The sequence below is a fragment of the Hippopotamus amphibius genome, chromosome 9 (assembly GCF_030028045.1).
Source record: "Hippopotamus amphibius kiboko isolate mHipAmp2 chromosome 9, mHipAmp2.hap2, whole genome shotgun sequence".
Taxonomy (NCBI): Eukaryota; Metazoa; Chordata; class Mammalia; order Artiodactyla; family Hippopotamidae; genus Hippopotamus; species Hippopotamus amphibius.
Window position 1 is genome coordinate 10,143,214 of NC_080194.1, and position 267,538 is coordinate 10,410,751.

The window sequence follows — 267,538 nt, forward strand, 5'->3', positions numbered from 1 at the left end:
TTTGGAAGATGTTTAAACATCTTTTCAATATGTGCTGAAGTACAGTAAAACATCTGATCTGATCACATACCTATAACTCCAGACCCTCCTGTCATCTATACAAGTTTTCTTGGATGGAGTAAGTCTTCTTTTAAAACTATGGCTCTTCTATTAAGGAAAAAATGAAAACAGTTCAGGATTTTTCAGGTGATTTCCAAAGTAAGGATACAAAAAGTTTTCTAAAAATGGATGTCTGACCTTGGTGTAAAGTCACCCGCCTACCTTATCCACATTATCTGTTCTATTTCTATCAGCAAAACATTCAGAGATTTAGTCATTGGTGTATTCAGTTTATTTTTTTAATTACACATGTATTTTAAATCCTAGCCATAAACACTTTGTATACTTTTACTTACATTTAAAGAATGCCACCGCAATGAATAATGGCCTCATAAAAAAGATCAATAATATTCTCTATTGCGTTCAATCTTTTATCAACCCCAAATTCAAACACCATCACACTAAGATAACTATAAGCAAGCAAACAAAAGGCTATCTGGTATCTAGATCCCTACATTAAAACTCACAGGTGGATCTATAGACTAACCATTATATATATCATACAAGGTATGGTTTGTTATTTACACCACTGAAGATTAATGTGGCAATTTAGCATTGACCACTAATCATACAAGAAGCCCCCAAATTCCTAAGATCCCAAGACCTGAACAATTAAGGGCATAGATTTGAAATCAAGCAGATCTGGTGAACCATGAACTAACAGCGTGAACTTGGTCAATTTATTTAACCTCGCTGTGAAGTTTCCGCAGCTGAAAGTGAGTTAAAATTAAATGAGATAATACCCTTAATAAAGTACAGCCATTAGAGATTGTTACATAATTGCTCCATCCAGCTGTCAGTCAAAGTTCTTATTTTTGTAGTTGTCAGTGTCTTTGCTCATGACCTTGGTAATTTGTTACTGTTTTTTAAAAAAGAAAGAAAACAGGAGAAGTTTGCAAAATATTCTCACAAATCACGCAACCAAAAGCCAATAAAACTCAGCCTGACTTCCAAATAAGGAACAGATTATTTGGTTTGTCCCTTTCAGAAAGCAGAGCTCCAAGTCCACCACTCAGCCAAAAATAAAATAAAAACCCAACTGCAGCTCACTCCCATCAGAGAGACTTTTAGCTTTCAACCCAATTTCTCATTCTATGGTACAAATTAGCATCACGAAAGAATGTTTCAAATTAATTAAAAGACATTCCTTTCCATCCAAGGTATAATCAAGGCAATTTACTTCCAAACATAATCAAGAAATTATGTAAAGGAAGATAAACCATATGAAGAATTTCTTCATGTGTGAAGTTAATTGATTTTCATATCTTTTTTAATGTTTCAAATAAGGATTCTAAAAGACTGGGTTTTCCGAAATATCTCAACTCAGCAGAGTTTTGGAAAAAAACTCTTCAAAGGAGATTTTCCACCAAAAACAGCCTCAGGGTATGGGGGACAATGGGGCATTTAGTGGCTTTGTTATGGGCCTGCAGTAGCTACATTCAGAGTTCTTGGAACTCGTGGCCAGAATTCCTTTGAATAGTCAGAAGAGGGCAAAAGAGAAAGATGAAAACATGTTCTTTCAGTAAAGCTTGGAGCTATGTATTTTAACAGGCCAGGTAGGGTTATGGAGAGAAGACTGCTGGCCATGTTTGATTATCTTCGATTCTCTGGGGGCAAAACAACAACAACAACAACAAAAATTGTTCACCTGCAATATCCACTTCCATAAAGAGGATGCGTCCCCTCTACTGAGAGCCAAATAAGAGCCTTGTTGACACAGTAGATACAGCTACCTCCATTACAAATAGGGGGATTCTACAAGCTTTCCCCACTCCCAGATCTCCATGCTCGCATTTCCACGGCCCCTTAACTTTACTCCTGACTCCCTCCAGGGAACCCCCATGGGACACAGAAATATTGCAGGAGGGCAACATTCCGGCCCCATGAGCAGTTGTCACCCACATTTGCCCAGTATCTTCACAGTTAAGGATCCTTTTTATCATGGCCTTCCCCACACCTCCATGTATTGAAACATCATGCTGCTAACTAATAATGAGCTAATCTCCTTTATTAACAATCCTCTGTTCCCCACTTTTTTTTAATTAATGAAGGACTCAGAAAACGACAATTTAAGTTCTGGTCAGCACAGGGCTACCAGCATTACCACAGGGAGTGGATATAATCCTAGCCAAAATCCAGTCAGAGTGGTTCAGAGCCCAGACTCTGGAGCCAGAACACCTGAGTTAGAATCCCAGCTCTGCCACTTGTCAGCTGTGCAACTTTGGGTATGCTATACAACCTCTCTGTGCTTCAATTGTCTCATCTATATGTTGCTAGTAATAATTGCACCTATCCATAGGGCTGTAAGAAAGACTAAATGAGTTCATATATTTAAAGAACTTAGGGGCTTCCCTGGTGGTGCAGTGGTTAAGAATCCACCTGCCAATGCAGAGAACACAGGTTTGACCCTTGGGCCAGGAAAATCCCACATACTGTGGAGAAACTAAGCCCGTGTACCACAACTACTGAGCCTGTGCTCTAGAATCTGCAAGCCACAGCTACTAAGCCCTCGAGACACAACTACTGAAGCCCACAGGCCTAGACCCTGTGCTCCACAAGAAAAGTCACCACAATGAAAAGCCCGCACACTGCAATGAAGAATAGCCCCCGCTCGCCACAACTAGAGAGAGCCTGCGTGCAGCAATGAAGACCCAATGCAGCCAAAAATAAATAAATAAATAATAAAATAAATCTTTAAAAAAAAAAGAACTTATAACAGTGCCTGAAATATAGTAAATGCTAATTTATGCGAGCTCTAACTTTTTAAACAGTTTTATTTCTAGAAATAACTCCAGGAAATACTTCTAGACACTTGTGTCACTGGATGTCTGGATCTAAGTGAAGGACTTTACATTAAAGCCTTTTAAAACTTCATCTTGTCAGGGCTTCTTAGGTGGCGCAGTGGTTGAGAATCCGCCTGCCAATGCAGGGGACACGGGTTCGATCCCTGCTCCAGGAAGATCCCACATGCTGTGGAGCAACTCAGCCCATGTGCCACAAATATTGAGCCTGAGCTTTAGAGCCCATGAGCCACAACTATTGAGCCCATATGCTGCAACTACTAAAGCCCACGTGCCTAGAGCCCGTGCTCCACAACAAAGGAGGCCACGGCAATGAGGAGCCCGCACACCACAACGAAGACTAGCCCCCACTCACCGCAACTAAAAAAAAAAGAAAGCCCGCACACAGCAAAAAAGACCCAACACAGCCAATAACATAAATAAATAAATTAAAAAAAAACACAAAACAAATTTCATCTTGTTTTCATGTAGCCCACAATTCACCTGTCACCATTGCAATTCATCATAGCTTTAATACCATCATTCTGCACTAGCTGAGGTGACAAATAAAAATTATCTGTAATAGATTAAATGTGTCAGTAACACTAATGTTAATCATTTAAACTCTAGATCCTTAGAAATAACTATTTCTTCATCATAACGTGTCACTAGGACATACATATTATTTCCATTTCCTTCACTTTATTTGGACACTCAAGATATAAGTATTTGATAAAAGCAAGCACTTCGCAGGGGCCAGGAAAGAGATAAAAGGAAATAGGAGAGCAAGAAAAGTCAGCTTGGGGAAATAAGTCAAAATGCCCTAAACGGACAATTGTATTACTATGCCCAGAAACAAAGAAGAATGCTGTTACCTTAGCATTAAGAAATAACTCTGAAAACGTCAGGAGCCCAACTTTCCAAGTGCTGAAATGGATTACTATCCAGAGGGTGAGAGAGTCAGGCTATACCACCCCCATACCTGCAGTCCTCAGGGCCACCAGAACTTGGGACACCTTTCCCAAGTGCTACCCTCTAGGCAGACACCACCACCCCCAATCACTTTCTAATACTGATGCTGTGATCTTAAGAAGTTACCCTGTGGCTTGATTTCCTCATACGTAAAATAGAGATAATACTGCACCCACGTATAGGGTTTTATAAGGATTAAATGAGTTAATGTAGGTAAAGCTCCTGGAACAGTGCCTGGCACAAACTGTTAAAGTCTAAAAAATTATTTTTATTTTTTAAAAAATACAGGTTTCTAAACTTCTCCCCAGTCCTAATGAGTCAGAATCTGCAAGTCTTCCCCCAGGTGATTTTGATGTGGAACAGCTTTGGGAACTACGGATGGACAACTTTATTAAGTGAGATGATTACTTAGTTATCTCATTTAAAATGTCTCCAAATGGGTCAAAAGGTACAAACTTCCACCTGTAAAATAAATGTCATGGAGATGGAGTATACAGCAAGGTGACTATAGTTAATAATACTGTATTATATATTTGATAGTTGCTAAGACAGTACGGGAGATCTTAAAAAAAAAAAATTCCTGTCTGTGTATGGTGATGGATGTTAATTTGTGGTGATTATTTTACAATAAAAATAAATATTGAATTACCATGTTGTACACCTGAAACTAATGTAATGTTATATGTCAATTATAGCTCAATAAGAAAAAATTTAAAAACCATAACCTCCCCAAACAAGGCACTTAACAGGAAAAAGTAAAAAAAAGAAAATCTCCAAATGGCCCTGGAACAGAAATATGAGACAATCTGATGAATCTAGTCTAGCAATTCTCAACTGGGGTGAGTTTTGGCCGCCAGAGCATGTCATAATTAGAAGGGGGAATGCCACTGGTGTCTATGGGGTAGAGGCCAGAGATGCTGCTAAACACCCTACACTGCACAGGACAGCCCCCACAACAAAGGATCATCAGGCCCAAAATATCCACAGAGCTAAGATTTGAGAAACCCTGGTGGACCAGCGCATCCCAAACTTTTATGCGCTTATGAATCACTTGGGGATCTTGTGAAAGTGTGTGTTTTGACTCAGTAAATGCAGGATGAGGCCTGAGACTCTGCTTTCTTAACAAGCATCACCGGGGAGCTTGTTAGAATCATTCCAGGCTCCACCTGAGGACTGTTGGATCATAATCCGTATTTTAACAAATATTCTGAGGGATTTTCAGATACATTAGAGTTTCAGAAACATTGCTCTTGAAAATCCAATCAAATTTGCGCTAATCCACAAAAGAGAAAGCTATTTTTCAGGCCTATTGACAAAGAGCAAGACTGGACATTATTCTCTATGCAATTTTTTAAATATTTAAATATGATGGAAAACTGCAAGGATTTTATTAGATGACTTTATTAGATTTTATTATGTTGAATAATAATTTATAATTATTTGTAAAAAATAATTCTTATAATTATTGGATTATTCGACGTTCAAAGTAGGTCTTAGTGTTCCGTAGTCAAAACCTCTCAAAGCTTAGATGTGTTCTGGGAAACAGGAAGGGTAGGGGAGAGTAGGAGAGGGACAGTTGGGAAAGGAAGAGGAGGAAGGGAAGGGAGAAGGGAATGAAGAAAGAAGGGAAGAAGGAGGAAATGGAAAGAACAAGAGAGGGAGGGAGGAAGAAAAGAAAGAGAGAGAAGGGAAGGATATAGAGAAGAAGAAAGGAAAAAGGAAGGAAGGAAGGGGAAGGAGGAAAAAGAAAAGAAAAAGAGACACTGGGTTTGGGAAATGCTCCATACAAGATTAAGCAAAATGATCTTTCTTTACTGCAGGACTTCTCAGAGCCTTTAATGTTCTCATGTGCTGTTTGAAATTCCACAGGGGGGTATTTTCAACATTTGACTATAGAAACTTTTTATTATAGAGCATCTCAAGTCCTTGATATTCTAACAAACTCGCCTTTGGAAATGTTGGTCTTAAGTAAACCATTTTCTTTCCTGGAGCTTTGAAAGGACTGTCATGCATACACCATCCCAGACCACTCAACCTCTAGGGACTTTTGTATCCTTAGGAACCAGAATAGGCACAAATAAATAAAAATAGCAGGTACTATTTTAACCATCTTGCACATACCAGGCACTGTGCTAGACACTTGATATGCATTTTCTCTAGTCCTCACAACAAGTCTGCAAGGGAGGAATTAACTCAACTTATACCTTAAGAAAATGAGACATAGAGAAGCTGAGAGATTTGCCCCAAACCATGCCTGCTGGTGAAGCCTGACGTGCTCACCCAGCTCCACTTAGTGAAACACTTTCTTCCCTGACGTGAGGGTGACAAACCAAGAGCTTTTCACCTGATTCACATCCTAGATATCTGTTCTCCTTGGAGACCAACCTCCTTTTTGCTAGTAATTGGCCTGGCCTCTGTCTCGATTTCTAACCCACGTCTCCATCATGCTGATTTTACTGCCTTTAACATTTCTACTTGGCTCAGTGTGCCCTGCTGAGACCGACTGTCAGAGACACACCCACCTCCTTCTTTCGCACAAATGAGCCCCTGCGATGGAGACCCACGCCCTGGAGCTCAGGCTCACTCAGATCTCCTGGATGTGTTCTGTCGCCACTTCTAATTCCTTGCTTGGAAGGAAGCCCACCCAGCAGATGAAGGCATTTGTGGACCAACAGCTCCTCTCAGGGGTTCCCCCTCCCCCACTCAGTATCTAGTAAGCTCTGGAGAGTTGGCCTCTACTGTCGTGTGGAAGTAATAGGTGGTCCCCACACTGGAACTGATTGGGCTGCCCACCTCCTCACCTGATCCTCTGCATTCACTACCCCTTTCCCTCATCAGATACATCTGCCTACAACAACCCACTATGGAGTCGTTATTTTGTGCCAGGCACCATGCTAAGTGCTTATACGTATCATCCTTTTTTAACCTCACAATGCTGTGAAGTAATTGTACCCCCATTGGAACAAGAGTACATTAAACCAACAGAGCAGACATTATTCACTGGATCACCCAACTAACATGTGCTGAGCTCAAACCCTGCTCTTCCTGATCCCCCCACAAAAAAACTCATCCTCTTACCCACCAAACCCTGACAACCCTCAATAAAACAATTCAATGCTCGTAAAATCCTACTGGAAACGGATAAAGAGGGGATGCAGACAAACCATGCGGGTTGCTTGGTTTCCTGGAGAAAGGCACCTCATGAAGTTTTCTTGGCAAATATTTCCAATGACAGATGTGCAAACTGAAGAAAGCTGCTAGAACACGTGGTTGTATTTTTCCAGCCCAAATTTACAACTAAACAGAATTTTGGTTTATGTCAAAACAAGAGGCTAAAAATGGGATCCCAGTCTCCAGTTTTACAGAGATGTGGATTTGCGAAGAAAGTTGATCCAAATCACAACACTGAAAAATGAGCCTTGCGCAAAACCACCCACAATCTTGGCTTGGTTTGGGGTGAAAAAGATCAGCCAGTGCCCTTTATCCTTGGCTCCTGGATTCTAGGAGACTTTTTCCTCCCAAAACATATCCTGAGGGAATGGAACTAAAGAGTCTCAGAAAGTACCTCCCAACTGCACATTTTACAGCTTTCTGAAATGCAAAACTGATTTCAAATCACCCTTTGGGAGCGGCTCAGAGAGGAGAAATGGATAAAATTGGTCCCGTCCACACATAGGTTTTCAATCATCTATTCAAGCTCAGTTTCATGTTTTCCCACAAGGTACACTCCTGGAATTCCTTCACTCGTTTCCTGTTTCAGCTTTTCAGAGGTTACATACATCAGGAGAGTCCTGGACATGCCAGAACCCATTTGTGATTGGAAGTAGCCAAAGCAGCAAAGGGAAAAAAACCACCTGTTTCCTCCTAATACCTGACCTCTCATGTGTTGTCGCCACACTTTCCTCACTTGGGAAGGCAATGATATTGTCTATTGTCCTCAACCAGTGCTTCCTAAACTATTTAAGGGTGAAAACCCAATTTTGCCTTTTTGTCTGATAATTTCCAATCCATCTTAGATGGCTATTTTATAAAACAGAATAAAAGCAAATTACTGGAAAAATGAAATGCTGCTTGGATGTTACAGCAATTTCAATTTGCTATAAATGCTTCTAAATACTTGCTCTTATTTCCAGACTTTTCTCGCCATGGACTTGTAATAAACACTTCACAGAACCACGCAGGACTGCAGACCACACAGAGAGGCATTGCCCTAAATCCCTTTTCAATGCAATTCCAGACATTTATTATGCAATTTCTAGGTCTGTGCTAGGTGCTGTGGGCACCACTGATATTTAGATGCCTGGCTTGAAACCTCTTTCAGATGCTGAGATGAATGAGAATGGGGCTGAGTTATTGAGAAGTGATAGTGTAATTAAATAACCCATAGGTTTTAACTTGAAAAGAGGGAAAATAGCATGTGGCTTGAGAAGTATCACAAGTCAGAGAAGATGATGTTACTTAAAGAATGAAACCTCCTACAATATCATAGTGTTGTGTTTGGAAGTTCCAGGCACATCTCAACCCCCCATGAACATGTTTCTCTTTATCCTGGTTTTAACCCTCATAGGCTGGAAGAGAAAACTGTGAAGCAAAAACTTAGGATTCAGCCTCAACTCTTCTCATCCACTCAACCTCTCCATATGCAATCCCTCACGAAGCCCCACCAACCCCATCTCCACGACAGGTCCTAAATCCATCCACGTCTCTCCACCTCCACCATTAACACCCAAGCTACCATCACCCTCCCCGCCCCCGATGACTGCAAAACCAGCCACATAGCTGGTCATCCTGCTTCTTCTCTGACCCCATCTCAACCCCATCAAGCAGAGCTGATCTTTTAAAATATAAAGCACATCAAAGACTTTAAAAAAACCCTCCATGGCTTCTCATAGCACTGAGATCAAACTCCAACTCCCTGGGATTTCCCTGGTGGCCCAGTGGTTAAGAATCCACCCGCCAGTGCAGGGGATATGAGTTCGAGCCCTGGTCCAGGAAGATCACACATGCCATGGAGCAACTAAGCCCGTGTGCCACAACTGCTGAGCCCACACATTGCAACTACTGACGTCCGCATGCCTAGAGCCTGTGCTTTGCAACAAGAGAAGCCACCGCAATAAGAAGCCCATGTACTACAACAGAGTAGCCCCCACTCACCACAACTACAGAAAGCCTGCTCACAGCAAAGAAGACCCAACAGAGCTCAAAAGAAAAAAAAAAAATCCATCTCCCTACCCTGACCTCTAATGTCATACAGCCTCTGGATCCCCCTTACCTGCCTGATTCATCTCCAGCAACCTCTGTTTCCCTCATTACACTCCAGCCACGCAGGCTTTCCTTACGTTTTCTCTGGTCACCAAGCTTATTCCCACTTTAGGGTCTTAACCTAGTTATTGGCTCAACCAGGAACACAGTTTCTCCTGGTCATTGCAAGCCTGGCCCCATCTTGTCATTACAGACTCAGCTTACCTGTAACCTCCTTAATGAGGTTTTCCCTTTCCACCCAAATGCTCTCTTTGGCTTCATCCAGGTTGGAGTTCATCATAGCATTTATCAGCAACGTGTGTTCTGTCTTTACTGCTGTGGCTCCAGAGTGCGGGTGCCCTGCTTATCATAACCACTCAATAAATATTTATTGTCTGTAGGAAAACTTTCAGCACCATCCATGAGCTTGTGCTTAGTTGCTACCTAGTACGAAAAATAACTAACTCACTTCAAAAAAAAAAGTGCAATAAAAGAAGCTGAGGGATTTGTTTGCTGACTTACTTGGGATTTAATTACATAGAGGATTTTGATGAAAAGAGGGAAAAATATTGTAGTCCATTATGGTGCTAATGTGTGGGAGTTTTCATTGTTTACCCCGTCTCCTTCCTGGGGTATTATTAATGAGCCAACTATCTTGTATGTGATAATGTATTACAATGAGTTGCATTGGGTTGTGGGTCAAGATAAAATAGCACAGTGTAATTGAAACAAAATGATGTTTGCTTGGTGAATGGCTGACTCAGTTAACCCTTGCTCCTCTCCTTCTGCACTTTAGCTATGTGCACTGGGGTTGAACAGACCCAGCCTCCCTCCCATCTAGCTGATGGGAGGAGGCAGATGAGCCAGCTGCTCAGTCATCTAATTTGACCTCTGAAAAAACAACAATCAAGGAGGCCCCTCAAACGGCCACTCATTGCAAAGGCTCACCACCCTGCCTTTGAATGATAGAGGGTTTCTTGCCAGCCACCTCCAGTTCTCTGAAAATCCGCGCAGGTACTCACAGAGAAGCTCTTGGGCCAGAGCAGGGCACCGATCCCAGGGAGGTAGACTTCCCACTTCAACAGACAACCTTCAAAAGATGGGCAGCCCCTTACGCCCACCTGCGTTAACTGTCAGCTGCCCACAAGAGAGGACAGTGGTGGGAATGCCCCTCTTATCTCCGGCTGTCATCGCTGTGGTGGAGAGAAGCTGCTCTTGTGGGCTGAGAGGGATGGGTTTCAAGGGCTTCTTTGCTTTTGATGTCAGCCCTTCACCACCGCAAGATGAACATGTGCCACCTGTGGTATAGTGTCTGGTGGGGGAGGGGGAGGGGCAGAGAACTACACACAGATCCAGGTATGTGCCTCTGATACCACGTCTTTCAGATGAGCCGTCTCTCCCCAAAAGAACACTGAGCTCAACATCTAGAAAGTAAGACTTATTTCCTTCTACCCTTAGCTATGGAATGTCAATAATTTATTTGAAGCGATGAATTTAGCTCGTGTAGTACTAGCTCACCACGGGGTCCCCTGGGATACTGCACTGACGTCTCTTTCCTGTGTCAAAATTGGCCTCTCTGTGATGTTACTCAGTATCTGGCCATGCTTTTTTCTTCTGCCACGTCTCATCTAAGATGATGGTGAACAAGTGGTAAACACTCAATTGACACAGCGTTTTCGTAACACTTTCTATGTGGATTAATTGCTGCTTAACATGTAAAGACTGTCAAGTGTGGGGGGAATTTGGAGCGCAGTTTTAGCAAAATGTATTTCATTTCTCATTCTAAACTGGCGACGGCATTGGCCAGGTTATTTATTTGGTATATAGCATATTAGAGCTTAATTTTGCCACAATGAGAAGTGATCACTTTGGGTTTTGAGGACCGAAACTAAACAGGATATAATAGACTCATTTAGGCCAACAAATACAGAAACCATTATGTAAGTGAAGAAATTTTCCAGAAATACTCTGACCAGAACTTTATACAGTTCCTGACATGTAAGTGACTCACACTTCCTTGTTGTTTTGAACACAGAAGTATCTCAAGTTCAGCACCCAAGCCCTCATCTGCAACTTGCACATATTCTTTTCGTTTGTCTTAAATGAAAGCCCCTTCTCTAGAGTTTTGTGCACCTGCACCTCAGCAGCCAGGTGTTCAGCTGTTCAAACACCAAACAACCACCAACACGCACCTCTCTCTGTTACACTTATACTTGGTGGATTGGGGGAAGCAGAAACTGAAGCTATCGGCAAAGCCCACAGGACAGAACAATAAAAAGCAACAGAGCTGAAGAAACCAATGCTGCAGGTTTTTTCCCCAGAGAAAGGTTAGCAAACTCAATTTCAGCAAAACAAAAGGTAACACAGACTAACCAATCTGTGAATTTCATTCACATTTGAAAATAAGTTGGATTCGCTGCAAAATAATGTAAATATATATACACGAAATATATGTCATGCAGATAGGTAGATAGATAGATAGATAGATAGATAGATAGATAGATAGAAAAATATCGAGTCATCAGAAGTCATTAAAGTCACTACATCAGGACTTCCAAGGTGGCAGAGTGGTTAAGAATCCACCTGCCAATGCAGGGGACATGGGTTCAATCCCTGGGCCAGGAAGATCCCACATGCCACCGAGCAACTAAGCCCGTGCACCACAATTACTGAGCCCATGTGCCACAATTATTGAAGCCCACGTGCCTAGAGCCCATGCTCTGCAACAAGAGAAGCCACCGCAATGAGAAGTCCGCGTACCACAAGGAACAGTAGCCCCCACTCACCGCAACTAGAGAAAGCTCACAAGCAGCAATGAAGACCCAATGCAGCCAATAAATAATTAATTTAAAAAAATAGTCAATATATCAATAACAGGATAGTACTACAACCAAAGCATTTAAAGAAAAGCATAAACTATTCTCCAGGAACTAAATTCTTCTCAAGAATCCATTAACCTTTATTTTCCAAGCTAAGTCCTATATAAATTAACCACAATGACCTTCTTAAACCCAAAGGACTTAGGAAATCATTTTTGCAAGGACATGTGATACCATGGTTTAAAAAAAAATGCCCCAGTATCTCTGTGATTCAAATACTTTCCAGGTTTTTCCAACTTTGTGGGGGAAAAAAAAAGAAGAATTAGTAGTTTTTTCTGCCTGGTTGTTAAACACCCTAATTACTTCAAGCACCATTACCACCACTTGCATATAAGCCGTCCTCTGAAAATAATTTTCAATCTAAACTAAAATTGATGCTAATTTCTTCTGAGATATAGCCAATATTAACACAATTTGGAGAGTTATTGGATTTACTTTTTTAATCTTAACAGGGATGTCAATATTCTAAGTGCACACAATGGCAATAATCTACTGCCATCTGAAGTGGAACCAACAACAAAAATTTCTTTAGAAAGACTGCACATTTTTATCGACAGGAAAAGTATTATAATTATGTATCATGTACCATAACCTTTATTACTGTACTAAAATGTCTTCCTACATTCCTTCATGCAAAATTTACTTACATTAAAATCATATTGTTGGGTCTTTTTCTCCTCCCATTTTTGTGCTGGATGGAATTACTTTTTGTGATTGTTCTCTCAGTAAATCAACATCCTGGTGCAGCTTGTGCAGACATTTTGCATTTCACTGTTTTATCATCAATTCAATAGATTAACAAATCATGACATTAACTATTTGTTTCTATAACAAAATGTAACAAAGGAACCAGACAGTAAACATTAGTTAAATGAATAAATCTTAATATGATCCATTTTTGTGGCATTCATCCTGGGTTTTGTAAGTAAATGAAGCCAGTGATAAGAACCATAATAGGTAAGAGACAGTGCTTCCTAAAGATGGAAGAATGAATGAGATTTAGTGTTTGCCCCCCAGGGGTGGGGGTGGGGGAACATGTACACGAGGCAGAATGCAACAAGTAGCAACTGTGTTACAAAATGATATCAAGGTTCTGGGGAAGATGAAATTATACCTGGTGGGGAGAATCAGAAAGATTTCATGGAGGAGGTGACCCTTGGGGTGCTTCTTAAAGGATGAGTAGAAATTCACTGGGCAGAAATGAAGGGTGACCATCCAGAAAGAAAGACCAATAAGAAGAAAAGCATGAAGGTGGAAGGCAACATTAGGGAACCACGTGTAGTCAGTTTTGTCTGCATCATGTGGGTACAAGGTAATAGGGTCTTGGATGCTAAATTTAGAAGTTTTGAATAATCAGTAGACAATAAGCAGCTAATAGGAGTTTTGGAACAAGATAGCAACGTGAAGATGAATATGAAACCAATGTGTAAAACAAGCTACAATGGAAAGAACAGAGGCATTTAGAGACTAATTGAGAAGTAGGAAGGCTTCCAGGAGGAGATAAGTAAAAATGAAGGCTTGAATAACATCCAGGGCCTTACAGAGGAGAGACTGGAACAAACAGGTAGTGCAGAGCCCAAAATAATAGACTCAGGAGACCCGTGTGGCGCCATAAACAGAAATAGGAACATCAGGAGGAGAAAAGGGAGCTGCTTTCGAGAAGGGAATGCCTCACACAGGAATGCCTCGTACAGTCCAAAGACAACCCCGCCAGAGACTCAGCACCTAACGCATCGCGTCCCTCTCTCGGTGTCAGGGATCCTAGAACTTTCCTAGCCTCCACTTGGTCACACCTGAGGCTTCCTGCAACATGCAGGGAATACCCAAGACTCTCTTGACATCTCCATCTCCTATGCTCATTCATTCGGTATCATAAACACAAGTGCTTCCCATCAAGGGGGCACCATGCTCGACCTTATCAAGGACGAGACGCTACCTTCACTCCCTCAATTCTAATCATCTAGTTCCTATGCAGCTCTAGCACGCTGCCCTGATCGCTCTGGATATGGTTTCTTGGTGTTTGTTTGCTTTTTGTGGAAATGGCTTTACTATTTAGCAGATTTGAAAATAATACAAAATTCAAAAAAGAAAATAATACATACCTTGCAATAAAAAAAGTGGAAAAGTTGAGAAAAATCTCAAAAAACAGAGCAAAAAGAAAGAAAATATGAGTACAAAAGCATTAGAGTAGCATCTAAGAAGTTCAATATCCAAAAAGTGAACGTTCTAGAAAGAAAGAAAAGAGGAAATGGAAGGAGGAAAGTCATCAAAAAATAATTGAAGACAATTTCCCAGAACTAAAGAAACAGTTTTCCAGACTAAAGGCTACTGAGCGCCCAGTACAAAAAATGAAAAGAGACCCATGTCAGCACAGATCATTGTAAAAATTTTCAGAATAGTGGGGATAACGAAATCATAGAAACTTTCAGAGAGAGAGAGAACAATAAAAAAAAGCCCTTCACAATACAGCCTGGCACACGCACCCCTTCAGTGGAGCTTTCCCCCAGTATAATACAGCCGAGCCCCCTTTCTACCCGTCTCCCCCAAGACGTCAGATTATGTCCCTCCTCTGTTTAAAAACCTCTTGTGGCTTACACGACACTCAAAATAAATAAAAGTGAAATGAAAATGAGGGAATTGGGCTTTAAGACCATGTCTAAAATGTGATGACTCTTAGGAGCATTAACATTTTTGAATGACTGGATAAAGGATTCTGCTTTACAGGCAGCTACCAAAATGGAATTTTTCTTCTTCTTAACTCACTCTTTCTTTTCCCTTTCCAGTTTTCCTTTAGTCATCAGTCCACGCTTTTTAACGCAGGATGTTGGCAATATCACTTTTGTATCTCACGAATGGCTCCTAAATAATGGAAGAAGTCATAACAAAGTTTTAAAAGAACAGCTGAGAAGTAGATCAAGTTCCCACGTGAACCAAGATTCTCTCAATTCTCCATGGGGTTATGGTGTGGAAGAGAAGGAACAGGTTGAAGGAACTGTTCTAGCCCAGTTTTCACTGGCCATTGCATTATCATGAGTCTAAGAAGTAGTAATATATATGTATATAATATATACACATCCACATATATATGTGTGTGTGTATATATATATATGCCTTGAATATAACAAGTGCTCAATATGTGTCTAACCAAACTGAATTGATGAAATGGACCTCTGGGTTCTTCAAACAAATAAGATTATACTTTAGGTGTGATTCATTCAGTAAATATTTATTGAACACCTACTTTACTGCAGGCCCTTTTCAGGTGTTGCAGACACAGCAATAAGAAGACAGAGGAGGTCTGCACCCTCTTGCAGCTATGATCTAATGGGAGAGTCAGATAAGACACAGACAAGGAAGGGTAATGGGATGCACAGGGACAGGGTGAAGGTTGTGAGATAGGGTGAAGGATTAATTAGGGTGGTCAGAGAGACCCTCTGGGGAGACACACTCCACCTGAGACCTGAATAATGGGAAAGCGCTAGCCACACCAAAAGCAGGGAAGACCAGGCAGAAAGAAGAGCAAGAGAAGAGGCCCTAAGGTGGAAACAAGATCGAGTGCCTAAAAAACAAACAAAATATGAACTGGTCACAACATAATAAAAAATGAGGAAGGAGGTACAAGATGAGATTGGAGAGGTAAGTAGGGGTCATAGGATCTGGGTAGGCCAGGGTGACGAGTATTCATTTCTCTCCCACATACGGAGAAATACTTCTCTAGGAAATTCTAAGGTTGTCTCTTTCAAGTCATTTCCCATGCTATTGTATTCATGTACCTTTGACCTCCAAAAAACAAGCCAATGAAATGAAAATTTTGTCTTTTTCATATTTTAATTCAAGCATACAATTACCTAGCACATAAGGAAATTTTCTTTTATATAAATGAGGATACAGCTCTATCTCATTCATGGGAAAAGAAATTTCTTAATGAAGGCATCGAGGAAGTTCAACATCAGGTCTAAATATTTTTTCTCCTTCCTATGTGACTTCCCATAAGATGGACCCTGAAGGAATGATTGCTTGGTAAGCCACCACGCTGAACAAGCTAGGGCTGGTATTGCAGGCTTGGAGTGAAACTTTCTCCATTCAAGCTAGTTTGTGTTGCAACTGCCACATTATTTCAAGATATTCTTAAAATTGTCATGTTTTTCACCCTTATTTTGGTACATACCTGCAGGAGCTTCTCCTTATCTTCTTTTTAAAAAATATATTTATTTATTTATTTAATGTTTATTTATTGGCTGTGTTGGGTCTTCATTGCTGTTCGCAGGCTTTCTCTAGTTGCAGCGAGCAGGGGCTACTCTTCGTTGCGGTGCGCAGGCTTCTCATTGCAGTGGCTTCTCTTGTTGCAGAGTGCGGGCTCTAGGCACGTGGGCTTCAGTAGTTGCGGCACGTGGGCTCATTAGTTGTGGCTCTCGGGCTCTAGAGCACAGGCTCAGTGGTTGCGGCACACGGGCTTAGTTGCTCCTCGGCATGTAGGATCTTCCTGGACCAGGGCTCAAACCCGTGTCCCCTGCATTGGCAGACGGATTCTTAACCACTGTGCTACTAGGGTAGCCCTTCTCCTTATCTTCTACTCTTTCTTAATCTTATCCTAAATGCCACTACCTAATCCGGGTAAGCATTATCCATCAACACACGCACAGTCTTCTTCTAAAGGCACTTGGTTAGGGTTAACCAGCCAACATAAAACAAACCATTCACATGGATTCAAGAGATGCATAAAGCTGAAAGTCATAGAGGAGTATTTACTCGTTAGGGCAAGAGTAATGGCACAGTTGAGAGAAAACTATTTCCTTCAAAGGCTTTAAGGGACCCATTTTCCAGTGTCACTTTCGCTGTAATGCACAATTGCCCCAAATAATGCAGGAATCAAGAATTGCCAAAAGGAATGATGCCAATAATACACCAACTTTCAGACAGAATGGCCTGCGGTGACATTCACTTGCAATCTACCTGCCCTAGTTAATGGAATACTCTGCCAAAATGTAATTCTTTCAGAATACTTAGAAAGATTGTTTTGTTTTTTTCTGTTATAAAACTATTTAAGTCCATAAAATTGAGGTGTCTTAAAAATGACAAAGTCTTTATTTAAAATACCAAAATGCTGTGTGTGTGTGTGTGTGTGTGTGTGTGTGTGTGTGTGTCTAGAGAGAGACAGTCAAAAGATAGTCTCTGGGACTTTCCTGGTCGCACAGTGGATAAAACTCCGTGCTCCCAATGAAGGGCGCCCGGGTTCAATACCTAGTCAGGGAACTAGATCCCACATCCATGCCGCAACTAAGAGTTCCCATGCCACAACTAAGGAGCCCACGTGCTGCAACTAAGGAGCCCGCTTGCCGCAAATAAGACCTGGCGCAACCAAATTTGAAAAAAGGAGACAGAGAGTCTCTGGTCTTGTAAATAATTATATCACAATGCAGTTGTCTCCTCAAATCAGCGTGTGTATAGACTGCAAGTTAAAATCTTGTCTTAACCTCACAATTGCTCTCTCATCCCCACATTGCATCAATCAACTATCCCTGCTAGTTCTACCTCCAAATCTCTAATCAAATCCATGCCCTCCACGTCCACTTACACTGCCTTAATTCCAGCTTTTATCTCCCAAACTATTCTAATAGCCTCCAATCAAAAAGTCCTACTGATTCTTCCTGACCAACCTCAAACGTCACCTCCTCTATGCAGATCCCCCAGAAATCTAGGGCATAATTCAATAACTCCTACTTGCTTTGCCCGGTAGCTCTTAGTACACACCACTCTTACAACACTGATTGCTCTCTACTGCAGTGCTGTCAAAGAAAAATACTCAAGCCACTTGTATGCTTTTAAATGTTTCAGTAGTCTCATTAAAAAGGCAAAAAAAATTGGTAATTTTAATAATATATTTTATTTAATCAGATATATCCAAAATATTATCATTTCAACATGTAAACAATACAAAAAAAACAAGACATTCTATAATTTTTCACATTAATTTTTCAAAATCCAATGTGTATCTCACCTTTACAGCATATTTTAGACACAAAGTTGTCATCAAAAACAAGTGATCTGTATTTAGGTGTCATAAAAGTTACAATTGAAAAAGTAGATTCACATACCCAAGTTGTTTCAAATGGACTTGAGAGTTTCATAATAACTGCATCAAATATCAACTTTATATTTTAAATTAAAATAGAATTAACATTTAAAAATCAGTTCCTCGGTCACACTAGTGGCTATGATGTTGGACAGTGTAGCTCTACTGTAATTATTTGTGTATACATTTGTCTTCACCACTAAGTCAGACCAGGTCTAATTTACTAGTACCCTCTCCATTGCCTAGCATAGGCTTGACACATAAACAGAGTTTTGTGAAAGTTGGTTGACTAGACAAAGTAAAATAGATGTGGAAATCACCTGACTATAGCAACAGTAAATCAAGAGAATTCTTTTGTAAGGAATATAAATGGCAGTTTTTATGAATACACACATACACACACACACACACAGGCCTGTATGAAAACTAATTAAAACTAAGTACATTTGAAATTGGTGCAGCCACTATGGTAAACAGTATGGACGTTCCTCACAAAACTAAAAACAGAATTGCCATATGATCCAGCAATCCCACTCCTGGGCACAAACCTAGAGAAAACTATAATCCAAAAAGACAGATGCACCCCAACGTTCACTGCAGCACTATTTACAACAGCCAAGCCATGGAAACAGCCTAAATGTCCACCGACAGATGAATGGATAAAGAAGGTTTGGTATACACATACAATGGAACATTACTCAGCCATAAAAAAAAAGAATGAAATAATGCCAATGCAGCAACATGGATGGACCTAGAGATGATGATACTAAGTGAAGTAAGTCAAACACAGGTAGACAAATACCATATGATATCACTTATATGCGGAATCTAAAATATGACACAAATGAACTTATTTATGAACCAGAAACAGACTCACAGACACAGAGAACAGACTTATGGTTGCCAACATGGGCAGGGGAGGGGGGGCCGGGGTGGGGAGGAATGGATGGGGAGTTTGCGATTAGCAGACGCAACTATTATATATACAATGGATAAACAAGGTCCTACTGTACAGCACAGGCAACTATATTCAATAGCCTATAATAAACCATAATAGAAAAGAAAAAATAGAAATAAAATATATACGGTCAAAGAAAAAAAACACTAAGCACATTTGACTTGTTACTGATTCTGTCAATAATAAAAATCACTTCATACATATCATTCCCCCTTCTTCTGTGACTTCACCCCTTTTTCTCCTCCCTTCAAAGCATTCATGGGTATTTTACACAATTAGCACTTCATAATAGTTTTTACATTCTCTAGTTGTCTTCTCTATCTATGCCTTGCCTTCTCAAATTATATGTTAAACTTCTGGAGATAGAGATCATTCCTTCTACTCTGTAACTTTCCTCACACCTGGCAGAATAGCAATAACAAAGTGCAAGAATTTAACCTATGCCATATAATCAATTCTCAGATGCTTTCATTTTTCAGTAAAGTCTTTCCCAATCAATCCTAGAAGCCCAACCCCTCTGAGCACTCCCATTCATACCACTGTCTCTGGATGGCTGGGACCAGTGACCTACCACATAATCAATTCTTCTCTGTGTTTTGCATGTTCAATTGCCCGCCCCTCCCCCCCCCCAAGGGGGCGGGATGGAGTTTCCAGTCCTTGTTACAATATCCCACCTTACCTAGTTGCAGAGCTCTCATCAGATGGACCCTTATGTAGGTGCTGCTTCCCGTCCCCATTTGCCACCTCCATCTCCCCTACCAGCCATGGATGCAGACACGTGACAGAAGAGAATTCTGTAAGGGTAGAGGGCTCTCTGGTCTTTTTAGTCTCATCTCCTTACAGACAAATAACTCTGACAAATCAACACATACACAAATTCCACAAAGGGGATTATAGTAAGCTTATATTTTATTCTAATGTTGCTTGAATAAGGACAAAATAAAAATAAACACGAAGATATCTTGGTGGATCAGTCGCAGGCTTCCTCTAAGTCTGCGCTCTTTCTCTTTTGCTTGGATAGCTCTTTGATGGCATCTATCTCTGTAGGAGTGAACTTGGGGGTTAGCATTACAGTGTCATAATCAAAGTCTTCATCAAGTGAGAAGGGCTGAACTTCATCTCCGACTATCTATAAAAGGTAACAAAAGAGCAAAATCATATATAATCACTGTAAATGAGGATAAAGTTGAAAACATAAACTCCCTATTAATATTTAATTAAACTCCTTTAGACTTCAGCACTCTCAGCTGATTAAACTGTTTTTAAGTAAAGGAATAAGTTCAATTATTCAATTTGACCTAATTTAAGCCTCTTAATATGCCTCATTTGTACCACCCTGCAGCTGAATGAATATCATTAACTAATTCCGCCCACGGCAAGAATCAGAAAGTCTCTCTTGCACACATTCATTACATTTCTACCATTTGTAGTGTTTGGGCTACAGGCATATGGAAAAACTAAGAGTTACATTCAAATGTGAGAAAATATACCTTAAGATTTTGGTTAACCTTAAGGACATTTTTACCATTTACTAAAAAAGACTTGTATCAATAAAATATTTTCAAAGATAAAAATACTCTATGTTTAATATACTTACTTCTTCAGATAGTACTTGGGCCAGTAACAGCAGGAATTAAAACACATAGTATCACCTTAAATTAAAAAGTCCAGGATCCTTTCTTCCTGCCAAGAATTTTTTATTTTTTTTTAATTTATTTATTTATTTAATTTACTGGCTGTGTTGGGTCTTTTTTGCTGTGCATGGGCATCTTTTTTAGTTGCGGAGAGTGGGGGCAACTCTTCGTTGTGGTGCGCGGGCTTCTCATTGCCGTGGCTTCTCTTGTTGCAGAGCATGGGCTCTAGGCACGTGGGCTTCAGTAGTTGCAGCACATGGGCTCAATAGTTGTGGCTCACGGGCTCTAAAGCGCAGGCTCAATAGTTGTGGCACAAGGGCTTAGTTGCTCTGAGGCATGTGGGATCTTCCTGCAGCAGGGATCGAACCCGTGTCCCTTGCATTGGCAGGCGGATTCTTAAGCACTGTGCCACCTAGGAAGCCCCCTACCAAGAATTTTTAAAATATTACAGAATTTACCTGCAACTCAGAGTAGCTGCAAAGAGATGTAATAATTTTGTATCTACTTATTCATAATCTGTGAATTTTAAAGACTTCCTAAAGGAAGGTAGGTTAAAAAATCATATTTTCCAATAAACAAAAGAGAATGCCTTAAATCTCATTGTATCACCCCTTTTTAAGCCTCTCCAAAAGCAAATGGTGTGTGACACAATGAAATCACCCAGCACCTCTATGCAGCTATTATGCATGGTGATGCTGAAATAATTGAAAACTATGGCTTATGCAGGAGAATGAAAAAAATGCCCTGAAGCTATAATCAGCTTTAAATATTCTTGCATGGAAAATGATCTCATTGAGTGGCTTTTGCAATATTCTTGAAAACGGAGCATCTAGCTCAGCAACTGTGTGCTGTTACCAAAGATGAAAAAAAAAAAAAAAACCTCCAAAGCATGAAAAATAGATTATGTCCTATCTGTTTAGCAAGTTATATCCTGTAGTTGGCTGTGCAGTGCTAACAGCAAACACACAACCATCTATCATCCTTTCTTAGTAAAGCCAGCAAGAGAACAAATTTCTGAGACTTGTTCACTTCCTCTTTATCAGAAAGTGTCTGCGTGCTTTCCCGACAAAGGTAATGATGGGAGCCGCCACTGAGTTCCCACCACACGCCAGCCGCAGTACGAGGAACCATGCAGGCATTAGCAGTGATCTTCAAACAACCCATCTTGCAAAGCTCTGAAAGGTTAACTAACTCGCCAAGGCTACACAATTGGTAAGGGAGAGAAGCAAGATTTGAATTCCAGGCGATCTGCAGATAAAGTTTCACCTTCTCAACACCAGCAAAGATCAACCTTGAAGTTTTCACTAAGCCAAGTCATAGCTCTTTGGGAGAAAAGATCTCTTGTAAATAAGCTCAAAAAATTCTCACAGCCTATCATAAAAAAAGGCACTCAAGGATCCACATAACACCATGACTATCTCTAAAAGAGCAGCTGTACACTGGAAGCAAATCAGTCTGCAAGAGTGGCTGATCTGTCCACGTGGGTCACTTTCTGAAAATTAAAAATTTTTTTTTGACTGCATTCGGTCTTAGTTGCAGCACACTGGATCTTTGTTGAGGCATGCAGGATATTTCGTTGCAGCGCAAGGACTTCTCTCTAGTTGTGGTGTGCGGATTTTCTCTTCTCTAGCTGCGGGGTGCAGGCTCTAGGGTATGTGGGCTCTATAGTTGTGGCACGCGGGTTCCAGGGCATGTGGGCTATGTAGTTTGCAGCACAAGGGCTCTCTCACTGAGTTGTGCGAGCTCAGTAGTTGTGGCACTGGGGCTTAGCTGCCCCGCGGTATGTGGGGTCTTAATTCCCCAACCAGGGATCGAACCCACATGCCCTGCATTGGAAGCTGGTTTCTTTACCACTGGATTCAGGGACCACCAGGGAAGTCCCTGAAAATTAAATTTATTGTCACCACAAAGTGACAGTGGGGTAATATGGCTAAAACCAGCTCAAGTGAAGAAACACATTTGCAATGATGCAATATGCTCATTTCCTGCACATAAGCATCCCTGCCACCTCTGACTCTACCCAGCAGCAAGTTCTGAGGCTTGCAAGCCGGGACCTGGCAGGGGCGAGGAGAAGCCCTCTCCCTGACAGTGCCTTCCACCTGATGGGATTCTTGCTCCCACAGACGCCTGGTGAAGACCTGCCATTCACATGTCCACTAAGTCTCAGGCTGCCCATTGCACTAGGACTTTAAACCCAACCCTGAGGCCTCTAAAACCTGCCTAGACCTCACTAGTCACTCTCACTAGATGCACTCACTGTGCCTTCACCTACCTCCTTCTGAGGCTGGAAAGCGGGTTCAAATTAGACAAATCCCTTTGCTGAGCTAAAATTCCAGGGAGACCATACCATCCTCCTCACACTCCCTCACACGGCATGAACAACCCTCACATTCCCACCTCCCTCCCCTCTCCGTGTTCACTTCATAAATGCTTATTGAGCGTTTAATGTGAATTGGATACTGGGAACACAGGATGAAAAAAATCAAAATCTGTGTCCACGAGGTTTTATACCTTCAGGGAGAAGACGGAAGTAAATGAGTGATTTCATTATCGTGCTCTACGCTCCCCAATGAACGGATGCAAAAAGAGCTACAGAAGCATAAAGGGTAAAGTGCTGAAGCTTAACTTACTCTCCACTGAGTAGGGCCCCTCTCCAGAAAATCCCACTCGCCTCCCCACTCATCACCCCACTCATGACCCACCTTGTGTCAGCAACCCAGACAGACTAACACTTGTATGTTGACTCTCTGTATGTAGACTCTCTAACCAGGGTTGACTCCCATGGCCAAGTTAGTCCTTTCTCCTAGGTACGGTCCAACCCATCACCTTCTTACTCTTCTCCCTTCCCCAGGGTCCCATTGCACCTTTCGGCCATAATATCCAACATTATGGAACTACGGATATAGAAATTTATCCTTAAGTGGAACGTTTTGATTTTCCCTTAAGTTCGTTCTCATACACTTAAATTCTTCTCTCTTCTGGAGCATGATTGCCTTCATCAGTCATTTGGTGTTAACCGAAGCAGCAGCAAGGAATAAGCTTCTCGCTAGCCAATAAACATATGATGCCAACACAAGAATTATTCATTTATGGTACACTTACAAATATAAAAATATACTTAAAAATAAAAATGTCTTCACTTAGAAACTGAGTCATTAACAGCAGCTATTGTTGTTAGATTAATTCCTTAGGCAATCAGTTAAATGCTGAAATATAAACGCAAGAAACCACAGCTAATAATAATTTCATATTTTCAATGCCAAAATATATGATACTCAAGACATTTTAAAACATTTTTGGGGTATCACTTCACTCTATACTACAAGGTGGCCAGTACATCTCTGGATCAAAATGTCAGAGGAATAGTCTCCTACAATCATTCAGATACATTCCATTCTTTCCACAAATGTTTATTAAAAATCTAGGCACTGTGCTAGGTGCTGAGGATACAAAGATGCAGACTTGTATGAAATCACAGAGAAATGAGATGGACACGTCAACAGATGATTACAGTAAAATGTAGTAAGTACACATGGTATAGTTAGGAGGTGATGGGAATGGAGAAGGAGCGCCTAACCCAGCCCAGGTTGGAAGGCCTTGGGAAGGAATCAGAGGCGGCTTCCTGGCAGAGGTGCTATCTAAGCAGAATCAAGGGTAATATTATTTAACAAGGTTGAGGGAAGACGAGTTTTGCAGACAAAAGCAGGTCTCATGAGCAGGCCAAGTAAGAAAGACACAGAACTTCACATCTGTGGATCTGCAAGCAGTTCAGTGCTGTCAGAGCAGAAGCTGTCAGGTAGAGAGTGGCAAGAGATGAAGATGGTGCCAGACCACAACAGGTCTTATATGCTAGCCTTCCCAGAGAAGATGAAAAGTCGCTGAAGCATTTTTTGAAAGCAGGTAGATACTTGGTATCTACGCATTTCAAATAAATTCTTTCCTTCATTCCAATGTTAACTGAGCATCTACAATGAGACACAGGCATGCAGAGAACAGAAGGATACCTTCCCTCTTGGAAGGTACATCAGGATAGATGACTTTGAAGACTGAACAGAGGGCAGATTGGGAGTCAGAAGACTAGTCGGGAATCTGCTGGAGCAGTCCAGACAAGAGATAATGAGAACAGGGCATTGAGAGCAGACATTTGAAAATATTAGAAAGTAAAATTACCAGCACTTGATGACAGATTTGGATACAGGAAGGGACGAAGAGAAAGAATGCAGGAAGGGGAGCCACTAAAAACAAGCTCAGTTTTTAACATGCTGATTTGAATGTACCTTAAGGAATCCAGATAGAATTGTCAACAGGCAACTGAACAAACAAACTTGAAGCTCAGCCAAAGGTCTGAAGATACAGATTTGGAGACATAAGCACAAAAGGTAGTAACCTATAGATGAAAACGGATCCAAGTATTCAAGTGCGAAGAGCTCTAGGTTTAGCATGGAACCCTGAAGAACACCAGCTCCTAAGGGGAGCATGTAGGGAAAACTCCCAAAGGAGGCAGAGAAAGAACATTCAGAGAAATACACAAAGAATCCAAGGAGAGCTGGGAAGAGAGAACCAGTGGACCCTGAGTGTCAGGGAAGATCAATGGTGAAAAACGCAGTAGAGAGCCCCATTAAAATAAAGACTGAAAAGCATCTGCTGGGATTTGGCAATGGTAACGTACTCGGGTACTCGGTACCTTTGTTCTGAACGTGTCCAGGCAGGTGATTAGACCAAGGACATTTTGCAATGAACTGAATGAGGAATGAGGGGAAAGGAAGCAGAGTCCACGCGAATGGTTTCTGAAGTCTACGCAGAAAGGGAGGAAAAAGAATAGACAGTAGCCAAGAGGGGTCCAAGGTAAAGGGAAGGTTGTTTTTTTCTTTAGTTTTGTTTCACTTCGTTAAGGATGGGAAAGACTTAAATATGTTTACATGTTGAGGGGCATGAACCAACAGAGAAGGAAAGGGAGAATGACCTTAACCATCTTATTATACCAGAAAGTCACTCCCGGTAGCTAGGAAAGTTTCTTGATTATTTATTTGTTCACTCAATTCTTATTGCATGTCTCCTATATGAACTCACCACTAGTTCTGACTCTTTTGCATTTTAATTAAGTAACTTTATAGAGACACACACGAGTGAAGGTAGAGTCTTCTAAGACAAGGGGCATATATGTAATTCAAAGTGAACCCTGATGTACACTGCAGTTCGGAACACATCACTGTGATCTTCAAAATGACAGCCTTTCACATACAGTAAAGCTGCAGTTCTGTTTATGCATTTCAGCTGCTGGCTACTGTGGCACACTTTGGGAATTCTCTTCTTTCAAGTTAGGTTCATTTTCAGGTTCTAAGCTATAAGGCTCCAAGGTTTTTACATTGCAAACTGAACTTCTGATTTATTTCAAAGAGCAGAATTTGTGTAATGGAACACCAAATCCCCTACTACTAAACAGAAAACAACTGTGAATTAAGTTATTAACTTGTTATTTTTGCCTAAGGAGCTGAGAGAAATATGTGGATTTCAGGTGTCTAATTTCAAATCTAATTGAAATCTTTTTGTAGTCTCTCAGGGAATAGAATTTGTACACTATTAGAAAACTGTTAGTTTTCTTAAAATTTCTCATGTGACTTATACTAAGAGGGTCACTGTTACAGGAGGAATCATTTTCATTCATAGTACCACATAGGCAAATTAAAGTAAATAGAACTAATGCTCAAATCAATAAAAGCAGCATTCAGCTACAGGCTATCTTACACAGTAATGTGGTAAATAAACTGTCTTTACTGGTGAAAAATTTTAGAGTCCCATTTTGAATTGGAAAAACAGGCAATCTCCCATTAAAATACTACAAAAATTTCTTCAATGACCTCTTCTATACTTTGGGAAGCGAGGAGAAGAACTCACAATTTTTCATCTTCCTGACAAGGATTCTTTTTGTTCTATAAAGCTGTTCAGAACTTCCAAAATTCATCAAAATAGAGTAACTACAGCGAGAAGTTATTCACAAAGGGAAAGTGGAAGGTTTTTGAAAAATGTTTGACTGTAAGGGGGAAATACACATGTAGAAAAGCAGTGATAAAATTAGGGAAAAAATTAAATGGGTCCAGTCGATATCAGGAAGTTATAGATTATTATTAGGCGATTAAGTGGAAGTTGCGATATTCAGGATACATTTTCATCTTTTGAGACTGACATCACAGAACGCAACTACCATCTCTAGCCCAAAACTGCCCCTTGGTAGGTCCTTACAGGACACATGTGCTGGAAATTGGTGATTATGTTTTTTTACCTGCATTGGGTACTTTAAAATAAGATTAACACTATTAAACCAAGGCAGGGGTGGTGCGGTGTTATGATTCCAGATAGTTCTGAAACATTTCTCTAAGAAATAGTGGTTAGAAATTAAAATCCCACTCTGGATATTTAAAAAGCAGCACATTATTCATCTATGTATCATTTTTGCCAACACAAAAATTGTTCTTATCCTTTTGATTTGAACATTTAAAAATGTTACATTTTCTGGAAAGAAATTTATACTCCTTTTAAAGATATAACCATACACAGGGTTTTAAGTAGCATTTTACTGGCTATATGATAGAGTTCAGAAATCATTCTGTGCTTGTTATTTTTTTAACCCATCAATTAAAATAACTTTGTAACAATTTCTATAACAGTGCTAGGTGCCATTGACCACTGGCTGGTCCAATAATTTGTATGCTCACAACTGAAGTCAAGAACATGAACAAGTCTTCAGAAGAAACTGATTCCTGCTAGAAATCACTTTGCAATGATAGTTTCTTAATACTCAGAGAAAGTAATCTATAATTCAAAAAGCACATTGAAAAGCAGCTGTCTCCACCAGTTTATCTGGTAACCAGTTCAGGGGTTTAATGTAAGTCTGCAAGCATCCTAAATAGACTTTTGTGATGGCAGCGAACAAAAGTTCTATGAGAAAAAGGCAATTTAAAATTGAAATGTGTGGATTACTTCTGATTGAATGACTGCTTCCACAATAGGATATCTTCAAATGACAAGACTAGTACCCAAGAGACTAAATAATCGTGAAACACCCTAGTGTTTTTATTGGGAAGCAATAATAAAGAGCCCCTAACAGCTTCTTGTGCCTGATCCCCTTTTATGCTAGAGCAATAAAGGTGATAACGGTCACCACCCAGCACCATCAGCGGCCTTGGTTAGTGCATGTTTGTTAAGTGCATGTAGACGAGCTGCAAATGATGGCAAAAAGATGACTTCCAAGTCGTGCATTTGGGAGCGTTAACGTGTGGCAGGTTCCATTCTCCCACGCTGGTGAGGCATGTGGCTAGATGGCATTTCCCAACCTCCCTGGTGACCAGATAGGAACATGTGACTAAGTGGTTGCCAGTGGAACGTGAACAGAGATGAAGAGCCCTGAGTCCTAAGCCTTGGGGGAACGTGCTGCCCCCCACGCTCTCTTCCCCTGCCCCTCCAGGTAGGACGGTGACCTGACTTGGAACACGCACATGAGGACAATGTCCTGGGGCACAGTGGAGATCCAACAAGAAGGAACCTGGGCCACAGGGACCCCAGGGAACAGAACCACCGCTCACTTTAAAGGCTCTCTATGGACTGTTACATGTGAGAAATAAACTTCTGTCTCCTTACAGCCACTAAATTATTATTGGGATTCCCTATTATAGCAGCCTGCTCTTACTTTAAAGCAAAATGTTTTTAGGACCTTGGAAACAATAATGAAAAGAAAAATGGCCAATGCAGACTAAAAGAGATAAGAAAACTCTCCATCCTTTCTCTTGAGGAGTCCCCAAGTAGCACTGTCCCTGTAGCATGGCGAACATCATGACACAAAAATAGTTCTCATGTAAAAACATAATTGCCCTCTGCGTGTTTAAAAGGGATTATACACATTAGAGAGAGAAAGCAGTGAGAGGGACCCAATTAAGCAACTCGAATTCTAAATTTTCCCAAATCTCAGAAACACACAGAAGCACACAGGTATAGTGGCATTTCTCTGAAAAGACTAGTTTCAAAATCGAGGCAATTTCAAGAGGATTGAATTCCCTGTGGAGTACCTCCTCCCTTTCTTTGTTTGCTTCTTTTCCAGTGGGCCTTGGCTTCACTCCGGGGATAAGAGGCTGCGCCATGGAAGGAACATAAGAAGGAACACTCGTGCTCACGTCCTGCTCCACCTCTCCTGGAAGCAGCAGCAAATCTGTTGAATACAAAACATTTCGCTTGATCCTTCACCAAGTCCACAGTTGACCTAAATCATCTAAAAGCCTATGACAGTCAAAAGAATGAGCAAATATGCTCATTTCACAATGCCTGTCCTCATTTGAGAACTTGACTCAAGGGATTCTCATTTCTATAAAATAGAAGCCGTCGGTGCATTAGTTTTTATTTTATTGTTGCAATGTTACAATCCATCCAAAAGGTCTGGGAGAAATGTTGTTTTGGGAATAACTTGATCACGACTCTCACCCTCAACCCAATTTCTACTTCTACAGGAAAATAAGTCAAGAAGATGCTACTTTTGCCTCATTTTGCCATATTTTCCTGAGGGGGTAAAGAGAAAGAAAATAGAGTACTGATTTCATCCTGTAACAATATGGCAATATTTCAAAAAAAATATTAAAAAACAATGATGCCAGAAGGAACTTTAACTTCCAGCAGAAAAATGAAATACTCTATCATACTCGGAATGCATGGCCGAATTCTCAACACTTGAAAACAACAGCAATGTGTTTCCGGCTTGTTTGGCACAATCACAAGAATTCAAAAGCCAATCTTGGTTTTCTGATCGATCCCTTAGAAGTGGATATGTTCCCTTATTTTTGCATGTGTGACAGAACCCGGATGCATCACAGACAACAGATGACCTACTACAGCTTTCTTCGAAGACAGAAAAACAAATAGACACACAACAGGATTCCTTCTCAGTCTAAGTTTTTGCAGGACCAGAACGGCTGCCGGAGCCAACCAATGACTTGCAGCTGGTGTGGGATGCTGCTGCCTGCTACTCAATGATGATCCTAATTAAGTTCTCAGTGGAAGTGATTAATTAACAACAGGCATGCCTTGGCTGTTGCCAATAGCAGCATATAAGAGGAGGTAACTGAGCAGGTATTATTTGAAATACATCTCTCACCACTGCAGCTATCACCTTCACAAAAAACATGATTACAAAATTCTTAAGACTTCAGTAACAGAGAGCCTAGGCAGACAGCCTGGAAACTGAGCACGTGGGCAGAAGGATGGTGAAGAAGGAAGTTCTACTATGATTAATTACTGAAATCGTGGAATATGACCTGATTAATAAGGAGAAATAAAAACAATAATAATAGCCGGCATTTTACATGCATTAACTCAGCTAATCCTCTCAACAAGTCTATTATTTCCTGTTTTGCAGGCAACGAGCTCTAACACCGAGAATCACCTCATTCAAGGCGCCACAGCTGCAGTCTGTCTGCAGAGCCCATGCTCTTAGCTCCTGATGTCACATCATGAACTTACTTTTAAGTAAGCATTTTCATCACATATATTATTTAAATCTATCAGATTGTACCTCCAATCTCAGGGCCAAGAAGTGTCACTACGATAGCACATTCGCATGATTAGTCAGCGTTCAGTGCCTTTTACAATTTTATAACCAGAGAAATAATATTTTTAAACTCTATAAGGTTGGTGGAAAAACTGGCTTTCTAAGGTATCCCTTTAGGAGTCCAGAGCTAAACTCCCTCACTGGTTAGGGGCCTGCCAACAACAGAGGCAAAAGAGAAAGGTTCAAGCCTCTTAATGTCAAAACCAGTATCTATCAGACCCATTGGCTGCCAGTGTAAAATCACTTCGAATGTAAAATCAAAATCAGTTGTGCTTTCAGAGCTATTTAAAATCTGACTATCAATACTGTGCACCAAGAAGGACAACTCTGCAACTCCTTTGCTGAAACTCTTCACGTCCCTCGTAGGTTTGTGAAGAAGGCATGGTTTTCAAAAAAGTGGTTTCTCTCATAAGAATTCCACTGCCATGGGAACAGTTCTTTCAAAACAATATGACTCAGTATCCACCACACTTCCAGTTGCTGTCATTTGTTTCTCTGGTGTAAAAGTGGAATGCACAAACGCACAGCTGTTGGAGACAAACATGGCACCTTATGCGTAGTAAATTCTCAACACATGCTTGCAGCAAGGAAATGAATTTCCCACATCTCAACTTTTAAACTGAACAGCAAGTATGAAGAGTCTACCTATCCACAGGACATTGTGAATGATGCAGAATATGTATAGCCCTTACCCTCAAAAACTAAATTTTTTTTTACAGGGTTAAGATTTTCACACATAAAATCAGAGAATAACCAACACAAAAACTGAACTGCTTTAACTCTAAACAGGACAGATTCATAAAAGAGTGAAACCAGCATGGACATGAACAGTCTAAGACATAAGTTATACAGAAAGATATCTTTCAGCCATTTCACAATCACTGATGGGTCATTTATATATTCATTCTCTCGGGGGAAAATGATTGTATTCATTGATGGTGGGGAATGGAATTTCTGAGGTTCTCTGTAAAGCTTTCCAAACTGAAATCTGATCTTTAAGACACTTCATCTGACCTTATTGTTTCTAAAACATTGTTTTCTTCTTAACTAAATACCACCAACTTGACTGATGTGCTCTGCAGAGTTAAGGAAAGACACAAAAAAGAATCCTGATGTTGGATGGCAAGCCTGGTTGAATGCATTTCAGTCTCTTTCTCAGCTACATGACAAGAACGTCCAACGTTTATAAACTATATGTTCGTGCCATTTGTCTTTATTTAGCCAATGACCAGCAAGTCAACGGTTATAATCATGTAACTTAATATAATATTAAAAAGTAAGCAATCTACCGGATATCTGATAATCTAGACAACAATAATAGTCTGCTTGTCATTATTTATAAAATTAACCAAACCACTCCTTTGTTGCCATGTAGAAATGGTCAAAATTTCCTGAAATTTTGGGCATTCCTCAAGACCAAAAAGGATACAGATGAGAAATGTACTCAGGCCTTTTCTGCACATAACTTCCAGCTATGATAGTTTATGTCAGTGGTTCTTGTTCTTAAAATTTTTTGAAGACCCCAAAGAGCTTTTGTTTATGCGAGTTATATCTATCAATATTTACCATATTCGAAATTAAAATTTCTAATACTTGATTATTTGATCATTAAAATATAAATTTTCAAATATTTGATTGTTGAATCATTAAAATACTATCACATATTAAAATAAACATTTTTATTAATAAAAAAATCCATTTTCCAAAAGCAAAGAAAATAGAAGAGAAGCCTTGTTTTACATTTTCTGAATCTTTTAAATGTCTGTCTTAAATAGAAGAAAGCTGGGTTCTATATTTGCTTCTGCATTCAATTTTTGGAATGTGCTGTTTCAGTCGACGAAAATGAAGAAGTTCTAGCCTCACACAGATACGTAGCTGGAGAGGGGAGGACTATCTTAATACTCTCTTTATATAACTGGGGATATTCTTCTTTGATACCACACTAGATAATGACAAATGTTAAAGTTTTTAAAAATAATTTCGGTGTGCAATATGAAACCCTTTCAGTGAATTTTTCATACTCTTCTGTTAAAATCCATTGGTCTGTTTTACACGTTGAATGGCTCGTTCTCCTGTGCATGATTTTGTAACATCATAAATTGGTTATCTGGTAAATCGTCTTTCACTGTGTTATGCAGATCTTTCAAATGCTGACGTATTTCATTATGCAATATAAAAATCACATTAGTAAACATTACCAATTTTATCAGAAAAGCCTTTAAATATTGGGAAGCTGTCCAGCTCAGAGTACTAGTTATAAGTTTTCCAAAAATCCAATTTTCACTTGATCCATTGCCAATTTGATCACTGGCAATGAATACTGTCAGCTGTTCGTCTTGAAGAGACAGGCTCACTTCATTCCTTTTTGACAACTATACTTTGTCAGTCATTCCTTCAAATAAAAATGTTGATCCATGAAAGAAAAACAAAACAAAACAAGTTCAGCATACTACTCAATTGCACAAGTATTTTTTCATGAAAAAGTTTCTCATTTTTTCCATGAAAAAATTTTCATGTATTTCATGTATACATGAAATACAACTGTTGTATTTCAGTATGCAGCAGAATTGCTTTACACATGCAAAACATTAAAAAGAGGTATATTCAAGGATCAAGATTTAATAAAATTAATAATTTTTACCACTTCATCAAGGACATTTTCAATGGAAACTGGCATTTGTTTTAAATACAAATTCAGGACAGTGAAGATTCAGTGACTACTAATATAGTTTGGTGCTTCTACGTTGATTCACACTAAGTTACTAGCATCTTTATCCATCACTGCTTTTGCAACATCAGTGCAAATGTCAATATATTTGACCTTCAGACCTGGGGGTTTCCCAAGGAGCTCCCAGATCACATTTAATATCAGTCTGACCGTCCCACTAAGAACACTAGAAAAGCTGGATAAATGATAAACAAACAAACAACAACAACAAAAAACCACCTACTTAAAGGCATTGGAGAGCTACCAGGGAAGCCCAGGACCTGAGGGGCCAAGATCCTGGGCAGAAGGAAAGTACTGAAAGTGAGTCTAAGAGTCTAAGCTGTTTTTCAACTTAACGGCATTTACTCATTTGTAAGGAGAGGCTGAAAACCCAAGAAGTGAAGAAGAAATAGGCTAAGAGGCTGAGAAGCTTAGCAGAACTACCAGCAGACTCACAGTGCTGTGAAGATAAAAAAAATAGAGTTCAGGACCTCCAAGAAGGAGGGGCTGTGATTTACCTTGAAGGGCTACACCCTAGGAGTAAGCAAGAAGTAGAGCGGCCCTCATAAAGCCTAAAACCCAGTCACCAAATCAGCTCAATCCCATGTTGGATTAAAATGATCTATGACCACTCTAACTTCTAGCAAAATGTTGAAGAGAAGCTTCTCTAAAACAAGATTAAGATAACATCATCCAGAGCCTATGTAATATTTTATATAAAATGTTCAGCATTCAAACAAAAATTACCAGGTACACAAAGACACTGGATCAAAAGGGAAAATTAACAATATAAATGGACCCACAGGACATCTCAGTTACTGGAATTATGAGACATGCACTTTACTTAATATATTCCAATAAATATATGACAAAAATGGAGAATTTTGGCAGGGAACTGAAATCCATAAAAATAGATATTCCAAATCTCTTGAAAACTATAAGTGAAATACTGATGGCTTTAACATCATATTTGACACAATTCAAGAAAGGATTACTGAACTGGAACATAGATAGTAGAAAATATTCTGACTGGAGCAAGAAAGGAAATAAAAAAAGATGGAAAATGCAGGAAAGAGCATAAGTGATATGCGGGACATGGTGAAAAGGTCTGGGCACAGATAATATCTGAGGACATAACAGCTGAGAATTCCCCAACATTTACAAACCCCAAGCAGAATAAATACAAAGTAAACAATGCCGAGGCACAGTGAAATTACCGAAAAACAAAAACAGAGAAAATCATAAAACCGCTCAAATGAGGTAAGAAACATTATCTTCAAACGTACAGCAATCAGATTGACATTTTTTTCCGACAGTTTTTGATAGAGGAAAAATTAACACCATAACAGAATAGAATACCATCTTTAAAATGCTGAAAAAAATAATTACAAACCTAGAATTCTCTACCCAGCAAAAATAGGGGGCAATGAAACAATAATACAGTAATACTTGATTAATCCAAAATAGGCAAAAAAATGAGTGAAGAAAGGAACAAATAACTGGCAGGACAAGTAGAAAACAAAATAGTAAGATAAGAGGTTTAAAGCCAAATATATTAACAACTACATTAAATGCAAATGGATTAAACACTCCAATTAAAAGATGAAGTTTTGTGTGTGTGTGTGTGTGTGTGTATAGATGCATATGAATAAACCATACGCCACTTTCAAGAGACACATTAACCAAAACCTACTTTGAGAAAAAAAATAACGGCAGAATAAATAAAAGTGGAAATGTAAAAACAGGAAGATTACTGCCCATCCAAGGAGAAGGTTGGAAAGATCGGGGAAGACTTACTTCATGGGTAGAGCTGGCATTTGAAAGTGATAATAAATCATATCCCTTATCTTTAAATACAGAAATAAAAGAAAAATACATACAGGAGTCAAAAAGATGAGGATCAAAATATGAGCTTTATAACTAATAGAGCTGACTTTGAAAATGGAGCTTGTCCTGCAATCACGATTGGGCCTCTTGTTTATCAAACTTTCCTCCCACGTCTAAAGCTTGGGCTATCCCACCTGCGAGTGAGTCTGCACAGATGACACAAATCCAACCAGGTATAAGGAGAATCTCTTCACATCCCAGAGCCCTTAGAGTAGGGGCTCAAAGAGTGATACCTTCAGACATCTGTCTAGAGATGGTTCTCAGCTTCGACTGCATGTTAGAGTCACCTGCGAAGCTTTAAAAACTGCCAATGCCCAGGACACACACCAGAATACTGGAAAAAGGATCTCCAAACGCAGGATCCAGGTATTCTTTTTTTTTTTTTCTTTTTCTTTTTCTTTTTTAAGCTCCTCAAGTGATTCCAATCTATCTCTCAGGTCGTGGGCCCCATTTAAAGTGTGTCTACTATAAGAAAAGTAGTACATACACCAAAGAGAGGACATGCACCTTCCAAATAGCATGAACCCAAAAAAAGAAACAACAGGTCTCATCCATACACATCAGTTTTTTCCCCAGACTCTCCAATGAGATAATGCTTTCCTTTTCCCTTGGGGAGAAATAAATAGAGGAATTGTTGAAAGGGTGGAATTATTTTCCCAATTCTGTTCTTTTCTCAGGAATGGAGTGGAAGCATTTGCCTTTGTGGTTGACATGGCTTTCAAGCTGGAATTTAACAGATGGATAAGTTTGCACATTAAAAACAAAAAAAATTGGAGTAACAGGGATAGAGGGACATTTTGAAGCAAGGATTTTTCCCTTTCAATGTTTTTAGTGATCTTCTAAGCAATGAAAGATTTTTAATGGTCCCAAGTGTAAAGTAAATAAAATGCCTAAACTCTAAGTTGGCTGAAATATGCCATCTTCTCCTAGCTCAGGACCTTTACACATGCTGTGCTTATGCTGTTTCTATACCCTCCTGCCCACCCATCTCCCTCACTCCACCCCCTCACCTAGTTAATAATTACTCATCCTTTAGATCTCAGGCTCTCAGTGCTTTCTCTGATGCACAGACAAATTAAATTCCCCTGCCGTATGCTCTCGTGAGATCTAGAACAATTTATAATTATATATTTGTGATCTGGTTAGTGTCTGATTCTTCCAATAAACTATGGATTTCCATAAGGACAGGAACAAGATTTGTTTTATTCTTTTATTCCAGGATCCAGTCACAGTTGTTAAATATCTGTTGAATAAGAGTCCAGGTCATTCATAGGCTGAAGTTGCAGATAAGGAAAGAATTAAAAAAAAAAAAAAAAAAAAAAGAGGGAGAGAGAGAGACACCAACGCCTTCATGAGAAGTGGGAGTAATGGAGAGCTTGAAAATGAAAATCAAATAGGACTGCCAATCTTTGAGCAGGAATCAGTTGCCCATTTTCATTCAACACAATCAACCACAGCATAAGTACATCCACTGGTCAGGAAACCTGTATAAGACAGTAAAATTCTGAAAATTAGGCCTCAAAACTAGACCTCTTTGACCTTCTGCACTCACCCAGAGAACAGGCTGGGCCAGCTGGGGGTGGAGAGGGGGCAAAATGAAGATGACCAGAAGAGTCTTCCTACTCTGATGGCCAAAGCATAATAACTAATACCTACTCCAAATAATAATCTTTCTGGATAACCGTCTGGAGCATGGCAGTAGCTAACCATCAGGTTAACTATCTTATCTCAAAGGAGGAAAAAATGGTTAATGTGACGTCAGATAAACACAGGGCACCAAACTTTGTGGCCAAAGTTCCCTGCTACAACTGGTCAATAGCATGGTACTGAGTTGGCTGCTTAGAAAAACTGTCTCCGCCTAGGCTGCCAAAAAAATAAGCCAAATACCGGGACAGAATCAAGTGCCTGAATCTTGGTGAATATTTATGAAAATGAAAAAGGTGAACAAATAAAGTCAATGGCAGAAAAACAATATGCAACTTACTACCTTGTTGCCCCAGGCAAATCTGTTGCTTAAACAATAACAACAGAATCTAATCAGTAAACCTCTCAGCTGCCAAAATTATACAAGCAACTTGCCTATTTAAAATGTCACATTTCCCATCTGATATAAATATTTGCCTTCTGCTCACATTCCTGAAGTGTAATACAAATTAGACCCAAACTAAAATTCACCTTGGCACAACTATTTCTTTTTTCTTTCCTTTCATATGACCCAGATTGTGCATTATGAAAATTTTTAAGTCTGGTGGTCTTTTCAGTAATTGGAATAGATCACTGAAGCCTAGGTTGCTGTTTAGCCTTGACTTTTCATATTATTTTACACCTGGAAAGGTCTTGACTAGCTCTGCTGAGGCTCAGTTCTGCCTCAGCAAGCCTTTATACACAAATGCAAGACTACCTGTTATCTGATTTCTGGAAAAATCATACTAGTGAGACTTTTTATGCAATGTTTCTAAACAACAGAAATAGATTCGGGAACAGAAAAGTAACTTGAAAATGTTTAAAGGAAACAATGTAAAAATAATGGAAAAGGTAAGAAGACTAATTTAAAATATTGATACAACCAAAATTAGATTCCTTGCCTAAGCAGGATTACGTCAGTATACAGACTTTCTCATTACTGGCCGGAAGCAGTAAGTTCAAACCACCACGAAAATGTTCAACCTGTGCACTTCTGTGCCCTCCTATGCAATTAATCTTATGTTGCAAGTGTCTACATGCAGACTTCAAGTATCATCCACACATGAACTATATCAGAATCCCCTGATAGTGGGGTGGTGGTTAAAAATGCAGATCACTAGGTGCCACAAAAGACCTTCTGAATTAGACTCCTTCCTGGCAACAGGCCCCAGGAATCTGCCTCCTTTCCCCAAATCACCCAAAACCCAGAAACAGTGTGCTTACTCTACAAATTTGACTTCCTCATAAATCCTTAGCAATCCCTTCTAATCCAATCGGAGCCCCTAAACTGCTCTAATAAAGTCAGAGCTGCCTAAGGCATTAAAGTTAAGAGAGCCTCTCCCAGCAGTCTGTTAGATCTCTGATCTCCCTTGAATCAAGTAAGTTAGGAAAAAAAAAATCTGCAAAGTCTACTGGTTAATAGAGTGCTTGAGTAACAATCCCCGCAATGGAGTAGTGTGACATTTGGAAGCAGAATAAAAATGTTAATTGCTTCCAATTACCAAAGCCTCTCAAACTCAGGCAACCAGAGAAGCCAAGGCAGAGGCTTACACAGTCAATTTACAGACAGTGGCCATCCCCCAACCAACTACACCCTGCATCTTAACTCCTGTGTGATTATAAAGCAGCCCCTTCCCCAACAATAACGGCCATAATCGCTGTTTATGACCGCCTAACGACTGCAAACAACAGTCAAACGCCAGCAACCAAGTCCCCATGGAAACTGCCCCTTCCCCAACATTCAGCATTAAGTTTGAGGTATTCTTGCCTATTAAATGAGGAAGGAAAGTTTTCAGAACAACTCAAATTTTACACATATTTCAAATCTCCTCTGACCAACAAAGGATACCTACGCGTACAGAGAAATGTTAACCAGGACAGGAAAAGGCCTCATCTACATAAACATCAGTGGGCTATCAGTGTCTCTCAGCCCAGCCCGTGTGGGAAAAAACATTCACAATATATCTCTAGTTTTAAGTGTTAGGTTTACATATTAATAAATATTTATCAAAGCAGAGATTTGGGTTTTATTTTCTTTTTGTTTACTTTATGATCAATTCTCATAATTTTTATGATTTTTATGATCAACGGGTATTTTATGTAGCACTCAAAAATAATCTCAATTTACAACATGGTGCTTCTAAGAAATAAGGGTTTGACTTAAATGGCTCTGCGTTGAGACAATTATCCAAAAATCAATCATATGGTAAATGGCAGGCGGGGGAAGAACACCTTTCTTTCATTTAAGACCAAACACTTTACAACCTTCAACACGCTTTGTTTGACCTTTCAGCTGAAATCTTTATAATCAAAAAAGAAACTGCAGGACTCCAGTTTTCCCGATCTCTGGAAAAGTAGAGGTAAGGAGTGCCAAAAAAAAAAAAAAAAAAAAAGAAAGAAAGAAAGAAAGAAAAGAAAAGCTGTCTAAAATCTTATTTGTATTTTCTAGAAAGAGGTCAAGCCATGTAGAAAGGAAACAGGAAGCATACCCTTGCTCATTGGGGGCTCAATCTCTTCATCCACGTCCAAGTCTTCTAAATCAAAGAAATTGTCTACCTAGAAAAGGATTAACATCATTTTTATGCAAATTAGATCTAGAAAAAAAATGCAATTAAGAATCAATGAATCCACTTCCACAACACTCAAGTAAGCAACTAAATTCACTTTTCTCATTAACTTTTGAGCCTCAGCTAGAGACCTCTGTGTTCAGTCTTTCCCAGAGACAGCGGAAAGAAGCAGTAAATCTGGAAGGTGGCCTGGATTTTGTAGATACCATAGGAAAATCTCTATACTGAAAGGGAAAAAACAGTCTGGGGAGTTTTTGAAAAGTTTTTGTCCCTGATTCTATCCCAGAATATATACCACTATCAAGACAGTCCAAAACAGTGTCTCTGTTATTTGTTTTTGTTTTATTGCTTTTGCTTGTCAAGCAAATGATGGTGGTGGGTCTGGCTCTTCTCATAACAGTGTGTTTTAAACTCCAAAGAGAGAGAAGAAACTAAAGAAAGTAGGAGAGAAGGTTCATTGAAAACAAAATCGTCCTGCCCCAGGGGATCACAAGAGAGGTGAGCAGGGCAAAAAATCAAGTATTCTCTCTTTCGAGCAAATAAAACTGAAAATTACCTCAAAGGTAAGAAACAGAGCAAATGACCTTTACAGACAATAGCAGCATTTCAATGAAAAACGATTCCACGTGGAATGCTGCTTTCCACTGCAAGCTGACAATGAGACATTTTAGATTAACAAAATGGTAACACTTCAGACATGAACGAATTCATCTCAAGTGAATACCAAAGAGTGTAAATAAAAAAATGATTTCACCACTGGCACGAAGGCTGATCTAGTAAAGGCACGATGTCAAAGTGCCTTTTATGCTTATGACCTAGAACATGTGCATAACAAAATACCGTGAAATTATAAATTTAGATCTCAACATTGGAATTCAAACCACAGTCTGGGTCTTTCTTCCCCACCCTCTACTCGCCAGACCGTGGCTTTTTCACAGGAATTAAAAACGGTAGCTTCCATTGCTTTGTAAGCACATAACTGCAGTTATTTTTGGACATCCAAGTGACAGCAAAAATTTATCTTCCATATGATGGTTTCAGTACTAAAACTTGAGAATCTGTTATATCGTCATTTCTCTTAATTAATGGTATATGTTCAAGGGCACGAGAGTCATGTTTCTCTACTGAAGCACCCTTTCCATTTGTAAAGCTTTGAGGAAAAAAGATCCAGAACCAAACCAACCAAGGATAGCTTAAGGTAATCAAACACCATTTTTTTCAAAGCATATAGACAAAATCTGCTGAAATTTGTATGAGAGACAATACAAATTTGTAGGAGAGACAGTAAATGAGACCTGTGAGGTTTTTATCATTTTTATGCTTTTTCTTTTTTTTTGGTTTTTGGCCATGGAACAAGATTGAATCATGCCTTACCTTCACCTTCCCTGCCTGATTCAGATCACCTTGAAAGAAACTGCCTACTTTTTGACCTTCATCCATCACTATCTGGGAAAAAAAAAGAAAAAGAATAAACAAGAAAACAAACATTGAGGACATATTGATGGGAACATGAAACAACCGAAAATAAAGGAGCTGATCTTATAGCCCTTCAGGCACTAAAACTCCCCTTCTGGTTTCTCTTAATTAGCTATGCATGACGGACCACTGCACCTTAGTGACAGCAGATTCACTGTCATAGCAGTCATTGGGGAATAGGTTTCAGGAGGTCTGACTTCTACTTCTGTCCTCTAGACTCATCTACAGTGTAACCTAGAGTAAATTACTTAACCTCAATTTTTTCATGTGTAAAATAGGAACACTCCCCGCCTCACTACCCCAGCTCCCATCCCATCCCAGTGAACCTCTGAAGGGCAAATCAGAGAATGCTAACACAGCATCTTCAAGTTATTAGGAAAATATACCATAGAACAATTCTTTGCCTCTCACATGCTGGTTAAAGACTCAATAGAAAATGTAATTCCAAATGCTAATGATTGCCAGTAGACAGTGAATCCTCTAGGGAAAAAAGTCCTTGCCCCATAATCATCTCACTGGAAGGAAGCTATGAAGAATTATAGCTATCCGCTGTATAGAAACACACCTCTAACATGGAGATTTTTCTCCCTTGCATAAAACCACAATCTCATATACAATTATGTCCACAATATCACAGGGAAGACATGATGAGATAGAAAGTAGAAATTCAAATGGCTTAAAAAACAGAACAGCTTCCACTAGGATTCCTTGATAGTTAAAAACCATATCTAAAGAGAAGAATATAGTCTATGATGTCTTGAAGATTAGGAAGAGAGCATCTAACATTTATTTATTGACAAAATCTCGGAAAAACCAAGATAACATACTCTAAGTGTGAAGGATGTGAATCAGGACAGGCAAAAGAAGTCCCCATTTACACAGAGAATGATAAAAAGGAACTCTTTTGTCCCAAATAGAGGACAAGTAAAATACAGAAATAATTTCAAGAAAAATCGTAAACGGCAGATCCTTAAGAGGTTTTTAACAAAAACTGGGGACAACCAAGTTACTATCATAAAAGTTGGCTGTTGAAATCATGAAATGTAATGATGATTTTCAGTAAAGTACCCCAAGGGCACTTCTAAAATTAGGAGTCTGAGTTACTGATCCAATAACTGTCCGATGTTTCTGATTACGGTCTCTCTTTTTTTTTTTTAATTCATGATGATTTTTTTTTCTCTGTTTCTGTAAATGTGCTATGGTATTACCAATTCCTCTTCTGAACACTGTGATGAAGTACGAAGAAAGATGGCTTTATCGCTAAGACGGTGATCATTTCGTTCATTTCTCTGAGTTAATTTTATTGAAGTAAAATTGTTTTCTGAAGAATTGGTTCCAAAGGCTCCTCTTCTGGTCACATTATCTGAAATGATAAATTACATAATATTAGAAAACACCCACCATATCCAGTCTAGTTCATTTTGTGTTTATTGAGAATCTTTCTTCCAAACAAAAAAATACTTTTCAAAGAAATCTACAAACTGAATGCTTGAAGCATTAAACACTCTTAACCTATAAAGTTATTTCCAAAAATGCATAGAGAGATAACACTACTTCATTCACTATTCAAAAAACATTTATAAGTGCTTACTATGTATCCGGCACTGTTCTCAGCCATTGTTAAAAGGTTAATAAAGTATTTGCAAGACTCTTGGACATTACTTATCTCCTTTTCTTCTAAATTTGAGGGGTTTTTTTTCTAACATGGAAGAAATGTGTGGATGATTTTAGAAAATTTGTAAGAGAAAAAAATTAAAATTAGAATATCACTCATAATCCTACAAGACAGAAAAGCCGCAACAAAATTTTTTCAGTGGCTATTTTTCTCATCTTTTATCTATGCATCCATAAACATCTAAAAATGGAATGGGACTGTACTGTATGTACCATATTATGTCAACTTGAGAGCAATATTTTTTCCATATTATTGCATATTCTTCTGAGTAATTTTAATGATTATAGAGAATTCCACTGTATATATTTAACATAGTTTATTAGCCAATTCCTATTCTCAACTATTTAAAACTATAAACAATGAATGCCTTTGTACTAAATCTTTGCACATTCATGATTATGTCCTTAGGATAAGGAAAGAGTCTAGGATTCATCCTAAACTAAGAGAAAATTATGACAACATGATGCCATTAACAGAAATGTAGGGCATAAATTCAGATGAGAGAGAATGAATTGACCTTTGACCATGCTGCATTTGACGTGCCAGTGGGAACTGTGAGGAAATGTCCCAGAGGCAGCTGCAAATGTAGGCTAAAATGTGGGAGAGCGATCACAGCGATAGGCAGAGAGCTGGTAGTCGATTACACCGGGGTAATGGTTTAAGCCTAAAATTATTTTTAATATTAGCAGTAATATTAAGAGAAACAAGGATTAGCACTTATTTTTTTAAAGATTTCTTTTTTATTTTATTCATTTATTTTATTTATTTATTTATTTATTTATTTATTGCTGTGTTGGGTCTTCGTTGCTGTGTGCAGGCTTTCTCTAGTTGTGGTGAGCGGGGGCTACTCTTCATTGCAGTGCGCAGGCTTCCCATTGCAGTGGCTTCTCGTTGTGGAGCATGGGCTCTAGGCACACAGACTTCAGTAGTTGCAGCTCGTGGGCTCAGTAGTTGTGGCGCATGGGCTTAGTTGCTCCAGAGTATGTGGGATCTTCCCAGACCAGGGCTCGAACCTGTGTCCCCTGTACTGGCAGGTGGACTCTTAACCACTGCGCCACCAGGGAAGCCCACGGTTAACACTTATTTGAGTGTCAGAGATTCTTTTATATGCATCTCATAAATCTTATTTATGCCTCACAACAACCCTACTGTTAGTATCCCCATTTTACAGATGAAGAAACCAAGGTCTACAGAGAGATTATGTAACTTGCACAAGGTTACACACCTGGTGAGAAGCAGAGGGGGGATGTGAACCTAGGACTTCCTAACCACTCACTCTGCTGTGCAACTTAGAATAATACAGTAAACGAAGGGAAAGGGTTTTTAGAGAACAGAAGAATAAAGCAGGAAAAAAAAGAAATTTTAAAATCCCAGAAAGGAGACAAAGAAGAAAAGTTTACAACAGCACAAGAAGAACTCAGGGTGCACGTCCCATACCAAAACTAGAACTCGCTTGCTGCCAATGACAGTAGTAAAACACAGGAACCTATGTCAACGATCAGTAGAACAGTGATTAAGGGGTTCAAGAGGCCAAGTGGCAGAAGTCAATCTACTGTCAGACTGCAGCACCCTCTTCCCTCCCCTTAGGACACTCCACCACGAAAAGATTCCAGAGACACGGGTTTGTTTTATCTGTGAGCAACTTGGGCAGGTGTCTAACTGAAGGGGTAACAAGAACAGCCTGACCCACCAAAGTGGCCAGGTTTGTTTCTCTTGAGCTGTTGGCTGCATGGCTTCAAAGTCAGTGAGATCCTTGTTCTAATGATCTCAGCCTGGTGCCAGGCAGCCAGAATCCTTTGTTCGCTTCTGAATACCACATCATTGGCAGAATTAAGTCTTGGAGGGATGTCTATAGGGCATTAACACAGAAATAGGGTTGGGGAGCAGAGACAAGGTAACCTAGTCTATAATGCAGCATTAGCTCAATAAGCCAGAGAGGGAAAACACAAATACTGAATATACCACTTCTTCTTTAAAAGGGTTTTATTAGCAAGTAACACCAGCTCAGGCCAGCTCTCTCTCCTGCACCAGCACCCATGACTCCTGTCTAGCTAGGACTGGGAGAGGTGACCCCTGGCCTTGTGCCTCAACAAATCCCTGGACACTCTGATATGAAGCACTCGCCTTGGCTGCTGGGGGTGGAGAGGCTGAGGGTCTGAGTAAGAACACTGCTGGAGTAATCAGCATGATGAAAGGCCAGCGAAGTGAGGATGAAATGGTCTTAGGACTTATCCTCCCTGATTTCTTTCTTTTTACAGCCTCAACGATGCCCTAAGTCATCAGTCCTAGGGCAAAGATAAGCAGTGGTAGCAGGGTGGAGCAAGATAGCATGGAGATGCTTGGAAACAGGAGTGAGGAGGGATGACAGGGTTCCTCAAACGTCATCAAAGTTGGAGGCAAGAAGACTTCCGGTGGCTTCCTGCCGTTCCTCAGTGCCCTGTTCTAATAAGAAGCGGAATAGTTTCAGTTCTCCTTGCTTATCCTTTAAGTCTAGCACAACCTAAATCTAGTATTTCCTGAGAAAATACCATGTACCCAGCACAACACTACTGTAATAATCTATTGACTTACATACTTGAAAAGCACAGTGATGTCTGGGAAGAACAGATGTTCCATAAGGACAAGTTCTGTTTGTTCTCATAATCACTCAACGTACTCCTCTGCCATTTCCAATAAAACACCAGGTTATTTGACAGATAACCAGATGAAACTCCTTCGAAATAAAGAGCGAAATATAATGAAGTCCCAGCTTCTGATGCTGATGTGGAACGATTGTTGAGGTCTCAGATCTAACACAATTTCTTGTTCACTCCTTCAAAACCTCTTCCTTTTGTAAACATAAAGCTTTCATTTTTAAAATACTGAAAGACTCAGAAAAGAACTTGTTCTCTCTCTGACTGGATGTACAGTTTAAGACTCCTTGCTAAACTTTGAAAACAGTTGCACAAGAGTAAGTACTACTTCACTCCAAAGACCCAGAAGTGCTTCTTACACAGGCTGTTATCATTTTTTAAAAAAACAGCAAAAAAAAAAAAAATCCTCTTGGCAGAATAAGATAGGAAAAAAGTTCTTTTTCAATATGATAATGACAAAATGGCAGATGTTGGCACAGCCCAGAGTCCAAAGCGGGCTAAAGGCTGATTAGAGCACCAGATGCTGCTTCCCAGTTATCCTGGTGGCAAGCCAAACATGCCACCCAAGTGTGCATCTCATCATCTGTTTCTGTTTCTCATCAGCGTCCTTTTCTACCCTTTCATCTTATCCCTAATGTTTCTTGCTTTGAAATAAGTGTCAGACATAATACACTTTGGAAATCTAACAGCAATATTTCAGAGAACAAGTAGGTTACTGAGACCTGAAAGAGTATCTCTTTGGGCATTTCTAAGTCAAAACTTCAATATACATGAAAACAAAGGTTTTTTTTTTTTTTTTTTTTTCTAAAGGTTTCATTATTCTGAAGCAATGGAATTACAATTTTCTTTTGATATCACACAGACAAGCTTCCAACAGATCTCCCTTACAAGGCCACCAACTATACCTCCAATGTCTAATTTCAGGCCAAAGAAAAAGGTTACACTCCTGGAAAAGGTTGAAACTACTAATGCCTTGATAAATTAAACACCAATCATAAATTGATTGTATATCTTCCAGATGAAAGCGATCAGTTTCAGAGAACTCAGTGTTGAAAGAAACTTCTTAAAAATTCAAATTCATCCGTTCAAAGGCCGGACTAGTGCCCACGAGCTGAGAAGAAAGTTTACACTTACGGGAAAGTTTTCACAGATCAACGCAACCAACATCAGAATTCATGACCTAATCCTGCCAGCAACCCCTGAGGGTCTGTTCTTCTGCACCGTGGTCAGCAGCATTATAAATCAAGAGCATGTTCTCGGTCGTGAAGAGATACTGACTGTGTTGCTAGGAGGAAAGAAAAATTCGTGGGGGGGACATTCTGTGCATTCTACATTGGGTAGCTGCAAAAAGCCTCCTGCCAAGAGCACAGGGGACTAGCAGTCATGCTTCTAACAAGGTTGGGTACTCTGAGAGTCAGGAGGGTGATTTTCACATCACGCTGCTCGCCTCCAGCAATGCTTCCCTGGACGATCTCTGCTCTTCGTTCACCCGGCCAAAGTACTTCACGCCACTGCTTCCCCACCACGTGCTCCTTGGTATCTGGCCTCCCCTGGAGCGATAGTCGTTAGGATTAAATAAGCAATTTAAAAACCGATCAATCATAAATCAGAATAAGTCCAAAGAAGCTAAATTCAGCAGACAAAGGTTTTGTCTAAATTCCCTTTGCAGGGCTCTGAATTCCAACTGCTTTACGTTCTTCACTGGAAAGGGCACAAGGAGGCGAGGATTACCTCGGCCTGGCCTGTCAGGAGTAACTGTGCTTTCCCCCAGGCTGGATGATAATTGACTCATTACTCACAGTCATAGCTCTCAAGCTGCCAAGACACAAATGCACAACCCTAGCTCAGGAAAGGGGGGAAAAAAAAAGTGTGTCAAAAGTCCAAGATGAGGCACACAATAGCAGTAAGTTGACATTTTTGAAATGTCCAGTGTTAGGCACTTAGAGAGAGAAAAAAATGTGAAGAGAGTGTAAAGTGGCTGTAAGTTTATTCTCAGGAAGAAACGCTGAGTGGTCGTTGAGTTATGCAGTTCATTCAACCCACGGGTTATATCCTGGGCATCAACTATGTGCAAAGTGACCAAGATGGTCCAGACCTAGTCCCGGCCCTTACAGAGTCTACCAACTAAGACATTAAGCCAGGGACGCGAACTACCCAGAGAGAACACAACCAAGGCAGAGGATGTGAGGGAGCTCGACATCGGAGGAGGGTGACATCATAACTGGTTTGGGAGAATCACAAAACTCTTCGTATAGGAATGGGGCGTCTGAGCTGGGCTCTGACAATTTCAGCAGGTAAGCCCTGTGAGGCTGTATCCCACAAAGGGAAAACTGCACGAACAAAGCCCCCAAGGTGGGAATGCACCGGGCCTGAGGAAGAACCACCACGTATTCCAGGAAGACAGGAGCACACGTTCAGCTGTGTGTGGAAGGGCTGCTACTGGCAGAGCTTGACAAGAACTCTGCACTCTATCAAGGCCCTTAGGAGTCACAACTAGAGCTGTGCTCTAAGAAGATGAAAAGGACAGAATGCAGCAGAGTGCTTCAGATACTTTCATACTAGCAAGTACGGCACTGCTGTAGTAATCCCGGTGAGAAGTAAAGGGAGCCTCGGCGAAGGATTTAAGTAAAGAGAAAAGAGCTCACAAAGTGGGTTCTTTCTGTGTTTCTAGAACAGAAATGAAGACACTAGCTCCAAGTGGTTACGTTTCCTCCCTCTAGATAGCTCAGAATGTTCACCTTATCTTTCCACGGCAATCTGTACTATGCTTTTAGTTTAATTTGGCATGCCCCAGATAACTTGAAAAAAAAAAATCTCTGTGATGGTGGCAGAAGATATTACAGCATGCTTGCAACCTGTCAAATGGATTCCACTTTGGTACAAAGAGGTCACACGTATCATCCCGTAAGACAAGCTCAACTTCCCAACTGCTTTAGTCAAGGCCACAGAAGGGAGCGGGCTCAGCATGGGAACAGATGCAACATATTTGAGCACAGCTTCCCTGAGCTCCCAGAACCCCTAACAGGGTGACACCTGTTGGCAACACTGTCTACACAAAGTCGGATCTTGTTTCTTTTCGTATCACTGTCCTTATCCACTTAAAAATTTCAAGTCTGTGTACAAATGTTTTAGTTTCTTAATAGGAAATATTTATGACAAGCAGGACCCTCCTAGTTCTTCAGCCAAATCCAGAGTCACGAGGCTATCTGCTCATCCAGTGAAGATCTCAGGTAGGGATCTAGGTATCTGTGAATAGGAGCTCCACCTCTCCATAGCTTTATTGAGGTATATTTACAGAATTCACTTAAGTGTACAATTCAATAATTTTTAATAAATATATAGAGCTGTCCAACCATCACCACAATTACATTTTGAGATCATTTCCATCACCCTCAAAAGTCCCAAGGACTCACCCGCAGCCCCTCCCCATTCCTACTGCCAAACACAGGCAACCACTAACCTACTTTTGACAGCTACAGATTTGCCTTTCCTACACATTCCATATAAACACAATCACATGGTACGTGGTTTTTTGTACCTGACCTCTCTACTTAGCATGACCTCTTTGAGGGTCATCCACATTGTAGTATATATTAGTATTTCACTCCTTCTTATTGTCAAACTATTCCATTATCTGGATAGACCACATTCTATTTTTCCATTCACCAGTTAATGGACATTTGGATTGTTTCCACATTTGGTACCCCCTTGATTCTAATACTGAGAGTGACCCAAAGAGCACCATCACTAATCCATTTCCATGCAGCGCCACAACATGTTGAAATCAAAACAAAGGCCAACCACAGAGTTCCAGCTTCCCTCCACTCCCCGACAAGGGGGAAAATGCATGTATTAATTGAAGCAACAACTCTCTGATCATCTTTTCATCTCACGTGGTCACAGCCTTAGAAACGTGATCTTGTTTTCTTCTTCAAATGTATCTGAAATCATCTGCAATTACTTTTCTTAATTGTCCATGATCTATCTCTTCCCACTAAAATGTAAGCCTAAGGACAATAGGGACTTCTCCATCAGAAACTTACTCACAGTTCCTGAAAGGGAAACTGTTTCCCATTCCCAAGGACCTGTAAGGGTTAAGACTGGAAGGCAGACTGGCCCACTGCACCTCACCCAGGGAGTTCACCGTGTGCTTCCCACCATGCTAGGCTGGAAGACTGGGAGTTGAGAAAGTTAAAGGACATAACCTCTGCCTATGAGACACAGAATCTATCCCCTTAAAACCTTTACTCACGCAAAGGCATAACATTTTGCATATCTTTCAGCCAGCATTCCCATGTCTAAGAATTCATCCAAAAAAAATAAAGTATGTAGGCAAAGATTTCACTACAAAGCCAAAAATGTCTGATCTATTTCCTTGAAAATTTTTACTTAATCAAGGCCCTACATTTTTGCATATCTTTGAACCAGCATTTCCATGTGTAAAAATTTATCCAAAGGCCATAAATAAGAAGGGTGCAAAAATGTAGCTACCAAAAATCTAACACAACTACTAACACGGCCAAAGTCATGACAAGGACCTACAGGGCTATCCATGCCTCATCCGCCCCCACCTCCACACCCCGTGACCTCCGCCCCTCCTCCTCTCACCCCTGCTCACGCCACTCAGGTCACTCTGGCCTCCTCATTATTCCTCAGCCAGGCCGGGCACTGCTGTCACTAGGCCTCTGCGCTAGTTGTTCCCTTGGCCTCAAATGCTTTTCCCTCAAGTCTCTGGAGGCTTCACTCCCTCACTTCCTTCCAATCCTCATTCAGATTTTACCTTCCCATGGAGGCCTAACCAAATCACCCGACATAAAACTGCAGCCCTACACTCCCGCTACCAGCACTCGTGACCCTCCATTCTCTGCTCAGGATTCTTTTTCTTTCCCAGACAAGTTACTATTTTCTAACACAGATGTTTTTCTTACTTATCGTGTTTGTTGTTTGTTGTCTATCTCCCCCTTACAGGATGCAAATTCCCGGAAGGTAACCTTTGTCTCTTTCGTTCACTTCTGTCAACAGTACTTGGCACATACTAGGTGTTCAAATAAGCATTAACTGTATGAGTGAGGACGTGCAATATAACATCTATAGAAGCAAAAAATTGGATATAAGTGTCTGACAAAAAGAATGGCTGAATAAATTACGGCCGTCCATACGATTACATACAATGCAGTCATGAAAAATACTATTAAATAACCATATTGACCGACATGGAAAGATGTTCATAACAATAACATTATGTGAAAAAGCGAGCTATGAAAAGAGTATGTATTGTACGGTTATGCTTTTACAAAATAATTATAAATTTGCTGAATGTATAAATGAATGAAACTATTAGGTTGAGCCTTTACTATAATTCAGGTACTGTTGACATAAATAAACATCTATGTGTATGTGTGTTTTATATATGTATAAGCACTTAATCTTAAGAGTAAGCCTATGAAGTAAAGCCTATGCATCCCTTTTACAGATAACATTACTAGAGCTCAGAGATATTAACTAACTTTCCTAAGACCACCTGACTGGGAAGTAGCAGAGCTTAGGTTCAAATCCTGGTTGTCGCCAAGGCCATATTCTTAACTAATAACTGTATTCATATGCAGAAATTAATCAACAGAAAAATTCAGGAAGGATGTATAATACACCCATGGTTTATCTCCAAAACACAGGATTATGGTTTTATTAATTAGTTAATTGGATATAGGTTTGCCTACATGAAACAGATACCCAAAGTAACAATCGGTTAAACAAGACAGAAGTTTATTTCTCACTCATGCAATAGTACAGGTGTAGATAACTCTGGGCTAATATGGTTGTTATGCGCCACAAAGTCATCCTGGAGCCCAGGCTCCTTCTGTCCTTCTGCTCTGCCACTCCTAAGGCACCACCCTTCTCCACGTGATTCAGCACGAAGCACCACCACACCCTCGCTCCAAGCAAGAGGACGAAGAAAGAGAAGAAGAAAGCATGGATATCTGTTTCCCCCTGTTACTAGTGAAGGATGGTTTGAGCTACTATATTGAGGAGGCACCAAAATAGAGCAGCTGCAACACGAATTTTATTTCTCTCTCGTGTTAACAGTTTGGGGCAGGTAGGAGGCTCTGTTCCATGAGACGACCCAGGGACCCAGGCTGGTGGGGTGCTCTGCGATCCTCAGCGCATGGCTTCCACCTGTGGGTTCCAGCCACGGAAACGAAATAAAAAGAGCCCAGGCACATTTCTTAAGGATATGACCCAGAAGTTACACACATCAGTTCCCTTTACTTTTTTTTTTTTTTTTAATTTTTATGGGAGTATGCTTGCTTACAATGTTGTGTTAGCCTCCACTGCACAATAAAATGAATCAGCCATACACATACATATATCCCCGCCCTTTTGGACTTCCCTCCCGTTGAGCGCCCCCTTACTTCTTATTAGCACATACTTAGCCAAATGGCTGTGAGAATGGGAAAGTAATCTTCATTCTGAGTGGCCACAGAGTAGATAAAAATGTTACTGCTGTAGAGAGAGTATGTTTTTCGTTTTGCTGTGTATGTGTATGTGCATATGTTTTGGTGCCTCTCTGTATTTCCTAATTTTGCTACCATGAGCAAAAAAAAAAAAACATTCATTTGTAGAGGTGAAAAGCATTTTCATCCAACCCTCAATCCAGGGAGAATACCTACATGTATCTCTTTCCTTCTTAAGAAGTCTTTCCTGGAAATATTGAAGAAAAATATACATATATGATATTTTACATTTATATTTTTTAATATTTTAGACTCAAGTTTCCTTTAATACTTAATTTTGAGGTCCCTCTTTTAAATCATAGTTACTCCAATCATAAAATTTTACACTTAATTTAAACTTACCAAGTACCCTCATGTATGAAATATAGAGCAGAAAAGTTACCAAAAGCACAACATTATTGGAGGAGCATTTCCTAGAAGTACATGCAACAAGATGCCTTCGTAGCTCAGGTGGTCTCCCAAGTCTCTTGCCTGTGCACTTGCTAATAGCAAAATACTCAAATACTCTTCTGGCAACAACAGAAGTAGACAGATTTCCCTGTGATGGGTAACTCTGGCCTACAGACACATGCACTACAATCCTTCAGACTTGGGACAGAATATGTGTTGAACTAAAGCCCACCCTAAAATTCTGTAAACTATTATATGCTAGCCTCTGTATCAGAGATTAGCAACATCAAGGTAAAACCATTCCTGTAGAGCTTTGCTTTGGTAGCACAGATACTAAAATTGGAACAATACAGAGAAGATTACCATGGCCCCTGCGCAAGCATGTCACGCAAATGCGTGAAGTGTTCCATATTTTTTGCAACTAGAGATTTTCACACTAAGTGAAGTAAGTCAGAAACAGAAAGACAAATACCAAATGATATCACTTATATGTGGAATCTAAAATATGGCACAAATGAACCTATCTGCAAAACAGAAACAGACTCACAAACATAGAGAACAGACTTGTGGTTACCAAGGGAGAGCCGTAAGGGGGAGGGATGGACTGGGAGTCTGGGGTTAGTAGACGCAAACTAGTATATATAGAATGGATAAACAACAAGGTCCTACTGTATAGCACAGGGAACTATATTCGGTATCCTGGGATAAACCATAATGGAAAAGAATATAAAAATAATGTATATATGTGTATAACTGAGTCACTGCTGTGCAGCAGAAATTAATACAACATTGTAAATCAACTATACTTAAATTTTAAAAAAAGTTTAAAAATCATTCCTGTAACCTGTCACGCTTTTTCACTGTCAAAGTATCTTTTAAATAATATAAAATCATGACATTAAACAAAAAGTTATATTTAAAGTAAAATAATTGTTCTTACACTTTGGGTGAAGAATGTGGACAATTTCATGAAAGCTATGAAACTTACTCCTTAGAGAAATACTATACACACAAAAGCACAGAATTTTGAGTCATTCATTCATCCACCTTGCCACACCCTTCTTTAATTTCATTTAGTGTGTTTCTCAAAGCTGGTCTGAAAGTCAAGGTTCCTGGGCTGCACACTAGAACTAGTAATTCAGAATTGGGGGACTGATCCCCAGGAACCTGCATTTTAATATGCATCTCCCAGATGATCTTTACATATACTTAAGGTAAGAGTCCCAATTTTTAGATTCTGTGGAGCAGAATCTAAAAATTAAGAATTAAAAAGAAGTTTCTAATACCTCATCTTGGTCAAAGCACATAAATACCTTTGCCTGAAGGTTATGTGTAGACATATTATTTAGTCCATCCACCAGAGGCCAGTGTAGGATTATTCCTGCATTGTATAGTGTTACACTATATAATACACACTATACACAGACACTACACATAGTTGGTTTTAACTACTTCAATAAAGAGGTACGGAAAACTCTACCAAAATATATAAAATTTTATAAAAATGTAAAATACTGTCTACAGTATTTTTATATTGTATAATCAAGGTTTCTTTAATATTTAACCTTGATGTTCCTCTTCTATATCATAAATAGTCCCCATAGTCATAACAATTGAGTAAATCTTTAAAACTTACCAAGTACCTTCGTGTATATTTCATCAAGACACCAAGCAGACAGAATTAGCCCTGATTTACAGATTCTGAGAGAGTAAGTGGCATGTCTGCAGTCTCAAAGAATTAATAAATGCCTGGACCAGGTCTTCTGAATTCCATACTAGAATGGCATTCTTTCCATTACACTGGTTCTGCCACAATAAAATAAGAAACATAAGGGAAGTATACTAAATTCCTCATAAAACTAAATCCCTCCAACCTAAGACATTTCCCTTCACACTGAGATCATGCCTTTCTGCCTGCCTATGCAAAGATGCATATACTTAAGACAACCTCTTTTACTCACATAGGTTGGAGAGAGTTGGAGTAATTTTTTTTCCTCTTTATAAAGAAATGCTTCCTAGAAGTTTTCAAACTTTATGAGATAGAATAACCTCTTCTGTACAAATTTGTAATAATACAGGATTCATACAATGGCATATGAGAGTAATGCAAGAACAGACTTAAATTATACATCTTTCACACTCCCTTGTTTTTTTTTTTCAGAGTACTTCAAGCTCCAAGACATGCCTTGAATGTGTTAAAAAAAAAAAAAAAAAAAAAAAAAAAACTTTAAGTAAAAAAGAAGAAAAAGTCAAAATCCACTACTCTAAGCATTCTTATTGCTCTTTTCTTAACTCATATTAAGTGTTTATTCAATCTAAAATTGAGACTCCGAAACCAAAGGCAATATTCTGGATATTGTTTTACCAGCACTACATAAACGGTAGTTAGTATTGCCTCACCAATCAACCTGTAACAGTACAGTCTACAAACATATAGATTGCTACTGTGCCTTCACATGTCTAGAGCATCTGGCACACCCAGCATACAGAAATAAATAAGAACAACAGATTTCTGTCTCATTCGACTTATAGCTCAATGCCTGAAATACAGCAGGAACACAGTCAACACAGAAATGACCTCAATATTAGCAAGAAGAACTGGACTGACACTATAATGAGGGACTAAGCCCAATACCCAGAAATTAGATGGCTGGCTATAAGTCACACAAAGCCCAATTAGGAGAAGGTGGGGGGAAAAATGGTACTTGATTCACAGTCCCTTTTTTCTAATCAGCGATTTGCACACTACAAAAACGAATACAAAGGCAGGCTAAGTCCAGAAAGTATGTGAAAATGGTGCAATGGTTCCTGGCTGTGCTAAGGGAGCAATGGGCTGCAAAAAAGAGTGAGCTAACTAGCATCCACGTTAATCCATCCCATCTGGAATGAATCCAGATAGGAAGGAAATAAGACAGAAAACAATCTCATACTAGACTGGCTGTGGTTTGATTTTCGTATAAGGAAGATACGAGTTTGGTTACAATAAAATTTCCTATTTGTATACCTTTGGGTTTAGCCGACCATTTCAAAGAAAATATTATCGTTCTATGGTTGAAAGAACATTGTGCTAAAACCATTCAGACGTGAATACGTACTCATTCACTGAATCAAAGGACACAGTCTTATAACCACCTTAGCTTCAAGCCCAGTAATTTACTCTTTTCCATCAAGTATAACAACACATTGACAGCAGTGAGTAAAAATAATGTCACAAGTTAAAGAAAAATGCATATGAAACAAATGTGCATACCCTTAATATTGTTTAAATTGGCTAAAGGTTGACAGTAGCCATCTTAAAAGTTTCTTTGGCTACACCAGTAATTCTTTGCTTATGTTTTGTACAAGTTCAAAATTTCATTTGCCTAAGAAAGTTCACCTCTCTAATTTATATGTACACATAAAATATACTATATAATATATATGTAGATGTGTGTGTGTTGCAAAGTTATAGAGAAAACGATTCATTTGGACATAAGCCAAATTTAAAACTTCACGTAATATCTTATGTGTGTTTTACTGAGAAAACACACTAGAAAAGATATTCATTGTAAGGAAATATGTGTTAAAAACACTGCAGAAAATAAATGTAGTGATTGTAATTCAAAATGTTGTAAATACTCAAATACACTTTCTTTCCTTATCCAATTACACCTAAACTACAGCAGACAGAGAAAACAAATGACTATCTATGGACCAAATATTCATGTGTAGAATGAATATGAATTGTAACAACTGCAGCTGAAGATTTATGCTAATATATCTAAAACAAAATGGCTTGATCAGTTCAAAATCCATCATAATTTGGGGGGGGGGGCAGGGAATTTCTTTCTGCAACTGAACCAGCAGTTTTCTGTGTTTCATAATTTGTCAATTTGTTCCCTAAGTGAAGTGATTTAGTGATGACAAAAGAAATAGAGAAACAAATGAAAATTGCTTAATTTCAGTTTGCAGATGTTCCCCCAAAGAGAAAGAACAGGTTAAACAGCTGATGCTGCTTCTTCCATAGGACTCTGCTGTAAAGCAGTTCACTGCTTCCAATAGTTTCTTCTCCTGCAGTGTTCTATGTGATATTTGCTGTTATACTGTGATAAATAAGCCACATACAGATAGCTACTAAATGTACGATCAATATAAAACCATGAGCTTTTTTTCTTCTCCTTTCAGTCGTTTCAGCAATACCAAAAACAAAAACAAAAAATCAATCAGTCGATCAATCAATCACGCTGCTTCCTTATTCTCTCCCTTGGGACGCCAGATTAATTAGGTGGGGTTTTTTTTAATTGCCTAATTGCTTTTATTAGCAAGTCCTCATATGATGCTTTCTACAAATTTCTCTTGAATTTAACATTCCAGTGGTCTATGTCTTAAGTTAAACCAAGTTTATTACTACTTGCTGTGCTATTTCCAATAGTGCACTTTATACTGTTAAACTCATGTGTGCAAAAGTGCTTCCCAAGTTGCCTTTTTTTCTTAATGTGGCTAATGTAAAAAAGGAAACAGAAAGACACTGCAAATGGCCTGTGAACTAAAAACACCACTCAATATTCAGTAGGGAGTTAAATGACTGATAACAACAGCTTAAGTGCCACCTGGAAGCATAAAGCTGGTCAGTTTGTTTGCAACTTCCGCTGGCAGGCAATCTGCCAGTTGTAAGGGTATCAAAACAATGCTAAGCCCGCTGGTCTCTAGCTAATACGCGACAGAAAACAACTGCAAAAGGCTACACAGCAAGGATTATTTTTTGTTGTTGTGTTTTCTTTTATGAGAGAAAACTGCTTTTATGCTCTACTGAAATTCCTTTCCTGCTCTGAAATTGGTGAGCGGGCCAGCTGCTTTCTCTATTTTTCTCTGCGGTATTTTTCTACAGCAGATTTTAAATTCATTCTTCAGATGGGGAAAAGACTCTTTGTCCCCCTTTGGAAGTTTAAAGATGCATTTCTAACACTCAATTTCAAAATAGCTTTGGGGACCAAAATGATATGTCAACTTCGGAAATGTGTTGTTTTATGTGCTGTCACCAGTTTCATTTTTAATTACATTTTTCAGAAGTTGTCAAGTGTGAGTGCTGATATTCCTTTGGCTGAACTGACAACTCAAAATTTATCAGTCCAGAAGTGTAAACCAAATCCCAGCCCAAGATTCCAAGCTCTTGACAGAACATTCGCTCAGTAAGGAAAAAAGTAAAAGGCTCCTGAAATGAGAACTTTGAACAAGTCACTTGCCGTCGGTGGGCCTCGGGATCTCATCTTTGACTGTTTCTTCTCCCCTAACCCTCTGTCAGTCACCTGTTACCAAGTACTGTCACTCCCTCGCTTGCGGGGTCTCATCGGCCCTCTTTCCTTTCCATTTCCTTCTGCATGGCCCTAGTGGAGTCTGTACCACCATATATGCGTTTCTGCTCAGCCTCCTAGCTAAGCTAGTCTCGCTGACTCTAGTTGCTTCTCTCCTTCTTCGCCTCTACTTCTCAAAATCATCTGCAGTGTGTGTGTGTGTGTGTGTGTGTGTGTGTGTGTGTGTGTACTGAAATTCTACTATGGTCCCCAATTAGCTAGTATATCAAATCCAAACTCAGGGCATCATGACATCAGGGCATCCTTTGGCAGGCTCTTCTTCCTGTGCCTAGCCATTAAATGTGGACATTCCTTAGGGTTTGGTCTCAGGCCCTCTTACCTGTCTTTCTGACATCTCGTATTCTCTGATTTTCTTTTTGTCTCATTTATTCAACAAATATTTATTAAGCATCACTTTTTCTACATGACCAGGCCCTTCTTTATTATTTTTTTTTTTAATATTTCTCCCTTTTTATTCTTTTTTTTTTTTTTTTTGGCGCACGGGCTTAGTTGCTCCGCGGCATGTGGGATCTTCCTGGAGCAGGGATCAAACCCGTGTCCTCTGCATTGGCAGGCGGATTCTTAACCACTGCGCCACCTAGGAAGCCCCCAGGCCCTTCTTTAGACACTAGAATAATAACGGTGAACAAAACCCCCAAGCAACCAGCCCTCGTGGAGCTTAAACTCTGGAGAAGACAGAATATTATATTTTGAGGTAGCACAGCCATTCCTATGGCTCACGTTATCCACATGCCAGTGACTCCCAGATCTCGAGAACTGCCCAATGCCGTATGGAAGGCAGAAAGGCAAAATGGTTCAGGATATGAGCCCTGGAGCCACAATGACGGGGCCCAAAATCCAGTGCCATCACTAACTAGCTATGTGACCTCAGGCAGTTCCGTTAGGGTTGCCACAACAGAATACCACAGGCTAGGTGGCCGAAACAACACAAATCTATTTTCTCACGCTTCTGGAGCCTAGAAGTCCGAGATCAAGGTGCGGGCAGGTCTGGTGTCTCCTGAGGCCCCTCACCTTAGCTTGCAAATGGCTGCCTTCTCGTTGTGTCCTCCTGTGGTCTTTTCTCTGTGGACAGGCATCCCTAGTGTCTCTTCTTATGAGGACGCCAGTCAGAATGAATTAGGACCCCACCCTTATGACTTCATTTAATCTTAATTACCTCTTAAAAGGCCCTGTCTCCAAACACCGTCGCCTTGCCGGTTAGGGCTGCAACAGATAAATATTGAAGGGACACAATTTAGTCCATAAGAGCAATTTACTTAATCTTAAGCCTTGGTTTCCTCATTTGTAAGTTGAGAATAATAAAATAAGTTGTAAGCTGAGCACAGTAAAAATAATAAAAATTAAAATGTAAAAAAAGTAATTCACTAGGTTATTACAAAGATTGAGATGACCCAGGTAAAGTGCTAAGCATAATACCTAGTACTTAATAAATGTTAGCTGCTCATCAAGAAGATAAGGTCAAACTCTCTCATGATTATTAAGATTATTAAAACCCAAGAAAAACTTAAACCTATTTAGAGGTTTTGAAACTAAGAGTTTGGGACAAAGACCAGACTACCTCCAGATGACAAAGCCACAGGCATAGCCATTTGTCCAGAACGTTCAGGCACACAGTGTTCTACCAAAGGGGGAATTTAATTCAACTATTAACAAGTATAAAGGGAGAAAAGGACGTTGAGTTGACAGGAATTTTTTTCAAGCATATGTTGAAAGAACAATAAAAAGCCAAAAGAACAAAGTATTGAAAGAGAAATGAGAACGGCATAAAGAAAATAAGAAACAAAATTACACATCAAAAAAACAGAAACAAAATCTTTGATCTCAACATAATAGGTTAAAGTAGATATATACGGCAGTGAGTGAAAAGCTGTTATTATATGGTGATGTAGCAACTGGTAGAAGCACTTGGAAATCTGGATCCTAGGTATTTTAAGAATGAAATGAGAGAATGGAAAACAAAGTCTTATCTAAGAGTCATAAAATCACAGTAGATTCATTTCAATTTCCAAAGCATTTTAAGCTGAAGTTGGTAAAACTGACAACCTTAATGGAAATTAATCATTTCCTAAAGCACAAAATCAGAACAATAATGGTGTCTGTGTGTGTGACGTGTGCGTGTGTTACGTGTGTGTGAGACTGAGTGCTTGAGGACACAAACTATATCTTTATTTTTGAATTCTTAGCATCTAAAACAAGACACTCAGATCATAACAAGATACTCAGAGGGTTCCTGAGTGAATAAATGAGTGAATGCATTAACAGAAAATCAAATATAAGTATTTACGTCTGTGCTTCTGTAACCTAAAAAAATGATGGAAATGGAACAGATAAGGAGGAAGAAGCATTTTTTTTCCTTTAGACAAATAGCCTAGTATAAATTAATTATATGCACACAGAAACAAATACCAAAGATTGAAAGTCAGCCTCTTATCTTTATCCACAACGTCAAAAATGTAGTCATGTCTTCACTAATAATGAACAAGAGCAACATCTGTGTGCTCATTTTCTAATACAAATCAAACTCAGTCTTACTTTCTTGAACTGATGACACTATTGAGAGTTCATTTATAAATGTCTGCTTAAAACTAGTAAGTTATATGTCTCTAAACATTCTGGTAAAACACTAGATTTATCATCAACTATACACCATGATTATTAAAACCAGAGCTGCTTTTTAAAAAAGACTGCAAAACACGGTCAACACACAGGTACTGCAGTGAGAGTTATGCTACAATATACGCTACAGAGTTTCCAACTGTTTTCCAAGCATCTGAAGCAGTAATGTGAATTTTTTCAATAAGGCTATAGTTTAATTTTTTCCAGGGAAATATTTTTAATAGGATTACTGACCCCTTTAACACTCTTGGAAAGAAAATGAATCCCATAAGCCATTCTGGCATATAACTATTATAAAAATAAATAGAACAGTCAATCAGTGGAAATGGTAATGTACTTGAGAAACTAAACTTACTAAAGAAATGTACATAAGTATATGTGGGGATAACCACTTTAACAAAGAAAAGATTCCACTTCATATCAGCAAAATAACCAAATACACTAAGACAAATGAAGGGCTAGAAAGAAGGAGAAAACTTTGAAGAAATAGCTTTCATGTCTTCCATCAAACAGAACTAACCACATTGACTTTGATCAATTCTGCTGTCTATCATTCAACTAGTAGGCCCGACCCTAAGTCCTATTTGGTTTCTCAGAAGGTATTTAAATGTTTCAGGGGTAAAAAAGGACACTTACTGATTTAAGGCATATTTTTGCACTCACAACTCTTTGTGCTGTAGGAGGAATTTTTTCAGGTCATTAGTTTATAATGTGAACTGGTGCCTAGGGATATTTTGAAAGGGAAAAAACTAGTGTGCTTGGAGATGCAGTTTATGTGACTTGCGTCATCATTTATTTCAGCTCAATTTGGGGCCTAAAACTGAACTCAGAATGAAGTCACCACATCTGCAACAGTTTCTCTCGGCATGGAATGAGGATACACAGAAATCTGAAAACAGAATAGATTCTTATCCCAAAAACAAAAACAGCATAACTTCCTTAAAATATCCAAGTCCTTGCAAGAAGTTCTTACTCTTTCAGAGTATAAAAATAAAGTCAGGCTTACAAATAACTTCCAAAATAATTTGGATTATCAAAATGCATTAATTCTGCCAGTTTTACCTCTGTTTCCACAGGCTGCCCCAGGCTGCCATGTTTGGGTCTGGAAAACATGGAACTAAATAACTAGGCTCAGAGAAAGCAAGCATCTTCCTAAATCCATGTATACAGACCAAAAGATGATTTGGCCGTTATCAAGATTAATTTGATCCACATATCATGCCAAATAGATCATTCACAGCCCAAGTTAACAAGTATTTCCTAAATTCTCTATTTCCCTAAGTGTAAACAAAATAGATGATGATATTCCCACTACCCGGCACAGAAAGGCTGGAATCACTTTTCTTTCTCTTCATCATAGCCACCCTTCTTTTACATTTGTTAAGGACACACGAACTATGACTTCAAATCATGAAGTCAGGTATCCTGAGACTGTCATGACCTAGATTATGAAACTGCCTGTCTTCGATCTTGGGTACACATTAGGATCACCAGAGGAACTTTTAAAAAGTCCCAATTCCCTGGCCCCATCTGGGCCCTGGTATCAAGATGCTCTAAAAGCTCCTCAGCTGAGTCCAATGTGCACCTGGGTCAACAGTCTCCCAAATGTGGATCGATGACCAGAAGGGACCAGGACTGAGAGCAAGAACGCAATGTCTACCAGAGCCACCTAAGTGAAGGAAGTAGGCAGGGTATACACATGTTGTTAGAGTGTGTAAGAGCCAGAGAGTCACAAACTAGGGAGGTCACAGGGCAAGGGCTCCTGGACTCTAGCTCATATCGCCGTCAGGAAAATAAGAGGTAACTGATCTTCTCGATCAGGAAAATAAAAGCAAATCAAGATTTTTATGTAAAATTTCCAACTTCTAAATTCTGGCTCAATAAAACAACAACAATACTGCATGAGTCAACCAAACACATCACGAAACACACAGCACGGGTTTGGCCTCTGGGGCTTCAGTTATCACTTCGCCTAAAGGGTTGTTTCCATTCTGCAGAAACGTCATCACAACAATGACAACAATAATAATAGTACCTAGCCTGCATTAAGCGTTTCTGTGCTAGCCACTATGCTAAGAGTTTTACATGGGTTATCTTAATTAACCTTCATCAATCTTTACGGCACTATTATCATCCCCCCTTCACTCAGTGACCTCCCCTCAAGCCGGAAAGTGGCAATGCCAGAATCCAAATGTGTGCAGTGTGACTCCACACCCTATACTATGCTAGATTCCTTCAGTGTTTTCAATATGCTTTTTAAAACCTTCCACTCTTTGCACTTGCGTTTTTCCAAAAATAGAAAGAAGGGATTACACTAAATGATTTCTCAGGTCCTTTTTAGTTCTCAAGTTCAATGGCTCTGATTCCATAATACAACTCTTGATTGGATAAAAATGTTGGTATTTACATGCATCAGTTGCAAATGTCCTGATGAGAATTACCTGATCAAAGAGACAGAATGAATGAAACCTCATTCAACAGTCTTTCTGAAAAAAGACAGCAAAGACATAAAACTATAATAAAATTCGTTATCTCTATGGCTATAGAAAGTTTACTTCTTTACCGTTTGAAAGATGAGTGAAAGTGCTCAGAAATTCTTCGTATGTTTGCTCATGACAAGTAACAAACTTATCCAAGACGTCTTCAATTAGCCGATCTTCATCCATCACCTTCAATTCTGGTACCTGGGCAGGCATTCCTATTCACGAAGCCACTTATCTATGAGACAAAGAAAAACATGAGCTACAGAAAGTTGTGTAGTACCACCCTCTCTTGAAAACACTCCAGATGGGTAGGTGGAAAAATTCCAAGGCTCCAAAAGGACAAATCAAGATAGTTAGTAAAGCAATAAACCCTAGTTCAAGAGACCAGAGTTCCATGCCTATCTCAACTGCGGAACTGTTAACTCTCACAATTTTATTTTTGCTTCAGTTTCCTTGTTACCATCTTCTTAATTCACAGGAATATCATGACACAGTTACACAATTAGAAACTCAAAATCTTTCAAGGTGAGATGAACTTCAAAGAATATGTCAAACAACCACTCTTCCAATGACAACAACAACAGTAGCTAAAATTTATTAGTTCCTTTTGAGCACTTATGAGGTACTAGGTGCTGTTCTGAGCACTTTTATGTTAACTTCCTAACAACTCTTAGCTCAGATCACAGAGCCAATAGGCAGAAGTATCAGTTCTAGAAGTGTGACCCTAGAACCCACGCCCTTAAGCACTTTGCTATGTTTCTCTACCCATTGCATGACACACACACACCCCCTTCATACTACTATACTGGCTGGCTTGTCTGTACTTTAACACATCCAGACACTGGAAACTCTGAATGTTCCAAAGAAGCCTTTGGATAGCTCCATTAAAACCTCCTTCTGAAACGGAGCCTAATTCTCTCTCTCTGTGCCCTACCCCAACTGGTCCCAAGTCCCTAGATGGGACTGAATAATTTCAATCCTTTTTATACCTGATATCCTTTCAAATATTTGAACAAGCCTATACTCTCCTTTCTCAATCTCTTCATTTCGTTCACTTAAACAAAATTCTCTTTCAAAACCCAGCTCAGAATTCAGTTTCTCTTTGAAGGCTTTAGCTTTCCATCTCCCATCATCACAGGAAAAGCAAATCATAAATTCTGCGCTCTCTCTATACTGTGTCTACTGTTCCACTTATCACATTGTTTTGGAAATAGTTGTATACATTTCTGTGTCCTCCATTAGACTTGGAGCCCATGAAAACCAAGGTCCACATCTTTTCATAGCTCAGGATGTGGCACAGAGCTGGCAGTCCATAAGTCTTAAACTAAAATTACACATTTGAGCAGGTACTATAGTCAGATATTGCTAGAAGTTGGCAAAAGAGTCAAACCTGCCCCATCACTGTATCTGTACCTTGTATGACATAGCTTTGGGTCCTTTCACCCTTCTGATCAATCGATTTGGAAAAGATTTCACACTGCCTGCATCCCTTTAAAATATGCCATCCAAAAATGACGACCAGACTGCAGGTGTGGTCTGGAGACAGTGAGATTAACTAACTCTCACATTCTCAATGCTGCACTCCTGCTTTATACCTGAAGATCAAGTTCACATGCTAGTAGCCCCTTCACTGTCAGTTCGTTGACTACTTCGCTAACTAAATGCTCATCAGCTAAGACATAATGTCTCAGTCCCTGCAGAGTTTGAACTTTGTTTCTAGCTGTATTTCAGCGTGTTAAATTCCATTCATTCTGTGTGAAATATGGTTCTTACACAGCTTTGAGAAAAATGACTATCTACAGAAAGCAGAAGAATACTGACAGCCTAAGTAGCCAGTATAATTCATGCAGGATAATAAAAAGGAGGGGTTCTCTGATACTGTATAGACATCATGGTTCTTCTGTTTTTCCAAAACAAGACTGAAAATCTGGTGTCTGTTACTAACTTTACTTATTTGGTATTTACCAAACGGCTCAGGAAAAAAAAAACAAAGCTGTACTCATAAGATGATACCCAAACTCACTTAATGGCAAGACCTGAGCTGAATTAACATGAAAGTGTTTATGGCTTTTATTTATTCCATATAAATAGTATAGCTATTCATATACTTCCCTGAAAAAATACTAATGGGCTTGCTTTTGAGGTGTTTTCCCCAATCCCACTGGAGATTTTCTGTAATATGTGGCATTTGCCCTGATTACCTTTCTAAACTCCAAAAACTTCTGAATTCTGAGAGACATCTGACCCCAAGGGTTTTAAATATGAATTGTGAAGCTATAAGCACCTCGGAAGATTGCTATGAGGATGAGATGAATATACACGGGGCCTCAAGAAATGTTAGCCATATGACGATGACGATGGATCAGGCTTAGTACCCTGTCCTTTGTCTACATGAAGACCTGTGCTGACTGTGACCCCTTTGTCTTTGAAGGTACTAATATTACCCAAAGATCAATCAAGAGAATTCATGATGCATTACAACCCTAGATAAAACATGATATTGTAGAAGCCCAAGTGAAAATAAAAAGTGTAGCTATGTGCCAAGCCAAAAGGAAAGAAACCGTTTCAAGCTATTTGTATCTGAAAATTAGATACAGGAAAAAGTACCAGTTACAGTTTATGCAAATGTACCTATAATACTGCCAGGCTTCAGCAATCCATAGTTTAATATATTATGCTTGCAGTTGCTAGATAATAAATAACGATAAATTCAAAGGTTATTATTTCACTATCATTAGGACATGTACTTAATTACAAAAACATCAGTGTCAATCTGCTTTTCCAGAAGTGGACCCCAGCAAGATTCCAACACTGTATTATATCAATCTCTTTCTCAAGCCATCTCAGGTAATCTACTTCTGCAGGCAAATATCAAACAGAAGCAGCCAGGTTGTATTTTATATTGCTGTAAATGCCTTCTCGTGGGTGCTTTAAGAGTGATAATAGAAATTCCTTTAAACTTCCTTTGCAATTCTCAAATTGGCATATTTTGAGTATTTACCCTTAACACATCACGGTTTTACTAAAGGCAAACAATTAATAGGCTGTGCACAGCACAAATTCAAAATCTTTCAAGGCCTTTAATTTTATTCACATGGTTATCAGAATACAGAAGAGGTTATGTTTTTATTGACTTTTAAAGATGTTTGGAAAATCCAGTTTTACAAGCTGTCATTATTTAAAGAGTTTAACAAATACCCACTTTCAAATTTAGAACTTTCCTTATCTATAAAAATACAAATAACCTCATGTTAAAAGTCCCCAGAGACTGACAGAGCAGATAATCATTTACCAGACAGTCAAGTGGTTTATGCAAATCCTCGTGGTTTTCTAGAAGGAAGCAATGCTTTTTTCAGTTACCATTCACATTAGTTTGTGTTTTTACCATGAACTATTTTTCTAAAAGAGAAAAAGGAAGAGAGAAAGAGACACTTGCCTGGATAACAGGATTTTTTGTTTTGGTTTGGTATTTTGTTTTAAGGCTTAAAACTCCACATAAAAGACCCAGAACATATTGTAATGATAACTAAATGTGTAACAACACCCACTGGTAAATCAGAAGTAACACTGTCACAACCACAGCCTCCAGCAGGAACCACTGGAGGATGTATTCCCCTGCTTGGACTACTAAACTTCACAGGAAGACCACAGGCTTCGTTAGGAACACGGTTCTCTTCTTACCAAGTCACTGAGAGCTAGCAAGAAAAGTCACATAACCTTCCTGGAGTCCCGTTTTCTACTATCAAGTAACAAAACTAACGACCATGCAAGCCAGTTAGTGTCACCTGCTCTCTGAAAGGACATGTAACTGGACAAGGTCAGTACTGAACCCAAGTTGGACTGCTCACTGCTGGAAAGACCAATACTTGAGAAACAAATGTTGGTGAAAACGGAAAAGTTGCTTTATTCAGGCCAGCAACCTGGGAAGATGGTGGACTAATGTCCTAAAACCATCTCCAAGTTGCTGGTTAGGAGACAAAGGTTCTAAAGGAGAGTTTCAGGGATGTACAGACCGGGGCAGCGGGCGGCGGGGGGGGGGGGGGGTGGGGGGGGGTGGCGAGGGGGAGTGGTCAACAGGCTGAACAGCAGTCAGCTCCCATAATGATCTCGAAGCTTGTCTAGTCAAGGTCATCCTCACTGTTTTAGATACAGTTAATCTTCTATTCGGTGTTATTCCATTCCTGTGTCTTTGAAGTTAGTTTCTGAAATTCTTAAGCAAGCAAGATTAGGTCTCTCCTAGTCAGCTAGTCATTATCTAAACAGCTCTAAGACATGCCAGGGCCAGCAGGAAAGGAAAAAGCCTGTAAACTTGAAAATCCGCTCTGTTCAGGATGGATCAGCTTATGCCATGGCTCTAATTCCCCACTGTCAACCCTTCATTACATTTCTATGGAATGGGGGCAAAGGTCTGTCTTTTGTAACTTTTTCTAGGAGAGAGCAAATGCAATGGTTGAAACATTTTATTATGTACTTAGAGCCTGTGTGATGGCTTAGGAGTTTCAGTTTTTAATTGGCCCTCCCTGTGTCATCAACTACAGGTTCACTTGGCGCCAGCTGGTTGAACCCACAGGACATTATCTCAGCAGTTTGGGGTCATAAGTCAAGGCACTGGTTTAAGCTAACAATCATGAAAAAAATTATGTTGGGCTTGTTTTTCCTTTGTTTGTACATTCCCTCACTTCCCTAGTTAGAAGCTGTTTGAATCTGCTCTTTGGAACTCGAAGGTCTAGGAGACTAAGCCTTTTTACAAACAAGAGGCAGGCAGAGGACATGGGGTAGAGGGAAGGGGGTGGTCTGTGCGAGGAAGATCCCTGTAAAGGGTCCTGCTCCTTTACAGACATTATTGTAAGATACAGTACGTGGAATTATCACCATTGATGTCACCTATCTTTGATGCTTATCTTCAGATGCCTGATTCATGAGACTTACCTAAATAAAACACACTGTCAGACACGAGAGGGATAAGCCTTAAGAAACAAGTCACCCTGAGCTAGTATCCTCTCAAAATACATAACCTGCTCTCCAACAGCACAGAAAGGCGTATGTCTGCAAAAAGGTGGGTTTTTTTTCAATTGTGAGCTTTACTCCTGATACTTGAAAGTAACAAATAATAACACATTTTTAAAGAGTTGTGCAGGGGCTATCAAAGCCCACTTTCTCAAATTCTCACAGTTCTCCTCAATAAGAAGCTCCTGCTGTGTGGAAGGTAAAATGGGATATTTTATAAAGAATTCACCTAGCCTGAGGAATGAAATCATCAACCCTGGTACTTCGCAAGCTAGGTCTCCTTTTATATTTCAGAAAATGGACCAAATTACCTGTAAGGGTACAGATTTACTGACATGATAGAGGAGACCCGGTATGAACTGACGGCTTCTGCCTTGACTGAACAACAACTAATTTGCATCCTATAATATTTTTTATGTCGTTTAGGTCATATTAAGGAGAATGAAATCCAACGACAGAAACTGCCAGATTCTCAGAGTTGAGAGAAACCTAAAGGTCATCTAGTCCAATCACAGAGAACAAATAAATGAATCTGGAAAAGAAACTATAAGTGAGATTTTTGTCAACTAATGACTCTATTGATGAGCACTACTGTGTGGTTCTCCTCTCATAAACAGTACTGAGAGGCTCTTGATTATGATTTTTAAGGCATATATGAAGTCATCAGGAAATTAAGCAAAAAAGCAACAATCACCCCAGTTGGCTGTATCCATGCATCCACGTACAACTACATTGTGTACTCCTATAACATACAAAAACATCTTGAGGCAAAGCATGCACACACACACACACACACACACACACACACACAAGACACACACACACACATGCGTGCATATACCATTGTTTTAGACATCTACCAATACGAACAAGAAAACAAGGGAAAAGAGGAAGGCATAAATACAAAATACCTTATGAAAAGAAAAGGATCTAAACTCCTTTACAGTTTATCAGAATGAGATAAAAACATACATTCTAGCATCTAAGAATACACAGCATTTCAACTTATAAGCTTCTCCCAACAAGCCTTTCTAATACTTTAAAAAGCATGGAATTTTCCATTATCACCAAAAAAGTTGACAGTATAAGCCTTTAGACTTCCATATAAACTCCCCTAGGTACAAACCTCTGCAGTGAATTTTATGGGAAGCATTTGTGGGAGGCAGGAGGGGCTTGGGCATGAATGTTGATTACAAAGCTTTAGAAGAGAGAAGTTGTGTATCTGTGCAGAGGTCTTAGAAGCAGGCATGTCTTTGTTTTATTTTTTCCTTGATAAAAATCTCACCTTAAGGAAAAGAGAAAGAGAAGACACTCCGTAAAAGTTTACCAAGAATGCTGGAACTCAGACATGTTGATTGTTTTCCTCTTGCAGAAAGCTCTGGAGGATGGGAATCATACTAATCTATAAAATTACATGTTTAAGCAGAAATTTTCCTCTTGAAAAATTTGCTTCCCTTTCCTGATCATCTATCCAAGTTACTGTAATGGGGTTTCTTGAGGCTATCGTTCATTAAGCCTTGTTGTTCATCAGCAGATTGTATAAAATCAATTTTATTTCCCCAAAATATACTCTTCCTCCATGCTATTCAAGTCAAATCCAGAAATGTCTACATTGATTCACTGAGGCAGGTCAACTATTAGACTGTTTTCAATTACACAGTTATTAATTCCATTAAACAAAAAAGCAAACAGTTAAGCATTTAGAACTTGCTCTCCCTGCTCACACCCTACTGTGTTTTTTAAAAAAGCAAATTACCTGTGGACATGGAAGCTGAAGGACATACCCATAAGACAAATTTGAGAAAATCCGTTGTTTTTGAAAACAAAGAGATTACCTTTTCATGACCATTTTTGTTTTTTAATTTGCTTTTTTAAAAAATTTGAGTCATGTGTAATCACAAGTCAACAACCTATCTTCACCCCGTAACAAAACTCCAACAAGTATATTAAGCTGACCTCTTAGACTAGTACATTTTATCAAGAAAAATGTACAAGTATTTCAATCTTATTCAAAACTGATCTCCTAGCCTCAGAAATGTGATCAACTACCTCAGTGAGTTATGGACAAGCACAGTGAGTGTTTCAGTGAACATTTTTTCAAAGCCCCTGATAAAACTGTGAATGCACACAGGCAGCGGAGTTTCTAAGTTAACTTCAGAGCTCTACAATCACACAGAAGATTCAATCATAAAAGATTTATTAGCTCAATTCTAATCCCACCTTCCCATGGGATGCACTGTCCCATTACTGCTCATTTTATCTGTATTGCATAACTGCTGTGGCACAAAGGCATCCACTCATAATTAAAGTCATCCCTTTGTCTCCAGCTTCTGAGCCTGCCAGCCATGTGCACAGTGCACAGCACTTTCACAAAACCAGAAAGCCTGCTTTAAAGCAACACTTGCACAGCTAGTTAGGAGCAGGTGTAGATCAACCAAACTAAATCAACTCTGCTTTTAGGAATTCATTTCTAAGTGTTTTGAAATGCCAGATCTTGCAAATAAAGTCGACCTTTTCATTTGACATTCTCTTAAAAGAAATAAGACTTTAAAGCTGTATTTCTCAGCTATTTTTGATTCTAAATTCCTATGACCATGGAATAATAAATGGGCCTTAAGAAGTAATACACTTCTTCCCTAGCTTCCAATTTCTCTCAGCATCTTATCTGCAATTTTGATTCGATGTACACAACATAAACACAAACCTACATAAAAACAATTTCTTTTTGCCAACATGGTTTCTATACTCAACGGCAGAAATTAAGGAACACAAATTGCCTCCTTCTCTAAGAATAAAAAATTTAAGTGCATTTTCTTTCAATGTTATAAAACACCTCTGAAATTTTACTCCATTTTACTGTGCAGCTAAGTGACCACCTTACATCAGAGAACATTCTGGTCAAGCAGCAGTATTTAAGTCATCACTCTAAATAAAAAATGACAAGTCACTTGTCATGTTCTTCTCTTGACAACCCATCATACTAACTGTAGATCGCTTCCTTTTCTATGTTTCCTTTTCCTTCCTCTTTTCTCCTCTTCACGAGTTTCAGTTGTGGCTTCTATCGTGGGAGTCATTCAAAAAGCCAAACATCTCCCTTTCCCATGCTATTTATATTATTTCCTGAAAAATCAGCCACTTGTTAAAAAAGTAAAAATTGTCTATGCCTATTTGAATGTTATGAAAATCAGCCCACAGACTTTATTTCAAACACTTGCTAACCCATTGAGCAACAAGGTCATTTAGGTTGTTTCTCTATTTATAAAATGGGGATAGAAATGCTTGAGAAGTCACTGCATTTCTTGAGAAACACTGTCATGAGTTCACAAAACTGTGCTCCTCGCCTGCCGACCTCATCCCACCATGTACACACACCCCTGCAGCTGTGCTACCCTTTCAAGTTATTTCACTTTACTGGCCTTAAGCAGTTTGAATGTAGGTACAAAGGGACTGGACTTGAAGTTGTCTTCCATCACTGACTTTTTGTTTTTCTCCAATTATGCTTCCTTTTTATTCAATTACTATGTCAGTATATCCCATTATCTCCTCTGTGGGCTAAAAATTATTTTACTCTGTAATGAGACTGACTTGTATCCTTTAATTGTCCACTGTCTTTGGATTTAAGGCACAAGAAATCCATATATTTCAGTAGGAATTTGACTCTGCCCCTATAATTGTGATTTCTTAGTGAACTTTTAAGAACTTTCAAGAAAGGGTGAACACAGGAAGAATGTAAAATGTGTTTATCCACAATCAAAAGTTGCTTCATCCTACTACCATGCATGTTCCTCAAGGGCAAGACCTGTGTCTTTTATTTTTTTTTTTTCCTAATTCTCCACGTAACTCTGTACATAGTGGATGCTCAGTAAACACTGCTCATGATTTCACATCTGGTTTCTATGCTGAGGACTCTGGTAGACTGGGGACTTGGAAGGAGATCACTGCAAGCCTAATGCTCTCCTAACGTGTGGCAAGGGCTCAGGGTTTAAAAACCCATTTCCAAATATGTTGCTAATTTCCAGTCTCTCGAGGAGACAACTAACCCATTCAGCGAAAAATTACCTGTTTCCTGGTGTTAGTAGAACACAAAGGCTAAAACACCTACTAAAACCTACCCCTGGTTTCTACGCTGCATTTCTTACTTTATATTTACTGTGGAGATATCCAATATGTCAATTTTATGAGAGCTGTCACTGATGCTGGAATTTCAAGTGCCATAAGCATTACACAACACCATAAATAGGTTAGGGAAATAACCCAATACTCTTTTGCAGACAAAGAAAAAAAATCATCATGGAAGTAATAAAAGAGACGATGACACTTTCTTAAAGAATGGACCAACGTTCCAAATGACGAGAACCAGCCAAACAACTGAGCTATTTGTCAGTTTTTTAAAGGTCAACCCTGAAAATATATCCTAAAATTATGCAAAAAATGAAAATCTTCACTTACACAAATATGTTTAAGGCATCATCATCATTAGGCAAGATCTATTGAGTACACTCTGTATAACAGACATTGTATATCCATTAATCCTCCCAGTAAGGCGGGTATCATCCCTGATTTGGGGATAAGGAAACTGAAGGTCAAAAAGGCCATTCAACTAGTAAGTGGCAGAACTGGGACCCAAATCCAAATCTGTCTACCTCTGATCACTGCGTTCTATCATCTAAGCCACACAAAACCTGATTAAAAGACCAACAATACTGAATAGTCAGATACATTATATTTACTTAATGGAATTTTAGGAAACTATTAAAAATTTTGGAAATAAAATATACATTTCATACTATATATGAAATAATGTTACATTAAAAAGATAAAACAAAATTTAAATAGATTTTTATCATAACTAAGTAAAAATGTGTATACCTTTGGATAAAAATTAGAACAGAGCACAAAGAAATGAAAAGTTTTATCGTTGGGAAAAGGGCTTAATAAGTGGTATATATTTTTCTTGATATTAACTGTTTTTAATGAATTGTTTTAAAATTAAATCAGCTACAGTAATCAAGACAGTGTGTTATTGGTGAAAGAATATACAAATAGACCAATGGAAAAAAATAGAGAGCCCAGAAATAGACCCACCTAAGTATAGCTAACTGATCTTTGACCAAGGAGCAAAGGCAATACAATGGAGCAAAGACAGTCTTTTCAATAAAGGGTTCTGGAACAACTGGACATCCACATGGAAAAACAGAAATCTAGACACAGACTTCACACCCTTCACAAGAATTAACTCAAAGTGGATCACGGACCCAAGTGTAAACCACAAAAATTATAAAACTCCTAGAAGATAACATAGAAGAAAACCTAGATGACCTTGGGATGTCAATGACTTTTTAGATACAACACTAAAGGCAAGATCCATAAAGAAAATAATTAATCTGAACTTCATTAAAATTAAAAACTTACGCTCTCCAAAAGAGATTGACAAGAGAATGAAAAGAAAAGCCACAGGATGGGAGAGAATACTTGTAAAAGACACATCTGGTAAAGAACTGTTTCCCAAAATACACATAGAACTCTTGAAATGCAATAATAAGACAACTTGATTAAAAAATGGACCAAACACCTTAGTAGACACCTCACTAAAGAAGACATAGGACTTCCTAGGTGGCGCAGTGCTCAAGAATCCGCCTGCCAATGCAGGGGACACAGGTTCGAGCCCTGCTCTGGGAAGATTCCACATGCCATGGAGCAACTAAGCCTGTGCGCCACAACTATTGAGCCTGTGCTCTAGAGCCCGTGAGCCACAACTACTGAGCCCATGTGCCGCAACTATTGAAGCCCATGCGCCGAGGGCCTGTGCTCCACAACAAGAGAAGCCACTACAATGAGGAGCCTGCACACCACAATGAAGAGTAGCCCCACTTGCAGCAACTAGAGAAAGCCCGTGTGCAGCAATAAAGACCCAACGCAGCCAATAATAAAATAAATAAATAAATAAATTTATAAAAAAAAAAAGACATAGAGATGACAAATAAGCAAATGAAAAGCTGCTCCACATCATATGTCATCAGGGAAATGCAAATTAAAATGAGATACTACTACACACCTATTAGAACAGCCAAAATCCAGAACACTGACAACACCAATTGTTGGTGAGGATGTAGAGCAACGTGAACGCTCATTCATTGCTGGTGGGTATGCAAAATCATACGGCCACTATGTAAGACGGTTTGGAGGTTTCCTATGAAACTAAACATGCTCTTACCATATGAATTATCAATAATGCTCCTTGGTGTTTACCCAAAGGAGTTGAAAAATTACGTCCACACAAAAACCTGCACGTGGATGTTCATAGCAGCTTTATTCACAATTGCTAAAACCTGAAAGCAACCAAGATGTCCTTCAGTGGGGAAATACGATAGATAAGCTCTGGAATATCCAGACAATGGAATATTACTCAGAGCTAAAAAAAAAATGAGCTATCAAGCTATAAAAAGACCTAGAGGAAACTTAAATGTATATTACCCAGTGAAAGAAGCCAGTGTGAAACCTGTATGACATTCTGGAGTATGCAGAACTACAGGTACAGTAAAAAGACCACTGGTCGCCATGGGCTGCGGGCAGGGAGCAACAAACAGGTGGAGCACAGAGAATCCTCAGGGCAGTGAAATTACTCTGCGTGATGCTGTAATAGTAGATGCATGCCATCACACCTTTGTCCACATCCGCTGAATGTACAACACAGAGAGTGAATGTTAATGTAAACCCGGCACTTTGGGCGATAACAATGCGTCCCTGCAGGTAACAAATGTTCCCCTGGTGGGAGATCCTGATGACGGAGGAGGCTATGAGTGAGTGGGGGTGCAGGTGTATTGGAAAGCTCTGTACCTTCCACCCAGTTTTACTGGGAATCTAAAACTGCTCTAAAAAATAAAGTCTATCTTAAAAAATGAAGTCAGTTTTTACAACCGTTCTCAACCCTTTGCTTTATTCTTCGATTATGAAACTTCGGAGTGGGAATGGGGGAGCCTACTATCATAGTTTTTAAGACCACTGTGTGAATATTTTCCTTGGCTGAGCACTTTAAAGACATTATCTCATTTAGTCTTTCGGCAACAATCTTTTGACGGAAATATTTCTACCCCCATTTCAGAGATGGGGAAACGGAGGCTTATGGATTAAGATGACTCCACCTGGAAGATGGCAAAGCTCGCAGAGGTCAGCTTGACCCTAAAGCCCATTTTCTTAATCATTCCACTGTACAATATTACACAGCAGTTCCCTGATACAAAGTTGGTGGCAAGCCTCCCATAATCAGAACTCCCTCTGAGCCTTGCATTAAAGAAAATGAGACCATTGAGGAGCAACTCACAGTCAAAATAACTGACATTGGTATTAGTAGTCTCTGCTTTAGGAAGAATAATTTCCCATTTGAATCATGATAGTATTTATTTAAATCATATTAATTATATTCATTTTTCTAAAATGTTTTTAATAAATCAGGTTTTTACCATTTTTTTTTTTTTTTTGGTCTTTACAGATAATAGTAGACTATGTTTCCATTGTTCATCAGTAAGGAAACAGTTAAATCTTGAGGGTACACCCTGGTGGATATCTCCCTCAACCATCTAAAGGAAAAAAAAAAAGGTCACAGTCAGTTACTCCCGTTAGATGAGTGCTCACGGGAACGTCTGTAGGCAAGCATACACACACTCTTTACCGTCATCCTCCTGCAGGCCACGGTCAGAGTGAGCAGTCGGTGAATCTTCCCCAAGTGCCGACATTTAATGCCTGGTTTAACGGCAAAGACTCAGAGAGGGGTGAGCAGCCCCCCTGGCCTTCAGGTAGGTCCAATAACTTCCTTTCTACCAGAGCTAAAAGACGGGAGCCTACGTTTGTCAGCTTCAAGGGAAAGGGGCCCCCCTTCAACAGTATGTTAATTCCAGTTGGACTGGGTGTCCAGATGGGGAAGGGATGATGTTGAGTTTGGAAAGAGAGGGGCTTTCTGGTCTCGGGCTGCTGCAAGGATTTTATTCCTGTGGCATCAGAGTTGAAATTTTAATCTTAGTGCATAAACGTTTCTCTGGCATAAGTGTCAGAAGGAAGACCTCATCCTGGTTTTACTGCCAGCAAAAAAATCAAGCAGTGTATGCCTCAAACCTGATTAACCGTGCAAGACAGTGTTATTTCGTACACTAAAAGACTGCAGTTACGTGAGGTTACCTGCTATTTTGGAGCAATCAGGAAAACCTGGGCAACACTGATCAGCAAGATTTAATGCTTCCAAGTACAGCAGCTTTCTTTGGAAGGAAAAAAAAGAGTCAGTTCAGACACAGGAATCTACAAACACAGACCTTAGACCATTAGTCCTTTTTTGATTCTCAACTATGCCCTCGCTTCACAATGAATAAATGAAAATCTCCCTGCTGAGGAATGTTAGCATGGGGTTGGGAAATTTGTACAAATTTATTGGTCCTATATTTCTGTCCTTTAAAAAGAAGCTTTAATGTGTTGACTTTGAAACTTCCTTCAGTCAAAGAACAGTGTCTTTTTTTTTTTTTCCAAAATCTGCCTGTTTTTATCTGGCCTATTTAAAGGAAACCACTTCAGCAGATTATTTTAGTTCTAGTATCACCTTTTAAAAACTCATTTAAAAACCAAGATGAATAGTCACGTTAAAACCGTGGAAGATATACCATAGTCTATTCCTGCGAAGACATATTTAAGTTAGTAAAGCAAAATTGCAAAAACTGAACAAACAGCAAAATAATGTGAAAACACTTTCAATGTTCCTCTTCATTCTTTAAATACATAAATCATCTGGCCATGGTTTAAAATGGGTAATCTAAAAATTAAACACACAGATACTTGAACTGTGTTACAGGAAGAGGTAATTCATCTTAACAGTGCAACTTTACCACTATTTTTAGGGCCGTGAAATTATGAGGTGAGCCAGTAACAGGGCACCACAGGAAGAACACGTCAGAAATCTTTGGGGACCCAAAATAAGCTACAAAAAGGGGTAGTACTCTTTACGTCTTGCCCAAGAAAACGTTTCTGTTTAATATACAATAACTGTGTTTTCACTTATGAGAAGTCAAAACCCCTTTGAACTTTAAAATGAAGCCCATAGGCTACAATGCAAACTTTTTTTTTTTAACTTGCCGTTTAAAAGCAAGTGTTCTTGGTGTATGGTCACCCCTTGGGATCTGGGATCCATTACCTCTGCAGAGCTTGCTTTCTAGCCCAACAATGGTCTTCACAGGTGTTTACAACAAACAGGCTTTGGCGCTCCCTCAGCCCAAAAATGAGCAACTCTCTGAAAAACACACATCAGGCTGCGTGTAATCATATATGGTTTTCCTTTACTAAACTGAGTACCAACAGTATTTCCTTGCAGTTCCTATGGAGAGCATTTTCTTAGTTGCACAGATGCCTTCTCTCATGTACAACTGGATAGGCCACAAGTAACTAAAACACTTGCCCACTTATCTCATAAGCAAGGAAAGTTGCTGAACCTACAAACCACCATGGTCTGAGGACGAAAGAGGCTTGCTTTCACAATGTTAGTAACAATCCTTCTCATTTGCCACTTCCTCACTTGGTTTAAAAACCCAGAAGATGATTATAAAAATATCACGCCTTGAGGAGTCTCCTAAGTAAGTTAAAAATAATAAGTAGAAGAGGAAATTAGCAATTAATTACACCTAATCTTCAAAGCAAACAGCCCCACCAAGATTTCATTAGACTGAACATAGATACCAAATGGTCCAAGGAACCTTTGCAGGGGGAATAAGAGTAAATTACAGCATCAACTAACGTTTACCCAATACTTATTACGTGCCAGCACATATGATCACATATGTGCTATGTGATTTACATGTATCACCCCATTTATTCTCAAAAACAACTCAATGAACAGGTACTAATACCATCCCCATTTTGCAGACAAGAAAGAGAGAAAATAACTTGCCCAAGATGGTGACACAGCAAATAAGTTTTAGAGCCCAAATCTGGACTTAGACAATCCAGCTTCAGAGTCTGCATATTTAATGAGGGGTTAGAGAAAGGGCAACAAGAATAAATATTTCCTGTTATTTAAATTGAACTCACCACCAACACCTCTGCTGTACATGCCTACCCAATTCTCACTAGTTTAAAAAATTATCAGTCTACACACACAAACCAGATTCCCGGATCCTAAAGCCCTTCTAATCATCTCCAACACTATAAACATCACCTGCCATGACTGGCAGGTAACTGTGCATTAACAACCTTACTTTTTGTAAGTTCAAGCATGATCATCACAGCTATGACCTACAGTGCACAAAGCCCTGTTCTAAGTGCTTTGTGTGTATTAACTTACTAATCACAATTGCATCAACTTGTGAGGTAGGTAAAATTATTATTTCATTTTACAGATGAGGAAACTGAGACACAGAGAGGTTAAATTACTTGTCCAAGGTCACACAGTAAGTGACAGAGCCAGGATTTGAATCCAGCCAGTCAGCCTCAGAATCCACACTCTTAGCCACTGTTTTATGCTGGTTTTGAAGCTTATTAATTTATTCTTAAAACTCAAGGAGTCTGTGCTATTTTGTTTCCTTTCATCTTTAGTGCCTAGGACTTCACTCTGAAAACTGGGAGTGTGTTTCACATTAAGGTTCCTGACATCTTTCCAAGGTGGGTAATAATTTTTTAAAAAATTAAAATTTATCAGGCTTTATCTAGTAAATACCTTTTCTTAAAAGATCATACAAATATTATATTCTGAATAATTCTGGTACCTCTTTGCTTAATGCCGGATTACAACAAATTACTAAAGAGTTACTTCAAGGTTCTGGGACTGAAAGAGAGATCTGAAATAACAGCCACTAACTCTATTTTCTTATCCAAAAAGAGGGAGAGGAGGGTGAGAGGGCAAAGGAGAGGTGTTTAGGAAACTTCTCTGCTTCCCTAAAAGAAGACCGGAACAAGAGCCCCTGAGAAAACAATATTTGGCCTTTGGTGTGGCACCCGCTGAAGTCTAATTCCTGTATCTCCGTGACTAAATACAGGAGTCGTAAACGTCGTTATCAGGTAAATTCTCCCCTGCACTCCACGTACTCAGAGACAACGCTCTCGGTTCTGCAAAACAGTCACAGTTTTGTATTCTCAGTGCCCCCGTCAAACCACCGCCCCAGCAACCTAAGGATGCCCGGGGGTGCAATTTTGAGTCAAACTCCGAAGTGTCCAGGCAGCCCGTGAGGACACCTCGGCCGGGCGTCCCTTTGGGCTGCGGTTTCCAGGCAACCCCGCTCGGGCCAGAAGCAGCCGTGCTTCCTACCGGGTCCCCTGTTTAGTAAGAGTCCCCAGGAGAGGCTCCAACAACACCCGGGCGCGGGCAGCCTGACGCCCTTCCCGGTGCCGCAGCTTTCCCGTAACCCGGATGTTGGGTCTGCGTCAGCCGTTCTCACCTCCCATTCCCTAGTTTTCCGTCTTGGCTCCCCTCTAGTCACTTGGCATTTTGGGCGTCTTTATTCAGAGAGACTCCTCTCCTAGAGCAACAGAGACAAACTATCGTAGCCACACAACCCATAAAAAACGGACTCCTGGGAAATGTAGTTCTTTCTGCTGACAAGCAGTGACTTTTCAAGGGAAAAGGACTACAATTCCCAGAAATCTAAGGGACGCTAGTCCGTGTCTGAAACAGGTCCCAGCTGCTTGAGTGGTATTAAGCAGCAAGGTTCTGCGTGTTTTTGCTTACCTAGATATCTGAGTTTTTGCTGTTCTGTGAATTCAGTCCGCTACAAGCCTGTGGAACAACTCTTATTTTTAACATGCTTTTTACATGTGAGGGGATCTAAACACAGTGATTTTATATGAAGAGATGTAGTAAAAGCAAAAAATTGTTTGTAACTCTTTCAGATAAAAGATCCATCCGCGATCAGAAAATGTCACTACAGGTGGTAACAGTCGGTAATAACATAGCCTTAATTCAACCAGGCTTCTCATTAATGAATTTTGATGGGCAAGTTTTCTTCTTTGGCCAAAAAGGTTGGCCCAAAAGGTCCTGCCCCACTGGAGTTTTCCACTTTGATGTAAAGCATAACCATCTCAAACTCAAGCCTGCAGTTTTCTCTAAGGATTCCTGCTACCTTCCCCCTCTTCGCTACCCAGCCACTTGCACATTCAAAGGCAGCTTAGAGTCCGAAAAGCAGCAGTACATCATTCATGGAGGGAAAACACCAAACAATGAGCTTTCAGATAAGATTTACGTCATGTCGGTTGTTTGCAAGAACAACAAAAAGGTTACTTTTCGCTGCACAGAGAAAGACTTGGTAGGAGATGTTCCTGAAGGCAGGTATGGTCATTCCATTGATGTGGTGTACAGTCGAGGGAAAACCATGGGCGTTCTCTTTGGAGGACGATCATATATACCTTCCACCCAAAGAACCACAGAAAAATGGAACAGTGTAGCTGACTGCCTGCCCCATGTTTTCTTGGTGGATTTTGAATTTGGGTGCTGTACATCATACGTTCTTCCAGAACTTCAGGATGGGCTATCTTTTCATGTCTCCATTGCCAGAAATGATACTGTTTATATTTTAGGAGGCCATTCACTTGCCAATAACATTCGCCCTGGCAATCTATACAGAATAAGGGTTGATCTCCCCCTGGGTAGCCCAGCTGTGAATTGCACAGTCTTGCCAGGAGGAATCTCTGTCTCCAGTGCAATTCTGACTCAAATAAGCAATGATGAATTTGTTATTGTTGGCGGCTATCAGCTTGAAAATCAGAAAAGAATGGTGTGCAACATCATCTCTTTTGAGGACAGCAAAATAGACATTCGTGAGATGGAAACCCCAGATTGGACCCCAGATATTAAGCACAGCAAGATATGGTTTGGAAGCAACATGGGAAATGGAAGTGTTTTCCTCGGCATACCAGGAGACAATAAACAGGTTGTTTCGGACACATTCTACTTCTATATGTTGAAATATGCTGAAGACGATGTGAATGAAGACCAGAGAACACTCACAAACAGTCAGACATCAACAGAAGACCCAGGGGACTCCACTCCCTTTGAAGACTCAGAAGAGTTTTGTTTCAGTGCAGAAGCAAATAGTTTTGATGGTGATGATGGATTTGATACCTATAATGAAGATGATGAGGAAGATGAATCTGAGACGGGCTACTGGATTACATGCTGCCCTACTTGTGATGTGGATATCAACACTTGGGTACCATTTTATTCAACTGAGCTCAATAAACCTGCCATGATCTACTGCTCTCATGGAGATGGGCACTGGGTCCATGCCCAGTGCATGGATCTGGCAGAACGCACGCTCATCCATCTGTCAGAAGGAAGCAACAAATATTACTGCAATGAGCATGTGGAGATAGCAAGAGCACTGCAAACCCCCAAAAGAGCTCTGCCCTTAAAAAAGCCTCCACTGAAATCCCTCCACAAAAAGGGTTCTGGGAAAATTATTACTCCTGCCAAGAAATCCTTTCTTAGAAGGTTGTTTGATTAGTTCCTCAAAAGCCTTTAAGACTCAAGTGCATCAAATTTTTTAAACCTATTTTAAAGAATCAGAACAATAACATTTATATTCCTATTTTTGTTTATTGAAAATGTTGAATGCTTTCTTTTAGTTATATGAGTGAAGTGCCAGGGGAAAATGCTTACAATACAATATTAAGTACAGTCATTGTATTTAGACCTATACAGGACCTGTAACCTATATTGTGAAAATATTCTACTCAAAGTTATCTTCAATGAGAATTTAAGATCTGAATTTTGTATTCAAGGAAGCTTAAACACAGAAGCAGTAAAAATAATCGAGGTATGCTTATATCCCTTATAGGACTTTTGATAACAAATAATCCATAGAGCAGTTAAAACAAATTTAACCAGTAAAAAACTAACACTCGAAGGAATTAAATGAATTATTTTGTGGACTGTAACAATTTGGTGGTTTACCAAAAAATCAAACTGAATCACTTGTATCCCACACAAATATTCTTTGTACACCTCTAAGATGGTCACTTGACTATGCCCGTGTACAGAAAAAGCTATGAGGAGATAGGTAGGTAGGTAGGTATGTAGGCAGATAGATAGACAGGGAGAAAGAGATAATCTCCATTGACATGAAGAAAAAAAAAAATCTACAAGTTTGTTACATTGTATCAAACTATCCACATGCACTTTCTTCAAAGGATTCCCCGCCCCCCCACCCCATCATAAGGTCCACAGATGATGAACGGAAGCTAGTCGCTTGAACCAGTTCTTTGAGAGATTTAATGAAAACTGCAGTCCACTGCTACTTAGCTCTCTGAAACAAGGAGATGAGTGAGAGTACACTAAAAAAGAACTACCAAATGAATCTCATGGAGAAATTATTTCCCCAAGTAATATAAATTACTTACCCAAATAATAAAAGTTTAGAGAATTTGCTAAAAATAACAGGTAGATGATTTTAAATTAGGAAAAAGAAATGTGTGTGTGTTTATTAGTCTAGCTAATATGTGGAGTTTGCAGCCAGTGAAAGTTATAAAATCAGTGAACTTGCTAAGGTTCAATTAGGTACTTGCTAGAATTGAAATTAAAAGGACTGTTAATTTTGAGGCTTCACAATATCAATTGATAATTAGATGACCTTAGATACAAATGTCCTCCCTCCTGGAGTATTTTTCTAGAAAAGCATTTCACTTTAGCGTAAGAGCTTAAACCATAGCCTCTTATTCATCAGTTTTCACTAAGTTCACAATGTGTAAGGTATTATTGCCAAATTTAGGGGAAATATGAACCATACAGGAGATGAAATCCTGGAACAAAAGTTCTTCTGCTAATAGTTCTATGTCTCAGATACTGAAATTAATTTGAAAAAATTAAATCGTGTTCACTTTGTTTCGGTACTGTTGCTTAATAAATATCCTTTTGAAAAATTTGCTGTACCATTGTTTTGCATTTTTGTTGTTTCCATCACCTATATAAAACCAATAAAATAGGAAAAGGTCTTCTGTTTATATTGTTTGTATTGATTTAATCCAATTATTAACATTTGTATTTACCCAGTTACAAGCAAAAATTATACTATTTAATTTTCTCGGGATCACTCTATTTTTTTATCTGTTAGTAGAAGTGACATAAGTTGGAGCTGAAATATCCTCCACAATGTTCAAAAGGATTATTCCCTCAAGCAGTATATACATTCTCATATCTTGCTTTGTCTACAGTGACCAAGTGGCTAAAAAATAATTACCCATATTTGTTTTGTAGTCAAATTACATATGGTAATCTGAGTGACTCAGTTATAAACTCACTGGGTCCTACAGTCAAGCTCAGATCTCATTAGCATAGCTGCTTTTGGGTGGGGGAGTGTGTGTATGTGTGTGTGTGTGTATGTGTGTGTGTGTGTGTGTGTGTCAAAAGCAAGTATTTTGGTTTTACTTACCATAAATTTTTGTAAAAATAAGTCTTTTTAAGTCATCTCGCCAATGAGGCCACCAGATGTGATTTTAAGATAGTAAAATTCCTTTTCTACTAAGCATATGAAAGCTTTCAAATGAACCACATTATACGAGTACTCACTTATCGTAACGATATAATGTTTTTGCCCAAAACATTTCCAGGGCTCACTATTCAGTCACCTTCAGAGGCTATGTTTCATTCCTTCGAAGACACTCAATAGTTAGAGATGGATTTGATTTCTGGAAACAAACAAATGTTGTCCAAAGTTTAGTAGGGTGTAACTCTCAGTATTATTGCCACTTAAGGCAAAACTGAAGTCTGAGCTAACAAAATGGGTTTTCTGATATGCCTCACAAATAGGTTCTAAAGATAAGTCCCAAACAGTTTATACAAGAATAATATCAGTAAATAAGTATATGGCATTCCAGGGTGACTATTTTAAGGGATTCTACTCAACTGCAAGTACAAATGAGTTCAACGTGCTAGGAGAAGGGACAGCACGGTGGAAAAGGAGTAGTCTAAAGGGTGAGATGAAGCTTGTCATGTTTTAGGAACTGAAAAAACATCGGTCTGGTAAACACAGAGTAAACAAGGGGAGCGTGAAGTGGCATCAGTGTGGAGAAGTGAGCAGGGCAGGGGACCCCAGTTTTTCATCAGTACAATACAGTCACGTACAACTTCACTGATATCATGTTGACCTGTCCCCCTCCTGCTTACCTCTCTGTTTTGCTACTCTCTTCACACTTTGTGCTCCATCTCCAAAAATGCTGAACCGATAGCATTTCTGGTCAGCGCCCCTAATTGTTTCATGGATCCTCATGGCTTTGGGGCAACCCATCCCTTCTGCAAGGCACACTTTCCATCTTGCACTTTATAACTCCCACCAATGCCCTAGTCCATCTGACCTATTCTATCCACTCTTTACATCCCAGTTCAGACACCTGCTTCTCTTCCAAGAAACCCTCTCTGAACCCCATCACCTCCTTGATAGCTATAATGCTTACAAATCTCTGCTTATAGACTCGGAAGTACAAGAAATAAAACTGTATTTTTCTATAAATCCACTCATGTTATATTATGCATCCCTTTTACTGTGCATTGGAAATTTAGTTTTAATAACTTCAGAGTTCTCTGTCATCACCCAACTTTTTCTCCAAGTTCTAGGAAGAAATATAATGCTGAGGTGTGAGGAGTGGGAGTGAGTGAGGGTGAAGCATCTGGTACTGAGGGTCATCATCCCTCCTTACTGCTGCTTCTCAACATCCATAATCCCACTTGGCCTGAGGTTAGCTTGGAGGACGACTCCTGGGTTACACCTCAGCCTTTACCGCAAGCTATTATGAGATCTAGAGCGCTTGTGCGCTCGCTGGCTCTCTCTCTCCCTCCCTCTGCTCTCCTTCTCTCTCTCTCTCTCTCTCTCTCTCTCTCTCTCTCTCTCGCTCTCTCGCTCTCTCGCTCTCTCGCTCTCTCGCTCTCTCTCTGCCACTTTCAGGTCCTTCTGGGTTCGCATGATGAACTGGAGATCTTTCTGCCCCTTCCTTTCCCAGCATGGCCACAGTTCTCTCTGAAAGACCATCTGGGACTTGTCTATTTTCTGTACCACTCCTGTGCGCATCTCCCTGCTCCGGCACTCTTACTGGGTCTCTTCCCGACTGTCTCTGGCTAAACCACTTCAACACCATTTCACCTCTGAAAATCACTTGCTTCTTCCGCTCTGTCAGGAAAATGAGTTGCCCCTTCGCTCTGCTCCTGACTTCCCCAAGCTTACCTGGGATTTCTATTGTTCTCCCAACTCCACAGCTCAACCCAAGATCTAGGCTGCTTTGTAATTTCTATATATCTAGTACTTAGCATAATGCCTGGCATGTTGCAGGCATTTAAATTACCATCGAAATAAACTGAATTAAATTCTCCAGTGAGTTGCATCTGTATTTCAGTATGGACAGCCAAAGTGACTTATTCATTGTCTAGCGTAACACCAATATAAGCATTTAGAGTAAAATAGAGTGAATAAATTATACTAACTGAGTAAGCAAGAGATGTAAGAATAAATGGAACCACAAACCTCTGAATGACCGCATAGATGAACATAAGAAAATACGTATTAGGATAATTGACACTGGCTGTTGTAACAACAACAACAACAAAATCCCAAACACCAGTCAGTTATCACAAAGTTTATTTCTCACTCAAGCGGAGTCCAGTGCAGGTTTCCCCTATTAAGCTATCCATCTGAGTGGCATTCCTCCAAGATGTGTGCCAGGAAATCAGGCTTTTTCTGTGCGGCAACTATGCCATCTTTATCTTTATCTTGCATCCTCAAGACTTCAGATACAAAGAAAGGAAAGAAAATGGAGAAGGCACACCCTCCTGTAAATGTTTCAGTCTGCAAGTGATATATTATTTCCTCTGACAAGCCATCGATTAAAAAAAAACAACAACAAACCCTAGTCCTATGGCCCCCTCTAGATGCAAAGGGGCTGGGAAATATAGTGTAACTGTGTGCCCAGGAAAGGGAAATGGATGTGGTAAGCATGAAGCCAACATCTGCTATAGCATGTATTTAAACATCCATGTGATATAGTTCCATGTACCTTGAAGTAATAATGAAGAGTATTAACATAGCTCTGTTAAACTAGAAACACAGCTATATAATATGCTCTGCATACTCATTGCCCCTGTCTGTATTATCTTGTGCTTAGGCTGTTTAAACAACCTCCTGGCTTGGTCTCCCTGCCTCCACCATGGCCCCCGCCAACCATCCGACTGTTCTGAGACCACAGAAATCATCCCAAAATAAAAATCTGATATTACAAAGGTGAAAACTCTCCAGTGATTCCCCATCTCCCATGGGGGAAAAAAATCCAAATGCCTCAATATTATATGGCATGATTCTCTAGGCGCATCCCTCCCTCCCCCTACTCCTTTTGTACCTGATTCCTCAACAAAGCTGAATTTCTGCCATCTGGAAAACCCTGTCCCCTGGTGAATAATTATCATCCTTCAAGATTTAATTCAATCTTGAGGTTCTCAGTGAAGACTTCAGTCCAAGCAGAGTAAAGTGCTCACCTTTGTGACCAAGCCATCCCCCTTTCCCCACTGTCTGTCTCCATAGCATTTATTCACTTACAGGACATTTCTCTGCCTGCCCTCTCTATTTGGCAGTGGGCTCCTGGAAAGCAACTTTGTATCCTTAATACCAAGCATGGTTTCTGTTACATTATAGTTGCTCTGAAAATGTTTCTTGAATTAAGTTCACTGTATATGAACTGAAAGGTACTCACTTCTGCAGTTGTCTATCTTTCCAGTCTTTAATAATTGAAGGATGAGATATAGAAATAAATCTGTGTTCTAAATATCTTGATCAATCAAACTATCCCATCTCATAGAACTTGGAAACCAACAGTATGGTGAAATTCATAGAAAGAGATGAGGTGAGGTCTTGGGTTAAAATTATTCTTTTCTAGTGAAAAGAGTTCACATAAGATTAGAATGGATATCATGGTAGGTTTATACAGAACAGGCAGTCATTCTAATCCACAGTGATAAGAATTCCAAATTCTTCATATGCCAACAACTTCCATTCCAGCATAGAATATTGCTTTTTGTCTTGGAATTTACCATTTTCCCAAACCTAATTCTGTCAGGAAACATCTAATATAGCCCACTTGTTTCTAAAAGAACTAATACCTCATTCTGAAAGTCAGGAGGGAAAGGAAATTTCCATGAGAAAGCAGGGAAAATGTCAGGGGAAGAAATGCTAACTTTATGAACAGGTGAGGCTATCAGGTCGAGGCTCCTGCAGAATCTCCCTGCATCTCCTCCAGCCTAGAGCTGGACACAGTCACCTAAGGAAGTGAGACCTATGAATTAGCAAGCAGTGTGGAACTGATGTCAAAAATGTTTAAAATCGCTACTCCATCATTTAAATTTGTAGGTATAACCCATCCCAGTCTTGGAAATCCCTTCACTGTTCCAAAAAGCATTTCATTGATGTCCCTCTCCTGGCTTGGCATGGATGGCATTAGTTACCTGCCTCAGACTCCTCAATGGTTCCCATTTACACTTGGGATAGGATCCAAAGTCTTTACCCAACCACAGGGTCCTGCATAATGAGGCATCTGCCTGATCCTCTAAACTCACGCAGCCCCTCCCTCTCCATCTGCTTCTGCCACAAGGACCTCCCTTCCGTTCCTGAACATCTCCAATCACTCTCCCACCTCAGTCTTCCCACAGGCTAAGTCGGTCCAGGTCCCCTCACCTGTCCTCACCCCACTCATTCTACCAGTCTCCATTAAAGGTTCCTTTTTCCTAGATGCTTCTCTGACTCCCCAGTTTAAATTCCATTGTCTTATTGTGCTTTGATTGCACCTAGTCCTTTTCCTTCTGAACACCTACTAGACTGTGGAGTCATGCATTTGTTAGTCTTATGGTTGATTCAATGTCTATCTCCACACAGTTCTTTGTGAGCAGAAACTGTGTTCACCACTATATCTCCAGTGTCAAGCACACATTGTCTGCTCATAGAAGACATCCTATAAATATTTGTTTTAAAAATAGGCTGAAGTAGTTACAAAGGGTATAAGGAAAGATAGAGAACTTAGCTAAGCCTTAAAGTGTGAGGAGTGCAGAGGTAATATTCAAAGACTTGGTGAAAGGGTACAAACTTTCAGTTATGAGATGAGTAAGTTTTGAGGATCTAATGTACAGCTTGGTGACTATACAGATGACACTGCCTTGTCTTGTACACTTGGAATTTGTTAAAAGATTACATCTTAAGTGTTCTCACCACACACACACAAAAGGTAACTATGTGAGGTGCTGGTTCAGCTAATTCCCTTGATTGTGATAAGTATTTTACAATGTATGCTTATATCAAAGCATCACTTTAAATATATACAGTTTTATTTGTCAATAATACCTCCGTAAAGCTGGGAAAAAATAGTACAAGGCAAGGAGGGTAGGACTTTTTAAAAAATCAATCAGAGGAAGCAGTCCTTCCAGTCCCCTGCTGTGCCAAAAGTTAACTTGTTACTTGCTGAATCTGAGTTCCTGGGGGGAGGGGCGCGGCTGCAGGAATAGGAAGGGTACGGGGCCTTTGGGGAACAGGCTATTTACCTACAAGTACAAACATATTTCGATATTTCCAAAATCCTGGTGTGGCTGCATGGAAGCAGCCAGGCTAAATCTCTGTTCTGAGTAGGAGGGAGCTGGCAAGTCTCCAGCAGAGGCGGCACTAAGTTGCTTGAAATTTCATGAATCACGTGGAGATGACAGACCAGTGTGAAGGTAAGATGGACAGAACTAGAGGGAAAATTGTTGAAGAGGTGGTTTTGCCATTTTCTGGCTGAGATAAGTTTCAGTGACCTCGCATGTAACGTGAAGAAGACAGTGGTACCAGCTCCGAAAGGATCCAATGAGAAAACCGTCTGCAAAGCATCTATCGTACTGTTTGTTCAGTGGTGGCTATTATTACTGTTGTAGCCGCTGCCATTGTTGTTGTTACCACGAGGAAAAGCACTGGTCAAAACAACCGGGGGTCTAGGTCCCTTCTGCCATTATCTGTGTGGCCCTGGACAAGTCAACCACTCTGACCAAAGTGTTGAGTATATGAATGTGTGAATTTTCTGGGGAACAGGGTCATATTTTTATCAGATTCTCACAGGAGCTTCAACACTACTCATTTTCAAATCCTACCTTTACCTTAAGCATCTGGAACCAGATTGTCTTTCCTATAGTAGTATAAGTTATACTCACTATCAGTATTCTTTTGCTTTTTATTATTATTTTATTATTATTTATTTTATTTTCCCTCAAGGAAAAATGTTACTTCATTTTTTAAATATTGCACTCAATATTATTATTTGAACATAAATCACAATACCCACTATTTCCAAACTTTAAACATTTATTTCAAATTCTTAAACATAAAGCTGTTAACAATTACCATAACATTAATAAGGAATAGAAATGTTAAAATAGAAAAATAAGTATTGAAACACATTTTAGTTGAAAACATTTGACATGGAAATACAGGTCCCTTGCATCAAATCATCAAATAAAACCACCGCATCCTAGTACCTGAACTTTTCCTAAAACAAACACTCACAAAAATAGAGAAGAGTCTCAGAAGCCATTAAACAAACGTTACAATTATTTCTCTGAAAATAAAGTGAAGAGAAAACTCTCACCAAAAATGAATGAGGTATATTTATGTAGATGACTGTAGTTAAATGAAAAAAATAAAATAGGGACCAAATGCCCACTCTCATTTTAAAATCTCTTAACATTGAAAGCATAGACCACCTCTCATACAATAACTGAACACACAAACACATGTGCAATCACAAATCACTTGCATCTAAATGATGATTCATTCTCCCAACCACCACAGGTACTTACAAACTCTGCCTCCTAGCTGTGTGTAATTTGAATTCTGTTTGATCTAATACGAGACCCACAAGCTCAACCAAGAAAATCTTTATCTTCATCTATATTTTGTGAAAACAAATTGAGGCAACGCTAAATTTCAGTTCTAAAAAGGAGCAGATGTCTAAAAGACATCTTTTCTTCCTGCTCTTGCTTCTCGGTACATATTTATTAATCCCAAAGCGCTTTTTGACCTCATACCAACCATTCATCAATTTTCATCAGCCATTATCACTGGTCCCCGCAGTGCACCTCAGTGGGTTGGCAAGAGAACTTGTAGAATCAGGTTTCATGGGAGAAAAATGCATTGCACTTCTCAAGTCTCAGTCTATACTTAAAAAAAAAAAAAAGCTCCATTCAGTGTGGTGAATTTCCCTAGAGTGTTTGGCTGCATTTACAATGGGCACTGTCCAAAATAAAACTTGAATATAAAACCAGCGTCCAGGATATTACAATTTCAACAATGGAAGCAAAAACAACCATAGACAGCATTTCTACATATTGAAATTCCTGCAGCCAGATGTTGCTAGGTTTTTTCAAAATGTGATCTGATTAAGGGATTATTGGAAGGGTTGTGCTATAAATCATGCTGTTACTCACATGCATTCAAAATAGTTCCTACAATGTTAGAAAAGTTGAATTTAATATTGCAAAGTATCTACATTGCTACCAATCGAGTAACGGAGCGAAAGTGGGAAAAAAATCTACAAACCAGAGCCAGCATGCTTCAGGGAGTGAGATGATTACATGAATTTAGCTGTTTATTAGTGCAGAGACACGCTGTAAGGATGAAATGGGATGAAGGAAAGGGGTGGCTTCAAAGCCCATTAGTTTACAAAATGCAAAACTTAAATGTTTTCAAGAAAAAATAAAATTAAAATATGTATATCTTTCTGACAACTAAATTACAAATGTCTTTATAATTTACATATTCTATATATAAAAAGCAAGAAAAACTTCTGTATTTTTTAAATGGAGAACACCAGGTTCAATCCCTGGAAGAGCACCAAATGCATACCATTTAGGATAATATCACTGATGCACGTTTGACAACTAAATTACAAAGCTCTTTGATATACTGTGTATGAAGAGTGGCAATTAAGGCCAATAAAATCAAAGGAAGAAAAAAAACTAATTAACACTAACATATCATTATGACTCACTAGCATATAAAATCCCAGGCCTGCTCTAAATTGCCAGCAATTGGCAATTCCCAGATTCCTAAGGATACAGACAATAGTTTCCAAAAACTGGAGTCACCAGAGGTTTGGGGAGCTCTTGGAAACTTTGGCAATTCTTTCTTCTAGCAAAGGCCCAAAGCACAACAAGGACTTAAAACCCACCCATCCCTACCCCCAAGAAATGTCATCCCAAGATTATGAACTATAGTGGTTAGTTGTAGATTCTAAACAAATTATATTACTGCCTTATGTTAAAAAAAATGGTTAATTTTCATGGTAGAAACAACACGGGATTTAGAGACAAAAGGCCTGAGTTCAAATTCCAGATCAGGTATTTACTCTCCCTGTAACTTTGGGCAAATCATTTAACCCTCCACCAAATGAGAAACTTAACACTGTCTACCCCCACAGAGGTGTCGTGAGGAAAAATGAGGCAAAATGAATGTGGAAATACTCTAAAAGTGGCAAAAAAAAAAAAAAAAAAGCCCTCTACAAATGTTAACTCTTCCACTATACCATGAGCAGTCTCCATCTAAACTTGGCAGATGAGAAAAGTACCAAGATATCCTGCTACAAAAATCTTAATAACATTGCAAGTAAACTGCTCATAACAGAAAAGTAAATAAATAAATAACATTGGAGAGGGGAAAACACCATGAAAACTGGATTTAATAAAATTGACCCAAGTTTCATATGGAGAAAACCTGGCAGAAATTCTCAGCAAGACCTTAAATCTGTTTTCATACAGTGTAAAACCCCACATTTTAAAAGCCCCTGTGGCTTTGAGATTGTATGGGAAAGCATTTAGAGAATCTGGATTAATTAAAAGTAAAAATAAAAATCACACTTGGCTACTGATAGCAAAGTAAACATATATTATCACAAGATTTAATAACTAACTGCAGCTAACAGTTTTATTCTTCTAACTTTACAATTGAAAAATCCATAGTAGCGGATGATCTCCTGAACTCCGAGGGCTACAATAGAGACATCATTTAAACCCAGAAAAGGACTGATTTTCCAAAAATAGTCTGGACGTAGGATATTTCTGCATAAGTGTACCAAATGACAGGATGTACCAGGAGCGTCGTGAAGGTCACTGTGCCACACAAATGTATGACATTATTATTGGAGAAGTCTGAAAAGCTTTGCTGACTCTTGTAGAATAAGCCAAAATATGTGAAATTTCTAAAGTAAAGAATTCTACAAAAACGAGACAGAAAACACATCTCAACATAAACTAGAATAACTGGGGCAGAGGTGGGAAACAAGTCAAATTCCTTTCCTGGCTTCACTGGCTGTCCTTTCTTGACAACCTTGACTTTGATTTTCACATCACTCAGTCACACACACACACATATCTTTGTTCATCTCTTGTCCCCTGCAGTTACTCCTGTTCTCGACTATTGAGGTTTCAAATAACTGATTTCTCCTGTTGCTTTTCTGAACTCCCTAAACAGCTCAAGCAATCAGCTCACCAGTTATCCATTCCTGATGTATGGATAGCCTCTGTGGCCTCTCCAACCTACCACCACCGCTTGGGTGGTGAAGCCCCCCACACAGGAGTGAAGGGTGTACCAGGAGAGGGTCCCAACGCCACCCAGAGGGAAACTCATTTGCAAAACCAGCACATAAACGGCTGCCCTGCTTAAAATTCCATTGAATCTTGAGATTCTGGAGAGTCCTCTAGGTCTAAAGAGTCCCCTAAGCTTCCCTGTGAGTTTATGGTAAACCCTGAGGTTTTCAATGCATTATGAGCATTCATAAACTTCTGCAGGTACTTGGAGGTATACAACCAGTGATGTTTCAAGACATCTTCCATTTCGTAGTACTTGGACTGCCTGGCATTCATTTTCCGGAAGCGCCTGAACAGTTTGTTGCCAGACTCATTTCCCTCGCTTGCCCAGGCTCCAATGGAGCCATCCCTCTCGATAATTTCAGGGACATGAGCCAGGGTTTTGTGAAAATAATTGGTGATTTTGCCCTCGTATCTGTACTTGAACTTGGTGGACAGGAGCTCAGCAAAACGCTGGGAATTGAAACTATACTGGCAGAGGGATTCCGGGCACTCTTTAGCGGGGCATGATGATCGCCAGACAGGTTTCATCTTCAAATAAAGGTCCATCAGTTCCCTCAGAGCTTCACGCCTCTCCTCGGAGGGAATTAATTCACAAACTGCTTCAACCGTCTCTTTGGTCATGAGCTTCCTGGCAAAGTTGCCATTCATCCTCATGATTGGCTTCAGATTCATCTTCTTCCGGAGGTGCTTGTCCAAGGTAGCCTGCCATCTTTTCCTCTCCTCTTTGGAGGCGCTGGGGTTCTTATACACCTCCCCTATCTCCAGCTGGAAAATCTTATAGAACTCAGCCGCGTTGCCGATGTCGCAGTGGAGCGCATCTATGGAAGGCACTGTCTCAATGAAGGGTTTGGCCGAGACCCCCTTCACGCGGTCCCGCAGTTCCTCCACCGTCTCATGGTACGGGTTGGAACGCCAGACCTCATAGCGCTCCAGATTCTCAGCGTGGCTTCTGGTGATGGAGTGGAAGACAAGATTCTGAGAGGCTTCCAGGCGGGTGGCATCACAAAGTGTACAAATGTAGACTGAGCCAGAAGCCTCGAGGCCTTCCACTTCCCGGACAAGTTTCTCATCATATCCAGTGCCCCTAAAGATGAACTTGAAAGTCCGGAGGATGCCTCCCATCTCAAGCATCAATTCGCTGCTCTTCATGGCCTCCCTCTCTGCAATGAGAGGGCCCAGAATGGCCGTCAGGGTCTCGTGGTCAGACTCATCCGCCAGCATAAGGCACAAGGGCTTGCAACACAGTTCCGAGTTCGGCTTGGCTTCCTCAAACACCTTCACGTTCTGTGACCCGTGAGCGAGGGTGATCTTCATGATCGTGAAGGAAAACCGGACTGCCTTTTCCGGAACCACCGGCCCACTGCCGTGCTTCTCGCTCACGTCTCCCATCCCATCACAAGACTCCTTCACCACTACGGTGAAGGGGCCGTTCATGTAGTCGTCAAGGTCTTGGGCTCTCATGCCCTCCAGGATGTCTTCTTCCATGTCCATCAGGGCAGACACCAAAGCTGAATCATAGCGGAAGCGCTTGGCGATGGTGTCCACCGGGTAATCGTCCACAGAGGAGGGCAGTCCAGACAGTCCATCAATAATGCCCACGTCAGTGCTGGAAGACACGTTCTTCAGAGGTGGCTGCCACTCAAAGGGGTGGTAGCCGGGCAGGAGGGCCTTCTCAGCGCTCCGAAGGGCGTGTAGAGGCTGGAAGGTCTGCCTCCCCGTGATGGCCTTCACAGTCCTGTACATCTTGTGGTACTGGCTGCAGCTGAGGAAGGTGTTGACGCGGATGGCCAAGCAGACAGCCGGCTGCAGCCCGGAGCCGCGTCCCTGCATGATGGCCTCCAGCTCGTCAGCTTGTCTGTGCTCGTTCCTGGCCCTCAGCGCCAGCAGGAACAAGGTCAGGCACACCGACTTCACATCTCCACCTTCTTCTTTGTCAGCGAAAGCCTTGACTTGCATCTTGAGCTCCCTCAGGCGGTGCTTCTGAGCCCTCCGGGTCAGGGACAGGAGATGCTGGCGGGGCCGGCCCCCTTTATTAATATGCACAAAAGTCTCCTTCGATTCCTTGTGGCTTGAGACATGGTGATTGTATTTCTCCAAGCTGACCTCCTCATTGCACTCTTTTGCTGGACATTTCACTATCAGCGCATTCAAGATGCTCAGAAAAGATTTCACTGGACTCTCCAGGTCGGTAGGGAAGCAGGGATACCGGCAAGAAGGACAGTAGCTGCCCATGACTTTGAGGCACCTGAGAATGCAGATTCTGCAAAATACATGCTTACAGCTGGTCTCCACCGGGTCCGCCAGAATGTGTTCACAAATCTGGCAGGAGATAGATTTCACAAAGTGTGCCGGGAAGTCCACTGCCAGGAGCTTGGTACTGAGATGTATCTTACTGCAGCTGGCGATCTTCTTCATCAGTTCCCTGCTGCGGATCCTGGCCTGGGCTCTTCTCTTGCGCCGACGGGCTTCTCGCGCTCGGTCAATCACAGTTTTGAGTTTTTTGCTGAGCTGCGCATCTGGCTGCTGACTCTTCCTCTTGAGCCCCCGACGGGCCGTGTGGCAGATGTCACAGGACGGGGTGTGGGGGTGCCACTCCATGGCCGCATGCCTCGGGGAGTAGGCCTCACACGGGGCACTGCTGAACTTCCTGTGCACGAAGCTCCAGCAGTTATGGCAGAACTCGGTGGGGTGGGTCGAGTCCACGTCGGCCTTCACATCGATCCGGAAAACCTTGGCAATGAGGTCTGGCCAGGAGGTGGCCCTCTTTTCCTTCTTTCGTAAAAGGACTTGGGTTTTACCATCCACAGGGCCGTGGACTGGGTATCTCCTCTCGCGCCCGTCAGCCTTGAAAGCGTTCCCACAGATGCGGCAGAGGTGTCGCAGGTTGGCCTGGTGGATTGCTTTGTCTCTTGCTTTGCCGTCATCATGGGGTGGCTTCAGAAACTTCGGGTGGGGCTTAAGTGCCGGTTGAGTCAGGGCTGGCTTCTGACCACCGGCCTTGTCCAGGACTGCTGGAGATTGCTCTAGAGGGGGTCTCCCCTCGGAGGAATCTTGCTTTTCTGCTTGAGTATTTTCAGGTGCCTTTTCCAAGGATCTCACCCTGAACAGCTTAAATTTCCATTCTGAAAATTTAATATGTGGGTGCTGGATTTCCTCTGGGGCGGAGCTGAATCCCAGGGTGGGTGGCAAAGAGACAGCCATGCTGGCTGAGGCACCTGGAAACAATAAAAACAAGTCGAATTAGGAAAAAAATTCAGTATCCCACTGATGTATCTTGGAAGGAATACAAATTAGTGCACTTAATGATTCACTTGTTAAAATCATCCTATTTTAATGTGCTGTGTTAGGTGCTGATCATATAGCAGAGAAGAGAGGCATTCCCTGTTCTGACTGTACTGATGGTGATTTACACCGTGTATCTAATTACATGCACCACCGTGGTTTACATACATATGTACAATCTTTTTTTAATTTATTATTTTTTATTGAGGTATAGTTGATGTACACTATTATATATGTATAATATTATTTCCCTTCCAGCAAAACCTTAAGGTCTTTGAGGACAGAATCTTTGAGTGATTTATCTCTGACTCCCCAAGGTTCTTAGCACACATTATGTGCTCAATAGTTATTTGCTGAATAAAGGCAAGGAAAAGCTGGCTACTAAAACCAAAGAAAAGTCATATTTTCTGCATTGTATCAGCCTCATTGCACTAGCTGGACAATACATTTCCAGCTTTTTAAAGCTGTCTCCCAGGAGGTTGGTTGTTTATTTCTTCCAAACGGGGCATAAAGGGATGATAAAGCTACAAATCCAAAGAAACTAATTACTCGGTACTTGAAAGGATGAAGTGAATTTTGAGCTTTATGAATGCATGCTAATAAGTATCACGGAGAGTAATTATGCTTACACTTTTAATTAGTGAACGCTGCTGTAAATTATACGGTTGTGTCTCCATTAGGAACAAAGCATGTAGAACTCTCTGAACCTGCAACAAACCACAGCGTGCATGTGCAAAGATTCTGAAGGACTTCTAAGATGAAAAATTCAGTTTCCAGATAAAATCACATGGGCCATCCTGAAAGTCCTTACGGGGCACTGGTCATTAGCTCTATAGTTTGTGATAAGAAGAGGTGGGAGTACTATTCTTCTTCTTCGAAAAACATTAGCAATTTTACATTCCAGGAAACCCTAGCCATCTGGGTTGTGGTGGAGACATCATGGCGCTGTAGAAAAAAGTCTAAAAAGGCCATTTGACTGTCTCTAGACCCAAAGAGCCTAATATTCTCAAAATTCTTTAGCACACATAACTGGAACTGTATTAGCAACTGTATTTTCAAACTATCATCTATATTTCCCATATTTGCCTAGGTTACTGCTCAATTATATCAAACAACATCTCCCCCTCAATTAACTCACTAACCATATTGATGATATTTTTCTAGTCGTGTGGTCACGGAGAGCAGTCCTCAGATGAACACACTTTGCCTCGAGGTGGGATTTGGGGATGGGGCAGTGGGAGGGGAAGCCACAAGGCTTGTCCTCACAGCTGCTAACAGAGTTTCCTGTCAGGTCGTCCCTTTAAACCGCTGGAGTGTGTTCCATCTTGCATGCGTTATGCTTCAGAGGTTTATGTTTTTCATCAAAACTAAACACCAACTTCCAAGTCTTGCTTGAAAAGGAAATCCTGTTACCTTGCTCTGTATGCAGAACTGTGTGAGAACCAAACAGTTCCAAACCATTTCAAAGGTCTCATTAACCTCAGAAGCATTGGGTTGGCCAAAAGGTTTGTTTGGTTTTAAGTAAAAATAAAAGACATATTTTTCATTTTTAACAAGCACTTTATTGAACAATGTATTCATTAACCGAACGAAATTTTTGGCCACCCCAATATTTCGACTGCAGCCTAACCAACACCTCAGAGTTGCTTACAGTTCAATTATGCTCCTAAATTCCGTCCTGGGTAGGGTCGAGGATTTTCCTTGTCCCCTCTACCTCGTTTGAACTCGTTCCCAAGTGTCTTTTTCATTTGTTTAGCCTTTCCCTTCCCTGTCTTTTTCTAACGCCCTAGTTCTCTGTAATTCCAAGATAATATTTTGAGTTCTTCTTTTAAAAATGCATGACCGAAAAACCAAACCCAAACAAACAAACAAACAAAATGTATGACCATCTCTAGAGCTGCTCTAGTTAGATGTTGGACTTTCACAATGAGTAAGTCAACCACAAGGCATGTTGGAAGGTTCCCTAGCACGGCCTCCCCTCCCTACCCACCCCTCCCCTGACTTCCACTGGCCTGAAATGTTATATCAAAATCTGCCAACATACACTTGTGTAAATACACCCATGGAAAGAGTACCATCACCAAGCAGTGAGTAGCCATTGACATCCAAACCAAATTTATTTATTAGATGGTTTGTCTGCTTAATTGCTAAAAGTTTGCCTAAACTAGAAGCAAGAAGGGAGTGGGAGAAATATGTTATTCTTATTTTTAGGGGAAAATACAGCAAGAAGCTAATAGTGGTGCTCTGTGAAAGCTATAGATGTTTTATATTTTTTATCCTTGTCTATGATTTTTACTTCCTCTGAGATAAACATGTTGCTTTTAGAAGATAGAACTTTTAATAACTAGTTCTAATGAGATATCATTTATCTATTAGCAAAAATTAAAAATATTGATATTAATCAGCATTAATGAAGGTGTGAGGATTGAAGATATTGTCAACTTTCTTGGGAAGAGTGTAAATTGGTATAATATTTCTAGTGGACAATGTAACAATGTCTTTAAAATGTTTAAATATATATTATCTGTGGTACAATACATCCACTTTTAGAAAGTTATTCTATAGAAACATTCCCACAGATTATTTTCACAGTAATATTTATATAAACAAAGAGAGAGAAAAAAATTAAAAATCCATTAAAAAATTTGTTACTTTGAAAAATAAAAAGCAACATAAATACTTATCAATAGGGCATTATTAAATAAACTATGGTCCAAATATACAATGGAAAACAACACAGAAATTTAAAATTTCCATATGCATAGATACATATGTGCAATTTCTACATACATCAAGATACAAAAAGATGCCCATATCACAAAACAGAGAGCAAAACAACAATAGCCAGTATAGGAAGACCTCAGTTTTGCATACTTGTTCATATTTGTGTATATCTGAAAATACAGAAAATCTGGAAGGATATGCTCTAAAACCTTAACAATGTTAACTCTGTAGCAAATAGAATTGGCACTGGTAAGGAGCTCTTCATTCTTGTATTTAATTCATTTTTATATCTTTAGCATTTTTCACAGCAAATACGGATTATTTTTTTAATTTTTGTGATATATTCACTTTAGGGAAAAAATGTTTTAAACGCTAGATTTCTATGCACCCACTTCTATGCAGTCGCTTTTCCATATTTCTTCATGTCTCCCCTGCACCCCCCCCCCCCCGAAAAATTTGGCTAAGCCTCAAATCTGACTTCCATTCTTAGCTTATCTTTCTTTTCTGGGAAACGTTGAAAGGGGACTAAAATGTGGACATGCAGATAGCATGCAGTTAGGACTATGAAAGAGTTATCTTGTTTTTTCCACTCAGGAATCTTGCAAATGCTTGATTGATTGCCTCTCTTCTAACAGAAGCTCTCAGCCGTGGACCAGCCTCTACAAGGCAGGGTGGTTGTTGCTGGCTCAGCCCTGGTCCCATTGGGCTCTCCTTCTCAGCACTGCCATCGCAAGTCATCACAGCTGCAGGGGGCTTTCTCCCTAGAGGGCATGCATTCATTTTGACAAGCCCGTCTGGAACGGCTTGGCTGGGGCAGAAGCTGTCATTTGTATGAGTGAATCATTAGCTACTTCGGGAGGCAGAGCCGTAGCAGCCCAGCCCCCCTACCCTACGCAGACAAACATGCTGGTATTTGGTCCACCTCTCCTCTTAACATCTTCAACTTGGTCCGTACACAATGTTCAAGTGACTACTGCGTGCCCAAGCATGACCCCTATTTTCACACCCGTCCCAGTCATTCACTCATTCATTTACTCCACAAATACTATTCTCTACTATTTGCCAAACACCAGCATCAAAACCTGGGAGCATCAAAAGCCGTTTTATGTCTCAGGCATCCATGAAATGACCTGAAGATTCTTGCTTTTCCTCCAGGCAACTTCTGGTTTGAACCACTTCAGAAAGAGAAGCGCACTGTCACAGCCCCTGTTCAGGAATTCTGTTCAAGAACGTAACCTTTGGGTAGGGTCTCTACAGCGGCAATTCTCAAAATGGCTATGAATCAGAAATCACTAGGGAGCTTGTGTTTAAAGAAAATAATGCAGATCATCAGGTCCCGGAGAGTCTGATTCTCCATCTGGGACAGAGTCCAGAAATCGTATTTTTTAACAAGCATTTAGGTGATCCTGCTACTGGGGGCCCACAGGTCATGCTTTGAGAAATACGGGTCTCCTACTTCGTCCAAACTAGTTCAGGAAATTCCTGGCAATACTTGGCAGGTACGCATTTCCTCCAAGCCCAGAATTTGTTTGCTCCTGATTATTTTTCATGCCCAGACCAGCACAGTTTTTTCCCCCAAGAGTCTAACACCTTTCCTTCTGCTGATATGTTTTACAAATTCATTCAAGTAGCACTCCCTAGGGAATTCCCTGGCAGTCCAGTGGTTAGGACTCTGAGCTTCCAAAGTTGGGGGCCCAGGATCGATCCCTGGTTGGGGAACTAAGATCCCCGAGTGCGGCACAGCCAGAAAAAAAAAAAAAAAAGCACTCCTTCAACCCTTCCTCTGCCTGCAGCCCTCACAGTAATTGGGATATTTTACATCTTCTTATGAACCTACAGTGTTCTCCTCAACTTGGTTTCTTGTTCCTTTCCTATTTTCGTACATCAGAGAGAAAAACCAAACATTACGTCAGCTTCCCTAGCTCCCTCCTCTCATTCACCGCAAGGGAAAAAGCCCAAGTAGTTCTAATTAGAAACATAAAAATGTAATAAATATTGTGACTCGAGGCATGAAAAGAATGAGTGTTACCTTGCTCAGCAGGCTGCCTGGGCAAAGTGTTGGGATGTCTGCAATTCGGTTGCTATTACTTGATACCAAAGAGAAGGCAGAGTGCGCTCTCCTGTCCCTCAGAGCAGACTCCCTCTGCCACATTATGTATCAGTCTCCTCGGTCCTTCCCAGCAGCCCCCACCACACAGGGCTAACCACAGATGATGGCAGCCAATCACAGGCCAGGAGCCCCCAGCTCCAGCTGGCACCTGGCTCTCCAGGAAGCTTAGCTGGCGGACCTGAGTGTAGAACCACACGTGTGTCTGTGCTGGAACAGTGCCAAAGCTGCCGGCTCACTCCCCAAGACTGTTTGGTTGGAAATGATCTTGTCAACATAATTTCGGGCTTCTGCCAAGGTTCTATACCTCTGTGCCTCAGTTTCCTCATCTGTAAGATGGAAATATGAACAATATATACCTCAAAGCATCAGTGAGGTTTTACAGTGAGAGTTATTATGGAAAATGCTTGGAACCGTGGCTGCCCCCAGTAGGTGCTCATCAAATGCGAACTGTGTGATCATTTTTATTATAATTTTGAAATGACCTACCTGGCCACTTCTCAGTCAGGGAAGTTTCTGCTCCTTGCAACAGCACTATGTTTACATTACTAGAGTTTTGAAGTCACAGACCAGGATTTAAATCTTGCCTCAGGTCTTGGATATATTACTTGAACTTTATGAGGTGACATCTCCTCGTCTACCACCCAGGATTGATAATATGAGCCCCTAATTATCCGGAGCAATAGGCCAGGCTTCCAAGTGCTTTACGTATCACTTATTTGTCACAATAATTCTATGCATCTGATATTATTTTCTCTGAAGAGAAGCAACAGAAGTTTAAAGGAATGGAGAAACTTACCCATGGACACATGCCACTAAATAGTGAAGTGGGATTCGAAGTGCATGTCCTTAACCACATCACTATTCTGTGAAAGGAGAATACTGAAAGCCATTGGCAGCAGTAGTGTGAAGATGACTCAAACATAAACCTCAGTCTACCTGGCAAGGTCTCTGTTTCAAATCCCTTTTGCAATTTTTAGACTGGCTTTATCCCCCAAGGACCCTGGTGCACAGCTAATATGCGAGGGGTTGCCTTGCTCTCATTTCATCTTCAGCAAAAACTGCCAGAGGCAGGTGCGAGGATTTCTCTGTGCTGTGCTGCCCTCTTTAGATACTTCTCATATATCCCCACTATTTTGTACTCGGGGCTGTCCAGCCACACAACAGCTGGGAGACACAGCCTCTGCTAAGATAAAAGACCGAACAGAAGCCATGGCAATAACATTGGGAGAAATGGCCTGTGGCTTCCAGGAGCTTCCATGTGTTTACACCTAAGGTTCATGTGACATCGTGAGGCTGGGCAGCTGGGAGCTGAGAATTCTCTGAAGACGGAGCCCATGTTCAAGTTAGCAGGAAGCAAGGACTCCAGGATGTGGCTTTATGGTCTTGATGTCCTCTTTGTACAATGGGGTCAAGTGAAGAGGAGTCACAGCATGGCTGACGTGGAAGAAGACTCCCTTCCCTTCCATCCTCACTCGCTGCAAAACCCTGTGTCTCCACTAGGCTCATAGAAAGCAGAAGGGCCAGAGGTTCTTGCTTTACCTTGAAGGAAACAGGAAAGCTGTAATAACTCACGGAACTGGAACAAAGCAGCAAGGCCCGGCTTCGGAGGATCAGGCTCCAGTTTCATAGACCCACTTGGAAGTTAAGTGACAACCGAGTGACCAACTATCCCACTTTGCCTGGAACTTTCCTGGGTTCAGCCCTGAAAGTCCAAGGCAAACAGGGGCAGTGGCTTATCCTTCAACCCCAGGCCAGAGTTGGGAAAGTTCTCTGAGCTCAAACATTCATAAATGGAATCCTTTGCAATTTTTCTTAGGAAAGTTAGATGCTCAAAGAGACTCATCAAAGAATACGCACCAGGCCACACAGGCCAGGGGCATGAGGGTCAGGCCAGATGATACAAGAGCTTTATCTTTTTGATCATATTTACCAAAAATTTGTGTACTGTTTAATTTCTATCAGTCATGTGTTCCTTTCAAACTAGAAAAAAACAAGATATACAATAAAATATTAATAATTAATTTAAAATGAGGCAAAAATTGGGCTTCCCTGGTAGAACAATGGTTAAGAATCAGCCTGCCAATGCAAGGGACATGGGTTCGATCCCTGGTCCAGGAAGATCCCACATGCCATGGAGCAATTAAGCCCATGCGCCACAACTACTGAGCCTGCTCTCTAGAGCCCATGAGCCACAACTAATGGGCCCATGCTCTGAAACTCCTGAAACTCGCGTGCCGAGAGCCTGTGCTCTGCAACAAGAGAAGCCCCCGCTCACCACAACTACAGAAAGCCTGCGCACAGCAATGAAGACCCAACGTAGCCAAAAAAATAAAAATAAATAAATTTATTTTAAAAAAATAAAATAAAATGAGTCAAAATAAAATATTGGGTGCATATGAAGAAAATTCTTTTTTTTTTTAATATTTAAAAGTCTGGAATTTTATACACCGGATTCTCCAAGGGCAGGAATTCCAATATTTTCCTGTCCTTCCTCATTGCACCTGGGGACCTCTTTCTCCCAACCATGTTGAAATCATGTCACTGTCCCCTGTTCCCTGCTGAGAGATGACACCTCCGTTGGATCACCAGGAAAACATGCTGAGCCATGAATCCTTGTCCCTTTTCCTGGCCACTAAAACTCCCACTATTCCCGTTTCAAATCTCTTCCATGTGACAGACCCCCAACTGGAGCAAACCTTGACTTGCATCATGAAACAGGAAAGTCAGAGCTTCCAAGACTTCCAGGTTGTTCCAAACCAATTAAAATTAAAACGTGGCTGACAGATCTTGGCCAAATTTAGCAGGAGGAAAAGAATGAAAAGGGCAAACAAATAGAGTTTGGACTATTCACGCCAGGTCCCAGGGTTGAGTAGAGCCCTCCCAGCTGAGTGACTAGCTCTGGTTAATCCTAGAAGTGCCAACAATGGTCCTGCTCCCTGTGGGGCACACGCACCCCCCTGTTCCTCCCTTTACCTGCCTCTCCACCCAAGCCCCAAACCCACCTTAGCAGGTTGCCTACACGTATTCCCCTGAGTTCCCTGCAGGCCCTTTTAAAAGACCTTTTCAAATTCAATTTCCTCCCAGACAGCCTGGAACTCCAGTTGCTGATATCAATCAAAACCTACTCCTGCCGCTGTGGTCTGAGTGTGTGAACACTGCATTTTGTGCTCTTATCATAACCCAGCAGGTGCTGTTTACTGACACTGTGATTACATATATAAGCATGTATCTATGTATCTCCAGCTCACAAAACTCTTGTCCTCTTAACGTCAGCCAATGGAATGCTAGAGCTGGAAGGGAACTTAGAGGTTATCTGACCCAATGGATGCATCATAGAGGTGAGAAACAGTCCCTGAAGGGCAAAGTGTCCCTTTCAATGTCACAGGAGGGAATTAGTAGCAGAAGTAGCATTACAAGCTGGTCTCTGGAGTCCCAGGACAAGATTCTTTCCACTACACTGAAAAGGGAGCATCCTTCCCCCATCCACCCCGATGCCTTCTTGCTCCTCTTAGCCTGGAAAGGGACTCTAGTTGGCAGCCAGGCAGAACCACCACAGGTCACTACTGCTAGATGAGAGCCCTCAGTGATAATGCAAGCATGTCACAGCACTGGTGGTGGAAAGCCAGCCTCCCCACATGCTCGTTTCTCCTCCACTTCCCCAGTCTTGAAATTGCTTTCTAATTAACTCAATGTGGATTATCCCTGTTAGTAAATTTTCTAATGTGTTATTAATTGCTCTAAACGTCAGCTGCAGCTCATTCCCCACAAATTCAGGAGTGCCTTGGCGGGTTTTCTGCCACTAGCTAGGCTGTTTTCTAAACAACTAGTGCCATCGTGTGGGCAAAAAAAAGAGGCTATATCACAGCTATCAGGAAAAGCCATCAGAAAAAGTCTCGAGAAGTCCATGAACTGGTTCAGAAGGAGTCAACAAGTTTGGTGCTCTTCTCTCCTCCATTTATCCCAACTTCTGTTTTCCCTACCCATCCCCTCCACCATTGCCTACTTCTGCAGGCATCTCCCTTAATTCCTATAGACTAAGAAACAACATGAAAAGCTCAGACGGTCAAAGTAACTTGCTCAAGACCCCAGACCTAGTTAACGCTAGCCTTCCACTAAAGCCAAGGGTCTAACATGGAACTCACTATTTTGCTGCTGTTAACTGGTCCCAGAAAATATGTAACAAATGCCTTCTCCCCATTCCTCAAATAAGTGCGACGTAAGAACCATGTCCTCATGAGGGAGTTGGAGGAATGAGAAGTGATATCCAGTGTTTCAGACTTGACTAGACATCCTTTCTAAATTGGAGACTCTTCCATCTTCAAACCCCAAATATACGAGGGTGAGTCAAAAATTATCCGCACTCCAGTTATATTAAAACTTTTGTTGGCCGCACTGTCTTATCTGCGCTTTCTGTTGAAGGCTACTGTCTCCCCAGTCACTGCTGTGCAGATGTGAACGTGTTACATCAGTTCATTTGTAACCATGGTGCGAACAAAAATGGATGCCCCACTTGCGATTTGCACAAAAGAAGAGCGGTGTGCAGTGATTTGTTTTTTGTGGTCTGAGGGTGTGCCTGGTACCATTATTTATCGAAGACTTTGTGCACAGTATGCAGAAAGTGTTCTGTCACAAAGAAGTGTGTATAAATGGATAGAGAAGCTCAAGGAAGGTTGCACAAGTATTAGCCATCAAGAAGGAGCCGGATGCCTGCCCACGTGAAGACAGCGGTGCATTCGTGGCTTGCAGCTCAGCCTAAAACATTTTTTAGTGAAGGAATATGAAAGCTTGTTGACAGATGGACAACGTGTATTGAAAAGCAAGGAGATTATGTCGAAAAATGATGTATTTGTCTTTTCTAAAAGTTAATTAAATTAAATTTTACAGCCAGAGTGCGGATAATTTTTGACTCACCTCTATAGAAAGGCATTTCCTTCCTCCTCATCTCACTCAGCTGTATAGGGTCTAAGAATGAGCTCAAACATCAATGTAGGATGAATTTGATCTAAATGTCTCAGGGTTAGAATTCAAGTTTGAGGAATAAGTTTCTCAAGCCTTGAGTAAACATAATGGCCTGAAACAACTAATTGCAGGACAGCAGCAGATATCTTTACAAAAAGCCAAACTTGGCAACTGTCCCAAGCTCTACAATTTGGGGGCTCCAAAAATTTTGTACTTGTTTTCGGAGAGTGAGAAAGGAATACTTTAAACAAAGAGGATTTAACTGTGATTTAACTGTGTTTAACTGTGTTTCTATTTATAGATACTATGTGGCTTAATTTTTTCTATCTAATGAGAACTATTGCTAAGTTTTCAATAAATTTTAATTAAAAACTGTATTCCTTTTCAACTTATGGATAGTGGTTCTGGAAAGACATGGGTAGAATCAAGTTCTAACTATTTTTGTGCAAAAACCCGCTATTGAATTGTCTATAACCTGTTTCTCAAAAAAAAAAAAAAAAAAGTTTAAAACTTGCTATGTGATTTAAATGTATACCCTGTTATAAATTTTTCATGGGACATTCCTCCCACTCAAAAAAGAGTACAGTTTTCAAATGCAGATGAAAGCACATTTTACCACTATCATTACAGAAAAATGTCTGTATCTTTATTTCCACATCTGAAGATGTCTACTAGTACTAATTATTTATTTATTTCATTATATAAGTTTCTAGAAAAACCAATCTGGATTCTACTCTTTCCTACATGTCAGTTATAAAAAGTAACTTTGTTTTGTGACAAAGGGAGACCAGTTGAATTCAGCTTTAATTGAGACTTGCCGTTCTTTGTACTTCTATTAAAGAGAAATTTGCCTTCATTCTCCTCAGGCCCCCCCTCAACCTTTCCAGTCTCTCCAATGCCCCTCCTCAATCCCTGAAAATCACTACCCACAACGAAAACCCATGATTATCTCTCATATGCACATGTTATATGTATTATACCAGGGAAAAAAAAGGTTCTCAGTAGCATGACATCAGAACAGTCCTCAGACCTCCTCAGCGCCTTTGTGGCTTCTCTGTCTCTCATGGACCACACACCATTATGTAGAGACTTGTGTAAGATTCCAGGAATCAACTCCAGGTTCTTGGGCCTTTTGGTCACCTAGACTCATAACTTCCTGTCTTCAACAAAGCTACTTCTCCTGGTGGTAATCAACAATACAGTATAATGTTGAAGTAACTTATGGTTTATGCCTATTGATCTAAAGGTGGGATGGATTATGTTCTTCTCAATTCACATGCTGAAATACTAACCCCCAGTACCTCAAAATTGTGACTATATTTGAAGATAGAGCTCTGAAAAGAGTGATTAAGTTAAAATAAGGTTATTAGAGTGATTCCTAATCCAATCTGACTGATGTCCTTACGAGAAGAAACTGGGACACACCGAGGGAGGTGCAAACACAGAGGAAAGACCACGTGAGGGCGCGGTGGGAAGGTGGCCATCTACAAGCCAAGGAGGGAGCCTCAGAGGAAACCGACCTGACGACTCCTTGACATCGGACCTTCAGCCTCCAGACCTGTGAGAAAACAAATTTCTGTTGTTTAAGCCACCTAGTCTGTGGTACTTTGTTATGTCAGCCTGAGCAGACTAATGGGTGATGACTTAGAGGGGTGGGATGGGGAGGGTGGGAAAGAGTCACGGGAGGGAGGGGATATGGGGATATATGTATAAATACAGCTGATTCACTTTGTTGTACAGCAAAACTGGCACAACACTGTAAAGCAATTATATTCCCATAAAGAGCTAAAAGAAAAAAAAAAAATCAACCTTAAGGTCAGAGGAAGAGGGCTAGACTTGGAGTGAACTATGAAATATCCTGTACAGAAAAATGTCTGGGGCTTCCCTGGTGGCGCAGTGGTTAAGAATCCACCTGCCAATGCAGGAAACATGGGTTTGATCCCTAGGCCAGGAAGATCCTACCTGCCGAGGCAACTAAGCCTGTGTGCCACAACTGCTGAGCCTGTGCTCTAAAGCCTTTGAGCCACAACTATTGAGCCCACATGCCACAACTACTGAAGCCCACATGCCTAGAGCCCGTGCTCTGCAACAAGAGAAGCCACTGCAATGAGAAGCCTGAGCACCGCATCAAAGAGTAGCCCCTGCTCGCTGCAGCTAGAGAAAGCCTGTGTGCAGCAACGAAGACCCAACACAGCCAAAATAAATTAATTAATTAAAAAATCTATGGTCTATAATTCAAAAAGATACATGTACCACAACGTTCATTGCAGCATTATTTACAATAGCCAGGACATGGAAGCAACCTAAATGTCCATCAACAGATGCATGGATAAAGAAGATGTGGTACATACATACAATGGAATATTATTCATCAATAAAAAGGAATGAAATTGAGTTATTTGTAGTGAGGTGGATGGACCTAGAGTCTGTCATACAGAGTGAAGTAAGTCAGAAAGAGAACAAATACCATATGCTAACACATATATATGGAATCTAAAAAAAATGGTATTGATGAACTCAGTGGCAGAGGAAGAATAAAGATGCAGATGTAGAGAAAAGGCTTGAGGACTTGGGTTGTGAGGGAAGGAGAAGCTGGAACAAAGTGAAAGAGTATTATTGACATTATACACTACCAATTGTAAAATAGATAGCTAGTAGGAAGCAACCACCTAGCTCAGGGAGATAACTCGATGATTGGTGATGACCTAGAGGGGTGGGATAGGCAGGGTGGGAAGGAGGCTCAGGAGGGAGTCTCAAGAGGGAGAGGATATGGGGATATATGTATAAATACAGCTGATTTGCTTTGTTGTACAGCTGAAACTGGAACAACAGTGTAAATCTATTATATTCCAATAAAAACGGAAAAAATAAAATAAGTGGGAAAAATAATATTTACCTGGTGATGTTCTTGGAAGAATTAAGTGAGTTTATACATATAAGCTGCTTAGCACATTGTTAAACGCAATGTTGCCTCAAGAACTCTCAATCCTTCCCCCAAAACCACTCTCCCCACCGTCTCGTTCATCAAAGGCAAATCCTCATTTCAAGGGCAAACTCCTAAAGTCACCCTTTCTTTCTTCCTTTCTCTAAATCCTCACATCCCATCAGTCACCAAATTCTAATCTTAGTCACTTTACTTCTCTGATCAAAATCCCCCTGTGGCTCCCCACCTTGGTTAGAGTGAAAGCCAAGGACCTCACGAGGACCAACAAGGAGCATTTCTCATTCTACCCACTTCCCTGCAGCCTCCCTGGCCTGTGTGCTGGCCTTCAAAACGTTCATCTATGCTGCCACTTGCTAGTCCATCTGCATGAAATATTACATAAAACACTTCCATGTTGGACAGGATTCTCCAGAGAAGCAGAACCTATAGGAGATACTTTTATCCTAGCCATCTAGGAGAGAAATTGTCATGAGGAACTGGCTCACGTGACTCTGGAAACTGAAAAGTCCCATGGTGTGCCATCCATAAGCTAGAGACCCAGGAAAGCCAGTGGTGGAAGAGCCAGTTCGAGGGCAGGAGAAGACTGATGTCATAGCTCAAATAGTCAGAGAGAGAGTAGGGGTCAGGGAGGGAGAGAAAGTGCTCAAATTCTCCCTTTCTCCATCTTTTTGTTCTATTCAGGGCCTCAACAGATTGGATGGTACATGACCACCCACATTAAGGAGGCAAATTTTTTACTCAGTCTACTGATTCAGATGCTTTTCTCATCCAGAAACATCCTCACAGACACACTTAGAAATAACATTTAACCAAATGTCTGGGCATCTGTAATCCAGTCTAGTTGTCACACAAAGTTAACCGTCACAGCTGCTTTTGACCTCTGTGAACTTACAGTCTAATGTGGAATTAAACAAACCTGGAGTAGTAGGCAGGGTAGAGAGAGATGGTGAGATAGGGAATCAAGAGCCCAGAGATGTGCTTTCTGCTCTGTCATTATGGAGCTCCGTGACCTTCAACCATTCATGTAACCACTCTCGAGTGATGATTTTCTCAGTTTGTGTAAAAGTCGGTAACGCCTACTTCCGAAATCCCTAGGGGCATCAAATAATTAAATGAAACTGCCTGGCCCAAGAGTCTGACATTTGGTAGGTATTTAATAAATATTAGGTGTTATATGGGAGGAGGAGAGGTCACAATAGAACTGCATCCCTATAAGTTTTGGGATCTGAGAGCACAGAATAACTTCCTGGGTTGAGCCTGGGAAAATGAGCAAACTCCCGCAGTTTCACTACAGCATGACTGCAGAAGGCCCCACAGCAGAGCTGGTAACACCATGTGGGGTGCTGGGGATCAGAGGTCAGAGACAAGCCACAGGTCCCCTGATGCTGGAACAGTGAAAGCAACACAAAGAGGTCAAGAGAGGACTTCACCCCCACAAGGAGGAGGAGGCTGAGCTAGAGCCGGGTGGCCGGTGATGAAAAAGAGTTTTGTCTGTAGATACTGGGATGTGATCAAGACCACAGACACCCTGAGCGGATGTCAGCCAGGTCCCCACCCTCCATCTCCAACCTCCGTGTCAGACCTGTAGGAGCCACCAAGGAAGAAGGAGAGAACAAGAGAGAAAATCACAAGAACTGGCTAATTTCATCTGAAATGACAGGGAAAACTTGTTTAGATTAATTTTCCTGCCTTTGGATTGAATGGGGGTTCCCAAAGGAGAGTCTGTTGGCTTCTGAAAATAAAGACATTCACTTATTTACAACTGAACTTTGTAACTGCTCTTCACATGAATTGTATATGTAGTTTCTATTTTTTCATGTTTTTCTACATCGAAGGTAAATAACATATATGTAACAATTATTTGATTGATTAAAAGGGAAAAATCAAAACTATACCTTAAGGCCCCAAGTTGAACTATTGACACCAAGCTTTATTACCTTCACATCGCACTGCCAGCTCTTATGCCCCTTGGATGTGACTAAAAGTACCAGGTTTCTCATGCCTTTTAATGCCATGAAGCGCACACTCCCAAATACTAATATTCTTTCTCCTAGCAAAGAGACCAGTGGAAGCGTGGCTGGTCGGAGACCTCCCTGTGTGTCAAGCTCTGGTTACTTCTGGGGCTGCCTCTTCTTCCTCTTGGGCATCCTGGTCATAGCAGATGTCACTAGTCAATTATCTCAACTCTCCCAACTCAGCCTGTCAGTGAAACATTACAAAAGAGGCCTCAGTTTCTTCATTTGTGAAGCAAAAGGGAGGGGAGGGGATGCCACATCTCTACAATTTCACTCTGTACCACGTTCACGATTTTTGCCTTATCCAAATACCACCTGCAGTGTTATTTGTTTAATATTTGTCTTTAAAGGAAGTCACCTTGTTTACTTAAATTAATTTACTTAGAGAAGGACTTTTATACATTATCAAATGTTTGTAGCAGAAATACAGTGAGGGAAGGAAAATGCTCTCCCTGTTAGAAAGGAAGGTCAGTGAGTATAAAGGTCTACTGGCACCAAATAGACACTTTTTCCTTCCCAAATTTAAAAGGATGGAAAGAAAATTGGAAAAGCAATTCAGCGTTAACCTGCACCCAGTGTTATTATGTCTCCACCTGAAGTCATCTTGTGTGCTACCTAAATTCATTTCACGCACCGCAATGAGACTTAGCAAAACACCAAAGGGTGGGATGTCTAAGAATCCCCCCAACTCTAAGAAGCTGCGAGTTGTGTCTGCTACAAATCATTGCACACCTGTCACTGAGCAGCTGACGGCAGAAAGTGAATTTGGGAAGACACCCAGTGGGTGGCAGGCTTGAGACGGCGCTGCAGATGGAGACCTTTCTTAATATAGCTCCTCTTGTTTACAGCTCTTAGCCTGCTCCGCGCAGCTCTTCCTCCTCACCTGCTGTTTATCTACATCTGCCTCGGGGTCCCTGAGGAAAACAGCAGACCAGCACATCACTTCATGTGGAAACCAGGCCGGGGGGCTCCAAAATATGCACATTTGCTGGAAAAAGGCAGTTCCTTCAGTCCCCATGGAATCTGCATTCACCATCTAAACACAGGAAACTGAAAGCATCGATAAGATCCCTGTGCCCTGGATCCAACTCGAGATTTTGAACCAATCACCCAGATCGCCAGCATTTTTAAGCGCAAGCATTGTGTTAGACAGAGATTATAGAACTTAATAACCTGCTGCTTGTAAGCTAGGTTAATTGGGTAGATGATATTAAAGCTGTTGCTATTAATGAATGGAACAGATAGGGCATAGCTGCTAAATTACAAGCTAGGGACCGTAAGAGATGTGAAGTTTCAGAGGAGACTAAAGGAAAACCAAGGGGACCCTTCTTCCCCAATGCTCCATGAAAGTGCCCATAAAAACATCCAAAATGGGAGGAAATTTCAGCAGTATCAGATATAAGTGATAAAAATGAGACATATGCCAAGATCCCCAGAGGGAGTCTCTATAGATTAGCAGAATGATGGGTAGACAGGGTCTGTATTAGTTTGCTAGGGTTGCCGTAACAAAATAAAGACTGGGTGACTTTACCAGTAGAAATTTATTTCTGGCAGTTCTGGAGGCTGCAAGTTCAAGATCAAGGTGTCATCAAGATTGATTTCTCCTGGAGCCTCTCTCCTTGGCTTGCAGGCTACCTTCTCTCTGTGACCTCCTGTGGTCTTTCCCCTGTGCTTACAAATCCCTGCTGTCTCTCCTACTTCTTAAAAGGACACCAGTCCTATTGGATTAGGGCCCAGTCACATGACCCCATTTAACCTTAAATACCCCTGTAAAGGCCCCATCTCCAGATATAGCCACACTGGCAGTTAGAGCTTCAACACATGAATTTGGGGGTATATAATTCAGTCCATAACAGGGTTCCAACCCACTATTCAATTTTTGCAGAGAAAATAGGCAAGAAAGGGGTCGGTGGGGGGGCGGGGGGGGGAGAAGAGGTGAAAAGGGGGAGAAGAGGTTAAAAGGGAGAAAAGAGAAAGCTCGTTGAGGATTGACTTGAAGCCCCCTTCTTGACAGCCTCAGGGATGCCTTCCAACTTGGAGATGGGAAGGGAGGCTGCCCTGATAAACAGGGTTGCCCAAAGCAGAAAGTCTTTGGAGCCCAGAACAGAATAGAGAATCCACTCAGAGAAGCAGCTGTTCCAAGTATCTGGAAGCCAACTCCAAAGGCAAAAGAAAAAAATCCATTTCAGGCAGGCAGCAATGCACTAGCCAGGAAATCAGGCAGAGGCAACAGGTTAGAGAGCCCCTCAAAAGTTTCTTCCTCAAACCCCTCTTGCCTAACCACAGCCATAGAGGCATGTGAAAGTTATCCTCAGTTCAACGAGTGTGTATTTGTTTTACCATACTAAAAATATGTTACAAAACTAAAAGGAGCCTGCAGAATATACAATAAGCCAAGAACCTATCCCTATTTGCCTTCTTATCCTGTCAAATAAGAACCCTTTAATCAAGTAAGAACAGTTTCACGGTGAATCTCTTTGCATTTGCATTGAAGAGTTTTAAGTTTGGAAAGAAAGCTATCATTGTTTTTTCTCACAGGGAGACCTCGTTTTATTGCACTTCACTTTACTGTGCTTCACAGATGCTGTGGTTTTTCTCAAATTGAAGGTTTTTGGCAACCTTCCACTGAGCAAGTCTATCAGTATCATTTTTCCAGCAGCATTTGCTGACTTCGTGTCCCTGTCACAGTTTGGTAGTTCTCAAAATATTTCAATCATGTTCATATTGGTTATGATGCTCTGTGATCAGTGATCTTTGATGTTACTACTGTAATTGTTTTGGGGGACCATGAACCATGCCCAAACGAGACAGTGAACTTAACTGATAAATGCTGAGTGTGTCCTGACCACTCCACCAGCCAGCTGTTCCCTCATCTCTCTCCCTCTTCTAGGGCCTCCTTATTCCCTGAGACACAAAAATATCAAAATTAGGCCAGTGAATATACCTATAATGGCTGCTAGGTGTTCAGGTGAAAGGAAGGGTCTCACTTCTCTCACTTCAAATCAAAAACTAGACATGATTAAGCTTAGCGAGGAAGGCATGTCAAAAGCTGAGATAGGTGTAAAGATAGGCCTTTTACACAAAACAGTCAGCCAAGTTGTGAATGCAAAGGAAAAGCTCTTGAAGGAAATTAAAAGTGCTGCTCCAGTGAGCATACAAAACAAAACAGCCCTATTGCTGATGGGGAGAAAGTTCGAGTGGTCTGGATAGAAGATCCAACCAGCCACAACTTTCCTTTAAGCCAAAGCCCAATCCAGAGCAAGGCCCTAACTCTCTTCAATTCTCTGAAGGCTAAGGGAGGTGAGGAAGCTGCAGAAGGAAAGTATGAAGCTAGCAGAGGTCGGTTAATGAGACTGAAGGAAAGAAGCCGTCTCCATCACATAAGAGTGCAAGGTGAAGCAGCCAGTGCTGACGAAGAAGCTGCAGCAAGTTCTCCAGAAGATGTAGCTAAGGTAAGCAATTAAGGTGGCTACACTAAACAGCAGATTTTCAAGGTGGACAAAACAGCGTTATACTGGAAGAAGACGTCATCTAAGACTTTCATAGCTAGAGAGAAAAAGTCAATGCTTGGCTCCAAAGCTTCAAAGGACCGGCTGATTCTCTTGGTAGGGGCTAAAGCAGCTGGTGACGGAATGTTGAAGCAAGTGCTCACTTACCATTCCAAAAATCCCAGGGCCTTCAAGAATTATGCTAAATCTACTTTTGTTGTGCTCTGTAAATGGGATAGCAAAGCCTGGGTGACAGCATACCTTTTTATAACATGGTTTACTGAATATTTTAAGCCCACTGTTGAGACCTACTGCTCAGGATATAAAGGTGCCTTTCAAAATATTTCTGCTCATTGACAATGCACCTGGTCACCCAAGAGCTCTGATGGAGATGTACAACAAGATTAATGCTGTTTTCATGCCTGCTAACACAACATCCATTCTGTAGCCCTTGGGTCAAAGAGTCATTTTGACCTTCAAGTCTTATTATGTAAGAAATACATTTCATAAGGCTATATCTGCCATATATAGTGATTCCTCTGATGGATCTAGGCAAATTCAACTGCAAACCTTCTGGGAAGGATTCACCATTCTAGATACCTTTAAGAACATTTGTGTTTCATGGGAGCAGGTCCAAATAGCAACATTAACAGAAGTTTAGAAAAGTTGATTCCAACACCAATGGATGACTTTGAGAGGCTCAAAACTTCCGTGGAGGAAGTAGCTACAGATGTGGTAGAAATAGCAAGAGAACTAAAATTAGAAGTAGAGCCGGAAATTTGACTGAACTGCTATAATCTCATAATAAAACAGATGAGGAGTTACTTCTTATGGATGAGCAAAGAAAGTGGTTTCTTGAGATGGAATCTACTCCTGGCGAAGATGCTGTGAAGATTGTTGAATGGACAACAAAAAGTTTTAGAATAGTACGTAAAGTTATTTGATGAAGCAGAGACAAGTTTAGAAAGGGTTGACTCCAATTTTGAAAGAAGTTCAACTGTGGGTAAAATGGTATTATTGCGTGCTATGGAGAAATTGTGACAGAAAGAGTCAGGCAATGTGGCAAACTTCACTGTTGTCTTATTTTTAAAAATTGCCACCGTCACCCCAACCTTCAGCAGCCACCGCCCTGACCAGTCAGCAGCATCAACACTGAGGCAAAACCCTGTCTCAGCAAAAAGACTATGACTCACTGAAGACCCAGATGATGCTTAGTGTGATTTAGCAATAAAATACTTTTAATTAAAGTATTTATGTTTTTGTAAACATAATGCTTAAATATATGCAGTTTATTGTATGTCAATTATATCTCAATAAAAGTTCTTAAAAAAAGAAATTTTACGAAAACATCTTGTAAAATAAAAAAAAGTGCTATTATTGCACACAATAAACTACAGAATAACGTAAACCTAAATTTTATGTGCCCTGGGGAACAAAAAAATTCATGTGACTCATTTTATTGCAATATTTCCTTCATCGCAGCGGTCTGGAACCAAACCTACAAGAGCTCCAAGGTATGCCTATGCCTGGTAGGCCGGCAGCCTTAAACTCAAGCAGAAACTGCAGGCAGCCCCTGGAAGGGAAGGTGTGAGGGCTCTGATTGAAGTAGACAGAAGTACTCTTTAACATCAGCTCTATACAGAATTCTCCTCTTTCTAGGATGAATAATAGAACAAAATCAATATGATATCTATGAAGAAATTCTACAGCACCAAGAAAAACCTTTGTAAATGACCCAATCATTCTGTGGGAAAAGCTTTTTCTGAAACAGAAGACAAATGGGAAAATATTTATTTACTTATGTTCCTATAAAGAATTGCCTCTGTTGAACAAGCAGTGTCCTTGATGAAAAGATAAACCAAGATAAGAACGATGTGTGATGAAACTAACACCCAGGGAGAAGACATAAAATGAATACATTGGATGTTATGAGACAAATTTGCAACTTACTGATATAGAAAACAAACTGGAGAAAAACTCTCGGATCACATAGGAAGTGAAGGCAGAGATGAAAATAATGAGAAGAAGGATAGGGATAGATATTATAGAATAAATGAAATAGTGAAACGAAACCTACAGAATGGTGGGTGTTCCCCCACAGATAATTGAATCCAGTCAAATCACATGGAAGAAAAGCATTACTCAAGATAGCATTGAAGTCAATTTTCTAGCACTAAACTAAGCTTTAGCTCTAGGAGAGCTCATCACCATATTATGAGAAAGACAATGAAAAGAGAGATCTCTTCCAAGGTGCAGGCGATTAAAATGTTAACCTTTAAAGAATAATAAAGATCACGGAAATATCCATTCATGGAAAAAATTACCTTTGAAAAGCAAAAGTTAAAGGTCATCATAAAATGACCTTTATATTACTTGGTGCTTTTTCCTTGATTTCTACTATGGTTAGGATAACTCTTGCTGCACTGCATTGGTTTATTTTTGTTTTTATTTTTAATTTACCATACATAGATGACAATAATGATGAGGAAGGTGATAGATAGATAGACAGACAGACAGTCTCCATCCTTTTATTTATCTTTCCTACTTTTCTTTCTAACTTATTTGTTTTTTAATGTACTATAAAATATATTACACATACAGAAGAGTGCATAAAAACATGGATGTGTAAATCTCTTCCCCTTGAATTCAGACAGAACCTGTGACTTGATCTAAGCAAGGGAATATGGCAAAGGTGATACTCATGCCTTTGACTACACTACATCATATAAGACCCTGTCTCAGTAGCCCGGAGGGAGAGACGTTCCTCAGTTGCTGGTTGGAAGAAGTAGGATTCCACATCGTGAGAAGGCCTATGGAGAATGCCACCAGACTGGGAGAGACTGGCCACCTCTCTTAACTGAGAGCAGGCAACCAGCAATAGCCAGCAAGAAAACAGAGATCGCAGTCCTATAACCTCAAGGATCTGAATTCTGCCAACAGCCTGAGCCTGAAGCAGATTTTTCCCCAGTCAAGTCCCTGATGCAATTGCAGCCCAGTGAAACTCTGGGTATAGCTAAGCCTTCCCTGAATTCCTAATGTACAGAGACAATGAGATAATGTACTAGCCAAGGGGTGAAAACAACCTCCATGCCCATTGAAGAATGAATGGTTAAACAAAATGTGACATATGCATACAATGGAATATTATTATTCAGCCTTAAAAAGGAAGGACATTTTGACATATGCTACAACATGGATGAATCTTGATTCAATTATGCTAAGTGAAATAAGTCAGACAAACAAAACAAATACAGTATGATTCTACTTATATGAGGTACCCAGAATAGTTAAATTTGTAGAGACAGAAAGTATAATGCTGGTTGCCAGGGGCTGGAGGAGGGGAGAAATGGAAAGCTGTTGTTTAATGGGACAGAATTTCAGTTTGGGAAGATGAAAAACTTCTCAGGGTGAATGGCGGTGATGGTTACACAATAAGGCGAATGTAATTGGTGCCACTAAATGGTACACTTAACATAGTTAAGATGCTAAATTTATGTTAAAAATTACATGACTGGATGGAAGTGTTGGCTAATGTAATCATTTCACCATATAGAAATGTATCACATCAGCACATTGTACATCTTAAATTTATACAATGTTACGTGTCAATTATATCTCAATACAGCTGGAAAAAATAAAAATAATTTAAAAAAGAAACAGTGAGATAATAAATAGATGTTGTTTTAATCTTCTAAGTATGTGGTAATTTATTAAGCACCATAGGAAAGTAACGAAATGTTCTAGTCATATGTTATACATGACGAATGCTTTAAAGTCAATACCCATAGAACTACTACTCAAATCAAGAAACATTATATTGCCAGTCAGTATCTTAAATGTTCTTGTGAGTCCCTTCTTGCTCATACCCTAGAGCAAACACTTTCTAGTTTTATTTTATATCTTTATTATCTGGGAACACCACAGGTTAAAACTGGAGGATATAACCCAAAGTTTAATCAAATGTAACTTTATAAGTCTAAAAGTATTTGTGATATTGTGTTATATTAAGAAATATGTATTTGATCTTAATCTATGCTTTGTTGGATTTTTACCTGGCCTTTTCCATTTTTTGAGCTATTGTAAATGATATTATATTTTAAATTCCAGTGTGCACATGCTCACTGCTAGTATAATGAAATACAACTTTTAAAAAAATGATTATCTTACATCCTGAGAACTTCCTGACTCATTTTTTTAATTCTACGAATTGTGTGTACGTGTGTATGTGTCTGTGTGTGTGTGTGTGTGTGTGTGTTTATCCTGTAAGATTTTCTACATAGATAATCATATCATCTGCAAGTAGGGACAGTTTTGTTTCTTTTTTGTGATTTGTATGCTTTCTATTTCCTTTTCTTGCCTAATGCATTGGCTAGAACTTCCAGAACTATGTAATATAAGAGCAATGCCATTGGATATCCTTGCCTTGTTCCCAATCTTAGGGGGAAAGCATTTAGTCTTTCACGATTAAATATAATGTTAGCAGCAGGTTCTTGTAGATGTTCTTTATGAAATTGGAAAAGTTCAAAGTGCTGATGAAGGAAATTATAGAAGACGTAAATAAGCTGAGACATACTATGTTCATTAATTGAAAGACTCAACATAATAAAGATGTCAATTCTCCCACAAATTGAAACATAACTTTAACACCACTCCTATCAAAATCCCAGCAAGTTTTTTTGCACATAGGCAACATTATTCTAAAATTTACATGGAAAAGCAAGGGAACTAGAGTAGCTAAAGCAATTTTCAAAAAGAAATTGAGGGAATTCCCTGGTGGTCCAGTTGTTAGGACTCTGTGCTCTCACTGCCGAGGACATAGGTTCAGTCCCTGGTCTGCAGCTAAGATCCCACAAGCCACATGGCACAGCCAAAAAATAAAAAATAAAACTAGGAGGAACTCATCTATTTGATTTCATGATATTATATGACTACAGTAATCAAGACTCTGTGGTATTATTGGAGAGATAGACATATTGATCGATGGAACAGAATAAAGGAACAAAAATAGACCCATACAAATATACCCAACTCATTTTTTTACAACGGTGCAAAAACAATGCAATGCAGGAAAGGGAGGGAGGGGAGGGAAGGGGGAGGAGGGAGGAAGGAAGAAAGGAAGGAAGGAAGGAAGGAAGGAAGGAAGGAAGGAAGGAAGGAAGGAAAGAAGGAACCCTAGTTTCACATCTTATACAAAAACAAATTCAAAGTGGATCACAGTAAAAAGACTAGCAATATAATTAGAAAATAGGTAAAAGACATGAAGAGACATTTTGCCAAAGAAAATGCACATCATTAGCCATTAAGGAAGTGAAAAATTAAAGCCACAGTAATACATCACTACACATCTATCAGCATGGCTAATATACCAAACCTGAATCACACATACATGGCTGGTAAGAATGTATAATGATACAGCCACTATGGAAAACTATTTGGCAGTTTCTTAAAAAGCTAAAATGCAAATACCATATGACTAAGTGATTGTACTCCTGGACATTTGACTCAGAGAAATGAAAATTTATGTTCACACAAAAAGCTGTATAGAAATGTTTATAGCCAATTCCAACGCCAAAGTTTCCATATTATGTGATTCCATTCATGTGACATTCTTGAAATGGTAAAATTATAGAAATAGAGAACAGATTAGTTGTTCCCATGGTTTAAAAAGGGTACAAGGAAGAGAAAAGTGGGTGTGGCTATAAAAGGGCAACATGGGGGATCCTCGCAGTGATGGATTCAGTATCTTGACTGGAACAATATCAAGATATTGTGATACTGTGCTATAGCTGTGCAAGATGTTACTGCTGGTGGAAATTGGGTAAAGGGTAAATGAGACTTCTCTGTATTATATCTTACAATTGCACATGAATTTACAATCATCTCAAAATTAAAGTTTAATTTTTAAAAAAGATCATATAATGACAAGCAAATGCAATTGCAAACTTGGGCTGGATCCCGGGTGGAAAACCAAACCAAAGTAACAGCTCTGAAGGATTATTTGGAGTAGAATTGGGGAGATTTAAATATGGTTGTATATTAGATAATATTTACTGTACAAGTTAAATTTTTGAATGTGATAGTAGTGTTGCGATTATAGGAGCCTATATAACTGTCCTTGTTCTCACTACACTAAATTATTTAGGGATAACATGAAACATTTGCACCTAACTCTCAAGTGATTCATAAATAATTATTTAAAAACAGAACAACAACAACAAAAACCCTCTCAAATAATTAAGGGAGGGAAGAGGGAGGGAAAGAGAGAGTGAGCAAGCCAGCCAGCCAACATGGAACAAACATTCCTGAAAGAGAAGCAAATAAGCAAAAGTTATGATGAGGGTAACAGCTTCCACAATCAGTAGTGACGAACTCTGCCCTGTACCAGGAATCTTTAACGTCCTGCTTGCCTAGACAAACACTATCTCCTTTTCTACTCCTTTAGATAAGTGCTGTAAAATTTTTATAAATCTTAAACATTTTACTGATCAAATACTGTAATCTTTTTTGAATGCATGTTATCAGTATCTTTAAGTAGGCTTTTTCAAGTTTGCCAACGTACATCTCCAAAGTCTACCTGCCCCTCCTGTCTGAATGTCGGGGTGTCTCATTTTGCCCACTGGAACGTGAGTAAGGGCTAGGCAGTTCCTAGAGGTGGCTTTAGACTGTCCTCACGGTAAAGAGTTGTGACGTTGATGAATGCGGGGATTGGGGTGTAGCGGTCCCCAAGCCCGAGCAATAAGCACTCTCCTCCTTCCAGAATGTAATCACATGAATAGCAAGGCCACGTTTAAAAACTTTGTTAGTCATTTTTTTTTTTTTCCTTCACAGTGGTTTCTTCACAGTGGAAAGTAGAACTGAGTTTCAAAAATATAAAGGGAAATTTTTTGTTTTTTATTTTTTACCTTCTGTAATGAGTATTTTATATGTGCATTTTAATTTCTTTTTAAAATTATTGGAGTATGTGGTATGTGTGTGTGTTTGTGTGTTCATTTGTTTTTTTTAAATAATACTCTATCCTAGAATCCTAGGGAGAATGAGTAATATACATACCAAGAACTCAGTGAAACAAAAATTGACAGTCTTTCTGGGAAGTCATTTGAAACAGAAGTCGTAAATACCCACAGGCTTCATTCAACCTACCAGTTTCCATTGAAGAAAGCCATCTTAAAGTCATAATTTAAAACGTGGACAAAGATTCATCCACAAAAGTTTACTGACACATTATAAAAGCAAACACTATACTAGAAATAATCTGATGTTCAAGCTGCAAGGAATAGTTCATTTATTATAGATGCAGGCATTTAGATAGGAAACTGTACATTCTTTAATATTATCTTGAGGCATTTTTAATTACTTAGGAAATGCTTGATATAAGAAGTGAAATAAATATAAACTATTTCACGGGCAGCAGAACTAAAGCTGATGAATCATTTCCAGTTTCCAATTGTGTTCCAATTTCTAATACTTTGTTTCCTCTTTGGAGTCTGTTATTTGGCACTTGCCCAATTTAGTTTTGAGGAATCTCCTACCAGAAAACAATGCTCTCTGGTCATGGGTAAAATGATCACTGGTTCATCGATTTCTAGTATTGGCCCTTTTTATCCCTAATTCACCAGTGCAGAAAAAAAATGTAAATGACCCTTAATAAAAGACTTGAGGGCTCCTAGGTGGCACAGTGGTTAAGAATCTGCCTGCCAATGCAGGGGACACCGGTTCGATCCCTGCTCTAGGAAGATCCCACATGCCACAGAGCAACTAAGCCCGTGCGCCACAACTATTGAGTCCATGTGCTGCAACCACGGAAGCCCACACGCCTAGAGCTGGTGCTCCGCAGCAAGAGAAGCTGCGACAATGGGGAGCCCACGCACCACAACGAAGAGTAGCCCCCACTCACCGCAACTAAGGAAAGCCCGCGCACAGCAAAAAAGACCCAACACAGCCAATAAAATAAATAAATAAGTAAATCACTAAGTATTCATTTTTTAAAAATGTACTTTAAAAAAATAAATAAATGAGAATAAATTACCACCACCATCCTCAAGAAACCATTTTGGAAATCTTCCAATATGCACATGTAGAATCTTCAAAGATCATTATTAGTTTAACATAATTCTTATATGTTGTATCCCTTACAGAATCTCCTTCAGGAAATCCTAAAGGATCAGCTATCATTCAGAACATGAAAATTACTTTGTTATAAGAAAGTAGTCAGCCCCATGTAATTCATCAACGCAACGTTTTACTTAGAAAATATAGAAAGAAATATATTCTGTTCTGGCAGAAACTGAGATGAAAGTATGATATTTTGGGTGCATGAAAAGCTGAAATTTCAATTTGAAACCAAAAATTGTTTCGTCTTATCACAAGACAACAACAGCACCATATGAAAAAGGCAAACGTGGGCAAAGGCTTCAGGAACTTGGAATGTGTCCTCCTCTGTGTGATGAAAAACTTAGAGTGACAGCATTAACAATACACGCACGTGCACACACACACACACCCCTTCCATTCCCTTTCATAGTAAAGCAGCTTTTAATTTACTTAATTTTGTCATTCTAATAATTCTCATTTAAACGGTTTCCAATCTGTGAAAGAATTGTATATTCTCCCCAAAGCATTTTTATTGAGCTATTTGCAACAAACTACATATTCTATAAAAACAATGTTATCAATTGGGACTCACTTTCCCCCTCCCCACCTGCCTCTGCCTCACAAAAGACTGTTTGACTCATATTGTATCTGAAAACATTTGCAAGGGAAGAGATACAATTATGGAAAATAATACTGTTGCATAAAACACACACTATTTCAACTTCAATTGTGGACAATTCAGGGAAACTAAACATTTATTTAGCTGCTGTTTGGGGAAATTATATTGTAAAATCTAATGAGGAACACTGGAAATATCTCTCCTGTTCTTCCCACCAAACAAGCTCAAACCACAGCTCTGAACACTTCCTCTTTCATGCCTCAGATTTTCTCTGCTTTCTGCTACCGCTGTGAGAGTTTCTACACCTGGCAGCCAGCAGGAACTCACACGCAGAGGCTTTTGAACTCAAGAGCCTTCTGAAATGGTAATCCTCTATTTGTTTCAAAATATCACTAAGACAAATGCTTACCTGCACATTTTTGGTTTTGTGTTCCAATGCCACGATTAAGGTTTTTGTTTGTTTGGTTTTTGTTTTTTGTTTGTTTTTTGAGGATCCCAGTGTCCTGAAAGGGTTACCATTGTTCCATGCAAAATCTGACTGAGCAATGCATTCAATACGCAAGTGTTGGAAAGAAGCAGAGTTAAGCAAGAATGCTGTCATGTCAAAGCATAATCTTCAAAACTTCAACCCAATACGGCCACCAAAATTGAGAATGAACACGTTCTAAGATTTTATTCAACCCACTAATTAATGAGAGATTTAGTAAGATGACAAAACTGGTCCAAAGGAAGTTTGGAGAAACAGAGATTTTTATAGTCAGTCAAAGGAATGCTGAAATGGATTTATAAACTTAATCCATATAAATTGGTTAATATCCTATAGTGCATTAACCACTGGGGTATGTTTTTTTACTGGACCGAAATCTATGAGTTTTATGTATAACTTCAGTGTCTGGTCTCTAATCAAATAGTAAATAGCAAAGTCGAAGAGGCGAATTCTCAGACATAGATAATTAAATAATTATCAGGTGAACACATTAAACAATGACACTGTTGCCTTCCTCTTATTTTATTTCAAGTTTTGGATGATTTTTCTTAATAGTCATGCTTTTAAAAGTGTTTAGAAGAGACTGTAGCAAGAGAAATCATAAGATATTATTTACCTTGGTGAAATACTCTAACCCTTAGCTCTGTCCGTTCAAAAACTGATTTTTTTCCACCCAGTGTACCTGTATGCTAACTTAGCTCACAGGAAACAAATCTACAAATCAGACAAAAGCAACCTGTTTACAGTAAATATATAACTCATGAATAGGTCAGTACATTCTTCGCCTGGTACATTCTTTCCCCCAAGGAAAGCAGTAAATTGGGTCAGTGTTGCTTGATGAGCTGTGGTGAAGCTAGCTAGGAAAATCTGACTGCAATGCAGTGGAAATGCCCCTGCCCTCCCCATTTTCCCAAACGAAGGGGGCAAAAAAGATCTCCTCCTTTCTCCAAGAGCAAGAATAATGAGTAGGGCCACAAAAAGACCAGGCTCTTGATAGGGATTTGGGAAGAGGGTAGAGAGGGAAGGTGAGTACTTTTACTCCTTGCTAGTGGGTAGGTTTTACCGAAGAAAACTTTGCCAAGGACAATATTGGGAACTTCCAAGCAGGTTCCAAAACTAAGCCTCTGCCTCCTAGTGACTCAAAGTCTGCTCTCAGCCTGGACACTGAAATGAGCCAAGGGCATGGTCCCAAAGTCTGTTATTACTGTCTGCCGTCTCCCAGGAGCCTCCCCATACATACCCACATGTCCACACGCCTCACTCATCTTCCTTTCTTGCCCACCCCCACCCTTCTTCATCACCCATGCCCTCTGGTGCTCTGAGATGTTCCCTTATTTTGGTGGAGTGGGGTGGGAGGAGGGAGGGGTGGATGGCTACCCTGAAACTTATCTTACTTAGAGTGTATTCCAAGACCAGAACCCTCTACTGGGTAACCTTCCTTCCTGTGCTCCTCTGGCTTCAGTTAGCCACTGTTAGTGATCAGGAAATCATTCAATAGGTAAATTGCTTTTGCAATTCAATAATTAACGACCTCAGGACATCTCTCAAACTCCTGCCTTTGAAAATGGATAGAGAAGGGGAGATTTCGATCTAGAACACTTCCTCCCCCGAACTGAACGTACATGGGAAATGCCACTCTGGATCTCTTTGATCTTTTTCTAGGTTCTATCATACCTAATGTCTCCTCTGATTGACTGTCTTTCTTGGTCTGTACTTTTATCCAAGGTTAACATATTTGCTTTCTTGCCCTTCCTGCTTCTGGTGTGAGAAAGGTTCTGACTCTAAAGTGCTTTTGTAAGATGATGTATTCCATTGCATACTTTTAGGTTGGCATGGACAAATTTTTTTATGATAAGTTCATATAATTGCAAAAGATGTAATTCTACCATACTGTATATTTTACAATGCTGTACATATTTTTTTTGATACTTAGTCAATAAGTTTATTATTTTCTTTATCTGAAAAATTTTCATAGAAATTGTGGTTTGGTTTATTAACTCTCAGTAGCCTGTTCCTGAGCTCTAAGGAAGCTTGCCTTCTTCTGAGCTACCCGATCTTTCTTCTGGGCAAGTGACATTTTGGGACGGTTCCACCTCTTCTTTTTAACTTCTTTCTTAGGCTTCTTCTCATACACTGGATTCTCTCATATTGCAGCATGAGCTTTCTTATACATCTCCATCATGTCTGGAGTTACGTTGTTCTTTATGTATTGAGGGAATTGTTTTTTGTAAGCATCTTCATCTTCTTCAATCAGGTAACGCATATAATCAGCAACATTCTGCCCCATGATGTGCTTTCAGTGTACCTCAGCATTGAATTCTTTGCTTTCTGAATCATAACCAGGGAACCGTTTGGTACTGTGAGGGATAGACAAGCCTCCATCGACAGCTCCCTTCAGGGCCCCAAAAACTTTATTCTCAGTAGTAGTCCTGGCAAGCCCTGAAAAATATGGAACGCTTCACGAATTTGGTGTCATCCTTGCGCAGGGGCCATGCTAATCTTCTCTGTATCGTTCCAATTTTAGTATATGTGCTGCCGAAGCGAGCACTGTACATATTTTTTGATAAAACTCTGCGGCTGCACATTTTGCTCATTCAACTCTCATTCCATTTATGGGGGAAATCCACTATACAACCTAATTAAGTCAGTCAGTCCTTATGGACAAACCAATTCAACCAGATTCACTTTCCATCAGTTTTCAATCAAAATAAATCTAATAATATGCATCATGAAAACCATCTAATTTGTGAATTTTGGGTGGATAGACAATAGATGGGTGGATAGACAATGGATGGATGTGAAAGAAGGAAAGGAAGAAAGGAAGAAAAAGAAAGAAAGAAAAAGAAAGAAAGAAAAAGAAAGAAAGAAAGAAAGAAAAGAAGGAAGGGAGGAAGAGAAATGATAGAGCACTGAGACTTGTTTTGAGTTTGTTACCTAAACAAAAATAAGACGGAATCACTTAGAATATTTCTTACTGAATCTATTCTTGTTCACCAAGAAATTCTCCCTTGCCAGGTATGAATTCCTTAACTGGTTTCTTTGGAACCCTGGGGACCCGCAGCCTAGGAAGTCACATCGTCATTCTCACAGCATGCTATTGGTTGTACCCTATCCATTGTGGAAGGGGATCACACAAGGGCGTGAATAGCATCTTCAAGGCTGACTGCCACACACACATGACGGTTGCTCAATAACTATGTTTTGAACTAAAAAATTGTGTTTTACTTTTATAATTTAAAACTTAGAGAGCCATCTTACTTTTAAATGGGGGAAAATATCTCACCCTCCCACCCCCACCAGGGACAGCCTGCAAGGTGAATCATTTCAATTTTCAAACAGAATGTAAAATAGAGCAAGCCAGAAATGATATAGTGATGATATTTTTGCACACTTTGAATACTTATATAGGACACTGGAAAATATTTTAAATTAACGATGTTTCAGGAAACCTAGGTACTGTGGTTGCTGTACATATCAGGTAACCCTACTAATCAGAATATGCAGTTCCTTCCTCCTGTGTAAAGCTTCCTTATTCACAAAGAATTTTCACATGTATGATCTCATTTGAACTCATAAAGGCTCTGTGAAGAAGACAGGATAGATTTTATTCCAACTTTACCGATAAGGATACTTGATTAGGTCCCATTTTTAATAAGAGGCAGAGACAGAAGTAAAACTTTATTTTCTGATTTCTAGTCCAGTAGGGGTGGAAGACTATCAGAAACAACTTTAAGGCGGAACTTGCGTAGGATAGGCTGAGTTATACTGCAGAAAAGACAACCCCAACATCTTAATGGCTTGAAACAACAGAGATTTGTTTCCTGCGCATATAAGTCCAATGCAGGTGCGTTGACTTTCCAAGGCAATTGCCCTTCATACAGCAATTTACTGATTCAGCCTCTTACAGCTGCCCCATGCTTGTCACGTGGGGAAGAGAGTCTTTCAATGAAAATTAAAGGCTTTGACACGCATCCCTTCCCCTTACAGCCTGTGAGCCAGAACTAGTCATAGTTCTAGGCACTGTCTGACTGAAAGGGGACAGGGAAGTGTAAATTTCCTGTGTTCCCAGGGCAGGGGTGAGTACCAACACCCTCCACCACATATAAATAGGGAAGAACAAATAGGATTTGTAGAAGTAGGAGGAGGCCCCTCAAGGACACTTATGAAAATGCTGAAATACACACGTAACACCTAATCTTTTTGAAAGCCCAGTGCTGGGTTCCCTCAGATACATTTTTATTAGTTGATGCTGACAACAGCCTGGAAGGTAAATATTATCCCCTATTTTATGGTTTAGGAAACTGAAGTTCAAAGAAGTTTCAAAACTTGCCCCAGAGCACATATTAATAAATGGAGGAAAGTCTAACTCCCTCGTTCTTCTTTTTCTCCATCTCTCAGTTTCATATAATGATCTCTTCACCATCACAAGGGGGATTTAATTTTATAGGGCCCAGGGAATCACTGGGGAGGGATACACCAGAGCTGGCATATCTGCTGACAATGTTTTATTTATTGAGCTGGGTGGTGAGCACACAGATGTGTGTATAATTTTTTTCATGTCTTAAATATTTCAAAATACTTTTAAAAAGAGAGAGAAGGTGGACAGAGTCTGAAAACTTGTGACAGTTTCTTATCTTAAAAACACAAGTATTTTTTATGAGTATCAGCAGCCAGAAAGCAAGAAATACAGTCTTATTAGCATTTATTGAGCACATACCTTGTCCCAGATAGCTTTAAATAATTTATTTCCATGTACTAACTTATCCTTCCAACAACCCTACCAATGAGGTAGGCACTATCATTATCCTTATTTTAATATGAGATGAAAAAATTGAAGAAAGTCAGATTAAGTAAATTATTTAGAGTCAAATAATTTATAAAGGGAAAAAAACTAGATTGCACTCTGGTTTCAGGATATGTACACATAAAACCCACCACCCTGTAATACCTCCCCTAAGAAGGTGAAGGATGAGTCAGATTTACAGAGGTGGGTCAGGATCTTTCACGCATCTCCCACCAAGTGCTAGTTACATTCTCTAGAGGGTTGCATGCAGTTAAACAGGGAATTCAAAATTGCTTTCTTGTGACATTGACAGAAAAGCAGAGATGTGTTTGGCCGCAGTTTCAAAGAAATATTTAAATATATGGGTTTGACTCCCTTGGACGGGTTGAAGGGGAAGGACCAGGTGATAATAAAGGGTTCTACCTATCAAGGAAACGTCCCTGGCAAGGAAGGTGGAGTTAGGGAAGGCCTGAAGAATTCCCGAAGGTCACGATTCCCAGGTGGGATTCTCACCCAAGCGAGGCAGAAGCCCAGCGGCAGAGCTCTAGATTGACAGCGGACCTTGCCCCGCGCCTGCGCCGCAGCCCGCGCCCGTGGAGGACCGCCGCCAGAGGGCGCCCACGCCAGATAGGCCACTCTGTCTCCTCCCCCGCCCACTCCCCGCCCCTCGATCCCCGGGGCGAGCAGAGAAGGCGGAAGTAGGGGGTGTCCGCCGCAGGGGCTCCCGGGGGACGCAGCAGCGGCGGCCTTCAGCCCCGGAGATTGGTTTCCTGGCCGCCTCGGCCCGGAGCGCGGTGCCTTTCTGTCCCGGCGCCTTGGCTGAGTGGAGTCGGCGGCCCAGCGCACCGGAGCCTCCGGTGAGTCTCCTTCTGCAGGCTCCCCGCTGTCGCGGCCTTTCTCCCCGCGGGCTGGTAAGTCTCCTCCTCTGCTCTCGTTCCTCCCTGGGGGACGCCGCCCCGACCCCTCGTTTCCCACGGATTGGGGACGCCGCCTTCTCCGCCCCGGGTTCCCGTCGGCTGGGGACGCCGCCCCCTGTCCCCGCACCTCTGCTCCACCAGCCCGTGGGGACCGCCCCCCGGTCTCACTCCATCCCCCAGCGGGGATCCCGCGCCGGCTTCCTCGGCCCGGCTTCCCCCGCCCCGCGCACTGCCCCTTCCCAGCAAAGGAAATCGCCGCCTGGATTTTCCCGTCTCTCGGATGTTACCAGCTTTAAAAAAAAAAAAAAATCCCTTTTAAGTTCCCAGCGACTCCCTCTGTCCCTGTCATGGGAGAGCTATTTTTGGGTTCCCTGTTGAACTCGATAGACGTCCTAGGGAGCAAGTTTTGTTTTGTTTTGTTTTAAAAAACAGGTTCAGCTGACACTACTGTTTCCTCCCCCGCCCCTGCACTCAGGAGTTCTAGCGATTGTTCCAGACGCTGGGGTGATAAAGCTGTTCCTAGTATTTGGCTTCAGGGGAACTCCAGCCGAGAGTCAGGACTGTCTTGAATGTGATCAGAAAGCACCTACAAGTTTTAGCAGCTCGAACGTATTGTATTTGCTTGTTTTCTCTGGTTTCTCGGGAGAGCAAATTGCTAAATGTCTTGCTACACAGGCGTAGAAACAAGAAAAAGTTGCAAAGAAATTCTGAGTGTTGGCCTTGTGAAGCTGGCCACGGGCATTTTATCCATTCCCCTGTGATTACTAGGGAAGGGAGAAGGGGCTTTTCTGATGTTGAGGTTGGGAGTGGGATGAGGACGCTGTGGCCTGTTTTGTGACTCAAGGAAGGAATGTATCTCAGGCACTTGTTGCCCATGTGATGATCCGTCTCAAACTGCACGTACTGCAGACATCACAGTGTTTCAGAATTGTAACTTGAGGTCTTTTCTGTGACAGATTTGGATATGTGATGCTGATAAATTTTTGACCATTTAGATTTTGAGAAGTTGTTCAAATCCTTGCCTCCTGGAGGAGAACAAATAGTGCCTGGGAAGGAGAATGCCCCCTCAAATTTGTGTTCAGAAATAAGGCAAAGCAGTTGACTTTTGAAGCACTTCTTGGCCACTGCAGCTCTTTTGCAGGTCTTTGCACTTTTGGGAATAGATCTCAAGGAGTTGGTAACTAGTTCTTGTGTCTAAAGCTAGTACCATATTAAAGATAATTTCTCAGTGTTTTGTATTACATGGTTTTACTTTATATATTACATGTTAAGCTGAGTGAATTTCTGTTGACTTAAAATTGGCCAGTTCAAGATATAACTTACTGATTTCTTTAGCTTGGTATGTTTCTCTCATTAGTGTCTGTTGGTCTTAGAGGAAAAAATTTTTGTGCATTGCCCTACTCCCGCTCCCACGAGATATTTAACAGTATACTCTCTGGAGTATAATATATGTTCCCATACTAATAGGTGAATTTAACACATGATTTCTCTCATTTTAAGCTCTTTATTGGAATATAATTGCTTTACACTCTTGTACCAGCTTTTGAGGTACACCAAAGTGAATCAGCTGTATTTATACATATATCCCCATATCCTCTCCTTCCCGCGACTCCCTCCCGCTCTCCCGGTCCTGGCCCTCTAAGGCATCACCCATCATCAAGTTGATCTCCCTTTGTTATACAGCAACTTCCCACTAGCTGTCTGTTTTACAGTTGGTAGTGTATATATGTCTATGCTACTCTCTCACTTCGTCCCAGCTTCTCCTTCGCCCCCCCGCCCCGCCCAACCTCGTGTCCTCCAGTCCATTCTCTGCATCTGCATCCTTATTCTTGCCCTGTCACTGGGTTCATCAGTACCATTTTTTTTTTTTTATTTAGATTCCGTATATGAGAGTTAGCATACAGTATTTGTTTTTTTCTTTCTGGCTTACTTCACTCTATATGACAGACTCTAGGTCTATCCACCTCATTACATATAGCTCCATTTCATTCCTTCTTATGGCTGAGTAATATTCCATTGTATATTATGTGCTACATCTTCTTTATCCATTCATCTGTTGATGGGCATTTAGGTTGCTTCCATGTCCTGGCTATTGTAAATAATGCTGTAATGAACATTATGGTACATGTTTCTTTTTGGGTTATGGTTTTCTCTGGTATATGCCCAGTAGTGGGATTACTGGATCATATGGTAATTCTCTTTTTAGTTTTTTAAGGAACCTCCAAACTGTTTTCCATAGTGGCTGTACCAACTTACATTCCCACCAACAGTGCAGGAGAGTTCCCTTTTCTCCACACCCTCTCCAACATTCATTGTTTCTAGATTTTTTGATGATGGCCATTCTGACCGGTGTGAGGTGATACCTCATTGTGGCTTTGACTTGCATTTCTCTAATGATCAGTGATGTTGAGCGTCTTTTCATGTGTTTGTTAGCCATCTATATGTCTTCTTTGGAGAAATGTCTATTTAGGTCTTCTGCCCATTTGTGGATTGGGTTTTTTTTTTTTTTTGGTATTAAGCTGCATGAGCTGCTTGTATATTTTGGAGATTAATCCTTTGTCCGTTGCTTCGTTGGCAAATATTTTCTCCCGTTCTGAGGGTTGTCTTCCTGTCTTGTTTATGGTTTCTTTCGCTGTGCAAAAGCTTTTAAGTTTCATGAGGTCCCATTTGCTTATTCTTGATTTTATTTCCATTATTCTTGGAGGTGGGTCAAAAAGGATCTTGCTTTGATGGATGTCATAGAGTGTTCTGCCTATGTTTTCCTCTAGAAGTTTTATAGTGTCTGGCCTTACATTGAGGTCTTTAATCCATTTTAAGTTTATTTTTGTGTATGGTGTTAGGAAGTGTTCTAATTTCATTCTTTTCCATGCAGCTGTCCAGTTTTCCCAACACCACTTTATTGAAGAGGCTGTCTTTTTTCCATTGTATATTCTTGCCTCCTTTGTCAAAGATAAGGTGCCCCTATATGCTTGGGTTTACCTCTGAGTTCTCTGTTCTGTTCCATTGATCTTCCTTTCTATTTTTGTGCCAGTACCATACTGTCTTGTTCACTGTGTAAGCCATGATTTCTTATAAGGCTATTTTTGATATTCATTTTGCAGTCAAAATAAGTTGTCAGTGGTTATATCCCACAATATTTAATTAAGGCAGTGCTTACTATACTAGATTCACAATTACAAAGAGAGAATTACAATCATGAAGCTCTTAACCTACTAAGGAACCATTTGAACTGTGTGCTGTCTCTTCTATTAATTCATGTAGAAAGCTGCATGAATTCTGAATGTTAGAGTAGAAAAGAGGCCATAAGAAATCTTTATTTGCAAGTAAGAGTATCTGTTAACTCTTATTTATTTTAGCATATGTAAAGCCAAGCTTACCTCTGTAGCATCTCATGAAGTGGATACCTAAGATACCATATGAGGTTTAAAAAAAAAAAAATCCTGATAGAGCATAATATTTTCTGCATAGTTGACAGATCATCTTCTGTTCACTTCTGTAGCTGACTCTAAGCATTCTTTGTTTTGTTTTGTTTTTCTTGGTGTTAATTAAAATAGTCATTGTAGTTAGGAAAGTGATTTTCACTTGAGTCATCACAGTCCCTGAAAGTAAAGGGCAAAAATGTTTTAACTTGCCAGAAAGAAAGAGTAAACCTAAAAATACTGAGTGGCATTCAAAATACTGTTTTAGCTTAGTTTTCCGTTTGCAGTATAGTTACGTGGGACTATTTACTGTAGACAGAGTGACTACCTTAAAAAGTTTATTTAAAAGATATAAAGCTTCAGTATTACTTCTTAAAAGATGAAAAGTAATGGCATCTAGATTTTTAAGAGTAGTCACTTTCATGTCTTAACACTGCATTCCTGGAGTGGAATTCCTTTTAAGGAATTGTGACCAATTGGACAGATTTTCTTATTAACACATTTGCTATATAAAAGGTCTCTGTAAATCTAAAGACCTTTAAGTCTTTTGAACTGGACAGCAAGAGGGCAGTATGTCAGCTTTCCAAGACACTGAATTTTAACTGGACATTTGGGCAGAAAAAGTAGATTTAGCTCAGTGACTTTTGCTTTTGTCTCCTGGCTAGCATTTTGCTATATGCTGTACAACCAAACAAATACTAATTTCTCAAAAGTGATTTTACTTAAAAAAAATTAAAATGGTTAGTTTCAAAAGGTAACTATACCTGGAATCATCAAAGGTATATAAAATGTGTTCTCTCATACTTACTCTGCATTTGGGAGTGAGCGTTAGAAAACCTTTGATATTGAATATCAAAACATACCATATTGGATAACCAGTATTGTCTGTCAGAAAGCATTAAAAGTTATATACCTTTTGACCTAATAATTCTACTTCTAAGAAATTTACCTAAGGTAGTAACTGAACACAGAACTGTGTATGGGGAGAAAAATAACAAAGGTGTAAACCCTCTTATAGCATTACAGTGTCATCTGTCCTCAGATTTGGGGGGTGTAACGGGGGCCTTAGACCTGTCCTGAAGCTCAGCTGTAATGACTAGCTCTGCTCTTCGCCATTATCTTGCCCTCCCTTCGTTCTTATCAACTTGTACTGAGTCTTCCCAGGGAATCTACATCAGCTGTGAGAAGGCTGCACGAAATGTTGTTAACTTTTAAGAAATATTATATCAAAGCTAAAAAAGTGAAACAGAATGCCAGTTTTTCTTTACTGATTTTTCAGAATTCTGTCAACCCAACTTAATGACACTGGACAGCTCATGTTTAATAGAAGCTGTGGTCAGCATCTTAGTCTAGTGTAATAAAAATAAATAGAAAGTTTAAGTACAGCTTTATAGACAGAGTTGTCAAAACATAAACAAACATGTGATAGTACCAATGGCACAGGCTCTGGGGTCGGGTGTTCTTGGGTTCTGATCCTACCTTTGTTTCTTATTAGTTGGGTGATCCTTGGCAAGCCTTTCAAAGCTTCAGGGTTTCCACTTTGATAAAGGCAGGCTGGGGGGACAGTAAAATTGTTAAATGAAATAACTATGTAGAACCACACATAATAACAGCTCACTTTTACTTCCAGGTGCAGTTCTAAGTGCTTTGCACATATTAACACATTTAATCCTCTCAGTAATTCTGAGGTGGATTCTTTTATTATCCCCACTTACAGATGAGGAAACGGAAGCACGGAAAGGTTATATAATTTGCCCAGGTCATACACCAAATGATGGAGACAAGAGTTAAACCCAGATCATCTGATTCCAGCACCTGAGCGCCTCACCACTTCCTGGTATTGGCTCCAGCCAGAACAGTGCCACATCCTTTGTAGGTGCTCATCAGATGGTACTCAGAATCTTTTTGAGAAGAACAAAAAGGTATCTATAGTGGTGAAAGGATAGAGGATGAGTTCTTAACCCACTGTTTGGCACAGTGGCAGCCAGGATTTTTATAGTTTTACATTGTCTACCATATTGGCTGAAGGCTTACATTCTGTTTTCTAGAACTTTGGTCGACGCTTGAACAACACAGGTTTGAACTGTATGAGTCCACTTATATGTGGGTTTTTTCCAATAAATCCTATAGCACTGCATCATCAGAGGTTGGTTGAATCAGCAGATATAGAACCCAGACACGAGGCCAGACTATAAAGTTATATGTGGATTTTTGACTGCGGAGGAGTCGGCACCCCTAACCCCCGTGTTATTCAGGGGTCAACTGTATATCTGGCACATACTAGGAATTTGCCTTAGTTGTGATTATCTACAAAAGAGACCTGGTTAATTAGGCTGCGAATTGCTTTTAGACCTTAGCGTCTCCCTTGTAAATTCCGGTAATGATTTAGAGTTTGAAAGCATCCCACATACCTATGAAAGCAGTAGTTTTCCATAGGCAAACGAAACCTGACTTGTTTTTCCAGTCATTAATAATGAAACATAGTCACTTGACTGAAGGCACGAGGACATACATATATACTTTTTCAATTCCGTTCTTTCTTTGTAATAGAAATTGCCACAGTGAACATTTGGAGGTCCAGTTGACCGTTGAACAACACAGGTTTGAACTGCGCAGGTTGACTTACATGCAGATTTTTCTCAATACGGGGTCTGTGGTTGTTGACTTAGAGAATGCAGAACTTTGGGAACACGGAGCCAACTCGAATTTTCTGTTGCGTGGGGGTCAGTGCCCCTAACTCCTGCATTGTTCAAGGGTTAACTGTACTCAGTAGAATTGTAGATCTAGACGATGAAACTGAGATCCAAGTGGTTAAGTTGCCCAAAATCACATATCTAATAGTTCCTCATGGTCATCTGATCCCTTGTGCGTTGGTCCTCGTACTGCCTGCTGGTCGTACTATTCTCTTCAGCTTTGGATACCTACAGGAATTCAAGCAGCATAAAGTTCTTCAGCAGCTGCTAATGAACACCTGTTAGGTGAAAGAGCTCATGCTGAGTACTGAGGAAATGAAAATTCTTGAAACTCCAGTCATAGCAAACAGATATTTAAACATAATTATGCTAATCATTACAATTGAGGTATTTTTCTTCTTTTAACCTTGTATACCATCCTTCTGCTAAATCATGAACTGCTTAATTTGTAAAATAGTAGTCATGGAACAAAGTTGAAAAAAATTTTGAAAGTTTTCTGTAAATGGTACTAACAGGTAATGTATATCAACTAAAAGGTGACTTGCATAGATAGCTATGATAGCTGTGATATATGTGTGTGTGTATGTATGTTGAGGCATTTTTTTCCTTGCTATTTCTACAGAGCAGTTGATCATCACATTACTATGAGTCTGCTACACTGTGAAAACAGCTGTGGATCCAGCCAGTCTGAGAGTCACTGCTGTGCTGCCATGGCCGCCAGCTCTTGTGGCGCTGCTGCAAAAGATGACAGTGTGAGTGGAACTGCCAGCACAGTGAATCTTTCCAGCTCTTTTATGGAAGAGATCCAGGGCTACGACGTGGAATTTGACCCACCCCTGGAAAGCAAGTACGAATGCCCCATCTGCTTGATGGCATTACGGGAAGCAGTGCAAACACCATGTGGCCATAGGTTCTGCAAGGCCTGCATCATCAAATCAATAAGGTATGTGAGCATAAGAATGAACCATGTCCTATAACAGCCAAAGAGAACATTATTGCCTAGAACACAGGGCATCCCAAGAGTAGTCTTATACATAAAAAGGTACTTCGGGAAAAAGAACGCTGGACAGAAAACAAATTTACATTCTTATTCCAGTTCCTACTATAGTATGAAAGGTAATTACTATCTCCTCCCCTCCTTTGGCCCTCAGATAAATAAACAATAAGTAGCTACTTCTACTTAAAGCAGTTGTATTACAGACTAGGGTATATCTCTAATCTTTAAGAAAATAATGTAAAATAATGTACCTTAAATGATGATGCTACTAGACTGTGATAATCTCAGCCGTACAAATAATGCTGACTCTATAAGTAATCATTATTCTCATTTTAGCCACATTAAATTTTCTCTGCTTCCTGATTCCTGTGGACAATTGTAAAATAACCAGTATTTTTAAAGAAGGTATTGATTGATGGCTCTGCCTTCATAACATATCCAAAATTGAGTCCTTTCTCACTGCCTCCACTGCTACCACCCTGTTCTGAATCACCATCAGCTCTCACAGGCCTCCCTACTTCTTCCCTTGCCTTCTTCTAAGCTGTTCTCAATATAGCAGCCAGAATGAACCTGGTAAGATAAGTAAGAGGATGTCACCTGTGCTCAGAACATTGCAGCAGGTCGTCTGGGAGTAAAAGCCAAAGCCCTTGTAAGGCCTTCTTTGATAGGTGCATAAATTTTCTGATCACCTCTCTATTAGGCTCCTCTTCCCTCTACCAGTTCACTCTTTGCTGTTTCTGAACTTGTCAGACATGCTCTTGCCTTGAGGAGTTGACTCTAGTTGTTCTCTCTGCATCTTACTTCAGCTAACTGTTTAGTCAGTGCCCTTTACTCCCTCCAGTGTGGCTCAGATCTCACCTTCTCATAGATACCCTGGCTACCCTGTTTATACCACAGTATGCCTTCCCCCACCTCTCCCCACATTCCCTATCTCCCTTACCTACTTTTCTTTTTTTCTTTAGCATTTTTATCTTTAAAAATACAGATAATTTGTGTGTTTATTGTCTGCTTGCCAACCTGGAGGAGATAAGCTCCTTGAGAGCAGGGGTTGAGATCTATTTTATTTCTTGATATTTCCTAAATGCTGGGGAAAGCACTTGATACATAGTAGGTGCTCAGTAAATCATGATTGCATCAACTGAATGAAAGTATATGGGATTTCCACAAGTGATTAAAATTCATCTCCTAAGAAATAGATGCACTTTACTATAATTCAAAAGTAGATGGGAATATTTTTAGGCGACTAAGAAGTTCTATACAGAACAAAAAAATGGAAGAAGTGGGGGAATTTTAGGTTCTTCAACTAATAAGCATTTAGTCATATTGGTGAAATCATTTTTAAGTAGGTTAGCTGGCTATTCACTCATCTTGTAAGTTTTTTTCTTTTGACTTAAAAATTTTTTTTTTCTTGTGGCATCTTTGGTTTGGTATTGGGGTAATACTGGCTTCATAAAATGAGTTTGGAAGTGCTCTACTTTTTAGAAGAGTTAGAGAAGGATTGGTATTAATTCTTCTTTAAATGTTTGATAGAATTCACCAGTGAAGCCATCTGGTCCTGGACTTTTGTTGCTTGGGAGGTTTTTGATTACTGATTCACTCTTCTTACTAGTAATCTAGTCTGTTCAGATTTTCTGTTTCTTTATGATTCAGTCTTGGTAGGTTGTATGTTTCTGGGAATTTATCCATTTCTTTTAGGTTGTCAAATCTGTTGCTATATAATTGTTCATGGTAATCTGTTTTGATCCTTTGTGTCTATGGTATCTGTGGTAATGTCTCCTCTTTCATTTTTTATTTTATTTATTTGAGTCCTCTTTTTTTTCTTGTTAGTCTAACTAAACTTTTCTATAAAATTTGAATTTGTAGTAACTACATTCATCCTTGGGATTTGGCTTAATTTAAGTTACAAGGGAGCATGTGTCTTATTTCAATTTTGGGGAAAAATATGTTACCCAATGGTGAATTGGCAATATCTCTTTGGGGTTGGTTATCTCACCCTCCCTCCACACTATTAGTATTTTGAGCCAGATAATTCTTTGTTGTGGAGGAATGTCCTGGGTGTTGTAGGATGCTTAACAGCATTCCTAGCCTCTGCTCACTGGGTGGTAAAATAGCCCCCCTTTCCCAGTCGTGAGACCCAGTGTGTCTCCAGACGTTGCCAGATGTCCCCTGGGGTCAGAATTGCCCCAATTGAGACCACTGGTTTAAAGTATACATGAGAGCAGTGTTAAAGGCTCACCTTTTTTTTTCCTGTTTATAATGGTTTTTGATTTATACTGTATTTGGGTAGAAGTAGGACCATATAATGGATCATTGATTTTCCTGTAGGTGAACGTGTACAGTATTTTAGCAAGTATCACCCATGCCCAGGAAGGCAGCTAATGTTTAGCAGTTTTGTTTTTTTTTTTCTTTTAGCAGTTTTTTAATAGCAGGATATTCATGAAAGTAGTGGAACAGTGGTCTGAAAAGGAAGTAAAACCCACAAAAGGAAGTCTGAGGCTTTTTATTTTCTATCTCCCTCTAAGCTAGAAATGACCACCTACTTCGACTTTAATGTTCTTAAAGGAATGGCTCTGAAATTTCTCATGGGTTACAGTCATTCAGAGAATCAAAAGGCGTCCCAATCCAATTCCATTTTCTTTTGGAGTGATTGCTAATGCAGTGGATAATGATTTCCAGTTTACTTTGAAAGGTTCTTCTTATTTTCTTTTAGATCCATCACTTAGGTTTGGGGAATATATTTCAGTAAACTTGTTTACATCCCTGCTTCTCAAAAAATATTTGACAGTGTAATAATAACATCATGCAGTCTGAGAGAGGCCCCATAAAGATTGACTATGTCACTCACCTCTTGTATCTCTAAGGCATTTGACAGCAGACTCCATTTTCAGCACCTTTGCCTGCGGCAAGAACCACCACTGTTGCTTTACACATAGGAGTGCGCAACAAATGTCTGAGTGATTGACGCTTTGTAGCCTACCTGACCTGCCACATTTTGTGAGTGAAGAGTGAAACATTCCCAAAAGTTAAAGGGGAATGACAGACACCCAAGCTTCCTGGGGATGGTTTTTCCCATTGTGAGACATAATAAACCATTGGGAAGCAGAACAGAGGTCCTTTAACTCCTGACTGCATTGTATGTACCCTGGACATACAAGTAAAGGAGACCTTTGTTGCCCATGAGCCACTGTTGATGACTGTTCAGAGTAGACCTTAAAATATGGCCTCCTGGGGCTACTGCTAATTGACTTAATTTTTACTTATGACTGATAACTATAGAATGTTACTAGTATATTCTGAGCAGCGTATAGTTAGTTACATATCCCTAGTATGTCGAGTAGCTGCTGACAGAACAGAGGCCTGCAAGACTGCCAAAATTCCCATCTTTAACTTTCACATCATTTTGTGCCAATCAAAATATGATTTTATTCAATTAATTTCTCATTTTTTCTTTGGAATTTACCCACAATCTAAAATCCCATACTAGTTTTTGATAGGTAATCAATATGGTGCTAGTTGTATCCATTTCATAAAAGAATGGTTCATAAACTGTCTATAAAAGTACAGTTTATTTTGGTGATTATACAATATAATGTGTTAATTTATTTTCTATAGGAAATAATAAGTGGAGAATTTATATGTGGTGAATTAAAGTTGTTTGTATTTTCTAATGTGAATGTTTGTTTAAATCTACTAAATATATGTGTTTAATTTGTTTCTTTTAGGGATGCAGGTCACAAATGTCCAGTTGACAATGAAATACTGCTGGAAAATCAACTATTTCCTGACAATTTTGCAAAACGAGAGATTCTTTCTCTGATGGTGAAGTGTCCAAATGAAGGTTGTTTGCACAAGATGGAACTGAGGCATCTTGAGGTATTAAAGTTGTTTTCTAGCCATTAGCATATATGCAGGGAAGTTTGTAGAGAATAGGGACTTTTCTGTGTCCATCTGGGTGTTGCCAGTGCCTAGCATGTAGTGATTGGTTAGTAAATTCTTGCTGAATTAATACCATTTCAGTATTGAGTATTAATGTGAGGAGAAATGAGAAATTCCTTTTTCGTTCTACTCTGGCTTTGCCCCAGTGATTAAAAAATAAATCAGTATTCTTCTATAAGTATTTTGGGTGAATATTATCTGCTATAAAACTGAAGAGCATTTTAAATGCAAGTGCCACTTTCTAACCCCATAGCTTCATTCCTCTCATCTTGAAATAAGCAGCAAGTCCCATGTAGCCGTTACCTTAGCGCCATGGTCTTAGCACCCTCATCATACTTTTCTCTCTGGTTTTCTAAATTATTCATTTTATTATGAACTGTGATATAGTTCTTCTATAGCTTGAGATTGACTGAAGCCACTAGATAAAAGAATTTGTTTTTAAATTAATCAGTCCTTAGTGTGGTGTTTTTACGAGAAGTTAAATATTGCTTATGTTCCATTTGAGATTAAGCATTTAAAATATATTTGTAACTTGCGCCTTTACTTAGCTCCTTTTGGAGGAATGGCCTTTTTGACACAGTACTAAATTGATAATGAGAAAATCTGACTTCTTTCCAATTTTCTTCCCTAATTGGATACACGAACCTGAAAAGTCACATCCTTTGTATAAACTTTCAATTCACAACCATTATTTGAAAAAATTCATTGTGGTTCTGTGATGTGTACTAGACAAAGTAAGGTCAGTAGCCAGTTCTGTAGAAGAGAACAGTATATGCTTAGATTATATTTAGGAGATTTCTTAAGGATTGGCAAATACTAATTGAGTTTTTTTTCATCATAGGATCATCAAGCACATTGTGAGTTTGCTCTTATGAATTGTCCCCAATGCCAGCGTCCCTTCCAAAAATGCCAACTTAATATTCACATTCTCAAGGAGTGTCCAAGGAGACAGGTTTCTTGTGCAAATTGTGCTGTATCGATGGCATTTGAAGATAAAGAGGCATGTACTAACTTGGATTTGTTAATTCCACTATTTTATTTTTTTAAAACATACAGTGGAGGGGGTTAGCAGTAGATGAAGATGTTAATCCAATTCTGAGTCTGTATTATAAGTTGTGAGAAGATTGATTTTTAAGAAAGTAAGTTCAATAAACCATTTTAGTAAATGAGTGTAGGGTTTATATTTTCATCTCTTTCTGAGAAAGCATTGTTTTTACTACTTACACAGTAGTACATCTACAAGTAACAAAAGCTTCTAGGAAAGATATATGCTGATCTGTTTCTCTATGTGATATTTTAATGACTAGTCTTGGATTAGAGACAAATAAATAAAATAATTACTGTATAAGACATATTTTCCTCTTTAAAAAAGAGAATGAGTTGTTAAAACTTTTAGAAGATTAAATGCCACAAAGTGTGTTCCTTTGGTGATAATTCATCAAGCTATACACATAGAATAAATTCACTTTTCTGTACTTATGTTATAATTCAATTAAAACATTTATTTTTTAAAAGAAACTTCATGGCACTTGACAGCATCAAGATGATAGAACGTTTTTTCTATTTACAAACTGGAATGTGGAGAGATTAAGTAATTTTATATTAATATTATCAGTGGCAAAACTAGCACTGAGATTCTAGATCCTGGGTTCCCATCCTATGTCCTTTTTACTAAAATAGTGTACATACAATGTATGTTCTTTTATAACTATTAAGATACTTCCTTAAACTTTATTTCTTACAAATTCATCTTGTTAATTTTCCCTACTTTCTTATGAGACCCAGCATATTATGCTTATTAAGTTGATGACTTATTCCAAAAAATGTCAGCTGAGTTGCTAAAAATGAAGGGAAGTCCAAGGCATAATTAGAGCAAATTGGTTTCTTCTTAAATTTCAGTAAATTAAATGGACCTAACCAGAAGGGTTAATTATTTCTTAAAGTTATTGTATTCTAGAACACAAGGCTCACCTTTCTGGGGCCTCTGAGCATCTGGACCACCTGCCCTTAATCATGCTTTTGTTCTTTACCCTCCTGATAAGAGTTTTTATTGCATCATCATGCTGCTGCTGAAAATTTTTAGAAAGATATCTTTGGAGAATTATAGTGTTGGTAAATGATGCCCAAACAGTCACAGATGCTCTGCCTCCGGTTTAAAAAAGTGATTTAAAAGATTATCTTTGTATACTATCATATTCTTTTAAAGAGCTGAAGGGTGAGATGAATCTCATTAGCGTACTGGCAAAGGGAGAAAAAATAACCTTTATAGATTATTCTCACATTTTTGTTTTATACACATCAATGCCCTTGTTCATAGTGAAAAAATTACTTTTTATAAAAGTAGGTTGCTTTTAACCATTTTCAGTTTTTCTCACTTTTTTCTTATATTTCTCTAATAAAATTTAGATTCATGACCAGAACTGTCCTTTGGCAAATGTCATCTGTGAATACTGCAATACCATGCTCATCAGAGAACAGGTATAAATCCCTTTCATAAATCATGTTTCCATAAATAGGTTAAAGAAGTGAATTAGGTTTTTAATTGAAAATGTAAATCAATAAGGCAAAATGAATACAGGTTGAAGAAGAATTAAAACTATGTGAATTCTAAATGCAAATCAGAATCACAATGAGGTATCACCTCACACACTATCATCAAAAGGTCTACAAATAATAAATTCTGGAGAGGGTGTGGGGAAAAGGGAACCCTCCTTCACTGTTGGTGGGAATATAAATTGGTGCAGCCACAGTGGAAAACAGTATGGAAGTTTCTTAAAAGACTAAAAATAGAACTACAGTATGATCCAGCAATCTCACTCGTGGGCATATATCTCAAAAAGATGAAAACTCTTAATTTGAAAAGGTACATGGGGAATTCCCTGGCGGTCCAGTGACTAGGACTCCAGCTTTCACTGGCACAGGCCCAGGTTCAGTTCCTGGTCAGGGAACTAAGACCCTGCAAGCCGAGTGGTACAGCCAAAAAAAAAAAAAAAAGGAGAGAAAGAAAAGGGACGTGCACCCAGTGTTTGTAGCAGCATTATTTACAATAGCCAAGACTTGGAAACAACCCATGTGCCCATCAACAGATGATTGGTTTAAGAAGATGTGGTATGTATAGACAATAGAATATTACTCAGCAATAAAAAAAAGAATGAAATACTTCCATTTGCAGCAACATGGATGAACCTAAAGAATGTCATACTAAGTGAAGTAAGTCAGAGAAAGACAACTGTTATATACTATCACTTATATGTGGAATCTAAAAAATAATACAGATGAATCTTACATACAGAACAGACTCAAAGACATAGAAAACAAACTTAGGGTTACTAAAGGGGCAAGGGAAGTGGGGAGGGATAACTCAGGAGTATGGGATTAACAGATACAAACTACTCTACATAAAATAGATGAGCAACAAGGATATACATAGCACGGTAGGGAACTACATTCGATATATTGTAACAACCTATAATGGAAAATAATCTGAAAAATATAAATATGTAGCTGAATCACTTTGCTGTATACTTGAAACTAACACAGTATTGTAAATCTACTGTATTTCAATTTTAAAAAAGCTGAATTTTTTCAAATAATATAATGAATACTTTCAGAAAGAACAAAATACTCAGCCCTGAGTACTTAAAATTCCTAAGTCATTAACATTATACCAGTGTTTACATATATCCATAAAAGTTCCAAACAAAGCCAGGTCATTTTTAGATAAAAATAATTTAAAATGCTCATTTTAAAGAGCAGAAAACTTCATAAGAAATATCAGGACATCTTTAGACACTGTGAAATAAGGATCTTGGGTATCCAGAAACCAGTTGAAAGAGTAAGAGAGCACAGTGAAAGAGAAGGAAGCAAGTCTGTTCAGAAGCAGAACCTTATTTGTAGCCATGGCCCCGAGGCATGTTGGGAGATTTTGAGATTTCCAGGATCTGTAGCCCCTCTGTTCAGATGCGTGTAGACCACTGATGGGGCATCATCAGAAGTAGTAGTTATATTAGAAAACTGTTCTTTTTTTATTATTAATAGAGAAAGGAAAATTCCATCTGATTGCTATCTTCTGACATTTGGAGGGTTTACCCACAAAACATGAATATTAGTCACTAAATATTTATACACCCGTGAAATCTGCAAACCCAGAGATCATAATTGATTACCTTGCTAAGTAGGAATAAGCAAAACCTGTCCATCGACTAAAGTTTTCCATTCATCTGTTAACAGAGTCCTTTAGTTTTTTTTCCAGTAGGGCCTTAATTTGAAGGTGTTAAACTTCTTTTTGCTTATGAAGTCTCAACTCCCGGGTTTTTCTTTTTGCTCTGTTTTAATGTTTAAAGGAAACCATACAGCACATCTAAAACCCAGCAAAAGTAAAACTTAATGTAGGAAAAAAAACCCCAAGTTTAGAATCAGAAAGCCTAGATTTTGACTCTGATTGTGCCACTAACTTGCCCACTGATCTCTGACAAGAAAGTGGACAGTCTAGATCAGGGATCAGCAAAGCAGCCTACCAGCCAAACCTGGCCACTGTCTGCTTTTGTAAGTAGGTTTTATTGGAACACAGCCGTGCCCATGTCTGTGTGTTGTATGTGGCTGGTTTTGTGCCACAGTGGTAGAGTTGAGTACTTGGGACAGAGTCCATAGAGCTTACAAGGCTGAAAATATTTACTCTGTGACCCTTTACAAGAAATTTTGCTGACCACTGTTTTAGATTATGCTAAATGAAGGATTGGATTAAATGGTCTCTGATGTTGTTTCTGCTTGAAATAGCTATGATTATAGCTAAACTAAATTTCTAAAGGAAATTTAGTACCACTTTTAAAGAGTATGATTTTACATAATGGATCTTACCTTAAAGAATGTTTTTTAGAGTCCCCAAATCAAAGGCTGAGACTTTCTTTGAAACTTTTATTAAAGTGCTTAAAATACCTTCTAACATCTGAGTCCCCCCATTGTAGTCAGAGCATGCGCAGGTTAACAAAAGGTAAAAAGATTTATGAAAGGTGGTCATGAGGGAAAGACAGTGTGCAGTCAGTGGCTCTCATGTATAGAGTTTACTGAATAGGGATTCAGTGGCCTGGACCGCAGTGAGAGTCCTAGTTGAGTCCTAGTTGACATCAGAAGGTACTTTTTCTTTAAAACGCCTCTAGAGGGTGCCAGTTTCCTGGCAATAGGAATAAATTCACTCTTGAAATGAATTTTGAGTGATTTGGGGGCATGGTAGGAGATGTTGATATTTCCTTTCTCTGTGACTTTTGGAAGTAAATATTTTAATCTTTGTGGGCTGATTTCTGTTGCAACTATTCAACTCAGCCATTGTAACAAAATCAGCATAGACAGTATATGATTTTATTTAGGTGAAGTATAATTCTTCATTTCAAGTGGGATCTTGTTGAACTAGACTATGATAGTTAATAGTCTAGGGAAAAACATTTTTCAACCTTTGTTTTGGTTTTCAGATGCCTAATCATTATGATCTAGACTGTCCTACAGCCCCCGTTCCATGCACATTCAGTGCTTTTGGTTGCCATGAAAAGGTAAGGTTTGTTTTTTTTTTCCTTTTAATTCTTGAATGTAGATCAAGAAAATTAAGTTATATAGTGTAGTGGAGAATACCAGTGGGATTGGAAGGTGGCCAACACACATCGTTTATGTGGTCTCAAGCTTCGAAGAGAAATTGGGACTCAGAATATTGATCTGGGGAAGTAGTTGGTGAAGTTAATGGAAGGTGTGATTGGGATCATACAGAATGTGTACAGAAAAGAGAAGTAGACCAGGAAAGGAGCCATGAATGAACAATCTCAGACGCTGATGAAACAGGCAAGGAGAGGGTATTGTTATGATCTCCAAAATTAGTTTCAAGACCTAGTGATCAGTTGTGTCAGATGTCAGAGAGAGCACTGTGTATGATAAGTTGATCTTTCTGGAGAGTGCAGTTACACTTTGGCTTTTCCACTGTGTCTTTTTAGTCTGACTTTTTTACAGTAAGTATGCATTTAATAATTTAAAAAATAAAATGAGCAAATAGTGTATAGTATAACTACACTTCGTGAGAAAATTCTGTATTGTTTGTGCGCATAGGGAAAAAGACTTAAAGGAAATGTATCAAAATGTTAATGGTAATTAGATGAGATAATAGATAACTTATTTTCTTTTTGATCATCTCTACTTTCTATTTTTCTATAATATACATGAATTACCTTTACAATAAAAATTGTTATATGATTTTTTTTTTCATGTAACTGTTAGGCGATTCTTGATAACCTTAGAAGAGTATGAAGACAGGGACGATTCCATTTTGCAATAGATTTGTAAAAATAAGTGAGGGATTGGGAGCAGTGCACGTGGACTACATTTGATTACAGAAGGAAGAGGGAGAAAATGGTATCAGCTAGAGGGAGATACAAGATCAGTAGAGAGGATTGCCCTTTTTCTTTAACAGGAAAGACTTTAATAATTCTGTTCCGAGGGGAGGGCTTGAGGAGAGAACGTTTGAAGATGAAGGAGAAAGGGGATAGCTAAGCAAAACCTCTGAGGTGTTGAAAGGGGGTGGGTGTCAGTTAGAGCCCAGGTGAAGCATTAATCTAGGACAAGAGGAGAGTCAGCTCTGAATCCGAAGAGAAGGATGGGTATAGATCCTGATGCTTTTACACGTGGGAGGGAGAGAGGTTTATCTGGGTGAAACCTGAACGAGTATTCAGCACATAGCCTCTTGGTTTTTCAGGGAATTAAGAGGCAAGATCAGCTCGCTGGATCAAGAATCTGATGAAGTCAGAGAAGGTTGTAGGCAGTAGAGGGAAGTGATGACGTGACTTAAAAACCTTTTATTTGGCTTGGCTAGGTCCCTTTCCTAGTCCTCACACCTCTGTTCCTAACCTAAGGTCTGTGCTTGGTTTTCAGATGCAGAGGAATCACTTGGCACGCCACCTGCAAGAGAATACCCAGTCACACATGAGAATGATGGCCCAGGCTGTTCAGACTTTAAGCCTTGCGGTCGCTCCCGCACCTCAGCATGATAAGTTTCAGTATGATTCTACCTCTCCAAGCCGGGTTCCCTCTGGGCGTCACTCAGAGGTCCAGAACTTCCAAGAAACCATTCAGCAGTTAGAGGGTCGCCTTGTAAGACAAGACCATCAAATCCGGGAGCTGACTGCGAAAATGGAAACTCAGAGCACGTACGTAAGTGAACTAAAACGAACTATTCGAACCCTTGAGGACAAGGTTGCTGAAATAGAAGCACAGCAGTGCAATGGGATTTACATTTGGAAGATCGGCAACTTTGGGATGCACTTGAAATCTCAAGAGGAGGAGAAGCCCGTTGTCATACACAGCCCCGGGTTCTACACAGGCAGGCCCGGCTACAAGCTCTGCATGCGCCTGCACCTGCAGCTGCCCAGTGCACAGCGCTGTGCCAACTACATATCCCTCTTCGTGCACACGATGCAGGGGGAGTACGACAGCCACCTCCCTTGGCCCTTCCAGGGCACGATACGCCTCACCATCCTTGATCAGTCCGAAGCCCCCGTAAGGCAAAACCATGAAGAGATAATGGATGCCAAACCAGAGCTGCTTGCCTTCCAGAGACCCACAATCCCACGGAACCCCAAAGGTTTTGGCTATGTGACCTTTATGCATCTGGAAGCCCTGAGACAAAGAACCTTCATCAAGGATGACACGTTATTAGTACGCTGTGAGGTCTCTACCCGCTTCGACATGGGTAGTCTTCGGAGGGAGGGCTTTCAGCCACGAAGTACTGACTCGGGGGTATAGCATCCCCTCATTTGTTTAAGAAACAAAAAACAGAAAAAAAGGTCTGGAGAAAACTTACTCTGCTCTCAATAATAATATACAAACAAAAGAGAAATGGGAAAGATATTATAGCCACCAGTGAATGTGGTTAGAGACTTAGCACTTTCCTGTTAAAAATATTTGAAGCCATTTTCTTGGAAGTCTACGCGTTCGACGCTTTTTCAAAATTATTACACTCTTAAGTGCCTGTCGCCTACTGCAGCATCTGTCAAGTAGGATACCTCTTTGTTTTATTTTCATGGGCTTTTGCTCCAGGGGGGTTTATTGTCAAACCCAGTGTTGAAGTGATAAAGCTCAAACCTTTAAGTAATAATGGCTGTTCCCTAAAATTTCCACGTACTTTTACAGTGGTGGATGCAGTATGTTAAACTTGAGAATCACTACCGCAAGGAAGAGCTGTTACTCCTGAGTTCTCATTTTATTTGTGCTATAGATTTCAGAGGATTTGAACCACAACCCTTGGGAAGCTTAAGTTCTCATTCACCCTTTTTTTTCTCACCAGGGTGTTATTAAGGATATTCAGGGACTATTTTAAACCCTAAATATCACCTTACTAAGTGTGAATGTGTTGTCTGTTGAATAATTCTTGTTTAATTGTTTCATTCTACCTTGCTTATTGTTTCCTTAAGGCTCCAAAGTAGCATCTTGTCCAGAGTTTAGAACTTTGAGAACCATGTGGAAACTAGCAACTGGGTGTTAGGCTGTAAATCCCTTTGTCTGCTCCAGGCAGCATGAATTGCACAGCCCTGCCTCTGTTCTCTGTTGCCTGATGCAACAAGAAGCAGCACACACGTACTCACCAATGTAAACATGTTAAAGGACTCAACTGGTCAACCAATATGGCAGCTCATTGGTGGTGAGAAAAACTGTTTGAGTCAGAAATTTTCAGCTCTTTTGGACACCTTCTGGTTTAGCTCACTTAAACGGAAGAAAATTTCTTTCCTGAACGCAGAATTTCTTAATTCTTGGGAGATCGTTGGTGTACCTAAGAGGTCACCAAACCACAGTTGGAAGTCATAGTGGTTATATCAGGACTCGGCTGGACTTTAGTCCAACAGTTCATACCAGAGGAATGCCAAATACTCCCAGCCATCAGGGAAAGGTAGTTTTTAATGCCACTATATATGTGTTAAAAGCCTGTCGATACTACAGATTATGGTGAAGTGTAGTTCTCAGGGGGTCCCACAACTAATATAGGCTCTTATAAAGAATCGGAGAGGACACATACACCATGCCATTCACACAGGATTGTTTAAAGTTCTCTGAGGAGGTCCTGCAACTCCAGAGAGGCCAAATCAGAGTCCCTGACCAGTGTTCAAAGTCGGCCTTCATTTCAAGAGGAAGTCAAGAGACCGTGCAAAAGAATGGTCTCAGTTCCAGGCAGACCCAGCAGGTGTCACTCTGACCTTCCGCTTTACTTTTCTTCCTACTCTCCCACCCCACCCCACATCCAGGCTGCTGCTCTTGGTGGGTTTGTGTTATAAAGTGGGGGGGGGGGAAAGGTCACACAGAGACCCTGTTCCCAGTGCCACCATCAGCGGCCCCTGCCCATCACTAGTTCTCAGCTTGCTGGCTGGCAGTTTGTGTGTTCTGTGACTACTGAGCTCTCCACCCGGCTGCTGAGAATCCCTGCAGCAGGACCCTCTAGGTGAGGAACCCAGCACTGCTGCTGTTCCTGTGGTTGTTTTCCAGAAATAAATGTCTAGTTCCATGTAAAAAATAAGTGGCAGTGGACTTCCTAGGTGGCGCAGTGCTCAAGAATCTGCCTGCTAATGCAGGGGACATGGGTTCGAGCCCTGCCTGCCCTGGGAAGATTCCACATGCCATGGAGCAACTAAGCCCGCGCGCCACAATTATTGAGCCTGCGCTCTAGAGCCCGTGAGCCACAGCTACTGAGCCCATGTGCCGCAACTATTGAAGCCCATGCGCCTAGGGTCGGTGCTCCACAACAAGAGAAGCCACTACAATGAGGAGTCTGCGCACCACAATGAAGAGGAGGACCCGCTCGCAGCAACTAGTGAAAGCCCATGTGCAGCAACGAAGACCCAATGCAGCCAATAAATAAATTAAATTAATTTATTAAAAAAAATAAGTGGCAGTTATTCTTGTTGCACAGGGGAAAGAAAACCTGAAGGAAATATACTGAACTATTTTTCATGACTTTTCTTACTTGTGCTTTCTTACATGTTTTACATTTTTTTTTTGTAATAAACATGTCTTTTTCTCAGAGAAAAAAATTAAATGTTGCCACAAAATATTCAACCCTAACAGAAAAGGAAATAATATTCAAAAACTTCCTGGTCAAATTTCTGTTAAAAGCATGGCTGTGCATTAGGTACTGAGGTGAGTCATCTCCTGCTTTGGTTAGGTTATTTTTTTCTGCCAACTCCAGAGCCATAATCCAAACAAAAACAGTTTTTTGCCTCACTTCAACTTCTCCTAGCTTCAGGTTCCCCTGAAGGAGTTGGATTAGCTGTTTCTGCTCTTGCAGAAGCACCGGAATTACAACTAAATGCTGAACAATCATCGACAGAAAGACACTGGTACTAATCCAAAAAAGACACCCCACACCCAGAGACAAAGGAGAAGCCACAATGAGACGGCAGGAGGGGCGCAATCGCGTTACAATCAAATCCCATACATGCTTGGGTGGGTGACTCACAAACTGGAGAACAGTCACACTGCAGAAGTCCACCCACTAAAGTGAGGGTTGTGAGCCCCACGTCAGGCTTTCCAACCTGGGGGTCCAGCAACGGGAGGAGGAATCCCCAGAGAATCAGAGTCTGAAAGCCCGCAGGACTTGATTGCAGGACCTCCACAGGACTGGGGGAAACAGAGACTCCACTCTTGGAGGGCACACAAAACAGTGTGCTCACCAGGACCCAGGGAGAAGGAGCAGTGACCCCATAGGAGACGGAACCAGACCTACCTGCTGGTGTTGGAGGGTTGCCTGCAGAGGTGGGGGGCAGCTGTGGCTCACCAAGGAGACAGGGGCACTGGCAGCAGGAGTTCTGGGAAGTGCTCATTGGCGTGAGCCCTCCCAGAGTCTGCCATTAGCCCCACCAAAGAGCCTGTAAGTGCCAGTGCTACGTAGCCTCAGGCCAAACAGCCAACAAGGTGGGAACACAGCCCCACCCATTAGCAGACAAGCAGATTAAAGTCTTACTGAGCGCCACCCACCCAGCCCAACCCACCATCAGTCCCTCCCATCAGGAAGCACACTCCAGCCTCCTAGACAGCTCCCTCCACAAGAGGGAAGACAGCAGTATCAAGCAGTATCAGCAGTATTTCCTCTTGTGGAACTGAAAACCACAGCCACAGAAAGACAGAGAAAATGAAAAAGCAAAGGACTTTGTACCAGGTGAAGGGACAGGATAAAACCCCAGAAAAACAACTAAATGAAGAGGAGATAGGCAACCTTCCAGAAAAAGAATTCAGAATAATGATGGTAAAGGTGACCCAGGACTTTGAAAAAAAGACTGGATGCAAAGATTGAAAAGTTTACCAAAGACCTAGAAGAATTAAAGAGCAAACAAACAAATATGCAACACAATCACTGAAATGAACAATACACTAGAAGAAACCAATAGCAGATTAACAGGCAGGAGGGCAAATAAGTGACCTGGAAGACAGAATGGTGGATTAGCTGTTTCTAAGGTCCTTGCCAACCGTAAAATTCTGTTTTAAGAAATGAAGTTCTAACCAGCAGAAAGTTGACAATACTTACAAAAGGATTTTGCCAGTAGAAAAATTGCTTTAACCTATTTTTTTTGCTGACATAATACTTCAATTTAGTATCAATTTAGGGTCTCCTTTTAATTTGAACAATTTTTTTTAACCCACAACATTTATTTTGTAATATACCTGCCACTTATTTTATACTGGTTGTTCATTGTGAATATAGAATAAAAGTAATGGTCAAACTGTCTTTCCACATAGAAACGTTTGTTGACTTCGACTCAGAATCAAGACTTAGCTGGAAAGTGGTTTCTTCCTTTCATGTCTCAAACCTCCTGCCCCAGTCTGAAACATGCTGGTTTCACCCACTTGGTCTGTAAATATTTGAGCTATTTATTTATGTTTTACTAACCTTTTAACATTTATCTTTGGACATTGTTAAATTAAAAATAAATTGTTTCTTTTCCCAGAGGTGTCTGACCCAATATTGGATGAAACCTGCTGCAGGTGATATCCTTTGTTATTGGAGAACAAGTCAGGATGTTGATTAGTAGTTTGATAGTTTTTTACTGTCCTTTAGCTTCTTGTAGCCATGACAGTTTCTGGCTATACTACCAAATGATTCAACTTTTATTGGGGGGAATAAAAATAGAATAGAAAAAAGTGAAATAGGATGAAAATTGAGGGTTTTTTCCCCTAATGATGGAATAACAGAGAGATGTTGAATGATCTCTAGCAGTTAGTTTTTGTGGCAGGTGTAACATTATAAAATTGTCCTCCATGACTGTTTTTATACCTTAAGTCTTAGAGAAACTAAGCGTGTGTTTATGAATTATGGACGCAGAGTACATTCTCAGAGAGGAGCAGCTGCTTGTCATTCCCTTATCCAGGGAATCCTCAAGTCTCCAGTGACCAGAAGACGTTTTTAATTATCAGGTTTTTCTAAATTCAGACTTTGAAATACCTTTCCTTAATTCAGTTACTGCAGTTCTTGTTTTGCCTCAATTAAATTCTACTCATCGTTTTATGTGAAATATTATCAGGGGTTTTTGTGATGCCTAGTTCCATAGAACCCTAAGCAGTACAGTGCCTTGAGGAAATGAAAAAGGGACAATAAATAGTCATTTGTGTTTTTCCTTTGAAGTACATTTTTTTAAAAAAATTCCCAGGTGCATGAATATGATAAGCTGTAGTTTCACAGTTGCTGTGGTCGAGTCTGTAGAATGGAGTTGGCACTTCCAAATTCCCAGTATCTAAAAAGGTGATCTGATAGAGCCAAATCGAATGCATCTCTGCAGATGATAACGTTCAATCACAGCCCTCACTGGTAGTCAAAGGCAAACACCTGCAAGGAGATGCCTAGTTGCCTCGCTAGATGTCACCTAAGCCTTAAACATTTTAAAGATTTTTCCTCCCCCAAATTCGAGTTGTTATAAAACTATAAAATACTGAAAAATAAGTCTATATGGGGAACACACTTTGTGGAATGAGGAGATGCAGCGCTCCTGTCCCTCGACGGGCTTTGCCAACAGGACGCTGGCCCTGCCCTTAGGACAGGAGCAGGGGAGGGGTGTACTCCCGCTCCCACTCCTCTCCTCTCAGGGCTGGAGGCTCTGAAGGCCGGAGCACTCCTGCTGCATCTCCCGGGAAGTCCACAGAGCACAGTTGCGATGCCGTCTCTCCAAGGGAGAACCTCCTCTTGTTAGAGCTCCCTTGTCTCTGCTGACCAATTGCATTTATCCCAACTTTCTCCCAGATAGATTTCAGGACAAGAGCTAAATAGAGTGCCACTGGGGAGAAGGGCAGATGGATGTGTGTATTCCAAGAAAGAGATGCTGTCAGTGTCTTGAAAGCACGTAAACACAGTTCTGCTCTAGCCCTGAGGGGAGTGGCAGCTACGAGCAGCAGGGGAAGGTTTTGTCCACGGCTGAAGCCCCAGACGTAGTGCCTGGCACACAGCACACACTCAGACATTAATCATGAGCATTTAGTGAGAATACTGCTTGAGGCGCGCCACTTTTTGGCAGGTTATTTGTCGTGTAAGTTTTAGATGGTAAGGAATAAATGTAAATTTTTTGTTTTTTTTTTTTTGCTTTTTCTTCCCCCAGCATTTTATTATGAAATTTTCCAAACATGCAGAATTGTTAAGAGAATTGTACAGTGACCATCCACCACCTAAAATCCACAAATAGCATTTTGTTACGTTTGCCTTATCACTTAAGGGATGCTACTTTTAATGAGACTTCGTTTGGTTTCTCTTTAAAAATTGCACTAAGATAATTGAACGACTTTAATCGAGTTGTTTTAAACTCTTCTGGGAAATGTAATATTTGCATTGTAGCTGAAATTATAGTCCTTACCTTAAGCTAATTTTAAAGTTGTAAATCAGTCGTTCTGAATTTCAATCTTATTTATTTTGCCTGAAGGGATGTTTTTTATAATGGAATTATTTGAAAGTCCTTGATCAATTGTACAGGATATTCTAATGTTATTTTCACACTTGATAAATTATCCAATTAATTTCTCTGATGAGTGCAATTTTGGTCCCATTTTGCTTATACAAGGTTCCAGGATTATGTTCCCAGAGGGTTTGAAGAGGCAGGGTAATTTAGTGTATAAACCACTAAATTAGGAGCTAAGAGGTTTAGATTTTATTCCTGACTGACCATGGGCAAATCACTTCTCTTTATTTTCATGTCTGTTTATCTACTTGTAAAGTGGGGACTAGAATTTGAAATTTAGACATTATTAAGTAATGGGTAACATGTATTAATGCTTGGATCTATTAAGAAAGACACTATTAAAAAAATACACTTTATGAATCCAGGGAGGCTCTCATAATTCTCTTAACTGTACAACAGTGAACTCTGACTTTTGAAAAATTAAAGCATGGGCAATGGTCAAAGTGTCTTATCAAAGACTGCTGTTTCTTAGAACTTACTATTTGCCACAGAATTTGTAAGGGGTTTTCCTAATCCACCTGGACTCTGAAAATAATGTATTTTGTTGGCAAGGGTGAATGCAAAGCCGGGAGGAGGCGGACATTAATCACAGAAAGATAGAAAATCATTGTTCAGTTTAAGAACAGGTTGTGTGGAAGCGTGGGGCTTAAAGGAGTCATCCCGATTTGCGGCCACACACTGCTTCCTGACTGTCAGCCCACACCACACGGAACACCAGCCCTGTTCCTGTCGGCCCAGCCTCAGGTGGTCTCCATCAGGTCCATACCGTGGAATTACAGGGTTGACCATGGGTAAGCAGGGTCTCTGTGCTCCATTTAGTAGATGAGTGTGCCCTGTTCTTCCTAAGCCCAGGTGATGAATGTAGACTCACAGTTATCTCGTAAAGGCACTTAGAGTTTTTACCTTAGATAGCATCTTAGTCGTGGTTGCAAAGATATGAACAAAACAGTGCTCCTCGATTGGGACCTTGTTGAATATTAATTTAGAAGAAGACAAATGCCAGACTGACACACCTGCCCCCTCCTGTCAGTTTTTGATACTCTCATAGTCTCTGTGTTATACCAATATCTTTATCCAAAAAGTACTCTTAATTAAAATGAAATATAGATATTCCAAGTGTTCTTGAATAAAATGACTAGACTGCTTTGATTTTTTCCTTATCTGTGCTCTGTTTTGGGGACTCTAACTCACTATATTGGGAGGAAAGAACAATCCTAGGCACTGGTTTTCACTTGAAATGAATTATTATCTTGCTCCTTTGGGAAACAGTTAATGAAAATTCATTCTAGTCCTTGGTTTAGGCTGTGGTTTCTGTCCCGGGGTCTGTAAGACTGCATTTTACAAAACAAAATTAGGCCCAAAGAGAAAGGAACTAAGCAGGTGAAAGCGTGAAGCTGGATAACCGGTTGAACTTATTCCCAAACAGATAAATGAGAAGCCCCAGTTCTCCACAGTTCCTGGGCTGTGGCTGTCTCCACCTCTCCTTAGTTATCAACTCCCCGGATGAGGGGGTTTTGTTGTTGTTGTTGTTTTAATTTTAATTTTTTTCAAGAGAACTTTATTTTTTTGGCCTCGGGTCTTTGTTGCTGCATGCGGGCTTTCTCTAGTTGTGGGGAGCGGGGGCTACTCTTCATTGTGGCACACGGGCTTCTCATTGCAGTAGCTTCTCTTGTTGCAGATCACCGGCTCTAGGCACACGGGCTTCAGTAGTTGTGGCATGCGGGCTCAGTAGTTGTGGCTCGCGGGCTCTAGAGTGCGGGCTCAGTAGTTGTGGTGCACAGGCTTAGTGGCTCCACAGCATGTGGGATCTTCCCAGACCCAGGATCAAACCCGTGTCCCCTGCATTGGCAGGCAGATTCTTAACTACTGCGCCACCAGGAAAGTCCCCTGGATGAGTTTTTAAGTAATGGTTGCCTCTATTGCGGGGCAGTTAAAATCAAATGAGCATGTGTTAAAGATTTGAACTCTTATCTTAGTGAGGGAACCATGCAGGCACTAAATTCTGTCCAAAGGAGAACCCAAAGAATAGACACACTTAGAGACCAGGAATGTTTACATGAATGTCCACATGGAGGCAAAACCAGCTTCTTCCTTGGTGGGGAAGGGAAGTGAAGCAAATCTCCCCCCACAGGACATAATTTGTGTTTTGAAACAAGAATTCTTTTGCATTGCTCTCGGTTATCTACAGGACAGAGCTGTAAAATAGCTTCCTTACAATGAGAGTCTGATAACCCTGAAGGGTGTGCTGTGGACTAGATAATACATAGTGTTCTATCAAAGCACAAAATGCCCTGGCACCCTGCACTAACAATAATTCACTGCAATGGGTGAATGATAATTAAACACATCTGTGGTGCCCATTTCTGCCTGGAATTGGACCGCTCCAATTGGTGTGAGATGACAGCTGCTTCTAGCTCCTACAAAACTCCAGCTGGAGGACAGGCCTGAGTAGAGCAAAGCCAGCTGGAGACTCATTTGGCAGTAGGGGGCAGCAAAGCTTCATCCCTAACCCATGCAACCTTCAGAAGGAAATTTGTAAAATAGGATTAGCCTGGAGTCCTTGCACTTTCAAGGAGTCCATAAATTCCCCTAGATTATATGCAGAAAGTTGTACTTTGTGCCTTTTTTCTGGGAAGAGAGTCCTTAATTTTTTTGCCTTCAAAGTCTGATGAAAGCTACGAAGCACTTTCCCCCATCTTGGAAATTCCATGTCCCAACTGTCACCGTCACACGTTGGTTGTCAAATGAGCTTCAAATTAGAAACAATTCCTGAGGAATTATTAGGTTGAACCATACAAAATCACCATTTTTGTAAGGTCTGTAAAGGGTTGAGTATCAGCAATTTCTCGAGGTTCAACCTATATATTCAGATTCCTGGTCGCCCCCACTCTCCCGTCCCTGTTCTGATACAGCCAGTAGGTAGATTTGAGGTCAACTGCTGTCTCCAAGCTGAAGTTCAGGGAAATGGACTGTTGGACTCCAGTCTATCTCTGTCGTCGCTGAACAGTGAGAATCAAGTCGGCATTAGAACCCCATTGCCCACGCCCAGTTCCCTGGAGGACTTTCTCAAGGTGTCTGGTTTAAGGACCACCAGCCTCAGAAGCTCCTGGGGTACTTACTAAAATGCATATCATTACCCCCCAGCCAAACCCCCCAAATGAGACTTTTTGAGCAATGGGGCTGGGGAATCTGCATTCTAAACAGGCTCCCCAGGTGACTCTTCACCGGAGATGGAAGGAGCGCATGATCTGAGGTCTACCAGCTAAACCAAAGTATAATTGTTCAGATGGGAAAGTCATAGCTCTCATGCAAATACGGAATATGTCAAAGGTTTTGTTCAGCTCATTAATTTGTGATGGAACCATTAGATGGTAAAGCTGATTCCAAGAGCATTTGGAAAAAAAAGGGTTTATATAATCCACCAGGGAAAGCATGTTCAAAACAAAAACAGAATGTTAGAATAAGATTGCTAGGTTATCAAAGAAAGTGGTTAATGTCCTGAAAGGTATTAAAGCCATAACCTTTGGGGTTATCTTTCCTACCAAATAGAAAAATACAAATTAACATGTAACTTCGCAGTATCTGGGCTGTGATCAAATAATAAATAGCAAAGTCAAATAGAGATACATTCTCCCAGAAAATTAAATAATCCTCAGGTGAACCTGTTAAATAATTCCCCAGTGTGACTTTGAAAGGACGTACAGCCCAACTTTTTGCTGTTTTAGTAATTCTTTTTTACAGTGAATAAAGACAGCAGAACGTGGAATGTGTGGACTCCACACCTCTGGGTGAAAGAATTCAGGCTGGAGCAGATACATTCAAAAACAAGAACCAATTAATTCAAGAAAGGAGAAAACTGACTGATACTCAGAATTCATGCGTAACCTCCTTGGACTTATTTTAGACACTAGCTACAATCACTTCATCCTGCTTTTTAAGTAAGTAGTTTGTCACCTTTGTAGTTATTTGGCTTACAAACTAATCATTCCCTAATAATTTCTCTTGGAAGTTTATCTTGTAAGTTGGCTGAGGTTTTCAATATTTTTCTTTTGTTTTTCATCTAAAAATTGAGGTACTGAATTTTTTAAACATCAAAAATATCCTCTGATTTTTATGAAGCAATTGTCCATCTGGGAAATTAACCTTTGACCATTAAGAAACATGAACTGAAATAGAAAAACCACAGGTCCCAACCCAACCTCAATATTTTTTCATAACTTTTTTTGCCTTTAGAGAGACAATTTAGGAATGAATCTCTCTGTTGTGGATAAACATCTGAAGTTCAGCAACTTCTTCATTTCATTTCAGTTCAGTTCCTTCTACTAATTTCAAGCAGAATTAAAATTTGGTAATTCTTGTAAAGTAGCCTTTCACTGGTTATCTTCAAGTGAGATTACAGATTTTTTTTCTTCTTTGTACTTTTCTGTATTTTTCCTTTTTCTAAACCAAGACCCTGGTTTAGAAATTAACTTAATTTTTAAAAACTCAATTCATGGATCAAATTTACTACTCTAAGTTATTGATATAACAGCACCTACCATTTATTGGCTCTTTAAATTTTGGGGGAAAAAAGTTTTATTTTAAAATAACTTTATTGAGATATGTTTTACTTATCATAAAATCCACCAGTTTCTAGATATTTACACAGCAATATTCATAGCAGTATTATTCATAATAGTCAAAAGATGGAAATAACACAAATGTCCATTAAGGGATTAATGAATAAACAAAATGTGGTACATACATACACTGGAATGTTTCTCAGCCTGAAAAAGGAAGGACATTTTGACACATGCTATAGCATAGATGAACTTTGAAAACATCATTCTGAGCAAGATAAGCCAGTCACAATAGGACAAATATTGCATGATTCCACTTATATCAGGAGCCTGTAACAGTCAAACTCAGAGATAGAAAGTAGAACGGTGGCTGCCGGGGGCTGGGGGAGAGAAGTGGGGAATAATTGTTTAATGGGTGCAGAGTTTCAGCTGGGCAAGATGAAAATGTTCTGGAGATGGTGGTGATGGTTGTACAACAATGTGAAGGTACTTAATGCCACTGATCTCTACGCCTAAAAAAGATTCAAATAACAAATGTTATGTATATTTTATCATAATAAGAAAAAGAAAAATGTGCAGTTTCATGTGTACAGTTCAAATGACTTTTAGTAACTTTACCAAGTGGTGCAAGCATCATCATAAATCAGTTTTCGGACATTTTCCTCCCTGCAGTAAGACCCCCGATGCCCATTTATCATTAATCCCCACTCCCATTCCCCACCGCAGGCAACCAATAATCTGCCTTCTGTCTCTATAAATGTGCCCTTTCTGGACATTTCACATAAGTGGACTCATACAATATATGGTCTCCTGTCTCTTTCACTTCGCATGATGCTTTTGAAGTCTCTCCGTGAGGCAGCATGTCAGTAGCTTACTTCCTTTTTTTGTTGCCAAGTAGAACTTCACTGTGTGGATATATCTCATTTTGTCTCACTATTCATCCATCGATGGATGTTTAGGTTTCCAGGTTTGGGCTATTACACGGAAGGCTGCTAGGAACACTCGTGATTTTACCTAACCCAGAGACAGTCTGAACCTTTTCTATGCCATCTGTATGCATACATGTGTGTATGTGATATCTATATGTGTGTAATATGTGTTTGCGTGCACATATTTTATATATATATATATATATATATATATATATATATATATATATATTGCATTTTGTGGAAGAAAAGAGAGGTTAAGTAACCTGTCAAAGGACACCAGCTAGTTTTGCTGGGCATAGAAAAAGGTCTGTCTGACTGCAGTGGCAGTACTTTGAGGAGAAAGAGATTGAAACTATGACTAGCGGCCCCTGGTTTCCCTGTGGAGTGCGTTCTCTTCCTGTGCTCACCGGCTCTCTGGGGGCAGTTTGGGGGGCCAAGCCCCAGGGCAACTCTCACACGCCGGTGGGAGTCTCACAGAGGGAATTTGCTCCAGTGGCACAACTTCCCTATGGAAAATCAGGGGCTTCGAGGGGCCACCCAGCAAGCGCTCACTTTTCTCAGTGACTGTAATTTGGTTTAGTAATTTAGATTACATTTTCCAAAGAGGGGAAGAAGAGGTTATCATAGTGGTTAAAAGCAAGGCCTGCGGAGCTGGACTACTCTAGGTTCACATTCTGGCGTAGCCCCTTGTTCGCTCTGTGGCCTTGGACACGTTACTTACCCTCTCTGAGCCTCAGCTTCTTTATGGGTAAACTGTGGATAGTAAGGTGCCTACTTCACTGGTTGTTATGAGGTTTAAATGAGATAACACGGAAACAGCAAGGGTTACACGAGCACCAAGGCACAGTAAGCTCTGAGTAAGTATTAAATGTTATTATAATTACTTGCTACAGAATTATCCTTTGGGGCCCCAGAAGCTTGGAAGACACTTAGGGCCCCTACGTCATCCTGGCTGTCCATCCACCTTAGCACATGATGCCTGTTTTCTCTGTAGACTTTTCCAGTTGCACCTGCCCAGGAAGAAAGAGGACTGGGAGCTGATGATGCCCCCTCGTAGTTCAAGGGCAGAGAGACCTCAGCCCCAGGCTGCCCTCTTTAGGCAGCGCTTCGTCTCATGGTTTCCTTCAAGTTCCTCCCTCCCACCCTGAAGATGGGCCCATTTGTTCCCCCCACCCCCTCCTTCTCTGTCTCTCTGTCTCTTTGTCTCGGGGCTCCCCGAGCCCCTTCTGCATGAGCCTGCCATCTGTCCTCCCCTCCAAGCATCTTTGCATTTTAGGGGAAGACCCGTGCTAGAGGCAGGTTGGGCAGGTTTATCTGGGGTTTTCCTGCTCTGGATTCAGAAAGGAGTCTCTCCTTTTCCCTGAGAACTGGAACAGAGTTAAATCTGAACCCCTGTGAGATGACAGGCACTCCTTAGCAGCAGCCTATTGACGGAATCAAGGATAGATACGTGATTCTTGAACTGGACCGGATTCTTGAGAATATGGCCTGAGAAATTCAAAGAAATGAGGCTGCAGTAGTCCATGTGCTGGAAGGTCTCTGTACCTTTTGGGGATCGTGTATAGAAGAGTAGAGCATTTACACAGAAGCGTGTGTGTGTGTGTGTGTGTGTGTGTGTGTGTGTAGGAGTTGAATAGACTATCTTAGGATCTTAGTTCTTGAACGGTGCCCAGTCCAGTGTTCCAGGAATGGCCACAGAATGTCCTCCCGTTAGGGTACAATGTATTCCAGTGCTTTCAGGGGCCCTCTCCAACTGGTTCAAGCAAGCATACCGCAAGCCATATGGTGCTTAGAAAGCAGAGCAGTTATTAAAATCCCTTTGGCAAGAGGTCAGACCAAACTAGATTTAAATCTTGTCTCTATGATTTTCTGGTTATGTGATCTTAGGCAAATTGCTCAGTCTCTCTGAGCTTCAATTTCCTCATCTAATGAGGATGATAAATTTTACTTCATAAAATTTCTCAGAGGATTACACAAAACAATGAATGTAAAATACTTAGGGTGGTGCATGGCATATAGTTGATGACCAATAAATGATAACATAATATATATATCTTTCTTCTGAATCGAACTTTTATCATTATGAAATCTGCATGATTCTAAATTAGCAACATCAAATTTCTTTTGCTAGCATTTACATGGTATATGTTTCCAACCTTTTATTTTCAATCATTCTCTGTTCTAAGATTTAAAGTCTGTCTCTTATAAACAGCATATTGTTAGTTTTTAATCTGGTCTAACCTTCTCTGTCTTTTCGTTGGAGTGGTCAGTTCATTTACATTTAATGTAATTTCTGATATTGTATTTGAGTCTACCATCTTGCTACTGGGCATGACCCTTGCTCCCAGAATGTGGCCTTTCTTGGGCCTCGACCAAAAGCCTAGGATGTTTGCCAAAGCCCCTCCACTTTGGTGGGACTTGAACCTGTGTCTCCTCAGCATTCTGCAACAGCTGTAACCTGTTCAGCGCGTCAGCGTCCCGGTTACTGTTTTCTGCTGTGTTTCCTGGAGTTCGCACTGTGTGCTCGGCTTAGGAGTCAGCCAACAACTTGAGGGGCACTCGTGTGCAGATTTCCCGTTTAGTCCTCTCCATCATTCTCCTTTCAAGCTCCAGCTACTCTGGCAACCTTAAACTCTGATCTCAGCACAGGAAGGCTTCTGCTTGCTGCTGTCACCCACTCCCTCCCACCCCACCTCTATCCGTGATGTAGGGAAAAACCTGCTGGAAAAACCAGGATGAATGTGAAGTTTTGCCTTATTTGTTTCCCTTCCCTTAGGGATCAGAGCAGTTCAGATCCTGCCTGCACTGGGTACTCTCCAGTTCCTTCAAACAGTTGCTTTTATATTGTATCCAGCTTTTATGATTATTTTGGCAGAAAGACTCATCTGATAAAAGCCATTCCCCTATGGCCAGAACCAGAAGCCGTATGCCATTTCCACTTATTGAGCCCTTCTTCTCAAAACTGCCTTGCAGTGGGCAGCAACATTTCTGCTGGCAGGCAATTGACTTGATCCTAGTTCAGTTTACAGAGAATGGAATGACCTCAGAACTTGGACCCCGGACAGAGCTATCTGAGATACATAACTGATATCAGACTGAGGTTAGGTATTTGTTAAAAGTTATGTGCTGCTGAGAATATGAAAGAATTCAGGAGGCTGTTAGGTTCAAGATATTGACATTGCTTAGTATTCTTCTCAACGGTGATTAGACTTAGGCCAATAGAAATAAGGAAATTAATAATCAATTTAATGAGTGACTTGGTGAGAAAGGCATACTTCTGAAGGTAGACTGAAGAAGAGGGCAATTGTCTTACACTTCTTTTAGGTTATGAAGTCATTGACTAAAAGTCGTAAGTAGCACCCAGTGTCTCTTGCTGACAAAAATCAAGTACACTTTGCTGATAATTTCAAGACTACCGAGGAACCATCACCAAAATTACTTGACATACTATGGTTTCCTTAGGCGGGGGTGAGAAGAATCACTCTGAAAGTCTGCAGGTCTGGGTCTCGGGTCCACAGGAAATTTCTGGTTAACTGGGATGGTTACTGTCTTCTTCAGTAGGTGTATAGTTTTCAACCCTGGTTTATCAGTCTGGGTCTAGACAGGGGGCAAAAGCCACATCTGTCATTTTAACAGAGAGCATTTCATAGGAAGAATTATTCATCAGGTATTGGACAAGTAAAATGGCAAAGAGTGGACACTGAGGAATCACAGAAGTAACTACAGGAAGCAACCACCACCCTTAGTAGGAAGAGTTGGGGATGCTGAGATGTGAAGGACTGGAGGGGCGCTGAGAGCTGGGCTGCAGACGTCTGAGGGGGGGCCCAGGCCATCAGTGCTACTGTCTCTGCGCAGGAATGTGGCGGCGGGTTCTGGGAGGGAGGAAAACCTGCAGGGGAGGTAGCCGCTGCCACCAGACCCAACTGCCAGGGCCGGGCTGACAGGACAGGAAGCAGAGACTCCACCAGCCTCCCTCTAGCGCCGCCCCTTGGCAGCACTAACAGGGACCCAGGTGACAAAGCAGATGTGTGATGGGCAGGAACCCAGCCCCCAAATCCCCAAATACAGAAAAGGCTTGACGCTGAGACAACAGCTTCACCACCAACACACCAGGAGGATTTAGGCTTAAGTGGAGGGAGATTTGAAAGAAACAAAACTATAGCTCTAACACTTTTATGTGAGGAAGGAGACTGCATGTTTGGTATTTTAGACACGTGATAGTTAAGAGACTAAGGCCCGCTAGAATGACAGTTTTATAACCCCACTTTAAAATGTATAATTGAGTAATTAATTCAGACGTGCGAATTTTTATGGTGACATCTAAGTTTAAGTGGAGTATAAAAACATTTAAAGTTTCCCTTATTTATAAGGCTAATTTATTGGTTTCTGTTAAGAATTTAGGATTGGGGAAGATTTTGCCTGCTGTCAGAAAAACTGAAGTACGTTAAAAAGAAATAAATATATTAAATTTATAAATGCATTTAAAAGCATTTCAAGTGCTGAGCTAAGCGTGTAAATAGGACCAAGCATTATTCAAAGGCTCTGCCAAAGTATTGCTACAACCTGCTAGACTCATAAACAGAATAAAATTTGTAGAATAATAGAATCAAAAGCCTAAAAAAGGTTTAACTTGAATGTTAAATTGTATATTGATGCTAAAGACAAAATTAATGGGATTATTTCTTAAATGATTACTAATTGTTAAACTTATTGAAATATTATTTTAAAGCCAAAATTAAACTCATTAATAAAAAAATCCATTGAAATCTTTCCTACATAAGAAATCCACTGCCCTGGGTCCCCCCCCCCTTCACCCCTACTCCCTACCTTATGAGGTTTTCTAGAAATGGCTAGAGAAGAGCAAGAAAGGCAGCTTTGTTTCTCTGCTGTTCTGGAAACCCTGAAACCATCTCACCTTGCAGCAGGCAGAGGAGATTACGCCCCTGGCTTCTCTGTTTTGCTTCCTCATTTTCTATCAAGCCAGGATACCCCACGGAATAGCTAAGGGTGACCACTGGACTTGGGGTGAAAGAACCTGGGGTCGAGTCCCAGCTTCCATGCTTTAAGAACCCGAGTCTCAGTTTCCCCATCTGCAAAATGGGGGGGGACACCTGCCTTGCAAAGGTGCCATGAGGATCAGCAGAGTGCAGGGCACACCAGGCACAGCACTGGACCCTCCCCTGTACTGGATCCTGAGAGCAGGGGGCTGAGGACAAAGAGGTTCTTGCCCGAGCACACGGGCCTGGGCCGCTCCCTCTCCATTCGTGGCAGGAGGGTGTCTTCAAGGAGATGGCCTGGCAACAAACAATGGGGGCTCTCCTGTCTCTTAGGCACATGGTCCAGGCTCCAGAGGAATTTCTCAGCATGGACAGAAAGGCGGCAGGCCAGGAAAGAGGCGGCTGGCTCAGGAGCAAATTAGCAGCCCTGCGGACAGGGGTCTACAGGGCCACGGCCGCCACTGGCTGGAGCAGGAGGGGGCAGGGCTACAGGGAAGGACGCAGACCTCCCCACTCCCCTTGCTCACAGGGTCACCTGGCCCCGCAGCCTGGAGAGCATCATGGGGAAGGTCCCCATAGAGGAAGAAAGGAGAGCGGGTGAAGGTCCTTTCTATAACTACCTGGGAGGGAGGACGTAGAGGTCAGAATTATCACCACCCCAGTAATTCGTCCAATGCGCATGACGTCAAACTTTCTCCGTATTGCTAGGTCCCAGGCATGCAAACAGACATCCTACACATCCTCTCCTTCCTAGGACAGCACTTGAGAGTGTGTAGAGGCAGAAGTGGCTCCTTCTACCTGGATGAGGGAGAAGGAGCAGCAGGAACAAGGCGGAGGGTGTGGAGGTGGAAGGATAACGAACAGGGATATTTTCTCCCGGGATAATGAACAGTCAGGGAGCAATCAGGAAAGGCAGGTGGGGGTCAGCTTGGAGGCACCTCAAAGTCAAGTTCAAGTGTGCAGAGTTTATTGGAAGCCAGGGAAAATTTTAAGCAGGGATTGTATTTTATTTATTATTTTATTTTTTGTTATTTCTTTTTTCCCTCTCTTTCCCCCTTTTTTATAAAGCTTTTTATCTTATATTGGAGTATAGCTGATTAACAAAGTTGGGACAGTTTCAGGCGCACAGCAAAGCGATTAAGCCACACATATACCTGTATCCATGCTCCCCCAGACTCCCCTCCCATCCGGGCTGCCACATAACATTAAGCAGAGTTCCCCGTGCTACACAGTAGGTCCTTGTTGGTTATCCATCTTAAATACAGCAGCGTGTACATGTGGATCCCAAACTCCCTGACTATGCCTTCCCCCCACCCCTCCCCCCGGTGACCATATACCATGGAATTTTACTCAGCAGTTAAAGAGAATGAAATAATGCCATTTACAGCGACATGGATGGACCTCGAGATTGTCATACTGAGTGAAGTAAGTCAGAAAGAAAGAGAAATATCATATGATATCCCTTATATGTGGACTCTAAGAAGAAATGATACAAATGAACTCATTTACAAAATAGAAACAGACTCATAGACTTAGAGAACACACTTAGGGGCTGCATGTTAGAAAGATCAGCTGCGGGATGTCCACAGGGAGAAAGGGAGTCTGGAGACCAATGCAGGGAGTATCAAGTCAGAGAAGTGCATTCAGGGGATGATGCGGGCCTCACAGGCATATGAGATGGGAAATAAGAGTCGAGTGAGGGACTCCAGGATCGTGGTCACCGTGGGCGTCTGGGCCAGTGAGTGGAAGTCAGGCTTACAGGCCCTGGACCAGGCGGGCCAGTCTCCCTGGACACCGAGACCAGCCCCCACCTGCCGGATGCAGCCTCATCTCCTCGGGGTCCCCAGCACACCACGAGGCTGGCCTTTCTCCCACTGAGTCTTCGGCAGAGGGGGCAGCAGAGGCAGTGCCCACAGAGATAAAGGTTCCCCGGGCGGGCCCCCTGGAATCACACGGGTCTTTAAAAGTGCAAGAGGGAGGCAGCATGGAGGTTGTCATGGAGCGACGCGAGAGGGATTCAGCCCATCGTTGCTGGTGCTGAAGATAAAGAGGCCACGAGCCACAGGATGTGGGCGGCCTCTAGAAGCTGGCAAAGACGAGGAAATGGACTCTTCCTCAGAGCCTCCAGAAAGAGATGCAACCCTGCCAACACCTTGATGTTTAGCCTAGTGAGACCAGGTCAGACGTCCAGCCTACAGAACTGTGAGGTCATAAACGCTCGCTGTTTTAAGCTGCTCGTTCGTGGTAACTTGTTACGGCCGCAAGCAGGAGCCAAAACAGGTTGAGAGAGCTTCTCTAGCCACCTGACCGAGGGTCACCCTCGCATCACTCTCTAGTCCCCACATTTTGCCATTTTATGTCATCCAGTGTTGTTCACATCTTGAAAGGCCCGAGTTGACGGGATCACCAGCCTTCCCCTGTTGAATGGTAAGCTCCGAGAGAGCAGGCGTGCGGGTTATCCGTCCACCACGGCATCCCCAGAACCCACGAGTGCCTACAACGCCATGGCAGTTCCACAAATATTTGGTGGGAAGATGAGTGGCCAGATGAGTGCGTACAGATGGTGCACCAGGGCTGTGAAATCTACCGAGGCAGAACGCTCAGCATTCACAATTCATAGTTTCAGCCTCTGAAGACTCAACAAAAAATGTGAACACTCTCCCTGACCCCCTCCAGGGTTTTCAATCAGTTCAGGTCCCGCCTCTCTGAAGGCTCTTACAAAGCCTTCAGAGGTCTTGGGCTAACACTGCTCCACTCTCCCAGGAAAATATACACGGAGAGCAAAAAATTATAAATTGCCTCTGCCAAACAGGACTGAAGGGGAATATATGAGCAGACAGTTCACGGGTAAATACGGTAAGTGCTCCCTCCAGGTCAAACACTCAGGAAGGAGACCAAGCTGGCTTCAGAAGAGGCCTTGCCTTCTCAGCCTTTGGTCGGTGTTTTCCAAGCTCCTCTGCAGCCAGGCTGTTCCTCCAGGAAATGACTTGCCAGCCCAGACAAGGATGGCCAGCAAAGCCCAGGGGAGACTGGCTGAGGTCAGGCTGCTTCCTAACCCTGGGGCGGGGGCAACAGGAAAAGGGACGTGGAGGCAGGGAAGGCAGGCTTCTCACCCAGGGAGTGTGAGGAGAGGATGCAGAAAAGACCTGATGGATGCTCTGCGCTTGCAAATTCAATCAAGACACACAGCCTGGGAACGGGGCAACATGTGCAAAATGGTGTTTATTGAATCCGTTTTGGAAACAGACAGCACGAAAGGTCTTTGGTTTCTGAGCCCACTCGGAGTCGGAGTTGTCACCGTTTCCTGTCATTAAACCTCAGCCACAGGAAGATCCTAGCTTAAATAATGAAAATAAATCTTCATCTCATGAAGGGGAGAAAAAGTGGTTGAAAACACTACGGCTGTTGCTCTTGCAACAGCTCTGAGGGCTAGAATGCTCATGAATAGCAACACAGTTTTTATACGAATAGTGTGAAATATTTACTGTGCAAATATCACGTGTGTACATCAAATATCACGTGTGTACATCAAATATCACGTGTACATCAAAGGCAAAGCTGTAAACTGGCTAACATTCATTAGCAGTTAAGTACGCTGGGTCAGTTCTGGCTTCCCATTCTCAGCATAAGAGCTTACATATTTAACTGATGACTGCTGTCCTCATCAGGGGCATTCACTGTGTGGAAAAAGCATTTAAAAGCATATCTATCATTCATGTTATAAACTAAAAAAGCAAACCCCAGCATGATTAATTACCTTGCCCAGATCAATAAATACTAGTCCCAAGTGCTCAGCGTACCAATAAGGACAGAAGCCATCAGTTAAATAAATCATGTTGTTACCTACCGATGTTCCATTTGCTAATGCATGTTCATGAATTTGTGGACTTTTATCCAATGCATACGCAGATTATTTTTTGTTTGAAATTCTCAGAAGATCTCCTTTGGACATTTCTTTTCCATCACTCTCTTAAAAGGATGAAAATGAAATAATTTTTTAAACAAAATTTCCAAATCATAAGCCATCAAAAGCATGACTCTGGTCATATTTCAAATCTTCACTTAGAAGGAAAATGCCGTCAAGGCTTAGATGAGTTTAGAAGGTCTCTTCCTCTGCTGGCAGCTTAAACTACAGTCCTCATCCTCTCCCAGTCACCTCCTGCCATAGTGGAAGCCAAGCTGGCTCACATCTCTGACATGTTATAAAGTTTCCAAAGACTAACAGGATACCTAGAAGGTGCCAGAAGGGTCCAGGGGCCTTCTCTTTCTTTCTGGAGCTGTTATCAGTAGGGCCAACAGCTCCAGAAAAATACAAAAAAACCCCAGCTCCAGGCAAATACAAAAAGAATGGGGTGGGGGGGTGGGGGTGGGGGTCAAAGAGGTAAAAAGCCTAGACCTGGATGGAGGGAGCAGTGTTGAGGATATATATAGCACAGTACCAAAGCCTGCTGCCCCCAAAAGCATTTCAAGGCACCATAGGTTAGACATTCCAAGCACTTCTGGGCACTTCTTTAATCACAGGGAACGAACACCTCTCCAAAGGTGCTGCCCACATCTTCCCCAGCTCCCTAGACTGTAAAGCACTGAGACATCCCATTTGCTAGAACCCTCTGCTCCTTGAGGCAAGGTGAGTCTTTCTACCTCGATGCAGCTTTTCCTGCAAAGCACGACACTCACAAACACAGGCCATCCTGGATTCAAGTCCAGCTGCTTCCAGAGCTCTGCAGCCTCTGAGCCCTGCCCACCGTGGATCACTTTCACCCTGGACCACTTCCAGTCTCCTTTCCTAGGAGTTTCTTTTTTCTTTCTTTTTCAGTTTGAAGACACGCCCCATTGGAAATGAGTGGTGCAAGATCCTACCTGCAAATACTTGCAAGCAATTTATTTTTGAAACAATGCACATTTAAAAAATTCAAGTCAAATCCAGGAACACACTAGTTGGTTGATATCAGCTGGCCCCTCCTGCACAATAGGAAGAGAGTCAGTTTCTGAAATGAGAGAGGGAGGAAGGCACCAGCTACTCCACCAAGGTTAGTTCTTTGAGTCAGGGAGGAAGCCTGAGAGGGGAATGCTGAGGTTTAATCGAAGATGGGGTTCCTCCAGCCTTCCTGGGCCAAAAGCCAAAGGCAGCACATAGGGTCTGGATATAGGTGAGGGTGGGTGGACCCTCGCTCACCAGTGGGGCCACTCTTTCCCAGGAATTCTGACACTGAAATGAAAGCTGCATTCTCAGAGTCAGGCTTGGGAGGGGCTGTAGTCTACTTTTACTCCACGCAAGATGGAGGGAAGAGGTACCTCTCTATCGCCTCTTTTCACACATCAGCCTCTGTATCACAAGGACCTCAAGGGGAACTCCACACGCCAACACATCCTTGCTGGCTCTGTGTGTGGGTCGGATGACCGTCTGCTACGGGAAAGCCAGGGGGACTGCGATATACGATTGGGAGGATCCGATAGTCCAATATCTGAGGGGAAAAGCTCAGAGAGGAGGATTTGAGTCCAGTCAGGCAGGCAAGGCTGAAAGTCAGAAGGGGAAGATTAGACAGTTGGATCTGTGTGGCCGCCAAAAGGTAGATGGTCACGGTCACGAAAATGGAGAGGCTTACAACGGGATTTCCCCTCGGGCATTCAGACTAGCCTGCACCCGAAAAGGCATCAGGCGGCATTGCCCAAAGGCAGAGCTCCCCTCCGCGGTCCTTGGGGATGGGGCCGCCCTCATCCTGGTTGCCAGGCAAGAGCTGGGAGGTCCCAGAGGCGGGCTTTCAGCTGAGGGATGCACAGTTCAGCTCTGAGTCCTCCTGGCTGCCCGCTGCCCCTTGCCCCGGCTCATCGGGGCCGTCAGTGATGTTGGGCTCACTGGAGCACTGCCGGTGGGGCGGCGAGAAGCTGGGTGGCAGGAGCAGGCACTTGTCCTCGCCGCCAGGCTCCTCCCCTAAGCCCGAGTGCATCATGGTGGCCATGGCCAGCAGCTGGATGTCCGAGTGGGCATTGGCCACCGTGTGTCGCCGGATGCTGCCACACCTCTCTAGGTAGGCTTCTCCCTCTTGCTCCGTCAGAGGGGTCAGGGCCATCTCGTTCAGGGGCCGGCTGGCGGTGGTCATCGGGGAGGCATAGTTCAGGAGCGTGACCTTGGGTCGGACCCTGGAGTGGCGCCTGGCTGCAAGAGAAAGACCAGCCAAGGCTGTGATTGGGGAGGGGATAGTGGGAGTCAAAACTCCTCATGAATTTGGGGGAAGAGGGAGGTGGCTCCACCTTCAGGGACAGCTTTAGGTGAAGCCCTGAAACGCAAGAGAAGAACTTGGCCACGTCTAAGTGCTTCTGTTGTAACTTTGTTTGTCCCTGATGCTGCCTACGACCTACACGCCCCCCATAGTAGGGGTTGCCAAAGGTCTTTCCATGATGGATTAGGTCCAAGAGAGTCTCCCCCCTTTCCCAGCTGCTGCCTGAGTTTCACTGGAGTTGCCCTCAATTCCCTTTCAGCCAGTCTCCTCTGAAGACCAGGGCACTGGCTGGACCAGCTGCCAAAAGAAGCTCTTGGTTCTATTCAGCACAATGTGCACTCAGCGTGTCAACAGAGGAAGTGGAAAAGGCCTCATGAGCTTAAGTCCAGAGGAACAGGTAACTGGGGGGACCTCGGCTCTCAAAGTGAGGGCAGTGGGACATCCTCCAGATTGTCCTGAAGCAGGACTACCCACGTTCCCAGCAGGTCAATTGTCTGGGACCTGCATTCTGTTCAAGTCAATACTCTGGATTCAGTCAGCCTTTCGCAGCACCAAAGAATGGGAGAGGCTCCGTGGATGCCCCATGGAGGCAGACAGAGAGTGGGCTGGACAGGAATGATTATAAAACGGCTGCTTCTTGAATTCTCACCACCTTCTAGAAACCATGCTCAACCTTGACATGCATTCATCTTTTGAATCCTCCTAAAACCTGAACCCAAGTTATGATCATTTTTTTCATCTGTAAAGTGGGAGATAATGAGTTACCGGAGAGGTAGTAACTAGCCTATGCTCACATAGCTAGAGCTGGGATGCAAACGAGGTATGTCTCACTCCAGACCTCGCTCTTGCTGGCTGCCCAAGCAGAGCACACGTAGCGATGGTAGACTAAGCATCTCGAGGGAAGGGCAAGCAAGTGCACAGGGCTCAAATCCAGGGAGGAGAGTCTGAAGGAGGACGCACGTGTACCAGCAACACCTCAATTCCGAGGACCTCTCCTTTCCCGTCTTGACAAGGACCAGGCCAGTCCAGAGACCTACAGTGTGGCCAGAGCAGGGACCCGGGCAAGCCTGCATCCCCAAGGTCCCAAGGAAGCCTCGTCTGCAGGCACTGGCCCCTTCTCCTGCTCAGGCACTGTGTCTGCATGACGCACGGGATGAAAGATCCCAGAGAGGCAGAGTAGGTGAGGACCAAGGGCTGAGGAACTGTGGGTTCTGGGCAAAACCTTTTCTCCTTTCCTTCTGCCCTCTTCCTGCCAGTGCTCATGTCTCCCAGCCTTCCAACTGCCCACCCACTGCTCCTGTCACTGCTTTCCCCAGCTCCCCAGTCCCTGAGATCCCGAAGACCCCTAACACATCCCTCTCTCAGCAGGGGATGCTGTGGGGAGAAACGGAGAAGGGGTGACCATACTGGTGCGCCCTCCACCCCTGACAGGATCACAGAGGAGGAGGGGGACCTAGCCTCTAAAGGGACAGCAGACAGTGCTCACTGGTCACAGACTGGCCTTCGGGACACTCAGCCGGTGCTGCTCTAGTTTACTGTTGGCTCTTCCCGTGGATCCAGAGGCCCTGATACGTGCTCTCAGCACCTCCAGAGCCCATGCTCCTAGACGGGCATCACAGGGAGGCAGCCATGTCCACCTGCAAAGTTCTCAGCAGTTCCCGTCACTGGGCGGTTTTTATGTCCATATATGCATATATGTATTTATGTATATGTGTATATGAATACACATACATGTGTGTCTATATTTATGTATGTATATACATATGTATATGTATGTATAAACAATGACAAGAGAATGACATCTTAACCCTTAGGACTAAGTCACCAAGACTAGTGTCTCGGAGGCCCAAGGGAGTGTTTGGTGCTAACAGCAATCGATATTTCTTAAAACCAAATAATAATGCATAGAATTTAGAGCTTACTGAGTGTGTACCCATCCACCGTCTCCCGGTTGAGTCCCAAACTCCCTCCGAAGCACTAGGACAGCTCTCATCATCCCCATTGCTCAGATCAGGAAGACTGAGGCTCAGCCCAACCCTCCGAGTCTCTAAACGGCAGTGCCCGTCTGTTCCCAGACATACAGGCTACAGCACCTCAGGGCTCTGCCGCTGCCCTGGCGCTGGCCCACTCTCTGCAGTCAGGTAACAGCAAACACTGCTTCCAGCAGTGCCAGACAAGACGCTGGGGCATCGGACCCTTCTCTGGGGAAGAATGAACAGGAGACAAGACGCCAAGGAGCCACCAGGACGGAAGAATCCATGCCAGACGGTGGCAGAGGTCCTCTCTGAAGCGTGGGTGCTTGTATTTGCCAAGCCTCATATTTCTATAATGTTCCCACATTTTTACACTAACCATGTATTACTTTTATGATCACAAAAATCGATAACTATAAAACAGAACCACTAGAAGAGTTCAAAGAAGCAAGGACCCCATTAAAGAACCATCCTTTAAAAAAATGCCCTTGAAAACAATTCATGGCTCTTCTGCTGCTGTTAAAAGCAAGCGCTCTATGTTGGCAGTTGCAAAACCCAGGTTGTGGCCCTGCAAGCACCAGCCTGGCAGGGGACTGTGCTGGACTGTTTGATGAGCATTTACTATGTACTAGAACAAAGGCTGGGCCCAGGACATGGGATGAGGTGAGGGCCTGGGGGATAGATGTGCCTGGTGGACACACACGGCATCTCCAGAGGAAAGAACTCGTTTGATGATTTCCAGAGTCCCCAACCCGGTGGAACGAGCTAGCAAGAGCTCTCACATGGGTGCCTGGATGGCGTCCATCTCTCTCACACTGTTAGTCCAGCAGCCCAAAGGCCCTGCGGGGTTCAACAGGTGGCAAACTGACAAGAGAGGCCACTTGGGCTGCTGCTGAGAGATGAAGCCAGAGGGAGGGCGGCCAGCCTGGAGGAGGGCGTCCCCATAACGCCTGCCCGCTCTTTCAACAAACACATCTTGAGCTTTGTGCGAAATGCTGTGCTGGCTGCTGAGAGTAAGAGGAACATAAATCGGATGTGGGGGCTGCACAGGGGCTGGAGCACGGGGGTGGCGGTGGGGGCGCCCTGACTCAGGGCAGTCACTAACTGAGCAGCTACTATGCACCACATCAAAAAAGGAGATGCCTCACGGACATGATCTCCTTCGGACTATTTTGCAGAAAAGGAACATGAGGTTGAGATGCTAAATCATTTTACAGTCACGGTTAGTGGTGAAACTGGGATTCCAGCCCAGGGCTGACAGCAGAGCCACCGCTCCTGACCTCCGGGAGGCTTGCACACAAATCAGTGTCAAAACAAGGTCAACGCAGCAGATGTCAAGGCAGGGGTACAGATGAGAGCACTCTGGGGATTCAGAGGAGGAGGAATCATGAAGAGGCGTCATTCTAGATGGGCCTGCTTCTTTGAGAAGGACTGACTGACTGTATCCCGGCTGGCCATTCATTCATTCCCTCCCTCAGCGGAGAGCACTATGCCAGCCTGGGGTACAGGGGAGCCACATCCGTGAGCTCACAGACTAGGGGGGAGACCAACAAATCATCAGGCCATGACTACACTGCAGGACAAGGGCCGGAACGTGGTCTGGGGTCCAGGGAAGGGAAGGGGAGGCACACAGGGCTCCTCACCTGGGGTGAGGCCCCAGGCCCCAGGCTGTCCTATCTCGGGCCCAGATGGCAGCTCTGCCTGGGCCCTGCCCTGAGACAGGGCATATTCTTCCTCTTCTGTGCTTGGCCCTCTGCAGCTCAGAGACCTTAAGGAACTTCCTCCAGGATGCACAGCTGAAGCCCAGCCCTTGTGGTTTCCAGGGCCCTGTTCCTTCAGCAGCTGGCCCCCCCTCTCTGCTCAGGGCTGTTCCCGACACTGACCGAGAGGCCTCCAGCTCTTGCTCCTGCTTTCTGGGCAGAATGTTTTGGCGCCCAAGACTGGGTGTGGGCCCAGCCGAGCCCACAGGGGCCGCTGGGCTGTGTGAGTCCCCTGGGCAGTGTGTCCTTACGAAGCTCCCGCCAGATTCTAGTGCCAACCCTAGGCCAAGTACAGGCCAAGCCGCATCCCCAGGGAGGTCAGCCCCATCTGGGGCCCCTTGGGAGGTCTTAAAGCGGAATAGAAGGCCTGGAGTGGACAGCGGCCTCCGCACACTGCAGCTGCTGGCTCCCTTCTCCCTCTTTTTCTCATTTGCATCAGGGAAAGCCGGGCCCTGCGGCTCAGAGAAGAAAATCTCCTTTCAGGGACTGACGAAGCTGTGATGGGGCCTAAAAACTTGTCCCTCCCTTGCAAGGGGGCCCTTGGAGCAGGGAGAGGGGCTGGGCCCTGCCACCTCCTGCACCCACCTCCAGGCCTCCTGTCACACGGGGTGGGGCGAGGGGAGCCTTTGTTCCCTCCTCGCTCCCCAGGCGCCCCGCTGAGCCCTGGCATTCATCCCCCTGCACCGGAGCCAGCCTGGCAGCTTCTTTCAAACCCCCAGAGAGCAGCAAAGCCTGGAGGAGGCAGTCCTTTGTTGGGGACTCCGTTCCCAGGCCTTTGATCTGCTAGGCTTCTCGGCAGGGCCCCAGCGCAGTGGCCCCCATAAGGCAGGCATGGTGACCCCTGCCTACCACGTCCGCGGTGGGCGTCCCCCTTCAGGCCCCGGCACCTGAAAGCCTGTGAATGCCTGCTGGTCACGAGGACAAGTTATAGTATCTTGAGGAAAAGGGCCTTCCCCCTGGAGACACAATGGAGAGAGATGGGTGGGAGGCCAGGGCTTTTGTGTGGGAGAAACCTACCAGGGGCCAGGGCAGCAGCTTGGAAACTTGGGAAACGAGAAAGGTAGACACGTGGGCCTGGCCTCTGACAAATCGGCCTGTTTTTCTGTTTGTTTTACTATTTTTTTCAAATTTCATTGTCTTCCTCCTCACCCCACACTCCCTCACTCCCTCTGCCCTAGAAAAGTGACAGCTTTCTCGAGGACGACACACACTCACACACACACACACACACTCCATCACGACCTCGGGCTCATCTCTTCTGTCTGAAGCAAGCCTGGCACATGCGTGGCTGAGGCTGAACTCTCAGACCCACGGGCCTGGCTGACAGGCAGAGGGCCTACCTATGAGCTCCCGGATCAACCTGCACGGGCACATGGGTGCAGGGGGAAGCCGCCTGGAAAACCACTTCTCTGGCTCTGCTCACCTACCCCATGGGGCCCTGGGGACGTTTCTTACCAACGCTGAGTCTGAGGCCACGAGAGCCACACCCCCCAGCAGTCTGGTAGGATGACTACAGGCCAACCGCTTGCTCAGGGCCTGAAAGGTGATGGGCATTTGATAAGGGGTGGCTTTTGAGACGTCGGTCCCAGCTGCCCTTGACCCCTCCCACCCATCAGGCCCAGGCGGACACGGCAAAGCCCTGCCGAGGGTCCGGGGACGGCTCACGTCCACTGCCCTTCCTCAGTCTTTACCTCAGCTGGTCGTCATAACAGGCAGCCGCCTCTTCCGCAGGCAACAGCAATGTCACTGCGTCCATTTGACTGAGGGGAAGACTGAGGCCCAGAGAGTCCTCTCTTTATGTAGAAAGGGGTGTCCTCGAGAAGGAAGGGCACCATCATGGCCATTTTAGCTTTTTAGTATCCAGGAGTTTAGGATGGCCTGTTGGCCCCGAATACCTCGTGGGCTAAGGAGTGTGTGGACGAAAAATGTCACCTGCCACATCACTAAACAAAGGACGTGGTGGCCACCAAGCCATCAGCCACTGCAGCCTCCGCTGACTGTGCACCCTGAGGGGATTCAGGGTGGAGAAAAGCAGGATACTGGCCCTAGACAGTTAAGGTGGGTATCAAAGGAATGATTTCAATAAACCCAGACTCTTGCATCTTCCCATATATAGAAAAGCATTGAATTCATTAACTTGAGATGTCTGTTTTTTTTTTTTTTTTTTAATTAACAGTATTCTTTCGATGTTCTGACTACCTGGCCTTTGTTGCAAAAACTTCTATATATCCTGGCTCCTCCCTTACCTCTTCGGAGCAGCCCCTCAGAGCTATCTGAGAGGCTGTCTTCTGCGCTTAAGTCCTGTTTGTCGTCGAATAAAACATAATTCTCATCTTTTAGGTTCTACATTGAGAGAGAAGGACCAGCTCCTCCGAAGTCCCTCAGTAAAATCGGTCACCTCCTAGGAGCTGATGGGGTGGGCGGGTGGAGTGTGGGGGAACAGCTGGTAAAGTGCAAACAGCTCGGGGCTTTGAAGCATGTCACCAATAGCCAGGCAACCTCGACCTTCACTTGCCTCACTGTGAGTGGGAACATGGTATCCAGCCCACCCCTCACAGTGCCCAGGATGTGGTCTGTGTCCCAGGGTTCCCCCTGCCGTCAGCCGCTCGGCAACTCTAAGGCTCTCTCAGTTCCTCAAGTGCTGCACCCTCCTGCTCCCCGCCCACCTCCCCCCAACTCCAAAACCCTCCCAAAGATCCCTCCCTTTGCTTGGGACAGCTTCCCTCCCCATTCACTCAGCTAACTTGTATTCATCCTCCAGGTCCCATCACAGATATCACTTCCTCCAGGGAGTCTTCCCTGATTTCCCAGTCCAGGTGAAGCCCCCCTGTGGTGGGCCCTGGACTTCCCCACTCAGAGCACTTGTACACTGATGAGTCATCGTCTGTTGTTTGCGACTTCCTCACCAGACTCTGAGTGCCAGAGGGCAGGGGTGGGTCGGTTTTCACAGATATACCTGCAGCACCTCACAAAGTGCCAGGGCAGGGTCTCAGTACACATTTGCTGAAATAATAATATAATAAAAAAAATAATCAAAAGAAGGTCATTTCCTTCCCTCTCTGCCACTACTGTGACAACGCCCCAGAGACAAGGATTGTCCTTGGTACAAGAATAAAACTGCAGGCCTTCGGTTTATAATTTGATGAAAGTATGCATTAGTCTTATTATAGCTGAAAAGTTGAAGGTATCCCCTCTTTGAGAGAGTCCTCACTGAATAAACTTCCAAATCCACTCTTGTTCCTGGCTCCAGGCCCAGTGGATGGTGGGGTCCCTGCCATGGCCTGGCTAACCCGCTGGCAACCTGACATCTGCCCGGAGCCTCCCGCCCCGAAGTCGACGCCAGTTGGCCAGGCCAGAGCAGGAAGGTGGCGCCCAGCCCTCCTCATGGGGAGGGCAGAGGACTGTTCTGGGTGGAATGAGGGAGGGAGGGAGGATGCAGGACCAGGCAGGCAGCAGGCTGGGGCCAGCATCTCCAATCTGTGGCGGCTGTGGTTAAACTAGTGTCTCCAGAGAAACATAAAGGGGCCCTGAAGATTGCAGCCGCCCTGCTCTTTTCTGCAGTCATGAGGCCCGGGAAGGGGCGGGAACCCTGCTGGAGGCTGCTCCTCCCCCCTTTTCTTTGAAACTCAGCTACATCTCCATCCAAGCAAGAAGAGGGGGAAAAAGGTTCCAAATTCGGGGAATCCCTTTCTGCCTCTGCACCTGTCTGTCGGTGCTGGTCACCCCAGCATTGGGCACAGATGCCGCCCACTCACCTAACAAATATTTTTTTGAGCGCCTACTGTATGCCAGGCTCCATTCTGGCTGCTGGAGATAGAACCACAACCCAAAGTTCCTTCCTTTGGGGGATTTTCATTTCAGAGGGAAACTGAGGAATACCTTTTATGACGTTCTGTAGCTATTTCCCCATCTAGACCGCGGTCTCACTGAGACAAGGAACACATCCAGTTCATCTCTAGCTTCTCCAGGGTGACTAGTACAAAGCCCGAATGCTAGCTTTACAGCCACTGAAAAAGGCCACAATGGGATTTATCCCCCAGTCCAGGAGCCCCTGTCCTTGGGGTGAAGGCCCAGGTGGTACCTACAAAAATGCAGTGGGCAGCCAGCAGCTGGACCTCCAGCCACACACACATGAGCTGGCTTCACATTTTGAGCTGCTTTCAAAGGGAAATTCATCACTGGTGGTTTTTCCACTCATTAGGGGGTGGGGTACAATAAGGCAGTTTATGGTATCAGATACAGGAACAGATGTTAATACATCTCGGGCACTGAAAAAGATGAAAGCCACTGATCAAAGATGCGGATCAGACAAGAAGCACCACAGAGGTATGGTATCCATCCCTGGGGAGGAATCGCCCAGCGGGGAGGTTACTGTGGCACAGGCTAGCAGGAAACACCGAGCGATGAACTCGCAGAGATTTGCACAACCCGCATGGGAAGCAAAAGGCTTGGCATATAACCGGGGCTCAGAAAAACAGAGCTGGTACCATTGCCCCCGAGGCTCCTGGCAGCTCGAGAGCCACGCCCCTTACCCAATGTGTACATGGGGCCTGAGACGCCTCGGTCCTCGCTGATGCCGAGGAAAGGAGAAACCACCTGCTTCACCAGCTCCTCCAGCTGCAAATAACCCTCACTCGGGCCTGTGGGCTCATGGACACTCTGGAAATAAACACCCAAGAGAGACAAAGGTCAGTCAAAGTTGCCGTGGCCAGCTGATTCTGACTGCCCTCCCACTATATTCAAGGCAGTGATACGGCCGGCTGCATCCTTGTGGCCGGAAGGAAGGACACGCAGGCCTGAAGCCCCAGGCACTCATTCTGGGTGGCAGTGATCAGAACTGTGCATGGAGAGTACTGCGGCCTCTGCGGTTGGACCCCACCCCTGTGCAGGGCCGGCGGGACTGTCCCCACCCCAGCTCCAGGGTTGAGGTCTGACTGGTTCCAGCCATAGCTGTCTCGCCCTCATCGTCACAGTGATTGTTTCACACCTGGCACACAGGCGCTTTATATAAACATGTTACATGTATCAAAGCACAGAGGCCTCCGACACGCCTCCTCGTCCGCCTTTTACAGTTGAGGAAAGTAAGACCCGGAAAGCTCATGTAACTTTCCCAGGGAAACACAGCTCCTAAGTGGCAAAAGCCCTGGACTGGAACACAGGCTGTCTGACTCCCAGCCCATCCTACTGCCCTTGGTTAACAGGCTAGAAAAGAAAGGGGGACAGACTATGGAAAGGTCCAGAACAGTAGAAGAAAGGGAGTGTCACTGTGGAACTAGACACACATTTAGCACCAAGATGAAGAGTCAGTTCAAAAGCCCAGCACCACAGAAGTCCTCGGAGCTAAAAGCAGCCAGAAAGTCACCAAGGTTTTCTAGAAAACCAGCAGACTCTGAAGGAATTCAGTTTCTTGCTGGAAAGGCCTGGAAGCCAAGTGCTCGTGTTGAAGGGCTGCAGGGGAGCAGAGACAAGGCTTTGTGGGGTTGTCCCATCATATTCTCAAAATGGAATCGACTTCAAGTCACCCTCACTTGAAAAGTGAAAGCTCTCCACCGCACTGGAGTTTTGGAGGTTGGGCCGTGAAGCGGGAAGGGCTGTCCTAACAGGCTGGAGACGGCCCACGTGGTCCCTTGTCAGCTCCATCACAGTGAGACGGAGGTGGCTGGGGGCAGTGGGAGGGAGCGGTTGCTTAAAGGAAACAAAAAAGAAGGCTGAGGAGGCGGCTATGGTGCAGAAGACTTGGAAGTCAGGGCTGGGAAGGGGCTGGAAAAGAGATGCAGAGGAGGTGTGAGTGGGGCTGCCTGGCGCTTGAAGAGGGTGGCAATGGGAGAAGGCTTGGCGGTTTTTCACACCCCCAGGTTCCGATACCACTTAGCAGGAGCTGAAGCATTGGGAAAGGCCAGCAGTGGAAATAAAATGCTTCACACACGAACCTGCCGAAATGGAAGGGGATTTTCCAGGTGGTAGAAGGGTGAGGGAAGCCTGATTCATGCTCCCAGAAACCCACCCCGGCCTCAAGAGTAGAGCAGTTTCAGCCTCAAAACCACCTTGGTTGGATTTCAGAGCTGAGGAAACTTTTTTTCTCATTTTTTTATGCCTTGATATTTCTCATCTCTCTCTTCCCCACGTGACCCTCCCCCTCTACAATTTCTAAGTGCTAGACAGAGAGGGAGGACAGAGGGAGAAGAAGAGGTAAGAGGTGGGAAGAAAATGGTTAACTAACAAATGCATTGATTTGGAACTAGACCGTTTCCTCCCTGGGCTGAGAACTTGACTTGCACACAGCCCTCTAGGAGCTGCTGCCCTCAGCCCTTGGCCTGGCTGCTGGGCTGGCTGTGTATTTGCAAAGCTCAGTGCAAGAGGAAAATGTGGGGTACTTTGTTCAAAAATTGTTAAGAATTTCCTGATGGGAGAAAATTAAACTGAGCACGGGCCCTGAGTGACGGCCCGGCAGGGAGCACACCAGCTTGGATGGGCGGGTCCCCTCGGAAGGGACCATTCTAGGATGTTCTCAGACCTGTCTGCACCTGCCAGGAGTGGGGAGCCAGATCTCCACAGGGGTCAAAATCTCTGATTCAGCCTCTTCCTGGTCAGCCTAAGGACAGGAGCTCGTGGGCCACGGTAAGAAAGTTTGAGCCCCTTGTATATTTTGAGGAGGGAGGGGTTTCTTCAGAGACATATTGGAAAATCACTGGAAAAGGGAGACATGGCCTGAGAAATGGCTCTTTTCTCCATATGAGAGTGAGGCAGGGAAACACCAGCCCCAGGTCCCACGGTGCTGTGGAAAGTGGGGGCCCAGGGAGAGGACAGAGCGATTCTAAATACTGGGGCCCAGATTTCCTGCAGTGGAAACGGTCCCAGGGCAGGGCCACCTGCACGTTCTATTCAGATCCAGAAGCTGCTATCCCTGCCACCCAAGAAGCTGGACCTGGACTGGGGAGAAACCCACCTTCGTCACCGACACACTCCCAGCCTCTGGCTTCCTGGCTCCCAGAGTGCAGAAGAACATGGACCAGGGAACCAGTCCTAGGAGGCCCTCGGGGAAATGATGTCAAATGCCTTGTGTTAAAGGGACCATCTTAGACGCTTATGGGGCATCTCCAAGTATCCTGGGAGACTGTGGGAGGGGAGGCAGCAGCAGCGGGAAAGGCTGGGTGGGAAGGTAGAAAGAGCAGGAGACGAGGAATGGGTGACACACCCAGCTCTCTTACAAGTCAGTACGTGACCTTGAGTTAGTTTGCCAGCCTCTCTGAACCTCTGTCTCATCTGTGAAATGGGAAAACAGAGACTGTTTCCTTGCCCGACTGCCCAGAATATAAATGGAAATAGAAGTGTGGAAGCCCAACTTTCCTTTCCTTATTTTCCTCTCCGAATCCCAAAGGGCTCCTTTTCTAGACTCTTTATTCGGGACCCAAGCTCTACTTTATACTTCACAGACCTGAGCTGTACACACATACTTTTCTATCCCCATTTCTTCTCCTTCCTTTCCATAAAAATACTTGACCTGGCATTCCAGCCAGTGACACCCCCGTCATTCTGTTAGGTAACTCTTCCTCCTCTCTGACTTCAGGAAAGGGGGAGAAGGCCCAGCAGGACGGCCCAGCTAGAGAGCCAGAAAAGAACAGCAGCTGGTGGGGAGAAGAGACCAGAGGTCCCACACCTGAAGTTCCACCCCTGCAGAGAGGGGAGCCGGGGACCTCACCAGCCTGATCAAGGATAGAAATGTCTTCCCTGAAGACAGGCTCAGAGATGCTGCTGCAGCATCTGAACTTGGTACAGAGTTCAGAGAGGCATAGCAGCCACCTTTTGGGGGTGTCCCAAGGCCACAAGCCTTGTTTCTTAGAATTGTGTGCAAGAGGAAAATGTGGGGTACTTTGTTCAAAATTTGTTAAGAATTTCCTGATGGGAGAAAAACCATAGAACTGGGCTCTCAGAGGCCATGTTTGTTCTACTTGATCCTACTCAAGGTCATAGCCGATTGGGCAAAGGGGAGTCATGTAGCCTGAGCTGGACCAATCAAAGCCGTTCCCCTGAGTGTACACAGTTCTGAATCTTACTACCTGGTGCTGAGGGACCTCAGGCAAACACATAAAATTCCTGGGTTTCAGTCTCCTTATCTATAAGATGGCAATAACAGCAGTGCCTAACTCATAAGGTTTGGATTATTTAATTCAGGAAGCAACACACTTTAAGTCCTTGGTCCATGCCTGGCAGGTAGCCAGGAACGAGTCAATGTTAGCTCATCTTCCTATCATTGAATTAGAATTGGGAGTAAGAGATGCGAGGCAACCATCCGGGTCATCTCTCGGTGGGAACATGCAGGCTGTGAGATGCCACGTTTGTCAGGTGCAAACCAAAGCACTGAACGCAGTTTTGCAGAGAGAGAGAGAGAGAGACCAAGTCCAAGAGGGCCAGGAGAGGCAGCGTCAGAGAGAAACCCGTGGACCAGATACAAGTAGAGGCCAGTAAGTGGAGAGAGGCTCATGGCTTTGTGGCCTGACGTGGTCTCACTTGCGGCTGTAGCCCCTCAGGACACTTCCTATGGGTTCCTGGTCTGGCTTGAGCTGGGCTGCAGTGGGTTCTGGTCGTAACTTACAACTTGAGGCTCCCTGACATGACAGGATGGGAGAGAAGGGTGTCCATTCCCTGAAGGGTGGGACAGTGCTCCTCCCTCTTCCCCCTGGGATCCCAGCACCCAGCACAGCACCAGGGACCTTGACGGGGCACAGTGGATGCACAGCAAATGGACAAATGATGTGGAATGTGACCAGTGACACTAAAGAACACTAAACTGAGCCAGGGTGCTCCGGCCACGGGGGCCCTTCCCCCTCGTCCTGTGGTGAGGTCTCCACCTGGCCTCACCTGCAGGATGAGCAACATCTGGATGATGGACGAGGGTGGCTGGGGCTGGGTCGGCAGCAGCAAGTCATCCAGATTCACCTTCAGCAGGACCAGGTCGCGGAAGCCCAGCAGGGAGATCTGGCGGATGGTCAGCTCCTGGCCCTGGCAGAGAGAAGAGGCAGGGTTGGGAGGTGAGAGCTGGCAGGATATGCCACCAGCCACACGGGGCCAGGATAGCAAACGGGTGGGGGTGGGGAAGACGAGGTGTCTGCAAGGCCTAGGGGGGCTGTCAAAGAGTTGACGACTTGGCCTCTGTCCTTCAGAACAAATGCTTTGTTTGAGATAAGGTGTGACTCCCTGATTTGAAAAGATCTATGCATCCCAATGTTCATAGCAGCACTATTCACAACAGCCAAGACATGGAAGCAACTTACATGTCCACAGACAGATGGATGGATAAAGAAGATGTGGTGTGTGCATATACATACCCACACATGAACACACACATAAAAAGGAATGAAATATTGCCATTCGCCACAACATGGATGAACCTGGAGGGTATTATGCTTAGTGAAATATGTCAGACAAAGACAAATGTTGTACCTTATCACTTACATGTGGTGTCTAAAAAATAAAACAAACTAATGAATATAACAAAACAGAAACAGACTCATAGAGAAGAAACTAGTGGTTACCAGTGGGGAGAGGGAAAAGGGCAGGCATGACACAGGAGTAGGGGATGAAGAGGTACAAACCACTAGCTATAAAATAAATAAGCTACGAGGATATATTATACAGCACAGGGAATACAGCCAATACTTTATAATAACTTTAGATGGAGTATCATCTATAGAAACACTGAATCACTATGTTGTATACCATGATAAACTGATATTGTAAATCAATTATACGTCAATCAAAAAGATAAGGTGTGACTCAACCTGCCTACATGACCCAAAGGTGATACAAAACACGTATACAGTAGGAGCCGTGCTGTGCCGTGAGTGGTCAGGAAGGAGGAGGATGAGGAGAAATGACAGGAAAGATAAATAGCGCCTCCCTACATTCAAGGCTGCTTCCTCAGCTTCACCCATTCAATATTTGCTCACCTATCACAGGACAGGCAAAGAAGGAAATATAGGATCTGTTAGAGTCTTCTGCAAACACAAGTAATATAGGAAGAAAAATCACTGGGAAAGTAGAAGAAAGGACTTCTTTTGTAGGGTGGGGGAAGAGGATGAAAATAGTAACTGGTAATCATAAGAGCTGACCCTTGCTAAGCTCTGACCATGTACCAGGCTTGATTCTCAATATCTTGGATGTAAATGGCGCATTTAATCCCCATGACCACCTCTGAGATAGATACTATTGTAAAGCCCGCTCCACAGATGAAAAACCCTACACCCAGAGTGAGAGGACTTTACTCAAGGTAGAGCTCGAGCTCAAACCTAAACACTTTGATTTTAGAGCTCCTAAGGTTTCCCAAAACAGAAAGGGAAAGGGGGGCCCATTTCCTGGAAACTCCTTTGCAGATATACATAGAGCACACACCAAAAATCGGTCGCTCTTGGTAGAGACGGGATATCATTAGGGTATCCTCCCAAAGATGATGTAGCTTCCCATCTCTTAGGTTGACCAAGGTTTAAGGAAGTTTGGCACTTCCTGTAACTCCTTAGGGTTTTATAGAAACATGGGCAAGAGTGGTTTTGCCATCTCCACATCCCCCTACCCTCCAGTCCCAAGAGATGCTTCACAGACTCAGTTTAACCACTCCTTTTTTTAAAAATTAATTTATTTATTTTGGGCTGCGTTGGGTCTTCATGGCTGCACTTGGGCTTTTTCTAGTTGCGGCAAGTGGGGGCTACTCTTCATTGTGGTGCATGGGCTTCTCACTGTGGTGGCTCCTCTTGTTGTGAAGCACGGGCTCTAGATGTGTGGGCTTCAGTAGTTGCGGCTCACGGGCTTAGCTGCTCTGCGGCATGTGGGATCTTCCCGGACCAAGGATCGAACCCGTGTCCCCCGCATTGGCAGGTGGATTTTTAACCACTGCACCACCAGAGACGTCCCTAACCACTCCTTCCTGACTGCCTTCCCCAACCACCTCCCATGGCAGTGGTCCCCCCACCTCTCCCAAAGTCTTACAGTTTCTATTCTTTGTACCACATCCCAGCACGCAGCACTAACTGCCTATCTCATAGGTATCTGTGCCCTCGCCTCACCTCCAGGACCCCTTTCACTTGACAAGACAGAAAAAGGCACGCAGAGTTCCACACCCTTGAACACAGTGAGCCCTCAGACACATTTGTCCAACGAGGAAGCAGGTCTCAAATAGACACTTACACAGTGAGTTGTGAGCAGGACCTAGCTGGACTAACAGACACCTCTGGGGGTGTTATGACCAGTAGTGCGAGTCCCTGATGCAGGGGTTCTCAAAGTGGGGTGTCTGGGCCAGCAGCAGCACGTGGCAAATTGTGGGGGGAGGGGGAGACAGGGGCTACAGCAACCCTTGCCAGATCTTACAATTTTTCAAGAGAAGCAGGACAGTATCGCCCTCAGACTCACACAACTGGGCCCCTGCCTGGATCTGAGGTTAAGACGGCCCCTCTTGGCCCTCCGATGGCTGTACCAGGGCCATGGCCACTCAGATCCCTCACTCCCCATTCTACGTCCATCTGGGTACCCTCACCTTGGAGTTCCCTGCCCACATGGTCCTAAGAGGGACCTAGGTCTACACCTCCTCTCCAGTAGGACTGCCTAGTAAAGCAGAGGCTGTCCAGTTAAATTTGAATCGTTCTTTTAGCGGTAAGTATATCCCAGAGACTGCGTTATTCGTTGTTTATCTGAAATATCACTCAGCATCCTTTATTTTGATGTGTGAAATCGGGCAACCCTACCTCGCATGTGTGTCTTGTTAAGACCCGCTGCTGGCCGAGGAGTGAGTGTTGCACGGAAGGGAGAAGCCTGTGGACACCCGGGGGTGACCTCTCCACACAAATGCTTCCGACCCTCTCCTGCGGGCACAGGGTGGAGCCGAGGATGGGATGAGAAGAGCAGCAGGTTATAAGCCAGACGCTTCTGCGGGAATTGTTACGGGCAAGCCCCGATTCAGAAAGGGACTCTGAAGGCATAACATCCCACTTTTTAAATATTTGACGTGTACTTAAAAGAATTCCAAATTCCTTTAAAACACCATTCAGAGCAAACAAAGCACAGGGGCCCTTACCTCTGGCACAAGGTAATTCCTACCTTTGCTAATAGCTGTGGTGTTGCTGTGGCCACACCCGCACTTCAACAAACCTGATTAGATAAGAAGCCGTAACCTCAATGGGAGGAGCGGTCATGAGCACGTGGCAGCGTAAGCGGGTGACAGACACGTATATTTTGAAGAAGAATATCTATTGGTCAGTCAGTCTGCCTGAGGGGCTGTCCCTTCCGACCCGGCACTGACCAGTCCTGCTATTAGCCCCTGCAGGAGGGTAGAGGGAAACCAACACATGCGGTAGAATGAGCCGAGCTCACAGAATAAGAAGCATAAGAGATGCTACTCGTCTGTGACTCTAAATTCCTTATTCTGCAGGAGATGAAATGGAGCTGTACCCAGAGACGGGAAATGAGTTTGCCCAAACCCAGCTACTGATTCCAGGTCCACAGTGCTTTCATCATGGGCCTTCTCCTATTCAGGAATCCCTTACAAAGTGCAAGGAACGTTGTTCCTTTCCCACAATTTGGGAGCCACAGAAAACTTGCCGGAAAATTGTGCTTCAAAGAAGGGGGTGGGGGTGGGGGAAGTGGCGAAAAGAAAGAAAAGGAACGAAAAGGAAAAAAAAGTCTCCTTCCCCCATCTTCCCTACTTCTGAAAAGTAAGAAGAAATAAACCACTCCAAGAATATACAGACATACTCAAAACCAAGAGGGAAAAGAGTGCTTACAAATTGCTAGGTAGGCAAGCACTGTTCGTTGCTTGAGGTTTGAGGTTAGATGCTAAATATAGAACAGAGTGCCCTCTAAAGATACCCGATATCCTGACCCAACTCAGGCGGTGCCCAGTTTCCTGGTTTTCCCCCATTCACTGGCAGGACCTGGGGGCAAAGGCCAAGGAATAAGACAGACTGCCCAGGCCGGCAGGAGGAGGCTCCCCAGTGAGACTGACCTGAACTGGATAGAATATTGCCTGCAGGGTGGGGAGAGTCTCAGTGAAGAAGTGGTCCCAGACTTCAGCCAGAACCTCAATGCGATTTTCACCTACACAAGGGCGAGGAGATGGGAGGGGAGAAAGAAAGAAAAGAACTTGGTCATTACTTGCAGGAGAGGCCAAGAGACAGTTCCATGTCAAATGGAGCATGGGGCGGTCGTGGGGGAAGGCTCATTACTTACATTTGATCCGTCAGTGCTGCTACAATAAACACAGAATTGGATGGGAAAACTCGACCAAAAATATGTAAATATGCATTCTCTCCCTTAACCCAGAAAAGGGACCTGAATTTTGAAAAGCACATAATAACTGCTATCATCACGAGAATGGTTACAACATTATCAGGCCCTGTGCCAGATTATTTATCTATAAGCGATCTCATGAGTAGACGCATTACCCCATTTTACAGCTCAGACAGGCCAGGTATCTGGGCTCAAAGTCACACAGGTAGAAGACCAAGCTGGGATTCCAGAACCCATGCTCTTGCCAGTATAATCCAGGAAGATCATGTGCACAGTTATAAATTATTTTGTTTTTTGTAATCACTAAGACACTGGCTTTTTAGTCCAGATTTGAGCTGTCACTTGAGAGAGGTGGAAAGAGGGCTTAGAAACTATCACCTCCACCCACCATAACCAGCAGGGCATGATTCTCTGAATGGTCACCTGCAAAACATGGAACCCACCTCCAGACGCTGTGCCTACTCTCACCCTCCAGATCAGGAAGCCCAAGCCCTGGCCAAGCGCCTCGCCCTCCCACCCCCACCGAGGCTAGATGGACACAGGTCACCCAACGCCACCGGAAGGCTGTTTGAGGAACTTTGCACCTGCAGGAAAGGCGGGCACTGGCAGAGGGGAGCCTGCATGGGTGGCTGCTGTTTAACGACCTAGAAAACAGAGCTGACTGGGCACTGTCTCTGCTCAGCTGAGGCAGGGAAACTGGGTCAGCCAAGATTAGACACTGAGAGATGCATCTGGCAACACACTGCCAGTTCCACTAAACGGATCTTGAAAGATTCATTTAGTGTCATCCGTCTATTAATATAATGGACAACAAAGGCAGTGGCTGGGAGACAGAACAGAAAGCGGGCGTGACTAGCAGCTAGCAGGGCCAAAGACGTGCAGATTTTGAAAGGTCAGAGTGAAATACAAGGAGGGCAAATGGAAACCCACAGCATCCTCTACTTTCCCTCGCCATGTGCTAATTACACTCTGTGGGAATCGCTCATTTATTCCTCTGTCTCATCCACTGGAATGGGAGTGAGGGCACCGGCCTTGTCTTTCCTGCTCACCCTTCTATTTCTAGTGCTTAGCATGGCGCCAGACACATCAGTAAATCGATATTTGGAAACCTTTGAACGAATGAATGGCAACTATCGAGTGTACAGGTTTTTGCAGATGTTAGGGCTGGTGAGTGGAAGGAGGTTATCTTTTTTTTTTTTTAATTTTATTTATTTATTATTTTTGGGGGGGTACACCAAGTTCAATCATCTGTTTTTATACACATATCCCCGTATTCCCTCCCTCCCTTGACTCCCCCCCACCCTCCCTCGAGTCCCCCCCACCTTCCCCGTCCCAGTCCTCTAAGGCATCTTCTTTTAACACAAACATGAGCTAGGACAGAGCAAGACTTAATAGCACCTACATTTTCCTTTGCTCTTAGATAAAGAAAACCACAACATGGGCAACCTGGCTGGAGAGAGTCTACTTCCTTCTTCTGCGTCTTCATCCTCTTCTGTATTCCCCTCCTAACTATGCGGATTTTATTTCAGCCCTTCATGCTCACCAGGCCCCCTCCATGCCACAGGGCCTTTGCACATGCTAGTTCCTTTGCCGAGACTGTTCTCTCCCTCCTCTCTTTGCCTAACCTACATCTGTTTATCTCTATAGTTTCAACACCAGCACCACTTCCACAGGAGAACCTCCCCCACTGGCCAGATCCCCCTGTTGTGGATTGTATTCTTCGTACTTGTCTCAGTTACATACAGTTTTATATTTGATGGTGACTTGATTACCACCCGTCTCCACTAGCAGGTTGTGAGTGCCTTGAGGGCCTGTAATCCTATGAAGTCTTTTGTTCACCACTATGTTCCCGGCACCTAGCAAAGTACCTGGTAAACAGTAGACAATCAATAAGTGTTTGAATGAATCCATCAATCACCATCCTCTTTTCAAAGGTAGGCTTTGCTAGTTTACTGCACGGAGGAGTCAGGAAGTCAAGAGGATGATCAGAAATGTTAGGTCGTCCTGGTGCCTAAAACCAAGGTGAATCCCAACACCTGGAGAGTGTATCTCCAGGGAGAAAAGGCTATGCCAGCTTCCTTATTGATCCTAAGCCTTCCATCACAAAGGCAAGCAGAGGCCCTCCCGACTGGAAGGAACGGAGAGAGAAGCCTGCTGCTCAACGCTGGTGCCTACTTACTCCCTTTCACCTCCACGATGGAATACTCATCCTTAACCCACAGCAGGAAGGCGCCTCTCCTGGGAACCTGGGTCTAATTGCTGGCTGCAAACGTCAGAGAGGAGTGGAGGTTTTGGAAAGTGCTCAGAGAAGGACATTAGAGAGGCACAGCCTAACAAAACAGAGTAGCCTCGAGAAGAAAGAGGTAAAGGAAGGAAGCGATTTCACCTCCAAGAAGAGCCCACAAGTCAAGGACTTAGTCCCCTGCAAAGATGAAAGGGGTTTGGATGCAAGATCCTAGACGATTATTCTACTAAAACTGTCATCTAATTGCTGCAGAAGTTTAGATCACCAGAGGTATACAGAATGGGTATGAGAAACTTCTTTAAAGCTAAGGTCACCAAAGCTCTAGAAAAGATTACTGAAAGTAACGAGGCATATTCGGTCCAGGAAAGAGCACCACATGGCTAGGAGCTGCCTCTGCCCCCTTTGCAGCCACCAAGCGGGGTGGACGTGTACAAGCCAGTTCAATGATAGGATGGATCCAAACTCTATTTTACAGCAAGAGAATTTTATCCAAACAAAATCTTTCTTGGGGTTATAACACATAAAATTAAAAATTAGAGATGTTCTGATTACAGATGTAAAAGACCGTTACAGGTTCCCACCTGCCCCTTCACTGTGCAGAAAGAACCCTGCCACCCAGACCCCAGACGAGAAGGAACCCAGCAAGAACACCCCAGCCCCACTGCTCTCTAGTCATGCTTTGGGGCAGAAATGGACCTTGGATGCCCTTTGTTTATCCTATCAAGCTCTGTGCCTGAGTTTTTCACTCTGAATGTAGCTATGTTGAGTGTCTCTTGGATGAGAGACAGTCAGCTTTCCCTTTTAAGAGCTCCTGACTCCCTGGTCTTGCCCAGTATCCCTTTCATACGCTGGCTTTCCACATTTCTAGGAGCACGGAACAACTCCCCAGATGACTTACAGGCAAACAATGTGGCCGGGGACCAGGCAGGCAGCCACCTTTCATGCTTGTGTACTAGCCTCAGTCCAAAATGCAAAAGGGCTACAAAGCTCTTGTCAAAGCTGGTCACTCAAAAATAAAGCCTTGGGTTAGTTGGTATTTTCTAAGGTTGAAAAAAATCTCAATATAGTTGCATTTGAGGGAAACAAGGCTGCAGGTTCAGCCAACTCTTGAATAGACAAAGATTAATTTCACACCTGTCTTCTTCCAAAGGTTTGGTGAGTGCTGGCTGTGTGCCGGGCACTGGGACCTCCCAGTGTCAATTTCTTATTGTTCTTCCTACTTCCTCTTTCTGGGAGACACTTCACTGCACACAAGTGTCTTTCCCAGGGAAGGGGAAGGGAAAAAGGGATGATCTACTGCCTGATAAGTCTGAATCTAGGAGTAAACCTACAGATGGAGGTCTCTAGGCTGGAGTAGCGGGGAAAAAAAGAAGGAACCAGTTTGCATACCTACTATGTGCCAGGTATGGAGCTATGCTGGTTATAAAAATTATTTTAAAACACCAAGCCTCAAAGAAACAAAAAAACTTGCCAAAAGTCACCCAAGAAGCCGGTGGCAAGCTACCATCAGGATCCACGTTGGCGGGAGCTGAGAGTAGCGGCTGGCGGAGTCACGGGGTCAGCCCACTCTTGCCTTCGTCCCATCTCCCAGCTCCATTTAGCACCTTTCTGTCCTGTCAGCTAGACTCCGACATCTATTAAGGCTGGGAAATTTTTCTTTGCTTATTCAATTATCCTGCACTGAGTGGGTGCCTGTTTAGTCTTCTGTCCCTCAAACGGGACATGTACAACCTCAAGAAATAGGACAAAGACCAATAGGAGACAGCCGGGATCAAGCCAGAGGGAACAGCTTGGCAGGATCTGCAGGATAATTTATCCCTACAAAGGAGACCACCAGCATGCATCCCATGAAACCGCCCCCCTTAAACCAAAGAGGCCACCTTAATTCCCCCTCAGTTCTCAAAACACAGGCTGACTTGCACTGCTGGCAGTTGCTGACTCAAACCGAAATGCTGCCGCCTAGCTGGAGACGAGGTGGCCGGGGTGACTCACGCACTTGGAGCCCGCCTCTCTTGGACAGAAGCATTTCAGCTGTCCAAGCATCAAAGGCTGAATCAGAGGCCCCACTGCCTTGTACTTGCCTTCGCACAGCTTAATCTTCTCCTCCACAAACAGCAGTCCTTTTGCTAGAAGCTGGTTCTGCCAAAAGAGAACAAAGGACACAAGAGTTGGGCTACTTCTCCGGGTGACAAATCCTGGTCCACTCCCAGCAGGTAAGAGCATGGCGTTCTAGGCACTTGGGCATTGGTCACGTCTCCAGGCTGAAGAAGCTTCTGTTCTCCAGGAAAGCCAAGGCTTCCGGAGGCGTCGGTAAGACAGCCCGTAGCCAAGGAAGGAGACGAGAGCCAAACCCAAGCGCCATCCCCATCCCTCCAACCAGGGCAGAGGCTGCCCCACGCTTGGCTGGATTCTCTGGAAGGACAAGGGTGGACACTCAATGTCCTTCAAGCCTTTCATCTAAACTCAGGAGAGGGAGTGTGGAGGCAATGAGAAATTATGCAGAAATAATGGATTTTTTTAAATAAAAATGATAAGTTTCTCACACTAGCATGAAAGAGACTGCCTGCAAGATTTTAGGCAGCAGTGAGTGTGTGTCCGTCAATGAGCGTGTGCGTGGGAAAGTTGTGAAAAGAGAGAGTCAGATGAAGTCCCTCCGCGATTGCAGCAGCTGTCGAGTGTTCTGTATACATCAGAGGCTCTGCGTTCTTCATCTCATCTAATTCCGACCCTCTCAACAGTCCAATCAAGTCAGGGCCATTGCCCTGACGTTATTGCTGGTGGGGAAGAGGCTTGAACACAGGAAACAAACCCGGTCTTCCCGGCTCCATGAGCCGTGTTCTTTCCACTCTGCTCTGCTGCCTTCCAGCAAGTCTTCCCACCCAGACCCCTTCCTTCCCTCCAAAGGCTACAGCTGGTCCCACACAACATGGGTGGCCTCTCCAAAAGTCAGAGAAGCTCAGAGAGCAAGGATGCCTCACCCCTCACCTCACATCTTTAGACGATCAAAGGCCTATGCTTACGGGGTGGGGGACGCACAGTGGTATATATCCTACCCCAACCCTAATGCATTTCTTAGTATTCGCCTTTGTAAAACCCTAAAACCCTGTGACAATGATGATGAGCGCACACGTGGCAGAGAGGAAAGGACTGGGACATCAGACGGGGTGCAAGTCCCAGCTCAGCCACTTTCTAGCTGTGTGATCTTAGACTTCATTTCCCTGAGTCTTGAGTCCCTCCTCTGTCAAACGGCATCACACGAGCATAAAGTTCTTATAATAATTAACCATTATAAACACACACACACACACACACACACACACACACACACACACACACACACGGTATTTTATGTTCCCGGCAATCAGTGGTGACGATAGTTGCTCTCTTAGCCCAACTATCTTCACAAAAGGAGTGGGAGGCAAAAAGAGTCAGTAATGAATGGATCTACGTCAAATATATTAGAGTATTTTATCAAAGGCACTATCACATTCCTGTGACTAATACATATACACCAAATTTTATAGATCCTATTAAAATTCATAAGCTATAGCCTAATTTAAAAGTGATTGGCCACCATTTAGTTTCAGGATGGAACCCCAAATCAAAGCTAGAGTGACATCCTATAGGAGTCTACCAACTCTGTTAAAAGGAAAAAAAATCAATTCCTTTACTAGGAATTATGGGACAGACAGGTACTTGAGGTGAAACTCTGTGTTCTCTACCTTCCAGCCGAGCACACGAATCCCAGCAGCAAGGAAACACCACAGCACCAAACGGAGACAATCAAAATCAAGACTTTGTGCCAGATGGGCTGGGCAGGAATGGATGATGGAGGTGTTTCCAGATGGCAATCGCTCCCCCTGAATGGTTCTGAGCAAAAATCCCTATTGGGGTCTGACTCTCTGCCTGGGCCCTTTTCACCGGCCCAGATGAGGGTTTCAGGGCGCCCCCTCAGCAGTCCGGGTGAGGACTCCAGGTGCATTGTGCTCTGTCACCACCTCTGCTGCCAACACGGATGCCTCAGCCTTCCTCCAAAACAACTACCAAACCTCCTTAATTTCATGTTTCTGAGCTGCACCTACACATGTACGAGAGACTCCTCCCTATGATGCAGGTTTCGTAGTTTTATTCTATCGCTGTACTTACCTACATGTTAAGTACAGACCAACTGGTTTGCAAGGCAGAAGTAGAGACACAGATGTAGAGAACAAACATGTGGACACCAAGGGGGGAAGGGGGGATGGTGGCTGGGGTGGGGTGAATTGGCAGATTGGGATTGCCATATATACGTTACTAATAAGAAAAAAAAAATCAAACTGTACACTTTAAATATATGCAGTTTATTGTATGTCAATTATATCTCAATAAAAGTTCTTAAAAAAAAATAAGGGTATTGGGGGTAACCAAGGCACTGAAAGAAATAAAAGCCTAGTCCAGGTTATGTCATGAGTTAATAATAGAAATGAATTCAAACCCTATATCCTATGTGTTAGGATTTTAGGTCCTCAGGAGTGAGGACCACTTAATTTAGTCCTCCTGGCTCTGCGAACAGTGCCTAGAACATAGTAGAAGTATTATGAGTATTACATACTCATAATAAATATTGAGTATATATTGCCTGTTTTGATGCTACAGACCAGTTTTGCTTTTAAGAAATCAAGATAAGAGATGGAATATATGTAAGAGGAGAGAAAATGATGTAGGTCCTTAAAACTCCAATACCCCTATACATTTGTACGTTTTCCTCTTATTTTACAAATGGCATTTATTTTCATTTGATAAAAACTACTTTGTCTCTTAAGAGGTAAACTTTAAAAAATGACCTAGGTTCTCCTTCCTGCTCTTTTCTAGGTCTTCCCCCTTCAAGGAGACACTTGGGGCACAAAAAATTTTTTTCAAGGAAGAGAAGTGGTTTGTGTATTATGGAGAAATGGAAAAGAAAATGTTCTTTTTAAATTTCTCATGATACACAGCATAGAAATTTTGTAGCTTAGACCAAAATAACAGTAACAAAAACTTGGGGTTAAAAGGGGCCTTAAGAGTCAGCTAGTCATACTACCCTCTCCCCAGCCCTCTGGTCCAAACCAATTGATCACAACAGTTTCAATAATTTTTAGGTGGACACAATTTCCAGGAAGCTATAGTACCTTTCAAAAGCATCTCGAAAATTTTTATACCCCTAGGCTATGTAGATGTGGCTCTTACTTTACAGTTGCATAGATTGCAGCTAGAACTGTGGTCTCCATCTTCTATCTGGCACATGCTAAGTGAATTAGGATCTTTTGGGCCACCCTGGCCCACAGCCCTGCGTCTCCCTTCTCTGGAGAATTGCCTGCTACCTCCTCAGGGGAGCTGTGCCCCACCTTGCATACTCCAACCTCTTGAACCCAGCCTGCATCTTCAGCTTAGCTGATTGGCCTGGTGGCCGCCCTTCACCACACCTGGGTCTCAGACTGAGCCAATCATTGTCTCTCCTGGGAATCTGCAGTCCCACAGGCCCCCTAGGCTCCAAAGGGCCCTGTAACCCCAAGGGCCCAGTGCTCTGAAGGGCCTCGTGGTTGGGGTGTATGTGCTGCAGCTGCCGTCTTTACTTCTTAATATTTTTATCTTTGAATCTGTGCTTTGTAAGTGGAGCCTGATGGGGAAATGGAACACACCCCAGGGGCTCAGCCTCAGCTCACTCGTGGTCCAGCCTCCTGCAGCCACCCCAGGAGGGGTTTTCAGGCCCCAGCTCCCTCCACTCCCCCGCTGTTCTCCGACCTGCTGGTCTCGCCTGCTCTGCCCCACCACTGCCGCCATTCTATTCCCAAGGTGGTGCCAGGGTTGCATCCGTGGGGGCCCAGGCCCCGGTGCCCTGTGGCATCTTGGGGAGAGGCCTGGTGGCAGCCCTTCCCACCTGGGCGGGCAGAGCTCTGACTCGAGTGCTGGCGACTCAGCGGGGCCTCTCGACCACCCCTGATCTATGTACCGAGAACGTGAAGGTTACAACCTCTTGTGGGTCCCCTGTCCACGGTGCGTTGCAGCCGCAGGTCCGTGGGAAGGGGAGTGCCTTCCCCAGCCTGGTGGGAGCAATTTGCGTTCTGTACCGGGCCCTGCAAATTACAAAGCACACCCTGTCTGCTGGTCACTTCATCTAAGGACACGCCCAATGGACATCTGCGGGGTTTAAGGCTACAGAGACCTAAAAAAAAGAAAGAAAAAAAGAAAAGAAAACTAGCCTCTATTCAGAAAGCTATCTTGCATTGTTTGTCTTTTGAAATATCTGCTCCCCTTGGCCTTCACCTGCCAGTATTCCCAGCCCCAGATAAACGCCTGACTGTAGAAGGTGCTGAGGAAATGTTTGTATGGGAAGAGAGCTGGAGAAGATCTTGACTCTTCTCTTGCCCCACTGCCTGCCTGATGGCCCCAACCGCATCACCTCCCAGCCCAAAGGCTTCAAGTCAAAAAACAGTTACATGCAATTACAGCCCCCAGGAGACGGGCCTGCTGTTACTTAATGCAGCCCGCATACGTGAACTTGGACGGCGTTCGAGTGGAGTGGCAGGGGATCCCGGAAGTGAAAAACAGCTGACCTATCTGTTTTTATTAAGGTATTGAAAAACAGGCTGCCAACAGAAGAACAAGGCTCAAAGGAAAAATTGGAAAAAACAAGGATGTCTGCAGAAAGGCATCCAAAACCATGCAGTCTTCAAAGAGCTGGAAAGGCAGAGCTCATCCTGGATAATCGTGGAGGGTGGGCAGGAGGAGGTGGGGAGGGCAGAGAAGAGGCTGGGCTGATGCAGTGCAGGGCTTGTCAATGTCAACCACGTGTATCTTCCATCAAGCAGGCTCCTTCCGGACCAGGCCGGAGGGACTCAGGACAACGGGGAGCCAGCAAGCTAGCGGGTGGGGGGAATGAGGATACTCCCACACAAGGTAGGAATTCCGTAAATGCTTAAGGTTGCTAGCTGCCTGCCGCTCCTAATGCTTTAGCAGTGATGATGGCAGTGAGACTACAAAGAATGGCAGTCGAGATAAATATACTGGCTTTTACTCTTTGTCAGGCACTGTATTATACCCTTCTCCTGCATTATCTCATTTTACCTTTGCCACAAACTTATCCCCTTAATACAGATGAAGAAACTGAGGTTCAGAGAAGCAACCAGCAAATGTGAGACCAAAATTTACACCCAGGTTGGTTGGAATCCAATGCCCGAATCTCTCTCCCAGCATAGTCTTCTGGTTTACTTCAACAATGATGGTAAAAATACACTAAGGTGAGCAGCTATCATTCATTGACTGCTCACCTGGTACAAAGCACTTGATATATGTCATGTCATCTAGTAACCACATCAACCTTTTGAAGTAGCTACGATGATTATAACTAGATTCCCACTAAGAACACTGAGGCTCAGAGAGGTTAAGTAACATGCCTACAGTCACACAGCCAGTAAGTGTTCTGGCAAGCACTGGGATCTAGACCTTCCTAGCAGAAAGGCTGGCGCTTTTAAGCATCACACTCTTCTGCCCTGTCAGTTGGAGAGGTTTTTAATGCCTTTGCTCACAGGGGAAAGTAGATGACATTCATTTGGTTCAGATACTGGGGGCAGTTGGCTTGGCAATTTCAGCACATGTAACTGGGTTCCACCAAAGCTTCCAACCGGCTGGGTCACTGCTGCTGCGCAGTCCTGCTACCAGCTTCTCAACTTCCCTCTCTCCAAAAGTACTTTCCTGGGGCCTCCCTCTCCGTTACCCACATTCAGTGCTTGGCAAGACGTACACCTGGCTCCCAGGTGGCTGCTCTTCCTGAATGAGACATTCTTTCCTACCCCAGAGGGGTCTGGCAGCATGTCACTCTGCCTACCGAGAACTTGTATTAACCAATAATTCCATTCCAGGCATTTGTTTCCAGGGATAGCAACGTCTGCAACGGTTGTTGTTGTTGTTGGCACCAAACCAGTGATGGAAATCATGGGCCACTTCCATTTTTTTTTCCCTTCTGTGACTTTGAAAGTACAGCCATCATCTCTAAGGATGTCTACATTTCCTGTGAACCTGGATGCTTTCCTAGATAAGCAACAAAAAGTCTTGTAAACACAACTCACTCCCAGGGCAAGAGAGTTCGTAATAAACCAGTCCTGGGGGTGTGTGTGTGGGTGTGATGAGACCAGAGAGAAAGCCCCAGATGGAGACTGAAGAGAATTTAAAACTTGGTACAAGTTTAATCTTCATTTAGCATCATTTCGCTGGTAAAAGGGTAAAATTCACTAAAAGGGTGAATTTGGGCTTTTTTCAAAGTTATTTTCCAAGGAAGCAGGAAAGAGTCCAATGTCTGTTTTGCTGGATACTAAAAACTAAAATAAAATTGAAAAGCATTGAAATTTCTCTTCTCTGGGGTTTTTCAGGGCATGTCTTCAGGGCAGTTTTAACATTTAAAGTATAATCCAAAAGATTTTTTTCTGTGGCCAGATGGCCTGGGTTTGATCTCCACTCTTTTACTAGCTGTCCAATTGTGGATAACCTCCCTTTTCCCAGGTTCAGCTGCAGTATGTGCCGAATGGTAATAATGAAATTTTCCTCATTGGTGGTCAGGAGGAACACGTGACTTAGTGCAGTAAGGATGCTTAGAGCAGTTCTCAGACTTGAGCACACATGAGAATCACGGAGGACTTGCTAAAACACAGACTGCTGGGCTGCAACCCCTCGGTTTCCGACTCAGTTTGCCTGAGGTGGGACCTAAGAATTTGCTTTCCTGGCACGTTCTCAGGTGATGCTGAAGATGCAGGTCCAGGGACCACACTCTGAGAACCAACCACTTAGTACAATGCCTGGCACATAAGTGCTTGAAAATATTAGCTTTTGTTACTATGATGGCTATTTTTGTCTTCCTTAGAGCTGTGAAGCAGCCTCTGAGAAAGGTCTCCTGTTGTTTTCCATGTCAAATATTCCTCAGACCTCCCACTTCAGTCTTTACTTCTCATGGCCACTGAGTTGCTGGATGTTTCCACATATTTGGATGTTTTCACACATCCAGCATCTACTCTTGCCTTCCACCCCTCCCCCCATTGGTTCCCTAAACCCGTCTCCTGCCATTCCCAGCCTAGTCTACTGGAAGTCACATTTTCACCCATAACGGGTGACCACAAGCACGTATCCATGTGGAACAAGACACGTGACATAAGGGCAAGTTCTGTTCTCACAGAGCTAAAATGGATGATAAAATCCCTAACTACATCTCATTTTCAGAGCTCATCTTCACTGATACATTTGCAGCATTTGGGATCCACTTGTTCCCTCCTTAACAACTGAAAGTCTAATAACCCCTGTACAATGAGGCTGAAGAGTTGCCGTTTCAGCACACCCATTGACTTCCGTCTTTCTCTCAATTATATGAAGGTCTGTGAGGATCAATTTCAAGCCATTTTTCCATTTCTCTTCATAAAATTGGAGGCAAGTCCGATAAAAATGTTCAAATAATTGCATAAAATTCAAGTAATTGCCGAGGAGATTGAGTACGGAAAGGGGGTGGCCTAAAACATCCAGGGTCCTCCTCGCGGCCCCTAGACGAGTGCCACCACTTTCTCTCCCCTCTCAAAGGCCACCCCAACGTTCACAGACTCCGAAAGGTCTCTCTTCCAAGAATTAGCCAAATTCAAGATGCAACCTCTAACGACCTTCTCTCCTCTCCCCTCTTTTTTGTCTTCCCACTGGAGCCCAGCTCCTCTTGTTCAAAGCCTGTTGTAGACTGGCCCCAATTTTACCTTCAAAGCACAGCTTATGCGAACTTTCCCTTACTACCTTCTGCCCACCTAATTCTCTCATTTCTCATTTTGGGAGCTCTGCTTGTTTTATATATATATTTTAAACTTATTTATTTATTTATTGGCTGCATTGGGTCTTCATTGCTGCGCACGGGCTTTCTCTAGTTGTGGCGAGTAGGGGCTACTGTTCGTTGCGGTGTGCAGGCTTCTCATTGCAGTGGCTTCTCTTGTTGCAGAGTACAGGCTCTAGGCATGTTGTGGCACATGGGCTCAACAGTTGTGGCTCGCGGGCCCTAGAGCGCAGGCTCAGTAGTTGTGGCGCACGGGCTTAGTTGCTCCGCGGCACGTGGGATCTTCCTGCAGCAGGGCTCAAACCCGTGTCCCCTGCATTGGCAGGTGGATTCTTAACCACTGTGCCACCTAGGAAGTCCCCCTCAACTTGTTTTAGAAGCCTTCCCAGGCGGATTAAGGAAGAGTTGAAATTTTTCTCCCCTATTCCATTTGGGTTTGGAAATCACAAAAATTATGTTCCCCACTCTTTATCATCTCTCCACCCAAATTTTTGTGGATTCTTATAAGCCCTATCTTTGCCCCTAAACAATATATTTATTTTGGGCCTATTTCTAAGTCTTTACCATCCACTCAGGGCTTCAGTTAACAGGATGCTGTGTGTTACCTGAACGGATGCATCTACATCCCTGCACTTCAATTTCAAACTCCATGGTGACCAGGATGCTTCTGTGGGTCTCTCCTTCAGCTCCCTGCCGCGTGCCACACGCCCATAATGAAACTTCTCTGATAATGATCAGCTAAGGGGAAACTGGCCTCGGGGGACCACCACAGACACCAGCAGTAGACGGAAGCATTGACGACAAACACTACCGGGTCATCCATGCCCTACTGACAAGTATGGTGGCCAACTTTCTCCTTTTCCTAGGTTGTACCTCCCTCAAAGCCACTGACCACACACTGAGTTTCTGTATCAAGCAAAACTCTGGTTCCACCAAAAGGAATTTAACTTTCTGGGCTTGGGGAAAAGCTTCCAACAGACACAACACAGCCGGCAGATGCAGAAGTACGGAAAGTGCTATCTGCCACCCCTCCCATCCCCATGCTCAGAACCACTAAGGTAACTAATCAGGTAAGAGAAAAATGTAGAGCATTTCCTATCATCCGTTTCCAAAGTTAAAAGGAACCAATTATCCCTCAGAGCTGTCTCTAGGATATAGAGTTCCTGTCGGAAACCCCAATTTTCCTGCTGGGCACAATTCAAAACAGAGCGAGGAAAAAGGAAAATTGATACCGGAAACATCAAAGATTTTTCTGGTTGGTGTCTTGTGGAAATCTATCTGTGCTTTTGACAATCAAATGGGCTGTCTTCTCTGTGTGCAGACACAAGGTATGCACCATTTATCCACCTCCTTTGCCCCTGCCCTCACCTTGGGTCATTTTCATGATTCTTCACCGAAGACAATCTTTCGGTGAGTCTTTCTTTAAAGATGCAAAATGAGAATGTTCACTTGCAAAAGGAGAGCCACAGCGATGGCTTTTACAAGTAATGGCCTCTCGGTTGGGGGTTCTGGGTCCCGGAGACGGACCTCATTGCTGAGTACGGATGTCCGGGGCGTGGGGGGCACCCGTCTGAACCTCCGCGCTGAGGAACTCACTCGTCACCTTCCCCAACAGCCATGTCCGTGGCATTTGGGTCTTACCTGTCCACCCCCAGGTTCTGCTCCTCACTTGTCCCCAGACCTTCCTCCCTCCTCCTTCCTGGAGGAATGTTCCTTCTGAAGCCCATTCTGACTTTCCCTCTTGAAGCTACATTGGATAGTTGAGTGTGAAGGTTAAGGTCACCTCTGTCAGCCTTCCCTCCTGGATTTCCCTCTTCATCTGAAGAGCTCTTCTTGGTGTGGCTTTGAAACCAGCCCAATTTCAAGGGTGCCTAGCGAAGGACTTTCCAAACCTGAGTCTCTCTTGAACTGCCTCCACTACTTGGCCACAGCCAGGGCCACTTACACTATAATTCTTTGTATACTATTTTTCTTTAATCAATCCACTTTTTCAAAACACAAATAGGTTTATAAAAGAAACCGTAGCAACACCATTTACCATAAATAGAATGTAACTCAAGGATCAACTCAATGAAAACAAAATGATGTTATGTAATCCTAATTAGACACTGCTTCTAGCAGAAGACACTAAGTTTGAAACCTGCTCTCTCTTCCTTAAACAAGAGAGATCACCAAGTCTTGCAGAAGTGTAACACACACAAGGGTGCAAACCAAGACTCTCCCTGGCATGATCAGAAATGCTAAAGGAAAACAAGGAAAGGAAACACTTACCACGAAGGCGAATGTTATTTAATACTATTGCATATAACTCCTAAAATCTCTAATGTATCTGTGGTGGACAACCTCTTCCTTTTCTCCCAAGAAAGTTTATTGAGCATCTACCAAGTGCTAGGTAATTTCTAGGGACTGGAGAACCAAACACATTTAAAAAAAGGCTCTGTGCCCACATGAGACTTAAAACTTACATTTTAATAAACAGGGTCTATGATAGCTTTTTCTCCAGTCTAGCACCATAAACTAAGGAAAAACCCAGATTCAAAACTGTGAAAACTAGTTCATACCCCACACCCCCAGAAAGAGACTCAATATTCACCAAACAGTTTCTCTGATTAAACTCTCGATAAAAGATGGCATGTGGTTACCAGCTGTTAAGTGTCTGGTATACTTTGTAGGCAGCACTAACTGCCCCCAAAACCTCAGGGCTTCCCAGATAAACAAATCTCCACCCAAATGCCCTTCCCCACCCATCTGAGGGGTAGCCCCCAAAGCCAACAAATGACTGACATTTCAAACCTGATTGAAACCACACAGAACCCTGTCTATTTGAAATGTCAACGAGGAAGGCAGCTGGGCCAGCAGGTTTCTCCAGGAGGGATTGAAAAACCACTTCTCTGTCGTTGGATTTAAAACTCGGTCACTAGAGACAGAGAGACAAGAGAGTGCAGACAAGACTGACCTCTGAGTCAAGGGCAACTCAAATGATTCACATTTGTGATTAATTACCTCTTTTTTAATCTTTGTTTGTCTCTCCCTGGACAGCGGTTTTCTTTCAAGTAGCTGAGACATCTGACCTGATGGAATTCCAGGCTTCTGTTGGGGCTTGCTTTGTCCAGATTTAGAGTGGCCAAGTGGCCATTCTCTGGGGGGGTGTGTGTGTGTGAGAAACAACTGACATTTGTCATTCTTTTAAAGTGCACATAAAAGTTTCTTTCCTGATTTATGGAAAGAAAATGAAAGGATGCCTGTGTTGTTTTTAAAACCTAAAAACTCTTGAAACTGTCTTAAAAGTATGCTCACCTTGGATACAGAATAAATATCACTAACCTGAAACGAATTTGTTATGGATTTTTATGTCACTTTCCCATTAAAAGGGATGGATTACACTTTAGAATAACAAATATGTGTACAGCTGACCCTTGAACAACGCGAGGGGTTAAGGGTGCCAACCCTCCTTGTAGTTGAAAATCTGCATATAATTTATAGTTGGCCCTTATATCCAAGGTTCTTTTGTATCCACAGATTCAAGCCACCATGGCTCCTGCAGTACTACAGTATATTTACTATTGAAAAAATTCTGTGTGTAAATACACCCGTGCAATTCAAACCAGTGGTTTTCAAGGGTCAAGTGTATATAATATAAAATTAACGAACACTTATTCTGTCTTACTCTCTACTGGTCACTGTTCTAAATGCTTTACAAATAGTAATTAATTTAGTCCTCACAACAACCCTATAAGCTTAGGTCCTATGACCTCTGTTTTTATAGAGCAAAACACTAAAACAAGAGAGGTAAAGCAACTTCAGAAGGTCACACAGCTAGGAAGTGACTATGCTGGGCATTGAACCCAGGAAGCCTGGCTCTAAGCATTTTTGTCCCTACTGCCTCCCCTCCCCCCCCCCATCCGCTCACCCACCATGTGCTGAGTGCTTTGCATGTGTTACTTCATGTGGACCATGCAATGACCTATAAGGTAGGTCATTTTTTAAATTCCATTCTACAGATGAGGAAACTGAGGCACAGAGAGGTGAAGCAGCTTGCCCGAGACACTCAGCTCACAAGTGAAAAGTAGGGGCTCTGATTTCACGAAACTGTCACCCAGCCAGTTACATGACACCTCCCCACGCCCTCCCACCACGTGCCTTTGGTTGGAGTCAAGAAGATGGTTTGTGTCAGTTGATTACAAACCATCGTGTGACTGAACCTGGAACCTTGAACTCCTTAGCCGCAGAACAACAGTGTCTAAGCAGGAGGGATGTTAGCTTGTCTGATTCAGTTCTATCTTTAACAGAACAGACCGAGAGGCTTAACGACAAGAAAGACCTTGGCTAAAGGGACATAGCATTACACCCAATAGGTACCATACACAGAGTGGGAAGGAACGGCATTAGAGAAGCAGTTCTCAAAGTGTGGTTTGGGGTCCCCTGGGGGATCACCCAGACCTTTTGCACATGGTCAAAATGATTTCCTTAACAATACTAAGCTGTTATTTGCCTTGCACCCTCTGTGAGTGTACTGTGGAATGTTCCAGAGACTCCATGCAGTATTTTCCAGACATGCAATATCGCAATAGACTGACTGTGAAGCAGATATGAGGATCCAGTCTGCAGGCAGAGATCTGCAGCGTATAAAACAATGCCACTCTCCTGTTTTTTTATTTTGAAAAAGTTATTTTTCATAAAAATGTCGTTTATCTTAATATCTAGTAGGTTTATTATTTGAATGAATTAAGGCACACAGTAAAGTTTCTCAGATTTAATTTACAAAATGGTGAAGATAGATAGAGATAACCCAAATACATGATCATTTTTAAGAGTGTAGAGGGGTCGCTAAGACCAAAAAACACTTGCCTGAGACTACAATCTCCAATAAGAGCAGGGATCACACTTGCCTTGTACACCTCTACAGCTGCTGCACTGCAGCGCCCGGCATGTTACAGGAACTCGGGAAACATAATTGTGGATGTTGAAGGCACGTCCAGGTGTTGGTCATCCCTTTAGGTACATGTACCCACGTGCACCATATAACACATGCTCAGGCTCATGCAGCTTACCTGGAAATAGTCTGTAATGAACGATCCAAGTTCACTCTTCAGCAGCCGCCTGGAGAGAGAGAAAAACCATCAAGCAGCCCTTGATGCTACGGCTCCTGGAGTTCACGAATGCGTGACAGACTGGCGCGCTCACCAGTGGCACAGGGGCCGAGGCCAGGCCAGAGAAGGAAGTGCACTTTTCTCGGCCCTAGTGATACCCCACCCCCACCAAGGTCATTAGGGAGTCAGGGCGGATGGAAATCCTAAAGGGCATCTGCTCCTCAGATCACCTTGCAGATAAAGCATCTCAAGACGGCAGCCACAGGAGATCCCAATTCTAACAGAGGGGGAGGCAGGCCGGGGCACCTGGCTTCACATGCAGCAAAAAATAAGGGAGAGAAAGGCCATGGTTTTGTAATACCCCCACATTTGCAGACTTTACGGCTTAAAATGCATTTTTCATACATTCTTCACCCAAGGATTGTAAAGTATGTGTGTGTGTTGGGGGACAGTTTTTATCTCTTGTGTATAGATAAAGAAACTGAGGCTCAGAGATGTGTTCCTAGCAAGTCAGTGGCAGAGTTAAGATTCAAACCCAGACCTTCTGCAAATTCAACATCTTTTTGTATAACCCTACCCAGTCCTGCCTCCAAATCCATCGGAGACGTTGATCTTGGTGCCATGGTTTGGGTGGCCTTACTGCCCATCCCCAAGGGACTTAAAAGTCCTTCAAAGGAGCACAGATTGATTTTATTTATCCAGCATAAACATTTATTCAGCTGCCCTTTATGAGCCAGACGGTGTCCTAGCACCAGGCTTACAGAAGTGAACAAGACAGGCGAGGTCTCTGCTCTCAAGAAGCTTACGTCCTTAGGGGAAGGGGTGTAGAGAGCTAGTGGGTTAATCGATACACTCTCAAGACAAGTGCAAAGAGTCTTAAGTGCTAAAAAAATTAAAAATTAAAAATGGAGGTATTGGTACCAGACCTCCTTCTCCCTGAGAGAAATCATGGGACCGTCCCTACTGCTCTTTCTTTAATTTGATCCAAATAAGGTAAGGAAGCTAAAACCAAGAATCCAGGGAATGAAGTCGTCAGGACTTCCAATAATTTCATTTACGTATCCCACCAGCCACAGTTACTAAGGAGCTTCTGACAACACCTGCTGGGTTGTTAAAACCTCCTCAAAAAAATGTGTTCCCACGTGTTGCTGTAGGATAAACAGGAAGTTATGACAAGATGTCACAATGTGCAGAAGAGAGACACAGTAAGATTGGGTCACAAGAAGAAGAAACATCCATGATCTAAATTTCTGCACTAGAAAAAGCCCTGGAAAGCTGAAAACTCATGCTGAGTGAGGAAAATACCTTCCTTTTCCCAGGACAGAAAATGTGTCTGTGGTGGACACTGCATTTTGAGATCCAAGTGAATAGCAGGCTCTCGAAAGGCCACCCCATCCACAGAACCCAGGGGTCTGCCCAGGTGTCTGACAGAGACAGGGAAGCCTTCATCAGTTATGGGGCAAGAGCAGGTGGGGCAGGGCTGGTCTTTGAGGCCAGAGGCATCTCTCAGATAGGACAATCAAGTGGGCCGCCCCAGAGGGAGGTCCTGAAACAGGAAGAGGCAGGGAGGCTGCTTCTGGCTGCTGGAGGGAGAAATACCTTCCAACAAAGTCTTCATGGCCACTGGGAAGTCTCAAAACCATAGGTGAAGAAGCCAAGCTTCATCAAAAAGTGGAAAAACAAGTCCCCATGATGGGTTACTACTAACAGAGTCTCTCAAGCACATCTTGGGCACTCACAATGTTGAGGGGTCAACACAGTTCTGAGACTAAACTGCACGCTATGGAACTGGTGTCCCGAGGAAGCCACGCTGGGAGAACACTGTGCTCATGAAGATGCTTCAGGTAAAATGGAAAGAGAGAGAGAGAGGTCCACAGTAAAGGTAAACCTTCAAGGTCAAGAGCCATGGAACCCCCCCCCCCCCCCCCCCGCCGGAGCAAGGCAGAGGAGTAACAATTGTGAACTGGGGCTGGACTGTGATTAGACGGGTGGTACCCCAAGAGCATCATGATGCTAGCCAACTGAGGAATCCAAGAGGTCTCCTCCCCTACCTATGTGGGAGGGTGGAAAGGCTGCAGACTGCAGTGACGGGAACCGAACAGCACCCTTACATTACAGCCAGGACTACAGCAAGCCACGGCCAAGCCAGAATTCTGCAAAGCATTACAGGAAGACAGAGCTTGAGGTAGAAATCAGCTGATAAAGGAGCAGAGATTAAAGAGTGAACTTGTTGCAATTGCCAAGACAAAGGCATACCAAAAAAGGCCCCAGAAGCTAGCAGCGGCCACACCAGGGGCAGCAAGATGGTGATGGATAAGAATAAAGAAGCAGAATATGAAGCCGTGCTCCCACCACGTTGATAAGGGTGGTCCTCAGTCCTTTACTGAAGCGGGACCGGACACAGGTGTGTGAATCAGCTCTATGTACGTTAAACGTAATGGACTATAACCAGATATTGTAAAAGAACCACATAATTGTTCTTTTATCAAATCCCAAGTTCAAAACACTCTCCACTAGGTATTGTTATACAGAATTATTAGAACAGAATAGACGCTCCCTGATCATTTAAATCAACATTCTATTGTCCAAGCTGGGTCAATCAGTAAACTGCTCCCTTACAAAGTCCTGTCTTATTTCCATCTGCACATGCTATGAGTCAGACAACGTCAATGAATCTATGTACAGCATTTTTGCTGCAGTGAAATACACGCATCAAATAATGTGCACCCATAAAGTGCTCAGAAAACCTTGGTTCATTCATACAGCGACGTTCTAAGAAGCTACAAAAAAACCAAAGGGGATAAGGAAGTGCTCTTAAGTAATGATATGAAAATATCTACATGACATTAAGTCAAAAAAACAAAAAGGCAAGATGCAGAACAGCATGTATCATACGCTACCTTGTGAAAAGGGAAGAGAGAACACATATTTTTTACTTACAAAATAGCAGCAAATTCTGCTATTGTCAAATCTGCTCTCACTTGCTCTTCTGTCATAGCTGTGATTTGGTTTCCAGGAGGCCCTTTGAACTGAAATAGACAGCCCCTTGACTTTTAAACACACAGAACACTCATGCATTTTCAAAATTATATGCAAACGCACTGGGTTGTGTCTTCTCCTCTCTGTCTTCCCAAGTAGGAGGATGGAGAAGGTTGAAGATGTTACTGGAAATTAAGTAGGGCAAACAAAACACATTAGCAAACTTTATCCCCTGAAGCTGAGAGTCACTGTACTAGAGACACCAAACCACATCATCAGACCCCAGTCTGTGGACCTCATGTAAAGTGTCAAGTATCCCTGGTTGCTTTTCCACAAATATTCCTTACATATGTGTAAAGAAGCTCTGAAAGAATAGCCAATAAACTACTGTAATAAAAGTTATCTTTGGCAAGGGAGTAGGAACTGTGTTTCTGGAGTACAGGGGAGGGGGAGTCTTCACTGTATGTCTCGTTAGGTATTTAAATTTTCAGTACGCTGTGAACACGTCCTACTCAAAAACATTAAAAACAATTTTTTTTTAATTAACAATAACCACCATCAAGGTTACCAACAGATGGCTTGAGGCCAAGAAGGAACTGTGGGAGTGCGTTCCCACATCAAGGGCACAATATCAGGAAGCAGACTGTCCTAGGGGAACACAGAATCCCACAAGCCCTGAGAATCTGCCAATGCAAACCCACCCCAGGCTGGTAACCTGAGAACTTAACTCAGAGACAGGGGGGTGAGGAGAGGGCAGTGCTGGCCCAGCCAAGCCGAGAGCAGTCTGCGGCTGAGTCATAGCGCGAGATCCACCATCTATTTCTATATTCTGTGTTTGCTCTGCTCGCACTTGGTTTACAAGGAAAGGGTACTTCTGAAAAACTCTACCCTGGTCTTAGCTGAACTGAGAAAGGGATTTTCCGTGCCTCTGCCTTGAGGTACTGTCTCCAGGGGGAGTTCAACAGTAGCTTCCCTCCAAAACAGGAAAGGGTGACTGATAGAATATCAGGACCCCATGAGTTAATTCACCGAATCACAAACGTTTACTGAAAACCTACTATGTGTTAGACATGGTGTGAGGTGCTAGGAGAGAAGGATGGAAGAGCTTGGACAATGACTCTTCCCCATCGGGACCCCTCTCTAGAGACGGGGATACCATCTTGTCCAAAAATGGAAAGTATGAAGGCATGAGGGATGCACAGACCTAAATTCACAGCAGGACCACTCACCCTATAATCCTCCTCACTATGTTTGCCAGTTAGGCTTGTAAAGCATAAGAAAGGTGAGAAAAGCAGAAGAAAGACAACAGAATTAAAAAGCCCATGCTTTGGTGTTCCCTAGATACGGAAGAGATGGAAATCCTGATTCCCAAAACCTAGGGCACATGTTCCTCCTGGGCACAGAGGCACAGAACCTGGCAGCCTTCCTTTTACTTTTTCCATGCTTTCCTAGGGTTTCTTCCCAGGAAACAGGAAAGTAATTACATGTTGGAGCAAATAACAATGATAAATAAGAAACAAACTGCTCCTAGGTTGGAGCCTGACTTCTTTCCCTAATTTACTGAGCATTTACTAAGCGCCAGGCACCATTGTCAACGACATACACGTGTTTCCTCATTTAAGCCTGAAACAAAACCATAAGGTAGTAGTGACATCTCCACTTTCTTATACACAAGAAAACGGAACCTCAGAGGTTACTGAGGAGGGTGTGCAGCGAGCTCAGGATGGAGAGGAGAGGAGTCTCATTGAGTGTGAGGGTCTGGAGGCAGCTGCCTGGATCTGAAGCCTGTGGTTACCAGTAACCTTTGCAAGTTAACTGTACAATTTAATCCCTTGCACCCGTTTCCTCAACTGGAATTTGGGGATAGTGAGGGTACCCACTCCACAGGGGCTAAGTGAGTTCATCCTTGAGTGGTGAGTTCCTAGAATAGTGCCTGGCATACAGCAAGGCTTGGCAAGGCATGACCACCACTGTCACCACCATCACCACCACCATTATCACCACACCATCATCCCACTTCTACCATCACCACACCATCATCACCACTTCTACCATCACAAAACCATCATCACCACCATCATAACCATCTCCATCACCACCACCATCACCACCACCATTTCCACCATCACACCATCACCAGCCATTGAGCTAGGAAGAGAAGGAAATGGGGACCTGAGAGTAATGGGAAGTGAAGGCTTACGTGGGACTCAAACCAAAAGGGAAACGGGGCATGAAATTCAGTCCGAAGCCAAAAGGGCTGTAATAAGGAGAAATGGGGAACCACTCACTCTCTGCTCTGTATTATCTCACTCCCTCTCCCTCCAGGCTGACCGGGTGAGACACCACCCCAGATGACAGGATTTCCTGTTATTACACAGACCCGTCATCTCACCCCCCACCATCTTGTCAAAACTCAACTTCCCACTTCTGCGGGCTTGAAGGTAAATGAGGCACAGCCCAAGCTGGATCCTAGCTGGTTGAGAGGCACAGGGATGACCGAGTGGCAGGCAGGGCAGGAAGCAGCAGAAGTGATGGAGAAATCACCTTAGAGGTGAGCCACAGTCTCCCCTGCGCACAGGAAGAGCCCCAAGGCAGCAAAATCCCAAAGGATAATGAAGCAGCTTGGAGACAGGGGCAACAGGGCTAAAGGTCAGCCAACATGAGTAGGGAAACCATACCAGCTGTGAAGTATTTCTGTGCCACATGGCAATAAGGGGCTGCCTCAGTACCCAGGCTCCTTGGCAGGATGCAGCCAGATGCCCTCATGGTCCAGAAATAGCAGGGGGCCTCAGGGTCCTGTGCCTGACACTAAGTGGGTCAGCATCTGTCCGACCTGATCATTAAATCCTCCCAAGATCACCCACCTCGCTTCTGCAACACGATGTGTTTTCAGAAGGTGGTGTCTTTTAAGCAGTAACACATGGAAACACCCCTTTCCTCTGCTGGCCCATTCTACAGGGGCCCATTGGAGGTGGTGTGCACGACTCAGATAAAATTCTAGGATTCTCATACCTCTCTGTTTTCTGCACCCCAGTGGGTGGCAGTGGGGACAGTGAAAAAGATGGAGAAAACCAACAAAAAGCATTTCCAAGGCTCCTAACTCTGTCGCATGTCCTATGCTAAGCAGCTGGCACCAAGCATCTTGAATTCTCCAGTAGCCTCTAAGGTCGGAATTTATCCTTATTTTGCAGATGAGAAGACTGACGCTCTGAGTCTTGCCTGAGGCCACACACTGGCAGATTCCAGCTTGAACAGAGGCCCACCTGACCACCAGGCAGTGGTACCTCCCACGCCCACAGGGGCAGGCAGGCAAGGACAGTGGGACTTCAGCAAACTCCGCTGAAGCCAGCAGCCAGGCCTCGCTCCCGCTGACCCGTTCCAGATGCAACGTTGCCCAATGTGAACTTTCCAGAAAGCCCTGGATTTTTAGAGAGGATATCCAAATTTCCAAATCTGGAAATCTGTGCAGGCCAACCACCCTATGGGCCAGTCCCGGACGTTTCTGATTCGCTACTTCCCCTGAACTACTCTTCCTGTCCCCAAAGACGAGTCTGTTTGTCAACCAGAGCAGACACAAAATGTCAACACATAGGCAGAGCGATCTGGGCCAAAAAGAGAAGATCGTGCCCGAAGGCCTCTCAAACCAGGGTCCTCAGAAGGCAACGCCCCCACCCATCTGATGACCTGTTCAGGAATCCACGTCCAGGTGCATCAGGCCTAAATCTGGACCACGCCAGCCGTACATCTCTTGCAGCCCACTTACTGCGGAGACTCAAGGTCAAGTCCCAGGCCAGCTACTAACTAGCTCTGCGACTCTGGGCGAGTTATTCCACTCCTCTGTGTCTCTATTTCCTCATCTGTAAGACAGGGGTATTGTGGCACCTGCTCACAGGGGTGTGGTGAGTTTTACGAGACTTAACACACAGAGCCAGGCACGCACTAAATAAATGTTCTGCTAAAGTCTGCTATTATCATTACCTCACGGAATCTTGACTCAGGCTGGCCCTCTCTGCCAGCCTGTGGGCTCCATCCGGGCTCTCTTCTCCTCCCCTTCCAGCTCTGCCCCCAGCCGTGGGTCCCCGTATAGTCAACAGACTCCCTCACAGAGCTGGGACCCTGTGAGGTGGAGCTCCTTTCCGGGCCTTCGGGAGTCAACTGACTCAGAATCAGGACGTTTCAACTCCGACCTGTCAGAGATCAAGCTCAATTCTTGGAACCTCCTCTTTCCTTGAAAAATCTCTGGGGTTTCCTTCATGACACCTCCCTCCCAACAAGAACAGAAGCAGAGTGGTTGGAGAGAGAAGGAAAATGTGAGTTTCCTGCCTCAGGCCAGCTGCAGATAACTCATCTCTGGTTTCCGGAAACCTCATCTCTGAGCATTTATTTCTGCTGAGAAAAAAAAAATCCCCCCAGGAAGAAGGAGGGGTGAAAGGGTATGGAGAGAGTAGTGGCCGAAGGTTTTTATATCCTCACTTGCCCTTTCTACCTCACTCCCACCTGCCCATCCTGCATATTTCAATGGAGGCATTGCTTTCCCCCAAATCTAATCACGCGCCCAACCCCCACACTCCGCAGCACCCTAGATTCTGCCACCGCCCCACTTAAAACATCGTATGATAACTGCTATTCAGTTCCCCCCTCTCACTCTGCAGTAAATTCCCCAAGAGCAAGCACCACCCACCTCAACGGCTGCCCCAGAACCTGGACCGGTACCTGGCAGAGAGTTCACAGATACTCACTGATTACATGAAGAAAAGCATCAATGACCCCTCCCCCCACCAGTACCCCTCCACCCCAGCCAACCAGAAAGTGAAAACACTTTTAAGAAACTACTTGCATAGGTTCTCATAAGAAGCAGTACACATAAATCGTAGCTTTCTCACACTTTCCTAACCTTCTACAATCAGTGGAATAGTTGCTGAAAAGAAAGGTTAGCAAGAGCATGCTTCTGTGTCTGAGTTTGGTCACTCTTGTCCCTGGGAAAGCTCATGAAATCCAAACCTCTAACCCAGACTTGTCCCCACTGCCAAAATGCAGCCACATTAGAAATGAGGCTTGAGAGGGGCGTGCAAAACCACATCGATGCCCCACAGAATTTACACCCAGAAGACAGCCAGGCCCAGCCCACACGAGGGCAGACGGACACTCAGGACAGGCAGAACTGTAGATTGTGATGACGAGGGATTTCACTAGAATATCTCTGAGGGGTCATTTTCAGCAGAAAGTAATCTGATTTATGGTCTTCATATTGACAGACCATGAGCCCGGACTTTAATTTGGGGAAAATTTGCCTCTTTATTGAGGTGCAACATTCCTGATGTACTTGTCCTTAAAAAGGTCTCCGCATCCTTCTCTTGATCTAGTAATGTGTTTTAGAACTTGACCATCCTTAGTCCAGAGTTCGTCCTCAGAGCTAACCCAAAGTCTACCTGCTCAAGTTTAAAATGAAGTTCACTTTGAAGACATGCAGACAGGTCTTAGGAGAAAAGACCAGTTGTTTGTAATGACTGCATTTCAGAACCCAGTTATATAAAATTTACCTTCCTGGTCATCCTTTGCACTGGCTAACATTCCTGTGAATTCACATTTCCCAAGGCACACACTGACTCCACAGTTAGAAAGATGACCAAGGCTGGCTGGGGTGACACGGGGAAGCTCATTTAGGCTTTGACATTGGACTTGAATAATCCATCAAAGTTTATTACTGTTTGGCTAGAGTAGAGTGAAAAACGGAGAGGGTCATTTCCTCTTGTTCTTTCCTCTGCAGAAAGGAGAAACAGCTGACTCTCCTTGTAAGAACTTAGCCTCACCCACACTTTCAGGCCAGTACATTCTTGTAGGAGCCAGTCCTGGACCTCTCTAGTTCAAGGTCAGCTCACTTCATCCAAACAAGCTAGAGAACTCTCTATACAGTATTGGTCACGGGGCAATTCGTCCCATTGCCCTGTGCTCTCATGCATGGAACTCAGCCAGCATCTATCACCTTATTATTGCTAAATTTTCACAATAGGAATAATAATGGCTAACATCTACGAGGCACCGGATCTTGTACTAATGATATTTTTAGCATTATCTTAGACTTCCCAAGCACTATGATGTTGATGTCACTGTTGTCCCCATTTCATAAAAGAAAAAACAGAGACTTGGATAAATGATGTAACGTGCCCATGGTCACACAGCTGGTCTAATCGTGATCCCTGGTCTCTCTGAATCCAAAAGCTACTCTCTTAACAAGTTAAACAATTCTCTTGAATCTGGCAGGGATCTTCTTGCACATAGAAGTGTCACAATTGATTGAAAAATGGGCTTGAGATTAATAGCCTTCTCTCCTTCCGCATCTTCTTCCCTCTCCCTACCGCCTCTGCCCCTCACCCCACCTGGTTGGGCCTCGACGCTGGTGAGTTTGTGGCTGTATTCCACAAACAGGTTTTCTCAAAGAAAAAAGAGAGAGAAGAAAAACCAAAACCTGTCTAGTTGAATGTAACCAGAGAGTAGCATGCCTGTTTTGGTGTTTTACAGGCAGCTGTGTTTATTTTCATGTTGGCTCTTGCAGACATGGGTTCACTTTCTTTAACTTGGGACGACCAGGTCACACATATGCCTGCGATGTGTTTCATGTTCTCAATTATACTCTGAGTGTCTGTGCTGGGAAAGGCTATCTCCATTCACCATCCTAAAGAAGGACAGAGGATAGGTTCCAGAGCATGGTCACTGAAGCTCTGGTTTTGACAGCTTTGACTTATTCTAGGCTCAATTCACATCTGGGCAATTAGTTTCAAACACCAACCATATGCGTTTCTCACCAGCCTGAAAATCACTCAAAACATTGAGAGGAACATCCAATAGACCCCCTTAAACCCAATGCTGGAAAGGAGTGTTAGGGGAATGTTGTGATCTTCAGAGGGGTCTTAAGAATCACAGCACATGGTGGAGATGGGGTCCTGGAGCTCTTGGGAAAGGAACAATGGCAGAAAAGTAAGTTCAAGACCATTGACTTAGCCATTCTCCCAGCCTAGAACCTCTCTCTCTGGCACCACAATATAGTGCAAAGAGTATAGGTTCCACTGTGGACGGAATTGTATCTCCCCATCTCCCAAATTCATCTGTTGAAGCCCTAGGCCCACAATGTGACAATATTTGGAGCTGGGGCCTTTGGGAAGTAATGAGGTTTCCATGAGGTTGTGAAGTGAGGACCCTCAACACTCATCTCGGGATTAGCATCCTTATAAGAAGGGACACCAGAGAGCTTGCTCTCTCCCCCCTCATGTACACAAAGAGGCCGTGTGAGGACACAGCAAGATGGTGGCCTGGAAGAGAGCTCTCGCCAGGAACCCAGTCTGCCAGCACCTTGACCTTGGACTTCCCAGCTTCCAGAACGGTGAGAAATAAACATCTATTGTTTAACACCACCACCACCACCCCACCCAAGTTTATGGTATTTGTGTGGCAGCCTGAGCAAACTAGCATAGGTGTCTAAGTCAAACAGGAGTTCACATCTTGACTCAACTGCTCATAGCCGTGTGACTTTGGACAAGTATTTTGTTTCTCCTGCCCGTCATTTTGTGGATAAACTACACACTGAGAACAACGATTGTTTCAGGACTGTGAGGAGGGTTGAATATGACATACATGAAAGGAGCCCGGCACTTTTCCTGGCACCTCCAACCACATCAGCTCCCTTCTCCCCCACTTGGGTGTCCTCAGTGCTAGAATCTGGGATGCAACACCCCCATCCGCAATGCTGCCCCATGCATGCTACAGCTGATCTCATAAATGGGCACCCTGTTGGTCAAATTTAGCCCACAGATGTGTTTTGTTTGGCCTGTACCGATGTTTGGGGACATTTGGATTATTTATCGATAGTTAAAAGACAGGAAATTTCACATAAAAAAATCTCAATTTCTAGCTCTTCTTGAGAAATAAGATGGTATATCACAGGACCTGTTTTCTTCCAGGCAGGGGGGATCCCCTTGGACAGAGGTGAACCCTCACCTCCCTCCTCCAGGCTGGCTTCACCCACTTAGACGTGTTGGGTACCTGCAGGCTTCTGAGCAAGCAGCCTGGGGTTAATGTGGCTGGTGAAATCTGGCATGGCCCATAGTTATCCTGTCCACAAACAAAGGTTTTTAGTACAATTTCAGGATCAGTCCCCTGATGTGAGGAACAATTAGCATGTTCCTGAGTCAGTGTTTTATTTATTTATACGCCTATTGTGAACTAAGGAACACTCATGGAAAGGCCAAGATCTTAGTTCTTGAAATAAAATGCAGCTCTTGCAACCCGGGGGTTGGCTGACCCAGCTTTGCCCTTGTCACTCAACTTCTCGGGGCCTCGGTTTCCTCCTCTGTAAAAGGAGGCCTTGGGCCAGATGATCTCTGTTCTCTCTTTTCATATTTGTGTAATTATTATGTGAAATTCAAGCACATGGCTAGAAATTTAACACAACTCTATTTACTTCTGAGCTCTAAAGGTTTTAATGAAAGCAGAGCTCCTAAAACACCTCATTGACCCTCAACACAGGTCTTAACTAAATGTAAACAAGACCTGAATAATGAGTTTAACGTTCTGCCTACTCCAGGGTTGGGTCTTTAGCCTTGCTGTTCTGCTCTTAACACACCCAAGAGGAATGAACACCAGGGCATTAAAAGACCTGATATTCAACCTTCTGTCCCTGGGAGACCCCAGGGCTCCGGGTCCTGCCTGCCTCTCTGCCCTCATTTCACCAAAACATAAGCCGCAAAGCACCACCACCCAACCTCCAGTGCTCTGTGCACATGGGCCTTCTTTCATTTCCTTGCTCATTGCTACCACAGGACCTTTGCACCTGCAGTTGCCACTACCCAGAGCCTTCTTCAACTAGTTAATTCCCACCGATCCTTTGGATGACAGCACAAGTATCGCATCACCATTCCTGGCCTCCTTGGCAAGACCAAGTCCTACTAACGTATGCTTTCATGACATCAGCTGTGTTGTAGCAGCCTCACAGGTACATTATCACAGTTTACATGTGTGATCAGTTGACTAATGATTATCGTCCCAACCGAATATAAATTCCAAGAGAGCAGGGGCCACGCCTATCTTTGCTTGCTGTTGTCTTTCCAGAGCCTGGCTGCTAGGGAGGCACTCAAATATCTGATGGATGAATGAATGAGTAGTGGACACTACCGGGAAGATTCTGGAAGACGTTAAACTCCTCAAGGACCATGTCTTATTGAGGGTTTCATCACCAAAATCTAATAATAATGACAGTAACATTGATGGTAAGAGTTCCAAGTACCACGTATTGGTGTGTTCCAGCCCTGTTCTCATAGACTATGGGCGTAGTAATTCCACACCTCACAAGAATCTTATGGAAGTAGGTGCACTTCCTATCCCTGTTTCACACCAGAGGAAACCAAGGTACAAAGAAGCTGGTAAAAGGAAGAACAGTGATAAAATCCTAAGCAGTCTCTCCCAAGTCCCAGGCCATCCTGCCTAATATGGCATCTAATGGGAAGGACACAAGAAATGTTTACAGAATAAATAGCAGCTACCAGACGGCAACCCTCTACCCCTGGCATCCCCACTACCCAAACATACATTATATACATGGACAAATAGATGAGCCCTGTCTGGAGCAGAAGTCTAGACAGATAAAGGCCCTGGAACTTAACAGTCGTACGAGTCTCATTAAAGCCAACAGAAGCAGCAACAGGAGCTAAGCAGAAAACAGAACTTAAGGTAAGACTCCTGGGGTGGGGTAGCTCTCTCTGCCCCAGCTCAGGTCCACGGGGGTAAGGTCCCAGCCTGGCCAGCCACGTACCTGATGTTTTCGTTCAGTGCGTAGAGCTCATTGCTTTGCAAGCCGCCCCCTTTAAAGACGTTGATCACGGCAGTCTGGACACTGTGGGGAAACAGAAATGACCCCTGGTGAGTGGATCTGTCTCCCCGGGGCCATCTCCATAAGCAGCTCAGAGCTGAAGGTGGGTGGAAGGGCCAGGAAGCCCGTGGCACAAACACAGCCACATTTTCTATCCCTGGAATCCATCACTTCCATCTGAGGGTTCTTGGAGAGGAAGGAAAACGGAGGCCAAGAGGACTCAAAAGGAGGCCCTCTCCCCGACTTGTTCACAGGCTGGCAGCCCTGCTGGGATGCGGTCTTAATGAAGGGTGGGCAGTGGGATCTGCTCTCAGAAAAGTGTGCGGCCACCACTGCTGGGCCTGGAAGAATCCCCAGTGGCATTGACTACAAGCAGGAGCTCACCCAGGCCTGGGGTTCTTTCCCTTAGGAGCCCTCTGTCTTCACAGGGCAGCCTGGAGGCCCAGGGCCAATAGGAAAGGATAATTCCTTTCCTTTTTTAAAATTTTAAATTTATTTTTCAAATATGGATTTTAATTGTTCTTGCCTTTTAATAGTACCCTCTGGGAAGAACTCCAGAGGGGCTGGCCTCACTTCCCCTTCCACTCCCACTCCTGCCACTGCCCAGGCAGGAGGGTTAATCCCTTGAGGGGCCCAGGTAAGTCTGGACTCCACACTCTCTGGACCCCAGCCCAACATTTCAGCAAGCAGCTGATCACAAACTTGTCTTTACCAAGGGTTCCAGGACTTTTTTAATGAACAAGGCTCCACTTAACATCAAAACATTTCAGACACCTCCCTCCCCACCATGAAAGTTTTGCACTCACTGAAAAAAATCCATAATGATCCAATGACAAAGAATTCCATACTGCTTTAAAATAATGATGCATTGATTTATCTGAAGAGGAACCGCACAGATTTGAAAAACAGCTCACAAAAGGGCGAAACATAGTACAGATTCAGTCTTTACTTAGTGCTTGGGGCCCAAAAGTCAGCTGGACACCTTACAAAGGCGCAGTGTCTCCTCTCCCAGCCACCTGTGGCTCCCAGGTACAGATCACCCCCTGGTTTACGCTGCTTAGTTAGCTTTTCACAGATACATGTCCTATCTTCCCAAATAGGTAACACGTGACGTGAGGTTATGTGTACATTCCTACCCTCGGATCCTCTGACAATTGGTGTGTGACTAGCGGGCGTGAACAGTAACTATAAGTTCTGACCCAACTGTCCCAGGCTGGTAAATTGACTCTGAGAGCCCAGAGGCCCCCAGTGGTCCACTTCCCCTCTACTAAAACAAAGAAAGCTGGGGAGGGAGGAAGAGAGGGACAAATTAGGAGTATGGGATTAACAAACTACGAGACGTCAAACAGATAAGTAACAAGGATTTACTGTGTAGCACAGGGAACTACATTCAGTATCTTGGAATAATCTATAATGGAATACAATCAGAGAGAAAAATAACTCAATCACTATGCTGTGCATCTGAAACTAACACAATATTGTAAATCAACTAAATAAATACACTTCAATAAACTTGAATAAAACTTCAATAAAAAAATTAAAAAAAAAAAAAGGAAAGCTAACAGATACAGTCACTGTACAGAAACACGTTCTCTTTGTCCATCACCCCGTACTCACAACCTTCTGGAGCCGAGATCTCACAAGATGCTGAAGCTAAGTCAGCCCCTGGCCCTGCTCTGGTGCTGGTGGTGCCCCTCTGCCCGCCCGGCGTCTCCTGTACCTGTTCCAGGCCGAGTTGGAGCTCAGCTGCAGAGCCTGGCGGGCTGCCTGGAAGCGGGGCAGGTCGCTGAGCGCCGGGGAGCTCATGAAGCGTGGTCTGGGCCTGCGGAAGGAGCCCATCTTGGGGAACTCGTCGGGCAGGCTGGGGGCGAAGCCGCGGGTCATAAGTCCAGGTGAGGGGAGGGCGTCTGCTCTGGACCTGAAGGTTCCGACTGCCCACCCAAAGGGCTTCTCCCAGGGCTGCCTTCTGGCCCTCAGGCTGTCTCAAAACCACAGTGTTAGCCAACACCTGAAAAGAGAGGGCAGCTTTTACTGAAAACGCCTAAGCTGAGCAGACCCCATCTTGGAGGAAGTTGGCTGGGACTTCCTGGCCAAACTATCCTTACAACAGTTCCAGGGCCCCATGGGGAGGGTCTACCCTGTGGGGTCCTATTCACAAGCGTTCACAGGCCTCTTGTTAGTTACAACAGTGTGGTCCCGTCCCAGAATGGGAAGCCAGCGACAGTGGGTTGAGGCCAGTCCTGGGGAAAAGTGATTTCTAAGCTGTGTTTGGCTGTAGTTCCCATGCACGAGCATCAGTGTTTGGGTGCTGGCTGGGTTTCTGTAGACCCCGCAGTGCTGCGCGTTAAGAGGTGGCTTTTTAAAAAATGGAGAACACAAGAGCTCCTTGTCCTGGCATTGAAGACCGTCCATGACACGCCCTAAGCCCAGCAGCCCAGGTGCATCCTCAGTATTTCCCAAAGCGTCCGTGCCTCTCCACTCAGGCTCGTCTCCTCACCCTCCTGTACCTGCTGTTCATTCATTCATTCCATCAGAACATATTTATTGCTCTATTCATTAACCACGAGAGCTGTGGAGCATCCAAAGATTTCTAAGACCTAGTCCCTGCCCTCAAGAGGCTCACGGTGTATGCGAAGATAACTGGTCATGTATTTGTTCACACAATACACATTTATTGAGCACCGACTATGCTCTAGGCACTCAGGTATTGGGGATATCATGGTGGCCCTGGAGAATGTGGTCCCTGCCCCACGGAGCTTACAACCAGCAGGCACTGCTGCTTGTCAGGCCGGGTCCCTCCCAGGCTTTGGATTGTATCTACTATGTCCCTTGCCCAGGGCCCCTCCCTCTTCCTCTCTGCTTATCTACATCTAACTTACCCTAGAGGGTTGGGTTCAAGGATACTGTCTCCTGGAAACCTTTATGGCTTCATGGTTCACGGCAGTGACTTTGAGGGAAACTGGGTTGAGTCTCTACAAGGCACTCCCAAGGTGTGTGACTTTGGGCTCACTGAGTCTGAGAGTCCGCAGCAGTTAGCACTGCCAGCTTCCCAGGACTGATGAGAGAGGAAGTGAGATGGTGTGACACGCCCAGCAGAATAGCAGACCCAAGGCTCTCAAGCACCGGCTGTTTCTGTTCAGACCCATCTCTTTCTTTCCCCGGCACTTCTGAACCTGCCACTTCAGTCTTTTATTCTTCAGTGCGCCTCAAGTCCAAACTGACGATGAAAAGTGAGTTTTGAAACGGCCAGAGTGAAGGACAAAAGGAAACCCCCAAGGTCATCGTCACTTTTTTCTTCCAAGGCTTTAGGGCTTAGCCCAGAAGGATTCTCACTGGCACCTCTCTCACCAGCTTACTGTACTATGACCCTGAAAACAATGCTGAAAGATAAAAAGAGATGTTCCAGCCATACATGCCCACTTTCAGGGGGCAGGGGAGCAGGTTTTGCAGGCCCAGCTGCAGCGTTACAAGAAGGAGGAACCGAGGTGCCTCCACCCAGTGAAACAGGCTGCTCTGGTCCGAAGAGGAACGAGGCTGTTAACTGGGCACTGAGGCCATCCACCCAGAGGGCGTGGGCACTGTTAGCACTGTCTACAGACCATGGGCACAGCGACAGTGAACTTGCAAAACCGAGAGCCAAAAAAGGAATGGCTCGTCCCACCTCTTACGTTTTTTTTAAAAGAAAGAAGACTTGTGTCCCATTTTCTTTTACAACCTCCTGCCCCTTGCCCCATTCTCAGACGGAGCCGGCAGTGACTAAACTTTACCAACAAATGCTGGGGACGTCGCTAACAGGCCCGCTCCGGTTCAGAGGACCTCAATACCTCCACAAGTGCCCCCGGAAGGTGGAAAGATCTGTGCACATTAATGAGTGAGGCAAAGAAGTAATAAAACCATGGAAGCCCCTTCAGAAGCCTTAAACTAGCTGGCTTTGGGATTTAACTGGCCCAGTAAAGGTCACACTATTAAGAGAGGCTCTGTTTCACTGCCCGCCTTTAAATGGGCCTGCTAAGTGCAATTCACCTGTGTAATTACGGGATATTAACTCCTTTTATAAGAATCCTAAACTCCAGGTGATGGAGCTGCCTCCCACTCAGGGGCGCTTGAACAGGGGAGTAGAAAGGTGAGCCGCGTGCTTCATTCAGGCCTTCCGGCTTCCTGCTGAAACACCACTTCTGCAGGAGGCTGGGTGACGCTGAGGGGCCCAGGGCAGCTCCTGTCCCCTGCCGGCTCTGCCTGACTTCTCAGCCAATGCCCCCGCCCCACCCGGCCTCCTGCTCCAAGCCGTGTGCACGTCCAGCGAGACACACGGACAGCCCAATCCACGTACGTGACCCTTTAAGCTAAGGGTAACTTTCAGCCAAAAGGGTGATGACCGCAGCTTCCATGGCCTCGCATGGGCTGCACAGTGACACACAACAAGGAGCACCTCTGACTCACTGGTCCCTTGCAAAGCCTGCCACCCTCAGACCCAGAGGATCCAAAGCTGCCTTTGTCTCTAGCGTTCCCACTTCTGGACGGAGCCAAGGGGACTCCCCAGAGCACAGAGAGGAAGCTGCTGGGCGCGTGGACAAGAGCCGTCTGAAGGGGAAAGCGGACACACCCTGTGTCCACCTGCCACGGCGCAGGCTCCTCGGACGTGGGCTTGTCCTCACTTAAATAGGACAAATCAGAAACAGACAAGACAGATGGGGCTTTGGAGTGAAGCCAGCCCAGGCCCCCGTTTACAGGGGACGAAAGTGAGGCTCAGAGGAGCAGAGGAACGTCCAGTATCTCTGAGGCAGGAGAGAGCCAGGACTGGCTAGAACTCAGGTTCCCTGACTCCCACCTAGGTCATTCTGTAAATTCCTTGAAGACGGGCACCAGGACTTACTCATCTCTGTAACCTCAAGCCTAAGCGCAGTGCTCAAGATGAAAATGAAGGAAAGGATAGCAACTAATAAGGCACCACTGCCTGCCTGATGTAATGACAAGCACTGTCACAGTAGGGAAACTTAACCCTCGTAAAACCCCATCTGACGATCAGAGAAGTTAAGTAACCTGCCAGAAGTCACACAGCTAATAAGTGGCAGATCATCGACTGACGACTAGCCTAATTCTACAGCCCGTTCCCTCTCTGCCAGGCTATCAAAAGCGGCCAGAAAATCAGAATCGAAACTACCCAGTCAGTCAGGATCATCTAGTCACAAGATTTCATATCAAAATTCAAATCTCATGCCCCGGAGATAAACAGACTTAAGGAACAAGAGGATGAAAAATGAAAAGAGAAGGCACGGACTGCCTTAGTTAGACACCCCACCCCTTACTCTCCGTGTGTGACCTTGGCAAGTTTCTTGACCTCCCTGAGGCTCCATTCGCTCCTGCATGAGATGCGCTTGCTAGCGTGACAAGCTCAGGGTTGAATGAGGATAAAATGAGCACATATTTGTAAAGCGCTTAGTGCGTGGCAAACAGCAAATACTTCATAAGTGCTTGTTCAATAAATAAAATAACTCGTTGTTATTTCTAAATCTCCAAGCAATGACAACAGTGGAAATACAGCAACACTTCCTCCAGCTTATGGCGGCCTCACAAACATCTGGAAAATACTCCAGTTGGGAGCAGGCCAGGTCCTCTGAGCCCCCATGGGGGTCACAGTGCCTTAGAGACTTTGGTACCGCATGATGCCTGTCAACGCCTTTCCTGCAGCGCTATTTCTGGGCTGCAGTGAGGTGAGTGTTGCTCACAGAGTGAAGCAAGCTAAGAATTACTGGCCTTTTGGCCCAGCAGTTCCACTTCTAAGAATGCACCAGACAGCAACAGTCACGTGGTCCTGAAGACTGGCAGATATGCTCATTCTTTGCAGTAACGAAAAGCTGGAAACTCTCGAAATATCCACCCAAAGGGGACAGGATAAATCGAGTATGGTACCCCCTAAATGGAACAGTTAACATACCATTAAAAATTAATGGGAATGCCTGTAGTTCTGAAGGATGAGTGGCCACTAGAGGCTTTAGAATCAGACAAACCCTGGCATCAATGCTCATTCTGCCACTCATGGACTGTAGGCGGTAGAAAAACTGGCCCCCAAAGATACATTCACTTATTAGTCCTCAGAATCTGTGAGTATTACCTCAGGTGGCAGAAGCTGTGATTACATCAAGGATCTTGAGAGAAGGAGCTGAGCCTGGATTATCCAGGTGGGCCCATCAATACAATTACATGTATCCTGGTAAGAGGGATGCAGGAGATTGGAGAGGAGAAGACACAGATACACAGAGAAGAGGTGAAGATGGAGACAGAGACTGGAGAGGTACAGCCACATGCCAAGGAATGCTGGCAGCCACCAGAGGAAGGTAAAAGAGGAAAGCAATAGATTCTCCCAGTGCAGCCAGAAGTTGGTATGCTGTGGAAAAAAAGAAAAAAGGAAGGAAAGAAAGAAAGAAAGAAAGAAAGGGAAAAAAAGAGATTTACCCCCTAGAGCCTCTGGAGGGAGTATGACCATGTGACACGTTGATTCTGGACTTTTGACTCCAAAACTGTGAGAGAATACGTTTCAGTTGTTTTAAGCTACCAAGGTTGTGGGAATTTGTTACCGCAGCCGCAAAAAAAAAAAAAAAAAAAAAAAAAAAAAAAGAATATATTCACTCTGTATCCCTGGACCACTCTGAACTGCAGTCTCTACATCTAAAACATGGGAACTTGGAGAGTTGTGGTGCTGATGAGAGAGATCATCTACGAGGTGCTTGGCGTGGTTCCTGGAACCATGCAGGTGCTACCACACGTGCAGTGGAGCTTCAGAGCAAAAGGGGCCGGAGTCAGGCCGCGTGTCACCGCTTCCAGCCGGGAGGGAGGCGACTTAGGACTGGTAGGGGAGCTGGACGAAACGATTCAAGTAAGGCTTAAAACGGTCTAGACATGCAGCAAGTGCTTGATATACGCTACTGTTGTCTATTTTTATAACCACCACCACTACTGCCGTATTAACCTGCTCAGTCTGCTATAACCAAATACCACAGACGGGATGGTTTACAACAGAAATTTATTTTCTCACAGTTCTGGAGCTACAAGTTCATGGTCAAGGTGTCAGCAAGGCTGGTTTCTCCTGAGGCCTCTCTCCTTGGCGTGCAGACAGCCACCCTCTCCCGGTGCCCTCGTGTGGCCTTTCCTCTGTGTCCGTGCCTCCCTGGTGTCTCCCTGTCCAAATATCTTCTTCTCATAAGGACAACAGTCAGCTTTTAACCAGCTCATTTTAACTCAGTCACCTCTTTAAAGGCCCTGTCTCCAAATACAGTCATATTCTGAGGTACAAGGGGCTGGGTATCCACAGATGAACCCGGGGGGAACACAGTTGAGCTACAACCACCACCATCATCGTCGCCGCCATCACAAAACCTTCTCTGCCTAAAATCTCTGAGTTACAGAAACCACGGAGTTTTAGTAGATGTTCTCTTCTGAAGGACCAATGAGATTAACATCTAGAAAAATGTGCTTCTAAAATGATTTCAGTGGTTACGTTTTGGGTGCTTGAAGCATTCACTTCAGCTATCTGGAAAGCCCAGGGTCCTGTGTCCATGAAGCGTGAGGCAGTTAGAGGGTTACTGGGCGCTGTCACGGGCCTTGCGCTCTCAGGCTCACTGCACAGGGGCTTCTTTGGAAACCTCCAAACTCAGGATCCAGAAAGCGTTTCTCGGAGAAAAAAGAACGTGGGGTCTTGCCTGCTCCTCCTGGCTTCCAGAGAGAGGGCACAAGGAGCGGGTGCAGCCTACGGGCTGGGCCAGCGGGCAGAAGAAGGTGGTACACTTAGTGGAAAATGCAAATGAATTCTACTAAGGCTCCAGCCCTCCACACTGAAAAGGGAAGTCGGATCATGGCACAACTTAAAATAAAGAAGTGGGTGGCTTATAATGACTCTGAGGCTTCCAGGAAAAAGCCACTCTGAGTGTAACAAAGCGGTCCAAGAAAACTGGGTACTCAGTCTGGTGTGGCCGCCCAGAAAATGGAAAACGAGGAGAAACCAGTTCCCAGGGAAACCAGACAGACAGCCCTCTGACATGTCTCCTCCAGGAGGCCCTGCAGGTGGGAAGCCCAGCGTGGAGCTCCTTCCCGGGGACACAAACACACAAATGAAGAGGCCACGTCCTTCAGCACCCTCAGGATTTAGATACTCTCATTCAACTCCGCACACCCGCTCTCTAACTGCGCCAGAGCTGTCTTTATAATGACGACAGTGGAGAATGACAGCACGTTCGCTGGGGGCGAAGTAAGGTGCTAGCACTGGACGTGTACGATCTCAGTGTTTCTGAAATGAATTCAGGCGGTCTTGACCAAAAACCTTTAATGATTTAGATGAGAATAGAAAATATCAGAGGGCACCACATTTGGGGGAAATGTGTATATTACATGTGTACTCACTGAGTCTAAATGTATCAGTAGTTCCTACTGTCTGTAACACTCAAAATGCTTGAAAGCCCTGTGGGCTACCACCATCCCCACCTTACAGAGAAGGAAATGAGGCGCTGCTGAGGACAAGAACCCAACAGCTCAGCGCCTGCGATGTTCACGGCACTGTTGCATCAATGCCTTCAAAGGCTCCCCACAGGTCTCAGAACAAATCCCGCAGCCCCGTCCTCACACTCTTACCTCCCTTCATTCTGTACGCCGGCTCACTGGCTTTCCTTCATTTCTTCTAACTCCACCTATACGAGACTTCCCTGGCGGTCCAGTGGTTGAGACCCCAAGCCTCCACTGCGGGGAGCGTGGGTTTGATCCCAGGTCAGGGAACTAAGATCCCGTATGTCTCATGGCCAAAAACAAAAACAAATACCGCTAATACCACCTAGTCTCTCCTGCCCCAGGACCTTTGCACGTACCACACCCTCTGTGTGAAACACTTCCCGCTAGCTTCTCCAGGCTCGAACCTGCACACCCTTTATCGTCTGAACTTCACTTGCTCACAGAGGCCCTCCTCCCCCTCACCCCCGATCATGTCACATCACCCCATAGAGCACCCTCTCACCTCCTTTGTTATCAGATTGCAATCTACCTCAATAAATCACTACAATTATTCCTTAGTGTTTTCATGAGGTCCATAAGGGCAGGGACTATGTCTATCTTGTTCTCAGGTGCATCACCAGAGCTTGGTATAGTGCAGGAATTCCACAGATATTTGATGAATGACCAAATGAACCAGCCCTGTGACAGGTACTCTTGCTGGGAGACACAGGAACTATAAGCAAGTGTCAGCTGAGGATACTGACACCTCAAATTACATAAGGCTTTCCTGCATGAAAACATCCTGGTATTGAAATCTGACAAACCTGGGTTCAAATCCAACCTCTACAATTTATTAGCAGGGTGACCTGGATAAATGACTCAAGCTCTCTGAATCTCAGTTTCCTCATCTGTCAAATGACTGTGATACTTCTCTCAATGTTGTTAACATTAAATGAGACAGCCTAGACCATGGCCTGGCCCACGGTGTCCCCTACCCCCCCCAAACTATAGCCAGTATTAAAATTTTTATAAAATGTTACTCTTTGTGAAGCCCTCCTAGGCCCCAAAAGGTGACACTCAGCCATGGTGTGGGGCAACAGGCACGCTCACGCAGTCTGGGGCAACGGCTATGGAGGGAAATTTGACAAGATCTCCCAAAATGACAAGGGCTATACCCTTGCACACAGCAATTCTGTTTCCAGGAACATCACTCCAGGCACGTTACGTGGCTTATGGAACCAGCGTTTTTACTACAGCCTCTTTTACAATAGAAACAGGTTGGGAAGACCCTAAATGCTCAGAAACAGAGGGTGGGCTATGTAAACTATGGAATCGCACACACTGGGATCTAAGAAAGAAGGGGCGAGATGGCGTCGAGGGGGGAGGTGGGGGAGTGCTCTCCAGGGGACACTCTAAATGAAGCCTGTTAAAAAGCTAAATGTAGAATCATTTGTATATTAGGCTCCCATCTACATAAAAAAGATGTAAAAGAGTATCTGCATATTTCATTGCAGGAGCGTAAAGTATCTCTGAAAGGACAAACCAGGAACTGGTAACACAGTTTTCCCCAGGAAAGGAGCTATGGGTGGCAGGGACACAGAGGGGAACACTTTTCTCTATGAATCCTTTTATACCTTTTGAATTCTGAAACATGAAAATGTATTACTTATTCAAATACCTAAGTAAAAACAACAGCGCCTCCCCCCCTTCCCTCGCCTCCCCAAAGGTACAATACAATAGAGGTTATATGATTGGTTCAAAGTCGCTCAGCTGTTAAGAGGAAGTCAGGATTCAAACTTGGCTCCTGATCCCCAGTGCTGTCCCCTATCCATTGCCATCCATCCATCCCTCCATCCGCTCATTCAACACAAATTTATTTATTCAGCCCTTATTCTATAAAAGGAGCTGGCTTGTGTAGGGATACATGGGCCAGAAAATAAACCCCGGTAAGAAAAGAATATGAAAGGAAAAACTGAGGTCTCTCCGTCTTTGCTTCGTGCATCACAAACCGACCCGAAGGGCTGAGCCTGGAACATCCCAGAGAGTGGGCAGGACCAACCCAGGCTAAAGGAGGCGGCCACCGCTCAAGCCAACCTGTATTTTGCCATTGCAGGATAAAAGCCCAGCCGTCCCAGATCTGAGTGTTCCAAGAGAAGCCCCAAATCTAGAGTTTTTAACAGGTTGAAATCACTCCAAGTGTAAGTGTTGGCAACTAATTCACCAGGCCGACTAACACTTTCGGGGCCTCACATATGGGTTAGTGACCTTTATTTTCTCCCATCATGGCTATGACCACCTGCCTTCTCACCCTGTGCACCCAGACCCTAATTGGGGTGTATGTAAGCCGGCACCACCCAGCCGCTGAGGCTAAGGTGAGTCACTTCTCAGTTAATTAAGAGTCTGGCCTTGCTGAAGGCCACGATAACCTCTCAGCTTTGCCAGCCATGCATTCAGCCCCTACCGTGTGAGCCCCACAAAACTGGGCACCTTTGACAAACTTGGAGGGGGATTAGACCCTGACACAGTGCAAACCCAGAACCAGCCCTCGGCCGATGTATCAGCTCCCACCTGCCACATCATCTAGTTGGCCAGCTCTTAACTAACCAGCGCTTAACTAACCAGCTCTCTCTCATCTCACTCTTACCCCATCATCGACTCCTCAGTGGAGCCAGAAGCCTCCCCCACCCCGCACCCCATACTGCATACACACCCAGGTATCCTCTTCAAACAGGGAGAGCCAGCAGCACCTGAGATTTCGCTGAAAGAAACACACTAAGCAGAACCCTCTAAGCCAACCCAAGAACCCAGATTTGAACTTCCCAGCCCCTGCCCACGGGATGGAAACCACGTCAGAAGTAGGTTTTTAAGAGCAGCGGGACCATTTTGCAAATCGAATGCCTACCACAATGATTTTACTCTTGTTGCTGATAAGAATATACTAACCATTGTCAGAGGCTGGCCGCGATGGTGGGATGGTGCCGAGTCTCTATGGGCCTCTATCACCTCAGTTCATTTCCACCCTAAACCAATGCAGTAGGTTTTGTTATTCCCATTTTGCAGAGGAAGAAACTGAAGCCTGGGAATTAACTTGCCCAAAGTTAGAAGACTAGTAAGTGGGACCAAAAGTCAAATCCAACCTGATTCCTGGTCCCGAATCCCCCACCCTCTGTTTTAACATTTCTGCCGCATGACCACCACCCATGCCTTCCCTTCTCGACCAACACCAAGAGCCTCTTACCCGGTTCAGGCCGCCTGCGTGCTCTGTCCCTTACAGGAAGGAGGCTTTATTTCTTCACGGTTGTGTTTGTTTACTTGTTCACTGTCTGACTGGCCCTGAGAGCATGTAAGTTCCTTAAAGACCTGTTAAGACATTGCTTCTCTCGTTCACGGCTGTACTCTGCTCTGGGCACTGTGCTGGGCACACAAGAAGCTGCCCCGTAAATAATTTTCAATGATGGGGTGACATGTGGGCTTCCCAGCCAGCCGGAAGAGCAGCCCTCCCATTTCTGAGGGACCAGAAAAATGCCCTTCCTCCTGCCTGAACTGCGGTCTGCCTAAGCATTACTGGCCCTGGGCCACGTGGGCACGGAGTCCTGGGTCTATGTGCTGATCAGTGTATCCTACAAACACAGCAGAGGAAGGCGCTGCTGCAGAACACAGCGCTTTTATTGGGATTAAGGACCCAGCTTTGCAACTTTGAGGAGACAAAAGCCAGCCAGGACACAGACAGTCCCACAAACAAGAAAATGTTAAAGGGTCAAATTTGGACGATGGAAAAGGCTCAACAGGAAGAATGAGACAACTTTCTCAGTGCTCAGCTGGAAACCAAGTGCAGACGGAAGAGTCTGGGAGTCTGAATTTGTGCAAGAGTAAATATTGGCGCAAACAGGATGCAAGCGCACATTTCTCTCTGCTTCACCGTGTTGGCTAAACGTCCACAGGACTCAGAGCACTGACAATTCAGGTCCCATCGAGAAGCAATTATTTCATCCCGTCACCATCATCACCCGAGCCTGTGAACCACGGTATAATCACAGAAAAATCCCCTCCTCTGATACATGTCAAGCAAATCTCTGGGGAACAACCACACATCTTATTTACTCCTCTGTAAGCCCCACTTTAAGGATCGAGTTTCGTGGAGTGCAGATTGTCTGGGTGTGGTCCATAAATGCCATCCAGAGCGACTGTGCAGCGCCTCCCAGATGATAAACCGAAAAGTCTAGACACCAGCGGTAGCCGAGACTGACTCTGATGTCAGCAATTACACTGCTGACATGGAACATACATAAAACCCTGGGGGGTGGGGGGGGGGGTGACGGAGCGGTCAGAAGCTACTGTCTGGCAGCCAACAAGAGTTTTCAGTGTGGGGAAATGTGCTCTAGATTAACATGTGCGATTTATTAAAAATTAGCTTCACTCTTCCGTTGAAGGAACAGGATGGAGTGCTTTTTCGCAAGAAAAGAAGATGAAGGGGAAAGGGCACTTCTCCCCATGACATGTGTAAAGAGCGCCGGATAGAGAGTCAGAAGCCTGAAGGGGCTCTCAGGATCTGATCGTTTCAGGGAGGTCACGAGTTCAATTCAAGTTCATGCAACAGCCACACGTTGGGAGATCTGCTGTGTGCCAGGATCTGAGTAGAGGAAGCCGTACCGGGCAAAGAAGAATAAGGTATCCGGGCCCAAGGGGCTTGTGGGAAATACTCAAAAGTAATGTTATACATGCAACTCGACACCGAGGGCTGTAACTGAAGATGGACAGTTGAGACAAGATTGAGGCAGAAAGGTTAAATCACCTCCTCCAGTTACAAAGTAAAGTTAATGAAAGGTCAACTGAAAAATACATGCTTTCCATTTTCTTGTCTGTTCCTCTAAAGGCTATGGGCACTGGACACTGGAAAGGAAATTTGGTGAAGGAAAAGCGAGCTTTCATAGGTAAAGCTCAACAAGTGTTCTTTTTTTTTTATCTGCCACAGGCAAGGCTGGGACAAAATATCACATTTTAATAAATAGCTAGTGATCACCCACTATCCAGGCTGCAAAGTTGAGCCAGATATGGTCCTACTGACAATAAAGAAAAGATAAAAAAGGAATAGTAATTTGGTCACAATTAAAGAACAACACAGGGAGGCCTAAAGCAGAGATGGCAAACTTGATGCCTACAGGGGCCAAGGCAGAAAACACTACCACGCTTAGAAGGCCAGGTGGGGACCACACCAAACTGAAGAGAACCCTCAGTCTTCTCTTAGTTTTTTAAAGAAAAGCTGGAAACCTGAGTTTATATGTCAAATCTGCCAATTGTTAAATACTGGAAAAAAATAATCATGTCTTTTCAATACACAACTCAAACCAAGCAAGACATTTCTGATGCCCAAGTTTGGCCCCTGGGCTGCCAGTTTGAGACCCTTGCCTTAGAGAGTGACTGTAAGAAAACACACACAGCTCTTAACTGCCAGGGCCGGAGGAATAATGAGGAAAGAGTGTGAAGGTCACTCAGGCAAGCCTGTGGGAAGATGAATCCAGTCCTGGGAAAAACAAAAACAGTAATCGAACCAATAAGATAAAACCCCGGAGGCCTGTGGTATAACACTCACCACTGACATCTGCACAGCACTGTATACAGTTGGCCTTACATATCAGCAGGTTCTTAGTCCTCGGGTACAGAAGGCCGAATGTAAAGGACTTGAGGGACTTTCCTGGTGACGCAGTGGTTAAGAATCCACCTGCCAGAGTGAAGTAAGCCAGAAAGAGAAAAACAAATACTGTACACTCTCATATACGGAATCTAAAAGAAAAAAAAATGGTACTGATGAACCCAGTGACAGGGCAAGAAAAAGGATGCAGATGCAGAGAATGGACTGGAGGACACAGGGTTGGGGGGGTGGGGGGTGAAGGGGAAGCTGGGACGAAGTGAGAGAGTAGCATAGACATATGTATACTACCAACTGTAAAATAGATAGCTAGTGGGAAGTTGCTGTATAACAAAGGGAGATCAACTTGATGATGGGTGATGCCTTAGAGGGCCAGGACAAGGAGGGTGGAAGGGAGTCGCGGGAGGGAGGGCATATGGGGATATATATGTATAAATACAGCTGATTCACTTTGCTGTACCTCAAAAGCTGGTACAAGAGTATAAAGCAATTATATTCCAATAAACAGCTTAAAAAAAAAAAAAAGAATCCACCTGCCAATGCAGGGGACATGCCGCAGAGCAACTAAGCCCCTGCGCCACAACTACTGAAGCCCGAGAGCCTAGAGCCCGTGCTCCACAACAAGAGAAGCCACCTCAATGAGAAGCCCGTGCACCACAACGAAGAGTAGCCCCCGCTTGCCGCAAGTAGAGAAAGCCTGCGCACGGCAATGAAGACGCGGCACAGCCATAATAAATAAATAAGTAAATAAATAAATCTTTTAAAAGAAAAAAAAGGACTTGAGCACCCTTGGATTTCGGTATAAGGAAGTAGGGAGTGGTCCTGGAACCAGTGCCCTGCAGATACCGAGGAATGACTGTAGTTGCTAAAGCTCATTTTCATGTCACCTCATTTGATCTCCCCAACAACGCTCGAAAGCAGGCATCATTATGACCTCTATTTTAAGAAGTGAAGAATTTCTGGTCTGGAGGTCAGAGGAGCAACTTGCCTCTGGTCCCACAGCTATAGAAAGATAATAGCATCAGGACTCCAGTCTGGAAACGAGTACTTTTCCAGAATTTCAAAGAGAAGAACTCCAGGCTATTGTACCTTCTAGACATCTTCTAGGTGATTCTGATGTACAACCAGGCTTGATAACACTGGTCTAGGGAGAACCAATGTTCTCAACTGGGGGTGATGTTGCCCCCTCTCCTCCTGCAGGAGACATTCAGCAATGTCTGGAGGTATTTTTTGGCTGCCATATCGGGGAGGTGTGAAGGGTACTACAGGCATGCAGCAGGTAGAGGTCAGGGATGGTGTTAAATATCCTATAGTGCACAGGACAGCTTTTCACAACAAAGAATTATCCAGCCCCAGGTGTCAATACGGCCAAGGTTGAGAGACCCTGGTCCAGACTCTAGGGCTTGGCTATTTAACCCGAGACCTGAGAATCAGTAGAATCAGCATCACCCGGAAGCTTGTTAGATACTCAGGCCCCAAACCATACCCACTGAGTCTGATTCCATGGCTTAACAAGATTCCTGGGTGATTCGGATGCACTTGGAGAAGCACTGCTCTAAACCACACTTCCTTGGCCATTACGGCATTTTGGAATAGGAAGGAACCTTGGCGGGAGACTAATCTCATCATTTTGTAGACAGGAACACTGAGCAACTGGCCCAGGGTCAGAAAGCTTCCCCACTGCAAAGTCAGGATCAGATTCCAGATCTCAAACCCCTGACCTATGTTGTCTCCAAGATGCCAGTTAGGACCAATGCTTGGCCTCTTTAAACAACTCTCCCCTCCGCAAAGTTGATGCTGACCTTTGGGGATGTCTTAGGGGCTGTTCTGAAGCTTGAAAGGAATCATTATCCTGTTGGTTGAGAGTTTGTTTTTTTAATTATCTCTGAACACCACAAAGGATTACCACGTTCACCCACTACTTTTGCTTGCAGATATTTTTCAATGAAAATGGTCACACAGCTGCCACAGTGGTGGACTCTGGCGGCCAGCAAGCCGTAGCAGAGTTCTCCAAAATGACGGCAGTAGCTGACGTGGTCTCCCCCAAAGACATCTGGAGAACGATGCTGAACCCATTCCAGAAGAGTATTTAGAAATCAACAGCAAGCGTAAAAGGGTTTACACGGAGGATTTACGCCGCTGAGGTCACAAGCAGGTTGTGACAGGGTTTGAGGCAGCTTCGTTCAGAATAATACAGACACACATCAAAGCCCTTGCTGGATTTTTGCCCCCAGTCCTTGGGAAGAAGAGGAAAACAAATTCCTTCACGTATTCTCCCAGGCTCAGCTTAAATGGACACATACTCTAGTTCCTGAATGGTCAAGGGAGCCCCGAGTGGTCCCTTAATCCTAGTATTTGCTAGAAACCTAACCGCTGTCACAGATGCCTTCAACCAAACACACAACTCGGCTTGCGTCCAAAGGAACCAGCAAAGCTGAAGAAAGTTCTGTAACACATGACAAGAGAAGCAAGAAACTGGAGGTGTCGCTGGTGTTTGGGGATCAGGTAAAGTGAAACCAGAACACTGATCAGTGCCTGAGAGAAATCTCATATTTCCACCCCAAAATTGAGGTGAGGGAAAAAGAACGAGAGCTTAGTGGTAAATACACATTTTTTGGTAACATGTGATTATATGCAAAATAAATTGTACAAATAATTATGAGAGGTTGTTTGGGCAGCGGCAGGGGTAGGTGTTGACCCGCAGGGTTTATTCACAGGCCACGATCTGGAGGGAGAGAGGTCTTTTGATAAGTTCCACTGCTCTCCAGAACCCTTCTGAGCACAGTTCGCCCGTAAGCACAGCAGGGCTGGGACGAGGGTGCGGAGAGTGAGGCATCTCTCTCCGGTCCGTGCCCGTGGTGCCTCGCTCTCCTCACCCTCGTGCCAGCCCCAGAGCACACGCACAAGCCACTTTGATAGAGAACAGTCCTATTGTTGACCCAAAGCGTATACACAGAGGAAAGGCGGCTGATTTTCATTCTAAGCCTAACCTTTTACTACAGAGAAAAATGAGCCACTCTCCATCCTGAAAGCCTCACATAGGTGTCCCTAGGTTCCTGACAAAGAAGTCGGTTAACTGACTTACTCTCCAGCCAGCCAGAGCCAGCTGAACCTGGCTACAAGCTTCAGCTTTTTAATAAAGGCAGAATAGAACAATACCATCTATTAGCTTGTTACAGAAGTGTAATATTTTTTGAGAACTTTTACTGAGATACAGTTAACATACAAGAAGCTGCATATATTTAGAGTGTACAATTTGGTATCCCAATTTCCCAGTTCATTTCCCCCCCCCACCCTCCCTGCTTTCCCCACATGGTGTCCATATAGAAATGTAATATTTTTAAAAGGGAGGAAGCAGAGAATGTCCTCCACACATCTGAGGAATATATAAAAAGCCCCCAAACTTTCAGAATATGTTAGAGCTGGAACTATCAGAGGGAAAAAAAAAAAAAGAAAGAAAGAAAAAAGTCAGCTTAAATTTAATAGACCGTTTAAATTCCTAGTTGATGGTGATTACAGAGCAAGCAGTATTTCTTTAAATGGCTGCTAGACAGAACTTAATCCAATTTAGGTAATCACGAACCTTTGCTTTTTTTTTTCCCCCTCTTTCTCTCTCTCTCCTCTAAATGAAATCCAAGGATTGACCTACAAAGGCCATCAACTGGCAAAGCATAAGAAAAGAATATTTAAAGAGAGAGACTGGGCGACTGTTACCTCAAAGACCAAGTCCAATTAAAATGGAAACAGGGCTCACGGGGTCCCTAACGTATATCGACTATAACCTGGGGTTTCTAACCAGGCCTCTTGGCGACAGAAGCCATGCCGAGGGAGGTGGCGGGACTTCCTGCCCCGTTTTCCCCTCTCGGCACCTTGTCAAGCAGGCCAGTAGCCAGGTCTTGCCCAGCAGTGTGACAGCCAACCCCTGCCAGACTGATGCCAGCAATTCTTATATTCACAGTACCTTCTGGGCCTCTCTTCTTCTTCCACGGGATAACTACTGTCAGAATTATCCAGACTGGCCCTTTCGTTCCTCCACTGTCCACCCAGCTCCTGTGCCCACACTGCTCTGATCCAGAAACTTCCTGAAACGTCCATGTGAACAACTAGGACCTTCTTGAGTACTTGGGACCCTGCGTTTTTCATGGAAGGCCTTGGAGGGTAGATATCAAAATGTACTAAAAAGAACAAGGGGCTTTAGTTAATAGCTGTGTGACATCAAGAAAGTAATTAACCACTCGGAGCCTTCGTTTTCACATCTTAAGATAGAGAAAAGAGTATCTACCAGCTCAGTTGTTGGGAGGTTCAAATAACATTACCATGGCTGGACCTGGCTCACAGTAATTGCCCAGTAAATAAGTTGGCTCGTTTAACTGTACAAGTTTCAAGGTAAACTTTGGATCTCCAGCCCCTGACAAAAGCACAAATTAACTCATGTTCACCCCTGATGCCCCATCATTGCTTTGCATCATCTATGCTCCCAGCCTCCTTCTTAGCTCCAAAGGGGCATCTTCCCTCGTTAAACTGTAGCTTCTGCTTATCAGGGTACCACTGCCTCTGTTCCAAAATTACTAACCTCATACCCCATACAAAGCCCACGAAATATTTCATTCCCAGCTTTCAGCAACTGAAATATTAATTCACGCTGACTTGTTCACAAACGATACTTTCTATAAGCGTTGCTTTTAGCAAGCATTTACATTTGGCATACACAGAGGCAACTCTAGGGAACAAACTTTCAATGATGAACGCTAAATACAGTAGGCATCTTTCATAGGGCCTCACACTCTGTTTCTCAAATCAATTCTGCATTGGTCTAGCTCTGCAAAAAAAAAAGGGGGGGGTATGAAAAAGGCTGCAATTCAAGAAAGATTTCATATATTTTACCTTGTACAAGGGCAATACAAAAAGAATTAGCACATGGGTCTATACACATGCATATATAGAAATTCCCTAGGATAGAGAAATCATTAAGAAATCCACAAAGTCCTTACTGATTTCACTCTTCTACAGATGAATGGTTTAAATGTTGCACACACATTGTCAATGAACAAACTGAAGATTATGACATCAGCTCCGGACTACCAGCGTGAAACTTTCAGATAGCAGCGTAATAGTTTTGTAAAGACAAGACTAAGATTATTTTTTTCAGTTATTGAGCCACTCTGTGATATTATGTGACATTTAAAAAAAGAAAAGAAAAAAGCCACCGAGGTAATCAACTATAAGATCATCTAATTAACAACTGAGGCCCTGAAAGGAAAGACATCTCCAGAACAGGCTGGCCCTACAAGGCTGGAATAAAAGATCTGGAAACCACTCTCAGCTGCACCCCTGTGTGTGTGACTTGGGACAAATGACTAAAGTTCTCTAAGCCTCAGTGGGCTTATCTATGCAATGGAGATATGACAGTACCTATCTCATCATTGTCTTGGTGCAGATTATATAATATTATCAAAGTATCTTAGTACAAAATTTAAGACATGTTAGGACCTCAAAGGTGCTTGCTCGCTCCCCTTTTGTTAAATAAAGGGAACATTTTTGTAATGTTCAGACACAGACCATTATTAAAATTTCACCCATTGAACTGAATATACATCTATGACCCTCTGGATCTGAAAGAAATGTGGTCTCCTCATTGAGAAATAAGCTTATCTAAACTAAGCCCTTGAGAAATCACCCAGTCAAGCTTATTGCTAATGCCTTTCTTTTGTACACTACTCATGGTTCTGGCTGTTAGAAGCATCAAGGACAATGGTTGGGGTGGAAAAAAATCAATCGAAGACGACTTTGTGGATTGACCAAGCATTGTTTGCATTATCTGCTATATTCTACAAAAACACTCTGGGGGCTTCCCAGGTGGCGCAGTGGTTGAGACTCCGCCTGCCAATGCAGGGGACATGTGTTCGATCTCTGCTCCAGGAAGATCCCACGTGCTGTGGAGCAACTAAGCCCCTGCGCCACAACTCTTCAGCCTGCGCTTTAGAGCCCTTGAGCCACAACTGTTGAGCTTATGTGCTGCAGCTACTGAAGCCCACGCACCTAGAGCCCATGCTCCGCAACAAGAGAAGCCACGGCAATGAGGAGCCCGCGCACCACAACGCAGAGTAGCCCCCACTCACTGCAACTAAAAAGAAAGCCCATGCACAGCAAAAAAAAAAAACAAAAACACTCTGAACACCACCCTTGGTCAGGTTCTTGGGCTCAATACAACCAGAGAAGACGGGGTCAGCCAGGTTCTACAGAGGCGAGTGCTGCGCTTTTCTCAGTCATGCTAGGAACCTCACCAGGGGCTAAATCTAAAATGTGGCTAAATTAGTTTCTGCAAGTCCCACCTCTCCTCCTGACCCACTTGCTGCTTCTGGTTGTCAGCAACAGTGCCTTCCGCCCGAGAGCAATTTACCAGAGCACAGCACCGTGACATTCTGCAGCACGCAGGCCGGTGAAATGTCATGACTGCACCCATGGTGGTCAGGATCACTAAAGGGAAGTAAAAAGGGCAATCTCTGAGGCTTGATCAGCGAGCACCCTTTGGTGGGGGAGGGGGGCGAGGGATGGAGACAATCTGGAGTTGGTGTCCTTGACTGCTCTGGTCCTTTGCAGTGGGTGATTTGGATTTGCCCTATCGCCTGGGCAACAGGTCCAGAACTCTGCCCCAGCAGGGATGCCCGGAGACTCCAGCCCAGAGCTTTTTCCAAGCGGGTCTTTGGAGCAGACCTGCCGCTGAGCCGCCTCGCGTGAGCCTTCCGTCTTCTGGGGCGCATCGCAGTAATTGAAACCTTGCATACCGCAGACTGCAGTGGTGTCTATAAATATTCACCGCCTTACTGCTGACAAACAAAACGCGGGCTGCCGGCACCGCGGGGGAAGAGGCGGTGGCATGTGACCAAAGGCAGGGGAATGAGTAGCACAGGGGGAAAACCCTGCTGCCAACTAAGGCGAAACCCCAGAGCCGATTCCTGAAGCACGGTTTGCAAGCACACAACCTCGTCTGATCCCGGGCGGCTGTCCCTTCGGAAAGGGGGGGAAGGCTGGGGACAAGAGGGTGCGAGGGGCAGGCGCGGGGGTTCCAGAGCGCCCCCGGTGCGCGCAGTGAGCTCTTTGTGCGCGCACAGTAGGCGCGCAGGGGAAACCTCTCCAAAAGGAGGTCGGGCGGGAAAGATGAAGAGGAAAAGGGATGCCGCCTGCGAGGAGAGCCGCCGGCCCCGCCGGGTGTCCGCAGGCTGCGCCCGGGCCCGCCCCAGTCTGCGGAGCACGCACGTCCAGCGGCGCTCGGGACAAAGCGGCTCCCTTCTCTGGCCTCTCTTCCCACGCCTCTCTCCGGAAAAGGGGGATGGCAGGAAAAGATGGGGTGTTTTGGGGCGCCGAATTGCCCGCGCCCGAGTAGGGGCAGCTCTTTAGATTTGCCCCTCAAGCCAAAGAGAAGAACAAGAGAGACCCACAAGCAAACTTTCTTTTTCGATCTGCTGGCGCAGCCTGCGTCCCAGCATCGGCGGCGTCCCGCGTTCCACCCCACAGCGGTCCCTCGCCCACCCTAAGGCTCGGGCGCTGGGCGCATTGCCCCCCGACCCCCACGGCGGCCGCGAGCCCCGTCCACTACACCCGCCTGCAGCTACCGATCTGAGGATCCTGAACCACGCGGGGGCCCCCACCCGCTTGCCCCCAAATGTAACGCCGTCCCCAAGCGCCCTCCCCACGCCCCGCCGGATTGTGCCCGGTGTGCCCGGCGACTGAGTTCTCAGTCCTGTGCCACGCTGAGACTCCAGCCCCTCCCGAGTCACCTCGAGTCTCGCACACCCGCAGCTCGCCTCCGCCCCAGCCGCCGCGCGCCCAGGGAAAAGTTTCCGGTCTTCCCCAGAAAGTTTTCTCACCCGAGAGCAACGAGCGACCCGGATGGCTCTCGCCGCCCCGCTCTGCCCAGCTCCCTTCTCTCCCTCCTCTCCGGGCTCTGCCCTCCGCGGGGTCCCGTCCAGACTCAAGTCCTCCCCGGCGCGAGTCCACAGACGCGGCGGCAGCGGAGCTCCGGGAGCCGAGCTGGTGACACGTTTCCCTCCTCTCTCATCTTACGACCTCCTCCTCCTCCCCCTCCTCCTCCTCCTCCTCTTCCTCCTCCTCCTCCCACTTTTCCTGTCCTGTGCTCATCGCTTTAGTTTCTCTCCAACAGCCCCCATCCCACCCCCATCTCACCCCATCCCACTGCTCCTCCCCAGCAGCACCACTCACCCTGCTGGGAGGGGGGCGGGGAGAAGGGGGCAGAGGGCGCCTGCACTTAGGTCCAGTTCAACAGTTTCAGGAAATCCAGCGCGTTAACTTGAAAAGCTGGGGAGGATGCAACAGTTCATGGGAGCTTGGCGCTGCGTTTCCCTCACAGAAGACGAGACCCCCCACCCCACCTCCACTCCCACGAAGAGAAGCTCTACCAAGAAGCCAAGGGAGTGATTCTAGGGCGCACTAGAGGACTACAGCCTGGGACTCTTGTCGTTGCTTTAAGGAACAGTTCCCAGGCCGATTCCACGAGAAGTTGTTTTAAGTGCATTAATGAAAATATAATTCCAATGAAGTCTCTCCCTTAAATTTGCAAAACTCTTTTAAAGTTTCCCAGTTCTATTTCCAGCTGAAGGCTTAGTGAATTGGAGGGTCCTTCAGAGTTGGAAACAGCAGAAAACCAACCAATCCCCAAATTAAAAATAATGAAAAATTATTTTCAAAACTTTTTTTTTTTTTTTTGCAGGTGTTAAGAATTTGATGCAGCTGTTTTCAGGACTCACTGGCTTGCATAATTTCACCCTATGGCTGAGCAGGAAATACTTTACAAATGCTGCCCGTTCACACATCACACTTAGGCTTTGAAACCACAGTGACATTTGCTGAAAAAAAGATGTTTTTTTTATGTCAAAACTGAGAAAAAATAATTGTGTTTCTTTTGATGACTGTGACCTTACAAAACCTATGTGTAAGTGTTGCTGGTCAGCGTGTACCCAAAGGGGATTTCATGAAGCTCTGGGTGCCCTCCTTGTCCACTGAGATCGGATAAAGCTAAAGTATTTTCAACAAACCCCAGGAAGACGAAGAGACTTTAAATCTCATCCCAGGTATCACAGACAATGAAAAGGACTGGACAAAGCACGTGCCTGGGAAAGAAATGTTTGCGAGGGCAGTGGTCAACAAGGGGACTTGGGAGATGCATTCAAAAGCAGCTGCGTTGAGCGTTGGATAGCCGAAGCCTGGAGCCAGAAGGTCAAGGTTAGTCGACTACCATCTCTTACTAGTTGCAAATTACTTAACCACTATGCCTCAGTGTCCTCCTGTGAAAATGGGGATAAAAGCAGTAGCCATCCCCGGGTTGTTATGAGGATTTAATGAATTCAGACAGAGAAAGTGCTTTAGCATCTCTGCTGGGATTCAACAGACATTATCATTATTATTACTGTTATTCTCCTGCAGGTCTGGGAAGTGGAAAGGGAACCTTTGTTCAATGAGGCCTATCTATTCAGTCTATTTAAAGTTATAACTCACTCTTCCCTCCCAACCCCTCTCATTCAACTTTACCCTTTCTTTTCTCCATTGCATCCATCACCTTGCAACACTTTACGTGATTTACTTTTTAAAAAAATTTATTGTCTCTCCCACCACCTCCCGCTTCCCGGCTAGAACATCAGCTCTGCAAGAACATGGCTTTGTTCTGTTCATCAGTGTTTACTTAAGACCCTAGGAGAGTGCCTGGCAGATAGTATCTCCCCAGTAAATATCCTAGGAATAAATCCATGAATAGATTTCATTTAGCAAATATATGCTATGCTGATTGCCTGTAGTGGGTTGTGCTCTGTGCAATATGAAAAAACTTAATCACCAAGCCTATCCAAGGATAAAAGAGGCTCCCTCTGAAAGAAGTACACTCCCTGGTAAAGGGAAGTATTCACCACATAGGCAATGCCAGCTTGGTGGGGACGCCATAAAAGAATATTCAAGGATTGGAAGGGAGGTTTAAAGAGGTTAAAGTCTCTACTAACCCTAAGGGTTGCTACTTTTGTGAACAGAATTTTCTTAAAATAAGAAAGAGCCAACATTTTGGTGCAAATCAGAGCTTTGCGCTAAGGGCCATTAATACCAATATATTATACTTGTCACCACCCACATTTTTTACCAAAATTCTAACTAAATATCAATGGAACATTGCTTTTTCTTATTAAAAATTGAATTTTGTTAGAAGAAACCAATACAGATCATTTCTACTTAAACATTCATTTATGGAGGAGGAAATTCTAGTTCTTTATTAGATATATCAGGTACACAGCTTGCCATGGCCACAGCCCCTGAAATGGAAGTTGGTCCAATCAAGGTTCCTGCTGAAAGGGTAGGTCTTAGGCAGCCCTGATGGGCACTGACCCAAATGCAGCCAAACTCTGTGACAAACTCCTCTGAGAAACTCTGGCCTGAAAAGGTACACTGCACCAATCAGATTCCATGTCAGGAATGTGAAAACACACACCTGCACACACACACACATGCATACATGCATACACATGTACCTAGCATCCAGAACAAAAGCTGAAAGCTCATGACTTTATCTGAACTCTAGCTTCTAGAAACTGTCTATAGACTAACTAGATATATATTAGATGTACACTGTTTGAACCCCATGGTGTCAACATTTTCTAAATTACTTGCCAACATGTAAAAATCAGCCAACTTCATGCAAAAATATGCACTTTCATCTTGCCTTGAAAACTCTGGACGACCTGGTATCATGCATGGTGCGGCCCTGCACAGCCACCACTAGCTGGTGCAAGGGTGCTACTCTCTTGTTGAACAGGGCATGAACTTTCCAGTTTGCCACAATCCCAGCCACTGCCTACTCTCTGCTTCTCTTTTTCCCAGCCTTGTTCACCCACTTCCCTGCTACCCCGATGCAGCTAGAAAAGGGATGCTGGCATAGTCAGGACGGGCAGAGGTCTGAGTCAGCAGAAATTATGCAAGAGGATGGCATGGGTTCAAACCATTTTTCCCCTAACAAGAGAACCCATTTATCAACAAAACTTTGTATGGAATTGCAGAAGTTGAATACTACTGCGGTAAAGGAAGCTATGGGGTAGATATGGAGGCAAGTGGGCATTAAGACAGAGAGCAGCAGAGGCCCTCGCTGGGGCTGCCACGAGATCAAAGCCACCCTCCAGTTCTTGCTCTTCCAGAGGCCTGTTGTTTCTACTTTTCCTTTGTCCCCATGACAACGCCTGCCCCTCCCAACCTCATTACTCATTTCTACCCCACAAAGCCTCATCAGACCAAGTTCAGGAAGGGTTAGGTGGCTCGTCTAAAATTATACACAAGCAAAGAAGGACAGGGCAGGGACCCCTAATGCCGATTCCGGGCTCTTGTTCTATACTATACTCTCTCAGTCTGATTAACTGCTTTCATCACTAAATAATAATTACAATTGCTTCAATTTATAGAAGCATAGCACCTAGTAGCTTAAAGAGCTGGTATACAATAGGTATGAAATAAATGTCTGCTGAATTTAGGTGTTTAAGGCCTGATCTCCAGTTCAGACCTCCTTCCATGACACCTCAAGGTCTCATGTCATATCATAAAAGTATTCCAATGAAGAAAAAAATTATCATACCCTTCGGTAGGTTTTCTCCTCTTTATAGATAGAAAAATGGAGACCCAGAAAATCCAAGGTCCTTTGCTAATGCCTGCTACAGAGCTTGTGAGGTGCACAGATAGGTGCACAGGCAAATACAGTGGTAGACCACATAGTTTTTCAGGTCCTCGGAGCTCGGGTCATAAAATAAGTTAATGTAGTTACTCATGATAAAATGCCAATCTAGATATAGAATTTGCGTAAGCCCTCAGTATATAGCCACAGCACTGCACCATCCATAAAAACAGCACCATTTGAAAAATAAGCTCAGCATCTGATCTAACACCGGGGTGTAAAATCAGTGACCTTTGGTACAGCAGGAGGACTTAACACACAAATGAAAAATCTTGCCCTCCTCTGCCCTCTTTTTAACTTCCACAGTAAGAAAAATTGAGAACTAAAATTGAAGTTTGTGTTTTGGAAGAATTTTGGATGATCCAAAAAATTGGTTTTGTCCTTTTCATTATTTTCTTGATAGAAATGGGCTGTTTCTGATATGTTGGGTGTTTTTTTTTTTTTTTTGGCAGGGGCTTCTTTTGGTGTTGGGAAGTGCCTCTCCTTCATTCTAAAGGGGCTGGTATTTAATTCAATCTGGATGTATGTTGAGAATAACTTGAATGAGCAAATCTTAAAAGTGAAAAGAACTTTAGCAATCCGACATGAATTTTCCTCAGATAATCCAGATTTCAATTATTCCTTCCCACAATTCCAAGTCAATCAGTCAGCTGGTTGACAAATATTGAACAGTCACTTATTGGTGTCAGGACCTGGCGATGCCACTGTGAGCAAGAAAGACAAAGTCCCAGGACTTCCCTGGTGGTCCAGTGGTAAAGAATCCACCTTCCGATCCAGGGGATGCAGGATCGATCCCTGGTCAGGGAACTAAGATCCCACATGCCTTGGGGTAACTAAGCCCACCTGCCAACAACCACTGAGCCCTTGTGCCACAACGAAAGATCCCATATGCCTCAATGAAGATCCCACGTGCCACAGCTGAGACCCGACACAGCCGAAAAAAAAAATTAACTAATCAATTAAAAAATGCATTATGAAGAAAAGACAAAGTCCCTACCATCAAGAGGCAGAAAAAACAATAAACACGGAAACAAACACGCAGAGGTAATTTCACATAATTTCAGTTACTGGTCTGTGCTATGACAAGGATAACATGGGGTATTAGAGTGATTGGAGGGAAGAAGAGCAATGCTTTTCCTTGGTTATCATGGATGGGCTCTCAGAGAAGGTAGCTTTGGAGTTGAGATTTAAATGATAACAAGAGGCATCCGCAGGAACAGAAGAATGTTCCAAACAGAAGAAACGGCCAGTGTAGAGGCCTTGAGTCAAGAAGAAGCCTGGCAAGTTAGAGGGATAGAATCAAGGGCAATAGAAGGCCTAGTAAACAAGTCCATGAAATAGATGAGGGTCAGATCATATGGGAGCTGGTTAAGTCACAGTAAGAGCTGGGTCACAGTGGGAAGTTGTTGGAGGGTTTTAGGTAGGAAGTGATGTGATCTGATTTCTGTGTTAGCAAGATCCCTCTGGTTGATATGTGGTGGATATACTAGGTGAAGGGCAAGCGTGAGGGCTAGCAGTCCCTTTAAGGAGGTGGCCACAGTAAACCAAAGAAGTGATGATGCTTGGATTAGGTTTGAAGCAATAATGTTTGTAAAATATTATAGAACTAGAGATGATGGGACTTTCTGATGGGCTGAATGTATGAAGAAAAGACAAGCATCATAGATGATGCTTCCATTTTTTGTTTGAGCAATGCGATGGATAGTGGTACTATTTACTGAGATGGGAAGGACAGGGTGGAGAGTGAAGTTAGAAGGAGAATTAGTAATTCTGCTTTAGCCATGTTACATTTGACATGCCTGAAGTGAGAGCCAAGCAGAGATGTCAAAAAAACATTGGAATATATAAGATGGCATTGTGGGCTGCAGAGAGAAATTTGAGACCTCTTAGTGTATATGGATGGTACTGAAAACCAAGGGACCAGGTGTGATGCCTTGGAGAGTATGGATGGAGAAGAGAAGGCAGGAAGAATAGAGGAGTATAGTGGAAGAGGAAGAACCAGCAGAAGAATAGGAAGAAATGAGTTGCTAATGAGATGGGGAAATCCAAGGGAGTGTGATATAGAAGCTTCGAGAAGAAGATGTTCCAAGAAGGAAGGATTAAGTATGCCCAGTGCTGGCAAAAAGTCAGTTAAAATGAAAACAGAGAATTAATGTTTCTTTGACAAAATGTAGGTCATTGGTGACCTTCATAAGGGTCCTTTCAGGGGAGTGATATGGAAGGAAATTCCATCAGAGTGGGCCGTGGAGACAGGGAATACTAAAATCTCTTTCAAAGAGTTTTGCTATGAGGGGAGCAGAGAAATGCAGCTGTACCTGGAGGGTGCAGGGTCAAGAGATACTCTGTTGGTTTGATTGTCTGACATTATTTTTAAACACGTGATAAATAGCAAGGTATGTTTTAAAGGCTGACGAGAATTATCCAGTAGAGAGGGAAATGGATTTACATCCCTACACACATTTTGGTGGGAGAGGATAGGGAAATGAATGCTCTCATTGAACATATTCTCCAAACGTGGCACCATTTAAACATATTTTAAATGCAATAAATTAGCATGATAAGACTATGACGAAAAGATGTTAGAGGAAACAATGTAGAAGAAAGATACTGATGTGCACAGGTTCTCACATCAGAGCTTCTGCACTACACAACTGCAAAAAACATCAGTCACAAAGATGGCAGAGTAGGAGGACATGCGCTCACTCCCTCTTGCAAGAGCACTGGAATTACAACTAACTGCTGAACAATCATTGACAGAAAGACACTGGAACTCACCAAAAAAAACACCCCACATCCAGAGACAAAGGAGAAGCCACAATGAGACTGTAAGAGGGGCGCAATCATGTTAAAATCAAATCCCATACATGCTGGGTGGGTGACTCACAAGCTGAAGAACAGTTATACTGCAGAAGTCCACCCACTAAAGTGAGAGTTCTGAGCCCCACATCAGGCTTCCTAACCTGGGGGTCCAGCAACGGGAGGCGGAATCCCCAGAGAATCAGACTTTGAAAGCCAGCAGGATTTGATTGCAAGACCTCTACAGGACTAGGAGAAACGGAGACTCCACTCTTGGAGGGCACACACAAAAATTGTGCTCACCAGGACCCAGGGAGAAGGATCAGTGACCCCATAGGAGACTGAAACAGACCTACCTGCTGGTGTTGGAGGGTTGCCTGCAGAGGTGGGGGGCAGCTGTGGCTCACCAAGGAGACAGGGGCACTGGTGGCAGGAGTTCTGGGAGGTGCTCATTGGTGTGAGCCCTCTCAGAGTCTGCCATTAGCCCCACCAAAGAGCCTGTAAGCTCCAGTGCTAAGTAGCCTCAGGCCAAAAAGCCAACAAGGTGGGAACACAGCCCCACCCATTGACAGACAGGCAGATTAAAGTGTCACTGAGCTCCACCCACCAAATCAGATTAAAGTTTTACTGAGCTCCACCCACCCAGCCCAACCCACCATCAGTCCCTCTGATGAGGAAGCACCCACGAGCCTCCTAGATAGCTTCCTCCACAAGAGGGCAGACAGCAGTATCAAGCAGTATCAGCAGTATTTCCTCTTGTGGAACTGAAAACCACAGCCACAGAAAGATAGAGAAAATGAAAAGGCAAAAGATTTTGTACCAGATGAAGGGACAAGATAAAACGTCAGAAAAACAACTAAATGAAGAGGAGATAAGAACCCTTCCAGAAAAAGAATTCAGAATAATGATGGTGAAGATGATCCAGGACTTTGAAAAAAGACTGGATGCAAAGATCGAAAAGTTGCAAGAAAAGTTTACTAAAGACCTAGAAGAATTAAAGAACAAACAAACAGAGATATGCAACACAATAACTGAAATGAAAAATACACTAGAAGGAACAAATAGCCAATTAACTGAGGCAGAAGGGCAAATAAGTGAGCTGGAAGACAGAATGGTGATAATTATGGATGCATAAAAGAATAAAGAAAAAAGAATGAAAAGAACTGAAGACCCCCTAAGAGACCTCTGGGACAACGTTAAACGCACCAACATTCGCATTCTAGGGATCCCAGAAGGAGAAGAGAGAGAGAAAGGACCTGAGAAAATATTGGAAGAGATTATAGTTGAAAACTTCCCTAACATGGGAAAGGAAATAGCTACCCAAGTCCAGGAAGTGCAGAGAGTCCCAGGCAGGATAAATCCAAGGAGAAACACGCCAAGACACATAGTAGTCAAACTGACAAAAATTAAAGACAGAGAAATGTTATTAAAAGCAACAAGGGAAAAACGACAAATAACATACAAGGGAACTCCCATCAGGTTAACAGCTGATTTCTCAGCAGAAACTCTGCAAGCCAGAAGGGAGTGGCATGATATATTTCAAGTGATGAAAGGGAAGAACCTACAATCAAGAATACTCTACCCAGCAAGGATCTCATTCAGATTTGATGGAGAAATCAAAAGCTTTACAGACAAGCAACGACTAAGAGAATTCAGCACCACCAAACCAGCCCTACCACAAATGCTAAAGGAACTTCTCTAAGCAGGAAACATAAGAGAAGAAAAGGACCTACAGAAACAAAAACAAAACCATTAAGAAAATGGTAATAGGAACATACATATCAATAATTATCTTGAATGTAAATGGACTAAATGCCCCAACCAAAAGACACAGACTGGCTGATTGGATACAAAAACAAGACCCATATGTATGCTGTCTACAAGAGACTCACTTCAGACCTAGGGACACATACAGACTGAAAGTGAGGGGATGGAAAAAGATATTCCATGCAAATGGAAATCAAAAGAAAGCTGGAGTAGTGATACTCATATCAGATAAAATAGACTTTATGTGGTACATGTATACAATGGAATATTACTCAGCTGTAAAAAGCAATGAAACTGGGACATTTGTAGAGACATGGATGGACCTAGAGACTGTCATACAGAGTGAAGTGAGTCAGAAAGAGAAAAACAAATATCGTATATTAACACATATATGTGGAATATAGAAAAATGGTACAAATCAACCAGTTTGCAAGGCAGAAATAGAGACACAGATGTAGAGAACAAACATATGGACACCAAGTGGGGAAAGCGGGGAGGTTTGGTGGGGAATGAACTGGGAGATTGGGATACCAAATTGTACACTCTAAATATATGCAGTTTATTGTATGTTAAAAAAAAAATCAGTCACTTAGACCATAGTGTGAATGGTGTCTTTTGGGAGTTGTGCAATATGAGAGACTTGACCTTAAGATTGTTTGGGTGAGATCTTCTACCAACCAACCATTGGTGCAGACCCATGTCCAAATTTTCTCTGTAGATTTAAGAATCTGACTACATACATCAACCCCCTCACCACTAGCACCTCCAAAGATGCTGACATTGTATTGCCTGATGCACCTCTCAGAAGGTCTTTTGCATCCAGAGGCAATGGAAGGCATTCATGATAAACCATATGCCCCAGTTTTTGTGCCACAATGTAAAATACCCAATCCATCTCTGCACATTCAGGCAGAACTGAAGTGGAAACATTCCAAATAAGTACTCAAAGTTGCTACAAAAAAATTTTTTTTGTTTCCTCCATCATTGTAGCAGGCACTTGAGAATACTCCCTTCTCTAAGAAGCATCACACCTCAGATTCTGCAGGGTGAGCAGCAGATAGTCCTGTGACTTGTGACAGGTGACTGGTCCTGGGGGTAGGCAGGTGAGGAGTGCCTATCAGACTGCCTTCTAAAAATGCAAACTAAGGTGCCCAGATACTAAATAAGTCAGCTTCATACCTCCCACAGCGGGTGCTGGCTCCACGTGCTCCTGGCTTCCTGGCAGCACCCACACCACTCTCTGCCTTCAACATGAGAAACCAGGGCTCAAGATCACTATTAATCCTCTAGACTGTCATCATCACATTTGGCCTTTCCATTTGCATTTCTGACCTGACTCCCAGCGCTTTCCCATTCCCCAAAACCTGTTGTGTGGTCTGGAACCCATAGTCCATCAATTGCAAAATCCCCTTTATCTTCAACTTTTCTGAACATTTTATTAGCCTTTATGCCCTAACCTTGTAGTTCTCAAACATTTTGGTCTCAGAGCACTCTTAAAAAGTAATCAGGACCCCCCCAAAACACCTTTGTTTGTGTGTGTTATATCTATCAATACTTACTGGATTTGAAACACAACATTTAAATCATTATTAATTTTAAAATAACTATAGTAAAACCATCACATATTTTATGAAAAATAACTTTATGAATATAAATATAAATAAATATATATTAGTATAATATATTATACAATTTTTATATATTAATATAATAGTATATTATAAATATATATGATAAAATAAATATTTTTCTAAGTCATGGGAAGAATGGCATTGTTTTACATTTCTGCAAATCTCTGTAACTTCCGACTTAATGGAAGACAGCTGGATTCTTCTATCCACTTCTGCATTCAATATGCTGTGATATCACCCATCACATAGCCTCTGGAAAATTCCACTGTAGACTTGTGAGAGAATGAAAGCAAAAAGGCAAATAATATCTTAGTGTTATTCTGAAAATAACTTTTGACTTATAGATCTCTGACAGGGTCTTGGAGACTCCCTGGGGTCCTTGGACTACACTTTGAGAATCACTGCTCTAAATGAACCCTGGTTCTCTGCGGATGGCCTTCCCTCCTCCAAAATCCTCTCAAATGGTGGTGTTTTCGCTCCCACACTCCTTGTATCACTCAACTTCAAGGGTGAGTAGTTGTTTTCCTGGTTCCTTGCACCACTTCAAGACCACAGCCCCTCCCTAAAAATTCCATCAAAGCATCAGACTGTTCCACCCATTTCCCCTCCCTGTCATCATTGCAGTCTCCTGGGTTATCCTCCTCTTTCCTTAAAGCTTTAACTCCCAGTTCAAGGTCACTGTCTTAGGTATTGCTCTTGATGGTTTCAGTATCCATTCAATATCCATTGAAGAATTATCTTGGTAGTTTCAATGTCCATAGAAAGAATCCTTCCAATATCCTCAAAGCTCAGTTCCTTGACCCCTGCTGCAATGATCTTGTCCTTCACTCTACCACAGCCACTCACTCTCATGGTCAGCTTTGACCTTGTCATTTCCTATCGCCACCCCCTCCCACTTTTTAACTTTACGCTTCTCTCCCTCTAGTTTCCTGACTCCCATAATTTTTCCACTCCCTGGAATACACTACATTTTCATGGCTCTCAACCCCTCCTGTCCTCACTTTCCCCCACCTTCAGATTAGATTCCATTATAATAGTAACTTCTTCCCATACACCCTAGACTCCCTTATCCCTTTCTCATTTCATTGTTTTGAGAAGGCAAGATGGTTCAAACCAATTCACCTCTCCTCAGTGCCCGCACCAGCAAAAACATAGCTGGAGGAATACAGGCAACCACGTATTCACACCCACCACCCTCCTGGCCCTCAATGCTGCTCAGCACCCGCACTGAATGTCTCTAGTCTGTTCATGCTTCTACTGTCTCTCACATTCCAGAGTTTTCTTCCACATCCTCACTCTCATCTGAAAACCTGCCTTCCTTCTTTGCATGATAATATAGGAACATCTAATAACAATTTCCATATTGCTTTGGACTGAATGACTGTGTCCCCCCAAATTCATATGTTGAACCCCTAATCCCTGATGTGATGGTATTTGGAGGTGGGGCCTTTAGGAGTTACTTACATTTAGACGAGGTCATGAGGTTGGGCCCTCATGAAAAGACTAATGCCTTTATAAATAGAGAAAGAGACACCAAATTGATATCTCTGTTTGTCTCTTTGCCTCTGTTTCTGTCCTGCTCTCTCTCCACCAAGGAAAAGCCACGTGAACACACAGCAAGAAGGTGGCAACTGCAAGCTGTGCAGAGAGCCTCACCAAGAATCAAGCCTTCTGGTACCTTGATCTTGGACTTCCCAGCTTCCACATCTGTGAGAAAATGGATATCTGTTGTTTAAGCTCCCCAGTCTCTGGTATTTGTTATAGCAGCCCAAGCTGACTGACACACATACCATCACTGCTGTACCTATCCGCCTGCTAGAATTTGTAGCCATATTCTGCCTCCCTCCTATTGCTGGAGATGGACTGCCAGTGCCTAATCTGAGGCTAAACCCTCCACTATGCAACCCATCCCATCCCTCCACACCCCCCATCTCCTAGCAGATTGTTACCCTGCTCTACCCCATAGAGCAAAACAGCTTGAAAGACTTTTCCGTATTTATTGTCCCTCACATGCATTCTCTTTTGCTTTCTTTGACACTCTCCAATCAGGCTTTCATCTCCATTCTGCTGAAACTACTTGTCCATGTTATCCATGACCTCCATGTCACATAGGAACTCAAATACTTGTTGAAGGAATGAAGGAATGAAGGAATGAATTCTCAGGTAGTGAGGATCTCCCAACAGAAAAGTCATGCATGTGTGTGCATGTGAAAAAACAGACACACACACACACACACACACACACACACACACAAATGGAGGAGGAGGGGGAGAGAAAGGGAGAGGGAGAAGGACAAAGAGAGAGAGAACACTTCCTGGCCCCAGCTCCCACAAAGCTTGGCTTGGCCTTTCGTCTGTGAGAGGCCTCTTTTATTTAAGAGGGCGGTACTGGTAAGGCTGTCTTTTGCAACACAGGTGTCTTAACCAAAACAATCATCCCTTCTAGTATAATCCAAATCTTACAGTCAAGAAATGTTTCCTTGCGGGGAAGAAGCCTAAACTCTGATTTAGACCTAGTAGTATTATTTCAGAGCAATTCCTTAATCCAGTAGAATCTCGGTTGCAAACACAACCTGGTTTCCAGGTTATAAAGTCTGAATGAAGTTTTTGAGAGTTGCGTGAAATATTCAGTATAGTGCTTGGCACACTGTAGTACATTTTCTTTAGTAGCAATAGAAAAGTAATGAAGCATCATATCCAGAACAAGAGATCTTATGTGTTTATTGTCCATAACGTTTGTTTCCCTAAATAAATAATCCCAATTCCTTTATGGTAAAGCCTAGTATTGTGCTTAATTCCCAATTTGGTTCACATATGTTTCAGCCTTTCTTTATACTCTAATGTTTAATGTAATACTGCAATACAAATATACTCTTGTATTAAAAAATACTGTTGAGAATAAAGGAGACTTCAAGTGGTCCAAGAATATGGAAATAAAATGGTAATCCTTAAACGTGACATTCACATGCTCCTCACTTCAAAAATAGATAAAATAAAAATAAGGAGCAGAATCACATAAATATAACATAATGATACAAGACAGTAGTCTTCATTGGGTATATACAAAGACAAATGGAAGAAGCAGGACTGTGTTTATGTTTATTCATTCCTCTTGGTGTAGGGGAAGGGAGAGGAAAAGGGGAGGATAAGAAAGGGCAGAATGTGGAAGAGGAGAAAGAAGAAGACAGGGAGAGAGATGGTTTGGCCAGTGAAAGAGTTCTGGCCAGGAGAGTTCATCTAGGCTGTAGTCAAGAGGCCTGATGAAAAAAATCCCCTAAGGCAATTTATCGCCTTTCCTCAGAGTCAGCACCATCTCACAAGTCTTAAACCACGAATTCAGTGTCCTGGGTACCACAACACAGCCACAAGGTATATCCCATGCAAAGTAAGCTTCTGGGGGTTGACTCATGCTAACTAAATTCTGCAGAGCCTGATGTATAAACTAAGGTACTAATTAATATGCAACCAGTAATTTTGGTTTCTAGGACTCTGCCTAGAATCACATTGTTAAATTATCTTTTTCCTGCATTAGTAGGAAATTAATTACTTTTCCATTTTAATCTAAATCTTCTTCTGCACAATGGCATTCCCATTAAACCCTAAACATTGCATCACATGCCTCCCTCTTGCCTCCTCACTCCTTTTCTTTCTTTCTTTCTCTTTCTTCCTTTCTTTCTTTTTCTTTCTTTTTCTTTCTTTCTTTCTTTCTTTCTTTCTTTCTTTCTTTCTTTCTTTCTTTCTTTCTTTCTTTCTTTCTTTCTTTCTTTCTTTCTTTCTTTCTTTCTTTTTCTTTTTCTTTCCTTCCTCTCTCTCTTTCCTTCCTTTGTTCCTTCCTTTCTTCCCTCCTCCCTCCCTCCCTCCCTCCTTCCTTCCTTTCTACCTTCCTTCTCTCTCTCTCTCTCTCTCACATACACACACACACACAAATGTGGAATCTACAATAACAACAGTTACAACCGACATTAATATTATAATAATTGCAGACATACGATGTACTGGCCCTGTGTCAGTTGCGTTGCAAGCAGTATCTCATTTACTCCTCAGACAACACTATGACATGGGTGCTATTATTACCCCCATTTTACAGATGAAGAATTGAGGCTAAAATGAACACTTTAGTCCTTTCCCAAGGTTACCCAGCTTGTCAGAAGTAGAAATAACCACAAACGACAAGGTTTTCTTTCCCACTGTAGGTTCTTCCCTACCCTGAGTCATCTTGACCTCCCAATTTAGGGAGAGGAAGTGACAGAGCTGTTTGGGGAAGATAAATATTCTCATCCAAACCACCAACTGTAGGGAGGTTTTCTGCTGGACATGGGAAGTGAGGAGAATTCTGCAGTAAGAGAAAGTGGGCAGAGCCAGGGTGCCCTGTCCCTTTGGACAACTGTCCCTAGCAGCTCGGTCAAGGTAAGCCAAGCCAGTGCATGGATGGTCGCGGCTCACAGAGAACTCTCTGTTCACTCTCTGGCATTTACTGGGGCAGTTCTGATCTGACATCACTCAACGTTTTTTCCACTCCTCCTCAGTAGGGTATTCATGTTACCAGAGTTTGGGTGTTTCAGCTTGGCTTTCATCAGTGAAGCCTAACTTAGGGCATTTCTCAAACTCTTCTCTGAGGAAGGGTAAACCACAAGTGTTGCTAGTGTTACTGGAGAAAGGTTCTTTACTCAAATAATTTTTGGAAATATCACCTACAATATCATAACATGCATCTGTACATTGAGAACTTGGGGGTGGTCTACAGGAAAGAAACATTCAATAATTTCATTTCTTTTCTTGGAATACTATTAGGAGTTTAAGGACATAGTTTTCCACAGAACACAATTGGGAAAGTGCTGTCCTAGACAGAAGAATTGCATGTCAGTCAAATTTGCTTTGAAGAGGGCCCAGGACTAAATAAGATCAAGGGGAGATCTTAACAGAGTCTACTCTGCAGACTTTGCTTTCAGCTTTTTAATTTCTTGGATGACTAATCTACTGATAGTATCCTAAATTTACAGGGAAAAGGTCTCCCTGCTTCACCTTCCACTGCAGAAACAAAATGAGTAAACTTCACAATCGTTCCCTCTGACCTGTCTAGACATCTCATCTGGGCTAGAGAAAAGAATAAGAACCAGTCACCTCCTTCACAAGAAAGGCTGATGAGACCAGATATAGATGTGATCAAGGGTAGCTGACAGTCAATTAGTAGGAGCAGCTATAGTTACTGAGAGCACACCAGGTACCAGCCCAGGCTAGGCCCCCAGCAGACAGTGTGTGACCTCTTTAATTCTGCAGCCTGCCTGTGGTGCATCACGGGCCTGTCCATCTGGGGAATACCCAGAACCTAGCACTGTGCCTCCACTGAGTAGATACTCAATAAATATTTATTAAAGGAAGGAAGGGTGGAAGGAAGGAAACAAATTGAGGTTTGGAGGTGCTAACTTACCCAACCTCGCACCTTTAGCAAGCAGGAGAGCCAGGACGTAAATGCCAAAGAGCTGACGCTTCCACATCTCCCCAGCTGCCAAGCTTTTCGTTAACTAGCATACAGCCAGCTTCGAGGAACTGGCTTGGGGCTCTGGCTGCGTGTGTTTTGTATCTGAGCTTTGGCGTCATTGTAGCTTATGCAATCCAAATTGCTATGTTGATACAGCACTCTTTTTTTTCAAAATTTATTTTATTATTTATTTTTTTTTTATGCTTGGCTGCATTGGGTCTTCGTTGCTGCACGTGGGCTTTCTCTAGTTGTGGCGAGCAGGGGCTCCTCTTCCTTGCAGTGCAGTGGCTTCTCTTGTTGTGGAGCATGGGCTCTAAGTATGCACGGTCCAATAGTTGCAGCACACAGGCTCAGTAGTTGTGGCTCACAGGTTCTAGAGTGCAGGCTCAGTAATTGTGGCACACAGGCTTAGTTGCTCTGCGGCACGTGGGATCTTCCCGGACCAGGGCTTGAACCCATGTCCCCTGCGTTGGCAGGTGGATTCTTAACCACTGCACCACCAGGGAAGCCCCGATAAAGCACTTTTATTTTGAGTGCCTGATAATAACAGCTAAAATTTAGTGAGTACTTAATGCGTGCCACTTACTACACAGAACATGACACGGCTCATTCCCGATGACCGTCCTAAGAAGTAAGTACAATTATAAACCCATTTTACAAACGCAGAAACTGAGAAGCAGAGAGATGTAGATGACATCCTCTAATTAAGTGATGGAGTTGGGATTTGAACTAAGGCAGTTTGACCCCCAAATCTATTTCCTACATCTATTCCCTTTGTCCAATGACAGACATCCCCAAAGAAGGAAAAGACAGAGGCAAGTACCACCTACAGTGGTACTGGATAATTAAAAATATTTATTTTATTAATTTAACCCTTAAGAGTGTTCAGATCGTTTTAAGCACATCACCCATAAAAACTCATTTAATTCTCATAATACTGTAAAACAGTATGAGGCTGGTACTATTATTAGTTCCACTTCATAGATGAGAAAACTGAGGCACAGAGATTTCAGTAAATTGCCCGAAGTCACACAGCAAGTGGCAGAGCTGGGACTCAAAGCCAGGCAATGTGGCTCCCTACAGGGCTTTAGGCTTAACCCCTACAGGGTGCTGCCTGATGGGAACTAGCAGTCACCTCATTTAAACGTGCAATACCCTCCCAAGACCAGTGGCTAAAATGATCTCCAAGAGGAACTCAGAGCCATCTGCAGCCAGGGAAGTTAACCCCGGGGCCAGGGAACTTGAATGACTTAATCACTGTTCAATTTAGATTTCCTGGCTGAAAGGGTTCCTGCTCATCCTACTGGAAATTAATAGCCAATTGTTTCTTTGCATTCTTGGGGGAGGGGTGGGCCATTCTCCCTGGGCCCCCGCTGTTTCTGCAAGAGTAAGCTCTCAGCCAGCGCCATCCAGGTAAAGGCTGGTAGGTGAAGGGACCAAATCTCTTTGCCGAGCAAACCTGGAAAAGATGGGTCTGCTCCTGCTTATTCCGCTGGTCCAGGAGCTGGGCCTCTTCCTCCTCGCTTTGCGGGAAACCTGCCCCTGTCGTGGGTCAGTTCAGTGCCCTTCTGCACCTCTGACAGAGGGACCCAGAAGGAAGGAAAGGAGGAAAGAAGAGATGTGAGTCAGGTTATTTGTTAGGAGAAGGGGCAAAAGGTCTTCAACGGAAGCATGAAAAGCTGCAACCACAGCATCCATGGAAATGACGTTGAACTATTAACAGTGAATCCTGCTCAGCACAGTAAGTCTGCCCCCAGCTGTGCTAGACAGACAGGAGCTCTGAGACAGGGCAGGAGTGATGCCTGCCCGGGCACAGGGCAGGGGCTCAATGAATATGCACTGAGAAACTTGTAACGTGAATGTAAGTGAAGAGCCCCTTAAAACACTGGGCTCTATTTTTCTCTGGTCCATAAATGTTTGCCTCCTTTCCCTGTTTACCAGTTTGACTGAAGGGATGCTATACGCAGGCTGGACCCCAGCCTCATTCCCAGCCAGTCTTTCTTTAGCCCACCTGCCATTCGCCAAGTTCACTAAGCTGCATTCCTGGAAAGGCGGGACTGCATTCAGGGCAAGGGTTCAGGCGATGGAGACAGCCCCGCGACGTGCCCCTGTAAACTTGGGCACATTACTTCACCTCTCTGGGTCTGGAGCACCCTGTTCTTTTGCTCCCCCTTATAAACACCCATGTCCCCCTCCAGGGGCCAAGTCAGAATTGTCCTTCCCCTCTACCCTGAGCGGCCAGCGCAGCACTCTGCACACCCTCCCCCGCAGCGCGTTACAGGGATCAGGTCACCTGTCTCCGCTCACAGATCGGGAAATCAGTGATGCCAAGTAATTTATCTCTGAATCCCCAAACCTAGGCAACGCCTGGGATATAATAGAGGCTCATGAAAAGCTGCTACGGAAGGATAGAGGAAAAGTATAAATGAAGAAGGAAAGACAGACAGAGAGAGGAAGGGTCACATCATTGATTAACCCTTAAAAACAGCAGCTGTGAGGACTTCCCTGGTGGCACTGTGGTTAAGAGTCCACCTGCCAATGCAGAGGATACGGGTTCGATCCCTGGTCCGGGAGCCCATGGGCCACCACTACTGAAGCCCTCAGGCCTAGAGCTCATGCTCCACAACAAGAAAAGCCACTGTAATGAGAAGCCTGCGCACTGCAGCGAAGACCCAACGCAGCCAAAAATAAATAGTTAATTAATTAAAAAAAAAAAAAAAACAGATGTGGTTTGAGAAGTTCTAGAAAAAAATGTTCTTACCTGCAAATGTCTACTCTGCCTGCCCAGAGTCTAAAATTTCCTGCTTGGGAGATTTGTTCCTGGGGGAGAAGATATTGTCTCCCCTTGTTTCTTTTTTAAGGGTAGTGTGTTCGACTATTACCCACCAAGAACCTTAGCACTCCACTGCAAGATGGATTTCCAAAAGACAAGTGGGGGAAAAGCACATGAGCACATGGGTGCTAAAGTGGAGGAAAGGGGCCTTAAAAAGGGAAGGGAGGGATCAGTGACCTAAAAACATGTCAATCTCAGTGAGTCACAGTCATAAGAATGAGAGCATGCAATTCTCATTCCCACCCCGCCCTGCCCTCCCCGCTCTCCCTTGCATCCGTCACTCAGAGGAAGTCCTCTTTTCAGGCTCCAGCTGGTGCCCGGTCCCTTGTGTGCTAGACTGGAATTTCTAGTGACTGCTCCACTGCTTTGCTGCTGACAGAATATCCTCTCTCTCCCTCTCTCTATCCCAGTCCCTCTCTGTCTTTTCTTCTTCTCCTCCTCCTCCTCCTCTTCTTCCTCCTCCCCCTTCTTTCTCTCTCTCTCTTCCTCCTTTCTTTTTTCCCTTTAAGATATGTACCCCATTCATTATGACTTCAGCCCTATGAGTTTGGGACTAGGTAAGGGAAAAGAGCTCTCGTCTACGAACATCCCAGAAGTGCAAGGGATCTCAGAAGTTGCTTCATCCAGCTCTCTCCAGCACCCCCTCCAGAAGGGGCTCCTGCCTGAACTCTTTTGGCAAAGAGGAATTCACTGCCTCTGGAGGCAGCCGTTCTAGTCTGGAAAGCTCCCATGGCTAGAAAAAGCCAGAATCTGCCACTCTGAAACATCTCCAAAGGAGGAAAAGCAAGTAGAAACAAATGATTTGTGTTAGATGACACGTTGGAAAATTCTGCAGAAGTTCAAGGGTAAGGGAAAGATTGTGTCTTTGCTTCATCTTTTAATAGACGTAGACTTCTTAAAATTTTATTTTATTGAAGTATAGTTGATGTATAATGTTGTATTTTTTTATTTTATTTTATTTAGGCTGTGTTGGGTCTTCGTTGCTGCGCATGGGCTTTCTCTAGTTGAAGTGAGCCGGGGCTACTCCTTGTGCGGTGCACAGGCTTCTCATTGCAGTGGCTTTTCTTGTTGTGGAGCTTGGGCTTTAGGTACACAGCCTTCAGTAACTGCGGCACTCAGGCTCAGTAGCTGTGGTTCCCAGGCTCTAGAGCACAAGCTCAGTAGTTGTGGCTCAAGGGCCTAGCTGCTCTGTGGCATGTGGGATCTTCCCGGACCAGGGCTTGAACCTGTGTTCCCTGCATTGGCAGGCGGATTCTTAAGCACTGCACCACCAGGAAAGTCCCTATAATGTTGTATTAACCGCTGCTGTACCTCAAAGTGAGACCGTTATATATACATTCCTTTTCGTATTCTTTTCCATTATGATTTATCCCAGGGTATTGAATATAGTCCCCTGTGCTCTACAGTAGGACCTTGTTGTTTATCCATTCTGTATGTAATAGTTTGCATCTGCTAATCCCAAACTTCCAACCCATCCTTCCCTCAACACCCCCGCTCCCCCACTTGTTCTCTATGTCCGTGAATCTATTTCTGTTTTGTATATATGTTCATTTGTGTCATATTTTAGATTCCTAGACATAAATTTACCTACATAAAGGAACAAGTGTGATGGTTAATTCTACTTGTCACCCTGACTGGGCTAAGGGATGCCCGGCTAACTGGTAAAACATTATTTCCAAGTGTGTCTGTGAAGGTCTTCTGGAAGGGATTCACATCTGAACAGGTACACTGAGTAATGAAGATAGCCCTCCCCGCAATGTGGGTGGGCTCATCCGATGCATTGAGGGTATGAATAGACCAAAAATGCAGAGGAAGGGCCAATTTGCTCTCGGCTTGAGCCAGGACATCCTTCTTCTGGACATCAGTGCTCCTGGTTCTCTGGCCTTCAGACTCAGGCTGCAATACACCACTGGCTTTCCTAGGTCTCCAGCCTGCACCGTGGGACCTCTCGGCTTCCATGATCATGTGGACCAATTCCTGTAATAAATCTCCATTTGTATATATAATCTCTCCTATTGGCTCTGTTTCTCTGGAGAAGCCCTGACTAGTACAAGTACAAACAAACCCACTGTATCTATTGGTCACATTTCTTCAATGGCTTCTTCCCTCTAATAGAAAAAGTAAATACCTATCAAGCCACGAAAGGCTTTCAGACTTTTTGGACTCAGTATCCCTTTATACTCTTAAAACTTACTGATGATCCTCAAAATCTTTGGTTTTTTTGAGTTGTGTCTATTGATATTCAATATATTAAAAACTAAAACTGAGAAAAAATTTACATCGTTATTTATTAATTTACTTAAAAACCATCTAAAAAACCCATTGCATGTTAACAAGATGAAAATATTTTTGTGAAAATTGGCTGTATTTTTCCAAAAGGAAACTATATATGGTGAGCTGAGTGGCACGTTTTTTAAAGTCTTCAAATCTCTTTAACGTCTGGCTTCAGAGTAAATAGCTGGATTCTCATATCTGCTTCTGCATTTGATCTGTTGCAATAGAGATTCTGTGTCATGTGGCCTCTGGAAAACTCCACTGTGTATGTACTTGCGTGAGAAGGAGAGTGGAAAAGGCAAATAACGTAAGATTATTCTCCTCCTCCTCCTTCTCATTATTATCAAAATAGTGTTGAACTCATGCATCCCATAACGGGGCCTCAAGCAACGAAGACCAGCTTCATAATTTGCAGTGCAAACTGAAAATGGAGGGAGGAGGTGGGGGCGAGGAAATCTCTTGTTCAAAAGTTACTTAGAATTTCAAGACAGCCACAGCATAGCATTAAACAGAGCACCAGCCCTTCTGAGCAGAGGGCCCTGAATGACTGCACAGGTCCTGAGGGCAACTTCAAAGGGTCCTGGATCACACTTTGAGAACTGCTACTGCAGAATACTGCCTGCATCTTGCATCAAGTGGCTGACTTAGGGTCACGAGTATATACCAAACGCTACAGAGGTAACAGCCTGCATATGTGTGTGTGTGTGTGTGTGTGTGTGTGTGTGTTTTGTTTGAGCTGCTGGATCACCAGGCGTAAGTGTTCTTGATCAACAACATATCCATAGCAAGATAAAAGCATCACTTGTGCAGGTTTTCCCCTTGAGTACCTTCCACATAACCTGCCCTGTTCTGTCTATTACACCCACCCACACACACACACACACACACACACACACACACACACACACACCCCTCTAGCTGAAAGTTTGCACCCCTTGTGTTCCAAATGGCTGCACACCAGATATTCAGATATTCATCATGGTTTCCTGTCTTGTGTTTTTATTGTGGTTATGGGCTTTGATCAGCCAAACTGATATCTGTGGTCCCCATTTTCCTGTTTGGTGCCTAACACATAGTAGGCACTCTGCTTTTGCTGAGTTGAATTTTATAGTTCCGGTGGCTGGGGGAAATTCTGCTTACTCAATGCTGTTAACAACTGATGGTTGGCAACACAAATACACCTATTGGTCCTCCTCCCTGAGAACCTGGCTCTTTGGGAGATCAGCAACCCCACAACTGATGGGTGCATTTGCACATTCGAAGGACAATACGTCATTTTCTAGCAACATGTAGGCAATATTTCCTAATGTTCCTGAGGCTCAGATATGTACATAGCTAATAAAGGACCTAAGTTTTTATTGCATTTAGAAGGACGCCCTTAGATTCCGGGTAACAAATTAGTCCATTTTAATGAACATTATACACGTTTATAAATAAAATACAGAGCCATTCATAATTCTGGTCAAATCACCCCTCTCTCATGCAGAGAGGGAAGGGACTGTCACCTCTCTCTCACTCTAAGACAAAAATCACACAATAGAGGCATTAATCCTTTGCCTAAAATAGACATTCTTCTACTCATAATAGAAGTTAGTAGTGCTGCAAGTACAAAGGATCCAGGACCTTGAGTTCAAATCTGCCACTTTACAGGATAAGGAAATTGAGGCTCAGAGATAAGAAGTGACATTTTTGCTCAAGATCACAGAGCTATTTAATAGTAGCTCTGGGACACATACCCTGTTCTCCAAACAGTTAAGATAATGGACCATCTACACCAGGATAATGTGGGCTTTCAGGACAGTGTGGGTCCAGATTACTGAAAATTGAACCATTGCTTCATCTGGGATCATTAACAAGTGAAGCCTGAAATATCTCTTCCAAATCCAGCTGGACGCCAAACCCTCCACTAATGCCCCGAGCACCATCCCTTCCCCAATGTTTGTTTGAAATTTCTTTCTTCCTTTTTCAGAATCTTTATCCTCTTCCCTTCCACCAGCGCCTTTTCCTTCTCTCCATTGTGTGTATTCATTGCCTCGGGGAGAAGAAAAAACAAGGCTTCACATGGCTAGCTTCTCCTCCAGTTATAATTCTATTTCTTTCTAACTCCTGGAAGGAGTTGTTACTGCGTAACTCCTGGAAGTGATATACACATCGAGGTCTCCCTTTTCTCACCTCCTTTGACTCCCATAAGCCCTTGCGGTCTGGCCGCCATCCCAGAGCTTTACAGAAACCACCCACTCAAGGGTCAATGATGTGCTTGTTCTAAATCAAATGGCTTTGACTTGGTTGTAACTCTCCTTGACGTCAACGACCATGCTTCCCTAACAGTGATAGTCGTCGTGATGATACAGAAGCTTTTATACTTAAAAATAGGTCAGGTCTTAAAAAGCCATTTGTAAGTTCAGTAGTTAAAAGGGCTTTGGAGGCAGACCGCCTGGTGCATCTCTTGCTTGCACAATTGACTAGCTGGATCCCGTGTGTCGCGGTTTCTATAGCGATCAACAGAGACCATAACAGTACCTAGCTCACAGAGTTTGGGTGAAAATCCATGAAATATGTTTAGAACACTGTCTGGCACATATTACCTGCTCAATAAATGTGAGTTGCTGTTGTTGGTATAATATTGGCAGATCTAAGGTGATCAAGAAGCGTTTAAGTTTGCAATATCCTTTCACATACCCACAAAATAGAAGCGTTAGTTGATGCTCTGATGTTTCTATTTCTCCTTGCTGCTGTCATACGTCTCTCTTGGGTATATTTCCTTAAAATAGATCAATTTGGAAATCTATAGAGGCAATTGACACTCTTTCCCCAGGTGGTCTCCATAAGTATCTCAGAGATCTATGAGGTCCATTCCCCAAGGTCAATTTTAATGAGGAACAGATTCAAATAAACTTTAAATTCATGGAACCCCCATGGCTTGCAACAGAAATCTCCAAGCGGCACTTTCCACTTTCTGCAAGCTAAGCCCTTGCGTTTTCCAATGCCTAGCCAGCTCCTAAATTTGCATGAGGCTTCCGGGCTTGATACTCTACTCCAGCCTCCTATTTGAGATTTTTTTCCATTTTGCTCTTCATTTTTTCTTGCCTCAGGCTGATAACTGTAAAGTACATGAGCTCAACATTTTCCACATACTATCAATGATGACATGATGACGACAAGGTCGGAAGGTATCTCTTGAGTGCTGACTATGTGCCCAGCTCGGTTCTTAGCACTCTAAATGCATCACTGTCTCCACTGTCTCCACTTTGCCTTGAATGCAGACGCAGAACTCTTTTTCTCACTTTCAATTTTAAAAAATGACCTCTACTTTCATTTCCATTACGAGCGAACCTCTAAGTAACATGCTCAACTCTCTGCTTTTGTGCATACAGGAAATAAAGGATTTAGTAATATTCACAAGACACCTTCAAAACCAAGCACACACACAACCAACAAGCCATAAATAAGGGGCAGTCAAAGGCTGAAGCTAAAATAACTGCCTGATGACTTCTTCCTCTCTTTGGGGGCAGTGGATATGCTTTTGTCCAGAGCACGACTTTGCTCCTAACTATAAAATAAACTGAAAGATGATTAGAGAAGCTTCTGTAGGGTTATTGAGTGTTTGCCAAGTCCCAGGCTCTGTGCTAAGAGCTTTACACACACTATCTTCTTGAATCTTCAAAACAATCATGAACTGAGTGTTGTTAGTGTCTCCATTCTACAGATAAGGAAACTGAGCTTAAGAAGATAATTTGCCCAAGTCATATTAGGCCACGATTCAGAAACAGGTGCACCTGCCTTCAAAGCCCATGCTCTCAGCAGCTCAATTCCTAGGCTGACTTCCGCAGCAGTGTGTTCTCCAAGTTTTCCCACAGAGAAAAAAGCATCTGATTGTCAATGTCTTCTCTGCCTTCTCTCCCTTCTCCCATTCCCCACGGAACTCTTCAAGTCCTGGAGGAGATCCTTCACTATCACATCATCACTGATCTCGACTATAAACATTTTAAAGTCATCTATTCACCCCTATCTCTCTAAAGACTTCTATAACTCCTGGCACGTAGTACACAAACAATATATATTTGTTGAATAAATGAACAAATCACCTTTCTAAAGATTATTTGAAAAATAGTAATCATTTTATTCTTGAGGAATGATCTAAGTGCTTCAACCTTTAAGATTTTATGGGTTTTGGCCCATGCGATGTTGGAGCTCATTGTAAGCACATTGATACAAGGCACTGGTTCTCAACCCTGGGTGATTTTATACCCTCACTTCCATGATGCAGAGGACATTTAGCAGTGTCAGAAACATTTTTAATTCTCACGACTGGGGGGGGGGGGGGGCGGGGGCGGGAAGGGATGAGGATGCCAATGGCATCTAGTTGCAAGGATGCCTTTAAACATCCTATAATACACAGGAGAGTCACCCATAATAAAGAATAATCTGGCCCAAATTGTCAGTAGTGCTGAGGTTGAGAAACCTGACATAAGGGTTTGTTCTTCCTAAAGCTGATGTCCTGGTGGCTGAGATGGGTCAGCGACGTATAAGCCCTCTGTTTATCCGAGTACCAAGTACCATAATCTAGAGTCAGTATTGCATGGAAGGAACAGGGAAAAAATTGGGGATCCAGCTTGAGGATCCAGAGATGTAACTCCTGGTCCTGAAACCTCAAACTAACATGATTTAGTGCCATAGACAAGGGGCTGGGCTCAGCTTTTTATCTGTAAAAGGGGTGTGGATGGGGGGTGACCCCTTTTAGCTCTGAAATCCTCTCGTTTAAACACATTTTGAAAGTTGCACTTTTCTTTCTTTTTTTAACTTATCCTTCTGATTTCACATCCAATCCCAGGTCAAGCTTTATGTTTACTTTTAAGAAACTCTTGCAAATGCCTCCTTTCACTCCTCTGCACCTCCTCTTCCCCACTACACATACCCACTTCCTCTACCCAGGCCCTCGTTGTCACCACCTGGATTACAGGATGAAATTCCTAATCGACCTCCTCCTCTCCAGGCTAAATCCTTGAGAGATTCAGGAGCTTGACCGGAAGGCCCTGTATCCCCTAATATGTGACACAAGGCATGTTTCCTCCTTTCTTCATTCTCTCTCTACCTTCCCTGGAGAACAGCTGATGCTTCAGAATCCTTCATGAAAGTTTTCCCCAAGTCAGCAGAATTGCCTCTCACATTCTAGAAATGCTTTGTCTCTAAAAGCAGGGCATAAATTTCCCTTGAGAAAGGTGCCCTCCTGGTACCAGGAAGAAAAGAATATTCTTATTACCCGAGATGGGGAGTTGAGGCAGAAATGAGCCTACACACAGAAATAGAGACACAGATGTAGAGAACAAACATATGGACACCAAGAGGGATGAATTGGGAGACTGGGATTGCCATACATACATTACTAATAAGAAAAAAATATATCAAATTGTACGCTTTGGATATATGCAGTTTATTGTATGTCAATTGTATCTCAAGAAAAGCTCTTAAAGAAAAAAAAAAAGAAATAAGCCTACACAAATAAACATTATTAAAATAACTCTTATCTTCCATTAGTTTCCCCCATATATTCCCTAGTCACTTTCCCACAATTTACCACCCCTAGAAGCCCAGACCCCTTTCCTTTGGCTTGTCACTTCTCCACAATTTATCACCCTTTGTTAAAATGGTATCTAAGCCCCCAAATCAAACTGCTTCTTTGAGATTTCTATTTCTTTTCTATGAAGCACCCTACCATGCCACATAAAAATATTAATATCAAATAAAATTTGTATGCTTTTCTCCTGTTACTCTGTCATTTGTTAGCTTAATTCACAGTCCTGAGTCGCAGAACCTAAGAGGGTAGAGTAAAAGTTTTTCCTCCCCTACAAAAGCAAAATTATTAGAAAATTACTGACCACAGCTATTTCTACACATTGAGCAGTTTAGAGGCATTGTCCATTGTTCCAGTGGTGGGGGAGCGGGGAGGCCTGGACTGATCTTTTGTTTAGAAAAACATGGTGATGAGACTTTAGGTATAAAAAGTTATCCGGCTTAGACTGGAATGAGGAAGCAGAAATAAAGGAGGCTAAAAGTGTTCTCCAGAATAAGGTAACAAGAATTCTCTTTTTTTCCCTTGAAGCCTGAGCCACAGGGATATTGAAGAGGCTCAGGAATCATATAACAGAAGAAAATGAAAGAGTTGCTCTTCAGGGTGAGGGCATGCACAGGCCCCAGAAGCATAGAAACTGACCAGGTCAAAGACACAGATGACCTAGATGCTATGTAGTTATTTAATAACTGATTATCTAGCAGTTACCATGTGCCGGGCATGGTTCTAAGCACCTTACAAGTATTAAGTCATTTAATCCTTACAGCAATTCCATTGGTACTATTTATTATTAATCACTATTTTATAGACAAGGACACTGAGGCACAGAGAAGTCAAGTGACTTACTTCACATCACACAGCTGGTAGGAGGCACAGCTGGGATTTGAACCTGGGCAGTCTGACCTGAAGATCTGTGCTTTCAGTGACTTTACTATACTGCAGGTGGGTGAGCTTGCTCTGTGATGTAATTCTATCAGCCCAGAAAAATATAGGAAATTGAGAGGGAACAAAATATATTCTCTTTAGCCTGGGGTCTAAGTGGTACAGAGAGCTGAAAGCAGCCCCCAGCATCAATGAGGATGGGGCTAGAGGTGATGGAGGAAAAGCATATGGCAGGAGATCAAAGCCAGAGATGGTGTTGGGCTCTCTCCTTTGCTGAATCCTCTGTGGGGATGGGTAAGTCTCATAGTATTTTTTCCTGTTATTAAAGGAAAGAGTGAGCCCAGTTCCATCTGGACCACCCCAAGGTGCCTTAGGTAGAGTAGGGTTCAAAAAATGAGTTTAAAAAAAGTGATGAACTAAACTTGCCTGTCCTTGCCATCCAGGAGAAAATAAAGGAAGCTGTGCGTACCCCTCCCCCACACACAAACCCCAACCCCCACCAGGACCAGGGTTCCCTCCTGTGCCTCCTTGCTCCAGGGGGAAGAGGTGGAGAGCTCCCTGCAGGGTGTGGGGGCTTGGGGGTGGGACGCAGGAGGCACTTATTATTCTCACCCGCTGTAAAGTGTGGGCATCACAGGATTCCGGAGAAAGAACAGAAGGCCCCTTGCCTTCCTTCCCATGAACAATCGACCAGAAGGAAGTTGGGACACTCAGTGCTTGGATTTCCCCGCAGGAAACCTGGGCCCTACAAGGGCCTCCTGCTTCCCCTCCCTCACTGCCCTGGTTCAGCTCCAGGTGAGCACTCTGCCTGTTTGGTTAAATACACAGAAAGGACCAAGTGCAGTCCATACAGTTTGTCGTTGTTGTTAATTTTAATGTTGTTGCTTTTAGAAATAATTTTTTAAATCACAAATTCATCAGAGAGGGGTACAGTAAGTCCCCTACATACGAACGAGTTCCATTCTGAGCGTGGGTTCGTACATCCAATTTGTTCGTGAGTCCAACAAAGTTAGCCTAGAGACCCAACTCACACAATCGGCTATATAGTACTGTGCTGTAATAGGTGGATAAGACTTCTCACACAAACAGTACATAAACGACAAACAAAAAATAAACATTTGTAATCTTACAGTACAGTACCTTGAAAAGTACAGTCGTGCAGTACGACAGCTGGCACGTGGGGGCTGGCACGGAGTGAAGAGGCAAGAAGAGTTCCTGACTGGAGGAGGGAGAGGAGGTGGGAGACGGTAGAGCTGAAGGATCATCAGAAACAGGAGACGGAGGGCGCGCTGCAGTTCCACTCACGCCTGATGTTGATGGCACAGGTTCTGGTTCCTGGCTGGAACCAGATGCACGTTCACAGCTTTCAAAGTTGAACTCGAAGGTTCATAGTAGGGGGTTTACTGTACTAAATATTACCTCATATATTACCCTGAACCTAGTGTGTGCTGATACTTGGCACTAAGAAAATAGGAGAGTCAGCCTCTTAATATGCTTGGGTGGTACTTAGTTACTAGAGCTACGTAATTACTTTCCTGACCCCCATTT

At 43.0% G+C, this 267,538-nt stretch overlaps 5 protein-coding genes and 2 non-coding genes across 13 annotated transcripts; 3 read left to right on the forward strand and 4 right to left on the reverse strand.

Moving 5' to 3' along the window:
• Window positions 1-17,929: 17,929 nt before the first annotated feature.
• IFTAP (intraflagellar transport associated protein) lies at window positions 17,930-78,717 on the reverse strand. Of its 3 annotated transcripts, none has more exons than XM_057695387.1 (8): window positions 78,618-78,716; window positions 75,385-75,461; window positions 62,286-62,440; window positions 41,754-41,908; window positions 40,444-40,515; window positions 38,992-39,058; window positions 28,697-28,836; window positions 17,930-20,131 (listed from the first exon to the last, which is right to left on the reverse strand). In XM_057695387.1, exons 3-8 carry the CDS (start codon window positions 62,416-62,418, stop codon window positions 19,973-19,975), a joined length of 726 nt encoding a protein of 241 aa, XP_057551370.1. In that variant the 5' UTR covers window positions 62,419-62,440; window positions 75,385-75,461; window positions 78,618-78,716; the 3' UTR covers window positions 17,930-19,972. The 3 variants fall into 3 exon arrangements, with proteins under 3 accessions (XP_057551370.1, XP_057551371.1, XP_057551368.1); XM_057695388.1 differs by lacking the exon at window positions 78,618-78,716 and adding an exon at window positions 76,385-76,402; XM_057695385.1 differs by lacking the exon at window positions 75,385-75,461 and having other exon boundaries at window positions 78,618-78,717.
• On the forward strand, window positions 52,069-52,171 carry LOC130829627 (U6 spliceosomal RNA). Its single transcript, XR_009047640.1, has one exon. It is a non-coding gene; the product is annotated as a U6 spliceosomal RNA (small nuclear RNA).
• On the forward strand, window positions 74,886-81,253 carry RAG2 (recombination activating 2). Its single transcript, XM_057695384.1, has 2 exons — window positions 74,886-75,005; window positions 79,069-81,253. Exon 2 carries the CDS (start codon window positions 79,095-79,097, stop codon window positions 80,676-80,678), a length of 1,584 nt encoding a protein of 527 aa, XP_057551367.1. The 5' UTR covers window positions 74,886-75,005; window positions 79,069-79,094; the 3' UTR covers window positions 80,679-81,253.
• A 10,623-nt stretch (window positions 81,254-91,876) lies between these two features.
• On the reverse strand, window positions 91,877-95,008 carry RAG1 (recombination activating 1). The gene has a single exon (XM_057695951.1). The coding sequence runs from the start codon at window positions 95,006-95,008 to the stop codon at window positions 91,877-91,879; it is 3,132 nt and encodes a 1,043-aa protein (XP_057551934.1).
• Window positions 95,009-124,968: 29,960 nt separating this feature from the next.
• On the reverse strand, window positions 124,969-125,074 carry LOC130829616 (U6 spliceosomal RNA). The gene has a single exon (XR_009047629.1). It is a non-coding gene; the product is annotated as a U6 spliceosomal RNA (small nuclear RNA).
• A 2,919-nt stretch (window positions 125,075-127,993) lies between these two features.
• On the forward strand, window positions 127,994-151,233 carry TRAF6 (TNF receptor associated factor 6). Of its 5 annotated transcripts, none has more exons than XM_057750030.1 (8): window positions 127,994-128,220; window positions 133,363-133,567; window positions 134,961-135,281; window positions 139,058-139,208; window positions 140,113-140,271; window positions 141,678-141,749; window positions 144,737-144,814; window positions 146,178-151,233. In XM_057750030.1, the coding sequence occupies exons 2-8, from the start codon at window positions 133,533-133,535 to the stop codon at window positions 147,045-147,047; spliced, it is 1,686 nt and encodes a 561-aa protein (XP_057606013.1). In that variant the 5' UTR covers window positions 127,994-128,220; window positions 133,363-133,532; the 3' UTR covers window positions 147,048-151,233. The 5 variants fall into 5 exon arrangements, with proteins under 5 accessions (XP_057606013.1, XP_057606014.1, XP_057606017.1 ...); XM_057750031.1 differs by having other exon boundaries at window positions 127,994-128,166; XM_057750034.1 differs by lacking the exon at window positions 140,113-140,271.
• Window positions 151,234-168,581: 17,348 nt separating this feature from the next.
• On the reverse strand, window positions 168,582-239,088 carry PRR5L (proline rich 5 like). Its single transcript, XM_057695953.1, has 9 exons — window positions 238,915-239,088; window positions 218,645-218,932; window positions 216,868-216,948; window positions 204,048-204,096; window positions 191,267-191,324; window positions 186,657-186,748; window positions 182,528-182,668; window positions 178,201-178,327; window positions 168,582-169,871 (listed from the first exon to the last, which is right to left on the reverse strand). The coding sequence occupies exons 2-9, from the start codon at window positions 218,806-218,808 to the stop codon at window positions 169,477-169,479; spliced, it is 1,107 nt and encodes a 368-aa protein (XP_057551936.1). The 5' UTR covers window positions 218,809-218,932; window positions 238,915-239,088; the 3' UTR covers window positions 168,582-169,476.
• Window positions 239,089-267,538: the final 28,450 nt, after the last annotated feature.

What these genes read in the sequence shown, in the direction of transcription:
- TRAF6 (XM_057750030.1), top strand. Translation starts at nt 133,533, where the DNA reads ATGGTACTCAGAATCTTTTTGAGAAGAACAAAAAG. An exon ending in TGCATCATCAAATCAATAAG is followed by an intron (nt 135,282 to 139,057) that starts GTATGTGAGCAT and finishes TGTTTCTTTTAG; the next exon opens with GGATGCAGGTCACAAATGTC. An exon ending in TGGCATTTGAAGATAAAGAG is followed by an intron (nt 140,272 to 141,677) that starts GCATGTACTAAC and finishes AATAAAATTTAG; the next exon opens with ATTCATGACCAGAACTGTCC.
- PRR5L (XM_057695953.1), bottom strand. Translation starts at nt 218,808, where the DNA reads ATGACCCGCGGCTTCGCCCCCAGCCTGCCCGACGAGTTCCCCAAGATG. An exon ending in GCACTGAACGAAAACATCAG is followed by an intron (nt 204,097 to 216,867) that starts GTACGTGGCTGG and finishes CTCTCTCTCCAG; the next exon opens with GCGGCTGCTGAAGAGTGAAC. An exon ending in TCATTACAGACTATTTCCAG is followed by an intron (nt 191,325 to 204,047) that starts GTAAGCTGCATG and finishes CTCTTTTGGCAG; the next exon opens with AACCAGCTTCTAGCAAAAGG.
- RAG2 (XM_057695384.1), top strand. Translation starts at nt 79,095, where the DNA reads ATGTCACTACAGGTGGTAACAGTCGGTAATAACATAGCCTTAATTCAA.
- IFTAP (XM_057695385.1), bottom strand. Translation starts at nt 62,418, where the DNA reads ATGCCTGCCCAGGTACCAGAATTGAAGGTGATGGATGAAGATCGGCTA. An exon ending in TTTCACTCATCTTTCAAACG is followed by an intron (nt 41,909 to 62,285) that starts GTAAAGAAGTAA and finishes TTATCATTTCAG; the next exon opens with ATAATGTGACCAGAAGAGGA. An exon ending in AGTGTTCAGAAGAGGAATTG is followed by an intron (nt 40,516 to 41,753) that starts GTAATACCATAG and finishes TTTTTTTCCCAG; the next exon opens with ATAGTGATGGATGAAGGTCA.
- RAG1 (XM_057695951.1), bottom strand. Translation starts at nt 95,008, where the DNA reads ATGGCTGTCTCTTTGCCACCCACCCTGGGATTCAGCTCCGCCCCAGAG.